This window comes from Amphiura filiformis, chromosome 4 (genome assembly GCF_039555335.1).
Source record: "Amphiura filiformis chromosome 4, Afil_fr2py, whole genome shotgun sequence".
Taxonomy (NCBI): Eukaryota; Metazoa; Echinodermata; class Ophiuroidea; order Amphilepidida; family Amphiuridae; genus Amphiura; species Amphiura filiformis.
The window spans coordinates 78,527,822-78,744,958 of NC_092631.1; the positions used below are offsets into that span (position 1 = coordinate 78,527,822).

General features: G+C 35.5%; 3 protein-coding genes across 3 annotated transcripts in view; all 3 read left to right on the forward strand.

Moving 5' to 3' along the window:
• Positions 1-1,255, forward strand: part of LOC140149943 (uncharacterized) — a 2,708-nt gene extending 1,453 nt beyond the window's left edge. The window contains exon 2 of the mRNA XM_072171953.1: positions 620-1,255. Within this exon, the coding sequence (XP_072028054.1) occupies positions 620-870 (251 nt within the window). The 3' untranslated portion in view covers positions 871-1,255. The remainder of the gene's footprint in view (positions 1-619) is intronic.
• A 3,352-nt stretch (positions 1,256-4,607) lies between these two features.
• LOC140149944 (membrane protein BRI3-like) lies at positions 4,608-6,615 on the forward strand. The gene is made up of 2 exons (XM_072171954.1): positions 4,608-4,853; positions 5,362-6,615. Exons 1-2 carry the CDS (start codon positions 4,676-4,678, stop codon positions 5,598-5,600), a joined length of 417 nt encoding a protein of 138 aa, XP_072028055.1. The 5' UTR covers positions 4,608-4,675; the 3' UTR covers positions 5,601-6,615.
• A 22,539-nt stretch (positions 6,616-29,154) lies between these two features.
• LOC140149945 (uncharacterized) lies at positions 29,155-174,856 on the forward strand. The gene is made up of 3 exons (XM_072171955.1): positions 29,155-29,295; positions 94,735-95,047; positions 174,501-174,856. The coding sequence occupies exons 1-3, from the start codon at positions 29,268-29,270 to the stop codon at positions 174,682-174,684; spliced, it is 525 nt and encodes a 174-aa protein (XP_072028056.1). The 5' UTR covers positions 29,155-29,267; the 3' UTR covers positions 174,685-174,856.
• Positions 174,857-217,137: the final 42,281 nt, after the last annotated feature.

A 217,137-nucleotide genomic window follows, 5' to 3' on the forward strand; every position in this document is an offset into this window, starting at 1 on the left:
AAATATCACGAAAATTGATCAATTTCGACAATTTTGACAGGCTAAACTGTCGAAATGCCGAAATGCCGAAATTTGACGAGCCAGATTTTTGATTTTTGACCGTGAATCACCATGCAGTTTTTGACGCAGCAATTTCAATATAGGCCTCTATTTGAAAGTGTTCCATTGTAGCAATTAGTGGTTTCAATTGATCGTTCTTAATCAGTTCTGTATTAATCATGTTAATTATTTAAGAATCGGTACAGATATTTGATTCCATGCATTATTTAATAGAGTATTGTGTCAGTCTTATCATGTCTAGTTTATATTATGGCTATTAAAAGATAGCACAATGATCTTATCTTATTTACGAAATTTCATCCGTTTTGAAGGCCTCTATATACCCTCTAGCTCTAAAGATTTAGCATTTAAAATAATAAATAAGCAAATGACCCTCTAATCGTTCAAAATATATTTGTATCCTGATGATGGAAACAAATTTTGACGCAGTATTCGATAACAAAAATGCAAACATTGTAAAAATATATATATTACATACGGTAATAATTATAATATCTATTTTTCATAATTATTTAAAGTCTTTAATCTTTTCTTCTTTACCTTTTTTTTTTACTAAAAGCTGCCTATCCAGCGCAACCGTCGGTATACCCGCAAGCTCCTGGAACCGTGACTGTAACACGAACAGTTCAGAGCACCGGACCTCAAGTAATTGTGACAGGAACATGCCCAACTTGCCGTGTTGGAGTACTCTCGGAAAACTTTACTTTACTTGGAATATGTTGTGCTTTCTGGTTATTCCCACTCGGAATTATATGTTGTCTCTCCATGAGAGAAAAGAGATGTACGAACTGTGGTTCTGTTTTTGCCTGAATCCTTCGAGTGAATCTTCGGAAAACCGGTGTCAGATTACTATCACAGCCTTTGGGGAACGGAACCATCATTTTATTGTCATTGAAGAATAAACCTTATTTATGTGAATTTAAAAACCAGGGATGTGGAACATACTATGTCGCATCTTTTTTACAAATATTAGAAAAACGACTTGCAACTTGATAGAGCATCGAACTTGAAACTTGATAGAACATCGAACCGATAATAAGTTTTATTCTATAATTGCTTTGAATTTGAACATATTTTTCTTTCAAGATCGCACTTGTAAATTTTGTATATAGAACACGCAGTGGCTCAATAATTTATTAACCAAAGTAGACAACATGTTTAGTAGAAATATGGTCACAATTTCGTTCACTCTTCGTCTATAGGCCTAAATGATACATACAGGGTGTATTAAAATGATTGGTACCCATTAATGTTGATGTTTATTGAAAAGACTGCCTCTTAATATGTTGGATACTCTTGAAATGTCCAGAATGTTTAGTTTATGACTTGTTTTACAATTAATCTATAAATTATTTGGATCTTATGTTGAATTTTGATATGCCAAGCTCATCCATTATTGATGAAAACTGATGGGTACCAATCATTTTGTAGATCTAGGAATTGTTGGATACTCTTGAAATGTCCAGAATGTTTAGTTTATGACTTGTTTTACAATTAATCTATAAATTATTTGGATCTTATGTTGAATTTTGATGTGCCAAGCTCATCCATTATTGATGAAAACTGATGGGTACCAATCATTTTGTAGATCTAGGAATTTTGCAGAATTATCCATCAACTTGAATATGATATAGTGTCAACAAAATTTGGTATACAGATGTCCAGGGTCCAAAATCGCAATCTTAGTAATTCTTTCCGGAAATCTTCACCCTACCCTCCTCAAGCCATCACCATTTCCTTTGTGAAAACGTGTCTAATCTTTACCTTGCTGGGCAAAACCAAAGGGTGAATCTTGACCCAATGAGTTTTCAGATGTGGTCAGTGGCGTAGCCAAGGGGCAAAGGGGGTCTGCCCCCATGCGAGAAGTCTTTCCCCCCTCTTGGCCCCCCCCCCCCTCTTGTGGGATGCTGACCGCCCTGATATTTAAGATGTTAGGCCGTTTTTGTACTTTTTAGTGCAATTTTTACCATTTTCGTCAAAGTTTCCCCCTCCCTTAAAAGTTGGCTTTCTGACTATACCTTTACCCTCGTGTGCTTTTACTACCACCCACACATCAGGTGAATCTTGCCCAAATATTTTTTGTTCTTGTGGTGAATCCTGAACTAATATTTTTGGACAGAAGGTGAAAGAGGGTAGATTCAATGCTTCTGCATATAAGTGCCGTTATAAAGTAAGGACTGATGCATACTCCAGGTATTCGTCGTCCAATATTCGTTAAACAAGTATTCGTATAATCAAATTAAATTAGTTACTGTAATAAGTTGTAAAATCGTGGAATAATCTTGCCTTTCAGTTTCGCGTTTCAAATGTCAGTTTTTAAATCTAATTACAATAAATTATTGAAATTTACACAATATGGTTGTGTGTTCCCGGTTTATTTATTTATTTTTCAGTTAAGTTCCCTAAAACATAGATAAGAAATACAGGGTGTCCCAAAAAAGAGAGAACCCTCATTGCGCCCTCTTTTTCTCCTATTTCTGAAAAGTTGATCAAAAATATTTTGGTATGTAAAGAAACCTTTTTAAAGATTAAAATCGTTAGCTTTAATAAACTAAAACAATTTTTTCAATCGGCTCACAACTTTTGAAGATATACCCTTTTAAAGCAGTGAATTGTCTCTTTTAAAGAAAAGTACCCGTTTTTCACTCTATCAAAACCCCAAATGTTCCCTTCATCATTCAATCAGAAACGTTTTCATACATTATTAAACGAAAGCTAACACTTTACCCTAAAAACAATTTTTTCATTACGTCAACAGATAACGCAATTCAATGTTTATAGCAAGGTAATTTTTAATTAAAATGTAGGTTTTCAAATTCAATACCCCGAGTGATCCTTACAATAATTTTCAGACGGTTTATGGTGCTTCTAGCTGGAAAATGGGCCTCTGTAATTGTTTTTTGTCGAAACCTAAAGTGTTCCTTTCATCCGATCAGAATTTTTTTTATATCAAACGAAAGCTAACACTTCCCCTAAAAACACTTTTCGTCATTAGGTCAACAGATAACGCAATTCAATGTTATAGCAAGGCGAAAGTGGTAAATCTGTTGAAAACTACCTATCCAAGCACATTTTTTGACCAAAATGTAGGTTTTAAAAGTCAAAACCTCAAGTGTTCCTTACAATAATTTGCCAAATTTTATCTTACTATAATTCACCGGAATCTGTGTGTCTGTCCGCATCTTTTCTCGGAGACTAGGGGTCGCACGTTCCTCAAACTTGGTGGGTGGTTGCAGCTTGATATGAGGAAGAACCAGTTTACATTGTTTAAGGTCAAAGGTCAACGACCGGGTCAAGTCCAATTGAAGTCTAATTTCAAATTGCTCCTATGGAGCTCAAACGTAAAAATTAATTTCAAATTGCTCATATAAATCAACTTTGTGAGTGGGTGTAACTTTGGCCAAGGAAGCTCAGGTTTGCGTTTGTTAGGTCATCCGTGGTCAAAGGTCGGGTCAAATTTCAAATTGAGGGCGAAAGTCAGGTCAAATTGCAAAAAGCTGCAATTGAGCTCAGCTGTGAGGAAAGTGATCCCAACCAAAAGACACACCCTGATTTTGAGATCTGCAAAAGCCAATAACCATGATAGCCGAAAACCGCGAAATACGGGTAACCGCCTAGTGTCATTAATTGAAAAGTCACACTTATATTGTCCATACACTAGCGTCACTAGAATGAGCAATGGCCAATTCTCTTTAAATTGCAAATCTTGTGCAAAAAGTTACTATTTTCGCCTGTTTTGTCATTCGGTTGTAAATGCAATGAACTATGACTTTGCTAAAAAGCGCTAGGGTGCAACTTGCTAGAATTGAGTCCAGTCCTCGTTTACGGAGTTTAGGGTTAGGGTGGGGTAGGGCAGTCTTGTAATAAGACTAGTAGAGTTGCACCCTATTCGGCAATCGCTCACAAATTGATATGCCAATTGAAATCCATTAAAGCACGTCAGAGAAATCATGAAAATAAGCCAAGGGTTAACATGCAAAAGGTTAACAAAGTGTGCACACACAGCCACAAATAATACCTATGAGCACATACAAACATCGCAGCTCTCTTTTTTTCCAAACTTCATAGTCAACCCCTCCCCTGTTATGTTTTGACCAAAACTGATATCTTTAATAAGAAATTTCTTTAAAAAAGACATCACGGTAGGATAAAATGAGACCCATTCAGAAGGTGGTTTGAAAAAAATTGATGTGATAACATTCTCCATCGATACTTGAGTGTCCCCCCCCCCCGTATACTGTATGAATCATCTCATGAAACCAAATCAAGTAGCTTTATTACTTTATCTTCAATCTTAGATTTGCGATTATTGTGTATACGCCAAATGAAGACGTAAACGTTGAATTGAAAACACAATTCATTATCAATCATTAATTCAGAAGTCCAAAGGTTAACATTTGATACGGTTATAACATAACACTGACGTCATAATGACAAAGTCCTTTTCAATATCTATACCTTATCGAAATAGAAACATGACATCACGGGACTGTTTAACGCGATACAAAAGCTAGCCTATGAGTTCATTTCATAAGGAGGAAGTGGTACAACCTAGTGCAATATTTCACTGCTTTATTTGCCATCTTTAAAACAAAAAAAGTAACAAAGGAGAAAAATGGCGAGCGGAAATGATCCTTATGGTAGCAAGACCCAACCTGCTGGGGCACCACCACCTTATTCCCCACCAACAGGAGGGACTCCCTACCCACAGACGTCAGCAGGACCAGGAGGGACTCCCTACCCACAGACGTCAGCAGGACCAGGACAAATGCCGGCCCCACCACCGGGGTTTGGTAAGTTTGCAATGATATTTGACATGAAATTCAATGACGTAAGGGTCAGTTTGTCAAGGGAAAAGATCAAATGCAAAATATGAATAAAAAGTGCTTGTGAATAATTTGAACAACTGAACTCTTCACATGAAATCAATGTATTGTATTTATAGCATGATCTTCAGCAGTTATATTATGAAAAGTATTATTATTATGATTTTTTAATTAATCAACCGATCGATTTGTATTACCTGATTGATGCGAATCATGCAATTTGTTTTGGCTGATCATTTGTATTAATTGATCGATTTGTATCGATTGATCGATTTGTATCGATTGATCGATTTGTATTGATTGATCAACTTGCATTGATTGATCGATTTGTACTGATTGATCGATTTACAGGTTGATTGATTGATTTGCATTGATTGCATTTCCGATTTGTATTGATTGTTCGATTTGTATTGATTATTTGAATTGTTTTTGATCGATTGATTGATTGATTGATTGATTGGTTTTTACATTGCAGTTGTGTATCCTAACCAGCAGCCAGGTGTTCCACAACATGGAGTAGTGTCGGTTACAACTGTGCAGACAGGCGATACGGTTATGGTTGGAAATTGTCCAAACTGTCGAGTAGGGGTACTGTCCGATAGTTTCTCACTTTGTGGCATCTTACTGGCCTTTTTCTTCTTCCCGTTGGGAATTTTATGCTGTTTGCTGATGAGGGAGAGACGATGCAACAGATGTGGATCTGTCTTCATGTAAAACACCGGAACATTTCAGATGCCCTAAAAAACTATGCGCAATATGTAAAAGAACCCATCAACCTGTATAATAATAACCTCAACTGATTATGGTTTGATCACAATTCCGCATCAATTCAGGATGTTGGAATCACCGTGTTAATGTTTCCTAGTGGAAGTGCATCCAGAGAGAAGTGAACATTATTGTAAAGATATTATCTATTGAAATATGCTAGGGAATACACAAGTTTGGTTTGGATATGGGTGCGCGTGTATATACCTCAAAGAATCTGAAATTTGACCCATCTTTATACCAATCGTCCACGAAAATTGGACCAATTTTTATCCCGAGACTTTTGCAAAAATTAACCTCAGTAAATGAGCCATTGTTGTTTGTGTTTGTTGTATGGGAAAGGAGTGAAATCGTTGGTCTTTTTGATAGATCGCTTAAAATTTAACATTTATGTTTGGTACAAAATAATTTGCAGTAATATTTAGTCATCATTATGAATACACTAATAGTTTGTGATATAAAATGCTTCAAAACGTATTGATGATTTTACAGAAACCCGACGTATTAGTTATAAATAGGTTTGTTAACAATGTTTTAAAAACATATTTTTTAATCATGTACGGTATATACGAAAAGGATCCTTCATAATTACAGGTGCGTGATGCATGGAACTCATTTAGTGGCGTAGCCAAGGTATAGGGGGCAGATTCCCCTGTGGAACACCCCCTTCCCCCTCCTCCGTAGGATGCTAACTGTTATGATATTTTAGATTTTTAGGCCTATTTTGAATATTTTTGTCAAATGTTGTATATCCTGAAAGCTACCTTTCAAACCAATTGTAGGTCTTTGCAGGCCAATTTTGACAATTTTTGTCAAATGTTGACCCCCTTTTGAACTTCTTGAAATGTATTCCATTCTCTGTCGATTCCTTTCGGGGTATGAAAGAAACAATATCTCAATACAATATAATATGTGGATAACGTACAATGAAAAGCCACCTTTCTGGGTTTCTTTTTTCCTTCGCCCCCCCGGAAAATCCTGGCTACACCACTGAATTTACTCAATTGCATTCCATCATTGGCTGTTGTGTGCTGATATAAATAAAATTCAGACGGTAAAATATGCATTTCATTTGTTATATACATATATATATATGGTCGAATCCAACCAAAAGTGTCCACGGGCCAAAAATAAAAGTCCGAAATAAAAATGTCTCCACAATTTTTTCCTTTTGCCCATTGATTGATGACATATTGGCCTTATAGGAACCAAAAGTGCCATTACTAATCTTGAAAAATAAATCCAGGACGTGTGATAGTAAATGTGATATCAAAACCCAATGTTACCTACGAATACCACTAGGATGCTTTCACTATCGCAAAACTAATCAACCTAAAACAAATGGAATATTCCCATTAACGCTTTTTTCATGTAATGTAGACCACAGGGTGTCAGGAAAATGCTAACTCAACCAGAAAATATTTGTTTTTATTTTTATAACGCGATCAATATGCGATCTTAGTCAATTTATGCTAGTTTATTTTTGAAAATGAAGTTTAGGTCAGTTTCTGTATTTTATTTATCAAATGAGTATGAATCAATTTACACATTGTATAAGAACGAGTATGATATATGTTTTCAAGAATATTAGGAATTATACGCATATACCTAACGCTTTATACAATGAAAAGGTGAAGAAACCCGGGTATTCGTAGGTAACATGAGCGATTTAACAATATCTATATTGAGTTTATAGGTTTAAATTTTGCTATTATGGTAATGAATTAATAAAATGGTAGTTTTTAGATCTCTTTCAGATGGTACGTCCAAATGAATAATGCTATTACCTTAGATCAAAAAATTGTTGATGCTTTTAGCAAGATTTTGACCACTTCATTTTGATATACAAGTAGTTAATCAGCAATTTTACATAATAAATAATTGTTGAATGAATCCGTATATGGGTAATAATAATGTCCAGGGGTACCGCTTAAAGTTTTTGACAATTAATTTCCATTGGTAGGGACACTTCATTACACATGTCATGTATTATGCTGTATTCGTAAGTAACATTTCAGTATTTGTAGGTAAGAATTAGACTTTTGGTGGATATCGCAATCAAAAACTTCATTTTATAAAGCACTTTGAATGTATTATTTTCTTTATGTGCGTTTATTGATACTTTAGACCCCATCATGTATTAATAATGTCGGTTCACAGCGGTTGAAAGAGGATTGAAGTAAGAAACAAAGGCACTAAAGTGACTTTAATTTGCTTAATTGCACACAAATCGCTTAAAACCGTTATTGCAGACTTGTTACGTCTTGTGGCCTTTCGTTTGAGGGCAACTACAATTAGCTTTATACCAGGGTCCATCAATGTGTTGTCTAGATCATTAGACAATGAGAACAGTCGTTTTTTCCATGGTATTCGTAGGTAACCTTAGCGAAAACGTCAAAAGTTACCTTCGAATAAATCAATTTGGACACAAATTACTAAGAAACCAGAAGGTCAGTAAACATTTAAAATGAAGCACACATGACAGTTGACAAATCCAAGTATTTATCCCTTCTAATCTTCTTTGAATCTGATCTTTCTTTCAAATGAGCAGACCGTTGTCTATTTCAGTACATATTTTTCACCAATTAAGCCGTATTCAGTTTTGCATGGTGGGCATGTATGTGAATTCGCAACTTTCATTGACATATGATTTGATAGCAAACATACAGGCCTTCGTTATGTACCAATATGGGCATTGGCATGAATGGCGGTGTTTCACAATACTGTCATGATGTCAAAGTGTATTCGTAGGTAACATTCGGTTACCGAAATTTACCTACGAAAACTTGCTTTTATTGTTGACATCTCAGAAATATTTAAACGCAGGTTATTGAAACTTGGTAGAAATAAAGAGTGTATTACCCTGCACCTATTGCTTAACTATTGTTTACTATTCTCTCACTTTGTGGAAATGGCACAGCTTTTAACATGTATTCGGAGGTAATGCATATTTTTTACCAAACCTACCTTTGTGCCATTTAGAATTTCTGGCAGCTAAACACAATAATAAACATGTCCGAATGCAATGCATTTCAGTATTGGACATATCAAAGCTTGTATCAATTGCGCATTTATTAGTGATTTCCATTTTTTAAAGATATATCTAGTGCTATGAAAAATTGTATTCGTAGGTAATGTAAAAAAATACCACTCAAAAAATTATCACAAAAATTCATAATTATGTACAAATATGTGAAAAATTGAACAGGCAATCTTTGAATACACACCTTTCAGGAAATCAATTTAGATTCAATCCAATGACTTCTTTTCATAACTGATTTAGATGTTTTTAAAAATACTTTAAGAAATATTTTGAAAAAATGGGTAAAAATAGCATGTTTTGGGGTCTCTGTGTCTAAGTTTCTCACAGAAGGGGTCTTATTATATATGGCGCGAAGCGTATGATCAAGGCGAATAAACACAATACCAAAACGAATGCCAATTGATTAATACTTTTAAGTTATGGCCCTGAACATGCCGTGTACACTTTTCGTTGGATTCGACCATATACATTGAACATTATTGAACATTTGCACAATACTTAAAAAGTAACAAAAAAAATCTCTGATATAAATCAGTCTTTGTATATAGCTTTAAATCTGTATATATATTGCACACCCAAACTTATTAAGACTATTTCTTACTATAATTTGTTTCAATAAAATAATCGTAAGTAAATAATGACTTTAACGTCGTCAAATCGTCGTTTATAATTTTGAGGAAATAATTGTTTAAAATACACCAATAAATAAAAGAGACTTATTGAATGGAACACACATGTTATAGACGCCATGGGCTTGTCAAAGAGCTGTTCAGGACCAAGCCCCCCGGTTCCTAAGCCTATGATGTATGGTACTGGTGTGTATTACTATCTACCCCTGATAGCACAGTATGCAACCATGCACGGTGGGGTGTGTGTTGCTATACCCCTGATAGCACAGTATGTATGGTGCGGTGTGTGTTGCTATCTACCCCTGATAGCACAGTATGTATGGTGCGGTGTGTGTTGCTATCTACCCCTGATAGCACAGTATGTATGGTGCGGTGTGTGTTGCTATCTACCCCTGATAGATAGCACAGTATTTATGGTGCGGTGTGTGCTGCTATCTACCCCTGATAGCACAGTATGTATGCTGCGGTGTGTGTTGCTGTCTACCCCTGATAGCACAGTATGTATGTAGCGGTGTGTGTTGCTATCTATCCCTGATAACACAGTATGTATGGTGCGGTGTATGTTGCTATCTACCCCTGTAGCACAGTATGTATGGTGCGGTGTGTGTTGCTATCTATCCCTGATAGCACAGTATATATGGTGCGGTGTGTGTTGCTATCTATCCCTGATAGCACAGCATGTATGGTGCGGTGTGTGTTGCTATCTATCCCTGATAGCACAGTATGTATGGTGCGGTGTGTGTTGCTATCTACCCCTGATAACACAGTATGTATGGTGCGGTGTGTGTTGCTATATACCCCTGATAGCACACCCCGTATGGTGCGGTGTGTGTTGCTATCTACCCCTGATAGCACAGTATGTATGGTGCGGTGTGTGTTGCTATCTACCCCTGATAGCACAGTATGTATGGTGCGGTGTGTGTTGCTATCTACCCCTGATAGCACAGTATGTATGGTGCGGTGTGTGTTGCTATCTATCCCTGATAACACAGTATGTATGGTGCGGTGTGTGTTGCTATCTATCCCTGATAACACAGTATGTATGGTGCGGTGTGTGTTGCTATCTACCCCTGATAGCACAGTATTATGCTGCAGTGTGTGTTGCTATCTACTCCTGATAGCACAGTATGCTGCAGTGTGTGTTGCTATCTACTCCTGATAGCACATTATTATGTTGCTGTGTGTGTCGCTATCTACCCCTGATAGTACAGTATTATGTTGCAGTGTGTGTCGCTATCTACCCCTGATAGTACAGTATTATGCTGCAGTGTGTGTTGCTATCTACTCCTGATAGCACATTATTATGTTGCAGTGTGTGTCGCTATCTACCCCTGATAGTACAGTATTATGTTGCAGTGTGTGTCGCTATCTACCCCTGATAGTACAGTATTATGCTGCAGTGTGTGTTGCTATCTACTCCTGATAGCACATTATTATGTTGCAGTGTGTGTCGCTATCTACCCCTGATAGTACAGTATTATGTTGCAGTGTGTGTTGCTATCTACTCCTGATAGCACAGTATGCTGCAGTGTGTGTTGCTATCTACTCCTGATAGCACAGTATGCTGCAGTGTGTGTTGCTATCTACTCCTGATAGCACATTATTATGTTGCAGTGTATGTTGCTATCTACCCCTGATAGCACCGTATGTATGTTACAGTGCGTGTTGCTATCTACTCCTGATAGCAAAGTATGCTGCAGTGTGTGTTGCTATCTACCCCTGATAGCACAGTATATATGGTGCAGTATGCTATCTACCCCTGATAGCACAGTATTTATGGTGCGATGTGTGTTGCTATCTACCCCTGATAGCACAGTATTATGTTGCAGTGTGTGGTGCTATCTACCCCTGATAGCACAGTATGTATGTTACAGTGTGTGTTGCTATCTACTCCTGATAGCACAGTATGCTGCAGTGTGTGTTGCTATCTACCTCTGATAGCACAGTATTATGTCGCAGTGTGTGCTGCTATCTACTCCTGATAGTACAGTATGTATGTTACAGTGCGTGTTGCTATCTACCCCTGATAGCACAGTATTATGTTGTAGTGTATGTTGCTATCTACTCCTGATATCACAGTATGCTACAGTGTGTGTTGCTATCTACTCTTGATAGCAAAGTATGTATGTTACAGTGCGTGTTGCTATCTACCCCTGATAGCACAGTATTATGTTGCAGTGTGTGTTGCTATCTACTCCTGATAGCACAGTATGCTGCAGTATACAAATACAACATGTTTTGAGGGGAAGTAGTCAAAACTACTGGTCCCTCGGTGTTGGATGATTTGACTACTTCCCGACGCGTCAACGGAGGGAAGTAGTCAAATCATCAACACCGAGGGACCAGTAGTTTTGACTACTTCCCCGAAATGAAACATGTTGTATTTGTTTTACTATACCTCATAAATATTTTCACTATCACGGTAAAATGGTAAACAAAAGTCAAAACACACACCAGTCAACGTGCCGGCCGGCATGGTAAATAAGTTTAATATTTTGCTTACCTGATTTTATTGGAGGATTTCTGTTCAATTAATATTTACATTTTGACCTACATTATTTTAATTTTCTTTTTAACTTTCCATAAATAACATTTTGCTTCATAAAACGTCTAATTCGCGTGTTATTATCCCTCGGTAATCTCGGCAAAATAACTGCAGCAGACGCCATTTTCACGATAAACGCATCTGCAGAATCGCCGTTGTGTAGCACGACGCTACGTCTGAAGGAACGGTGACGCGCGGGGTCGAGATACCGTGTGGTAGTAGGGGTGCGGAAGTTTTTACTACTTCCCCGCGTGCGCGTAATTGCACAGGCGCGGGGAAGTAGTCAAAATACCGTACTCGGACGCTGGCGTTATTAACCAATAAGATGTCTGGATTACCTAATAAATATTTATGAGGTATAGTAATGTGTGTTGCTATACACGAATCCGACGGGAGCTGTTTTTACTCCTCAACCGTGGGTGGCGCTGTTGCGTCCGCCATTGCCGGGGGCCATTTCGCGCTTGATTCAAGTTCACGTGCACGCTGTATGTTCACCTTTCATCTGTTTTAAGCTATTTTAATCCCAATTTTAATCAGGTTAATACTACATTTTTTTCATGATTAGGTCTACCTTATTTTGAGGAGCTGTGGTCGGAACATTTTTGAGCATTTAGACCTACAATTATATTGATGCTCAACTTTAGGCCTGGTATGCTAGGCCTTGGGCCTGACTAGTCATTTATTTTTGGTTGGTAGGCCTACTCGGCATTGACACGGGTAGCCGACCCTATAGCATAACTCGCCGGCTCTCGATCACAACCGATATTGGCATGTTGGTAGTGTTATTTTAGACAAGGTTTAACTTCAAGTCAGGGATCTTGAGGTGGGATTCATTCATGATTTATCAATAAACGATTGAAAGCATATACTCGGGCCCATGGGCCTACAATAAAAAACGTAACACGTTTGTGAGAGCAAAGCAGGGTTCGTATGGGTCATGGAATTTTGCTTTTTCATTTTCCAGGCCTGCAAAGTCATGGAATTCAGAAAATCTCTTGAAAGTCATTGAATTTGACAATTTGCTCCCCCAAAAAAGTTTCTCTGATTAATAATATTATTTTAAACCAAATATGGTAATTAAATTAGCTTTTTCATTTAATACCCTTTTCCGTGTTTTTAAAATCCATTCCGATTGTTAGGCCTACTTTCTAAATCGGAAAGTAAAATCAGGCATTTACCGGCCAGCACCTGCTGGGTAAATTATGCACAGACATTATGCCACTTGCCCACTATTCCGCCGTCTGAAGGTATATATTTAGTTAACTATTTAGCTATTTTGGTGCAAAATAATAGGCCTACAAGATGATTTCCGACATCGTTTTCGTTCCGACTTTCGGATCATGCATGAATGCACATTATTTTTTTTTTATTTAATAGGCCTATAGGCCCTACCTAAAAGATGATTTCCGAAATAATACTTCTGACTTTCAGATGGTTCATGCACATTAATATTTTTTTTTTTTTTAAGTAGACCTATCTAGGGCCTAACTGCTATACACATGCTATGTAGTCTGAAGGTATATGGGCAATTCCGTATGAGAGAGAGCAAATTCCAAATGGTGAAAATAGTTAATATCTCCAAAAACACTGGTGCCACAATATTACAAATTTGGTATGAAGTGATAGAGTAGAACAATATCTTTAATTTGATGCGTATTGCAGTTATATTGAAATATGTTTACTACTCAGTAGGCCTACTGATTTTTTTCAAAAGACATGATTTTCTGCCCAAAATTTTGTTTTTGAAAATGTAAACATACATGTTACATTCCGTTACCGTGGAATTGCCCATTTAGTAAAACTAAATTTATTTAGCTCTATAATAGGCCTACAAGATGATTTCCGACATCGTTTTCTTTCCGACTTTCGGATCATGCATGCACATTATTATTTTTCTTATTTAATAGACCTATAGAATGATCTCCGATATAGTTAACGTCCGACTTTCAGATGGTTCATGCACATTCACATTCATATTTTATTAACTATCTAACTACTACACGTACATGCTTTGTTGTCTGAAGGTATTTAGTTAACTATTTAGCTATAATAGGCCTAAGATGATTTCCGACATCGTTTTCGTTTCGACTTTCAGATCATGCACGCACTTTGTTTTTTATTTAACATGTATAGACCTACAAGATGATTTCCGAAATAATTTGTGACATGATCAAGGGAATGAGTCGGATGTCGCTAATATTGTTTTTTGAGATATTGCCAAAACAATGTTCAAATTCTTTTGTTTTATCATTGTTTTTAGCCATTGATAAATTGCTCATAACTCGGTAACCAGACGTCCGATTTTGATGAAGTTTGCATCAAAATGTAGGCCTAGCGCCTAGCATTAATTTGTAAACAGCTAAAAATGATGCAAAAAACTTCTAATTGAAAATTGCCGACAAGTGACTCGTCCCCCCTGTAAATATGTCGTCTGAAGGTATTTAGTTAGCTCTATATTGGTGCAAAGTAGGCCTACAAGATAATTTCCGGCATTAATATTAACCATGCATAGACAACTGGTATACATGTACATATCCAGTAGAGTTTTCTAATTAACATTAGCACTAGGTTTTGTTGTTTTTTTCCTTTTTTGTTGAAAACATGCCCTAACATGCCCTTCTGGTGGGTGGTCCACCTAAATCAATGAATTGTTAGTTTATGCATAAAGCCAGTGCAAAAGTGCATAGTTGGATATGGGAAAGTGGACATTTTAAAGTGTTGTAACTTGAAAATGGAGCTTCTTTGAAAATTGTTTTGAAAAAAATAAATGCCAATTGCTATTGTCATTTTTTCAATGTGAAGGTGGTTGAATTAAAGCATATTTTGAAAGTAGAGTGTCCCTTAGCATGGTTAAGGTTTTGAAGTAGGCCTACACAAATAGTACAATTGTATGAAAATGGTTGGTGCATTATATACCAGAGAAAGTCATGGAATTCTTTAATTAAAGTCATGGGAAGTCATGGATATTTTTTGCTCATGAAGTGTAAGAACCCTGCAAAGATTTGTGCCGTCCGGACTTTTTCAAAAATCAGTGAGGGAGTCCCTTATTGTTTGTTATTTATATGTTGTTTTTTACCATCCATTTCTGTGTAAAATTGCAATTGCAAAGGCTTTGGCAACACATCATAAAAAACGGGGAGGCCCCTAATATTTTTTGTTATTTCCCCAAAGCCCTAGGCCTACCCCTAGCTTGAAGAGAGTGTTTGCAATAGGCCTACATGTTTATAAATGGTAAGCAAGAACTAAACATGTCTTTTCATTGCAACAATTTTAGAAACAAAGAAAGGGACCAAAGAAGAAAAATAACAAAAATATTTGAAAATCTTCAAAAATCGGGCGGGGACGTTATTTATTTTCAATTGGCCTCATCGGGAAGTAGGCCTACCGCATCGTACTTTCAATTCGTCGCCGAAGAAAATCTTTTCTTGTTCTTTTGTCGCTTCTTAATTAAAAGCATTCATCATTTGCATTTTTTAAAGTTTAAAACTCTACTTCTGATATTTTGCGATATTTTATACTACTTAAAAGTTAAAACTATTTTCAATACACCTGTAGGCCTATCCGGTTCTTTAAACCAGAGCTAAGCGACCGATGCTTTTTAACACTTTTCATACGGATGAAATAAGCTTTTGTTTACAATATTTAGGCCTACGCTACGGCGAAAAAGATGCATAAATTTACTTTTTGACAAGTAAATTACCTTGAAATTCTAGTTTTGGCCAGTCTCGAACATCATCTGCCTAAGCATCCATGGCAATTTGATGATGGTGACAGTGAAGTGAACTTAGAGAAGCATATCCAAAGTATTGTTGTTGTTTGCCTATGCTATGCTGCACAAATGGCCCCCCCCCGTAATGGCGGCGATGTAAGAGGGCGCCCTTTCGAGAGTGCGCGGTCGGATTCGTCTATACCCCTGATAGCACAGTATTATGTCGCAGTGTGTGCTGCTATCTACTCCTGATAGTACAGTATGTATGTTACAGTGCGTGTTGCTATCTACCCCTGATAGCACAGTATTATGTTGCAGTGTATGTTGCTATCTACTCCTGATAGCACAGTATGCTGCAGTGTGTGTTGCTATCTACTCTTGATAGCAAAGTATGTATGTTACAGTGCGTGTTGCTATCTACCCTGATAGCACAGTATTATGTTGCAGTGTGTGTTGCTATCTACTCCTGATAGCACAGTATGCTGCAGTGTGTGTTGCTACCTACCCCTGATAATACAGTATGTATATAATTATTGTGTTTATGATCAACCCCTGATAGCACAGTTTGAATATTGCAGTGTGCGTTGCTATCTACCCTAGACTACCCCGTAGTCCACTTGCCCATTGTGCATACCCTGGATCTTGTATTTAAGCTTAAAACTCTGATTTAATTAATGTGTGCACAATTGATAGATTTTCACATCTGTTCTTTTCAGTCACCCTACTCCCTCTGTTTGTTAGCTTCCCAAGTGTATTTTTATTTTTAACCTGGAATTTCGCGATTAATAAACTGGCAGATTCAAAAATCAGAATTGTTCAGTATTGAAGTGCCAATACAATTATGACATTATGATATGTTGCATTCAATAATATTAGCCTACGTACACTTTACTTTCACTGTCACTAATATAGTTATCCCCAGACACTGAAATGACGAAAACACTTACACCAAAATTTGGGCCTCTGGTCAGCCATTCAGAAAGAACGCATAATTTATTCAAGCAATGTTTTTAGAAAATTCCCTGGAATCAGCCAAATAATAATGATTTCTGGACAACTTTTTCGAACGGAGTAAATACCCGACCGAGCCTCCCAACAATTACTGGGAAGCTTGTTGCGCCTATAACCCAAGAGTTCCCCTTAACACACTGGGAACTATTTTGCTAGGCACTCATCTAGCGATCAACTCCTTATCGAGGAGGAAAAGCTCCATATACCAATGGACAAATATTTCGCTAGGCAATCCTCTACACGATCATCTCCTCGGAGGAGGAAATAAAAAGCTCCATAATACCAATGGAGAGAATATAAAATGCCGCGGACTTACATGAATTCGCTAGGCAGTCATCTAGCGCGTCAAAAGAAATTAAATGGCTGATACCTTTCTCATTTTCCTATTATATTCATATTCAGATTACATAGTGGACATCGGTAAATATAGGCCTACCCATGCCAAATACCCAGTAGGTAGATACCTCCGGATATTGGAACTACTAAATCGAATTTATTAATGTAGTACATGTATAATTCTGTACATTAAATCGATCATTTTAGAAAAATGATCCAAAAACTGCCACAAGGACTACTTGTTAACATCCGTATCCTGTACCATGGAATAAGCTATTTCTGATCCCCTCATTTCCTTTGCTAGTAAATACCGCAAGATCCACACTTATGAATGTAACAAACTCTAACTTCTGATCACTTTAAGTGATACTGGTTTGTTGGTTAAGTTAAAGTTTTAAAAATAAAATTCAACAATTGATCGTAGGGGCGTTATTCTGGCGAAGTCCAAGTAAAGAAATATGACGCAAAACAGTAAACACACAATATAAATGCAGATAATTATTATATATACTGGTCCTTTAATTTATGATGGATATCAGCTAGATGGATACGATAGATGTTGCCTTGATGGAAGCTATGATGGAAGTGCTTTAGAACCCAAAATATTTTAATAATCAGATCAGCTATCACTGACCATCTCTTTTACCAACATTAAACTTACACTTTACAGTTAATTATAATCATATACTTTAATGGAAAACACAAGTGATACAGAGGCCTAAACTTATTTAACTCCACCCCTTATCAATTACTCTATCCAAGACTTACTAATTGTATGATTCAATCCTACAAATTACAAACACTTAAAACTCATCAAACCCTATTATTTAGAATCAATAAACCAAACTTAACAGATTTCCAAGTACAACTAATCTACTTGGAAATGTCACTTCAACTTGAGTATCAAACATGTCTAATCTTAAACCTGCATACATAGATGAATCTTAAGTAGCTCTTTAAACATGTTAAAATTGGAAGCCAATGCCTACTTAAGAGGGTGTGGTTTTTACACCTGATGGAAACACAAAAAGATACTTAAAAGACATCTGAATCCTCAAATCCAATTTACCTGACTAATGCTGGAATTAACATGGCTGGTGATGGATCAGCATGTAAATTAGAAGTCATTGATAAACAGAGCTACAACATTAATTAAGACAAAGTTAAATCCCAAATAGTTAATTAAACAAAAGAAAAACAACATTAGCAAAGGTTTCTAACAAAGGTTCTCAGACCACAAATAAGTTATTATAACCCGACTTGGAGGGTGGGTTACATTCTCCCCTCTTTTAAAGAAAAAAAATCATGACATCAAACTTGACTGGATTGATTTTTTTAAAACAAATCTTCTCAATTAAACACACCAATTAACTACACACAAAAGTTACAACTACTGTATAAAGTTTGAATCAAGTCCTCATGAACTGATAGCTAGTTCATGGACATCATCTGCTTCGGTCTAAAAAGAACTCATGCTTATTTTGATCAAATTAATGTGAATTGTGCAGTTGCAACAGTCTTAATTACAACCCAAACTCATTCTGTGCTTCAAAATTGACTTCTACTTCGATAGTACAATTTATACAACTACAACATTCAGTAAATGTGGCAAACTACATGTATATAAATCAAGCTCACCTGTGATTTTAGCCAAACACACAGGTACATGATTTAGCAAAATAGCTCGAAGTTAATTAAATTTAACTCTAAAACACTGCCAGTCATATTTTCCGATGGCATCAAAGGAAAATTTTGAAAAACACAACCAAACATCATCATCTACTAAGTTTTGTCCTGTCGTGCACTACATGGACAAACATGATGCATGTCTACCAACATGGCTGAGTGAAATATCTCACAAATCACTAAATTTCAAGACTCTTAACACAGTGTGCCACATCACATGAAACTCACTTTATCTTATAGCTTCTTATGGCCTACAATTTTCAACATGCGATAACCGCTAATGAATACCAAAAGATTATATCACACAAATAATGAGACACGTTTACCATAATAATCACGGGAACATCAGAAATCAAACTCTTTCCCAATCATGCCAATTGTGCATAAATTTGGTGAACTTCATAACAAACAATGCCAATTACTTACCAAATCATGTATTTTTTTTAATTGGAAACAAAAAATCTAAACACTGACTGTCTTCATGAAAAAACGCCACAATATACTTCATCATAATAGCTTAACAATTTCAGAATCCATGCTTGAATTAAAGACATTTAATTTATTCACACAATAAGTCCATAGTCCATTATCATGTCAATTTAAAGTCATACAGTCACTTCAGCTCTTGATGTGATCAATGTTGTCAAAGTTTCCCATCATCGTATACCTGAAACAATACCTTCAAATGGGGCCACTAATCAGCGTCAGATGCATCAAGATGAACCTTCATAGAAAAATAAAATGGCAGGCATTTTTCTGAAAATTGCATGAATTCGCCTGATATTTTCTGGACTAACTGGCGAGTCGCTGCAGAGATGTCTTCAGCTTCAGATGGACATGGTGACTTGGACATATTTGATGAAGTTGGTATATCACAAGAATCAAGATGAACATGCATAGTACTATAAAATTGTAGATATTTTTGCTGAAATTGCAAGAATTCTAACATAAATTTCTCGAGTAACTGGTGAGGCGCTGAAGAGATGTCTTCAGCTTCAAGTTTTAATCTTTTTAAATGTTCATCCACATGAATGTTTAACTGCTGACATGATACCACATTAAGTTCTGCACTGCTTTCTTGAGGTACTACACATTCATCATGTTCACTATGATTCTCATTGCAAATTTCAGGTTCAACATCGCATACACTTTTGTGATCACACTGATCATGAAGGTTATCAGCAGTAGTCTTACTATTTTCACCAGTGCTATTATCGGTCAGTTCTTCACATTCATTGTTCTTGTCTCCATCATTACTGCAACTGTTACTCAATGCAATGGACTCCGATGGGATATTATCTTCATAAGCAACAATATTGGGGGAGTGTTCACTTCCCAACACACAAGCACCATTAGGTCCAGTAACATTGTCTGCTTCCGGAGTACGTCCAGGTACAAATATTATATCAAACTCAACAACCTCACCATCTCCAACACTGGGAAACAATTTAGCTGGATTGTTCTTTGCGATACCTCGTTTGTACACAAAAACATCTTCACAAGTATCATCGCGAGTAATGAAACCATATCCTTGCCTTACATTAAACCACTTAACGTGACCAGTAACACGATAGGCAATAACATCACGTTGCTGTGGAATAGATGACCGCTGTCGAGGACGGTTGAAATGGTTGCTGTTGATCTGTTGACGAAGATATCTAACTTCTCTCTCAACTGTCCTAGCCGTGCGTGTAAATCAGGCATGATGGATATCCAAAATACGGGTCGTAGGTGCCCTGACCAAAATGTTGATATCTCAGTTCGCCAAGTGACAACTCACTTAGCCCCACCGGTTGGGCGCCAATGTAACAAACTCTAACTTCTGATCACTTTAAGTGATACTGGTTTGTTGGTTAAGTTAAAGTTTTAAAAATAAAATTCAACAATTGATCGTAGGGGCGTTATTCTGGCGAAGTCCAAGTAAAGAAATATGACGCAAAACAGTAAACACACAATATAAATGCAGATAATTATTATATATACTGGTCCTTTAATTTATGATGGATATCAGCTAGATGGATACGATAGATGTTGCCTTGATGGAAGCTATGATGGAAGTGCTTTAGAACCCAAAATATTTTAATAATCAGATCAGCTATCACTGACCATCTCTTTTACCAACATTAAACTTACACTTTACAGTTAATTATAATCATATACTTTAATGGAAAACACAAGTGATACAGAGGCCTAAACTTATTTAACTCCACCCCTTATCAATTACTCTATCCGAGACTTACTCATTGTATGATTCAATCCTACAAATTACAAACACTTAAAACTCATCAAACCCTATTATTTAGAATCAATAAACCAAACTTAACAGATTTCCAAGTACAACTAATCTACTTGGAAATGTCACTTCAACTTGAGTATCAAACATGTCTAATCTTAAACCTGCATACATAGATGAATCTTAAGTAGCTCTTTAAACATGTTAAAATTGGAAGCCAATGCCTACTTAAGAGGGTGTGGTTTTTACACCTGATGGAAACACAAAAAGATACTTAAAAGACATCTGAATCCTCAAATCCAATTTACCTGACTAATGCTGGAATTAACATGGCTGGTGATGGATCAGCATGTAAATTAGAAGTCATTGATAAACAGAGCTACAACATTAATTAAGACAAAGTTAAATCCCAAATAGTTAATAAAACAAAAGAAAAACAACATTAGCAAAGGTTTCTAACAAAGGTTCTCAGACCACAAATAAGTTATTATAACCCGACTTGGAGGGTGGGTTACATGATTATTTGAAGAGCCTCTGAATTTTACGGTTGAGGCCTCTTCACCACAGTGGACCATTAACCCGATTTGAACATGTTGAAGGAGTTAATTGCAAAACCCGTTATTTTTCGCTGCCAACGCCAAGCAAACACAGTGCCATACTCTGCACATTTATGATTTTTTTTTCTCGAATACATAACTAGGATACCATGTCTAACACAAAAGGCAGCCTTTAACACAGAAATTAACGCGATAACCAGCCGGCTGCGCAACCTCATAAAAACTTGAACCCAATATTTCATTTTTTATTTATACTTTGATGAACAAGAAAATCTGAGGGCATAGTACTTGGCCCCTGTCTAGCTATCCCATGCCAACCTGGTGTTAATTCCTCCCGTCCTGCTATAATTAAAATTACTCGACCTAAGACTGAAGGGTATTACCACCTAAGACTGAAGTGGTACCAATTGTATCGATTTTGTTAATGCTTCTGAAGACACATTAGAGTGAACACATTATACAAAATAGAATTTAAAAAAAATACAACTGCGCAACCGAATAGAATGTGTTGCTGAGTGCTGAGATAGAAACTGAACCTAAAGTGATATACTCACGCACACTCTCACACCCGTATACAATAGTCGTACTACTATGTAACTCAACAAACCTCAATGTAATTAGAATATTATTCAAATTCGGAGAACTCTCAATCGAATATATTTACATTTCTCCTTCGTATTTCATCTCATTCCTAATTACCTTTTAATTTGAAGACCGACACTTTATATGTACTTGTCTCACTACTGCGAGACTCAAATTTTATGACCCACTATCAAACTCTTGAAATCAATTTTAAACAGATATCAAATATTACATATGGGGAGTGGTGGGTGGGATAAAAAATTTCTGCGTCCGTTCTTGCTGAAAAACTGACAGAGAATGGCCTTAGCCAACAAAATGGCCGTGATTGGCCCTCCTGATACCAAACAAGGCACCCAATTATGACCTCACGAGGGCGATCCCATTTCAGCTGCAGGGATAATTTTTTGTTTCATTTGATATGTACAAATTAAACTGCATTATCCCCAGACACTGAAATGACGAAAACACTTACACCAAAATTTGGGCCTCTGGTCAGCCATTCAGAAAGAACGCATAATTTATTCAAGCAATGTTTTTAGAAAATTCCTGAATCAGCCAAATAATAATGATTTCTGGACAACTTTTTCGAACGGAGTAAATACCCGACCGAGCCTCCCAACAATTACTGGGAAGCTTGTTGCGCCTATAACCCAGAGTTCCCCTTAACACACTGGGAACTATTTTGCTAGGCACTCATCTAGCGATCAACTCCTTATCGAGGAGGAAAAGCTCCATATACCAATGGACAAATATTTCGCTAGGCCATCCTCTACACGATCATCTCCTCGGAGGAGGAAATAAAAGCTCCATAATACCAATGGAGAGAATATAAAATGCCGCGGACTTACATGAATTCGCTAGGCAGTCATCTAGCGCGTCAAAAGAAATTAAATGGCTGATACCTTTCTCATTTTCCTATTATATTCATATTCAAATTACATAGTGGACATCGGTAAATATACCCATGCCAAATACCCAGTAGGTAGATACCTCCGGATATTGGAACTACTAAATCGAATTTATTAATGTAGTACATGTATAATTCTGTACATTAAATCGATCATTTTAGAAAAATGATCCAAAAACTGCCACCCAAGTTCCTTGTCATCACATGCAAGGAAATTGCCAAACCACCCCCCCCCCCGCCCCCCCCCCTCGAGATTTTTATGCTTTACAAATAAGGCGAGCTCTTGGCTGTCTTTCCTTCCTTGTTTATGATCTCCTTATAGTGTTCTTAAAATAGTTTGTCCCAACTTATAAACCTGCCATTGTTGGTGGTGACGAATGTTGGTGCTAAAAGTTTAGGATTTAACTTGACTGATTGGATCAACAGTCCTACCTAGTGAGCATTCTTATGCAGTACTAGTGGAAAAGAATGCCTGCCAATGCTTTGTTTTGGCCATCTGGTACATCCACGTACGAGAAAACCCCGAAAAGAAAACAACAAAACCCACTGACTATTATAACTTCACAAGGATTGTTTTGAATTATTTAAATTTCCTTCCTTCTGAACATGTGAGATGAGATAATTATGCTACTGTCGAGTGAGTGTCTACTTCTCATCTTTTGACCACTGTCAATTATCATGAATGAGTGTTTTAGTAGCTTAATAGGCCTACTATTACTTATTAACGAGTTACCATTGTAAAATTGTGAATTTCCTTCTGCTTCAGGAGTAACAACTAGGTGATAACCTATTTAAAACACTGACATACCGAAAAACATTACTATAATCTATGAATTTCCGTCTGTTTCGGACTACACATAGCCTATTTGTACATACCAACTAGGACAAATGTTTTAGTGACCAATTTACCGATAAATGAAACTATAAGGTCAATTTGCCATACATGGTGAACGAATCTGTCCTACAGTACGTTTAAAATCATAACTTTGATTTACCAAAGTTAATAATAATGAAGAATTGTTCTTTGTTTGATAGGTACAAAAAGAAAACCATTTGTTTTACCAAACTTGATAACCCTCTTATAGCAATGTACATTAATTATGTTATATGAAATTCTTTTTGCTTCTTTAAATGACTACCCCTGGTCTATCAGTGAATATCTACTAGGACAAAAGGTGCTTAATTTAACTGCAATTTAATAATAATACATGGGATTTATAAAGCGCCCCACGATGTAAAAAACATCCTCAAAGCGCGGCGCTGCACAGAATCTTAAAATACACCCACTAAATAAAAAAAAAAAAAATAGGGCCTACATGCTGAACAAAATAGTATACATAAAAAATTACGCATGATAGAACTCATATACACACCTTACTATACTGAAACCATGAAAACATAATAATAATGTACAAGAGTTCTGGACTTCGTTTGATAGATACGAATAAGAAATCATTTACCATGAATTTGTTTTGATAATTTCATAATAATCCTCTACTCAATGTAGCCATTAACTATATGTAATATGTTATATGCATATCCTTATGCCTCTGATAGTAACTACCTACAGTCTATAAGCGAAACTTACGAGGCGGTGAAATTATAAGTATGCCATAATAGATGAAACTGTAATTCAATTAATGACAAATTATTCTCTTTGTTTGATAGATACAATTATTACAACATTTAATCACACACATGCTTAACTTGATGATAATGAAGATCCAGTCTTTGTTTGATAGATACAGAAACATTTGGTAATAACCGCTCGACTAGCCATTAACAATAGGTAATATATTATATGCATTTCCTTCTGCCTATGTTAACAGACTACCCCCAACCTGTGTCGGAGAATAGTTAGGTGACAAAAGTATAGTGTAAAAGGTAATTTGATTGAAAGCATTGCCAATTTGCAATAATTTACTTGATGAATAATTTTTCCCCCAGTAAATAAGTTTTATTCGGACTCTGCACCTCCGCACCCTATCTGCAAATACACACATTTCCCTTGTTTTATTAATATGAACATCTATAAAAGTTTGATATGATGAGCAATATTTCACTTCAATTTGAATTCTACCCCATAGAATTTAGGGTTCTTTTTCCAACTAGCAAAAGTTTGCCGTTATTTCTCCAACTAGCAAAAGTCAAGTTGTCTGATGTGCTATGACACCTAAAAGATAATTCATGCAGCAACGAGTTTGGTTAATTAGCTACTCCGAGATAAATCCACTTACTTCAATTGCCTTCAGATCGCTTCAGCATTTAATGTATGACATTTTATCACTAAAATGATCCATTGATGACACCAAGATAATTCTGCAGTTTCCTGCAACCGCTTCCTTCATCTGTTTCTTGTATTATTTGACATGGACATATTGCCCAAGAATAATATAAGCCCAATCAGTCGTACAAAATAAATTTTGGCATTTCCATCAAGCTATGGAATGATCTTCCTCTATCCTTTATTGCAGCTCCATTCGTAGAAGCATTTTTGACATCCACCGCTTCCTTCATCTGTTTCTTGTATTATTTGACATGGACATATTGCCCAAGAATAATATAAGCCCAATCAGTGGTACAAAATAAATTTTGGCATTTCCATCAAACTATGGAATGATCTTCCTCTATCCTTTATTGCAGCTCCATTCGTAGAAGCATTTTTGACATGGACTTGTTAGCATACAGAGCTTTGCTTATGCTATTTTTACTCGCATGAAGAACTGTATAATATATAATCTTCCCGTTCACCACTAGCATTTTGGTTCGCTTCCTCGCCATATTAAGGTGCAACAATACTCTCTTTCAAGGATACACTGTATCTAATGTACATGTAGATGAAGATTCTTCGTTATCTGTACATGCTCTAAATGTAGTTAGCTGTTATACACAATAAAATGTCACCATTAGAGAAGTTACCGTTTCCATCATACTTGTGCTCTAACAAAGATCGTTCCTCCCCATAGAGCCAGGTTACGATTCAAAATATACTCCATCCACTGTCATAGGCATGGTAATTACGACTTTCTGTTGCAGATCCCGCAAGATGTCCTCCTTCTACCACCTGTCTCGAAGTAACCACATGACCTGCAGTGAATTAAAAGACAGAAAAAGAGAAAGCAAATTCTGCCAGCAAAGCCATATTACTTTGTGTATAATACATGCCTGTCTATAAATGACATCCAATATATTCAACAATTCAACTCCTTTATTAATCTATTTGAACTCCGACAACCTTGGATTGAACTTGTAATAAATGTAAAAAACACATAATTAAATCCATTTTTTATTCATTTTTTTAAAATTTATTTATTTATCTATTTATTTTTAAAGGCCGTTTTGTTTTTCATAGACGACATAGACGACAGCGTTGAAGTTACTTCTTTTTTGTTGTGATTCGTTTTATCCAAATGGAAACCCGGATGGCTTCCAAAATTAGAGCATCCTGTGTCCACGTCATGATGCTTGCGCTACAAAAAATTGAATTTGACAATTAAATTCACTCATATGGTTTTTATATACCAAGAGAGAGAAGCACGCGTTTACGGCCATGATGATGATTGCGATAAATTGACCATGAAATTCACTCATATTATGACTATTATAATAACTTTACCCAGAGAGAGCATCACGTGTCTACGCCCATCATGATTGCGCTAAACGGATTGAAATTAAAATCACTCATATGGTTATTATATACAAAGACAGATTTTCCAATTCAGAACAAAATGTTTGAACCATGTTGCCAAAAGATTGAAATTGACAATTAAATTCACTCATAAATTATGGCTTTTATATACCAAGAGTGAGCATCACGTGTCCAATGCCATGATGATTGCGATACAAATTTTGAAAATGACGATTAAATTCCCTCATATGACTAGGCCTATTATAATTTTACCAAGACAAAGCATCACGTGTCCACCCCATGATGATAACATGTGCTAACTTCACTCATATGGCTATTAAATACCAAGAGAGATTTTCCAATTCAGAACAAAAATTTTGAACCACTTTCAATTTCAAACCAGAACAGAAACAGATTGTGTTCCTTCAGACTGCCTAATATAATTATGATGAACATAGAAATGGATCAAAACTTTGCTTTCCCTTAATTTCACGCATTTTCCATTCCACTACCTGCATGATTTATAAATATTTATGAGTTCAAAAACCATAACCCAGTGACCCCCCCGGCTATATACTACCGTGATTCAGTGGTCTATGTTACCATTAATAATGTACATATATGTATACATGTAGACGACCACGTTTGACAATTTTGAAAGCAAATTTCTCACCGTGTTTATTCACTGTTGACGCAAAATACAAATACTCTATTTGGCCATCGGCTGTTGCCACCGCTTACAAGCATAGGATAAATGTAGTCTCTCTTCTGACAAATGTAATAGCGCTAAGATCTCGCTTATACAACATTTCAACACATTAGAATTATTCCATACCACCAGTCCGGCAATCCCAATCAATAGTACTCATACATGCCTGACTTCCTCGGATCACTGTTTAGACAATCGACCACGAAAGTTTTATCGAGTTATACAAACAACTCCGGACTGTTCATTGTACCGTCACAATTCATTTCATGTGGTGTGATGTGCTGTAACCTGTAAGCTTACTTGCTTTTTTTCTTTCCAGTTGTTCATATTCGAGGTATCCTTGATGTGTTTTGTATCCACATCCGTTGGATTCACCACTACCCACTTTTTTTTAAGCTGTGACGGCCTATTCATTGTCTTATAGTTGAATAAAAAATTTCTGCGTCCGTTCTTGCAGAAAAACTGACAGAGAATGGCCTTAGCCAACAAAATGGCCGTGATTGGCCCTCCTGGTACCAAACAAGGCACCCAATTATGACCTCACGAGGGCGATCCCATTTCAGCTGCAGGGATAATTTTTTGTTTCATTTGATATGTACAAATTAAACTGCATTATATAAACTTTTTCATAACAATTTTATACTAGTATTTTGATGTAATTAATATCAGTATAATTTCGAGTTCAACTGAATGCTTTCATCATAATTAACATCAAAAATAGACTATGGCATAGTCTATATCTACCCCTGATAGCACAGTATATATGGTGCGGTGTGTGTTTCTATCTACCCCTGATAATACAGCATGTATGGTGCAGTGTGTGTTTCTATCTACCCCTGATAGCACAGTATTATGTTGCAGTACGTGTTGCTATCTACCCCCTGATAGCACAGTATGCATGTTACAGTGTGCTATCTACCCCTGATAGCACAGTATTATGTTGCAGTGTGTGTTGCTATCTACCCCTGATAAAACAGTATGTATATAATTATGTGTGTGTTTATGATCTACCCCTGATAGCACAGTTTGAATGTTGCAGTGTGCGTTGCTATCTACCCCTGATAGCACAGTATATATGGTGCGGTGTGTGTTTCTATCTACCCCTGATAGTATATATGGTGTGGTGTGTTTCTATCTACCTCTGATAGCACAGTATTTATGGTGCGGTGTGTGCTGCTATCTACCCCAGATAGCATATGTATGGTACAGTGTATGTTGCTATCTACCCCTGATAGCACAGTATTATGTTGCAGTGCGTGTTGCTATCTACCCCTGATAATACAGTACCGTAAAACCCCGTCTACAAGCATATAGAGTGCTTCTGATTAAAGCTAAATTAATCCAGGCGCCATTATTGAATTTGAACAAATGAACGAGCATATACAAACAAGTATTATTGTAAGACCAATCTATTGTATTGGCATATTTACCCATGTATCGTATTAATTTAGCTTTCATCAAAAACACTATATATGCTTGTAGACGAGGTTTTACGGTATGTATGGTGCAGTGTGTGTTTCTATCTACCCCTGATAGCATCATAGCACAGTATTATGTTGCAGTGCGTGTTGCTATCTACTCCCTGATAGCACAGTATGCATGTTACAGTGTGCTATCTACCCCTGATAGCACAGTATTTATGGTGCGGTGTGTATTGCTATCTACCCCTTATAGCATGGTACAATGTGTGTTGCTTTCTACCCCTTGATTGAGTCCCCGGAATGCACCTACTGGAATGAGTCCATTAAATGATATTAAATATTAAATGAGCAGAGCGCCATCAAAAAAGTCGAGACTAAATAAAATGCATAACACGGTGGCGTGCACCATGTGAGCAAAGTGATGATCATGACTGATCCAGTTGAGTTTGGCTAACAACATCTATCTATCCTTGCAATACGGTTATCCACCTGTGCTTATCAGCAAGGAGAGTATACAGAAAATACAAGGTAAAGTACGTCCAGATCAGTTAGCTGCCTTACGGTCTCTTTACTATCGATTAAAGTTACCTAGTAAATCGTTCAAGGAAAGAAGAATCAGCATGGCTCTGCTTTTTAACTGGCCAAGACGTGAGTATGCACAGTTTTATTGCAATATTTAGATTTTGTTCACGGTGATGATTTATGTGCTCTACAAAAAGTTTATGTATCATTTGCCTAATTTGAATGTGTGAAGATGTCCCAGGAGATGTTCCATTGACTATCCTGCTGAACTTACTAGTCACCTAAAAGACCGCTTCTTTGCCCTGATGGCAATGCCCATGTGCCTTATGTTGTCACTAATCCCATCCAGGAAATGTAGGGCACAGGTGTAGATTGTAAGCAGGGATTGCATAGGAATAAACCTGTGGGTGCCCTAAAGGGGTAGGGCATGTGTCACTATAGGCCTACCATTTCAGTGGCATAGCGTCATAGGGGCAAAAAAATCCCATAGGAAAATTGTGCCCCCCCCCAATCAGACCTGGTGCCCCCCAATCATGGTCGGTGCCCCCCAATGAATGTGATGACCCGCGCTACGCCACTGTACCATTTTTCACCCTGATGTGGCAGTGATGTCAACGCATTGAAGCAGCTGTGTATGCATCTATGTGGTGTCTTTAAGCATGTACGCGTGTATGCTACTACGCCAGCGTTTTGAGTGAACGCTGGCGATTTGAAACAATGCTGAATGAAATGCGCACTGATGTCACCTCCACATCAGGTTGAAATATGGTATAATGATGTGTAAATCCACCCACCCCAAAGGGGATGGTCCATACAATCATCCCCTCCGATGTTGATGCCTGTATGTGGGTTTCTGAATTATTAACCTCATTATTTTGTCCATTTTAACATGCAAAATTGGAACAAACTCACCCTAGCAGAAATTCTATACAGCAAGAAGTGTATCAAAAGTGTATCAAAGTGTATTAAAACTGTATCAAACAGCAATTTAATACAGTTTTGATATACAAAGGGTGTATTGAAAATGTATCAACTGAAAATATAAGGTATCAAAACTGTATCAAATACCACCTAACTGTATCAAAAATGTATCAAAAGTGTATCAAATTTGAACTTAGTTAATTTTGGCCATGCTTGTGGTGTATCAAAAGTGTATCAAATTGGACTTTGCAGTTTTTCAGTGTATGTAAAGTGTATCAAAGTGAACTTTTTGGTGCTAGATGTATATCAAAAGTGTATCAAATTAGACTTAGTCAAATTCTGGCTGCATACAGTGTATCAAAAGTGTATTAAATTGGACTTTGCCTGTTTTTTAGTGTATGTAAAGTGTATCAAATTGAACTTAGTTAATTTTTGGTGGCTAGAGGTATATCAAAAGTGTATCAAATTGGACTTGGTCAAATTCTGGCTGCCTATAGTGTATCAAAAGCGTATTAAATTGGACTTAGTTTATTTTGGGTGGCTAGAGGTATATCAAAAGTGTATCAAATTGGGCTTTCATAAACTGACCTTTTGTAGTGTATCAAAACTGTATCAATAACTGATCACATGTCTAGATAATGACTCATCATTTTCAAATTTGCCCATGTGGCATGTATGCAGTTAACACCAGGATTTGCATTTGGAAATGTACTGTATTTTAGAGCAAATTATGGTGTTTTATTTATCATGATGAAGATACAAACATGCTTGTAGACTGCACATTAGGTTACAATGTAGTTGTAATCAGGGACTGTGATTAAAGAGGAAATATCTGACTTTGTTCTGATAAGGTAAGCTTACTATATATTATATATAGGGCCTCAATGTATATGTATTAAGCATGAATATAGCACATGCCTGTATAGTAGATGTTATTGGTAGCCTTTTTGTCTCTTTATTGCGGGTAACAACTTCAGTGACAAGCACTGCATTCCAAGCAGGCCCTCTGATGTATGTATATTCCATTTTGGTTGGGTTTTGCTTCTTTTTTGCAAGACTTTCTCACACATTTATCCTATTGCGTTGTAATTTTGAACGTTGATAGGGGAAAGTGCATTGAGCTGCTCCGTGATGGGGAAAGTGCTAGAGGTCAGCATTAGCAGTAGAGGGCAGTGTTGAATTTGAGCTTGATTAGACTAATTTCAAAATTTGACCTTTGACCCCTTCACTTTGGGGTCATTAATGTTTGCAAATATGTTTAGATCATGTAAGGATAATTCTTGTTGAATTTGAGCTTGATTGGACCAATTTTGAAATTTGAAAAACTGTATCAAAAGTGTATAAAAAACTGTATCAAAAGTGTATCAAAACTGTATCAAAAGTGTATAAAGAACTGTATCAAAAGTGTATCAAAAAACTATCAAAAGTGTATCAAAAAACTATCAAAAGTGTATAAAAAACTGTATCAAAAGTGTATCAAAAAACTATATCAAAAGTGTATCAAATGGCATGTATCAAAAATAGGGCGGTCCCGCTGGCCAGCATTAGAATTGGAACGCTGATTTGATACAGTGACATATTTGATACACTTTTGATATAATTATGTATAAAATGTGTATAAAATGAAAGGATAAGAATTTCAATGCTAATTTGATACAGTTTAAATTGGAACGCTGATTTCATACAGTGACATATTTGATACACTTTTGATATAATTATGTATGAAATGTGTATGAAATGAAAGGATCAAAATTTCAACGCTAATTTGATACAGTTTAAATTGGAACGCTGATTTGATAGAGTAACATATTCGATACACTTTTGATATAAATTATGTATGAAATATGTATGAAATGAAAGGATAAAAATTTCAACGCTAATTTGATACAGTTTAAATTGGAACCCTGATTTGATACAGTTACATATTTCATACACTTTTGATATAATTATGTATGAAATGTGTATGAAATGAAAGGATAAAATTTGAACGCTAATTTGATACAGTTTAAATTGGAACGCTGATTTGATACAGTTACATATTTCATACACTTTTGATATAATTACGTATGAAATGTGTATGAAATGAAAGGATAACAATTTCAACGCTAATTTGATACAGTTTAAATTGGAACCCTCATTTGATACAGTAACATATTCGATACACTTTTGATATAAATGATGTATGAAATGTGTATGAAATGAAAGGATAAAAATTTGAACGCTAATTTGATACAGTTTAAATTGGAACCCTGATTTGATACAGTAACATATTCAATACACTTTTGATATAAATTATGTATGAAATGTGTATGAAATGAAAGGATAAAAATTTGAACATAAATTTGATACAGTTTAAATTGGAACCCTCATTTGATACAGTAACATATTCGATACACTTTTGATATAAATTATGTATGAAATGTGTATGAAATGAAAGGATAAAAATTTCAATGCTAATTTGATACAGTTTAAATTGGAACCCTCATTTGATACAGTCACATATTCGATACACTTTTGATATAAATGATGTATGAAATGTGTATGAAATGAAAGGATAAAAATTTCAATGCTAATTTGATACAGTTTAAATTGGAACCCTCATTTGATACAGTAACATATTCGATACACTTTTGATATAAATGATGTATGAAATGTGTATGAAATGAAAGGATAAAAATTTGAATGTTAATTTGATACAGTTTAAATTGGAACCCTGATTTGATACAGTAACATATTCAATACACTTTTGATATAAATGATGTATGAAATGTGTATGAAATGAAAGGATAAAATTTGAACGCAAATTTGATACAGTTTAAATTGGAACCCTCATTTGATACAGTAACATATTCAATACACTTTTGATATAAATTATGTATGAAATGTGTATGAAATGAAAGGATAAAAATTTCAACAAAAATTTGATACAGTTTAAATTGGAACCCTCATTTGATACAGTAACATATTCGATACACTTTTGATATAAATTATGTATGAAATGTGTATGAAATGAAAGGATAAAAATTTCAATGCTAATTTGATACAGTTTAAATTGGAACCCTCATTTGATACAGTAACATATTCGATACACTTTTGATATAAATGATGTATGAAATGTGTATGAAATGAAAGGATAAAAATTTGAACGCTAATTTGATACAGTTTAAATTGGAACCCTGATTTGATACAGTAACATATTCAATACACTTTTGATATAAATTATGTATGAAATGTGTATGAAATGAAAGGATAAAAATTTGAACGCAAATTTGATACAGTTTAAATTGGAACCCTCATTTGATACAGTAACATATTCGATACACTTTTGATATAAATTATGTATGAAATGTGTCTGAAATGAAAGGATAAAAATTTCAATGCTAATTTGATACAGTTTAAATTGGAACCCTCATTTGATACAGTCACATATTCGATACACTTTTGATATAAATGATGTATGAAATGTGTATGAAATGAAAGGATAAAAATTTGAATGTTAATTTGATACAGTTTAAATTGGAACCCTCATTTGATACAGTAACATATTCAATACACTTTTGATATAAATTATGTATGAAATGTGTATGAAATGAAAGGATAAAAATTTGAACGCAAATTTGATACAGTTTAAATTGGAACCCTCATTTGATACAGTAACATATTCAATACACTTTTGATATAAATTATGTATGAAATGTGTATGAAATGAAAGGATAAAAATTTCAACGAAAATTTGATACAGTTTAAATTGGAACCCTCATTTGATACAGTAACATATTCGATACACTTTTGATATAAATTATGTATGAAATGTGTATGAAATGAAAGGATAAAAATTTCAATGCTAATTTGATACAGTTTAAATTGGAACCCTCATTTGATACAGAAACATATTCGATACACTTTTGATATAAATGATGTATGAAATGTGTATGAAATGTGTATGAAATGAAAGGATAAAAATTTGAAAGCTAATTTGATACAGTTTAAATTGGAACCCTCATTTGATACAGTAACATATTCGATACACTTTTGATATAAATTATGTATGAAATGTGTATGAAATGAAAGGATAAAAATTTGAACGCTAATTTGATACAGTTTAAATTGGAACCCTGATTTGATACAGTTACTTATTTGATACACTTTTGATATAATTATGTATCAAATATGTATGAAATGAAAGGATACATTTCATTTGATACTTTTTGATACATTATCTTGGCATTTGATACACTTTTGATATGTATAAAATGTGTATGCAATGTTAATTTGATACAGTTTTGATACATAAAAGTGTATGAAATGAGGGTTCCAATTCAAAGCCTTTTATTTCATACATTTTTCATACGTATCAAAAGTGTATCAAATTTCAGCCAGGGCATGTGAAAGCGTCCAATATTGAAATACATAATAGGCCTGATCTGAAGGCTATATTCAATAACCTTGGTATACCACAGGGGCATAAATGGAGGACATTTTCCAGACAAAAACTTAGGTTTTTTCCCCACCATGTGTTCTCCAGTCAGAACAAAAACATGTTCACATTTTTACTCACCACTGCTATTTTTTCGAAAAATGTTGAAAAATTTGAAGAAAAATAATGAAAAAATGGGGTCATTCAGTAAGAGATTATCAGAAATTTTCCCAAAATTGTTGAAAAAAATAGGGTCTTTTGGTGACAGGAAAACAAAAAGGGGGTCATTGGGTGAGAGGGAGTTGAAAAATGGGGGTTAATGTGGCCACACATCCCCACATCCCCATCACCCATTTTTAGTGAGTGCCCCCTGGGTATGACATATCAATTCGCTGTCACACGGGTGACCCTGTGACCCGTTACCATAGCAACTGGACGGGCCTTATAACCAGGGCTGTCAACTCTCACGCATTGGGTCACTTTCTCACGGTATCACGCCAAGGTAGTATAATCTCACGACTAGGTAGTAAATCTCACGCAATTAGTAAAATCTCACACATCATTAATATCTCATGTTCTTACCAACCCCCCTGCTTTTCACATTCTCGAGCGCCGTGGCTCAAATAATCATGGTTCAAAATGAACATTGGAGTCGGCAAATCCCGATACGCCTCTGTCTCACGCCAAGCAATTCCAAAAAGATGACATCCCTGCTTAACATCGCGGATTAATATCAATATATTTTATTTTGAGAATAGTCTTGTGACATCAGGCCAGAAGCATCACAAATTATTAATTGAAGTCCTACACTTTGTCTACTTTCTTCAACACACTAAATATAGACCAGACAGGTCAAGTAATATCACTCTTAACGTGAATCTACTTTTCGGCATAGTGGTAAAAGCCTAATATTTCCCACCTCTTAAGAGCTGATCAAACTATACTTTAAAAACATTGATGTTATCTGGACCCACCTGCTGTAGAAGCTCTTATTATATTTCAGTGCAATAGAATATATATGTGACCCATCATATCAATCATATCAAAAGGAAGTTTTAAAATGATATCTTATTTGTGAAATTTGAAGAAATACTGTTGAAGATATCGCAATAAATGCAACTTTTATTCTTATTGTTTTATTTTGCAAGGTTATTTTGCCTGTATCTCAATATGCCGTAGAAGTGATGTAGTTAATCGGATTAACTACCATAGCAATAGATTAAAACAATTTTGGCTATATCGCCCGCACTAAAACGCTCATGCGGTACCGATGCATTGAACCATAGATGTCAAATAAATGCTAATCACTTGCACCTGTAAGATTAATCTCTTTGAAAAGAGCGGTATTGTATTCAATCTATTATATGATTGAAGACAGGTGATGAGTGCAACTTGCTGTGGTATATTCAAAAATTTTATTCATCTATTGCCATATGGTAGTTAATCCGAATACAACGTCACTTCTATGGCGTATATACACTATATGTCGCCCTTATTGTTCCTTTTGATATGATGGGTTACATTAATATCAACATTAGCTTAAAGTGGGAAGTTTTCTGTGTCACGGAAAAACAGACAAATCCGCGAAATTTAAGAAAAAACGGAAAACACAGAAATTTGCGGAAAACATGTTTTTCCTTGAGAAAAATAAAAATGAAGAAAAAATAATGAGAATGGGAGGTAAAAATAATGAAAATGAAGTCCGTCTTGAAAGATAGCAGGCTTAAAACAACTAAAAAGATAATGCAAGTAAGTTCTTTTTACCCCGATTTTTAGCGGTGCGCATCAATCACGGAAAACTTGCCACTCAACATTAGCTTTAGTAAGTGTCTCTTGATCACACCAATGAGAAATGGCCTCTGTAGAATAGTAAAAATATTACTCAGTAATATAGAGTAAATCAGGTCATACATAATGTCATTTTAAAACCAATTGAAATGAAAATTTGATTTGAAGAAAATTGAACAGTATTTTATTATGAGAATTCTAGCATGCATTGCAGGTTGTTCATGATGGAAGTTTACGCAAGTTGATCCAACAAGTAATGGGCTATTACAGTTGATATCCCCCCCCCCCCTATGGAAGACATGATCTTAATCTTCCACACAGTGTGAATTTCAAATGGGGTTACCTGAATAGGAGACTCCATTTGAAATCTACACCCCCTATGTGGGAGAGTAAGGTCATGTCTTCTGTCTTCCATTAGGGATGTATGTATATCAACTGGAATAGCCCAACTGATGAAGCTCTATATGAAAATAACTAGTTTGGGAGGGAGGGAGGGAGGGTGAGATTTGAAATGTCAATTATGTGTCTTGAAAAACATGGATGTTATTATGACCCACATGAGCTGTTGTTATATTCATTGCAAGGATCTTATGTAAAGTCTGTGCCGCCAGATAACATCAATTTATTTACTTACAATGTCTCTGCATTACATGACTGGGGAACATGTCTCAAAATTGTCTCAAAAATAGAAGAGGTCATATCATGTCATGATTTGGAAAAAACAAAATGCATTTACAAGTTCATGATAGAATTTCAGAAAATACTTTATTGTGTATCAGCAAATCTGAAGGTAACCATTATTAATATATTCGCTAATTTCTTCCCAGGATGAAAATAAAAACATTTGGCCTTGATTTTGACATGGTAAATCAAATTTAAAAAAAAGGATGAGGGATTTCTCTTGAGCAAATCATTTATGGCTTAAACTGGATTTACACTTGATCATTGAGCGATGATAGATTGATTCTGTACCAATGAGGTAGAGTGCTGATTGTTGTGTTGGGAAAAGTACTCCACAACAACATTTTAAAAATGTTGTCAAAATATGTTATTGTAAAATCCAGTCACAAAAATCAAAGACTTGGAACAAGTCTAAGCAATCAAAATCTTGAGTATATTCCAAATTTTGCTATAATTTTCACTTTTTTGTGTTACTTTAATTAATACATAAATTGAAATTGAGACTTATTACAGGTCTTTAGACTTGATTATCACAGCATGTGAAACACACCCTAAAATGCACACTTTTGGCCCTTCGTTTTATAAATTTGACTAACTAAATTATTAGGATTTAGCTATGTCTCATTTGGCAAAACAGGATAACATTTTTTTAATCTCAAAAAATTAGTGCTGTATTTTTCTCGAATGGGGATTAGGGTTCAATACAATATCGCTTGAGAATTCAAATAACAAAAATCAGATGTAACTTTTTTGTTTTGTTTTCATATTCAACAATTAAGAAAAAACCTTGCATATTTTAAAATAAGGGCATGTTATTAATAATAGATGACTCGGTTCTTAACAGGAAATGAGACAACAAGAGTTGAGAGTCCTCAAATCACTCACTCGGGTCAAATATAGAAAATTGATGTGGTTAAGCACTCATGGTGTTCAGGAAATAGAAATGAAGTGACGTGTAAGAAACTGTTGAAATTGGGATCAAATTTCGAGAAAAAGTTAATTATTTCATCAAATGTTTGAGAGGCAGAATTTTGCTCAATAGGGGTCATGATTGTCAGCTTGTGAAAGTTGTTATATTTGATGGGAAATGTGATCATCTTTATGCAGTTATAGACTCCTTCATAAGACTTCAACCATTCAGAGCAGTGCTTGATTTTAGTTTTTGTGGATAGTAGACATGTATGAAAATTATTGGGGTTGCTTTATAATTGTAATGCATTTGGGCATGTCATTCCCTTAATAATTCAAAGTAAGTAACAGGGACAATATGTGTAAAATAAAATAAATAAATCTCACTACAAAAGGGTCAACACAGAGGTGGATTTAGGGGAGAGGGTGCACCCAGCGTGCGCGCCATTAATTTTTGCAGAGCGGTGCTGCCCCCCCCTAATTTTTGCAGAGCAGTGTCTGACTTTGTGTGGGCGCCAAGCCGTGTGGCTCTGCGCCCATGGTGCTCCCCATTGCAAATTCCTGGATCCGCCCTGCAACAGGTTTTTAACACAAGGCCTTTTGTACTCTACTTGACCCCATAACAATGTTATCATTTTTGTAATGCAATATTTCATTAAGCTTCTTACTATTCTTTGCATTTTATAATTAAATTCTTTGATGTGGATCTCTTATAAATCATTTTTGATAATACTAGTGATATTTTTTCAAATACAACAAAAGCAAAATAACATGTTTGTGGCTACATTTTCATACACATGTGTGATACAGTTGACATATTACTTACAGGGCATGTGAAATACCAAGGTTGCATCTGCAGTAGATGTAGCTGGTAACTAAGTGTTATCTTCAGTAGATATATATCTCACAGTTATGTGCTTTGTGTTATCTTCAGTAGATACCTCTCATTCTATGTGTTAGGTGCTGTCTTCAGTAGATAGCACATATCTCATTGCTGCATGTAATTTGCTATCTTCAGTAGATAGTGCATATGTCATTGCTACATTTAATGTGCTATCTTCAGTAGACAGCACATATCTCATTGCTTCATGTAATTTGCTATCTTCAGTAGATAGCACATATGTGATGCGATCAAGCTAAATGAGTCTGATGTCGATTAAAATCAAAATTCTATTTTCAACTTCATTGCATGAGCTTCTTTTTGCTGAGAACCCATCATAGACTTATGGTTCAAAAGATATGGTCATTTTATTGTTGCTCAGAACAATGAAATACAAAGAAGGTTGAATACTATTATATGCTCTATCACAAAATCAAGACATTAGCAAATTGCATCTAAGCAAAACATTATAAAATAAAATAAAACATAACATAAATTAAGGAGAACTGGCTGAAGGGGGGGGTGTCATAAGACCAATTTGAAGATCTGGAGGGAAGTTGCATTGACAATAACCAATGGGAGATAACTTGAAATGTAGGAGGCAAACAGATAAAATGATGTCTGGGACAGCTATGTGTTTGTGCTATCTTCAGAAGATAGCACATATCCCATAGTTATGTGTTTTGTGCTATCTTCAGTAGATCGCACATATCCCATAGTTATGTGTTTGTGCTATCTTCAGTAGATAGCACATATCCCATAGTTATGTGTTTTGTGCTATCTTCAGTAGATGGCACATATCCCATAGTTATGTGTTTTGTGCTATCTTCAGTAGATGGCACATATCCCATAGTTATGTGTTTTGTGCTATCTTCAGTAGATCGCACATATCCCATAGTTATGTGTTTTGTGCTATCTTCAGTAGATGGCACATATCCCAGTTATGTGTTTTGTGCTATCTTCAGTAGATCGCACATATCCCATAGTTATGTGTTTTGTGCTATCTTCAGTAGATCGCACATATCCCATAGTTATGTGTTTTGTGCTATCTTCAGTAGATCGCACATATCCCATAGTTATGTGTTTTGTGCTATCTTCAGTAGATCGCACATATCCCATAGTTATGTGTTTTGTGCTATCTTCAGTAGATCGCACATGTCCCATAGTTATGTTTTGTGCTATCTTCAGTAGATGGCACATATCCCATAGTTATGTGTTTTGTGCTATCTTCAGTAGATAGCACATATCCCATAGTTATGTGTTTGTGCTATCTTCAGTAGATAGCACATATCCCATAGTTATGTGTTTTGTGCTATCTTCAGTAGATGGCACATATCCCATAGTTATGTGTTTTGTGCTATCTTCAGTAGATGGCACATATCCCATAGTTATGTGTTTTGTGCTATCTTCAGTAGATGGCACATATCCCATAGTTATGTGTTTTGTGCTATCTTCAGTAGATCGCACATATCCCATAGTTATGTGTTTTGTGCTATCTTCAGTAGATCGCACATATCCCATAGTTATGTGTTTTGTGCTATCTTCAGTAGATCGCACATATCCCATAGTTATGTGTTTTGTGCTATCTTCAGTAGATCGCACATATCCCATAGTTATGTGTTTTGTGCTATCTTCAGTAGATAGCACATATCCCATAGTTATGTGTTTTGTGCTATCTTCAGTAGATAGCACATATCCCATAGTTATGTGTTTTGTGCTATCTTCAGTAGATAGCACATATCCCATAGTTATGTGTTTTGTGCTATATTCAATAGATAGCACATATCTCATAATTATGTGTTTTGTGTTATCTTCAGTAGATAGCACATATCTCATAATTATGTGTTTTGTGTTATCTTCAGTAGAGACCCGCTCTTACAAAAAAAGAAACAACCTAGCAAACACGACATTTTAAGCAGGTTGATAAAAAGTTTTAGTAAAATTAAATGTATAGGTTATATAAAACCATGAAAACGTTCTAAAATGTTTTGTATGAAAACACACTCCAACAACATTTGTCAAACAAAAACGTCAAAATGTTATTGTATTTTTTTTCAAAATATATCATCAGCACTTAAATAACATTACGTTAGAATATTTTGCAATATGTTTTTCAATGTTATGAAAATGTTTTATACCCTTTATATAACCCGACATTTAAACTTTTTCTGGCAACCTTTTCTAATCTTTTGCGATTAATGTCAAAAACGTTTTGTGTTTGCAGGGAAGTCACATTTTTGACATTTCATGATTTTAATAGGTATGTAAGCGCTATACAGTCTGCAAAAATTATAAACCCTTTCATTTTTTCTTTTTCACCCTCCCAGTGGCACTGTCATTGCACATTGCATTGTGGTCTAGCTTTATAACTGTCATGTAGCATTCATTATGACTTGACAAGTTCAGTCACTTTACATGCTACAGTTGCTCAAAATTCAATGTTGACTCTTTTAATGGTATACCTCGATCGATACTAAATGGCCAGAATTGGTGTCTCAAATTTCTTGTTATGTGCAAAGGTATTCAATGTAAATGACATTGTGTAACTTTCCTCATTTATAATAACATTGGATTGCAAACATACACACAGTCTGTTATTACTAGTCACATTTGAGTGAAAGAGATGGACATTCAGGTATAACGTTAGAAATAAACCAATATTTCAATGGCCATTCAACTGTCAAACAACTGCATAATATGACCATCAACTTGCGCCCATCAATCTACCAGGCAACATTTCCCTATCGGTAAAATTGCACAATTCTCCCACTGACCTGTGCTACTAAACTGACATTATCAGGAGAAAATGTGCAATTTTAATGCTAAAATGAGGACAACCGGCCTGAAATCAGGCATTGGAGATGCACATCACAGGTTTTGATCCATTTTTATTGCGGTATTTCTACCTGTGGAGGCAACTTTCCCTGCCTCCAGTCTGTACGCCACTGCTCCCAACTCTCTCTCTCTTCTCTCAGTCTGCTATTCTCTCTTCTTCATACACACTAAAATCTTTTAGATTAATTCGTGACCTCATTAAGATTAATAACCAACATGGACAAGTCGTTTTGCTCATTTAGCTCTAAACTGAATAAAAAAGATGCCTAGAATGATACATGGACGACACCAGGTCTACTGCTGTCAACTAATTGAGATCGTGTCTGAACATATTTACATATCAGTTTAAAGGTACACTTACAGATCAATTACCAATTTAAGCATCAAGTTACACAATGGAAGAAGCTGCCTACAGGTATTAAATCATGATTGCAAAAATCCACAAGTATAGACCATTCCTAGAATTAGCACTTTCCTGCCATGTGGGGTGAACATCAATGTAAAAAACAAAGAAAACAAGGGTAAACATTTGTATTTACATTTACAATAAATCACAAACAATCAAAATAGGTATGAATGTCACAGAATATGTTAATTTAAGGAGCATGCAGGGGTAAAAAGATGTAACTTTAAGGAGTTCTTACAATGATATTATCAAGAGAACTTAGGCCCTTAATTTTACACAAGACTATACTTTAGAAAATGTGAATTCAAAAAGTGCAAGGGGTAGCACATACTATCTTGTACTGGCAACAAAGTGAATTGGGAGCATGTAGCCCTTTGATATTGTATTTTTGATCTCTTGTAGGAATCACATCCATTTTTTACACTTTTGTCAAAAACATAGCTTTTTTTTGTCAATATCAATATCATAATATGGCATAGGAGTCTCACAGTCTAACATTGGAATGGGAATGATACTACCTAATGCATCCATTTTGATATAAATGCTGTATCGATTTTGATATAAATGCTTTAATTTAGGTTGATTGAAGATTTCTGACATGAATTAATTGGTCTTAAAACCAGACTCTGGTAAGTCTGATGCGTATTCGTGCTTGTGTTATCATGCACTGTCTTGTTTTAATCTCTTGATAAGTGACTATGATTGAGTACTGTTTCAAACTGGCATTACCCTCCATAAATTATTTGAAAAAATAAGCAATTTTCTGAATTGGAGAGCAATATGAAATGAAGAAATGAGATGAATGGAATTGCATACGGTATATTGAACTCTGTAATAATACATCATCAGATGTTTGAAAGGAATGAAAAGTGGATCGTTTTTAAAGGATTGATGATGACTGCTAATTCGGTTGGTCGGCTATTAAAAACTTGCAATTGATCGCTTCTTCCCATTGGTTGTTTTTGCTGGGATCATGCTAGTCCATCTTGTGCCCTCTGACACGAAGGGGACACTTTAATACTGTTGTACTCAGTGGGGAAAATCACAAATCATGCAATAAAATAAATACATCTTGATGAAACAATTCCAAAAGTTCACTTATTTATCAGGGAAATCAACTTCCAATAATTACCAAAGAAAAGGCAAATTGGTATTTTCAGTGCTGAGAAAATTAACTGGAACTGAAAGGCCCTTTACAAACCAATAGGGATTTAGTGAGGGTGTCATGACAAACATGAGAAGTGGGTAAGTACAATAGATGGAACATCCTTGACTAAGAGAATATCTGTATTTCATTTATTTTCTCATTATATAATTCCTAGAATATTTTCATTGTCTTATACCTTAATCACACTGATGCTCATATTTCCCAGAACCAGGCAGATTCAGGATTTGAAATTACCATCGGGAGAAAAAAGCCTCAATTTGCCTGATTTTGCTGATTTTTGTAGACTTTGTTGACTTTGTTGGGGGGATGCTGCTGTTCCCCATTACCAAAATAAACCTTAGACTTCAAACAAATATACATTTCTAAGCCTTTACTAAATATTATTGTCTATTTGATTCATCAAATCAATATTTGAACAAATCTAAATGGTAAAAGCCTTTTATAGAGTAATTAATGGACATACAATATGATTTTGTCCTTTTCCTAAATTTTACATCTAATTATTATCTTGTTGTCAAAAATGCAAATGTTTATCTTGTAATTGTATGCGGTGCATCAATATTAACCAATTGTTGTATTCTGGTTCCTTAAAACGGTCAATTTCAAGTTCCACAATAATCCCAGCTTGCACTTTTGTTCAATCAAAAGACAAAATAATCTTAATATTTAAACCTTTTTTGAAAAAAAAAAGCTTTGCATATTGCATGTATTTTTTCATGTCAAAGATAAAGGGAAAGCTTGGACAATTCCAAGTTTGTTTGAGAAAAAGAGGTTAGCTAAACTAGCTATGACCGCTGACATTTTCCTTCTGGTTAGTGGGATTGAATTGCAGCCAGATTCTTTTGACTAAATTATGGTGAGATAGAGGCAATTTCTGCTGCGTGTGTGACTAGGATTAATTGGGTTTGCAAGTTACAATTGGCTACCATGTTTATAATATGAAATTATAGGCCTATATAGAGAGACTTAATTGAAGGTGATGCTGACAAGTAGGGCTGTTGTCGAGTAGAATTTACATTGTGGAAACAACCTTCAAATTTCAAGATCCGATGTCGACAAGTTGTCGACAAAGCATTACATTATTAAGTTCAGAGACCATGTTATGAGTAATTTTTTTGCATCAAAATATTGCCATATACCCCATATATGCAATTACGCATCATCATTACATGTATATTGGACTTTTAATGGAAAGATAATCTGCACCACTTACAAATGAAATAAAAGACAGTTGCAGTTTTCATGGCAAGTAATGGCAATGTTAAGTATATCTTAAGCTTTTCTGTATTTTTTTAATGATAAGTTTTTGTCAACAATCGAGAAAATTGCTTTGTCAATAATATTGTCAACAACAGCCTTGTCAACAATAGTTATACTGACAAGAGTTTTATATCACAAGCAAACTAAAGAGATACAAACCAGTCACCAACAGGCAAAGTCCCAGCATCACCCGTTGAGGGCCAAACATTCCACAAAGTGTAAGAGATGAAATTACTACACACATACCGAAGAAACACAACACGCTATTGCATAACATGAAGACACACAACACCAAATTCTAATATTTTTGATAACAATTTTTGCCTGCTTTTTATAAAAAATTCAGATTTCTAACATGAAAATTTATAATATTAAAATATTCTCCTGACAAAAAAACTGTAGTGTCACCAATGTTTAGATGCAAAGAGGTTACTCACTTATGTATAAAAGTAGGCAAAATGTGTGATGCAGTCATGTAAAATGAAACAGATGTCAAAAAGAATTGATTTTGAGAAGAGGCTTGCAGCTAAAGTCTGTCATGAGACAAATGTCGCCTAATGTGAATCTGTATTTAAGGCTGATATTAAAGGCTGTATATAAGCGATTCCCTAAATCAGAAAATAAAAAAGTCATCAAAACCAGGTGTATAAGTGCTAACATACCCTGCAAACATGGCATAATAAGGGCAAAATGTCAAAGTTTTTGGTTATACCTAACACCTCAATGAGTGTTTTTGCTATCGGAAGGGAAAAACAAAAAAAAGTAGAGAAGGTGAACAAAGAAGTCACTTGGTACCCCCAGGATTTGATCCTTAAACCCCTTATATGTACCAACCACAGGATGATTGACCGGAAGCCATGTTGGTTTCGCTGGCCTGGCCAGAAATTCCGCACATATATATAGCTTAGGGTGATTGCATCATGGCATCACATGAGATGCATGCATTCGCAGTCCTTGTTAGATTTTGTTAGATTTGGCAGTATTAGGCGACGAAAAAGAAAACCCTGTTCTACGGGCCCGACCGACCCAGATTTTGAACAAATTGGGAAAAAAAATTTTCATGTACAAATGAATGCCGACTCAAATTTTGGAAATTTCCGGAACAAAATTTTTGTGTGTATTTTCTCAAATTATTTTCAGATATTGGTGATTTTTTTGGGTAATTTCAAAAAAAAAAAAAGAGAAAAAAAAAAGGCCGATCGACCGACCCTACTTGAAAGGTCCGTCCGCCCGTAGAACATGATTTCTTTTTTTCATTCCCTTAGGGTTAATGTTTGGGAAGTCTGTCCATCCATATGAGTGTCCATATGGAGTGTATCTATATACAATTGAATAGAGCTTCTTATTATCAACACTGCCATTTTTTTCTCTTCCGTTTTGCTAATTTTTTCATATGGGGAAAAATACCAATTTAATTGACTTATCTTTCCTTCAAATTTGAATTCACTGTGATCACTGATAGAGCCTTGAATGCATCAAGGCTGAAAATGATTTAATTTTAATTTTTCTTTTTAAATTAAAATTTTCTTTAAAAAAAAACACCCCACAAGCATAGTTGAAACCATCATTCAGCAAACACAGTTCAAAATGGACTTCAAGTTGGGAAGAATGAGTGTTCACATTTACATACCCAATAAATTTAAATGGTCATTGTATGTGTGTGCAAGCGGAAGTCAAGGAACATTATCCTGATGGATGAGAGCCTAGCAAGGCATAATTCACTTTATTACCATGATTACAGCCATTCTTGATTCTCTCTTCTATTCACTTGGCTATAAATACATTTATACCGAGATTGCAAATTCAAAATGTAATTCCTAGTAGCATTGATGTATGCACATCTATTATGTTTTCTGTTAGTGCCTGATTGATAAAAAGCAAAAATGACAAAAATAATATGACAATGCACACAATTACCTCTTCGTCAAAAGACAAATTCTATTTTTATGAAAATGATATTTTGTGTGATGCTGGTAAAGGTGGGCCAAGTACTCATGATACATTGTTGGAATATCCTGCATCATCTGCCTCACTACACTCATGTGTTGTCAATAATAATGGGGAGCTGTCAAGGATTTATTGCAATTATGTGCTGAGAGCCGGGGCTGAGAGGACAAGATTTGTATTGTATTGTGGACTGAGTGGTGCCCTTGAATTACACTTGGACTTACTGGTAAGCATCAATGTAATAAACTCATGGATCTACACATGTAGTCAAAAGGAAATCTGTTCATGTGGATATTTCTTTCGACTCGATTAAGGGCTCTGGTATGAGCGTTTGGACAGTATTTTTTGTGGGACATGAGAGCATATCAGACATCAAATTGCATTCTGAAAACGAAGAATGTCCTTCTAATATCACATAATTTTGATTTTTTTGAAATTCACGATATAATACAAATTTTATGACAAATTATTAAAATTTGATATTTTTTAATTTTTTGATATATAACAGTCCTCGAAGTAAATTAATAAATCTAATGATATATTCTTAAAGTGTATGTAGCTGGGATGAAAAGCCGACGGTCAATTGAAAATTTTGACCTTTCATGTTGAAGATATACATTTTTTTCCCCAAAAGACCTAATTTTTGTTGGTGTTTTTAGGAGAGAAATCACAAAACAATACTACCCAAATGCTCATACTAGAGCCCTTAAGGGGCTGTGCAATAAGTATGAGCCGGAGGGGGTCAAATGGCATGCCAAAATGGCTTCCTCCCTCTTGGCCTGACAAAAAAAATTGCTTGCCCCCCCAAAAAAAAAATGCCCCCCCCCCTTTGCTTAGCCCCCAAAAGACTCCATTAGAAGACTGTAACTGTAGATTATAGAGGTTCTGCTGTTTATACAGACAGTGCCATATTGGGCTATTTTGGTTGAAAATCCCTATATGGAAGACATGACCTTAATCTTCCACACACAGAGTATGAATTTCAAATGGAGTTACCTTGAAATCTACACCCCATGTGTGGGAGATTACGGTCATGACTTCCATAGGGTGTATGGATTTCAACTGGAATAGCCATGTAGGCTGATATGGTACTGTACCATGTTATACTAAATGCTTTAGGTTTTTTTAACTTCACAGTATACAGGGTGCAGTGGCGTAACGAGTGGGGGCCGGGGGGGGGGGCAAGCTTCTTCCCGGACACAAAAAAACTGGGAAGAAGACCAAAAACGATAGGGAAGGGGAAAAAGGGGGAAGGAGAGAAAAAGAGAGCGCAGTACAGCAACAGAAGCACAGCAAGCCGCTTGGAGAGAAGCGCAGCAAGCCGCTTGCGGTCGAGCGAATACTACAACTTTTGATCTGAAATTGGGAAATTTTTTAATCTTGCCCCTTCCCCGGAAGGTCAGGTATGGTTATGCCACTGACAGGGCGTCTTAAGGGGTACTACACCCCTCGATAAATGTGTGTCTATTTTTGCATTTTTCTCAAAAACTGATCACACACTGGTAACAAAAGTTATATATATTATTGGGGCATGGAATCCAATTACTACACTGGAATTTCAGTGACCCAAGGCAAGCAGTTCGTCATTTATGATACTAAATAAGGTACCGCTAGGATGTACCTCATTTCCTATCACATATACGGAACCGCTTGTCTTGAGTCACTGAAATTTCAGTGTAGTAACTGGATTCCTTGCCCCAATAACATACATAACTTTTGTTACCATTGTGTTATTATTTTTTGAGAAAAATGCAAAAATAGTCACAAATTTACCACAGGGGTGTAATACCCCCTTAATAAAAACAGCCCCCTGAGTCAGAAGTGTAGACTTACAATGAAATTTACTAATCTCATAGTATATTATTGCATGGAATGTCTTCTATCTGTGGGCAGTGGGCACAAATTTCAGCTGTTTTCAACCAAAGTGCAGATGTAATTATCATTTTATAGTTTTATTTTATAAATTGAAATTTTATTGCGACTAATATAAACCTTTTATGACTATTTATTGAATACTCTACTACACCTAAATGTATTCATCATGATAAATAACATTTTTTATTTCTCAAAAATCAACTATGGCATAGTCTATTGAACAGCTGGTTATCATTGCTTTAATTTCAAAACAGGAAAATTGTGTAATTTGAGTGATGGTCCATATTGGCTGGATTTGTATTCTATTTTATATTAATCTTGATGGATTTTTGGTTAAATGTCAAACTGAGGACACTGTAATTGAAAACAAACTTTAATTTATTTCCTGTTTAAAAATGAAGTTGATATCCTGTACTCACCTGTCATACTGAACAATCGGATGAACAGAAGCTAACAGGTAGTGAAGAAATGAAACAATAGGATGAACAGATAGCGAAGAAATGAATTACAAACAAATTGCGCTATATCAGTTAAAATCCATACACCCCTTATGGAAGACATTTCCTTAAAGGGGTACTACACCCCTGGCCAATTTTATGCCAATTTTTGCATTTTTCTCAAAAATTATAGCACATTGGTGACAAGTAAGATATGTATATTATAGGGGCAAGGACTACAACTACTGTACTATATAATATACATATCTTACTTGTCCCCAATGCGCTATCATTTTAAAGAAAAATGCAAAAATAGGTACAAATTTGGGCAGGGGTGTAGTACCCCCTTAATCTCCCACACAGGGAGTATGTATGACAAATTGAGTTACCCAAATGGATGACTCTATTTGAATTCTACACTCACTGTATGGAAGATTATAGTCATGTCTTGGGTGTATGGATTTTAACTGGAATAGCATTTGGATGTGTTTTTGTTTAAAAATTGCGGTCAGAGTCAATGCCATGGGCTGCAAATTATTGATTGTGTAAATGCATGTCTTTTGAAACTTACAAGTCCCTGAACACTTGGGGGAACCATGTTCCCACTTCAAGTTTTGTGTGGGTGTTGACCATTAGGATGCTTTTTGGATGTGCATTTAACATGTTTAATAGAAATGATCAAACATGGTAAGAAAATAGGACAATTTTGATCATAATTCTAAAAATGTATCTTGGAATTTTTAAAGAAGGGTGTCAATTTAAGGCTATATATAGCATTACAGGACAGATGTTTTGGGTCTAAAAGGAGTATTTTGTGATCCTAACATCCTCTTTTCATGGCAGTTTTCAATAGATATACACAAAAAAGTTATTCCCAAAATTTCAGTTAATTTTGATTTGCCAGTTATGTGTGATTATGTGTATTACACTGCTCCATAGGCCACTGTGTTGAATTAGGTTCTGGTATACCAACAATAATTTAGATTTGGTGATATTTTTGCTAAATGAATTAATCTGCAAGAAATCTTTTGTAATAAACATTATATAGCAAGAGGTTTCCAGTGGTATTAAAATCTGAACTTTTTTTTTAGAAAAGTGAGGGAATGGGGTTGTGGATCACAAAATGCCCCTTTAACTCAAAAAAGTTTGAAAATGGTGTTTATCGACTTCATCTGAACTTTTCATTTTATATTAGACTTTTACTGATCTGTATAGATGTAAAATCCCAGGGGGATGGGGCATAATTCTCCCCTCAATATTTAGATAAGGGGAATGGTCCATCCAATCATCCCTCTTCCAATGTTGATGTACCCTTATGTGAGTTTCTGACCAATTAAACCTTACATTTGGCCATTTTAGCCTAGAAAGTGTGAATTTTAGCTTCAATATGGTACTTCAATTTTGTCAATATGTAACTATGTACCATATTCTGTTGCTGGATTCACTATACTTGAAGAATTTTTTCCTACCCCATCCCCCCAATGTCAAAAAGAAATCTATGCCACTGATCTGCTTCAGGTAGCATTGTAAGCAATGCCCAATAGTCCTTTCTTGGGTGTGCACGTCAAATAATATCCTACAATGAAATCATTTTGTTATTGTTTTCATGCCATATGATTCTGTTCTTATACATAAGCTATAAAAGGAATAAACATGCAAATATGAAATGAATTGATGTATTTAGAGCCATATTGTAACATTTCCATAAAAAATAGATTAGTATTTCTTTTCCATAAAATGTTAGCTTTAATACTGTCAGATATGTCCCCATCTAAGGGATCTAAAATGAGCGTTTATTGCGTTTTGACAGTATTTTTTATGGGACATGAGAGCACCTCAGACCTATCGAATTGCATTCTGAATACGAAACATGTCTTTCTGATATCAAATGATTGTCATTTTTGAAAATCACAATATAATACAAATTTTATGACAAATTATAAAATTTTGATATTTTTCAATTTTTGATATATAACAGTCCTCAAGTAAATTATATAAATCTAATGATATATTCTTAAAGTGTATGTAGCAGGGAGGAAAAGCCGACGGTCAATTGAAAATTTTGACCTTTCATATTGAAGATATGGATTTTTTCCCCAAAAGACCAAAAAAATCCATATCTTCAATACGAAAAGGTCAAAATTTTCAATTGATCGTCGGCTTTTCATCCCACCTACATACACTTTAAGTATAAATCATCATATGTATAAAGTTTACTTCAAGTACAGTTAAATATCAAAAATATCAATTTGTAATGATTTGCCATAAAATGTGTATTAAATTGCAATTTCAAAAATCAAAATTATTTGATATCAGACTGACATTCTTCGTATTCAGAATGCAATTCGATGTCTGATGTGCTCTAATGTCCCAAAATAAATACTGTCCAAACGTTCATACCCCAGCCCTTAAGTTTGAGCCGAACAATTGAGGTAAATCAAAGAAAATTGGAATTTACTACCAGCACTGATATCGCCAATGTGTGTCACTCTGCCAGTCGTGCTACAGTATGGTCCTTTGATGTGTGTATGACCATCCCATTGTACTGTGTTATGCACATCTTGTACACATTCTATTAATATTTCCATCGTAATAATTAAACAATGGTTCCTGTGTTTTATTGAAAATATCAGATTTTGACAAAACTTGTTAGTTTAATAAAGTATATTATAATCATGTAAAAAACAGAATTTTGAAAAATATTGAGGGCGTGCTCCTCGGCAAATGTTACAAGATGGCTTTTACCCAGATGAGTTGAGGATAAATTACAGCTACATTTTCAGCTCGGCGTTAGGCAATAACCACATCCTGAGTATAAATGGAAATGTCCTTATTTGAATGATGATGGAAATTTGTTACTTCATAATGTGCATATTTGTGTGCGGTTGTATGTATGAATATAATGAAGTGATCTGGGGAAAGATTCATTTAAAATATAATCATCATTCATATTGGCTGATTGTCTTGCAGTGCACAAAAGAACTTCCTGTTCACAACATTAGTGGCTGCCATGTCAACCAATTCAGTTAAAGCCATGTTATAACATTTTCATTCAAAATAGATAAGTATTTCTTTGCCATAAAATGTTAGCTTTTATTATTAGATATTTAATTTTGAGCCGAACAACCGAGGTAAAGCAAAGAAAATTGGAATTTACTACCAGCGCCGATGTCGCCAATGTGTATCACTCCGTCAGTTGTGTTACGGTACTATCCTTTGATGTGTATATCCGTCCCGCACGCAATGCACGTACTGTGTTGTGAATATCGTAAAAACGGCATTTGAGAGCTAAGACTACGCCCTTGACGTTGATGTAAGCATTATGTCACAACGGTATTTTCTAATTGCCAGAGAGGGCGCTTTTCACTTGTACAATTTTTTTGAGACAGGCTGTATAACCAAAAATACCAGACTATGAGATGGAAGGTGGCGGCTTGGAGAGACTCCTTCTTCCCAACGACTGTAAAAGAATAGAATGAGCTCCCTTCATCGGGGGTAAATTGCAACAGCCTTGAGAGTTTTAAGTCAGCAGTAAAAGACCACTACCAAACCAAAAGTAAAAATTAAAATGTAATGCAAGCATCATTCAGAGGTTTTATAAACAGTTAGCAAGATGCGTCGAGTAATGATGTCTTGCTGACTATACAGATGAGATGAGATGAATCTAAGAGCAGCAGTACATTTTAAAACAATATCAAAAATGTGCAATCCACTGTTTGCTCTCAGTAACATTGATGTACCCCAATCAGTCAAAATTTTACAAATTCCATAGAAAATTACAAAATGACTGGTGCCCAGTGGTAGCACCAGATTGGTTTTTTTCTGGGGGAGACATTTGAGAGGAAAAGTGATTATCAGTAGGGCCAAAAATCATGAAATTTCTGCAAAATTGTAAATTTCTGATTTTTTTTGGGGGGGGGGATCCCACGCGAAAAATAGCTAGAAAATGCCAGAATAATTCCAGAATATCCTAGAATAAAAAACCAGGCTAATCCCTGCAAAAAGCTGGAAAAAAACCAGCGGTAATTTGGACGGGATAAGCTAGGATAAGCTAGAATAAATAAAGCGGGAAGAAAAATCCTGGCTTTCTGCAGGAAATTAGAAAGCTTGGATAAAGCTGGCTTCTGGCGGTAATTTGGACGAGATAAGCTGGAATAAATAAAGCTGGAAGAAAAATTGAAATCCCGGCTTTCTGCAGGAAATTAGAAAGCTTGGATAAAGCTGGCTTCTGGCGGTAATTTGGACGAGATAAGCTGGAATAAATAAAGCTGGAAGAAAAATTGAAATCCTGGCTTTCTGCAGGAAATTTGAAAGCTTGGAATTCCCGGCATTTTAATTTGGACAGGATAAGTTAGAATAAATAAAGCTGGAAGAAAAATTTGAAAGCTTGGATAAAGCTCGAATTCCCGGCATTTTCTAGGCTGGCCTTCTTTGAATTTGCACATTTTGAGCTTTGATAAAGCTTGGATTATCCAACAAATAATCAAACAAAATGGAGAAAAAAGATAAACTCGGCCAGTTCAATGTCATATTTGTACTCTCCAAAGGACCCTCCTACTTCCAACTAACAACCCCAATGCATTGAATTACCACACCACATCCTAGCTTTAATTACCAAAAATCTTCTTATTGTGCTGAAGGTGACTTATAACTCACCATATTTGAACTCTCTGAATAACAACTCACCATATTTGAACTTTCTAAATGACCCTCTCCCAATTCAAGGTGCAAACATCCCCCGAAACATGGACATAGTATACCACATGCCAACTTTATCAAACAAAACTCATCCAATAATATGCTGGAGGTGACAACTCGCCATATTTGAACTCTCCAAATAAGAACTCACCATATTTGAACTTTCTAAATGACACTCTCCCACTTCAAAGTACAAATAAACCCGATACATCAACAAAGCACACCACATCCCAACTTTATCAAACAAAACTCTTAAATATGCTGGAAGTGGCAACTCACTATATTTGAACTCTCTGAATAACAACTCACCATATTTGAACTTTCTAAATAACCCTTTCCCAATTCAAGGTGCAAACATCCCCAATGCATACATCGCATGCCAACTTCATCAAAAAAAACTTGTCCTATGATATGCCGGAGGTGACAACTCACCATATTTGAACTCACCAATTAACAACTCACCATATTTGAACTTTCTAAATGACACTCTCCCACTTCAAAGTACAAAAATACATACATCATATTCTTCAAAGTACAAACATAGGCCAATATACATAAACATGCACACCATATGATCCAAACATTATTCCAATTCAGTGAAGATGTGACAACTCACCATGTTTGAACTCCCATTTGAAACCTCTCCCACTTCAAAGTACAAGTACAAACATGCCCTGGAAACATGTCCAATACTGAAGACATCATCATAAACCCCAACAACATTAGCATGACCAGTAACACTTTTTACCAGGGTCAACCAGGTCACTAAGTAATGACCCAACCAATGCTTCAGTAAGCTTCAGTAGGGGCCTATGTATAATGTAATGCATGTCTGCTGAATTCAACAACCTCTAAGCCAGAATGTTTCCTCAAAAAGAACAAAATACAGACTTATAAACTAATGACAAGCTGATCTTTCTTCCAGCTATAGTCTTGGTATACTACCCATCAACTTAACACTATTGAAAATCTGTAAAATATCCTTAAAACTGTGAAAATTTATGGTAGCTTCTGAGAGTATTCCAGAAAACTCCCCGGGGGTGCCACTCATATACCATTGCATGTTGTCATCACTGACCAGACACTTTTATTTTTCACCCAAAACACTGACATGCCCAAGGGCTGAAAGGTAACCCTTACCACTGACCTGCTATGAAAAAAGGATACCCAAATCACTGACCACAGCCATGGTGCAAACAAAGGTACCCATATCACTGACCTTACATGTCCCAATGACCCTTTTCACTGACGAAGGTAGAAAGCAATATTTACCTAGTGTATTTCCAATCCCTTTACAGATTCATGTAAAATGTAATATTTATTTCACCATGTCATGACTTAGTTGGTGTGAGAAATGCATCGTCTAAGCAGTGAAGCTTACCAACTTTAAGCTTATCAATTGGTCATGTGTGTGCGAATTTTGCACCCTCTGGACTGGTGTGTTTTTGAATGGTACACAACCCATGCACACAATCGGAAGTAGAAACCGGGAGTAGAAAGCAAGAAACATCAGCAAAAGCGATGAAAAACGTGATTGCATTTTCTTAATAAGCGTAGCTATTTACCTTTGATTTCAGTGCTGAATCCGGGCGAATCCATGATCCGCGCTAAGCTCTGAAATCTGAAATATAAAGCACTTTTTCCCGTTTAACCCGGTTTTGCGCGGTGACAAACAGCGATGGCAAATGTCACTTCACGATTTCCAAAAGGCATGCATGGTTCCTGTCATATCTGGTTCAGCAGTCAAGCGTATGTCGAATCCATTCCGATTACACAGTATCTGTACCTTGTACAAAATTCGTAGTCTCTAAGCCCGTCGCTACGCAGCCCGCTCGGCAGCATGCACAAACATCACCGAGTTTTAATCATGGTACAAGACCGGGCACAAGACTAATATATTACACTTACAGACCCGGAAGTAAGAAGTTGTTTACAATCAGGAGCGAAAACAGCGGCTGACGTCAAATGCTGGACTTTGATTTTTCATGAACCCAAAACGCCGACATATCTATTGTAAAAAGGTACCCTTTTTCCAGAAAACACCAAAATTGAGACCCTTTTGGCGTCCAGCGTGGGGCGTGGCCTATGCTTAAAAAGATACCCTTTTACCGCGAAATTTTGGTCGGTGATGACTTCATTGACGGTTCAACTGGCACCCCCGGGGAAAACTCACCTTGTCAGTTGGTGACCTCTGACCTCCAGGCTCCCATAATGCACTGTTCTTAAAAGCTTGGACTTTAATGTATTATAAACTGCAAGCTTCATCTGTTAAAGTCCAAGCTTTCGATGGAGTTCAAGCTTATCTCTCTGAGTTCAAGCTTTTCTCTCTGAGTTCGAGATGTCCAAGCTCTTACAGGTAGAATTAGCTGGAAAAGCTTGGATTATTTTCATTTCAGCTTTTATCCTGGCTTAAAAGCAGAATATTCAAGGTTTTAATTTAGCCGGGATTTTACCCTTAGCCAAAGCTTGGATAAGCTTGGTTATTCAAGTAAAAGCTGGAAGTTTCCAGCAATTCTGATCAAGCTTGAATTAATTTTTGCATGGGCTTGGGAGAAAGGTCTCCAGCTGGGGGCATATCCCCACCCCCTTCTTTATCCATATCATTCTCTTTGAAGGCCTTTCCCACCCTTTTTAAACTATGCTCTTTGCAGCTTGTCAGTTTAACATTCTTTATGAGGTTTTGCTTTCTATTCAGTATAAGAAGAAAAAGTCAGTTTTTGAATAAATGTCCTTCTATCTCATCCATCTGGGTCTGGGCTAGCTCTTGGTGGCCTACTGGTGACTATTCCTCTGCCAAACCTATAGCATCCTTTTTACTCATTTTCATGCCTCAATTTTATATGTGACAAGGCAGACTCCTCAAAATGAGGGTGTAGTCAAAGTCGGCGAATTATTACTGGGAACTGATATGAATATGAATAAATTCTTCATAAATGTTTATATATAATCTTCAAACTAGAGCTGTATGTATAGGTATTATACAGCTCCATGCTTGAAACTGATCAGTTTGCATTGTAATAACTTACCCATATCTGGAGCAATCATATACTCCACACAGTGATCAATCCACCTTTGCTACAAGTTCTAGTAACGTTAAGTTCTATGGTGATGATCTTGGATTTTTAACCTGTACAGGCCAGGGGAGGGCAGCTATGACTTGAATAAGTAAGATACAGTTTTCTGTCATCTCATGAGTGTATGTGGGTATAGAGCCTAGATCAGTAGAGTCTGTCCAGGGCAGCTATGACTTGAATAAGAAAGATACAGCTTTCTGTCATCTCATGAGTGTACATGGGTATAGAGCCTAGCTCAGTAGAGTCTGTCCAGGGCAGCTATGACTTGAGTAAGAAAGATACAGCTTTCTGTCATCTCATGAGTGTACATGGGTATAGAGCCTAGATCAGTAGAGTCTGTCCAGGGCAGCTATGACTTGAGTAAGAAAGATACAGCTTTCTGTCATCTCATGAGTGTACATGGGTATAGAGCCTAGCTCAGTAGAGTCTGTCCAGGGCAGCTATGACTTGAGTATGAAAGATACAGCTTTCTGTCATCTCATGAGTGTACATGGGTATAGAGCCTAGATCAGTAGAGTCTGTCCAGGGCAGCTATGACTTGAGTAAGAAAGATACAGCTTTCTGTCATCTCATGAGTGTACATGGGTATAGAGCCTAGCTCAGTAGAGTCTGTCCAGGGCAGCTATGACTTGAGTATGAAAGATACAGCTTTCTGTCATCTCATGAGTGTACATGGGTATAGAGCCTAGCTCAGTAGAGTCTGTCCAGGGCAGCTATGACTTGAGTAAGAAAGATACAGCTTTCTGTCATCTCATGAGTGTACATGGGTATAGAGCCTAGATCAGTAGAGTCTGTCAGGGCAGCTTTGACTTGAGTAAGAAAGATGCAGCTTTCTGTCATCTCATGAGTGTACACATGGGTATAGAGCCTAGATCAGTAGAGTCTGTCCAGGGCAGCTATGACTTGAGTAAGAAAGATACAGCTTTCTGTCATCTCATGAGTGTACATGGGTATAGAGCCTAGCTCAGTAGAGTCTGTCCAGGGCAGCTATGACTTGAGTATGAAAGATACAGCTTTCTGTCATCTCATGAGTGTACATGGGTATAGAGCCTAGATCAGTAGAGTCTGTCAGGGCAGCTTTGACTTGAGTAAGAAAGATGCAGCTTTCTGTCATCTCATGAGTGTACATGGGTATAGAGCCTAGCTCAGTAGAGTCTGTCCAGGGCAGCTATGACTTGAGTAAGAAAGATACAGCTTTCTGTCATCTCATGAGTGTACATGGGTATAGAGCCTAGCTCAGTAGAGTCTGTCCAGGGCAGCTATGACTTGAGTAAGAAAGATACAGCTTTCTGTCATCTCATGAGTGTACATGGGTATAGAGCCTAGATCAGTAGAGTCTGTCCAGGGCAGCTATGACTTGAGTAAGAAAGATACAGCTTTCTGTCATCTCATGAGTGTACATGGGTATAGAGCCTAGCTCAGTAGAGTCTGTCCAGGGCAGCTATGACTTGAGTATGAAAGATACAGCTTTCTGTCATCTCATGAGTGTACATGGGTATAGAGCCTAGCTCAGTAGAGTCTGTCCAGGGCAGCTATGACTTGAGTAAGAAAGATACAGCTTTCTGTCATCTCATGAGTGTACATGGGTATAGAGCCTAGCTCAGTAGAGTCTGTTCAGGGCAGCTATGACTTGAGTAAGAAAGATACAGCTTTCTGTCATCTCATGAGTGTACATGGGTATAGAGCCTAGATCAGTAGAGTCTGTCCAGGGCAGCTATGACTTGAGTAAGAAAGATACAGCTTTCTGTCATCTCATGAGTGTACATGGGTATAGAGCCTAGCTCAGTAGAGTCTGTCCATGGCAGCTATGACTTGAGTAAGAAAGATACAGCTTTCTGTCATCTCATGAGTCTACATGGGTATAGAGCCTAGATCAGTAGAGTCTGTCTAGGGCAGCTATGACTTGAGTAAGAAAGATACAGCTTTCTGTCATCTCATGAGTGTACATGGGTATAGAGCCTAGATAAGTAGAGTCTGTCCAGGGCAGCTATGACTTGAATACGAAAGATACAGCTTTCTGTCATCTCATGAGTCTACATGGGTATAGAGCCTAGATCAGTAGAGTCTGTCCAGGGCAGCTATGACTTGAGTAAGAAAGATACAGCTTTCTGTCATCTCATGAGTCTACAAGGGTATAGAGCCTAGATCAGTAGAGTCTGTCCAGGGCAGCTATGACTTGAGTAAGAAAGATACAGCTTTCTGTCATCTCATGAGTGTACATGGGTATAGAGCCTAGATCAGTAGAGTCTGTCCAGGTCAGCTATGACTTGAGTAAGAAAGATACAGCTTTCTGTCATCTCATGAGTGTACATGGGTATAGAGCCTAGCTCAGTAGAGTCTGTCCAGGGCAGCTATGACTTGAGTAAGAAAGATACAGCTTTCTGTCATCTCATGAGTGTACATGGGTATAGAGCCTAGATCAGTAGAGTCTGCCCAGGGCAGCTATGACTTGAGTAAGAAAGATACAGCTTTCTGTCATCTCATGAGTGTACATGGGTATAGAGCCTAGATCAGTAGAGTCTGTCCAGGGCAGCTATGACTTGAGTAAGAAAGATACAGCTTTCTGTCATCTCATGAGTCTACATGGGTATAGAGCCTAGATCAGTAGAGTCTGTCCAGGGCAGCTATGACTTGAGTAAGAAAGATACAGCTTTCTGTCATCTCATGAGTCTACAAGGGTATAGAGCCTAGATCAGTAGAGTCTGTCCAGGGCAGCTATGACTTGAGTAAGAAAGATACAGCTTTCTGTCATCTCATGAGTGTACATGGGTATAGAGCCTAGATCAGTAGAGTCTGTCCAGGTCAGCTATGACTTGAGTAAGAAAGATACAGCTTTCTGTCATCTCATGAGTGTACATGGGTATAGAGCCTAGCTCAGTAGAGTCTGTCCAGGGCAGCTATGACTTGAGTAAGAAAGATACAGCTTTCTGTCATCTCATGAGTGTACATGGGTATAGAGCCTAGATCAGTAGAGTCTGCCCAGGGCAGCTATGACTTGAGTAAGAAAGATACAGCTTTCTGTCATCTCATGCGTGTACATGGGTATAGAGCCTAGATCAGTAGAATCTGTCCAGGGCAGCTATGACTTGAGTAAGAAAGATACAGCTTTCTGTCATCTCATGAGTGTACATGGGTATAGAGCCTAGATCAGTAGAGTCTGTCCAGGGCAGCTATGACTTGAGTAAGAAAGATACAGCTTTCTGTCATCTCATGAGTCTACATGGGTATAGAGCCTAGATCAGTAGAGTCTGTCCAGGGCAGCTATGACTTGAGTAAGAAAGATACAGCTTTCTGTCATCTCATTAGTCTACATGGGTATAGAGCCTAGATCAGTAGAGTCTGTCCAGGGCAGCTATGACTTGAGTAAGAAAGATACAGCTTTCTGTCATCTCATGAGTCTATATGGGTATAGAGCCTACTGTCTGTTCAAGTAGCTTAGATTCTTGAATTTTTAAGATATTTCAAATATTACCAAATTATGGCCAAAGTCATCAAAGAAAAGTGTTAGCACAGCCTTAGACCTAACGTTATTTATACTTTTCAAATTCCAAAATTCAATTTAAAACCCCATTTCTTTTCAATTTTGCCTCATTTTAGGCAGTTACTTGGGTCCACCAAAAGGGTTCGCGACCTTTTTACAAATCGTGTGGGACAGTCCATTCTCAACTTAGGGCATAGACCCTATCCAATTTAGCTAAACAATATGTCCACCATTCTGTCCTGCCATTTCAATTGTTATACCGTTCCAGTTATTGGATAGGTTCTATAGGTTATGATGGTCCACCGGTTTTTGTTACACGAAATTATATATGGCGCGATTACGTTTTATGCATAACATTATTCTGAGCATTATTTTTCCTAAACAATGACATTAAAATTATGGATTTCGTTCTTATTTCAACTGGTTTACAATGTAAATTGAGTTTTGTTTAATTACCTCCATTCCTTCCCAAGAATATCAGCATTTGCTTGACATTTTCAGATACAGTGACTTTAGGCCTACAAGAATTGTTTTCTGTAATCTGATTGTTTTAAATAATATTTTCTTGTACAAAAGTTCTTTTGTTTCACAGTTTTTTCAGTTTGTATTCAACAAACAAAATGAAATAACAAATTGCAAATAAATGTGTAGTTTTATAATAGGCCTATAGGCCTACACCTTCTCAGACCCATTCTCAGACCCATTCGCACAATAAATAAATAAATAAATAAATAAATAAATAAATAAATAAATGAATAAATAAATAAATAAATAAATAAATAAATAAATAAATAAATAAATAAATAAATAAATAAATAAATAAATATGCAAGGAATGTATTTATATAAGCTGGGCCTATTTAGAAAACCTTAGTTCATAAATAATAACGTAATGTTTCAACAGTAGGGTTTCAACACAAATTAGGCATAGGCCTAGGCCTATTGGCAAATATTTTGCTGGACAATACTTCCTGATGCGAATAAATACTATTACTATCTCTGCGCATTGTGACATTCGTCCCCATTGCTCTAAATGGATTAATTCAAAAAAGTTTATGGTACCCGACGTTCTACAGCTTTTTATAAAATATCGCGGGAAAATACCAAAATTGAAAAGAAATGGGGTTTTAAATTGAACTTTAGAATTTGAAAAGTATAAATCATGTTAGGTCTAAGACTGTGCTAACACTTTTCTTTGATGACTTTGACCACAATGTTTTATTTTTTCAAATATCTTAAAAATTCAAGAATCTAAGCTAATTGAACAGACAGTAGATCAGTAGAGTCTGTCTAGGGCAGCTTTGACTTGAGTAAGAAAGATACAGCTTTCATCTCATGAGTCTATGGGTATAGAGCCTAGATCAGTAAAGTCTGTCCAGGGCATTTTGTTGAGCCCTGGAAGCTTACAGGGTTGAGATGGATGGGAATATGCATATAATAATATAGCTTAACATGATATTGGTAAAGTTGCTAGTGCTGCTTGACTATAATTTGAGTTGAAATATCTTGATAACTTGCTGCCCTACCTCATTATAAGAAGAGTGGCTGAAATGGATGAGGATTGGACAAGAATGCAAAAGGCCCTGGATGATGGTGAGTGGAAGTTTCTGGGTGTTGTTTGGTATACGCATGAATCTGTTCATGTTTATTGAGTGAGTAATTTGGTACAGAATTTGGCATATTGGCTAGTGATAAACTCTTGACTAAACTTCAGATTGATGTTGGAATGTTTTGTTCATACTGATTTAGTATGTTTTGCTTGTTTCTATTATAATGTGGCAGGAGGGCTGGAGAAAATGTTATTAGAGAATAAAGGTATACAACATGGACAACATCATTATTTTAAGTAGAACAATGAGGTGAAGCTGAGTTGTTTTATGCCAAAAATAATCATCATGTTGCCATAATATGATAGATGCACTACAGCAGCTAAAAACGATACCTTTATTCGCATTCTTAAACACTTGAATTCAAATAAAAAATATTAATCATAAGTAGGCCTATATCAAATTTTAATCAAATTAAATCCTAAATTTCATATTAAAGGATTTACCTAGGGCTTGAATCAATCATTTCCATTGTAACTATGTGCATCTGATGTGTATCTCATCGATGCGCATGTGCTGAACGGAGTTATATCATATAACATGGCTAAGAACCAATAAGATTGCAGGAACTTTCTGAAGTGTTTAAAAATGTTTTCTGCTGCATGGATCAGTTAACTCCAAATAATAGTTTTATTTATTCAACACTCTAGATCTATACATCTATACACTTTCTTGTTTTAAACATTTTGTCAAGAGTTGGTAATCTTTTTGTATGCAATATTCGGAGACAATTCAGACCTTAATCCCGGGGCTTTAATCATTTCAATGTGATTATTGGTTTCAACGTTGTTCCATCATATATAACCTGTAATGCACTTTATTCTGTGAAGAGTATAGTAAAAATTAAGGTGTGAAAGGTATTACAGAATTATTCCAAACGACTGATTAATATAAAACAGATAAAACCTGAATCAATTATTCTATGGGCATATATAGTCTTCAAAATGCATTTCATAAGCAATTGTGTTCATTAAAGCATATTGCATTTAGAATTGTAAATAGCTTAACCTGGCAGTCAGAGATATTCCTTGCAATATTTTTTGCCTAAATGCTCTATCAAGCAATCAGCAATCCTAATAGCCCAATTTAATAACTTGTCATGCTGTGTGTGTCTATTTAACAAAACAGTAGAGAACTCTCAATTGCTATCCTCTACATTAAAGGAACACTCTGGCAATCATAACATCATGCCGTATAATGTCAGAAAAATAATTATCAAGCACAAATCACAACTCATTGACCATAAAAACGAATGCAAACAGCTGGCTCTCACCACTCGATATTCAAAATTTCCACGCCAAAATTGTCTATGGCAATGACGTCATGGTTATTTGTGACATGATCAAGTGGAATGAGTTGGATGTCGCTAACATTGATTTTGAGATATTGGCAAAGAAAGTGTAAACATTCCTTTGTTTTCTATTGTTTTCAGTGATTGATAAAGTGACATAACTTAGCAAAAAGAAGTCTATCAACTTGGGGTTTTCAGTTTCTGAAAGCTCTGAATGTCTTCTTTAGAACCATATGTAAAACTCATTTTCGACCAAGGTCAACATGCGACTCATTCCTCTTGATCATGTCACATTTGTGCTCAATTGTCTTCAGCCTTTATTGTGTTATTGTCATATGTCATTGTCACAGGCAGTTTTGGTGCCCGGGAAATTTAAATATCACGTGGTGAGAGACGGCTGTTTTTATTTGTTTTTAAGGTCAATATGAGCTTGTTTTAAATCACAGGCCTATCAACTGGCAACTCTCAGCTGGTTGACCAAATCATGCACTAAGCTAGAGTTTCCAAAATCACAAAAAAAAGGGAAAGTTTAATTTTGGTATCTGTACTGACAAAAAACCATGTGATTTGTGCTTGATAATTAATTTGCTAACATATAAGGCATAATGTTGTGCCTTAGTATTCCTTTAACATGTTAACTGCTTATGTATTGTTAACATGGTTTGAATGAGACAGTGTGGATGTACTATTTTGTCTCCATCAGATTACTTTCATGTTTACTTTTTGTTTGATTCATTATCACATCTAATGCATATTCCAAAAATACAAAGATCTAAAATGTGATTTTGATGAACTAGTCCAAAGCAAATCAAGTATGTCTTAAAGCTGACTCACACTTGTCTCAGTGAAATGGGCATTTATTTTTACAAAAATTCTTTCACAAAATGTTGGCAGAGATATGTTTTAAAATCACTTGTGTCACTAACACTTAAAATAAGTGAAAATATTTGTGAGTGCTGAAAGTTCTAAGCATTTCAACTTTTCTCAAGCTTATATTGGTGGAGTTTGAGGAAGGGAAAAAACTATTGATTTTGCCTTATAGGTTGTTGTTGTCTAGCAAATCACTGATAAGGCCAAAAAAACATGTTTGTTTCCTGTAGCAGGTCCAAAAAGTCACGTCTTGAAATGGAAAAAAAAATACCCTTTTCGCTGCAAATTGGGAATTTACAGTGGGTTTCTCCGACACAAAAAAAATCATATTTCTTCATATTCAAGAATATTTATGACCCCCTTTCAACCTGCAGTAGTTTTTCACTATGCTCGTTTGTTGTGTAATGTGTAAATGTTTACTCCAGTAGTGTTTTATATTATTTTTGTTGCGATTTTTCCAGGGTTTTTTCTTTGTAAGTGAAAAAAAATAAGCCGTCAAAAAGCGAAATGTCTTGTGACTGCTGCTACAGGAAACAAACTTGTTTTTTTTTTGCCTAATCCTTGGGCTATTCCAGTTGAAATCCATACACCCCCTATGGAAGATACAACCTTAGTCCCCAACACAGGGGGTGTAGATTTCAAATGGAGTCACCCATTCAGAAATTCAGGTACCCCATTTGAAATTCATACTCCCTGTGTGGAGATTAACACTCTTCACGCGGGTGTTGACTGCAGACTACATGTTTCAAATTTTTTTTTAAAATTCAAAAATTTCAGAAATGTAAATTTTCATGAACAATGATATTTGGAATCAGCATGAAAAATGCATTCAAATGAGTACAAACAAGCCTAGTATTGGTTCAGTAGTTTTTAAGATAGCTCTTGATATTTTGAGAAAATATCTCAAAACTTGAATTTTTTCCGTTGAAGCGCATGTATAGCACGCAGAGTATTAAGGACATGTATTCCATAATGGATGTATGGATTTCAACATGAATGGCCCAATTGGTTTCTATCATTCCATTGAGATCCTGCACACAGTATGGGTTAATCATTACATACGGTTATTACCAAGATTACTAGCCTGAGAGATACTGAATACAACCACCTTTAAAAGAATAATTTAGGAGCTTGCTGGAAGCAAAAACATAGGTTAATATCCAGTAGTAAAACCATTTGTGGTAATTGGATGTATTTGAAGCCCAAGGAACCAAGACTTTTGCAAAAGTGGGATTGAATTCTACTGACTCCCTGATTCAATCAGAAATGGTCTTTGATTGTTAGGGAAGTATGAATATGATTTATTAGGCTCTATATACACTAACAAATATGAACACAGAATGTGCACAAAAAGTATCATTGCACCTGCAATATTTTGCAGAAATAAATGCTCAATAATTAAAATGATTATCAAAGGATTGCACAGATGGGGAAATTAGTTCTGTGCACTGAGAGATTATTTCTGGCACTTTGCCGGCGTAGAAGAATAATGAATAAAAATTATTACACAGCATCAACCCCAAAAGAAGCCTTGATTTTTGCCACAACTAGACATTTTGAGGTCATCTAGTAGACTTTCTTACCAGTCGTTTTTTGTTATCCTAACTACAGTTTTCCCTTTGAAAAGTGAACTTACGTGGTGCAAAAATTCATGCCACCAATAACGATCGGTTTTTGTGGTGGTTCCTGTTTTTTTTAATGATTATGTGGTTTAGTGATGTCTACAAACCGGGGGACACAGGGCACTAGCTTAATTGCCTTGCTTCACCCTAGCAGAACGCAAGACAATCCCCTGCAGACTGTCAGTCATGCAGGCATACATGTATGTGCTACACCCAACTTCATGTACATCATTCTATATCAATACATAATATAATGAGTCTCATTTTTTGATAATTATAAGCCGAACAAAGTATAGGCAGTCATGAGAATACTTCAGTTTACAATCATTCATACCAACGTCAAATTGGTTCACTAATGTGTGACAGTTTTTATGTCGGCAAAGCATTTGCATCCCAATTATACAGTAGCATTAAGTAGGCAATGATCCCACTGGGTCAATTCTGGTTTCAAGTGTGATCAGCATGATTATTCTATGCATTTAAAATGGCCTCCTGTTTGAGGCAGACTATTCTATCCCGTCTTCTCTTTCAGTTATTTTTTCACTATTTCGCAATGTCTCATGCAGTTTTAAACTAATATATCATGTATACTGTTTGCACTATGGTATTGTCACACAGGAAATGAAATTCAAATCGAATAATGAAGTTAAGTGTTAGGTGTCTTAGAATATGCTGTTAGGGAGTGGGTGGCTTGCATTAAGTCCCTGGGTACTAGGTATGCAGAGTTGGGTGCAGCTTGTAGTGCTTGGTGCTTATTCAACACCCACACCTTGCTCTGGGTACTGGGTTGCGGTTGTTGTTAATGCAGCCATGCTAACCACCCACATTGTGGTGATGCAGAAGCAAGAAAACTAGTCAGACAACCACTCCTGGAGAACAATGGCTTATTGCCGATGAATTTACTGACTGAGTGAAAAACAAGGATATGGAATGAGCCTTGAGTGCATGCAACATATACCCAATTTTGCAACAAATCTGAGGCTTTTGTTAGCTACACATCTTCAATTTAAACTCAGTTCACTTGTGAGTTCAACTTGATTGAGTACAGGATATGGTAATGTAAGTATATATTTATGTGTTAATTTGATTTCAACTCAATTAAGATTGCTTAATTTGTTTTAACCCCCTGAGCACTACCTGCCGATCTAACATTGCCTCTGATTGGTCAATTACATGATATTTTCACTTTAATCACCAATCAGAATGGAGCTTTGCAAATAATTCACCCCAATTTTTTTGTGTTGTGAAATTATTCTAACAATGTTGTTGATTGGGCCAATTGATAATGAAAACTTCTTTTTGGCCAATCGACAGGTAGTTCTCATAGGGTTAATGAAGGCTACTTGTATGTATTGAATTCGTTGCTCTGATAACTTAGTTAAAATGATACAGTAGGTTTAAAGAAACATTTTATCACATATTTTATTTTGTAAGTTTCTTTTTCTCACCTATCAATATCTTTAAAAGCAGATTGGTTAGAAAATATGATGCCACTTTGTGTGCAATGAGTTTCAATTCTTAAGCCAAGCTTGGGGTCAACTTGAGAGGTTAGGGTCAACCTAAGAGGTCAGACTATTTTGAAGCCACTCTTAGAGCATGGTGTCTTGATCCTCAGATTATTATCTCGGGTATAAATTTGGATGATGATTTTGATGATGATGATGATGATGATGATGATGATGATGATGATGATGATGATGATGATGATGATGATGACAATGATGATGACAATGATGATGACAATGATGATGACAATGATGATGACAATGATGATGACAATGATGATGACAATGATGATGATATTAATAATGATGACAATGATGAGGTTATGGACAAGCAGGCAGAGGATTGGTGATGATGATGAGAAAGAAATGAATGAGGGTGAAGAGGCATGACAATGATGGTGATAAGGATGATGATGGAAATGATGATGAGGATATGTATGAGAAGAAGGAATGATGATGATGATGATTATGATGATGAAGAGATGGAAGGAGGAGTGATGTTGAAGATGCTGATGACAATGATGTTGACAAGGACGGATGGTAATGATAATAAAGACATAGACAAGATGATGATGACAAAGATGATGACAATGAGAATGATATGGTAACAATTCATAATTATTCGAAATGTTTTGTGGCTACCACATAGTGCCTTAATCCTGGAAAAATAACTCTTAGAGAATAAAAGTATTGTTTTGAGACCCAGCCTTGTATTTACCACCTGATAGATGGCAGATATACCATTATTTTAAGTGGATGTACAAGTTGTTGCACATAAAACTAATGGTATCTTATATTCTATCACAGTCGTCATTCTGGACCATAATGGAAGAATAGAGGGATACTTACATTTCTCTCTGAATATGGACCCAGGGAAAAAATAAACAAACAAAATGCCTGGGTTTGAAAACAACAGATCATGTTTGGTTGTAATTTACATCCACTTCTTATGGCCATTTTTATCAAGTTCAAATTATACAAGTCATTGCACAGAATTGACAAGTTCATTGAGTCCTTCATACACGAAAGCAAAATACCACGCAGTGCCGACACGAGATATAACTGTGCGCATATGATGTTACGCGCAACACAAACAATACGTGTGATGGAAATGCTTCAGGGTTAATAATATTTATTAGAACTAGCGTGATACCCGCGCTTCGCGCGGGTCCCCGCTAGATGAGTAAATGCGAGCATTCACTATAACAGGAATTACTGAACTGGTAGAATCATTTCCCGTATTTATTACGTCCTCTCATAGCGTGTCTGCGGACGTGTTCATCCGTTATCATAATCCAGTGACCCGTCCATGTACCTTTTTGTCCTTTATTTTTCCTTCTACTTTCTGTATTATCGTGTCCACTGGTTTTTGGCTCGCAAGTCGTGTGGCTCTGCGCCGTTTACGCGCGCATTGGCGCGTAATGCGCATTACGCATGCAGCGCCGACGCGCTGCCGGCCAGCTGCAGCGTAGGCTGGCAACCGGTTTTCATAACAAAAACCCCATTTTTACATATTTTCACTGTTTTTGCAGCCAATTTTTGACCGTTTTCAACCAAATTTATGCATTACTATCTCAGTATATTCCTCGATCTCCCGTATGAATTTGGCAACATTTGGATTGAAACTGACGAAGCCTTTGATATCTCACCCACATAGTCAGTCAGTCAGTCAGTCAGTCACAACATTCCCCTATTTATAGTAAGATTTTGACCAGACAATGATGCCATATTATCATGTAACCCAGAAAGGGTCAAATTTTAAAATTGTTCCAATTGAACTCAAAGTTGGTGGACATAAACATGCCGAGGAGGAGAAGATGTTAAAAATCAAGCCGAGGTCATTTAAGATCAAAGGTCATCTATAGTTTGTCTTGTCTCAAGTTGAGAGTAACGCCATCTTGATTTTGAAGTGGCAGATTCTAATCAGTATGTTGTTTCAGTTGCGTCGCCAGCGTATGGACGAATCACACTCCTACGCATGTGTATATGCCTTGTGGGATTACACTGACAAGTGCAATTCAAATATACCACTGTGAAAGCCAGCATGACGTTACTTTCAACTTGAGACGAGACAGACTATAGTGGGAAAATCTTAAATTGCTCCTATTGGGCTCGAAGTTGGTGGACATAAACAGGAGGAAGGAAACATGTTACAAATCAAGTGATGGTCATTCAAGGTCAAAGGTCATCTAGGGGTCAAATTTTAAAATTGCTCCAATTGGGCACCTTAGCAAGCACCTATACCCATTCAAGTCAGATATATATACACTACTTTATCTGCTGATAGCAAACTACTTCATCTGTTATCTACTGCTGATAGCCCACTATTTCATCTGCTATCTACTGCTGATAGCACACTACTTCATCTGCTATCTACTGCTGATAGCCCACTACTTCATCTACTGCTGATAGCCCACTACTTCATCTACTGCTGATAGACCACTACTTCATCTACTGCTGATAGCCCACTACTTCATATGCTATTTACTGCTGATAGCACACTACTTCATCTGTTATCTACTGCTGATAGCCCACTATTTCATCTGCTATCTACTGCTGATAGCACACTACTTCATCTGCTATCTACTGCTGATAGTACACTACTTCATCTACTGCTGATAGCCCACTACTTCATCTACTGCTGATAGCCCACTACTTCATCTACTGCTGATAGCCCACTACTTCATCTACTGCTGATAGCCCACTACTTCATCTACTGCTGATAGCCCACTACTTCATCTACTGCTGATAGCCCACTACTTCATCTACTGCTGATAGCCCACTACTTCATCTACTGCTGATAGCCCACTACTTCATATGCTATTTACTGCTGATAGCACACTACTTCATCTGTTATCTACTGCTGATAGCCCACTATTTCATCTGCTATCTACTGCTGATAGCACACTACTTCATCTGCTATATACTGCTGATAGTACACTACTTCATCTGCTATCTACTGCTGATAGCCCACTACTTCATCTACTGCTGATAGCCCACTACTTCATCTGCTATCTACTGCTGATAGCCCACTACTTCATCTGCTATCTACTGCTGATAGCCCACTACTTCATCTGCTATCTACTGCTGATAGCCCACTATTTCATCTGCTATCTACTGCTGATAGCACACGACTTCTTTCAGACATTTGTCAGACAAATATCATCAAAATTGCTGAAAATTTTAAAGGCAAATTAATTATACATTGGGGGATTCTGTTTTTTTAGTATGTTTTCAAGAACTAAATTTTGAAAGTTTTGATCGACGGAAAAAAAAGTTATCAACGGAAACTCTTACAATAATACTACAAAGTTGCAAAAAAATTGCATCCCACGTTTCCAATTGAAATACACGGGAAGACCTTTTCCAGACATCCTGTCTAGACGCTGTAATGTCAGTGCCCATCTGGTCACGTGGGCATTTAATTAATTGCCTTTATTTAAATGCCCTAAAGAAGACTGATACTACACTACTTTACCTGCTATCTATACTGTTGATAGCACACTACCTTATTTGCTATTTACTGCTGATAGTACACTACTTCATCTGCTATCTACTGCTGATAGCACATTACTTCATCTGCTATCTACTGCTGATAGCACATTACTTCATCTGCTATCTACTGCTGATAGCACATTACTTCTACTGGTATTAGAGAATATAGTACACTTTTTGACACCCTGTATAAAATCTACAAGCAAATCAAACTGCCATTAGCAGATTAAGCAATAAATTTTCAAGTCAAAATCCAAGGAAAATTCCCCAGTTGTGGAAACTGCAGACATAGAAAGTAATCAATACAGTAGAATTCAGTAAATCTGGGTGAACATTTCATCTTGGGAGCAACTGGCATAGCAGAAGTTCAGATGCAAAATGCATTCAACCCAAAGGCTGCCTTGTAGATTTTTTGTTTTAGATCATTTTTATGCCTCCGCCATGAGGCATACTGTATTTGCACTGTCCGTCCGTGCTTCTGTGCTTCTGTGCTTCTCCTCCTGATGCTGTATCTCGTGAATGGATAGGCGGATTAAATTCAGGTTTTCAGGATAGGTGGGCCATGGTCAGAAACCCTTGTTACTTTTTTTAGTGGCATTCAAGGTCATATACTGAGGTCAAAGATCATTTGAGGTCAATTTCATGTTTCATACCTCCGGATGCTGTATCTCGTCAATGACTAAGTGGAATGACTTCAGATTTTCAGGATAGATGGGCCATTTTCAGAAAATCTGGTTACTGATTTTAAGAGGTGTTCAAAGTCGTAGGTCAAAGATCATTTGAGGTCAACTTGTAAATTGAAATTTGATCTCATATGAACAGTTCAAATCCTATGGCAACCAAACTGGGGTCATAGCTACACTATGGGAATCCTCATCTATTGGTGGTGTTCAAGGCCATATACGGAGGTTAAAGGTCATTTGAGGTCAACTTGTAAAATACCATTATATAAGACTTTTGGTTAAAATTTGAACAGTTTAAATCCTAATGAAACCATTAGCATGCATTATGGTTACTTTCATGTATTGGTAGTATCCAAGGTCACATACGGAGGTCAAAGGTCATTTGATGGTGTGTTTGTTTGTTTACCACTCATTCAGTGTGAGAGTTAGCTGTTATAATATGTTTCCAAATCTTAATTGCCCCATGGTGGAGGCATCCCATTCGACACCTTGCGGCGAAAACCGCGACATTTCTAGTTTTTATGCATAAATGAGAAGCACCTGTAAGTCCTAATGAATGAAATAAACAGAATACATTGAAATTATACATGGAAACATAAAATAACTTAAGAAGACAATTATGGAAGAGATGGGTGAAAACCCAGCAAACACAAAAACATTTTTAAAACGTTTTAAATAAGTTATATTTTGGCTTTTGGTTTAAGTAAAAACGTTTTAATAACATTAAAATGTCGGGTTATATAAAGGTCATGATAACATGAATGAAAACACACTACAACAATATTTTTTAAATGTTTTCAAAAAATGTTATTGTAAACTATTTTTGCAAACATTTTGGCCAAATATTGTGTCAATACTTAAATAACATTATGTTAAAATGTTTGAACCCAGCAAACACAGAAATATTCTTAAAAGGTTTTTTTTAAAACCTTTTAAGAACATTTAAATGTCGGGTTATATAAAGGTCATGAAAACGTTTTTAAAACGTTATTAAAAATATTTTAGGCGAACATTTTTGCAAAATATTTTTCAACCCCAAAATAACATTCTGTTTAGAATGTTTTGTATCAAGTTTTCAAGAATGTTTTTGGAATGTTATTAAAACGTTTTTATACCCTTTATATAACCCGACATTTAAACGTTTTCTGTAAAACATTTTTGTTTGCTGAGCAGTAGATTATCAAAAATATTTTTTAAGGTTATGAAAACGTTTTATACTCTTAATATACCCTTTATATAACCCGACATTTAAACGTTTTCTGACAACCTTTTATAACCTTTTTGCGAATGATGTCAAAAACGTTTTGTGTTTGCTGGGAAGCTATTTAAGCCAGTATTGAAGACCCCCTTACAGACAACAACAAACATCTTTGTATATTATGACCACACAGAAGAACATAAATAGGGCTCCAATAATTAGATATAAATGAGATGAGGGTTAGCAGCTATTTTAAACTGTTGCAATTTGGCAGTTCACAGCATCTTGTGAATGGTAGTGAGCTTTGGCAAAAATTGTATTGATCATTTCATAGCGAGTGTGTAGAAGAATTCAAATTTCACAGATATACTTTTGTAGCTCCTGGGGTTCTTGAGTTATGTTGTAAAGAGGGCTGAAACAACAACACTTTTGTAAAACGTACATAACTCATTAACAACAATAAATCAAGCAAGTTTTCAAAGTGTATGATTTGTAGAATGAACATCAAAGTGTTATTTTTCAATAATATATTGATTTAGATAATGAAAATCAATTTTCGACCAACAATAGCTTGTCTACCCTTAAGGTTATTGTTATGGAAGTTCCATAACAGTAGGTCACTTAGTCCTGATTTAGTTATCAGTGAATTAACAGAAACAACAAATAAAATTAAAACAAAAGTAACATTACATTCAATAACAATGTCAGTGGCGTACCGTGGCCGCCCCTTCCCCGGGGGGCTGAAGAAAATCCAATTTTGCCGCCCCTTCCTCAACAGCCCGAAAAGGTTGCCCCATTTTTTTTATCGTTTGAAAAAGTGAAGAGCAAAAAAACAACAAAAAAAAACAAAAACAAAAAAAGGATTTTTAGGCGCTACCAGTGCACCCCAAAAGCAACACATTTTGATGTATAGTACAATTTTTTCACATTTTCCGCCCTTTTTTCTTTAATAATTCTTTTTGCCGCCCCTTCTTCTTCCGCCCCTCTTTTTGCCGCCTCTTCTTCTTCCCGCCGCCTTCGTTTTGGCCGCCTGCTTTGACCCGGGGCTGGCGCTAAAAGCCCCCCGTGCATGAATGTTGATATATGTGATGCGATCAATCAAAATCAGTCGATTTTGAGTTATAGCCAAACAAAGGAAATATTCCTTTTGTTTTCTGCTGTTTTGGAAACTCTTCAATTGCTCATATATTTGGAACTGGTTGTTCAATTTCAATGGAGTTTTCTGCAAAATGCAGCTTTGTAAATGCTTTTTACTATCCTATAAGACACTGAAAATTTAATATTTCCGAGTTACCACAGATTTTGCTTGATCACATCACATATGGCAGCACATTGCATAAAGTCACTCTTCATAATACTGTTAGGTGAAATAGCTGCCTTTAATTTAATTTAATGCATTCTATTCTGTATTATGTATTTTTGTTTCAAAAGGAAAAAAGAAAATACATGTGTTTTTGTGTCATGATACAGTCTAAAAGTGTCGAATGGTCTTGTACTCTTAATTATGCTCAGCTCAAGAGGCATTTTGACAGCTTTTTTCTTCAAAGAAGTAAAGAATTGTTGAATTTGTTACACAATATGAATGTTAAGAAATAATTATTTCAATGAAATAAATATCACGCTTGAAGTTGTGCAAATCTTGTGTTTCCTGAATGAAGACCATAAAAACTATAACTTTTCATATTGCATATTTGGACTCATTAGAACCACAAGACTTGTTGAGTTAAGTGTATAATGAATACTAGTTTTCTGATAAAATAGTTAGAAAACTTTTTCATCCCCTGAGAAATGGATGATTTCAGTCTGGGTTGCTTCCGTTTTCCCCGTCAAGCTGTTTGACCAATGCAAGTCCTTGTTTCATACTCGTTTGGCAGTGTGTTTTTCACTACTCTGAATGACTCCAATTGGATGAGACTACAAAATGGTATTTACACTTGGGAGGGGAAATTTAGAAGCACATAAAAGGTTTTGAGCTATGAGAGGAAAATGTTTATAGGAATGAATGATTTTATTGCAAATTGCCAGAAGAATTGAGAGCAGGCCATGCAAATATTTTGAATAAATACAAGGGAGAAGATGAGAGGAAATTGTTTTCTCTGAAAATGTTGACTCTAAAATATGCAAATAAAGGTATTTTTTGCTGCAATGGGCAATTCTTTGATTGTAATCTTCCATCCCACCCTCATATAACAAAGTTACAGGTGGTATATCAGTGGAACATGTCACTACTGACATGCTGCTGGTCTGTATATTAAATGAATTTCTTCAGTCTGACATACAGCAATGTTTTCCATTTTCTCCTATTTTTGGAGTAACATACCTATAAATCATAAATCAAAGGCCCATTCAGTGATTTGCTCAACTGGACGATCATAAAAATCATCAAAGTTCAGATTTTGGTACCTTTGTCATTGTCCTAGATGTGCTAACATAGCCTGAAAGCCGAGTATGAAAGACAAAATAAGACATTTTACACGAATCTGTAAGTATGTAAATTAGCTACATGTATTTCAATGGGGCTTCAACTTTGTCAATAATGTTGTTTGCCTTGTTTTTCTGCCCAAATTTTTCATTTCAGAAATATCTTAGAAAAATTTTAACGACTTATCCTTCACTTTTAAGGGATTTATACACAATTTTAATTTTTGTATACTTTTGGTGGGATCACTGAATGGAACATTAAAGGACCTACCTAAGGGGGATGTGGAAAATATCTGGAATGGTCCAATGCAGCTATTTCTCTGCTATAAGGGTACAACTTTTTTCATTCATTTGACATTTATAACAGAGATGTTGAATAGATTAATTCAAGCTAGGAGTATGTAGGTGACCTTTAAGAGTTTACTTTCATCTTTGATTTTTTTACAGCGAAATCTGGTTTACCCTTAAAGCTTGACACAAATAATAGAAGGTATCAATCCTAAAATTGTCTGCATCTGTTATTGTGTGTTGTATGATAAAGGATATGCTAGTTGTGAAATAACAAGTTTTTTGAGCAGCGCAACAACTCAAAATACAATGACTTTTTGAGTTTTTCAAAGTTCAACCCAAAATAGTATCTTGCTGAATTCTTTATAACGTAACAGATCAACATTATTATTGCTTCAGTTCTTCCTGATGGAAAATGGAATGAATAAGTATGAGTATTTTCTGGTTAATGCAATTTATTCTGTTATAAACAGCCCATTTTTTTAAATTTAAATTTAGATTTACCTCTTCCCTCAACAAACTTTCATACAACTTTGATGAAAACATCACAAGTTATTTAGATGCAATAAGTAACAGGGCAGTTGTAAACCAACATTTAAAGCCTTAATGTATAATCTTTTTTCAGAATATACCTTTATTTTTTTCAAAACCGATTTTTTTTTTGGCATTATTTGTAATACTTACATGTGTTGCAACTTACATCTATGAGCAAACTGTCAAATTTGTCCTATTTGTAGTAAAATGGGATGATTTTCTGTTGGTCCGACATATTATCATAATATTTCAGATTATGATAATATGTTGGAACGATCGCAAATCTTAATCTCCTACGAAGCCAGTTTGGTTACGCTACCTCCACACATGTGGAGGGAGCATAACCAAACTGGCTGGGTAGGAGACTAACTCTGAGGCCACACTCGGCATCCTAATCCAAAAAATCTCACCAGCAAATAAGGGCACATACCCTTAATTCTTATTGGGATTTTTACAGAAGGGAGCTCTCTATTTGTACATAAAATTTACCCAAAGGACCCCAGGTGCGCCATTAGGCGAACGTTTACGGTATAGCCTTAATGTGAAGGCTTAGTCTATAAAACTTATCATCAGGCATTTTGGGATAAAATGGAAAGAAAAAAGTAGTTCTGGAAAACAATTGGCGCTCTATTCAACTGTGTTTCTGTAAGTTGCTGTATGGACAGAAGTCTTTAACAGCAATGATCAGGGCCGGATTTACCTTTTTTTAGTCCGAATTGAAGCTGAATTTTATTATAATAGGCCAGTGCGCGCAAAGCGTGCAAAATTTTGGAAGATGCACACTGTACAGGGCAATTTTGGGGGCCCCCAAAATTTGGGGGCCCATCTGGCCCTATGGTAAATCCGGCCCTGGCAATGATAGATTATATCCTTTGAGTTGCTTTCAAATTTTGGTCTGATTGCATCAGAGTATTATATTAGCACACCTATACACCAAATTTGTTGTAAGCCTATTTGTCAGGTCATGCAACAGAGCAATTTGACATAATGTCATATTCAGACACAGGTCCCCCATATAGAACTCATCTTTAAACAGCCAAAAATAGTCTCTCACTTTACCATGTTATGTTGGCTTAAAGCCATATTATAACATTTGCTGAGGAAGACGCCCTCACTGAATTTTTAAAATTCCTTTTTTTACACAATTAAATTGTACTTTATTAAACCAGTATACCCTGCAAAAATCAAGACTCTAGGTGCTGTAGTTTTGTCAAAATCCGAGATTTTGAATAAAACGCCGGAACCGGCGCTTTATTATTACGATGGAATTATTAGTCGAGCGCATACACGATGTTCATAACACACAGTACGTACACGGCGTGCGGGACGGTGATATACACAACAAAGGGTTGTACCACAACATGACCGAAGGAGTGGTACGTATTGGCGACACATGTGCGCTGGTAGTAAATTCCAATTTTCTTTGCTTTGCCATAGTTGTTCGGCTCAAAAATAAAAGGGGATATACATGTATATGACAGTAAAAGCTAACATTTTATGGCAAAGAAATGCTAATCTATTTTGTTTGAAAATGTTATAATATGGCTTTAAAATGAAAAGAAACCTTTCCTGGCAGTTTTTACTAATATTATTTCAGCCTTTAGAGTAGAGAAGAACAAACTAAAATTGATGGAATTTGTACATTATGGCTTTAAATTTACCCTGCTACTCATACTGCATTTCTTCAATCTGCCAAATTCCTTCTCCCTTCCTACCAAATCAGTTACTTAAAATACTATTTGCAGGGCGATATATCAAAAATTGTTTGAACCTATTGCTATGGTAGCTAATCCGATTATTACATCATTTCAACATCAAATGGTAAAAGATCTTTTATATTTGCCTGCAACCAGGGATGTGAGAACATCCCTGCTGCAACCAATCTGCAAGAAATCCCTTTATTCTGTTCATGGAAAAACAATCACTTTTACTGCAGTGAAAACTCTTTATTTTGATCCCTAGGCAATCTGCAAATAAATCCCCTTTTCTGTTACTGTGAAAAACAGCATCCTATAATACCACGGTGAAAGACCTTTTTCTTGCACAGTTCCCTGACTCTTGCTATTTAAAAAAAAGTTTTATGTCAATCATATCTAGCAGGCCCGTAACCAGTATTTAAATTTTTTTTTGGGGGGTGGCTGATTTTGAAAAAGTGAACTTTTTCAAAATCTGGTCTTTTTGACCAAAAGGGCTAAAACCCTCTATATTTTGCCTCGCTCACGCCGCAAATGCGACTTTTTGGCATTTGACGTGCCCCTCACCCCCCTGCTTATGGGTCTGATATCTAGGCATTAACAGCTGAAATCTAGGAGATAACACTGACAAAACTTTGCCCAGGTACAAGTGACCTGGTGAAGGGGGTCGCTATAGATAGCTGGTTGGGGTATTTTTACAGGACAGGCAAGTACATAGCCAACAATTTGGTGTTACCCTAATCAGAACCGACTGTAATGAGATTTTTCTGCCTCCGCAGGAGGTAGTTTGCTTTGAAATTTACACCTAAAATGCCGCACATTGCGCGGCATGTAGGCCGATTGTACAAATTTATATTCTGACAAGTACTCTAATTTCCGCCCAATATCGAGAGCCCAATATATATCCCCCACCTCTCTGCACCATACATAAATTCGCCATCGCCATTTCCGAATGTTCAAAAAAGGTAATCACGCTTCCTCAGCATGTGCAATAAATTAGCATTAAAATTAATCTTATTCTATAGGGATTCTAGAAACACCTAGCACGTGGCGCCAATGGTGCGAGTCTATCAAGCTCATGAATTATGCATTAGAATTTTTTCAAACTCATATGATGTATAATTGAAGACCGAATTAAAAAGACTAGCTTGCGTATGCCGTCCCTGTCAACCAGACCAAAAATGCCATACTGCGCAGGTCAGCAACCAATCACGGCGCGCCTTTGTCATGACGTCAGACGCAAACTAGTATTTTTAATTCGGTATTTAATTATGGGTTGTAGCCTCATCACATCAGCAATATCGTAGAAATCAAGTCGGACAACCGTTATGCTGTGTGTGGCAATGGGAATACACATTAAACAAGGTTTAATTTCATGATTACATGAAACCTGATTATCAATGCAAAAACTTTGGCTGGAGAAGTTGAAGCTGACGTTCATGGCGACACTTTGGATGTGATAATTTGACATCATGGATTGTTTTGTGCAAAATTTGAGGTATTTTTGTGCCATTTAATACGCGGTGAGTCAGCAGGCCGACTGGCATGCATGCTAGGCTCGACTAGGCCGCAATCATCGTGCATGCGTGTCTACATCATAATAATACAGTGATAATAGGTTGAAATGATGGGATTGAAAAGACCGGCTAGCTATTTGATTTCTCTGCATACGAGATGTATGTGCTGTGCCGTGTTCAACTATGATACGCCTAGCCGCGCCTATGGCCGGCTTCATTGCTGTTCAAATACATGTACTAAAGTATTGCAATTTTATTGCGTTGATATAATTCGGAATAATTCGTTTTAAAGTAGGCCTATTTGCTTCCCCAATTCCCGGGCCCAATTCCCATGCGTGGTTGGTCATGTTGGTGGTATGTAGGCCTATGTCAGTTTTTTACATTCTACTGAGTACTGTTGCAATATTTTTGTATGCATGCCCATGACCGTTTCAAGACTATGACTGAGAAATTTGCTTTTTGTTTAAGATAAAAATAAAATGCAAGAATCATCTTTCCCCACACAATACTTCTTACAAACAAGGTGTTGATATTGGCCCTTTCGATGCAAAACAAAGCATATGACTGAGAAATTTGCTTTTTGTTTAAGATAAAAATAAAATGCAAGAATCATCTTTCCCCACACAATACTTCTTACAAACAAGGTGTTGATATTGGCCCTTTCGATGCAAAACAAAGCACAAATGAAGGAAAGAAAACAAAACAATAATGTTTTTGATTTTTTATTCAATTACACATACAAAAAAGTAATGGCCTATGAAAAGACCCCCCTAAATATAATAATATTAATATTATTTTAGTCCTGAATACAAAATATAATAAACAAGCATGAAAGAATCTGATACGAAAATTTGTTACTCTGAAACGTTACAATTGTAATTTTCAGTCAAAAAATCCACAAGAAATGACTCTTGATACAACTTAGGCCTATATTTAAAAAACAGAAACGGCTGCCTGCATCTGGAACTCTTCATATCTGAAAGTTTGAAGGTCTTATTTCATACATCAGAATTATCTGCAAGATTGCAAGATGGCTTTAGGTGACCGTGGCCCTATTTAAATAATACTATAGTATGTTAAAGCTTATGCCCTGTAGATTACATTCGGTTCTTGAGATATGGCCTGTCAAAATGGCGCTTGAAACCAAAACAAAAATTGGCAACAACTTTCTTTTTATTTTCTATATTTTTGACAAGTCCAGTTGCCAGATGATTTTCTAATTACATGCATGAATTATGCAAAGTAAAGATTTCAGATAATCAGATAGGCCTACAATTAAAAGAGCTATGGCACTGAGGCATGGTACATGGGTAGAACACACACTATAGGCCCTACTACAAAATTACGGTTGCGTTTTGGCAAATTTCAATTTGCATAATTAATCAGGGCCACTTATTAGAAAAGTTGATTAGGGCCCTAATTAATTATGCAAATGGAAATTTGCCAAAGGCATCCATGGGTTTTATATCTTATTTTGTAGCCGATCTGAACATTTTACTTTGTATAATTCTTGCATATATAATTAGAAAATAAGGCCTACCTGACAACATTGCATAACAAAAATAAAAGAAAGCCATTTTGACAGGCCATATTTTGGTAACCGAATATCCGATTAAAATAAAATTTTCAGTCTTGTAATCAGGAGAGAATGGGCTCACATATTTCAATCAGACAAAAATCTATATCCAATAGCGTTACCTTAAAGCTAGCATTATAAGTGTCTCCTTAACTAATAACAAAAGGTGCCCATTGGTATCTTGGAGGCATTGTCTTTTTTAAAGACATTTCTTGTTTATTATGGGTCATCTGCCCCTCCCTTTCCAGTTGAGCCACGGAGAGAGAGGCCTAAATTGAACACAATTTCATGACTTTTTTCTTTTTAACTTCCAATTTTGTTTGTAATTTAGGTTCCAGTTAGGGAAGTTGTCGTTTTTTTTTTTAACAATTTGAAAAGATTACCCATTTTTATACCAAAATTTGCCTAGGAAAGTATAGTGAATCCAGTACCTTTGGTGGCATTAATAAGTACAAGTGCGCAGTAACAAATTTTTTGCCATATTGACGCTAAACCGGTAAAATGATGGTGCAAATATGGAATGAATTTATGCAAAGCACCAAAAAAATTGGCACTTTTTAGACTAAAATGGCAAAATATGGGGTTAATTTGGTCAGAAACCTACATTAGAGGTATCAACATTGGGGGGGGGGTGATTGTATGGATCATCCCTCTATCAAAATAATGGGGGTATCTCCCCACCCTGGGATTTATGCCAATGTATATGACATAATCTGATCCAACAAAGGTGGCAATTGTGAAAATGGCAAATATAGGGAGACAAAACCAACAAAATATATAAGAAAAATGACTTAAAAAGCATAGTTTTAAAAAGCATAACTTTATTATGCTGGCTGTAAGAATTTTGACAATAGCCTGCTTGATTGCTTGGCCAGTTGATAATAATTCAATCTCCTACTTAGACTACATGCTTGTATCACATCTTGTATCCATGGAAACTCACAATTTACTTCGGATGAATATTATTAAATATTATAGATTGGCTCAAACAAAATGAAAGTCTAATTTAAATTATTCTCCAAATTCAAGTCATTTCCAGGAAATGTCAATTTCATAGATTTATTATTGTACTTCTATTGCTCTAATTGCATTACTGAACAATTAACTAAATTTGATGATTTGATTGCATCGACTTGACATGGATACAATTAGTATTATTACAGCACTGTTAAAAATAGCTGTCAATTTACAGGTATTAGATATACGACTTACCATTTGAAAACAATTTTTTACATAACTTGAACATTTGAAAATTTTATTCTATTTTACCATATTATTGCACTGAATTTTATGGCATTTATTGGTAAGTTACAGGCAGCAGGGAATCCAGTATTTTACTGCAAAACACTGATTTTTTGTTCCTGACAGTATGGCAACAACCCTATACATCAGTGGCGTAACTCCTATGGGCTCAGGGTGTGCAAACCCGCGGGCACCCGAACTGAGCGAAGGGTGCCCCCTCAGCTTGGGTGCCCATTGGTTCCAGTGGGGCAGTGGGGCAGTGGGGCACCCAGCTATTAATGCCCGCGGGCACCCAAAACCAAAGTTACGCTACTGCTATACATACTCGTATGTCTCACTTAGAATTGAATGGAACTCTTACATAGGACTGTCATAAAGCTCTCAGAAAAGGGTAATGAACTCATCCAAATATTTGCCACTCCAGAGTGTTTGATCATTATATTAAACATTTAGAACCAACATAGCATGCAGTCATCAAAATCTGAATGTTTATAGTATACAAACAATAAGAAAATTCCATATTTTTTTCTTGTGGGAACCAATGGCATAGCCAGATATGTCTCATGGGGGGGGGGGGGGTGATGCTCTGCAGTTTTAGAAGGTCTAGAAATAAAAGACGCTGTTTATATGACAGGATTTTGTTATCTTCTATCCCTCTACACTTCTCATACCTTCCCCATAGACTATAGAGAAAATCTTTCTATTAGCACCGGCATGTCCAGGATCTGTTCCTGCGGGGGGGCTCAGAGGGGCTTTCAAAGTTATGCGGGGGCTTGATGGCTAAAGTCGTCAAAAAAACGGCTGATTTTATATGATTTTTAACAAAGTACGGAGGGGGAGGGGGCTTCAGCCCAAAAGCACCCCCTGGACACACTACTGTATAGTCTATGCTTCCACCTAACACCCACCCAATCATTAATGTCACTGCCAGTGACAGCATCAAGGTGTCTTTTCCCCAGTCATGAAACTAGGAAAATTGCACATTTTCGGGGAAGCTTTTTCCACTTTCACCCCCAAAAAATCATTTGACTAACACCCCTTCCCTGTGACAAAATAAATAAATTGTGGTGCCGCCAGAGGAACTGATCACAATTGTGATTGAGTTTGTAAAGATTTGACTCTCGCTTGCTGTTGGGCTATTCCATCTTAAATCTGCACACCCTGTGGAAGATTTAAGTCATCCACAGAGGGAGTATGTTTTTCAAATGGAATTGGCTAGGGCTCACATTATTTTGAAACATGTACTCCCCTGCATGGCTCTACCTATATCATCCACAACTGGGGTGAGTATTTCAAATGGAAGTTACCAATTGTCAATTCTGTTTGAAACCTATACTCCCTCTGTAGAAGACTTTATCTCAATCTTCCACAGGGGGTGTGTGGATGTCAACTGGAATGTCCCATTTAGAGAAAGAGTAGTGATATCTGGCAATGAGTGTTGGCAATGCCTACATACATTTACACTGCAATCGATGTGTGTAACTGTGACAGGGGCATTGATTATAGAGGGGAATGACATCCCATCTGTTGTTATCAAAGTACACCTTGTACTCTGACTTTTTTTTTTAAAGTGAGAAATTCCAAATGTTTAGATTTTAACAACAGTGCCAAGAGTTCAATATTTGGAATTTTAGTGAGATTCCAATGTTTGATTATTTGTTTGTTTCTTTAACCAGTCGGTCCGGGAGGACACACGCTTGGGTCCTAATGGGACCAGGCTCAAGTAAAATTGTCAAGCCAGGCCAAGCTATTTAAGCATGCTGGTCTGTATGAAGAGCAAAGAAAGAAGCAGAAGAATTAAAGTAAAAAAGAAAGGTCACTCCCTACAAATCAATTCTCGCTATTCGCAATAAGGGCGCCGCCAGCGGTTTGCGATGTAATCGTGATGTATCACGGGAAAATAAATGATGTATCATGGGAAAAGGTCGACATCAAGTCCGCATAATCTGAATATTACCATGCTATTACATAGGAACACGTGACAATATTTTTAGTTTGTCAATATAACGGTATTACACGCAAATCGATAGAGAAAAAATTAATTGTGCACATTTCAAATCACATTATTAAGTATTATTGAGTATCGATTAGCGTGTAACACCTTTATTTTGACAAACTAAAAAATATTGTCACATGTTCCTATGTAATAGCATGGTAATATTCGTATTATGCTGGACTTGATGTCGAATTTTCCCATGATACATCACGATTACATCGCAAATCCGCTGGCGGCGCCTTATTAAGCTAATAGCTTAGAATTGTGCAATTTGGTCTTAGCCCTTTGGTTGAGGAATAAGAAATTGGGAATTCTTATTCTGTGCCACAAAACAAAGGCTGCCTGGTTAGCCAATATGCTTTAATTTCTCTAACAATCACTCAGCTCTTGTTTATGGTATATATAAATGTTCACCCAGTGGAAAGAGTGAAAAAAAGTGAGAGAGTGAAATGGAGGACAACCCCTCTTTGAGTGGAAAAGTATTCTGTATACTCTCAAAAGAGTGAATATTGCCTAAAGAAAATGTAGTTTCTTTCATTTTAGAGTGTTTTCCACTCAAAACAGTCAAGAAATGCATTTTATTTAAATCATCTATATAATGTGCTTTATCTATAATGGATGCAAGGCCATTCCTAACCATTACCATGATCACGTTCCAACTCGTACTCAAATTTTCAAATCAAATTGGTAAAACTATGAAGATTTTTTTTTATTATATCTGCCATGTTCCTTTGAAAGAAATCAAACAAGAAGAAAAAAATGCTTGTAAATAATTTCATTTGTTATGAACAGCAAGATGTAAATTGTATGTCTGTTTCCATTGACATTGCACGATTATATCATGTATACATAATTATAGTGGCATACAATCTTGGGTCATTGCACTGAGAGCCATACATTTTCTTATCAATTGATATCAATGATTCCTGTGCAGACAATGAAAGTCATGACTGTATTTTTTCTTCAAAATTATGAGAATTTGCGATAAAAGTCCTTCACATTTAGGAAAAAATCCCTCTCCACCGGCCATTGTAAAGCTTTAAATGTCAACCTAGCCAGCACATGATATGATAATATAGCCATGCAGGAAGGGTCTTGTAGTGATAGAGCAAACTGTTTAAGGAGCTACAGGCAGCACATCACTAAATAATCACCCTATTGAAATACACCAAAAATATCACTTTTCTTTGCTTCGCTCAATTTGAGGCCTTTTGGTAAAAAACAGTTTCAATGTATGGGTAGTCTATCACCTCAAAACCTACACTATGGATCACAAGAGCCTCATCCCAATGGCATATAGTCCAATAACCTCAATTCCATAATTGTAGTGCAAAATTTGACCTCAAGTTGCAGAGTATGAGTTTTTGTACCCAAATCTTCAAAGGTCATTCAATGAATGTACAAATGTATTGGGGTTTAAGAACTGTTCCCCTGATAGATGAGCATGTTGTGGATCCTAGTGCTACTCATTTTATTATTAGAATGCAATTAGATTTCACCTTCTTAGCATCAGTGACATCCTGGCTTGTGGAGTAAATACCAATTGCCCCATAGGTTCATCAACCTTTGAGTCCATTTCTGATCAAAGCTAACCTAATTTTGAGATATTTTGGCATTAAAAATGCATATTTTGCATGCTTTACATCAACATCTCAGCTTTCTCCAACAAAGTATTCTTGGAGCAAATCATCAGGACAATTTTGCATTTTTCTCTTCTCTCTGGAGAAAGCATGCAGTGTGCCACTAAGCTGCTTATCATCAGCTTGCTACACTAATTGTCATTTTTTGTAATTTTGAGAAAAAGGCAAAATGTGGTTCAAGCATGCATCGATTACATAATCACCCTAATTATTTTGGATTATTCCCTTTCATTTGTATCATTATCATTTGTTTTTGTGCAAAGATTGGTGAATAAATATGTGTAAAATGCTTGAACCATATTTTGTACTTCGTTCTCAAAATTACAAAAAATGACTTAGGCAAAAAGCATAGCAGGCTGATGTTATAATGGTTATAGTATCTCTGCAATAAGATCCATGTGTTATTGCACTATATACCTCTGCATCCGATGCCCGAGATCTGATGAACCCCTCCGTATCACCTTAAGATGAAATGAGATATGTTTATCTTGTGTGAAATTTGCCAGGCAAATTAATATTTTTATATTTGTTTTGTGAAAATCCTGTTTTCCAATAGATGCTGTCATATTTTGACCCATATTCTTTGATTATATTTCAATGCTGATTCTGTAGTCGGTCATCATAGCATAACATTTTTTATATCTTTAATTTGGTAAAAAAACTTGCTTTTTGTCACCATATATCCTATGAGTATAATAGAGAAAATTAATAATATGGGTAAGTGTGTGAGAGACACAAAATGCAGTCACGTCTATGAAAATCCAGGGTAGTTTTAAAATAACAGGTTTGAATTTAAAGTAGCTCAAGTTATCTCAAATTATGGTGTGTTTTTCTTATGTACTCTTAAGCAGATAATACTTTTTGATACAAATTTTGTTTGTGTATCTTTTAAATAATTACCATGGTAACTTAAAAAGACAAATGCTGTGGTGGTATTTGGGGAGGGGGGAAAATAACCACAAATTGAACACTGGGGGACAAAAATGTGATGATTTTGCATATTTTTGCTCAAAATAATGGGATTTTCAGTGATTTTTTTACTGACTGATAAGGATGTTTCACATAATCTCTTCTCAAACCTGTTTATGAAAGATTATTTAATTCAGCTAAATGCTCAGGACACATTTACAAAAGATCCACAACCTAAAAACAGGTCATGACTCATAGCGTGGCAACTGCTGGATTAGACTTAAATTATTGTTAAAATAATCAGCTCATCGCATGTATTTTCAAACAAATTTTTAAGATTAGACAAAGTTAAAAGGTTTATGACCCAGTTTGACTTTTTTGCCTTTTAAAATCTTGGATTGGATTTTTGTGTTAGATTCTGCACCTTGTGCTTTTGAGATCCATTCAGTCAGTAGCGTGTGCAGGATTTGTTGATGAGGGGGGGGGGCACACAATCCTGTTTCCTGAATTACTGTGCCCAAAAAGGTTGACCTAATTTTTTTAGACGGTTTGAAAAAGTGAAAAGCAAAAAAAAAAAAAAAAAAAAGGATTATAGGCGCTAGCGACCAAAATCAGAAAATTTTGATGTAGTTCAATGGGTAAAGTGGTAAAGCTTATTCTAAGTTTAATGCACTATTCATGGTTTCATCTTAATGATCCTATCAAACTGGCATGGACAGTGACCTCTCCAGTTCCACCAAATGACCATTTTTGATTGACTGCCTCCCCCTTTTTGCGCACGCTTCTGCATTCAGTTAAGACCCACATTGTGTTTTTTATCTTTGGTTTGACCTAAATAAAGTGATATAAGAGATGTTGTAATTTCTCACATCGTAAATATAATGAAGTCAATTTCATGGACTGATATCAGTGGCGTAGCATCATAGGGGCACAGGGGTGAGGTGGGGGCACATGCCCTCCAATTGATTTGAAAATTGTTAAAAATCCCATAGGAAACTTGACAAAAATGGCTTATGCCCCCCCTCCCCCATCAGGCCCGGTGCCCCAATCATGGCTGGTGCCCCCACCCTCAATAGGATGACTCATGCTATGCTACTGGCTGATATTGCCTGATTTTGCAGGCAGATTTGCTGGGGTTGAACTTGAATGTTCTTCATTACATTTATTGTATGAGCTCTTTATCTTGCATCTTATAATATCAATCCAGCTTTTTAAACCCACATGGGTCAACAATTACCAAACCAGAAATTGCCAAAGGATAGTGATTGCTTTTTGTTAACAAGGAATGAAAGTCATTTGGTTAAAATGCCATACAAGTAATTTATTCAAAAAAACAGTGTAATTTGCTAAAAGCGTACATGGTGGATGTTGTTTGACCTTTCTAGCATATAGGCTACTCTAATTTTCTGAGAAACAAAGTGAATGAACTTATAAAAATGAATATTAATGATTATGTACATAGAAAATATAGAGAGACTGAAGAATATTTTGTTTACTGCCCAGCAGTTTGTAATGGATAAAATAAAGTTTATTTTCAAATCATTGAGTGTTTGTAGTAAAAAGACATACTATACTTATCTATTATTTTATTTGCAAAAAAGATAGCAATACTTGTATGTCATCAATGCCCCTATCAGCAGTAGATAGCAATATACGTGTATGTCATCAATGCCTCTATCAGCAGTAGATTGCAATACTAGTATGTCATCCATACCTCTATCAGCAGTAGATAGCAATGCTAGTATGTCATCCATGCCTCTATCAACAGTAGAAAGCAACACTAGTATGTCATCCATGCCTCTATCAGCAGTAGATAGCAATACTAGTATGTCATCCATGCCTCTATCAGCAGTAGACAGCAATACTAGTATGTCATCCATGCCTCTATCAGCAGTAGATAGCAATACTAGTATGTCATCCATGCCTCTATCAGCAGTAGATAGCAATACTAGTATGTCATCCATGCCTCTATCAACAGCAGATAGCTAAATATATAAATATGTTATCAATGCCTCTATCAGTAAATAACAATACTAGTATGTCATCCATGCCATTATCAGCAGTAGATATCAATACTAGGCTCTAGAGGAGGCTCTCCCATCAATTCTATGAAAATGTTAAGACATTGTCACCTTCGTGAGAGAAGCTCCTAAAAGTATGGTAGTCTCTTTCTGCATGATTTTCAGTCACCGTAAGCCAACATATTCAGACTGAACAGGAGACTAGTTTCAAGGCCAATCAATATGGATGCAGGGGAAAAATTATTTATATGTTTTAAGTTTAAGTAGAATGATTCTCCGTTAGTTAAACTTATAACTCCTGCCCGCTATTTTGGGGGCAATTTAAAATGTCCTGTGCTTGGGGTATATATTTTTACACAACAGCTTATTTTTTGCATACTTTGATTTTCAAGACCTGTTAACTTTTCCATGACTTGACATGTTTTTTAATTTTTCTTCCTTAACTTGTATAAATGCTTTTATCTATACCCAAATATTACAACTATTCAAGTTCACCCAGTGGTGGCACCACAGAGGGGGGGATATGGGGAAAATGCCCCCACTATAGTCAGAACTGTTGCTCCTCCCCCCAGTAAAACCTTTGCTGCAATTTTGCGCAAAATTTGTTGATTTTGCCACCCCTGAAATTACACTTTGCCCTCCCCCCATGCACCCCCCCAAAAAAGATTTCTGGTGCTGCCACTGTATACCTACCTGCCCATGCCATTGACTGTCAGAGGCTGTTGAGGTTGGAAATACTGAGGCAATCATCAGGCAAAAATAGTTTTGGTGTAATAAAGAAATACATTACAAAACATCCAACATTGGGGTGGCCCTGCCCCTGACTGACCCTAGCCTTAGCTTAATCCTAAATACCCATTATAACTAACATGACTAACATGCAAGAACAACCTGTACTATAATGGTAACCCTAAAACTAACTTTCAATGAAAAACTGCTATACCTGAAATTCAAACACACCTTTAATTCATTTCATATTTGCTTGGAGCAATTACATCAATATTTTGTGTGCTTGACTAGCGGAAGTGTTGGAAATCTGGCCAGCTTGCCAAGGACGTAATAAAATGAGAAAAAATATATGACTTTTTATTCTATACAACTTGCTCATTAAGGTTCCGTATTATAGCGTTTGACATTGTGCACATGTTTTGTGACCAATTCATGTAAAATGTAATTGAGGGGGAGCGGGAATACTCAAACCGAATTTGTTTCTATCATCTAGTAGGAATTTGCAAATGTAAATATAAATGTAAAAGCATGTTGAAAATTATTTGGAATCTGTAGCAAGCGGGGCGGCCGGGGATGCCATGGCCGCCCCACTGTTTGAGAAATTTGTTATGTTTTTCTTTTATATTTCTATTTCAATTTGGGCATATATTTGTAAATTGGCTGCCCCACATTTGTGATGGCCGCCCCACAATTTTCAACCTTGCTACGGCCCTGCCCCACTTTATAGATTCTTGAGCGCACTGGGCAAAAAATGTGCCTCAACAATTTCCGTTGGTAAACGTACCAACGGAAATTGTTGACGCACATTTTTTGCCCAGTGCGCTCAAGAATCAAGTTGGGCCCCCCCCCCCTCTGGTTCTGAAAACCTGGCTACTCCACTGAGTGCTGCTGTTTTTGTTGTCAAATTTGCATTAAAAATCATATGAGAATTGACCTATTTTCACTTCAAAGCTATATATTTGTACACTTTTACCAGGCTACATGTTGTGCTGAAAGGTTAAGCTTATGTGCCCTTAAACTATGTATCCTCCCTGTGTATTCTGTCAATGGTTCATTTAAAATTACAAATATGTATACACAAAAAATGCAATCAGTTCCAATCATCTACGAATCAAGTCCTATTGTATGAGGGCTGACTGACCTACCTGTGTTATTCAGGTAAAATGCATGATGCATACACATATGCTGCATTTGTTCCATTAACCGCCCAGAGCACTTGACAAAGTCATTTGAGGCGGGTGGTTAATTTTTACATTGTTTACATTGGAAAAATGTCCAAAAATAGGCATCTGAGAAATGACCTTTTCAGTAAATCCCATAAACCTTTGCAAGTACACCAGAGATGTCGTCATTTGACGTCAGTATGCGTCATGCCGATGCACACATCGTTTTGCGAGTATACTTACTGCGCATTACAAGTCGGCTTGATGTCAAATGATGACATCTCAGGTTTATTCGCAAAGGCTTATGGGATTTATCAAAAACGTTAAGTTAGTTTAAAAGAAATTGAAGTATTAAATTGGTCACAATATAATTTCACATTTTTCTTGTTGTAAAATTGCTGTGTAGGCATTTATAAGGGCATGGGCGGTTAAAGGAACAAATATGCTGATTGTGGCGAGAAATTCTGTGCATGATGTTGGAAATAGGTAAACACAATTAATAGTGATATAGTGTTAGATGTGCATGTATGATTGGGCATGAGCTTGACCAATTAACATCAAACTTTACCAGGTCTTCCAGAAAAACATGGAAAAAAGAGTAACCTCAATTTCTAGCAATACTATTCAATAAGAAGTTTGGTACAAAGTTTTGCTAAATTTCATAATGTTGCAAATTTTTAACTACCTTTGGATGTTTTTAAATTTTCAATTCTAAGATTCATTACATTGACCTACCTGTAGAAATATATTTGTGAGTTGTTATTTTTGCAGTATAGTTGGTTGGAACGTGAAAACCATGGAAATAAAATGTGTAGTGCAAGGCAACTTTTACATTATAGACCCTATATCTTCCAGGGTCTATGAGCCAATGGGAACAGGGTGCCCTCCTGACCATTGTCAGCGCCAGGAATTGTTTTCTGGAGGTGTGGGGCAAAGTGAATTTCAGGGGGTGGGGGAACAAAATTAACAAACTTTGTTACTGCTCCTGACAAATGAAAGAGAAATGTGTCCAATGACAAAAAATGAAACAGAAAATCAGGAAAGCAAAGGAAAAGAAAAGGGGCAATTAAGGCCAGAGTAATGGAAGACACATTCGTCCACGACCGAATTTGAGATTTTTTGATATTTATCAACACTAAGATGTATTCTTTCACTTGAAACTGATAAAATACAACTTGCTAATATTTATTCGTATTTTTGCTTGATTTATTTCACTCTGTTCAACTCTAAAAAGTCACATGGCTCAAGACAGCTTAGTAAATTGGCGGAAATAATGAGTCAGAAATGCTTGCGAATCGCGAAATATTGTGATTACTGCCAGCGATTCGCGTCGTCGCGTGGCGTAGCGCAACTCTCTGGCGTATGTCCAACGCAGATCAAAGCGCATTCGGTATGTTGTTAACGCCAGCAAATGTGGTGTAAACAAAACAAAATTTGCAGTCAAAATGCCACTTAGATTTTTTAATTATTTTGAATTTTGGCGCACTGAAAGCAGAGATTATAGATTCATTGGTGCAAAAGATGCATATTTAGACCATGCACCAGATACAGCTTTTACAAGTGTGAAAGTCTTACCGTTTTAAAATTTAAGGACGTTTTGTGCATAATTTTGACAAAAATATACACCATTATGTGCAATTTTTAGCTTAATAACTCCGAACGGATTTTTTTCTAAGTTGTCACAAAAAATTGGGGTAAAAAAGTGAATTTTTGTGATTTTTCAAAAACTTGAGATTTTTGAACAAATCTGACATCACCACGGGATTCCTTGACTCATTTCCTTTCCAAAAATGTATAGTTTTGTATACTTTGGACATACAATTCAGAAATAATGAAGCTCTAAAAGGTCCATGTTCTCTCCCATTACTCTGCCCTTAAGGCATATGTTTCTCACCAAAATTCATCTAGATCATGGACAAAAATAGTTTTAAGTATGTGCACTACACACACAAATTGTCCCTGTAAAGCACTATTTTGGAAGCTAGAAGACTTCTAAAAAAACAATAAAGCAAGCTGTAATTTCTTTGTTCTTTGCCCCCCAAATCCCCCAACCAAGGAAGCTGCCAACACCCTGTCTATCATTTGTAGGAATACCTTAAGAGTGGAGGATAATAAATTGTCAATAAAATCATTATGTATTTATTTCATATAAAACAAATTGATGAAACTGAAAAAAAACAACGGCAATGTTGATAATTATTATGAAGCTCAATACAATTGCATGTATCCCTACGGACGGACACCTTTTATTTACAGTAATTATGCAGTGTTCGATATTATCACTTGGCAGGCTATGTTAGCACATCAATCTCTTTACAAAAATGCAAAAGTCTGAATTTTAATGATTTTTTAAAACTTCCTGATTAAGCAAATCATAGTGGCTTTAATACCATAGGTGCAACACCTACGCTATACTTGTTTTTCATGTAAATATATTTCAATCTACATATCTATGAATAATTTTTGAAGCAAACATTGTATCATCATCAAATTGATCAAATCCTAATTACTTTCCATGTTGGCAACTCTGTGGAATCAATGGGCAATTCCACTTGAAATCCATACACCCGAATACATGACCTTAATCGTACACACAGGGGTGTAGATTTCAAATGGAGTTACCCATTTAGGTAACTTTATTTGAAATTCACACCCCCTGTGTGGGAGATTAAGGTAATGTCTTTTATATGGGGTGTATGGATTTCAAGTGGAATTGCCCAATTGTATCTCCCTGTTGAATTTGGTTGGATAAGGTTCTAGTAGTTTAATTATAAATTTCATGTCGTAAGATGTTTGATATGAATTTCCAATCTCAGTTCTTTTGTTAAAATAACATATTCAACATAATTGTGTTTAATTACTATAAATAAAATATCTGTTACAATAATTTCCAATTATTTTGTTATGCCTTAAATGTGAGCTTTCACTTCATTGGGAGAGTTCAATATGTGATCGATATTACCAAAGGCTGCTCTGTATGTTTTATATTAATAACATTGTCATTATGTAAAGATCCGGGGATGGGGGGGGGGGGGTACACAAATACTTAGTTAGACGGCATAAAATGGGATCTCCAAAACTAAAATTGGGCTTTGTGCCCTTTTGTTTGCAAAAAAATCCAAAATATTAAAAAAAGAAGGTGATTTATAGCTCCAATTTGAAGGTATTTGGAGGAAAATGTTTAGCCCTTACCCCCCCCCCTGTAAACTTTATTAGTGGGTAATTCTAATTTAAAATACAGTGAATATTGTATTGAAAGTCAATGCAATAAGTGTATGTGCTGAAATATAAAACAAAACTATGAATATTAACAATATTGTTAAAAATAGCCCAAGGCTGCAGCACATGGTGGTGTAGATCAATTTTTGAGGATTCTTCATTTTCTTTCGTTTGGACAAATCGTGAATTGAGTTTGGCCCAATTTAAGTTAATTTTTTCAAACAAAATATTTTTATTGTTAATTAAAAGGTGTTCATAAAACTGTAAATTGCTAAACATGGAAACTTCAGTGGGCATTTATTAATGCCTAAACTCCTGCCACCATCAATTTCAGAACATGTCTAAACATGTACAGGATACACTTGCAAAATGTTCTTTAGAATGTTCAAAACAAAAAATTGAACTTTTTTCCATTGTCAATTCTACCTTTAACCTTACAACCTTTACATCCAGTAAATTTTCAATAATGATAATGGGCACAAGAGATTTGAAACAAACAAACAAGCTACAATAGAGTTTGTTTTAAAGTGATTAGTTGTGGGACAGTAATTGTCTACTGACAATGTACTGTAACCATCTAATCACTATGGATGCAATGGGGGATTCAGTCATGGGAATTTAGCAGAGAACATCAAATTTGGTTTGTGAAAAAGAAGGAACAATTTTCTGGCAAAAAGGAACACAAAATTTGACGCAAAGGAACTTTTAAAAGTAAGGGGAAAACTAAATGTTTTGTGTGCAAGGAGGGAACATGTTGTGAGTCTCCCCTGGGATCCCCTATTCCCCTGTCATGAATATTGATCAGTCCCCTATACTTGATTTTTTGTGTTCAATATTTTTTCACAATTATTGTGCTGTCCACAGAGGCACTTTAAATAAAGAGACAAACCTCATTGTGTTTCTTAAAGCAATGATTTTTTTCAGAAGTCTGATTTTTACACATTTGTAATGTACTTTAATAAACTAACATAGGCTATCCTGCAAATATCAAGGCTTTATGTGCTGTATTTGTGACAAAATTTGAGATTTTTAATAAGTTGTTTAGTTCATACATTGTGCAAGCGAAATATTAGTCAAATGCATACCTGATGTACTGTACGATGACGTACATCAAGCGGATCAACCTCAGTTACAATCGGCGGAGTGACACACATTGGCGATATAGGCGCTGGAATTAAATAGCGCTTTCCTTTGTTTTACCTCATTTGCTTGACTCCAAATTAATAGGAGACATTTATCTAACAGTGAAAGTAACTTTTTGTGGAAAAAATGTTATGGTAATGTTACAATATTAGTCTTTGAAGAAGGCGTATGTTTGTAAAAAGTGAAATATTCATTGCTCATAAATTATCACTTAAATATAAATATTCCGTATCCGAAAAAAGATACAAACCCGCAAAAAAACCTTGTAGCTGACAAGAGTGATGACAAACATGGCTATAATAAGAACATTGATGTCGCTTCTACCCTACGAGGAGCAAATTTAACATTGCAATTCAAAAACCAATTACATTTGCTTGATGCGGTCTCTTTTTTTCTTTTCTCTTTTTACTATTGCATTGATTTCAGAATCCCCATACTTATCACAGTTGAGGAAAGCCAAGCAGAAAACTGGTTCTTCCCTTGATAGAGACAGTCCAGGGCATTGCAACAAACCAGCATTGCTGACAAGGACACAGTCTGCTCCTGAATTCAACGTACCGCGAGAGTTATGTCATACGTATAGTGCCAGAATGGATAGAGCTGCGTTGGCTATCGGTGTGTGTCCTGGGTGTAAGACACAATTGACAGAGGAACATGATTCGCCTACTAGGGTATCTGAATGCAAGAATATGCATCATTATAGCTGCCCTAAGTGCAATTCAGAATATGATGTTCACAGGTAAGTTATTTTGTGTAAAATGTATAATTATGTTGTCAAAGGGGCATTTTGTGATCCACAGTCTCATCCCTCCACTTTTGTAAAAATAAAGGTTCAGATTTTTATACCATCAGAAACTTCTGGCTACATGATGTATGTGTGGAAAAACTGTCTTGCATAACTTGCAAACAGATGCAAAATTGGAATCTACTGAAATTTTAGGAATAATCTTTTTTCATGAATAAAAAGAGGATGCTATTGACAAAATGCTCCTTAATCATTATAGCTGCCTTATGTGTAATTCAGTATATGATGCTTGTTTTTTTGTGAATTTGTAAAGGATGTGATACAGTTCTTTTCAAAGGTAGATTTGTGCTGCCATATATGAATATATGCATCCTTAGTGTTTATTAGGCAAAAAAAAAAAGGATTTGTTTCAAAGCTTGCACGCGCATTTGTAAAATCAAGCGATTCGAAAAGAAAAAGAAATGCAGACATTTTTTTAATTTCAAAATTGCATTTCGCATTTGTTTTCAAACCACTTGTGAGCTTTGAGATGAACCTTTTTTTCTTTTGGCCTTATAAAGGATTAAGCTTTGATACGGCTCTTTTAAAAGTAGACTTGTGCTGCCATTATAAGAGTATATATATCCGTAGTGCAAAAAGATGTTCACAGGTAGATCTTTTTTTATGAAATTTATGTTATCAGGAGTACATAAGCCCATATGATTTTCTTGAAGGTAGATTTTACATAATATGTAAAATTATATGAAAATTATATTAAAATTATTAAAATTATATTAAAATTATATTAAAATTATATTAAAATTATATTAAAATTATATTAAAATTATTCTTATATTATAAGAATATTTAGCATTGTAGCTGCCGTAAGTAAAATTGTTTCTTTGAAACAAACAATTCTTTTAGAAGATGGAACCAGTTATACATTTTTCTCCATGATGCTTTATACTACTATTCTAAATTAAAACCCTCTGAAGAAGAAATTAATTATCCACATGTTTTCAAGAGATGTAAGAGACCATGAACTTGAGAGAAATGTAAGTAAGGCCATAATGGGTGAAGATAAGAAAATTCACTTAAGGTCCACCATCTTAAGAGAAATTTAAATACAAATCACTTGTTTCCTGCAAGCTAATTTTTCTCCTCGGAACCAGACATGCACTTTCAAAAGGAAAATAGAGTCCTTGGACTCAGCCTATTCATTGAAAAGGTTCTGTTGGGTGTCTTGCTTGTCTTAACTTTCTCCATGTGACAAATTTCAATTTTTTTTTTAATTCAAAACTTTCAGAATTGTAAGGTTTCATGACCATATTTGGAATCAACATGAAAAATGCATTAAAATGAGTACAAACAATCCTAGTATTGGTTCAGTGGTTCTTGCGATAGCTCTTGATATTATGAGAAAATGTGTTGAAGCCTATATGGCTAGCATGCCATAAGTTTAGCTGTCCATGTCTGGCTGTCAAATCATCTGTCTGTCTGTGAGTCTGTCTGCCTGTCTGTAAACCTCCCATATTTGATGTGCAATAATCTCTAGGACTGATAAATGAGGGCCTCATAACTGCTGAATTGTTGGTCTAAAGGATGATTAAAGTATACATATTGAGAATGGCAATATTTAGAATCTATATGTGATGTCAAATTTTGGTAAAAATTAACAAGTTTTGAAGGAAATCACCGAAACATTTGATGACCCAAATTCTTTTTGACAACATAACAAAAACATGCTTTAGTAATTTGTTTTTAATTAATTTTCAAAATTACATATTAATATCTACAAACAAATTATTATTATTATGGAATTTGACCAACTTTTTGCCAAAAAATGGATAAAAAATGCTAAATTTGGTAAAATATCATAAAAAGCATGATTTTTGACCTTAATTTTTTAGTTAAAAAAAAAATTACTGAAGTATTCTTTTGTTATTTTCTCCAAGATTGCACTATTCCATTTTAAATTTGCACTCCTCCTGTGGAAGATTCAATTCAAGTTTTTCACAGAGGGAGTATGGATTTCAAATAGAATGGACAGTTGCCAACCTTATTAAAGGTGACAAAAATGAAAAAAAGGAACCCAGGCAGATGGGCTCTGAAGTTGTTTCATTGAAGATGTGACCACACAGTCCGGCACAAGTCACTTATTACCAGTAATAAGCCACTTATTACCGGTAATAAGTCACTTATTATCAGTAATAAGTGACTTATGTTTGACCGTGTGAACAAGACTTCAGTCATCTACATGATGAAGTGATCAAAAATTGAAGGCCACTCTGTTACACAACACCCCATAATGAGAAGTACATCTTAATTATGTAAATCTACTGCACAGCTCTCCATCTTAATTAGTCCGATCATTACAAAATGGGACTATAAGAAGATGAATTAGAAACCAATTTGTAGTTTCTATCAGCCTTCACAGCCAATTTGAATTCAGTACAAAGATCTTTCCAAACATTTTGTACTTTCCGGACACTTGAAATGTTTGTAACTTGAAAACAATTTGTCAGAATTGAACTGTTTAAATTGCAATCTTCTTCTTTTTGTAAGATCTTTCAGATAATTTTAATATCAATTATGTTGTTGATGATGTTGATGTTGGTGTGGATTATGACATTATCGACCTGACAAACACAACAACTTTGACAGATTCCATTTAGGTGTAAGTTGGGACATGCTTTGGAGTAGCCCTTTACAAACATTACAAATATGCCAAAAATTGGGTTTGAAACAAATTAACCACTTTCATATTCTAAGATTGTACATTATGGCTTTAATGGCTATTGTCAGCTTTACTTCAAGTGTTTGAATTTGAAAGCTTCATTTGTGTGAGAATAAAAGTATTATAAATAGAGAGGGCGGCCTATCTGCTGTGCCCTAGCAGGACATCAGTCAATATGAGACATTAAATAAAAGTATGGTACATACTTACTTCAATCCCACTTTGTTGTTGATTGTCAGATTTCTTCTTTGATAGATTGCGCTCATGTTCAGTGCCGCACACAAAAGTTTATCATAGAGGGTGTGATGGTGCAGTGATACGATGCTTTGACTCATAATTGTAAGGTCACCTGTGCTTATGGGTTTGAATCATGTCAGTGCCAATGTATTGCATAATTGGTCAAGGTACTTTACCTTACTTGCCTCACCCCACCCAGGTGCAAATGGGGAGCTGTTAGGGGATAATTACAATCTACAGTAAAACCTCATTATAACGAAATCTGATACAAGAAAAACCCTGTTATAAAGAAGTATTTTTCCAGAACCAAGATACATAATTCTTTTGTTATTTATTGTTTTTACAGCCCTGATATAACGAAATTTGGATATAAAGAGTAATTTCTCTGTCCCTAACAACTTCGTTATAATGAGTTTCCACTGTATATAAGTGTTGAGAGGAGCTGTGCTACAATTGTGCCCTTGTTATTAATGTTGAAATTATGTTGGTATATCTCAGTGGTGAGCGGAATAAATTGTTGATGCATGCTGGTACCCAACATTGAAGCGGACTTTCATTTATTTATTGATTGAGAGCCATAAAATGCCAAAATTTGAATTTTGATTAATTTTAGGTTGTTGGTGTTGGTGATTTACCCCTTTAACATCAGAGCCTGTATAGATTTTACACCCAGAGTTCACCTGTCTCAGTTTACCTTTTGACTCTTAAGAAACTTCCACCTGGCATTGAGTTAGTGTGGGGGCTTGATATTGGCATGCTCACCAGGGCATGCTCTAACTCAAAATGTAGGACAGTGATAATGCAAGAATTAACTTCAAATTGGGTCAGAAAGACGGTTTAATATTGATGTAGCAATTTTGGCATGGTGACATGAAGCAGAGCTGGAAGGCATTGAATATAAGTAGGTGTAAGGATTGTCATAGTGTTATTCTTCATGTTATCACAAATTTCGTGCTCTTGTGATAAATGGGAAATTTTGTTCAAAATTTTCATTAATTTTTGATTTTGTCCCCCTAATTGATTACATACATTATATATTGACATGTTTTGAATTATTCACCAGCTTTGGAAGAGGGGACAAGTCACAAACCAAATGGGCTATTCTGCCTGAAGTCCACACTCCCCATGGAAGATATAGCTAAAGTATTCAACAGAGGAATACAGGTTTCAAATAAAATAAACAATTGGTAATTTCCATTTGAAGGTAAACCAATATACATGGGTTTCAAAATAATTTACCCCAACCACAATTTCATTTGAAAAACATGCTCCCTCTGTGAAAGACGTTTTCTTAAATCTTCAACAGGGGTATGGCAGATTCAGGCCCATAGGCCCCTATGCAGGGGTGTTTGGGGTGGGCCGTGTGACCCCCCATATTGGCAAATTTGCGAGCATAGCGAGCAAAAAAATCAGGTTTTTTTACAGGTTTTTGGTCAAAAAAGGTCAAAATTGCTCAAAAAAAAAAAAAAAAGTCCACTTTTTCAAAATCAGCACCCCAATAAATCCTGCATACGGGCCTGGGTAGATATCAAATGGAACAGCCAATTTGATTTATAACAGTAATTGGCTTGAGTCTGTTGCAGACTATTGAAGATTTGACCTAAAAATGTGCAACACATGATGTAATCACTTGTCTCCACACAGTATCTACAATTAAATAACATAGCAGATACAATGTTTATCCTTGAGTGGACAGATTATTTATAAAGTTGTACAATATACAAAGCAACATTTGAATATAACCTGGTTTCTAGCAGCTTATTCAGTTTGCTGTTTGTTTTGGAACAAATGTAATTGGAATTCAATGGTTGTTGTATGTGCATGAAGACATTAATTGGAATATGTTGGAGTAATTGGGATGCAGAACTGACACTAAACTGTCTGTCATCCAACATAGGCTTGTGTCGTGCACTGTTTGTGTCATGAGCAGCAATTTCATGCCACATATACAAATAAAGTAGGTAATTGCTTAGAAAGAACCTTCCTTTTGCAGTTTTTCAACATATGCACTTGTGCTAAAATTCTTTTTATGAGATGTGAAAGTCCCGGTGAACATACACCTTTTACTTGTGTAGCATTTTAGTTATCAGACAGTATATTCTCTTAAAGTAAAAGAGTATCAAATGAGACGAGTGAAAATCACTCCAAAGGGAATAGAAATCATTCTTAATAGAGTGGAAACCACTCTTTCAAGAGACATTCTTTTTTGATTCATATCATTCCAAATGGGTTTTAATGCAAATACATATGGCCCAGTTAACATTAAATGTTTATAAAAGCTCATTATTTAAAGGGTACTTTTACATGTTCCAAATAGCCAATCAAAACTTTTGTGCCAAAATTGACCTTAAAATTACCAAAATATCAAAAAATGGAATACATAGAAACCTTAAGGGATATGGAATGAGCATTTTGAGCGTTTCGACAGTATTTTTGTGGGACAAGAGAGCACATCAGACATATCGAATTGCATTCTGAATACTGAAGAATGTCTTTCTGATATCAAATAATTTTCATTTTTGAAATTCACGATAAAATACAAATTTTATGACAAATTATTAAAATTTGATATTTTTCACATTTTTGATATATAACAGTCCTCGAAGTAAATTTTATAAATCTAATGACAAGTGTATGTAGCAGGGAGGAAAAGCCGACGATCAATTGAAAATTTTGACCTTTCATATTGAAGATATGGATTTTTTCCCAAAAAGACCTAATTATTTTTGGTGTTTTGAGAAAAAAATCCATATCTTCAATGCGAAAAGGTCCAAATTTTCAATCGATCATCGGCTTTTCATCCCACCTATGATTTATAAAGTTTACTTCGAGTACTGTTAAATATCATAAATATCAATTTTTAATCATTTGCCATAAAATGTGTATTACATTGCGAATTTCAAAAAATCAAAATTATTTGATATTAGAAGGACATTCTTCGTATTCAGAATGCAATTTGATATGTCTGATGTGCTCTAATGTCCCACAATAAATACTGTCACAACGTTCATATCCCACCCCTTAAAGTACTAAAATCATAATACGGGTCAATTCACCGTAGAAAATATTACCCTATAAGCAACATTTTGGATTATTTTCATACCTAAATAATTTTTGTACACCTGTGTCCACCAAATAAAAGTCAGATCTGCTGCCATACCTTGTTGAATGCGTGAAAAGAATCAGGTCATGCAATGCTATGCAGCTTGATTGAATTGGCCAATCAGCACCCCTGTATTTACGCATTACACATGCTATGCTACATCGGGAAAAAGTGAGAAGGAACTGTACGATAAAAGGTGTGTAGCTTTTTAAAAAATCCACTAAATCACACACATTGAACAAGAATGATAAATAATGTAGTTGATGAAATTTTGATAAATTCAATACCTGGATGCTGTAAGCATCTTATTCACTCAGTCAGGTTGCCTCATTTTCTGCCCAAATCGCAGATCAAATAATAAAAAAGTAGCCCAATTTTTCTATTAACCATTGGTTTCTATGGGACAAGAAAAGGTAAAAAGTTGTAGAGAAAATCCTCAAAAGTCACCCAATGGGCTACCAAACTGAGGGTTTGGCAACCCCACACTCAATCTTCACCCCTATAGTACACCTGGTTGACAGCATTGTAACAATAGCGATGTCAACCGCCTCCATTTCCTTCCATTGAACACAAGTAGAAAGTTAGCAGAAATATATATTAACTTCATGAATATGACCTTCCAGGCGCATTTTAAAAATGTAAAGAAATTAATAATTCAAGCACAGTTACTTCTGGAAAATTTCCTGTGCTCCCAAGGCTCTGTTTTTATTAAAATATTTTTGCTCAAACCTTTTTATGCAAAATTTAGATTTTGGTTTCTTTACAACAAATAATTCCTTGAATGTTTTGGCAGCGTTTAGACATAAATAAGATAAATGGCAAATTTAGAAACACCTTGCAAGGAGAAAATAGTGAAACCAATTACAGAATTTAATAACAAGACCACAATAATATTTTAAATTTTGACGTATGCATCAAACACATCACCTGAAAATTGCATATTGTTGAAAATTGCTCAAAAGGTGCTAATATTATTACCAATCTTTGGGAAAAGAAATTATTCATGCCGAGCTAGATTTAAGCAGCGTGCTTTCATAAAATAATCAACATTGAATAAAATAACATGCTTTATTCATCAATTTGTTACCATGGTAACTAGGCAAGCCTGGTACACAGATGAGTGCACCGACATTGTCGCTTCGATTATGATGAATTAATTACATCAATGCATAAACACTTTATGCTATCTGAATTTCAATATTGCACAATGGATGAATTCAAAATGCGCTGTTATAAAGTAGTTATTTGACTTGCTTCAGAGAATATGAGAGTATGTCCTTTTGAAAGTCCTTTTGAGAGTAAGAAAATCCTTATGATGTCTTAGCAGTATCTGCAGCTGGAGAGGGAAGGTTTCCGGGACCAAAGCACTCAACCACCACCACCTGTCTCAAGTCTAGGGCAGAGCCTGTACAATAATACTGAAAATTGAGGTAAAGCATGTATATAGGAAGAAGATGTTGTAGACTGAGTGAACTTATAACAGGATGTAGTATAACCTGGGCTTGACAATTGAACACATTTGAGACTGCACATCCTTTAAAAACATTGATGCAGAACAAGCTAGGTAGCGGCCACATCTGGTCATGGTTCAATCTCTTCATACTACCTAATATCCTATGAAAATTCTCCCATTTTGGATTACCAGGTTAAGGTTCATATCCCGTGGGTACCAAGTGACTTCTTTGTTCTTCTTCTCTCCTTTTTCATTTCTTCTTTAACTTCCAATATCAAAAAGCAGTGTTTAGGGTTAGGGTTAATTAACTTGTTCATTTCCTAGATTGAGGCCTATGTTAACCCTAACACGCCTAGAAACCACAAATTACCACAAAGATAATCACTGTGCATGCATGACTCCCACGTGATGCCATGATTCAATCACCCTAAGTGCTATATGCTCACAGAATTGCTGGCCAGGGCAGCAAAACCCATATGACTACAGTCGGTGTCCTCAGTGATTTTTTGCTTGGCACCAGAGGGGTGTAAGATTTGAATTATTTTGTAAAGATCAGTTCAAATTTCATTTTCGAATCTACACTTACTTCAGTTATTCCCCAGGGTCGAAATAATGCCCTGAAAAGAACCAAAAAGAAATAAATAAACTGGCAACAGAAGGTGTCAAAATGTGACAAATTAAATGTTCCATGAAAAACTCTATTTGACAGCATTAGTGACACCACAATAAAGCTAACCTGACTTTATGAGAATAGTTGATGGGTAGGAGGACCAGTTAATATACAGATCACTTAACCAAATCTCTAGAGGTTGGAAGCAAGTGGGATATATTGGCCAGTATATCATGTTGTCTAAAATCAGGTTAAAAATGCAGGTATGCTTTGAGTTGGAACTAGTTTAATGCATGGGAGTATTGACAGACAATACATTATATGGTCAGTATAATTTGGGCTCTAAACTTTATAAATTTATCTTCAGTAGATAGCAGCAGATGGCACAATACATGTAGACTTTTATTTGCTTTGCTATCTTCAGTAGATAGCAGCAGATGACACAATGGATGTAGAATTGTATTTGTTTTGCTATCTTCAGTAGATAGCAGCAGATGGCACAATACATGTAGACTTTTATTTGCTTTGCTATCTTCAGTAGATAGCAGCAGATGACATAATTACACCCCTGGCTATGACACTTACCTTAAAACTCAATAGTTAGCATTTGTGCTTACTATCGAGTGCTTTTAAAACATGAAAACATGAAGAGCCACATCCACAAAAGTGTAAAGGGTTTTGAGCAAATCATCGATACACATAGTTATATACAAACAAGTAAACCTGCATTGTGTATCTCAACTCCATTAGCTCAGTTGGTAAAGCGCCGGACTTTAGTACAATTTCATGTTTTCAAAAGCGCTCGATAGTAAGCACATATGCTAACTATCGAGTTTTTAAGGTATGATTACCTATTAACAGCTCCTCCCTAACTCATGAACTAATGCTTACAAACACCTTGAACCTTACCTCAAATGTATTCCTTACCTAACCCTTAAAAATATTCAGGGGAGCATGGTGGCCGAGCGGAACAGGCTCCGACTCATAATCAGAAGGTTGCAGGTTCGAGCCCCAGCGACACCATCGTGTTGTGCCCTTGAGTAAGGCATTTTATCTCTATTACTCCTCTCCACTCAGGTGAATACCGGCATTCTTAAATGCTGGGAAGGTAACAGACTCGCTGTGGATGAGGTGTAGTGATCCCCCTATAGCAACATTACATGGTGGAGTCTGGCCCAATCGCCAATGAAAGAGAAATGCGCACTCCGATCACTGTTTCTACAGGATCGTCTCCTTTACCTTTTTTTTTACCTTAACAATATACATTAAGCTTACCCCAAAACTAACTATAGCTGAACTAGCCTAATATAAAATGTTCTGAACATTTGCAAATGGTAACCCTGAATTCAGCTCATGTAAACTTAATTCTTTACCTTAACCCTATCCAAAACAAAATCCTAACCATAAAAATGACATATATTGCGTCTTTCAGTAGCCGTTAATCAAACGTTTATTACCAAAGAGCAATAAAGCAATGTTGTAATATACTACAGGTCACAACATGTTGTCAAAGTCTGTCAATTATCTGTATATAGATACCCTGTCAGATCTCTCCAGGGTTTCCATAGCTCGCTGATCTAAATACTATGCCCACTCAATGCTCGGGAGCATGCATGCTTATCACTCTGCTAACAGCTAGATTTAAAAGATGCTGACTTTTGAAATATTGTTGTTTTGAAATATACTTGTTTTTAAAGTATCAACAAATACAATACAGGAAACAAATGCTTAGATTGTTGCCATTGTTTCTGCAGATAACATACTTTTATATGGCATCTAAAAGTCATCTAAGCTTTCTAGTTTTTTGCTCTGTTGTACCCCTTCCTTGTCAAGATATACATACTTTTGAAGTTCCATTGGAAGTATTAGCCATGAGTATAGGACACTTGTAGTGCTGCCTTGACATTTTACTATAGAAATGTGGCATGATTTGATCAAATAAGGCCAAAGACAACAATTGTGAAAATGAAATCCAGGCAAAGTCGGGAGAAAAAACAAACACAAGAAATATATCGGTGCACAACCCCAATATATATGTGGTGCATTATATTGGGTTGCAAGCTTAGCACTAATTGTGTACGTAATTAAACACAACTATTTTGAGGTGTTTGTTTTTCTTATTGTTCACACTTTCCTGGTTTACAAGCATCCCCCAGTGGCGTACCTGGGATTTTTGTCAGGGGGAAAGTTCATGTTGGGGGAAACTTAGTTCCCCAAACCAACAAAACCAAGAGCACACCTAGTTTTTAAGTGTAATGTAAACATCACACAAAAACCTGCTCTACAAGACTACAACTACAAGGAGGGGCGAGGGTGGCGCCTCTGCCCCAAGCTGGTACACCATTGGCATTACCCATGCTATATATATCTATTTGCAATGATGGTGGCGTCCTTCTATCTCAATCCAAGAATCCTTTTTGGTTGCAGGTTTTAACAAGAAATTTATTTTATTTTCATTTTGAAAACTCATTTTCTGGCAGATTTCATGTTATTCAGTTGCTGCTATTTCACAAACTATTTCTGATATTATATACATCTATATAGATAAAGTCAGTTTTGTTGGTATTTTGTTTTTGAGTCACATAATTTTCACTACGTAAATCCAAGCAGGCTCAGCAGCAATTAATTAATACATGAGGAATTTTATTGCCATGCAATAAAATAGGAAGTAAAATCAACATAAAAGCTCATAACTCCACTACCAAGTATGTTAGGGCGAATTTCTCGACGGGTGGCTTAGCAGTTGGCTAGTCTAGCCGCAAGGCTTAAGAGGTCGTAAGACCAGGCTTAACTGAAAACACGTTCCCCGAAGCACGGCTACCATAGCCTCGAGGCTTCGTTAGCCTGTGGGCCAGGTTTGTAGGATTAGCCCCAGGCTTCGGTAAAATTTGCATTTCTCGAAATCAGTCTTCTGTAGCCGTAGTCTCACGCAAGCCTGTTAGGCCAGGCTTAAAGCGGCTTTTCTTGGCCCTGCCTCAGAGCAGGTCTTAGGTCGTAAGCCGCGGACTATTTGAATTGACAAATTGCTTAAATTGTAATGCAAAGTTTTTCTTCCATATTTTTGAGAAATCGAAACAGATGCTAGTTGGCCTAAGTAATAATTATTGTTCGATTTTATAGTTGAACATTTCACCATTTTATTTTAGTGTTCATTCGAGTCAGTTAAACCTGCTGTTAGTTGAACATTTCACCATTTTATTTTAGTGTTCATTCCGAGTCTGTTAAACCTGCTGTTGCTCTAAGGCCTACTAATTTGAATGATGAACTTTCTTTTGGAGCAACGGTGCCAAAGGGTGCAATTAAAGCGAGACGCCATCTTGGCGTCAACTTGCTGTCGTGGCGTCTTCAGGAGAGGAAGGATCCTTTTCTGAAGTATTCGGATACCAAATTTTTTTAATTAAAAATCGCTGCCGATTCAGTAAAGGCAATGTTTTAAGGCTTACTGATCTACTTGAACCTAACTTGTAACGGTCAACAAATAGGAGCAACCCTCTCCTTCCTGTTCAACTTCTACAAGAAGTGCCCCCCCCCATATTTGACATGTCCAAAAACCTTGACGTTCCACATTAACTTGCTACCCTCTTTTTTCCTCTTTTTTGCCTGAGATTTATTATCGGACACCTTGCTTTCAAATTTGGCTGCAAAATATGCAGTAATTCAATTTTGTATACATTAGAATACATCTGTATACATCATCATCATTATCATCATTATCATCATCATCATCATCATCATCATCATCATCATCATCATCATCATCGTCATCATCATCATCATCATCATCATCATCATCATCATCATCCAACATCATCATCATCATCATCATCATATTAAAGGGGCATTTCGTGATCCACAGCCTCATCCCCCCACTTTTCTCAAAAAAAGTTGAGATTTTTATATCACTGGAAACCTCTGGCTACAAAATGTTTATGTACAAAATATTTCTTGCAGATTAATTCGTTTTGCAAAGATATCATGCAATTTGAATTTCGTTCTGGTGCACCAGAACGAAATTACAACGTATTGTCTATGGAGCAGTGTAATACACATAATCATGCATAACTCGCAAACGCAAAATCGGGATCAACTGAAATTTTGGGAATAGGCTTTTTTCGTGGATATGTACTGAAAAATGTCATAAAAAGAGGATGCTAGGATCACGAAATACTCCTTTAAACTATGCACTCATGCTAAATTCGCAAATAGAACATGAAAATATCAGCAGTAGATAGCACGCACGATGGTTGTCAAATGGTTGGTTATGTTTTTGTTTTTGCACCAAAATGATCCTTAATATTGTTTTACTTTTGACAAACATGCGTATGATTTGTTTGAATTGTGAAACAATTTTTGCTTTGGGCCTACTTTTAAGGGAATCAAAGTTTCCTTTCCTGTAGGCTTGCAGTTTGACCCTTTTGAAATGCAAACAAAAAAAATTAATGCGTCGAGTAAAAAGTATAGAAGTATCATTCATGCAAGCAGGACTCATAATAAAGTAAAGTGGAAATAAAATAATACATAAAAGACACAAAAACAGAAAAAAATACTATAGTCTTGCATCAAGTTGTGTACGGTGTAAGCCCAAGCACAAGACCGCCGGTCTAGGCTAGTCTTTGCGCTGGTAACCTTATTAGTACGGTAAACCGTGAAGGACAACAGCTTATGCACATCTACCTCCAACTGCCTTACAATTAAGTCGCTGGTAGAAAGGGACGAGGTTGTCAAGCGTTAAGCCTGCAAGGCCACTAAGACCAGCTTGAATTTGCGTTCAAGAAATCCGGCTACAGTTAAGACTCGGGCTTCGAGAGCGGGCTAGGCTTAGTAGCCTCAAGGCCACCTTAAGCCTAAGGCTTACTAAGACGTCTATCGAGAAATTCGCCCTTAGGGGTTTAGCAATAGCATAGTTGATTATACTGGGTAAGTTAATTGTCAAAATTGCCTCCTTCGGTGTTATTGACCCTGGTTATTGAACTAAGGTGTTAATAGTGCTTTGCTATCTTCAGTATATAAACTTAGCAGCAGATGAAACAATGTAAGTTGAATTTTATTTGCGTTGCTTTCTTCAGTAGATAGCAACAGATGCAACAATACATGTAGAATTGTGTTTGCTTTGCTATCTTCAGTAGATAACAGCGGATGACACAATGTATATATAAAGAATTTTGTTTATTTTGCTATCTTCAGTAGGTAGCAACAGATGACACAATGCATGTAGAATTTTATTTGCTTTGCTATCTTCAGTAGATAACAGCAGATGACATAATGGAGGTAGAATTTTATTTGCTTTGCTATCTTCAGTAGATAGCAGCAGATGACACAATGCATGTAGAATTTTATTTGCTTTGCTATCTTCAGTAGATAACAGCAGATGACATAATGGATGTAGAATTTTATTTGCTTTGCTATCTTCAGTAGATAGCAGCAGATGACACAATTCATATAGAATTTTATTTGCTTTGCTAGTAGATAGCAGATGACAATGCAGATAGAATTTTGTTTTCTTTGCTATCTTCAGTAGATAGCAGCAGATGACACAATTCATATAGACTTTTATTTGCTTTGCTATCTTTAGTAGATAGCAGATGATGACACAATGCATGTAGAATTTTGTTTGATTTGCTATCTTCAGTAGATAGCAGCAGATGACACAATTCATATAGACTTTTTTTTCCTTTGCTATCTTTAGTAGATAGCAGATGCTGACACAATGGATGTAGAATTTTGTTTTGTTTTGCTATCTTCAGTAGATAGCAGCAGATGACACAATTCATATAGACTTTTATTTGCTTTGCTATCTTTAGTAAATAGCAGATGATGACACAATGCATGTAGTTGTTTGCTTTGCTATCTGCAGTAGATAGCAGCAGATGACACAATTCATATATAATTTTATTTGCTTTGCTATCTTTAGTATAGGGTGTCCCAAAAAAAAAGGCCCCTCATTGCGCCCTCTTTTTTTCCTATTTCTGAAAACTTAATCAAATATATTTTGGTATGTAAAGAAACCTCAAGTTGTTAGCTTTAATAAACCAAAACAATTATATCAATCGGTTCACAACTTTTGAAGATATGCTCTTTTAAAGAAATGTACCTGTTTTTCACTCTGTCCACGGAGAAGGTTTGGCTACTTCAAAGATTGAAAAGGAGTACACATACCATGCATGAATATCAAACATTCCTCAATGATAACTTTATAAAATAACTTAATTTATGGAATGAGCTTTGCCGGTGGGTTTATGGGCAATGGATTTTGTTAATAGTGTCATTAATTTGTGGGTAAAATGGATGCGAATGGGACTTCTTTTGCTTTACTTACTCTTTTTTCTTGGTTATTTATGCCTTTTTGTTTTATTATGTTTCTTACTTTCTTACTTTGTTGTTTCTTGATTTCTTTTTTTATTTACAATATATACAATTTACAAAGTCATTTCTCTTTTTAGGATAAAAGGTAGCCCTAAAAGGCTGTTTGGTTTGTCTTTGGTTCTTCTGAACTGAGTTTACTGTGCTGCTCTGCCCTCTACCTGGTTGCCTCCTTGGCGAAAACAGGTTTCAGCCCTGGTCCTCATTGCATCAATTGGGTTGCGTACCATCCTTGTGCGCCGGATACTTACGAATGCATTCAGTAATACGTTTGCGAAGATCTTGGATTTTGCCACAAAGGAAAAAAATTGGTGTGAGGTCTGGTGATCTACACATCATGAGCCATCCCAACCACTCTGTTTGCTATCCGTGGACAGAGTAAAAAACGGGTACTTTTATTCAGAAGGGCATATCTTCAAAAGTTGTGAGCCGATTGAAATAATTGTTTTGGTTTATTAAAGCTAAGGAGTAAATGTTTCTTTACATACCAAAATATATTTAATCAACCTTTCAGAAATAGGAGAAAAAGAGGGCGCAATGAGGGGCCTCTTTTTTTTGGGACACCCTGTAGATAGCAGATGATGACACAATGCATGTAGTTGTTTGCTTTGCTATCTTCAGTAGATAACAGCGGATGACACAATGTATATATAAAGAATTTTGTTTATTTTGCTATCTTCAGTAGATAGCAACAGATGACACAATGCATATAGGATTTTATTTGCTTTGCTATCTTCAGTAGATAGCAGCATATGACACCATGCTTGTAGAATTGTGTTTGTTTTACTATCTTCAGTAGATAGCAGCAGATGACACAATGCATGTAGAATTTTGTTTGCTTTGCTATCTTCAGTAGATAGCAGCATATGACACCATGCTTGTAGAATTGTGTTTGTTTTACTATCTTCAGTAGATAGCAGCAGATGACACCATGCTTGTAGAATTGTGTTTGTTTTACTATCTTCAGTAGATAGCAGCAGATGACACAATGCATGTAGAATTTTGTTTGCTGTGCTATCTTCAGTAGATAGCAGCAGATGACACCATGCTTGTAGAATTGTGTTTGTTTTACTATCTTCAGTAGATAGCAGCATATGACACCATGCTTGTAGAATTGTGTTTGTTTTACTATCTTCAGTAGATAGCAGCAGATGACACAATGCATGTAGAATTTTGTTTGCTTTGCTATCTTCAGTAGATAGCAGCATATGACACCATGCTTGTAGAATTGTGTTTTTTTTACTATCTTCAGTAGATAGCAGCAGATGACACAATGCATGTAGAATTTTGTTTGCTTTACTATCTTCAGTAGATAGCAGCATATGACACCATGCTTGTAGAATTGTGTTTGTTTTACTATCTTCAGTAGATAGCAGCAGATGACACAATGCATGTAGAATTTTGTTTGCTTTGCTATCTTCAGTAGATAGCAGCATATGACACCATGCTTGTAGAATTGTGTTTGTTTTACTATCTTCAGTAGATAGCAGCAGATGACACCATGCTTGTAGAATTGTGTTTGTTTTACTATCTTCAGTAGATAGCAGCAGATGACACAATGCATGTAGAATTTTGTTTGCTGTGCTATCTTCAGTAGATAGCAGCAGATGACACCATGCTTGTAGAATTGTGTTTGTTTTACTATCTTCAGTAGATAGCAGCAGATGACACAATGCATGTAGACCTTTGTTTGCTTTACTATCTTCAGTAGATAGCAGCAGATGACACAATGCATGTATACTTTTGTTTGCTCCACTATCTTCAGTAGATAACAGCAGATTACACATTGTAGTAGAATTTTGTTTGCTTTGCTATCTTCAGTAGATAGCAGCATATGCAGGAGATAATAACCGATTTGTTTGTCCAGTTTTGCTAACTTCAAATGAAGATGGTCCAATTTTGTTATAATATTTATGTTGTCTCTTACTGTGGTTAAATAATCTTTACTCCCACTCCCTACTTGAAGAGTGTCATGCTGATGTGCAAATCCCCTATGATGTGAGAATTCTATATTAGAGAACATTGTGAATTATTAATAAATTGGTTTTCCCATTATGAGCATATTTGACTTATAAAACCCAAGCCAAACATTTCTAGCCCAGAAAAGTTGGGATGAGGCCGCCAATACTAGGTTTGTCCTTTGGAAGTCAGGTTGTACCAGCTTCCTTACCACAATGCAATATGAGTAGGAGTAGATGGATGGAGGCCAATGGGATGGCAGCAGCCATATTTGTCCAGTTTTGACCAGTTAACTAAAAATCAAAAATGCAGTGTACTTCTTGATATTTCAATTCAATTCGATTTATTTCCATCAAAAATATTACTCCCTACAGAACTCATTTTTTTGAATAAAAAAATATTATCCTGTTTTGTCACATGAAACATAGCTAAATCCTAATCCTTTAGTTAGTCCTAATTAGCAATAAAAGTAAAAATTTTCATATTTAGCCAATTTTTGGAAATAAGGGCCAAAAACAAGCGTTTTTAGGGTGTTTTTTGTTTGTTGTGACAATCAAGCCCAAAGACTTGTACTAAGACTAATTTCAGTTTATGCATTCTAATTTTTGTAAAAGATATGTTTCATTCTTATAACAAACCATTTATTAAAGTACCACAAAAAAGTGAAAATTACAGCAAAATTTCGGCATATACTCAAGATTTTGAATGCTTAGACTTGTTCCAAGTCTGTGATTTTTGTGACTCGATTGTCATAAAACATGCCGAAAATGCATGTTTTTGGCTCTATTCCCAAGAAATTAGTCAAATAGTGAACTTTTTCTTTTTCTCCAGTTAGGACGAAATGAATGATTAGGATTGAGCTATGTTTCATTTGGCAGAACTTGATAATAATTTTTTAATCCCCAAAAATTAGTGCTGTATTTTTCTTGAATGGGGAGTAGTACATCAATCTGATAGGAAATGAGTGAAGAAAACCAATAATTGCATTTATATTTCCATAGGTCTTGCAGTTCTTGAGTTTAGGCCGATAATATAAGTTATGGGCATATTTACCTCCCGAGAAAAATCATGCACATTATCAATAAAAATTCCCTTTAAAAGGGAAAGCCAGCCTCAATGTAGAAGAGGTCTTGTAATTAGTTTTGGTCAATGTGAAAGGCATTTTTAGGATCACGCTTACATCTACATGACAGTCCACCAAACCATCAACGATGAGAACATGCACACTGAAACAGCAGAAAACATTAATTCCTAATCTCATGTCAACTCTTTTAATTCATTACATGTACTCCAAATTGTTCTGGTCTGTTTGTTTTGTTGTTGTTGTTGTTGTTGTTGTTGTCGTTTTTTTTGTCTTTTCAGCTTTTTACCCACGATATCTCAATTTCCAATTTTGTAATACCAGAACTTACGAACTCAATATCTTCGCTTAGGAATGTCCGATTTCACTGCTTTTCGATATATACACTGCGGTTTGAGTTAACTTACATGTACATTTTATTTTAAAATAACTTAATTAATTACGCAATGTATAGTTTAAGCCTACTATATTATAATAGATAGTGGCCAGCACATTTATAAAGGACTGGTTACTCACTACAATCTTCACTCTTAAACTGTGTTTTTCTGAATGTGCTGATCATGTTGATTGCTAGTCGGAAACTCCTGCGAAGCTATGGACATGGCATCTTACATACTCCATTCTATAACAGTCTGCCTAGTGCCTTGTGTGTTTTCTCTTCAATCATTTTGTTGAATGTAATTTTATGAATCAAATAGTTATGTGTCATTTTATTTATAATAAAGAAGTTATTAAATTAATAAAGTAAGACAATTTATTTATCTATAAGTGCATGTCAAATGGGGTACATTGTTCAATACTATATGCATAAATTATGCCCATATTATAGCTAGGCCCTAAAAACTTTATTTTGCATCGGATTTTTCCCGTTGAAAAGACAAAACTGATGTTTATGATAGCAACCATTTCATCAATAACATTTTGAGTCATTTTTATCCATAAAACGACACAGGATATGATAGATAACTACTTTCACATCAATATGGTCCATATGATCACAGATTGTTGAGAATCTGTGATATGATCCGAGGATATGATGAAGATTTTGATTCTATAGATCTGTTATCAACATGATATCACGCTGTTCAGTGGTCAAGGAGTAAGGACCCCGGTCAAGGACACTGATATGACATCATAGGTGATGTCAGACCTTCTTCTCCTGACCATATGATGCTCTATAAATTAACTATTAGTGTTACATCTATGCCTTTAAACTTTTAAAGTCATAATTAATTAGTTCAAACATAACTTTGGTAATACTCACTCGTTTTAGTTCGTTGAAACGGCAAAACATACTTACTTTTCCTAACAAATCAATTAAAATATTTAAAAAAATTTAACCACAAAAGTAAAAAAAAATCATTCCAATACCACTAAAATATAATCTCTTGAGTAAACTGACCCCAAACCTGAAACAGGTACCAGCCCGAATGGGCTGGCGAAAATGACACCCTTTATAATCAAGCCTTGGGATCTCCTTTATAGAAATATCACCTGTCAAATCAAGCTTTGGGATCTCCTTTATAGAACCCATACCATTCCTCTTGTGTGTCAAGCTTTATTTATCTCATCATTTGGCAGCACGGTCATGCTTCCCTCTGACTCCCACTAACCTCCAAGTTGTATCTATTGTTATGCAATATGCCTATTACCTTGTGGGAAGGGATTTCAGTACAAATTGACTTCCGGTACAGATACCCAGGCATCGGGCATTAGACCATACGCTCTAAGTAACATGCAATCTTTAAAATGTGTGTATTATGCATATTTTGACATTCAGTAATCTGACAAAGTGCATGTTTTTGTATTTTTGTTGTCTCTGGCTGACAGCACAAGACATGTGGTTTACAACCTTACTTTCCTGCACAGAATGACACATATATAATACTCTCATACACTCTTAAATAGCAAGAACCAATCAGAGCAAATAGAAGAAAAATGTCAGGAGTATTAATTGCCTATTTTTGCACATGTTCACACCGCGTACTATGCTCAGTGATTTTTTTGCCCATTTAGGTTTTACTTGCAGGTTGATGCATTTATATTTACTCATGACATGTAAAAGTGACAATTTTGTTATACAAATAGCAAAAATTACAGGATTTAAAAAATAGGTTAATAACTGCGTATTACTTGTTGCTCGAGAAATTGTACAAAATAATGCAGTTGTTGTTGATGCGCATAATGCACCCCCATGAGGCTTGTGCATTAGTTGCATTAACATCTTAATACGCATTTATTATTTTGTACAATTTCATTCCCAACAAGTAATATCCAGTTATTAACCTATAAATATTTCTAAGCTTCATGAAGTCCAGCCACAAATTATATCAGCATGTTGAGCTTTTGAATTCATCATAAATTGTTTCATTTTGGCGTATATGGTATAATTAACCGTAATATATTGGGCATTCAGTCTTAATACATAAATGATAAATGCCTATCTTGATAGCGGATGTAGTTTGACTGTATCATAAAAGCTTGTCAGATCATGCAACATTAATTCACATATTGAATGAGCTATGGCTTAAGTGTTAACAACTCTATGTATGCAACCCAGCAAACACATTTTGGTCAAAATGTTTTTATAACATTACATGTCGGTTTATATGAAGGTTATGAAAACGTTTAGTGAAACACTTTAGTGAAACACGTTTAGTGAAACATCTTTAGTGAAACACTACAATAACAGTTTGATAATGTTGTCAAAATGTTATTGTAATTTTTTTAAAACATTTTTGCAAAATATTTTGTCAACACTTTTAAGTGTTGACGAAATATTTTGCAAAAATGTTTTTAAAAAAATAACATTATGTAAGAATAATTGCCAACAAGTTTTCAAACATGTTTTTGAATGTTATTAAAATCTCTCTATAACACAACATTTAACAATTTTCTGGCAACTTGTTCTAACCTTTTGCAAATATTTTTTGAAAATGTCTTGTGTTTGCTGGGAAGTTAGTTGTGCTGCAATAATACTTAGTAATGTTACCAAGAAGGCAATATCTGACTTAGAAACATGATAACCAATGCCAGTCGTCTAGACATGGCTCAAAACGGAAAACGAGGGTCGAGAAGCAGACAGTCTTAACTAACAATGACCTGCTTTTGCAAAGTGAGCAAAAAGTTGACAAAATAACATTGAGATATTCCAGATTTGAAATCCTTATTGTATACCCTTAAAATCATACCAAACATGATACATGCTCCTTGCTTTTCAAAAATCAATATTTCCTCCAGAATTTCTTTTGTTTTCTATAGAATTTGATCATGTTTATGGACAGTATCTTGGGATCAACCAGTTATCTTGTATCCTCTACAGTGCCCTGGCGACTTTATGCTGATTTTGTGGGAGCAAGTCATTGTGAATTACGGCTTTCTGATTCTCAACCCTAGACAAATATGTTTGTTCAAAATGGGAAGTGGTGCTATTTTCATGAATTAGTGCTAATGTTATTGTTTGTTGTTGGCATTTTGGAAAAAGTGTTACCATTTTGGTTATAGACTTGAGACAGTACGTCAATATTTTTAATCAGTGGGACTACTTAACAGCATGTGCAAAACACTTGTAGCCATCACCATACAACCTGTTAACGAAAGAACTGAAACTCAATATTTGATTGCTTGAGTGTAATGACAGAAAAGCTAAAACTCTCAGCCAGGAATAATTTGTCTTGAGGGGCAGAGTTAAGTAAGACATTGATTTCCGACTACAACAACATCCCATAAGAGCTCTCTATTCACTTGAACCATAAACATCTTTCACCATCTTGTGATAGATTGCACTAACTACCCAAATTGATTTGAAAAAATCGGGGAAAGAATGAGGGTTCTGCAAAAGCAACATTTTCATTTGTGCAAGAATGTGCAACTATCCATGATTGCTTGCAAAACATTTGATCTCTATGTAAACATTTAAATCTGGTTTTTTTTTGTTTAGAGGTTGATGACTGCGCATCAGTTGTTTTCAAGGGTGCTGTGAAAAAATCTAAACATCTTGCTTTGGGACCGAGGATTTTTCGCATAACAAAAAATAACTAATGCAAAGTTATTGTTAACCCTAACGCCCCAGGTCTATTTTGGTGAGGGGGAAGGAAAGAAGGAAGGAATAAACAAAGAAGAACAAATGAAAACTTTTCTTCTTGGATGTGGTTTTGAACCAGGGACCCCACGGGTGCCAGACGTGCACTGTCAAGCTTGACTATGATGATGCAATCGCATCCTGTGGGATACCTGTGCTTGCAAATGCTTTGTGAATTGAGCATCTTTGATGTTTGGTTTGGTAAGGGATAATATTCTCATATAGGAGGAAAATTAAGGTTTTATCAACCAAAAAAGTAACTAATGCAAAGTTATTGTTAAACCTAATGCCCAGGCCTATTTTGGTGAGGGGGTAGGAAAGAAGGAAGGAAGAAACAAAGAAGAAGAGACCCCACGGCCATACCTTCCCAAGGGGGTCTATCTTGGCCGGCCAAGCTTTATGTGACCATATGACTGTTCGCATGATGACGCAATCGCATCACATGGAATACCCGCACTTGCAACACCTCCTGGGTGTTTATTAGAAACAATACAGCATTTCACAATTAAGGCAGCATAACATTTCCAGCATGCGTTTCAGACACGGCAGTGAAAAAATCCACTAATCAGGCAGTTTTATTCTCACATTTCTCTTCATTTTATTGATATTCCATATGGATCACAAAATATTTGAAAAGTTCTAATACAAATGGCTAACTGATTCTTGACGGAAATATCTGCCAATTTGCCCTTAAAAATTGAGCGGAAGCAGCCTCCCTGAGCACTTTGATGACTGTAAGCTATTCCTGTGGCAAGGATATATTACTCCTACACACTTGACCAAACAATAATGCTCAATTCAATTGATGCAAATCTACTGGATTTCATTTTGGAAATGAAGTACTGACACCTGATTTGTGTATTCTTACAAATATGGCCTTGATTTCAATATTGCAAATATCATGTTACAGATTCATTTTTAAATAAATGGGCAGTTGAAATGGGTAATTTTAATTCTGTTTTCTGTGGTTAATGAAATGAAAGGTTAAGTATTTCCTGGCCAAGGGAAAGTGAAATCTCATAAATACTTCAGTTGATCATCTATCAAAATTTGGACATTTGGATTTGCAGTTTTCTGACACAGTTTATAAACAAAATGGTACTTCAGTGTATATGGAGGCTTCACCATATGTTGCCATTAAGGATCTGTTTATTTGTCAAATTATAACAAACTGAGTTCCAACCTTTGGTTAATAATATTTTAATCGTATTGCAAAGCAGTACCTGTGGTGGAATGATAAAATCAAAATTGGGGGTAATTCAATTCATTATGTTCATTGGAAGGAAAAGGGGGTTCTCTTTATAAATGATTTACTGTCAGAAAATGGGACTTTTATGTCAAAAGATGATTTTGAAGAAATGTATAAGGTGAAAACAAACTTCCTTGAATACAATGGTATTATAAGAGCAATTCAGACAAATTTCAATATTAGCAAGTTAAAAGGGACAAAATTAGTTTCACCTTTTAGATCTAGTAATATGGACTTATTGTTCAAATATCGTAAAGGTTGTAAGTTATTCTATGATGTCTTTGTAGGGGCTAAGAGAATGAAACAATCGGGTAATAAGTGGAAAATAGATGTTGGTATAGAAAATGAGGAGTGGAAACAATTATGTCTTTTAAATTTCAAGTTTTCTGTTGATTCAAGTATAGATGGTTCCAATATAGAATTAACCAAAGGATTTTAGGAACAAATAGTCTGTTGCTGAAATTTAATGTAAGGGAGGAGGATTTATGTACATTTTGTAAGGGTAATCCGGAAACAATTAAGCATCTTTTTGTAAATTGTCAGGTCTCCCAAATATTTTGGAATACCATTAAATTATGGATAAAAAGAACAAACTAATGTGGAATTGGAAATGTCTACTTTGACAATTCTATTTGGTTCTAAATTTGATTTGACTTTAACCCTTATAATGACAATGGCAAAATTCCATATCTATAGAGCAAAGATGATGGAACAATACCCAGATTTAAAAGCTTTTAAACAAGAAATTAAACATTATTATAATATCCTGAAATATCAAGCAGCATGTAATTTAGAGCTTAACAAGTTTTCGAAAAAATGGCAACTATGGCGAAGTCTCTGCACTGGTTAAAGGCCCATTCAGTGATTTGCTCATCCGGACGATCGTAAAAATCATCAAAATTCAGATTTTGGTACCTTTGTAATTGGCATAGATGTGCTAACATAGCCTGCTAGTGGTTCGGTCGAAAGCCGTGTATTTTAGACAAAATAAAGCATTTGCATGATTCTGGACTTTTGATACTGACAGTACAAAAAGTCCGACTCGAGATCGAAAGACGCTCACTCTCCACGTACCAACACGCTGCTTGCGTATTGTTTCTACTACTTATTACATCAGTAGCTACTATTTTAAACAAAATACACAATTTTAACTGTTTTTCATATTTGAATTGACCGTTAGTTTGCCTCGGTGACCTTTAATTGCTTATTTTGTTTTCTACTACAAAAATTAAGCGTCTGTTTAAATCAATTTAGACTCTACTTCCCCGTGTTAGAAACACTGGACTAGGAAGTTTTTCCAGTCGATTGGTGGCGCACTGTACGAAAATCTCGATTTTCTCGAGTCGATCTGAGTTGAAGTAGAAAACCTTTCTAAAACTTCTGTTTTTTGACTAATTTGTCGATGTATTCAGGGAAAAGTGGTTTAATGAAATTCTGTAGACTTATTCTTTATTTCTAAGCAACTCTGACAAATTTCCATTTTTTTAATGTTCCTGTGAAATCACTGAAAGGGCCTTTAATTGGTTAAATAAAAATCCTTTGTTAATCTTTTTTGTTAATTATTTAAGTAAAATATGTGTAATAATTATAGTATATGTATAACTATATAATGTATAATAATATATGACAATTATAGTCTTTGCTGTTAGGAAAGTTTTGTGAAGGGTCCGGTGGTTATTTTGTATGTTTTCTTCCCCCACCGGACTCAAGTACAGGGAATAAACCATAGACAGTAACACCATGGCTGTCAAAAAAAAAAAAAAAAAAAAAAAAAAAGAAAATAATAATATTTCCTACACTCTAAGATAGTGAGAACCAATTTGAGCAAACTTTAGAACTATGCCAAGAGTGTATTAATTGTGTATAATGCATGGGGGCACACTCTGTGTACTGCACACACGCCCTACAGTGCTTTTGGACGTACATGGATTTTGGATTTGCTCACATTTTTCAAATTTTTAGTGACAATTTTGTTTGCAAAAATCACTGGATTTTTTTCTTGTGCATGAAATAGGTTAATAAATGCCTATCAATTGCAGGGCTAGTGCATGCATTAGACGCATCATCATCTCATTGTGCTTGCATTATTTTGTACAATTTCACTCCCAACAAGTGCATTTATTAACCTATAATTAAAATGATGTGTAATCTCATCCTTTCAAGAATAATCATAATTCAAAGCATTTTGTCCTGATGAAGCCAAAGTGAGCTGTAATCAGTAATACTATGCAAGTAGAAAACTAATACTAAGCTTGTAAAACAAACACCATTATCCATAATGATTAAAGCTGTGTAAATAAGCTTAAATAGTAGATGCACTTACAGATTAATTATGCATTTGGTATAAATGAAACCATCAAATGGTCGATACATGCAATAGGAGGTAACTCAAAGGCATAAAGACTGGTCACACTTAAATTAAAAGAGAAAAATTAAAGGAATAATTCATTCATTCATTCATTCATATTTTATTTTATATAATCTATGTCCATGCTCATAAATAATGACTTTTGATTGAGATTGATGTTCCTTCTCTTCTCAGACATACATTAGATGCATTGTTGCAACTGAAATCACATCTAAATGTCTTTCTGAAAGGTTATCTGATCTTCATGTTGGTCAAATTATCTACATGGCATTAGTATCCTAACCCAGCAAATGCAAAATGTTCTTAACACACTATAAATGTGTTATAAATACATTTTGGTCAAAACTTTGTATACCTTTTATAATTACATCTTTTTTACATGTTATATAAAAGATATAATTATATAAAAGATATAATTATATAAAGGTTCGTTCATACTACCACCGCATTTGCGATGCGTTGCTTTTGCGATGGGGTGCGTTGTCGCACTGCATCTACTGCATTGCGATATCGCAATAAAGTTAAATACATTTTAACCTGGAAATGCGACGAGTTGCGTTGAGTTGCGGCAAAAGTAATCGATATATCGGCATCGCAAAGCAACGCATCGCAAATGCGGTGGTAGCATGAACGAACCTTAAAAGATGTAATTATATAACCGGTATGTTTAAAAATGTTTTATATAAAATATTTTGTGTGTGCTAGGATATTAATACAAGGCTGCATTATGGCTGATTGTGTATAAATAAAACACCCGTTATATCTCTGTCAAATTAATACTTTGTGTGTTTCAGCCAATATTTAAATGTAATGTACAAAAATGAAAAACTTCAAACATATTAGATTTCACTATACATTATCTCCATGTCTATTTACAGAAGCCATGACCATATATTCACACTTGCCTGCTTCTGGGGATAGCGATGTACTCACTTGATTTCCTCTGAGATGTGAATGTTTACTATCTACTGAAAATAACAAGCACCCATTCTTTACCCACACTCAATATTATTCATATGCTACTTGTGATATACTTAACATGCACTTGCTATCTACTGAAGATAGCACTTATAGCAAATCTTCCAACTGATGATAGCAGATAGTACCGGTATAATGCAAATCCAAACACCCAAACCATTTTGATTTCATTATTATCCACTGGATAATATTACTAGTAATATAATGAGTACCACAACTATAGCATAGCAACTTGCTATCATACTTAAACTAAAACAAGAAAACACCAGAAAATTGAAAACTATTTTTTAGTATTGCTTTTTGAGCAGTTTGTTTCTGATTCCAGCAACTAACATTTTGGCATTCTGTTTTCCTTTGTTTCTCTTTGGCTTTTTATTAAAAATTTATGGTAATCCATTTTTAATATTTTCATTGGATACCTAAAAATGTAAGCCTAATCATGTAACAATTCCCACAAAGTCCAAAGTCAGAAGATGGTAATTTTATTTTTAATTGCTTGCAAGGTGTTAACATGTGTGTTAAAGGCAACATACATTTGACAAACTGGGTATTATGCCAGAAGTGATATCTTTCCAATATTAATGAATATTGCATTGGCTTGACAAATTATTTATTTGCTTTAATATGCACCATTGATAAAGAAAAGAGTATAATATAGTATTAGACATGGTATTATCTTGAATGCACTTAGCATACCTTGCAGGAGCTCCTCCTCCATGTTAAGCAAGCATAGAGAATAATAGCAAGCATTAATATCCCATTAACTGTGACTCTTATCTTGCATCTGATCATCTAATGTGACATGAAATTTTCATCAAATTGAGAAAAAGTAGGACAAAAATGTGAACTGCAACATGATGTGTTGAAAACATTGGAATATTAGGTACTGCTTAAGCATTTTAGACACCGGCATAATAGGGCTTTTCTGTTTGTGGATTTGTGTTCTATTGATGATGTGTTTGTTATTGGAATACTGGATGTAGGTGGATGAAGTGGTTATTTATGAGTGGGTTTCTGTAAGAGTTATATATGAATAAGAGGAGACAGGGAGTGGGTAGTAAACCAAATGAGGAGGCAAGTTCATCTCAAAATGGGTATTCTTTTATTGCTATATCCTCTGATGAAAACCATCAATTTTCTTACTGTGTAGACTCTCATTCATCTGGGTATGTTGAAATTAAGATTTAATTTAAATCTGGTCAACCAGACATACCGATGTTAAGACTGAAACCTTCAGTCTTCAGCTGGGTTGTGATGGTACTCAAGGTCATTTGCATCACAACCCAGCTGAAGACTGTAGGTTTCAGTCGCAACATTGTTCGTCCGTCAAAATAGGTATGTCTGGTTGACCAGATTTAAATTAAATCTTAATCTTAACATCAATTTTCTTAATTTCCATGCACTAATCATAGACTTGCTATCTACTGAAGATAGCACTTTTTAACACAAAATTTGCTACTGATAATAGCATATAGGTGATGCGAGCAAGCAAAATCAGTCGGAACTCGGAAATATTGATTTTTGAGATATAGCCAAACAAACTTAATATTACCTTTTGTTTCCTGTTGTTTTGGAAACTCTTTAATTGTTCATATCTTTGGAGCTGCATGTTCAATTTCAATGGGGTTTTCTGCAAAATGCAGCTTTGTAACTGCTTTTTACTATCCTATAAAGAAACTGGAAATTTAATATTTCCAAATTCTGATCGATTTTGCTTGATCGCACCACATATATAATACCAGTATGCAATGTCTTAATCCAAGACCCAAACAATTTTGATTTCATCATTATTCACTGGATAATATTAGCAGTAAATAGAATGAGTGTCACACCTGTAGCACCTACCAAAGGCAACACTATATGATACTGACACTAACAAATTAATTGTTGATGGTAATCTGGAAGCTTAAAGATTTAAGCCTGATCATGTAACAACTTCTACAAAGTCATAAGGTGGTAATTGTATTTTTTTAAATTACTTATAAGGTGTTTACGACAATGTCCATTTGTCAAACAGGATATTATGCCAGAAGTGATAAGTTTTCAATATTAACATTTGATTAATGAATATTGGCTGGACAAATTATTCATATGCTTTTACAAGCAACATTGATAAAAGAGCATAATATAGTGTTAGACATGGTATTATCTTGAATGCACTTAGCATACCTTTAATGTGCTTTAAGTTACTTTTCCATGTGCGTTTTGATTTCATATAATGTTCCAATTCAAAGTGTATTTTTGCTAAATATGCTTCTTGTCGGTTTCAGGTATTGTTCATGTTTATATTTTCTTATGTCATTTTCGTTTCTGTAGCGCCTCGGTTTAGGCTACCTAGATAGATGGCGCTTTATAGATGCTTTAAAGTTAAGTTAAGTTACCTTGTGACAGGAGCTTCTCCTCCATGTTAAGCAAGCAGAGGGAATAATAGCAAGCGTTAATATCCCATTAACTGTGGCTCTTATCTTGCATCTGATCATCTAATGTGACATGAAATTTTCATAAAATTGAGAAAAAGTAGGACAAAAATGTGAACTGCAACATGATGTGTTGAAAACATTGGAATATTAGGTACTGCTTAAGCATTTTAGACACATAATAGGGCTTCTCTGATGGGATTTGTGTTCTATTGATGATGTGTTTGTTATTGGAATACTAGGTGTAGGTGGATGAAGTGGTTATTTATGAGTGGGTTTTTGTAAGAGTTATATATGAATAAGAGGAAATTAGAAGTGGGTAGTAAACCAAATGAGGAGGCAAGTTCATCTCAAAATGGGTATTTTTTTTGCTATATCCTCTGATGAAAACCATCAATTTGCTCAATTTCCATGGTCTAATCATGGACTTGCTATCTACTGAAGATAGCACTTTTTAACACAAAATTGTCTATTGATGATCGGAACTTGGAAATATTGATTTTGAGGTATAGCCAAACAAACTTAATATTTCCTTTTGGCGGAATTTGTTAATTGTTTTGAAAACTCTTTAATTGCTCATATCTTTGGAGCTGGTTGTTCAATTTCAATGGGGTTTTCTGCAAAATGCAACTTTGTAAATGCTTTTTACTCTCCTATAAGGAACTGAAAATTTAATATTTCAGAATTCCGACTGATATTGCTTGATCGCATCACATATATAATACAAGTGTTCAATATCTTCAACACCCAAACAATTTTGATTTCATTATTATTCACTGGATAATATTACCAGTAAATAGAATGAGTGTCAGTCACACCTGTAGCATATACCGAAAGCAACACTATATGATACTGACACTAACAAATTAATTGTTGATGGTAATCTATTTTTCATTGGAAGCTTACAGATTTAAGCCTGATCATGTAACAACTTCCACAAAGTCATAAGGTGGTAATTGTATTTTTTTAAATTAATTATAAGGTGTTTATGACAATGTCCATTTGTCAAACAGGATATTATGCCAGAAGTGATAAGTTTTCAATATTAACATTTAATTAATGAATATTGGCTGGACAAATTATTCATATGCTTTTACAAGCACCATTGATAAAGAAAAGAGCATAATATAGTGTTAGACATGATATTATCTTGAATGCACTTAGCATACCTTTAATGTGCTTTAAGTTACTTTTCCATATGCTTTTTGATTTCATATAATGTTCCAATTCAAAGTGTATTTTTGCTAAATATGCTTCTTATCGGTTTCAGGTATTGTTCATGTTTATATTTTCTTATGTCATTTTCGTTTCTGTAGCGCCTCGGTTTAGGCTACCTAGATAGATGGCGCTTTATAGATGCTTTAAAGTTAAGTTAAGTTACCTTGTGACAGGAGCTCCTCCTCCATGTTAAGCAAGCAGAGGGAATAATAGCAAGTGTTAATATCCCATTAACGGTGACTCTTATCTTGCATCTGATCATCTAATGTGACATGAAATTTTCATCAAATTGAGAAAAAGTAGGACAAAAATGTGAACTGCAACATGATGTGTTGAAAACATTGGAATATTAGGTACTGCTTAAGCATTTTAGACACCGGCATAATAGGGCTTTTCTGTTTGTGGATTTGTGTTCTATTGATGATGTGTTTGTTATTGGAATACTAGATGTAGGCTGATGAAGTGGTTATTTATGAGTGGGTTTCTGTAAGAGTTATATATGAATAAGAGGAGACAGGAAGTGGGTAGTAAACCAAATGAGGAGGCAAGTTCATCTCAAAATGGGTATTTTTTTATTGCTGTATCCTCTGATGAAACCATCAATTTTCTTAATTTCCATGGACTAATCATGGACTTGCTATCTACTGAAGATAGCCCTTTTTAACACAAAATTTGCTACTGATAATAGCATATAGGTGATGCGATCAAGCAAAATCAGTCGGAACTCGGACATATTGATTTTGAGATATAGCCAAACAAATTTAATATTTCCATTTGTTTCCTGTTGTTTTGGAAACTCTTTAAATGCTCATATCTTTGGAGCTGGTTGTTCAATTTCAATGGGGTTTTCTGCAAAAGAAACTGAAAATTTAATATTTCTGAGTTCCGACTGATATTTCTTGATCGCATCACATGTATAATACAAGTGTTCAATGTCTTGTACTGCAACACCCAAACAATTTTGATTTCATTATTGTTCACTGGATAATATTACCAGTAAATAGAATGAGTGCCACACTCGTAGCACCTCACCAAAGGCAAAACTACATGATACTGACACTAAAAAAATTAATTGTTGATGGTAATCCATTTTCATTGGAAGCTTAAAGATTTAAGCCTGATCATGTAACAATTTCCACAAAGTCATAAGTTGCTAATTGTATTTTTTAATTACTGGTAAGGTGTTTACGGCAATGTATATTTGTCAAACAGAATATTATGCCAGAAGTGATAAGTTTTCAATATTAATGAATATTAGCTGGACAAATTATTCACCTGTTTTTACAAGCACCATTGATAAAGAAAAGAGTGTTCCTTAGTATTAGACAGGGTATTTCATTGAATGCACTTTGCATAGGTTGTGACAGGAGCTCCTCCTCCATGTTACAATAGCAAGTATTACTATCCCATTAACTGTGACTCTTATCTCGCATCTGATCATCTAATGTGACATGAAATTTTTATCAAATTGAGGAAAAGTAGGACAAAAATGTGAACTGCAACATGATGTGTTGAAAACATTGGAATATTAGGTACTGCTTAAGCATTTTAGACACATAATAGGGCTTCTCTGATGGGATTTGTGTTCTATTGATGATGTGTTTGTTATTGGAATACTAGATGTAGGCGGATGAAGTGGTTATTTATGAGTGGGTTTTTGTAAGAGTTATATATGAATAAGAGAAGACAGCAAGTGGGTAGTAAACCAAATGAGGAGGCAAGTTCATCTCAGAATAGGTATTTTTTATTGCTGTATCCTCTGATGAAACCATCAATTTTCTTAATTTCCATGGACTAATCATGGACTTGCTATCTACTGAAGATAGCACTTTTTAACACAAAATTTTCTACTGATGATAGCATATAGGTGATGCAATCAAGCAAAATTATTCGGAACTCAGAAATATTGATTTTGAGGTATAACCAAACAAACTTAATATTTCCTTTTGTTTCCTGTTGTTACCCATAGACAGAGAAAACCAAAAAGGACAATGACACAATTGTTTTGCTAATCATGATGGCAATCAAACAAGTCACCATTTATTATGCACTTGGAATTTGTTTCCGAATCAACACCAATTACCTCTGATCTCAGCCGAAACCCATTTATATACCGGTACAAGCAAAATATATTCTCGAATAGAGAAGCCATACTTGAAACAACTGGATCAGACGGCCGCCATCTGATTTCCCTTCACAACAGCGTAAGACCATAGTAAAGTGTTCCAATTTGAACCATTGACCCCTGACGTCACTATCGGGCCACTGCTACAGCGACGCTGACTGTAGGAGTTAGCTTTCTCAAAACAAATTTTCCCGATGTTGCTTGTTTGATTGCTAATCAACAATGATAATCAAAACATGATAGCGCCCCAACGTCATCACGAGACGGCGACTCCCACTGGTTCATGGTCCCTGCCAACAATAACAACTGCCCAGACCTGGAACAATGGAATCACCCTTTTCTCAGCATGGGTAAAATGAGTTTTACTTATACTGCGCATTGTAAAACTTAATTTTGGAAACTCTTTAATTGCTCATATCTTTGAAGGTGGTTGTTCAATTTCAATGGGGTTTTCTGCAAAATACAGCTCTTTGTAACTGCTTCTTACTTACTATCCTATAAGAAACTGGAAATTTAATATTTCTGAGTTCCGACTGATACTGCTTGAACACATCACATATATAATACCAGTATACAATGTCTTGCACCGCAACACCCAAACAATTTTGATTTCATTATTATTCACTGGATAATATTACCAGTAAATAGAATGAGTGCCACACTCGTAGCACCTACCGAAGGCAATACTATTATGATACTGACACTAAAAAATTAATTGTTGATGGTAATCCATTTTTCATTGGAAGCTTAAACATTTAAGCCTGATGATATAACAATTACCACAAAGTCATAAGCTCCTAATTGTATTTTTTAAATTACTTGTAAGGTGTTTACAGCAATGTATATTTGCCCAACAGAATATTATGTCAGAAGTGATAAGTTTTCAATATTAATGAATATTTGCTGGACAATATCTGCTTTAACAGGCACCATTGATAAAGAAAAGAGTATACTATAGCATTAGACAGGGTATTGTCTTGAACACACTTTGCATACCTTGTGACAGGAGCTCCTCCTCCATGTTATAATAGCAAGTGTTAATATCCCATTATCTGCGACTCGCATCTGATCATCTAATGTGACATGAAATTTTCATCAAATTGAGAAAAAGTAGGACAAAAATGTGAACTGCAACATGATGTGTTGAAAAAATTGGAATATTAGGTACTGCTTAAGCATTTTAGACACATAATAGGGCTTCTCTGTTGGGATTTGTGTTCTATTGATGATGTGTTTGTTATTGGATGTAGGCGGATGAAGTGGTTATTTATGGGTGGGTTTTGTAAGAGTTATATATGAATAAGAGGAAATTGGAAGTGGGTAGTAAACTAAATAAGGAGGCAAGTTCATCTACAAATGGGTCTTTTTATTGCTGTATCCTCTGATGACATTTCAATTCAATGGAATGTAGTTTATTATGTGATGTGCTTTACTTAGTAAGGCATCAGCAGATGTAAAAAAAAATGTTGTTTTTTCTTTTGTGAATATGAATTATTTACTTAAATCCACAATATGTGATTTGCTCCACAGCAACGCTCTTAATTTTTCTTGAATTACTACTTTTTGCATGATTGTAATACCCATAGGTGTACTAAAATACCATGTGAAAGACTAAGCCTGAAGTGCTTTACTTAAGGGTTTACTTACAGTAAAACTTCAGTTTTCATAATAAAACTGAGCACATATCACTACCCAGCAAACACAAAATGTTTTCGACATCATTCGCAATAGGTTATAAAAGGTTGTCAGAAAATGTTTAAATGTCGGGTTATATAAAGGGTATATTAAGGGTATAAAACGTTTTCATAACATTTAAAAACATTTTTTGATAATCTACTACCCAACAAACACAAAATGTTTTACAGAAAACGTTTAAATGTCGGGGTTATATAAAGGGTATAAAAACATTTTAATAACATTCCAAAAACATTTTTGAAAACTTGATACAAAACATTCTAAACAGAATGTTATTTTGGGGTTGAAAAAATATTTTGCGAAAAATGTTTGCCCAAAATATTTTCAATAACGTTTTAAAAATGTTTTCATGACCTTTATATAACCCGACATTTAAATGTTATTAAAACGTTTTGAATAAAACATTTTAAGAACATTTATGTGTCTGCTGAGTGCAAATATTTTAACATAATGTTATTTAAGTGTTGACAAAATATTTTGCAAAAAACGTTTGCGAAAATAATTTACAATAACATTTTTAAAAACATTAAAAAAATATTGTTGTAGTGTGTTTTCATATAAAACGTTTTAAAACGTTTTCATGACCTTTATATAACCCGACATTTTAATGTTATTAAAACGTTTTTACCTAAACCAAAAGCCAAAATATAACTTATTTATAACGTTTTTAAAACGTTTTTGTGTTTGCTGGGTATTTGTCTTACGTCTTGACGTATAAACTGTGTGCATATCGCTATTCGTCTTACGTCTTGTTTTACGTCCAAGCTGCGTGAAGCTCCGTTAATAATCATGATAATAATATGATTGACAATCTAATACACGCATTGCAGGCGCTGGAATGAAATAGCAATTTTCTTCATTTTATCTCATTTGTTTGGCTCAAAATTAAGCGGGGACAATGTGATCAGTGAAAAGTAACATTTGAATAGGAATCTATTCTTTATGCAAATCACACATTATGTACTCTAATCATTGCCATTGAATATAAGTTTTGAATGGTTGTTTTCAATATATCTCTGTGTGTCAGGTGGCACTATGAGTGCTGTGGTCTTCACAAGATTAAACCATGTCTTACTTGATCTGTGCTTCACACTATGAATTCCTTCTTGGTTAGAAACCAGCTTGATGTCATTAGCTCAAGATGTTGATGGATGTCCGACACCGGCCTTCCATCTCCTTCTCCTTGCAAAATTTTGTTTTCCTACTTCTCTGTGTTTCCTGACAATACAGCTAAAATTCTTTCTCTCCATTACAACATTTCTGATGGTTTAACTTTTTTTTTGATATTTTCGGTATCGTATCGCGATCCAATTTGTCTTTTTTTTTTCTTTGTACATGTTTTGCCATGATTGTAAAAGAGACAAACAAAATCATTCATTGTGTATGTATAAGGCAGACTTTCTTTTTTTGGCCTAATTAAACATAACAAAAGGAAGTATAACACCAGGACAGCAAACAACAGATACATTCATTTGCTATGAAGGAATTTCCTATTTATGCACCTGTTCCTAAGTGCAAATTCCAGAGTAGGATGCAATTTAGTATAATTCCCTGGTTGATTGGCTGAAGCATGAATGAATTTCACAGATAATGAGTTACACTCCATTACTTGCCTCTTGTTGGATGCTATTGACCTCAACATAACACCACTTGACCATTGCATTTGTAAATATTTCTGATTTGTTAAGTCTTTCTGATTCTGCGCAAGCCCAGTTTTTTTTAATTCTGTATATAGTTGATTATAGCTTGTTGTGTCGATAACATCACTATTTTGTACCTTTAAATATTTTGATTACATGGATTATCCAAGAACGCCCTAAAAGACCCCCCCAAAAAAAAAATAATATAATAACAAAAAAAAATTGTGTTTCTTTTCCTCAACAGGTCATTGAGCTTGAATTATTTCTTTCAAAATGATCTGACAAATCTGACAATTTTAATTATGACTTAAACAAGAAACAGGTTTGGTCAGAGAAGATATCTTACACTTCCCACAATGCATTTCTTTCATTTCTATTTCCTGTACTGATTTACTATCTAGCACAACATAGGTCAATAGTGATGAAATCTACCTCAATGAACAAAGCACATCCAGATTTTGCAAAATATGTTTATTTCTTGACCACCGTCCCATGTTTAGCCAGTCTCTTCTAAACATGAAAACAAGTGGAACATGTACAAAAAAACAGGAGTGACATTTGATGAAATGAGATGATGTATCATGTTGCAAAGGATTCTGGGAATGGTAAGATATCTTCTCTGAGATTTGGTCATCATGAAATTGGTTTGTGATCAAACTGACTATACATCTGACCTACTTTTCAGCAAGGATTTTGTCTCTTGAATGAAAGACTTACCAATTGTATGTCAGTTAGAGAATAAAAGTATTGTTTTGAGACCCAGCCTTGTATCTATCACTTAATGGAACACACAAGACTTGATACATTTATTTTTAGTGGAACAACTTGATAGAATTCTTAGCTCAACCGTAAAATCGTGTTTGTGTGTAGTTTACATCAACTTTTTATGTCTCTTTTTATCAAGCTCAATGGGCTTTATTCAAGTCACCCATGAGCAGGATATTGGTGAATCCATTCAGTCTGTGTGACTTTGTTACAACCACAGCGGACCTAATGTGCTTGATGTTCTAAAAATATGTAACAAGAAACAGCTCGGGCACTGGGATAAGAGTCGTAAAAATGTAGTTCCAGTCAAGCCATTCACTATTGTGTAGAACACATCTTATACACAAGGATAGGCCAATCAGATTGCCAAGAATATAAGGCCAAAAAAAAAATATTGTTGTGTTGCCCTCAAGTGGAAAAATGGGAAAGTTGGGTCGGGCGGTCGAATTTTTTTTTTTTTTTTTTTTTTTTTTAACCTTCAGATTTTAAAAATCCCCTCAAATATTAAATAATGCTTCTTCAATTAGGGACATTTGTCAATTTTGACTTCTGGATACCTGTTAGACATCAATTAAAGACTAGTCTTTCAATATAATATTAATTTTAAGTGAAAAACATTGATTTTTTGAACAAATCTGTAAAAATCATCATTCAAAAAAAAAAAAAAAAAAAAAATTACGACCCTGATTTTTCAGGATTTAGGACCGGACGGTTGAGGGCAACACAACAATTTTTTTTTTTTTTGGCCCAATGGCGGTTTAAGAATTTAGTGTTACAAGATGCCTTCCCAACAATCATAAAATGTTATACAGAAAATGTTTAAATGTCGGGTTACATAAAAGGCATTGTAAAGGCATTGTAAAAAAACATTTTAATAACATTTTGAAAACTTAATGCAAAGTATACATTCTAACATTATGTTATTATCTGTGTTAACACAATATTTCAGTTGCCAAAATGTTTATCAAAAATATTTTGCAATAATATTGTGACAATAGTATTTTTTCATATAAAATGTTTTATAATGTTTTCATGACCTTTATACAACCCAATATTTATGTTATTAAAAAGTTTTGACCAAAACCAAAATGCATTTATAACATGTTTATTACACTTTAAAAAATTGTTGCATTTGCTGGGTTGGTCATAAAAGAATTTCTACTTGGTTGTACTTGTCAGTTCTATTACAGTATGCACCAATTCTGCAATAATTGATTGACTTAGCCCTTTTTTAACTGTAGATGAAAAACTTAATTAATAATAGTCTTGTAACTTGATCTTCGAATAAAACTGAACTGATGTTTAAATTGTGCGAAAGGCATGCTGAACGTGGACAGCTTTCAAGTTTCCTGGTCTTAAAATTTATTGCGGTATGATTAATAGCACAATAAATTTTGCCCCGATATGCGACATGGAAAACCTTGGCGATGCCCACACTTAAAGCTGGCAACACTATTCTGCCATTTTTAGGTGAAAATGTCACAAGAAAAGGAAACAGGTTATCAGAAATTCCTTTCCATTAGTTCAGAGCATTTTCCCTCTTTTTGACAAAGTTGAAGAATATAGTTTTGGAATTCAATAAACACAAGCTGTCAAATTATTATGTATGTAAGTGAAAATACTGCAAGAGGAAATTGCGCTATCAAAACCCCTATTTGTCACTACTGGCTCAGATTTCCCCCTCGTTATTTGACAAGGTTACAGAATACTGGCAAACTATATATTTTAGTTTGTAATTTGACACATTTGTAATTATGTTGCTGCAGCACTATATAATTTCAATGTATAAGTTCACTACTTGAAGATCCAATGCTATATTGTCAAACCTTGTCAGCAAAGGGAAAAGCACCACCTACTCATGCCACTCATATTATTAATGATTTGTTCACTTCACATAAACCTTCACCTCACTACTATAGAGTGTTTATCAAGAGTTCAGGCAAGATGTGACAAAAGCCAAGTGCTGCCAGGTGTTGTATTTTTCAATATTTGATATTTTTGTATGCTATTTTTATATTTATGTGTACATATATTTAAATTTTTGACCAGAAATGAGCTTTTAACATAGTCTATTACTCTCTGTACAAACAGGGCATGGTGGGCTAGTAGTACATGCTCAGATTCATAATCTGATGGTTGCAGTTTTAAACCTTTGCGGGGGTGCTTACTGCTATCATGTTGTGCCCTTAGACAAGGCTCTTTATCTCTATTGCCTCTCCACCAAAGTATATATTGGGTACCGGCATGATCAAGTGCTGGGATGGTAAACCAGACATGTTATGGGAGAGGAGAGGGGTACACAACACAACAAGTTAATTAAGGGGAGTCTAGTCCAAATGTCAAGGAAAACGAGATGGGTGCTAAAGCACAAAAACATTGCTTTAGCGTGACATTTTACCTTTATCACCCTGATTAATTAGCATCCTTTGTAATATGTAATTAAATGGTATGAAAATCAGTGGCATGAACGACTGGAATTAAGTTTATTTGGTATCTCATTACATCACAATAGTAAACCCAATAAAAATACAAAATGGCATTGAAGGCAGCCTTTGATAATCACTATTTGCAGTTGAATTCTGCAGTCACGATTCTAGTGCTGTGATTGCATATGTTAATCTTATCAATGGCTATTCCAGTTGAAATTCATACACACTCTATGGAAGACATGACCTTAATCTCCCACACAGGGAGTGTGAATTTCAAATGGGGTTATCTGAATGGGTGCTCCATTTGAAATCTGCACCCCTGTGTGGAAGATTAAGGTCATGTCTTCCATAGGAGGTGTATGGATTTCAACTGGAATAGCCCAATGGCTTTTGTTTTGAAGTTCACATTATTGATGATTTAAAAGCATCCTACTATGATAAATGTCTGTTTCTATCAATGTGAAAAGTGTTTGGGATTCAGCCACAGGATTTGACAGTAGGCTGTAAAAACTATTAACTGCTGTCTCTGTTAACAACATAATATATCTGTCTCAGAACATACATTGCCACTGATTAAGTTGTGCTGATGTCATGATAAAAGCTGACAATGTCACATTATGTTACTACAAGGTTCACAGTGCAAGATTGGCATAGCTATAATGCAATGTAATAAAATCAAGTTATTTCTCAATTTATTTAAGGGAACAAGTTAAAATTTAATTTAATTTTTTAAGGGAAATTATCATGTTTAGTATTCCCACCTAAGGATCCTAACATTTGTGTCATTTTTTTTAAAGTTTGATATAACTTTCTTTACAAAAATGTTTCAGAAGTTAATATACGGGCAATAGATTTGCTTTTGTCCAATAAGCATTTTAACACAGGTTTTGTGTTAATAGAAGTATTAATAACATACTAATATTGATATCTACCGCTGATAGACGCATGGATAACATGCTGGTACAGCTATCTACTGCTGATAGAGGCATGGATGACATGCTGGTATTGGTATCTACTGCTGATAGATGCATGGATGACTTACTAGTATTGCTATCTACTGCTGATAGAGGCATGGATGACATACTAGTATTGATATCTACTGCTAATAGAGGCATGGATGACTTACTAGTACTGCTATCTACTGCTGATAGGGGCATGGATGACATACACATATTGTTATCTACTGCTGATAGGGGCATGGATGACATTCTAGTATTGCTATCTACTACTGATAGAGGCATGGATGACATACAAGTATTGCTATCTACTGATGATAGAGGCATGGATGATATACTAGTATTGCTATCTACTGCTGATAGAGGCATGGATGACATTCTAGTATTGCTATCTACTACTGATAGAAGCATGGATTGCTATCTACTGCTGATAGAGGCATTGATGACATACCATCTACTGCTGGTAGAGGCATGGATGACTTACAAGTATTGCTATCTACTGCTGATAGTGGCATGGATGACATACAAGTATTGCTTTATGCTGCTGATAGGGGCATGGATGACATACTAGTATCGTTATCTACTGCTGATAGGGGGCATGAATAACATACAAGTATTGCTTTATCCTGCTGATAGAGGCATGGATGACACTCTAGTATTGCTATCTACTGCTGATAAAGGCATGGATGACATACCAGTTTTGCTATCTACTACTGATAGAAGCATGGATGACATACTATTATTGCTATCTACTGCTGATAGCGGCATGGATGACATACTAGTATTGCTATCTACTGCTGATAGAGGCATGGATGACATACTAGTATTGCTATCTACTGCTGATAGCGGCATGGATGACATACTAGTATTGCTATCTACTGCTGATAGCGGCATGGATGACATACTAGTATTGCTATCTACTGCTGATAGCGGCATGGATGACATACTAGTAGGCCTATTGCTATCTACTGCTGATAGCAGCATGGATGACATACTAGTATTGCTATCTGCTGCTGATAGCGGCATGGATGACATACTAGTATTGCTATCTACTGCTGATAGCAGCATGGATGACATACAAGTATTGCTTATTACTCTCTACTGTTGTCAGAACCATCACATAAAAATATTTCATGTGGTTTATGATTCAACTTCAAAAAATGAAAACAAATCTAGACAGACCTTAAGATTATCACCTATGTGCTAAGATTTGAATACTGGGGCAATTTACACAGCACAGGACACTAAATTCACTACAATATAGGCCTAACATTTCCAAAATCTAGATCAATGCAAACTTGTTTAATGCTTGTGGGACTGTATACACAGTGCAAATGTTATGTGGTAACAATGGGAATAAAAGAAAACCTACATCACATAAGATGTACATCATGCAACATGTAAGGGAAGTGTGCTTTAAGCATTATATTACAGTACATAGTAAAAAGGCCATCTTGGAGATTGTTTACACATTGAACAAACAGTACTCAATGTATACAGCGAATCAGTTGTAGTACAGGTCATAGAAGGACCATTTATGTACATTAATTAATCCAGACCTACTTAGATCATAGCAGGTGGACATGGATTGCTCTACTGTAAAAGGGATGAAAATGGGGACAGTCAAGAATAAAGTGTCATTAAAATAATTAAAAATGAGACCAAAAATTGACAAATGGGGATAAAAATTTGGCTTTGGCCCCTCACACTAAAAAGCTGGCTACGCTACTGATTGCAAATTGCATGTAAGGTCCTCATGGAAGCTGTGGTTGATTTAGTATAAGTTCAAATGGGTTCTCTTCCCTACTACTGGAATCTGTGCACACACTTGAGATTCAGCACGTGCCTGTGGTTTGTTTGCACTTTCTGTGTTCATGTACTTTTTAATTGTTTTAAATAGCAGTGACATTAAATATTTATTGATTGATAGGTAGTAAAGAGGTTGATTGACATGTACAAAATAGGTTGTTTAAAGTAGCAGCCAGGTACTTGTGTGTGTCGAGATGCTTTTGTAATGGTTCTCACATGAGGATAGAAATGTAGGAATCTCAAACTTGGGGATGGTTATAATAATGCAAAGCTGCCATGTGAGGTTAATTATTTTGAAAAGGATGAAGACAGTGGTGGCGCCATGGGGGCGGATATAAGGGGGAAAATGGCCCCCAGTCAGAACTCTTGCCCACCCTGTTGCCCCCCCCCCAGTAAAAACCAAAATTACTAAAATTTCACCTTTTAGCGGTAATTTTGTGCAAGATTAGCCGATTTTGCCCCCCCTAAAATTCACTTTGCCCCCTAAATCCCCCCCTGAAAAAAATCCTGGTACCGCCACTGGGTGAAGAGCATGATCGTAGGTCACAATCTCATGGATGCTGTATGGAACATGAATAGCTGCTATATAAGAATAGTTACATCTAGATAAGCTCCAGGAGCATGATTTAAGGTCATGATTTCACAGATGCAGTTCATGATATCTTCTTGTACAATGCACTAAAAACACTATAATATGCATTTACTATTATTAGAGCTTGGAACTGTATTTCATTTGATTCAATATTTTTCAATAACATAAAACTTGAACAACTGTGGATTTAACATACTTTGCTTTAAAAGCACACACATAATATTGGTCTACCCACCATTTACTTACTCAGCAGAAGGAAGGTACATCTGAATACTGCTACTAGGCCTATAAGCCAATGTTTTTGCGATCAGATATTCTCATCACATTTGCGAGCTTCACTAACATTTGCACGGTTGTAGATTTCTTAGAAATTAAGATTATTAATTGCGCTTTATTATCAAGCACATTCGTGGGGTGTTGAATTTCCTGGGTCTATGTCAAACCGCAAAATACACGAATATAAAACCACTGCAAAAATTTTGGCTTATACAGTAAATGCAACATTTCTATAATTTCCATTTTGTTTCTTCCGAGCGTTACTCTTAAGAAGCTTCAAGTCTCACATCACTCAAGTTGAGCCTTCTAATGTTACACTATACACAATCCAATATGGTGTTTCTTAGGGACCAAGCAGGTACTCTAAAGTATTACTGTTACACATTATCCTAAACCAGTGGTGAATAACTGCAAGTGGAAAACAATATCACACTGAATTGTGGCTGGCAAATGTGTGAAGTAGGCCAAAAGTCAAGTAAAATGTGGAACATGTCAGTTTTTATTTAAAACACATCACTCATTTCTGTTCACACTATTGGAAGGGACTATGCAAATTAGATATAAGTGCAAATTAGGTATAGAGTAGAAATAACAATGACACCCATCGATCAATAGAAGGAAGCAACTTTAATGTTATCCATAATACTTCAAACAGCAGATTACAATACTAGCATGTCATCCATGCCTTTATCAGCAGTAGATAGCAATACCAGTATGTCATCCATGTCTCTATCAGCAGTAGATAGCAATACCAGTATGTCATCCATGCTTCTATCAGCAGTAGATAGCAATACTAGCATGTCATCCATGTCTTTATCAGCGGTAGATAACAATACTAGTACGTCATCCATGTCTTTATCAGCAGTAGATAGCAATACCAGTATGTCATCCATGCCTCTATCAGCAGTAGATAGCAATACTAGTATGTCATCCATGTCTTTATCAGCGGTTGATAGCAATACCAGTATGTCATCCATGCCTAGAAGAAAGCAACATTAAGGGTATCCATAATACTTCTATCAAACAGCAGATTACAATACTAGTATGTCATCCATGTCTTTATCAGCGGTAGATAGCAATACCAGTGTGTCATCCATGCCTCCATCAGCAGAAGATAGCAATACTGGTATGTCATCCATGCCTCTATCAGCGGTAGATAGCAATACTAGTATGTCTTCCATGCCTCTATCATAGAGTCCGAAGTTTTCTGTTTTACGGAAAACAGAAAAAAATCATGGAATCAGAGGTCCAACACAAAAAATGACATTTTTGTAGATGTGACAAAAATTGTTAAAAGATAAGAGAAATAAATGTTAAAAACAATCTTGAGTTGTGTTTGTCAATTGTTATGATAAAAATACTGTTTAATAATACCAAAATAAAGGTATATTACCAAGGCATGAACCCCCATCCATCCGAAGCATCGTAACAGTCGGCCTATTATCGTGAGAATATTCCAATCAGAGCATATTGATCGCGATATTGAACACTTTATTGTGACATTAATATCATTCATAATCATTGTTTATACATTTTAAGCTTTATTCATAAAACATGGTTTTGCCAATTTTACAACACGGATTACAACACGGAAAATGGATTTTAGAAAACTGTAAACTTCGGACTCTACTCTATCAGCAGTAGATAGCAATACTTGTATGTCATCCATGCCTCCAGAAGATAGCAATACTGGTATGTCATCCATGCCTCTATCAGCAGTATATAGCAATACTGGTATATCATCCATGCCTCTATCAGCAGTAGATAGCAATACCAGTGTGTCATCCATGCTCCTATCAGCAGTAGATAGCAATACTAGTATGTCATCCATGCCTCTATCAGCAGTAGATATTATTAGTAATACAAGTATGTCATCCATGCCTCTATCAGCCATAGATAGCAAAACCAGTGTGTCATCCATGCCTCTATCAGCAGTAGATAGCAATACTAGTATGTCATCCATGCCTCTATCAGTAGTAGATAGCAACACAAGTATGTCATCCATACCGCTATGCCTCTATCAGCAGTAGATAGCAAAACTGGTATGTCATCCATGCCCTTATCAGCAGTAGATAGCAATACTAGTATGTCATCCATGCCTCTATCAGCATTAGATATTAGCAATTCTACTGTTACCGTAAAAACTCAATAGTTAGCATATGTGCTTACTATCGAGCGCTTTTGAAAACTATCGAGTCTTTACGTTATGTTGACAATATTGAATCACTTTACTGCTGAAGGGCATGACGAGTAGGGACCAAACATTCATTTCAATGACATCCAATGATAAGGTCATTAACTTCAACAAAATTAGCTTGAAAATGAACACAAATTTGCTGCAGCAATTCAGCGGAAAAAACACTTCTATTCATTGAAAAGTAAATACATATGTTTGTATAGATATATTATTCTTCTCACAACTTCACGCATGGAGCATACAGAAATCCACCCTTAAGGAGACTTTACCAGAAAAGTAATCATGCCACTTGTTATTTGTTTTCTCAGTAATACAAAGTGACTGACTGTGAAATAAAAACTCAATTACCAGACTGCATAAAACAATGTCAATTTACTGTGGGCTATTCCATTTGTGATCCATACACCCTCTATGGAAGACACAATCTTAATCTCCCATACAGGGAGTGTGATTTCCAAATGGGGTTACCTAAATGGGTGACTCCATTTGAAATCTACACTCCCTTTGTGGGAGTTTAAAGTTGTATTCTACCACAGGGGGTGTATGGATTACAACTGGAATAGCATAATAAGCCTCACAAAATTTACATGTTAATAAAAGTTTGAAAATCAAAACCAAAGTCCTACATGTTTGAGCATGCCAATCGGCATAGGGTCATTGTCCACAGGTACACACAAACTGATTGGAGCAGAGAAGTGAGATGTAGGCATATGTAAATTGCGCCGTCTTTGAGATGTTTTCATTTCATCACAAGTGACTAGTTGTCTGAATTTAGCATGTATTTGATAATCAATGCATATGTCAGACTTTGCATAGGTTTAATGGCACCTGTGAAGTGATCAATCAAAATGTGTCCTTCATGAAACTAAATAAAATGTTCTGTTCTTTGTTCCATGGATTCCGATATGCTGAAATCCTCATGAAATTTTAACTTCATTTCTGAGGTATGATTATTTCATTTAGTATATATTAGGCCAAGTAAAAAAAAATTATTAGTTTCTCATCATAACATTTTTTGAAAAAGGAGGATGAGGGCACTTTTTTTTATTCTTTTTTTTTTTGCCTTTTCAAAAACAACAGTTTTCCCCCTAAAGACGATAGATCTAGGGTCTTTGCGGCAAAGACTTCCATATGTGTCCTGCAAATATATAGGTAGGAAATAAACTAGCTGCAAACGAGACTAGGAAAGGTACTGATAGCGAAAATCAATCAAAATTTCATATTTTTATTGTTTTGGGGTTTAAAAAAACCCATTTTTGATGCGGCAGCAAAAAACAATCTTGGGCGGGATGAGAAACTGATATTTTGTACTTGGCCTTAAATACTTTAAAGTAAGTGACCATTGTTGGTTTATTGCAATTTTGCAAATTAAGTTTACCAAAAATTTTAAAAAAATGTTTCATGATAGACACAATTTGTCCACTCTGAAGTACAAAGTGACAATGCTCGCGTATATAGCGTGTAAACAGTGCGCAGTGCTGCGTCTCTGCTGAGGTATGCGTGCCTTCAAAGTGGGCACAATGTGTGTGTCCGCGTCGGTACTTTGTACTTTAGAGTAGACTGACTGTAGTGAGATGCATACCACAGTATTAATCATCTTATGACCGCTTAATAGAGGTTGTGCATATACGACGTATCATACCGTAAATATGGCAGACTACTCAAAAATGCATTCAACAAAAGCATGATTGCAATCTACCGCGACAGTTCGTCTCACACACATAACAAATGCACTACTATCAAATAGGTCGATGACAACATTTGATTGAATGGACTGCACTGCACCAAGATTACTGTGAAGGACACTGGTTCAAATCTACACCACATTTCGCCATAATACATTCTAGAAACGCTTGCTGTTAGAATAAGAAAAATTTTAATGCTAATTTATTGCACATTCTAGGGAAGCGTGGTTACCTTTTAGAATAACCGAGTGAGAGGGTTTTCAAGAAAATATTTTTCCTGTCAAAACTGAAGCATCCTCTGTATAAAAGAAAATATGAATATTAACTGCACATCATATATAACTATTCGTGATACCCAATTGTGGCACATTTGATGTCGTTTAAGAAGCAGAGAATTTTATTTCAATTTTATATCGCCAAAATATTTTTTAATTGAGCAAGAATAAGGATAGAAAAAACGTTGAAAATCCTATGTGAATATTACATTAGACCCAACCAAAGATTACTGTTTCGTTTTTATGGTGATCTAATCTTTTATTTCCTGAAAAAACATTTTGGGTCTAATGTCGAATATTCACATACTTGATCAAAACATCGAACGTGTATACAAGAAAATGGCCCGGAAAATGGTAGGTTTTCCTCTATAGTATTTTACTGACCATGGAAATGTTCTGAAACACAAGCACGTGTCAAAATCGATATAATGTATTGTCCATATAGACGCCCACCCAGCAAACACAAAACGTTTTCGACGTCATTCGCAAAAGGTTATAAAAGGTTGTCAGAAAACGTTTAAATGTCGGGTTATATAAAGGGTATATTAAGAGTATAAAACGTTTCCATAATCTTAAAAAATATTTTTTGATAATCTACTGCTCAGCAAACAAAAATGTTTTACAGAAAACGTTTAAATGTCGGGTTATATAAAGGGTATAAAAACGTTTTAATAACATTCCAAAAACATTCTTGAAAACTTGATACAAAACATTCTAAACAGAATGTTATTTTGAGGTTGAAAGAATATTTTGCGAAAAAATGTTTGCCCAAAATATTTTCAATAACGTTTTAAAAACGTTTTCATAACCTTTATATAACCCGACATTTAAATGTTATTAAAAGATTATGAAAAAACATTTTAAGAACATTTCTGTGTTTGCTGGGTTCAAATATTTTAACATAATGTTATTTAAGTATTGACACAATATTTGGCAAAAATGTTTGCAAAAATAGTTTACAATAACATTTTTGAAAACATTTAAAAATATTGTCGTAGTGTGTTTTTTTCATACAAAAGCGTTTTAAAACGTTATCATGACCTTTATATAACCCGACATTTTAATGTTATTAAAACGTTTTTACCTAAACCAAAAGCCAAAATATAACTTATTTAAAAGCGTTTTTAAAACGTTTTTGTGTTTACTGGGCAGTTATCATGTTCATTGTTGGCTTTTTTTTTGTATAAAACACGCAGTTAACAATAATTGAGCGCTAATAATACACATAAATGTTTTAGGCAAATAAAATTCCAAAATATGGTACGTTTTCTGCCTTTGCTTGTCACGTGGTAGGCCTATGTTGAAGTTGCGATTATATCTTCAAATAAGTTTCAAATGAATTCCAACAAGACAAGTGGCCGAGTGGTCTAAGGCGCTGGGTTCATAGTGTGTCCAAAGCAGTCCGCCGCCGTGAGTTCGAACCCCGCCTCCGCCAAACTTTAATGAAGTAAAATTAAAATTAAAATTTTACTTTAAAAAAATTTCATATTGGGGAAATGTGACTGGCAGAATTTATGTATGGCGTGGAGTGGTGTGGTTCAAATCCTTTGTTTGGGGCCAGTCAATAATTTCATGCACAACCTCTATTGCTAGGATTCCAAGGTGGATGCAAGAAATATCAAACCTAGGAGTGACACTCAATTAGCATGTGACCTATTGAAATGACCCATTTGACAATGATTGATAGCCTACCCTGTTTTCACCAATACACTGCAATATTATTAACTAGAGCGATAACCGCACCATAGCTGAACCATGTGGCTTTGGCAGTATATTGTGGTAGGCCTATACCTATAATTGAAACATTTTGAAATCTTGACCTTTGACCCCTGTATTGCCCCTTAATGACCTTAAATGAATTTTAAAATATTTGCAACATGTTTAGAATGTCATAAGAATCATTTTGCATTTTGAAAAACTTGACCTTTGACCCCTTTATGACCTTAAATGAATCTTAAAATGTTTTTAAAATGTTTAGCATGTCATAAGGATCATTGCATATAAATTTCAGCTCAATTGGAGCATTTTGAAAAACTTGACCTTTGACCCCTTTATGACCCCTTAATGACCTTAAATGAATTTAAAAATATTTGCAACATGTTTAGAATGTCATTAAGGATCATTGCGTTTAAATTTCAGATAAATGGGAGCATTTTGAACAACTTGACCTTTGACCCCTTTAGGACCCCTTACTGACCTTAAATAAATTTAAAAATGTTTTAAACATGTTTAGAATGTCAAAAGGATCATTGCATTTAAATTTAAGCCCAATCGGAGCATTTTTGGTTGAAATGACCTTTTTTGACCCCTGTGACCCCTGGATGACCTCTGACGTTTGAAAATATTTTTATTATATTCTTTATGTTTTTCTCTTTCATATGACACCACTCATGGGGTCATACCTTTGTGGCATTTAGAGATATGTCCATTTCAGACCAAATGGTTAGTTAGGGACCTAGTAACCTAGTAACATATGCACTTATAGGCTGATCCATTTCATGGTTCAGCAAAAATTAACAAACACACATGGAACAGGCATGCCCAAAATGTCTTGAATCTGGAATTTTTTGTCAAAAAGTTAAATATTTCCGCCTTTACCAATTTTCACAAGGCCAAAGTAGGCTACCTTTGTAACTATTGTAAATGTTAGACTAAGTATTTATATTTCTGCTTCTGCTTAAATACTCCTCAACGCTGAATTGTAACCAGATTTCACCCATCAAGATAAAAATAACGACTTGCAAATTGCATATTTTTTGTTTTAAATAGAAAATGGAACAGGTGTTTTGATGATAAGCTTAATGGGGGCTTAATGCTATATGGCACAAAGACTCAAACACAGTCAAAGCATTGGAAATTTGACTGAAATTGAGCTTGAGTTTTGAATATTGAATTCCATAATCGTATTTTTAATCTACTTAAAAGTGTATTCAAATTGTGTATATTTAGGTATTGTTAATGGTTCAGTTGTTTTTGAGACGGGCTTTAAATTTTGAGAGGATTCCTTGTGATTTTTATTCAGTGATACCTGCCGCAATAGCATTATGATGCTATTATATTCCCTGTTTCCTCATTGCATAAAAGCCATTCACAACATCTATATATCACTGGAGGGCAAGGTATGTGCATAGCTCCTTTGTGTTAGTCAATATGTGACCAGCTCCAACAAAACCCGGAACAAGTCACCAGACATATTTTTGAGTTATAGGCCTTTAAAGATGACATTTCATTAAAAAAATTAAAATTTTGGAATTCTTAATTTCATGGTATTTGACTGCGGGATGCAGTGGCTTTCAAATTCCTTGAAAGTACTTATTAAAAAGAGATTTATTTAATCAGTAAATAACAGTTGAACTATAATAATCCCTATTCAATCCTGTGTAAGGCAGGAAATCAATTGGCCCATTACTCAAAATAGCAATTTGGCAAAAATATCAAGGTATCATTTACAAAATTATCCATATCTTGAAAAGTGTTGATGCTGTTTATATATTTTTTGATATCATTTTAAAGCTTATTGTCTGCATAATGGCAACATATTATTCAGTATGTTTCTTTCATTGCAGACTGCCTAAGTTAAGGGACCATATCTTTAACACAAGTCCCCTAGGGCATGCCTCTGTATTATCAGTAGTCATTGGCAACATGATTGAAATCTATGAGCAGTATTGCCAATGTCAAGTATAAGACACCCTTTTGGGGTGTATCTGGCTATCCTTAAGATACTTCAGAAAGTAGTTTTCTTGAATTGAATTGGACTGTTTCAAATATCCTTTAATGACCTGTTGATCTAAAAATCATATTTACAACTCCTGGAATGGCCTCCCAGCTGATTTTAGAATTCTCCAGAACTTTCCTCATTTTAAATAGGGTCTAATTGACTTCTATTTAACATGTATTACTTGGGGCAATATAGGCCTAGCTATTTTCGATGAATTCTGCATGATGTGTTTTAACATATTTTAATCATGTATATTTATATTCTCTAAAATATATTTGCATTTTATACTATGGTCAATGTACTGTATAATGTTCATATTTTTGTTCAATAAGTTTGATGTGTGTATAAGGTACCCCAGTTTGTGGGCTTTGTGCCTGTTTGGGGTCACCCTTTTGCACAACAAGTTATATTTTGATGTTTTTTGTGCAGTAAAGGTTAAAAAAATTTTCATTTAAAAAAGGCTAAATGATCCTAACAAATTACAGAAAACTTGACAGATCTGAACAAAACTTGATTTTTTCCCAAAAAAATTTAGCCAAAATTAATCTGCTTTGGCAAAAAAACCATGGCTATATTTACAACTCTTTACAGATTTACCAACATATTGAAAAGGTGAACTTTTGTGCTCCTGGTTGTTGTGGGAACAGTCACAAACAGTTATTTCTGGGTGTTTTTGTGTCAGACACCCACACCTTGATGATAAAGAGGTTAGTTATGCAGGCAGCACTATTTGAAGAGTTGACTTAAAGGAAGATAGCTATCATTTATCAGTACGTAATTTGATCAGGACTGATCTAGGGGTTAGATTTCAGTGCAAATGGCTAATGTTTTGTCTTCAGGAATTGAGTTTTATTTGTGGGATTCATGAGAAGATAGCAAAATCCTGATCTGACGTGCCAACATGAAAATGTTATGATTACATTAATGTGAGTGCATTCACCTTAGATTCATATGTCATGGTTGAATGTCTTCTTGGACATACGGAATCTTCCTCTTCAGGCTAGATACCTTTATATTGCTTAATCCAGTAGTAAAAATTTGATTTGAAAGAATACATCTGACAACAGCGTGACAATTGTCCACATGTACACACTGCATGATGAATGCTAATGCATGCATAACATAAAAGTAAACCAACTCACTCATGATTGGTTATCATTTTCATTAAGTACATGTATGCAAGGCCTTGTGTGCGGGTTGTATGAAATTTGTGACCCGCTCCCACAAAACCAGACATAAGTCACTGATTTTGAAAATTTAGTTTTTGATGTCATCATTTAGTATAGATCTTCAGCTTTCATTTGTCTGTGTGGTTACATTTACTGTCTTTCACTTACTGCTCTTTATCTTACTCAACCATTTTCACTTTCTGTCTCTGCTATTTCTTTGTCCATCTCTAGTCTCTCCTCTCCTTCCTTTTCTCCTTCTGTCTCTCTTGTTCATCCCCGGGGTTCATCCTCTTGCTTTCTGTCCCCTTCTCTCACCATTATGTCTGTATCATAATGTAGGTTACTGTTGTTGTACATGCCATGCCACTGCTCATAATAATGATCAAAGATTTTCAACCTCTTATCCACAAAAATTCTTGATAACTCTGTAACCAAAAGTCTCAATTGTGCAGACTTTTTACCATATTGTAACTAGAAAAAGAAATTTTTGTTTTAAATTATATCTATTTTCTAGACACATTTATAAAAAACATTTTTAGAAGAAAACATCTCAGGTCTTGTCTGTCAAATATTCCTGAAATTAAGAAATCAATTGTAATCTAGTACTTGTCCTTGAGATCTTTTATTTTGTCCTTGTAATGTGCTCTATATAGAAACACTGACTTCTGTTATAATACGCTCATTATTATGTATAAACCATATTTGATACTATATTACATCAAGCATAAAGCCATAAATCACAGTCAATTTGCTTGTATGATATTCTTCTAAATGTCATCTTTTGTGCAGGAATAACTGTCTCTCTATTCACATGTTCCAGTCCATCTACAAGAGTTTTCTTAAGCGGTCATTTTTCCAATGCTATTAATGTTCCCTTGTGGCAAAGTGACTTTTTCTCTTGGATATCACTTTACTAAAGTGATACAGTGAAACCATGCGACACACCGCCTTAAGACGTCACTTTACTAACCTTTTCTAACATCACTTCTCTCCACGTCAGTTTGGCAATACAAGTGAAATAACAACAAAAGTAATCACAATTTCCTGTTACATTGAGTGAAAACAGCGTCTGATGCTTTAAATGGGCTATTATTTATTTAAGTAGAATTGTTAAAACCACTTTCATACACATCCATATTTGAAGCAAATCAATGGTAAATGGATAATAACAATACTATCTGCAAGATTAACACTCATGTATTGTACCTGGTAAAGCTTTGATAGAATCACACACACAACATGAATATAACAAGCACAAATATACCTGTTTCCCCTTATAACTTAACTCTCTTCACGCGGGTGTCGACTGCAGACGACATGTTTAAAAAAAATTTAAATGTGTAAATGTAAATTTTCATGACCATATTTGGAATCAGCATGAAAAATGCATTAAAATGAGTACAAACAAGCCCAGTATTGGTTCAGTAGTTCTTAAGATATCTTGATATTTTGAGAAAATAATTCAAAGCTTGAACTTTTTCCGTTGAAGCGCATGGCTAGCATGCAGAGCATTAATGGATGGTACTGGTGACACACTTTATTTATCATCTGTTAATAGAGCTTAAAACACCTGTAGGAAGCACTAGATGCTCTGTGACATGCATACATTACTAATAAGAGCTTGCACAGAGACTTGCTAATTTGGGATGAGAATGCTGAGATTTGCAGGACGTTGTGCCCAGAGTATATCAACATTTAAGGCAAGCTAAACCTGTGTAGCTATGGTTAGATGTCCACTCTGTCAAGATTAGGTCAATCCGTTGGCAGAAGATTGGGGCAAAATGACTAGTACACTAGTATTCTTCGGACCTGCTGCTTCACTCCTCATAGTGATATTGATGACAAATACTGCCCATAAGAGGCATTGATGACATATTAGTACTAATATTTACTTCTGTTAGAGAACTTACTGCTATCTACTGCTGATAGATGCATGGATGACATACTAGTATTGCTATCTACTGCTGATAGAGGTATGGATGACATACATGTACTAGTATTGCTATCTACTGTTGACTGAGGCATGGATGACATGCTAGTATTGTTATCTACTAATAGAGGCATGGATAACATACTAGTATTGCTATCTACTGCAGATAGAGGCATTGTTGACATATTAGTATTGCTATCTACTGCTGATAGAGGCATGGATGACGTGCAAGAAGTATAGCTATCTACTGCTTGTAGAGGCATGGATAACATACTAATATTGCTATCTACTGCAGATAGAGGCATTGTTGACATACTAATATTGTTATCTACTGATAGAGGTATTAATAATGTATTTATATATTTGGCTATCTACTGCTGATGAGGCATGGATGACATACTAATATTGCTATCTACTGCTGATAAAGGCATGGATGACATACTAGTATTGCTATCTACTGCTGATAGAGGCATGGATGACATACTAGTATTGCTATCTACTGCTGATAGAGGCATGGATGACATACTAGTATTGCTATCTACTGTTGACAGAGGTATGCATGACATGCTAGTATTGTTATCTACCAATAGAGGCATGGATGACATACTGGTATTGCTATCTACTGTTGACAGAGGTATGCATGACATGCTAGTATTGTTATCTACTAATAGAGGCATGGATGACATACTGGTATTGCTATCTACTGCTGTATTGCTATCTACTGCTGATAGAGGCATGGATGACATGCAAGAAGTATAGCTATCTACTGCTGATAGAGGCATTGTTGACATATTAGTATTGCTATCTACTGCAGGTAGAGGCATTGTTGACATATTAGTATTGCTATCTACTGTTGACAGAGGTATGGATGACATGCTAGTATTGTTATCTACCAATAGAGGCATGGATGACATACTGGTATTGCTATCTACTGTTGACAGAGGTATGCATGACATGCTAGTATTGTTATCTACTAATAGAGGCATGGATGACATACTAGTATTGCTATCTGCTGCTGATAGAGGCATTGTTGACATATTAGTATTGCTATCTACTGCAGGTAGAGGCATTGTTGACATATTAGTATTGCTATCTACTTTTGATAGAGGCATGGATGACATACTAGTATTGCTATCTACTGCTGATAGAGGCATGGATGACATGCAAGAAGTATAGCTATCTACTGCTTGTAGAGGCATGGATGACATACTAATATTGCTATCTACTGCAGATAGAGGCATTGTTGACATACTAATATTGTTATCTACTGATAGAGGCATTAATAATATATTTATATATTTGGCTATCTACTGCTGATGAGGCATGGATGACATACTAATATTGTTATCTACATCTGATAAAAGACATTGAGGATCACATTACTATCACACACACTAACTTGTAAAAGACCGATGACCCTGTTTTTTACTGTGGACCTCATATAATTTGTTCCAATCTAACCAAGGACCTCCATTGCCTGCAGCTAAGCACCAAACTGTTGACCCACTTGACTTTTCACAAACCAATCAAGACCTTATCCTACACCTGAAAACAAGATCATTATGTCTTTTATGCATTTTCATGTCATTTGCGATAATCTGGTAAGATAGAGACAAGTGCGGACATAAACGTTGGATGTAGGATGTCCTCAGTTTACAGGGGTTTTTTGTGGGGGGGGGGGTGCCTTTATTTACAGGTCTTTGCATTTGTACACCCACACACAATGTATTTAACCATATGGATAGGGTATTTGGGAATTTACAAATGAGGTCAAACTGTCAAAATTTATGACGCTTTAAGAAATTCATTTAATCTAAGAGGGCTAGTAAAAAATTTACAAGCTTCTCACTGTAGCCAGACATGTCTGAATTAATTCTTCTTAAGCATCTCAGCCGGCATGGGTGTGAAATAGACCGTAAGAAGGCAAGGTGGCTGTTTCAAGGAGGTTTTCAATTCCGGATTAATCTGCATTGTTATATAGATGACATGAATAGAAACATATGGTACATATTGGGGTGTTACAGCAGGAGGGTGAGAGTTCATAAGGGCACTGTTCGACCTAGGATACACACACCAGCCATTTTGTAATTGTTAATGTATGGTCCTTGTTTGTTGAGCACATTAAGGTTTCCACTGGATAGTGATATTCTGTGGCTAGTCTAAGAGCACCTTTGACCATGCGCAAAGAATAAAATGTGTAGATTTTAAATGCGTAGATATCTAAAAATTCACCGTCATATTGGATAGATTTACCAAAGAAGTTTGTAAAGTACTAGGCCTTTATTTATATTTACTAATTGGGAATCGGGAACATTTTAACAAATCAATGTTTTTACCTACCGGTATCATATTAGTGGAGTGTCTGGATGACTTAATCTACTAAACCTTAAACATTTCCCCTATGACCTCTTACCCTCCTGCAACATGGTGCCTATTGTCTAGACCTAGCATACACACACTTGAATTGTCACATGATTTCAGTTGCCCATCCTATTTTTCAAAATACACATACCATGTGTGAACTTGAGAAAGTTCACACCTGTGAGTTAGGTCATGTCTTCCATAGGGTGTGTGGGTTTCAAATGGAATAACCCACTAATTAGCATCTCGATTTGATCCACTTTTAAATTTGAATTGTGATGAAGGCCAAAAATAGACAATTCTAAATATCATACCATCCCAACCAAGTACATCATGCAAGAGGCACAGAGTTACAGCAACAAAAGTATAATATAATCTGGCTGAAATTGGCCTTTGACTCCACAATCCAAAAAATATGAAATCTGGGTAAAACCTTTTTGGGTGGGGAATGGCCACTTTGAGAAATATTTCGTAATTCACATCAAGGACACAAAATTGAGGTTTTTGCAGCCACTCTGTGTTTCAAGTGATGTGGACATTGTAACTATGACCCTGTTCACATTAGAAAATTTTCTTCTTTCGACGAACTTTGAACAAAGATTAAAAATCGTTTTTTCATAATGTGTACGCACTTTTCTTCCTTTGTCGAAGATTAAAATTGCTTCGTTCAACAAAGCTAAAAAGGTTGTTTCGATGAAGGAATACTTCGTTTGACGAAGCTAATTTGTAATGTGTACGCTCGCTTCGTTCAACGAAGGAAAGTGATTATGTGACAAGTGACCCTCGCCTGCTTTAATAATAGCCTGGCGTTAATAGCTTCGTTAATTTTCATGAAATGTGTGTAGTGCAATGTCTTTGTTCGATCTTCGTTCAGCCTAATGTGTACGCATGCTTAATTAGTTAATGAAGATTAACTTATCTTCGTCGAATGAAGAAGTTTTCTAATGTGAACAGGGTCACTGTTTTGGTATACGAGTTGCTGTCAATTTATTTTATGATGATATATTTTAATCTGGTTTCATCTGCATTATGTGAATACCCATTGGGCTCCACTATTTTATGATGATATATTTTAATCTGGTTTCATCTGCATTATGTGGATACCCATTGGGCTCCACTATTTTAATCTGGTTTCATCTGCATGATGTAGATACCCATTGGGCTCCACTATTTTAATCTGGTTTGATCTGCATTATGTGGATACCCATTGGGCTCCGCTATTTTAATCTGGTTTCATCTGCATTATGTGGATACCCATTGGGCTCCACTATTTTAATCTGGTTTGATCTGCATTATGTGGATACCCATTGGGCTCCGCTATTTTAATCTGGTTTCATCTGCATGATGTGGATACCCATTGGGCTCACTATTTTAATCTGGTTTCATCTGCATTATGTGGATACCCATTGGGCTCCGCTATTTGAATCTGGTTTCATCTGCATTATGTGGATACCCATTGGGCTCCACTATTTTATGATGATATATTTTAATCTGGTTTCATCTGCATTATGTGGATACCCATTGGGCTCCACTATTTTATGATGATATATTTTAATCTGGTTTCATCTGCATTATGTGGATACCCATTGGGCTCCACTATTTTATGATGATATATTTTAATCTGGTTTCATCTGCATGATGTGGATACCCATTGGGCTCCACTATTTTACTACCTGGAGTGTTATTTTGTACTTTGAATTTATTTAAAAGCTACGTGGCAAGATAAAATAAATATTTTTTTTGAATTTCAAAGTGCTGTTTCTTAATCTGCTAATGCAGTGTGTTTTAGAAGTTATCGTTCCTGAATTTTAATATAGCTTTTGGACGTTGTCTGCAAGATAAACAAGGAAATAAAGAAAGACTTGTGTGCTTTGTATCTATTAGTGATAGACTTGTAGTAATGGTTAATATTCGCTAAGCAAGGGAGGATATTTTCCCAAGAAATAACATGCAAAACACATGATATTGAGACATTATAATATGCTACAGACAGGCGGGTACATTGTGACAACTTGTACAATGCTACTCAAATGTGTTTTATTCACTGCTGAACCAATGACATAATCATATAACGAATCTCGTCTGTTCAATTAAGTTATAAGTTGTAATCAAATGGTTTCTCAAGGATTTGTCTCATTACATCCTTGTCACATACATTTATTATTCTCTATCTGACAAGCAACTATAAACTTAATATCAGCTCAAACCATTAATCATTCAACTCAATAAAATGAAATTTTACATTCTATACGGAAAGCTTCCCTAAATGCCCCTACAACAGCTGGTCAAGTATTAACAACAGCCTGTGTAGCATTAAGCACCGACTGGTTAACGTTTAAGACGGGCATCTTTCTTTTAAAGTACTATCGTTATAAGGTTACCATAGCAACCACAGGTGTGATATGTGTTTGTAGACCCTTCAGGGGAGAGTAGCGTATTTATTTGAGAAGACATCTTTGGACAAGATTTGTTTTCTCATGGGAAACATTACAAAGTATTGGAGTGTTCTATAATTACTTGTCATAGTTAAAATTTAATGCTTGCCAGAAGGAACATTTTCTTTTCTATAAATCTCTTCTCATCTTTTTGTCTCTCTTTTTCTCTCTCTCTCTCTTTCTCTCCTCTCATCTCTGTACTCTCCTCATCATCTCTATTCTCTTTCTTTCTCTCTCTCCATTAACATCTGCTTTCTCTTACTTTCTTGTTTTTACTCCCTTTAGCCATGCGTATGTACGCCAGAAGCTGCGCCCAGTGAAATGCGCACTGACGTCATTGCCACATCAGTGTGAAAAATGGTACAGGAGGATGCCTAGGGTGGCACCCGGGTGTGGCACTTTGTGTGGAGGCATAAAATGGGTGAATATCAGTGGAAAAGAAAAAAGAAAACAGTAATAATTGTGTTCCTTTTTCCTGAAAAGATAAATAAAAAAGGTGCAAAGAAAAGGCTTGGTACAATTATAAAGATGAAAACTGATGAGGAGGGGGACGATAGGGTGACAGATAGGTTGGCAAAAACCTTAGCATCGGGCCGACCCTACTCCACTCTCCTATTATTTCCTGTCATTTGCTCTAGCCCTTTCTAAAGTTGCTGTGGGTGTGTGTGTCTGTGTGTTATTTTGCTCTTCTTCGCTCATTTTCTAACCATTCTTTGCTGTCTATTTCAATTAATCTTCAATCATTTCATCTCCATTTATCCTCCATCATGGTTTCACTATTTTCATGCAGGTATTTGTTGGGGTACTTGGATTTATTGGCGTTTATCGTTTACTTAAATCATCTGTGCCATTTTCCAAAAACCTTCTTTGTAATATGCAATACAGGAGGCACAACATATCCGGGGATGAATGTCCATGCAGCTTTAGATGCAGGAGGAAAGCAGAGAACCCAGAAAAAACCTGCAGTACTTTGCATTTGGATTTCATTCTCTCTCTCTCTCTCATCTAAATTTTCTTACTGTTTGTCCTGCCTTCCATGTTCACTGTCTTTTCCCTCCACCCATCTTTCCTCCTTGCCAAATCGTAATACAGTTTGTCCACTCTGAAGTGCAAAGTGACAACACGCACGTATACAGCGCGTTAACAGTGCATAGGCTGCATCTGTGCTGCAGGTATGCATGCCTTCAAAGTCGGCACAATGTGTGCATCCGCGTCGGTACTTTGTACTTCAGAGTAGACTGACTGTAGTAGGGACCAAATTTGTACAAATTTGGTCTCCACTAAATGCTAACCATAAGTTTTTTTGATGTCACAACACCAATCCATAGAGCACCCCCTATTTCTATTTGACATACCACCTCTCTCACCTCAATATATGCTTTCTTAAAAGTTGAGAGAGCAAATTCCCTCACAAATAGTACCTTTCACCTACTTTCTGGAGGTCATTTTATATTGTCCCCACTTTTTTTAAAACTCTCCTAACACCAAACCCCTCTCTACAACCTCTCTATATGCATAGAAAACAACGAGATAGGTGGGACCTCTATCTATAGTCCCCAGTCATAAAAATGGTGTCTTTTTCTTTTATCTGACATACCGTAATTGTGGGGACTTTGTGATGTCCCCACTTTGCCCAAATGTCCCCACTAATACAGTGAAAAACACAACAAAGGTCCCTACAATTACAGATTCACAAGATCTCTCTCTCTCTCTCCTCCATCTTCCTCTCTGATGGTTTCCTTTTCTCTCTTTCCCCCCTTATAATTTTCCCATTACTAATTGCCTCTGTGCCATGCATGCTACCATGCTTTTGGATTTACTCCTCTCTGTCTAATCTTCTTACACCCGTCTCAAATTTCAATGTTGTTTTTTGTACTTTTGATATTTCTCCTCTTTATTGTGAACTGCAAGTTCAGTCTATTCAAAATGTCTAGATATAATCACAGTTTTAACTCTGATGACTAAATGAAGACAAATCTGAGAAACATTTGAGATTGAACTTTAAATTGTCACTTATTTATGAATAAAAATCAATAAATATTGAAAGATAAAAAATTTGTCACTTATTTATCAACTTGTATGATTTATTGCACATCAAATGAAGTCTCTGAGGAAAACACATTGATACATTGACTTTTAACATTTATAAATAAGTCTGTGCATAAAGTAAAGACTGGATGTGGGACCTTTACAAAATACCTTTAAATATTTTAAAAATTTATCAAGAGTGAGTGTTTTATGGCTTTTGAATGTGATACCATGTAACTTAACCCTTAACGCAAAAAGTGAAGGAACAAAAAAGGACAGAAGATGAACAAAGAAGTTTCTTGGCACCCATGGGACCTTAGACCTCTTGGGGGAGTGATTGGTATCCCATCATCATCTGTGCTGGTGGTAAGACAGCTCCATCCTGTGGTGGCATGTTCTTAAACTTAAATGGTAGGCCCCTCATCTCTATTCATCAGGAACTCTTTTATAAAAAGTGTTTTATTAGTACTAAATGAAATGTCTGTTTTCACGATCAGTTATTGAATTTAAATCCCCAAAATTATCCTCAAGTTTTATCCCCAAAATTTCTGTTTTAGCAGCTGAAATCCATGAATAGGAAATCTTAACTTCTCAAGTTAATGTTCATTGTGATCATTTATGATGCAGTGTCACAAAAAAAAAGGCAATTTAATACCACATTGTTGTCAATCAATAGAGGACATGACTCTTCAACTCCAAATGCTTTTACATTATTGACTGATCTTATTAGGTGTCAGAACTCATTCTATACCATGAGGTCAAATTTCCTGGTTCAATTTATGAAGTTTGGCATAGGACATGAGGTTGTTTTGGTTCATTTAGAGAGACTTTGTGAGAGTTCGTCACACACTGTAAAAAATACAGGATTTCACAGTAAATTCCTGTAAACTAATGTTAAAACAACTTGCTGTAAATTTACAGTACACTTTTGACTAGTTTTAAACTTTTCTTTGATGAAATTACTATTGACACACTCTGGCATACTAAATGTAAATCACACCCCTCTCCCCCAGTTCAATGTTGATGAGGCCACTTATCCCATTGGGCTCTCCAGTCTCCCCAACATTGGTTGAGGGGAATGGAAGGGGAAAGGGGAAGGTTTGAATTTCTCATCAAACAATGTTAATATACTAATTTCACTGAACTCTCAGAGCGGCAATGAAGAGTTGCAACATATTGTCATAGTGTGCCAACTATGTAGGTTTTTCCTTGATTGTGGATGTATGAAAGTCAATGTATTTTAATCATATATTAAAATATGTGATTTGGATATTACATACAGATCACTGTGCATACAGATAGAGAAACTAAACTGACACACCTGTGACTGCAATTTGCATGTCACGCTACAAGGTTACAGAGTCATTCAGTCAGTGCTAATCTATCAGAATTAATGTCATTTGAATAGATATCTACAACGATTAGCATTGACTTTGTTGTTTATGGTTTCACATACAGGATAGGAGATCTCCGTGTGTAACATGAGAATCATCCTGGATTTCATTGCATATAATCAGGAGAATGGGCTGTCCCGTGTAAAGTTTATCCCCCTATGGAAGATTTCACAGCCTTCTCAAATCCAGTTGCATCTTGTGGTCAATCCAGCTGACAATTTGTGCTAGGTTTGTGCAATTCCAGCTGAAATTTTTTGAAATTTATTAGATCAAGTTGAATTTTGCACAATTTGGCCTGAAATATAGACTTTTTACTTAAATTTCAAAATCTTCCTACCTACCTACCTACCTACCTACCTACCTATCCTATCATATCCTATCCTATCCTATCCTCTTCAGGCCCTGTGGCCCATAAGGCTGCAAGTCTCCTCCTCCAGCTGTCCCCGTCTCTAGCTATTGGCTTGGCTTCGTTCCATTACCTCCACCCTAATTTCTTCCTGTTTTTTCTTTTCCTGCTTCCAAAATCTTCCACACCCTATGTTTATGGACGGAAATGGTTGGATCTGGAATAATATAAACTGTTGAATTTGGTTGAATTGCAAAATCTTCCAGGGTGTGGTTTTCAAACAGAATAGCATAATTTGCTGGGGTGATTCACCCTCGTCAAGACTATAGAATTGACAAGAATTAACAAAGTTGAAATGAGAGGTAAAATATGTTGAACTTGACATTTAGATGTGAAGCCTCTGCCATGGTTTAGCACCTGTTGTATGATGCTACTATGCATGAGGTGATGTAAGAGAGATTCAGGTTTATAAGCTATGCATAACCTAGAATTGTTAAAAGTTAATGAATTCCATAGAATAATATCAGGCTTATTTTCATATTATTTGTTATAGATGTGACTTGTTAGGTAGATGACCTTTGTAGAAGTAAGACAAATGGGACTTGACTATGATGTAAGACTTTATAAGGAGGCTTTACAATTGTCTCATTGCTGATTTATATGGAATTAGTAAATGTCACAGAGGCTATTCCAGATGAAACCCTTACAGCCCATATGGAAGACATGACCTTAATCTTCCATACAGTTGGTGTCATTTTCAAATGGGGTTACCTGGGTGACTCCATTTGAATCTACACTCCCTGTGTGGGAGATTAAGGTCATGTTTTTCCATAGAGGGTGTATGGATTTGAACTGACACAGCCCAATGAAAATATGTTAGCAGCGGGAGAGAAAGGATGAATAAGAAATGCTGAGTCTGATTTGTAAATGTCATCAATAGGTTAGAATTTGGTTGGATTATTTAAGGAAAAGTTTGATTTAGATATGTAACTTCTACTTTAGATTCAGTTCACATCTTCATTAAAATAATAAAAAACAGCTTAACAGTGCTATTCAAGCAAAGGCAAGTCTACAATAGACAGCTGCCAATAAAAGGAGTTGCAAAATTTATTATGCATAGACTTATTAATATTATATTCCATTTTTCATAATCGTTTTTATAAAATGGGTCATTTATAAAGGTTTAATGTTTACTGGGATGTCATCATAAGCCTTTATGAAATATGGCGGGCACAAAAGGAGAGGGTGTACTTTGAAGTGAGTAATCTTTTGTCAGCTGAGAAGAATACAAAAGATTACTCACTTCGAAGTGCGCCCTCTCCTTTTGTGCCCGCCATATTTCAAAAAGCCTTATACTTTTGATGTGGTTTTGCTTTGTTCACTCACTTTGAAGCAGCAGGTTTCAAATTCTGTTTAACAAGAATTCCATAATTATTAGAAATTGTACCTGTTCATGAATCTCTGACAAATGTAATAATGAATTAATATTGGAAATAGAATGTGATATATTTCCTGTTTGCGGGGTGTCGTGTAACTTACATCTGAAATGTTAACAAGTTATAAAGGATTGAAGAGTGTGTATTTGACTGTTCATCACTCCCATCTAGGCATCTATTATTTCTTACAGTCTTTATATTATTTACACTGTATAAAGAGTCTATAAAGGTAATATTTTAACCTACTTTCAATAATATTAAAAGCATATTTAATGCTCTTCGTGCTAGCCATGCGCTTCAACGGAAAAAGTTGAAGTTTTGAAATATTTTCTCAAAATATCAAGAGCTATCTTAAGAACTACTGAACCAATACTAGGCTTGTTTGTACTAATTTTAATGCATTTTTCATGCTGATTCCAAATATGGTCATGACAATTTACATTTCTGAAATTTTTGAATTTAAAAAAAAAATTTAAAACATGTCGTCTGCAGTCGACACCCGCGTGAAGAGAGTTAATAGTCTTGACTCAAGCCTGTGTCCACCTGAAGCCTCATACTCTGTGTTACTGTGCAGTGCTGTACACAAGTTATCGGTGACAGATTCTCTAGCAATGAACGCTGGTCAAAGCGGTTGGGGTGATTGGTTGGCTGTAGTTTAAGATAGTTTTTAACAAGACTACATATTGAAAGGCATATAGCTTTTCCTCTTGTACAACATGTTTTAGATGCATATGCAAGAAATAATAAGACAGAGCTCTAAATATCCAGTTTTCTAAAGTATCTTTTAAGCATTATTCACCAGACATGTGATTGTGAGGGGGAATTACAGCAGTTAGCAGACAACTTTTTGTTTGAATGTCATTGCAGTATAAAGAGACAACATCATCCAACAAAAATGGAAAGAAGGAAAGAAAAAATGAAAAAGAAAAAGAAAGAAGGAAAGAAAGACAGACAAACAAAGGGAAGAAAAAAAAAGAATGAAAGAGCAAGAATGAAAAAGAAAGAAAAGAGAACAAAAAAAGAAAGAACAAAACAGAAAGAAAGAAAAAAGAAGGGCAGAAAGAAAAAAAGAGAAAAGGAAAGAAAGAAATTCAACCATACAAGGACTTGAACCCATTAGCTTTGAATCTCAAAAGTGATTTACAGTCTGACACTATATCAATTAGGCCATACAAGATCTTACAAAATATCTGGATTTCAAAGTGATGATATTTCTGACAACATTCACAATTAGGCTATAATAATAAACCTGTTGGTCTGGAATTGAAGACGTAGCGATGCCAACTTGAACGCAAATATCTTTGGGCTTTTGCAATAGTAGCTTCAATTTGGAGTGAGAGTGAGTGGCAGAAAGTTGAGAAATAATGTTGGTAGTTCGATGTCCAAAATAACATTCCACAATCAAGGTAATGATATAACAAAACAATTTTTTGTCATGCAAGATTCTCCAAAATGTTCCCCCAAAATGCACTCCTAATATCTTGTATTTTGGTTCTGATAAATGGTGGCATTATTTCCTTGATCGGTTTGTAGATCACAAAATATTGCTTTTCAATGTTTGAAATAACATCAGTCATTCATTACACTACAATTTTTACTTTGAGATGTCTTTGATTTCTTTAAATGGTTTTTATTCTGATAAAGTGAACCCTTCCGCCCTATTTCAAAAGGAAATGACTATCATCATGGGAGCATTAGCTTTTGAACAATAAGATAACCACCATAAAAGGTTTGCAGGGATTTATTTCCTGTTATATTGTCTTAAATGGTTCATCAAAACAAAATCAAAGTGTCATTATTTGTTCAAAGTGGAGATTATGAGAGGATGAGGTGTAGACAGGCCTAAGGCTGCTCTGAATACCTACTTTCATTTTACCAACATTGTTAGATCTGTTTCTTTATAGTTTGATTTATTCTTTTATTCTTATTTGTTATTCACAAGCTGTGCAATTTTCACATCAACCAAAACCCTTTTAATTTACAATTACATGGTTTATTATTACATTCACGGTGTTAGTTTCCTCAATTGTGCCTTTTTTTTAAAAGTTAAAAGTTAAACTTTTGTATCGGTTCATCCTAGCATTGCTCCCAAGATTTTGAATGTAAAGTGCCTTTGGCCCTAGTAAAGTAAAACGGTTTAAATAGCCAGATATCTAGGCCAAATATATTCTGATCTAGAACAAACTCATTATGTGAACATCAGCCTCAAATAAGAATAGAGATACTAGTATATAGACATCACTTCATCATCAGAGGCATGCTGCAATGAACAAAATACTGATAAAATAAGGTAGAACTATCCAAGAAGAATAATGGCATATTGATTACTCCATAGGTTTGCCATGTGGGGTCACCTGTGAGGATAAGATGGGAAATCAAAGGCTTAGTCACCAATTTCCAGGGCAGAGAACTTTTGACATTTGTAAGAGTAGCTTGATTATCATTAAAGCCATATTATAACATTTCTTTCAAAATAGATTTGTATTTATTTTCCATAAAATGTTAGCTTTTACTGTCAGATATATCCCTTTTAATTTTGAGCCAAACAAGTGAGGTCAAGCAAAGAAAATTTACTACTAAGCGCTATTATATGTTACTCCGGCGGTTGTAATACGATACGATCCTCTGGCGTGTGTGTGTGTGTGTCCCGTGCGCCGTGTAATGTAGTATGTGTTATGAACATCGATACGCTGCGTTTGACTAATATTTCTATCGTAATAATAAAACAATGGTTCCGGCGGTTTATTCAAAATCTCGGATTTTGACAAAACTACAGCACCTAAAGTCTTGATTTTTGCAGAGTATCTTTGTTTACTAAAGTACATTACAATTGTGTAAAAACCTGAATTTAAAGTTTTTTTGAAGGCATTCTCCTCAGCAAATGTTATAATATGGCTTTAATTGCTGGTGAATAAGAAAATGAATCACCTTGTAGCATAGCGATGCCAACTTGAACGCAAATATCTTTGGGCTTTTGCAATAGTAGCTTCAATTTGGAGTGAGAGTGAGTGGCAGAAAGTTGAGAAATAATGTTGGTAGTTCGATGTCCAAAATAACATTCCACAATCAAGGTAATGATATAACAAAACAATTTTTTGTCATGCAAGATTCTCCAAAATGTTCCCCCAAAATGCACTCCTAATATCTTGTATTTTGGTTCTGATAAATGGTGGCATTATTTCCTTGATCGGTTTGTAGATCACAAAATATTGCTTTTCAATGTTTGAAATAACATCAGTCATTCATTACACTACAATTTTTACTTTGAGATGTCTTTGATTTCTTTAAATGGTTTTTTATTCTGATAAAGTGAACCCTTCCGGCCCTATTTCAAAAGGAAATGACTATCATCATGGGAGCATTAGCTTTTGAACAATAAGATAACCACCATAAAAGGTTTGCAGGGATTTATTTCCTGTTATATTGTCTTAAATGGTTCATCAAAAACAAAATCAAAGTGTCATTATTTGTTCAAAGTGGAGATTATGAGAGGATGAGGTGTAGACAGGCCTAAGGCTGCTCTGAATACCTACTTTCATTTTACCAACATTGTTAGATCTGTTTCTTTATAGTTTGATTTATTCTTTTATTCTTATTTGTTATTCACAAGCTGTGCAATTTTCACATCAACCAAAACCCTTTTAATTTACAATTACATGGTTTATTATTACATTCACTGTGTTAGTTTCCTCAATTGTGCCTTTTTTTTAAAAGTTAAAAGTTAAACTTTTGTATCGGTTCATCCTAGCATTGCTCCCAAGATTTTGAATGTAAAGTGCCTTTGGCCCTAGTAAAGTAAAACGGTTTAAATAGCCAGATATCTAGGCCAAATATATTCTGATCTAGAACAAACTCATTATGTGAACATCAGCCTCAAATAAGAATAGAGATACTAGTATATAGACATCACTTCATCATCAGAGGCATGCTGCAATGAACAAAATACTGATAAAATAAGGTAGAACTATCCAAGAAGAATAATGGCATATTGATTACTCCATAGGTTTGCCATGTGGGGTCACCTGTGAGGATAAGATGGGAAATCAAAGGCTTAGTCACCAATTTCCAGGGCAGAGAACTTTTTGACATTTGTAAGAGTAGCTTGATTATCATTAAAGCCATATTATAACATTTCTTTCAAAATAGATTTGTATTTATTTTCCATAAAATGTTAGCTTTTACTGTCAGATATATCTCCTTTTAATTTTGAGCCAAACAAGTGAGGTCAAGCAAAGAAAATTTACTACTAGCGCTATTATATGTTACTCCGGCGGTTGTAATACGATACGATCCTCTGGCGTGTGTGTGTGTGTGTCCCGTACGCCGTGTACGTAGTATGTGTTATGAACATCGCATACGCGTTTGACTAATATTTCTATCGTAATAATAAAACAATGGTTCCGGCGGTTTATTCAAAATCTCGGATTTTGACAAAACTACAGCACCTAAAGTCTTGATTTTTGCAGAGTATCTTTGTTTACTAAAGTACATTACAATTGTGTAAAAACCTGAATTTAAAGTTTTTTTGAAGGCATTCTCCTCAGCAAATGTTATAATATGGCTTTAATTGCTGGTGAATAAGAAAATGAATCACCTTGTAGCATAATTTATTATGTGTTAGGCTTAAGGGTCAGTCTAATGGTTCAACATTTTGTGTGCATTTGAACTCACATTTTATCTAGATTAGCAGACCAAGATACTAAAAAGACTCCAAGGTATTTTAAATATTATATTATTTTCATAGACCTATAATATTCATATGATGTGTATAGATGAAATAAAGGTGAAAATATTTCAAAGTAAATTTTCTGCTTGTCTTATGATCTGAAGATTTCAGGAGAAGATCGAAAGAAATGTCTGATTTTGCAGCGAAAAATTGGCGGACAACCAAAAACTGTTATCTGGTTGTCCAGTCCGGTGGACAATCACTTTTTTTCTTAATTCTACTGCTGCTAAGGTGCAAATGCAATTTCCAACAACATCATTTCTTTCCAATGTGCAGTGACGATAGTCATCTGCTCTACATTTTGTGATGAAGTATGTCATCTATACTTCCATCAGCAGTAGAGAGTAATAAAGCACAATCACTTGGTTAAAGCATATTGATTTAAGGTAGGTTTGTCCCAGCCCTACTTTCGGGATCTGTTGCTTTAGTATACAGAGAGATTGCGCTAGACTTGCACTACATGGGATCATCAAGTCTGTGAGGGCGCAGACTGCGACTAGGGTTGTTCCTGATATTGTCAAACTGAACAATTTCAATGTAGTAGAGATGGAGTTAGTGACAGTGACGGACATAAAAGTGACAATTGTCAATTTGCTTAACACAAACATCCAAAAATTGACCAAAATGGCAGTTTTAAAAAAAGCTTAAATGTGACTGCTCACAAGTGAAATAATTGTAAAGTTTGCAAGTTCGGAGTTTTGAGACGTTCCAACTGTTGAGTTGATGTTCTTTATGGATGCCGCCCAAATCCCAAATGCCCAAAAAGTCCCCTTTTTTGACCCAAAAAGTCACATTTCAGTCAAGTCCTTTCAGTCAAAAAAGTTTCAAATTTTGGAAAAAAATCCACTTTTTCAAAATCCGCCCCCCTAGTCCAAAATGGTTCAAATTTTGAACAAAAATCCACTTTTTCAAAATCAGCCCCCCCCCAAATAAATCCTGGTTACGGGCCTGGTGACATTTACAGTGGTGGTAAACCCCAAAAACTTTTTCTTTACCCCTCCCCCTCCTGATTGCTCCCACAGTCAGGACCAAAAAATTAATTCACCAAAACTTATTTTTCAGCCATAATCACACAAATTTGCTATTTTTGCCCCGAATATTTTCACTTTGCCCGCAGCAAATATTGGTGTTGCTTCCTTTGTTCTCCCATGTTAAATTGTGTGCATATTTCAAAACTTTGTAGTATTTTTTGTTCTTTGCCTCATTCTAACAAACATATCAAGTTAAAGCCACAGTAATGTTACTTCATGATCACATTATGACCTTTACAGTGAAATTTGATGATAAAACTCACTACTTTTGATGACAGAAATTGTGAAATGTTCAGTTTAAAGCAAGAAAACTCAATATTTCAAATACCTTAGGGCAATTGAGGAAATTATTTAAAAATTCTCAACTTTTATCCGCCAGCTGCTCCATGTTAAACATCCGTTTTTATTCCACGAACATGATCCGTTTTACTGCAATCCTTTCTTAACACATCTAGCATTTCAGGGCTTCTGCTCTGTGAAACCACCCTAATATACTGCACACTTCCTCTCTTTTACTCCCTTTCCTGTTCATCTATATTCAAATATAGCAGAGTGCACTATTTTCCCAAGGCTTTTTTTTTCCTCTTTGGGAATCTCGTTTTACCTTTTCAATATCTAATCCAATTAGATTTTTATTCTACATGCTATACACTGTTTATGCTTATTTATTATAAGTATGTTGATATGTTATTTTTCAGTTTCCTGCTTTTTCACTATATTATCTCAGTGTCTGATTTAAAATTGATGTTAATTGTTATACTGTTTTATGAAAATGATCTTGTTGTCAAAAATGGGCTATTCCAGTTAAAATCCACACATCCATTACACAGGGAGTGTGAATTTCAAATGGGGTTACCTGAACTAGTGATAGGGTTACCTGAATTGGTGACTCCATTTGGAACCTTCACCCCCTGTGTTGGAGATTAAGGTCATGTCTTCTATGGGGGTGTATGGATTCTAACTTGAATTGCCCAATTACAGCCACACACACAATGAGTGGTTCGTAGGTTGCTGAGTTGAATTTACTCCTGAGAACATTAAGAACTGAATTTCAGAACATTTTAAATCTCAAGACACACTTTTGATGCATATACACAAGTAAGGTACATTTCAATAGAGTGCAATTCAAAAACAGGAAATCCCGCAGTTCAATAAAATAGATAGGTAAATTATCTAGGAAAGACAGATAGTTGAATTATCTACCGTATCAATATTTAGACAGGATTCTAACTTAGTTGAAGAAGATACAATAAATCCTTGTGTATTGTAGCTATTGCATTGAGTGAGATACTTGAAATCTAAACATTGAGAATAATCAAACTTAATTACTTGCTGCTGATGGCAATATAAAAGCATTGTGTTACTTGAGAGTCATTGATAGTGAGGCTTATTAGATTTAATGAACCCATGCAAGGCAACAATGGGGCGGGCAGTCTACAGGAGATACCAAATCTGCATCGGTACGGTTGTTTTGAAAATCCGGATCAATCTGGACTTAAGGGACGTGTACACTCTAATTTTGTACTATACATTTATTTAATAGAATCCCTACTCATTTATTTTTGATCCTGTAATTGTTGGTTTTGATGAGATACTTTCATTTTGATTTAGGTATATTATCACTTTGAACCGACAATCTTATAGTTTCCTTTTATTTTAACAAGTAACTATTCAAATTGACAAGATCTCAAACTCATTATTTGACAAGATTACCCATTTCATTTTGACAAGATGCTGTTATGGTCCCCCCTCAGACAAGACAAATTTATTTTTCTGGTCATTTTGACAAGACAAACTATTCAAATTTGATAAGTTGGGTCATTTTTTGACAAGAATCTATTCATCTATTCATGTAATCTTTAAAAAATTTAATGAGTATCTTGTCATTTTGGGGAAAATATCCAATTCATAAAATAATCAAAAATTGTCACCTGGTTCGCCATTGCAAAGAATAAAGGAGATAAGTAAGTAGAAAAAGTGATCCTGCCTGGGAATCGAGTCCACAGCCTCAGGTTTACAAAGACCTGTGCCTTAACCACTTGGTCACAGGAGCTTCATGATTAAGCTGGCTGAACTTTGAACCTATAAGCAATACTTAACCCTAACCGCCTAGGGGCTTTTTGGCAACCGGAAAGGAAAGAAGGAAAGAATAAAGAGAGAAAAGAAGGAAAGAAGTTGTTTGCTCTGGGTGGGATTCGAACCCGAGACCCCTCGCATGCCAAGCACTCGGTCAGCGGCACTTTGCCACGGGTCTTGGGCTTCGCTGGCCAGCGAAACCGTGCCTATATATCACTTTGGGCGATTGCGTCATCACACCACGTGGGATGCATGCACGAACAGCGCATATATCAAGTAGTATTTTGTAGTATTCAGGAGGGTTAGGGTTAAACTTATCGCCTTCCCCCAAATTTCAACCAGCCTATGAAGCACCCGTGGCCGAGTGCTTAAAGCACAGGTCTCTTAAACGTGACGTCCTGGGTTCGATTGTCGGGCTGGATCACTTTTCTTTTCCATGTTATCCGATTCATATTGAAGAGATATCCGATTCAAGTTTCTATTCAAAATTGAGTAGATCGTTTTAAGAGTGTAGCATGCTTTGGGACTGTACAAGTGTTGGTCTGCAGTGGTATAGCCAGGAGATAGGGGAGTGAGACAAGGGGACTCTCGAGGAGAGGGGACTTAGTGAAGTCAAAAAATGGGCTAAAAATACAAAAAAAAAGGCAACAAATCTCAAATCATGGTGGCCAGTATCCCAAAGGGGGAGAGACTTTTTACATGCCATTACCAGTTCGCTCACTTTACAAACTATCATATACACATGCTTCCATTGAAAACTGTGCAATAAAGAATTTTAGTATGCAATGCAGGCTACCTTGGAATTACCACCACATTAATTCACATCCATTGTCTCATGTAGCTTTGCCCGTTATTGGTTGGTACTTGGCATGCAGTTATGTTATGAATGCAATGAAATCATTCCAAAGAAATATCAGGTTCTTTCCTAAGAACCACAGACACAATGGCTAAAAAGGATAATACATCTAGCTGAAAAACAGTTCAAAATCATAAATCCTTATTAATTTTGAGAACTCATCATTTTAGACATTTCCATGACTTTTCACTCATGTAATTGCATTTATAAGTTTTTTCAAGTAACATTGGCAACTGGAATTTCATGCGTTTGCAGAAAAATTGGAAATTCAGACATTTCTTTTATTGAAAAGTTACTCCTCTACATTTGTATAGGGATGTGCACTTATTTTCTGAAATAACCCAATACCAGGGTCGTTTATACTCATTTGAATGTTAGCATGGTTCTCTTAAGGGCTGGGGTATGAGCGTTTGGACAGTATTTATTTTGGGACATTAGAGCACATCAGACATATCAATTGCATTCTGAATACGAAGAATGTCATTCTGATATCAAATAATTTTATTTTTGAAATTCGCAATTTAATACACATTTTATGGCAAATCATTAAAATTGATATTTTTGATATTTAACAGTACTTGAAGTAAACTTTATAAATCTGATGATTTATACTTAAAGTGTATGTAGATGGGATAAAAAGCCGACGGTCAATTGAAAATTTTGACCTTTCATATTGAATATATGGATTTTTGTTACCAAAACAAAAAAAAAATTAGGTCTTTTTGGAACAAAATCCATATCTTCAATACGAAAGGTCAAAATTTTCAATTGACTGTCGGCTTTTCCTCCCTGCTACATACACTTTAAGAATATATCATTAGATTTATATAATTTACTTCGAGGACTGTTATATATCAAAATTTGAAAAATATCAAATTTTTATAATTTGTCATAAAATTTGTATTATAGGCCTATTAAGATTTAAAAAAATGAAAATTATTTGATATCAGAAAGACATGCTTCAGATTCAGAATGCAATTCGATAGGTCTGAGGTGCTCTCATGTCCCACAAAAATACTGTCGAAACGCAATAAACGCTCATTTTGGATCCCTTAATATTGTGGAGAATATTTATCATGCTTATCACTGATGTCCATTTTTTCATGTTCTCATGTACATTTAAGTAACTCTTTGTATCCTACAATAGACCTTCAGATATCTTCCTTTCCAGGGTCTTTGGAATGAGTCCCATCAATATAATGCTCCAGCTGTGAACGCATATCTCATTGCTTAGATAACCTACTTGGTGCCACTAACCATGTATAAATTTAGTGTCACTTTACATTTAAGATGCAAACACACAAAGTTGTGCACAGTATTTGTTGTTATCTACTGCTGATAGTGGCATGGATGACCTATTGTAACACTGTGATGTTCATTAAATTGTGTTATTTTGTTGTTTTATAAAAGGTGACATTTCAACAATTCATATTTGTGTATAGATTTGTATTTTTTGGTGCCCCTTATAGCACAGATGACTGATTGGTCAGCTGTCTGTCCATTCGGGTGTAGGGGTGGGACACTGTTAGAATGCTGGGTAAACAAATGGTTGGGTAAAACATTTACCCAACAATGAGGGTTGTGACATGATCTGGTGCATGGAGGCCAAAGGAGGCAGTTTTAAAAATTTGAGTTATGATAATATTACCTTTACAAACATTAGGCTATTATTATATACTGAAAACAAAGGTCTAGCATACTATAAGCACTTTGAGTCCTCTAAGATCTGGAGAAAGGCGCTTTATAAATCCAAAATTTATTTATTTATTTATAAGCTCTGAAGTTTTGTGATATCTATTTTTTATGTATTTTCTTAGGTTTTGTTTACTCCAAATTTTTGCCTTTATTTCAATTTCAAATTTGCCTCCCTGGCTGGTACGTCACTGTGCAGCATATCAGAAATATAAAGCCAGTAATTTCAAGAAAGCATACTGTTGTATGCTGCATATGTATCATTTACTGCTGTAAACATTTGCTTTTTTTTAATATAGGATTGCTTATGATGAGATAGTTCTTGTGTTCAATGTCTGCAACTAATAATCTCAGTAGTGACCTGATGGTTGCATGGTTAGGAGAAACAAATTACTCTTTACATCTCCATTCGTATTATTTTCTGGTAATTAGTTTGTATTCGGCAAGGACAAAACTAGGTTGCTTCATCAAAGCGATTCTCATCAATGTCTGCCCTTGATTGGCTGCTGCATAATGACCTTCCACAAGATACATCTAATCCATATATATCTGTCCCTGTCATATTGATCCATTGTAAATCAAGAAAAAAGGTTTGCCACAGAATATCACACACATAGCTTTTAAAATTTGCATTAGAACACATTTCTTTTTTTACAGGTATATTTAAAGACATTTGGTAATGACTCAAACAGCTGCACAAAATGGACCCAAATGTACAAGCAAACAAATTGTGCATTTTGCAATTTGCAATTTAATAAAAAATTATTGCATACTGCTTCCAGGAAAATATGCCCAAATGCCTAGAATAAAACATAGCTTAGTTGTAATTAGATAACCATATACAGTATTTTGTTAATGTGTTGGCTAAGGCCCTTGTATATTCATTCCACATTTGAGTTTTGTTTAAGGGATCTAAAATGAGCGTTTATTTTTTGTGGGACATGAGAGCACCTCAGACCTATCGAATTGCATTCTGAATACGAAGCATGTCTTTCTGATATCAAATAATTTTCATTTTTGAAAATCACAATATAATGCAAATTTTATGACAAATTATAAAAATTTGATATTTTTCAAATTTTGATATATAACAGTCCTCAAGTAAATTATACAAATCTAATGATATATTCTTAAAGTGTTTGTAGCAGGGAGGAAAAGCCGACGGTCAATTGAAAATTTTGACCTTTCATATTGAAGATATAGATTTTTTCCCAAAAAGACCTAATTTTTTTGGTGTTTTGGGAAAAAAATCCATATCTTCAATACGAAAGGTCAAAATTTTCAATTGATCGTCGCATTTCATCCCACCTACATACACGCTAAGTATAAATCATCAGATTTATAAAGTTTACTTCGAGTACTGTTAAATATCAAAAATATCAATTTTAATGATTTGCCATAAAAGTGTATTAAATTGCGAATTTCAAAAAACAAAATTATTTGATATCAGAATGACATTCTTCGTATTCAGAATGCAATTCGGTATGTCTGATGTGCTCTAATGTCCCAAAATAAATACTGTCCAAACGTTCATACCCCAGCCCTTAATTGGGCACTATTAATATAGTCAACTTAAGGATACGGAAAGAAACATATAATAAACATAATAAAAGACATATAAACTTGTTCTCTAAAATTAAGTTTTCTCAACAATTAAATATCCTAGTGAGAGAAATGTTGGTGCGTTGGATAAAGCTTTACATTATATTTGTATGTTGTTTCGCCATCAGTGCATCCACAATTTCAGAGCCGATATGCTTGTTTATTCTAAAAGCCATTGTGTGGACGCGATTATAATCACCCTATTGCATCAAATTATAATTATATAGCAGCTTTGAGATCAAGTAATTCCATAAGTTGATGCGTATCAGAATGGTTAGGGCGCTGAAGTTATAAAGGTAAGCTTACATCTGTTAAAACTGTTCAAGCAGCCTTGTTTGAAGTCGTGCTGGATGACATCATGGGAAAAGTGTTAGCCAATCAAAAAGAACTTGTTCAGTAACATTTGCAGACTGTTTGTGTGGAGGGAGCGGAACGGCTACTGTGGAGACTAGTGATTGATTGCCTCGCTCATGACAAATTGATGTATTTAAGGTTTTCCATGTGGGCTGGCAAAGTGCTCTCTTCTTCTATCTATGGATAAATCCGATTTAGAGTACAAATTCAGGTTAATACACATGTCCAATGTTTGACCAGTCATTTGAAGCGCAAACACTTGACAAACTTGTCAGCAGCAGCCTTTGAAAAACTATTACATTAAAGTAGTATCATCAGTCACTGGCAATTTGTTGCAGTTATTTGTTCCACCTATGACATCACGTCAGATTTGATGAACATAGCTGACTGATTTGTGAAGAAATATTTTTGGATGAAAGAATGAAAAAAACATTAATTTTATGTTCCCTGTGGTAAAATGACCCTGTGAACTGATACCTTAAATTTAGAATTGGCAAACTCAAAATTTGTTGCTTTGAGTTTAAGAAATGTTTGATTCTTTCTGAAAAGAAAAAAAAATCCAGCTAAAAAAATCCATCCTGGATGTAATCTTTAATGTAACTGTAAACCTATAAGTGCCTGCATCCGGGGTTAGCAGGTGTGTCAGATTGGTCCATTATATGGTGACAATTATAGGTCTACCATGTCAGGCAGACTCTGCAGCAGAATGATTTCGAACCCTGCTTATTATGATGTTTTTTTAATACATTTGGTATGTAGGTAATGTTTAGGATCTAAACACATGATTATACTTCTAAACACTGCTAGACACATTCAGATTAGCCTCTGAACATCAATGCACAGTACTGTGAATTTTGTTTCATTATGAGCAATTCCAACTAAAAACATGGTGATTTACTCGCGTTTTAGTGACGTTTCACCACTACACTAGTGGTGTCATTAGACTGGCAACCCATCAGTTTTTCTGTTTTTGTAGAGTGAATGACGCTTTCGACTGCAACGGTCATATGCACCATTAGCTAGACAGTCCTGTTAAACTCTAGACAGCTGTATTCCACTGCAATACGTTTTATGCTTCACTGCACCTTCATTGTTTCCATTGTCCAGACGGCGCGGTGCCACGTTGTACATATTTCCTGTGTAGTACCCATATGGCGATTTCAATTCCTTTCCGTGCATTCCAACAAACCAAACGGTATCTTCTCAGAGCCACACCAGGCTGAGTCAGCCGAGGAGATGGTTAGGCCGTGGCCAAAACTCAACATGATCCTCTGGCTAGCTGAAATCCTCGCATCCAAGCCTGTTCCACCATTGTCCAAGTTAGAGTGACCCATCCGGCACCACGAGGAGGTTTGGGTTGAGTTGCCCGCGAGCATTCACTGCACTCTCAGAACATTGGTTACAAATTTTAACCAACTTGGTTAAAATTTTAACCAACTATGTATTCACAGGTGAACAGCCCAACAGTTGGTTATATTGTTAACCAACCTGGGTTGGTTAACAATATAACCACAGGTTGGTTAAAAATATTAACCAACTACTGGGTAACATTACGGTAACCAACCAGTTGGGCAAAGCATGTTGGGCAAAATATAACTAATAGTTGGTTAAACACTATGAATGGGAAGTTCATTTCATTGTTCATATTTTAACCAATATGTTGGTTAGTTCAGACTCAGGTTGAATGAGTACACAATGGATTTCAATTGGAGACATTTGAAGGTAGGAAATTATATTATAAAGTACATCATTTTATCGTGTATAACACTTAGTTTAAGTGTGTGCGAGGCCGAGACTGTGAGCAAGACTTACGATGCTTTATCGACGACAGCTACCACCACAATCGGTAAGCTTAACAGTTGGTTAAGCTTACCGGGTAAGTCTTGCTCAGTCTGGCCTCGCACACACTTAAACTAATGTTATACCCGATAAAATGATATACTTTATAATATAATTTCCTACCTTCAAATGTCTCCAACAGATCTTGAAGACCCCAATCCACAGCTTTGCAGCAAGCCACTCATCTGCCATCTTGTTTTCTGAAATGCATTTTTGCCCAACACAATGACCAATCACAGTTCGCAAAGGAACACCATGTGACCATGGTTGGGCAAAACCATACTTTGCCCAACTTTATTGGCGGGAAAAGGATGTTCTTTACCAAGATTGGTTAACTTTTAACCAACATTGGTCATTTTGAACTCTGAATTCACCCAACCTGTGAAAATACCATATTGACAGGTTTGACCATCCATGTATTAAACTGTATTTTGCCCAACTTCAAGAATCTTAACCATTGTTGGGCATTTTTTAACCAACTGTTTTCTGTCCATTCATTTTTTATCCAATGTTCTGAGAGTGTGTGCCAGCTCTACGGCCTTGCCGGACCTGGCAACTCATCACGTCTGACTGTTTCCTTTTATAGGTGACAGGATGCATGGTAGCGGGTGTGATGAGTTGGTCAAAGATGTTGTTGAGTGCGTAGGCCCCCTTGTCCTTTTTTAGAGTGTCATGTCCTTTTCTGCAGATGCAAATCATTTTCTTTATTTTTTATTTTGCAGTAAAAATGTTTAGATAATATGTTAGGTGGGTGAGGTATATACTTTTACTACCTCAGACATAATACTGCATTACTGTGTAAACCATTCATCTGGTATGTTGAATATAAGATTTGATTTAAATCTGGTCAACCAGACTTTACAACTGAAATGATCAGTCTTCAGCTGGGATGATGCAAATGACCTTGAGACTATTTACCACATTACCCTTTATTTCTTAATCAGAAAACATGTCTGTCTCCGCTGTTATTGACCTGTATGTATCTCAAGAAAAAGAAATGCAATTTTTGACTTCCTGTCCGGTGGCATTGCTGTACAAGTAATGTGCCAAGAGGGACTGTTGACTTGTGATATTTGCTATTGGTGAGGAACACAAGTCTCAGATGAGCACATATTAGGACAAAATCTGCTTATGAAATGACAAAGATGTTTGTTGAAGAAGATTTGTCTGAAATGGCTAAAATAGCAGATTTGTTTCTTTAGTTTTTTCTCTTTAGTCTAGTCTAGACAAATAATGTGATACTTAAATTACTGCTATACTGGTTCAGGAAAACTTAAGCTGTTAAAATCCTAAAAGCTGCATTGCAGTCATTTGTGGCAGGTATTCTTAACATAAAATTGACATTAAAGCCATAATGTATGATCTTATAATATAAAATTGGTTAGTTCTTTTCAAAACTGATTTTTTGTTGTTGCTATATGTGATGTAATCTAGCAAAATCAGTTGGAAGTCAGAACTATTGATTTTCAGATACAGCCAAACAAAGGAAATAATTTCTTTTGCTGTCTTTTGTTTTGGAAATACTTCAACTGTTCATATCTTTGGAACTAAATGTTCAATTTCAATGGAGTTTTCTGCAAAAGATAGCTTTGCAAATGCCTTATACAATAATGTAGGAAACTGAAAATTGAAAGTGCCTGACTTCAGACTGATTTTGCTTCATCACACCACATATTTGTAATGTTTACATGTGACCCAACTTAAATGGAATCAGCCAAGTTTATTGTGTTTGTCAGGTCAACATAGCAATTTCCACATAAAGTTGTTTTACAACATAAAACCCTCCAAAGAGTTCATTAGAGGGTTTTCCTACAAAGATATAAACCCTCCATGGAACTCCAGTCAAATGGTCACTTTTAACCAGTAGTGTTTCCTTCACATTACCTCACCATGCTGGCTTAAATTAAATAAGGACAGAAACCCTTGCTGGCAGTTACTACCAATTTTATTTCAGAATAAAGAAATTTAAAATTTACGAAAATCATATATCATTGTTTTTAGTTTATGTTATTGCATGGCCAATTTCAATTCTGTTTTTGCTCTTTGAAGCATTCGTACAGATCTTTCATGTATAAACCCAAATAACTTATGAGTACATTATCATATTTACATTGATATTTCAAACAGTTTATATTCAAACTGTTTAACACAATACTCTTTTCTTTTATTTATTGCAGACCTGGTGATCAATGCACATGTCCTCATCTACAACATCAACATCATCATCCACGACATCCTGCCAATCGCCGACCTAAATCCCACACTTCACCAGTACACCATTCCCACCACCATGGCCCCTTCCCACCCCCAGCTCCATCTTCATCCCCTCAGCATCTCCTGCTCAACCAGCAACAGCAGTAGCTGCAGGAGCAGCAGGTGGTCATCAGCATCAGCAACAACGCCCTATGCTACATCATCAGCATACAACGGGACATGCGCCACCTGCTGTGAGACCAGTTGTAAAACGACGACCATTCCAGAAAGCCTACAGTATTGATGTTAAGGATATATATAACATGCCGCCACAGCCTAAGCCACCCATGGATGATTGATGTGATGTAAACAGTATGTAAATATTGGCATCAAGAGCAAATAATTAGAAGATGATTGCTGAAATGTCTTTGATATTGACTGAAAAAGTGTCCATAGAACTAAAATTCAAACCTCAAATGCAGCTTGTGCTCTTGAAGGTGGATTCTGTGAATAACAGGAAAATGAAAGAAGAACCCAATAACAAAGGGAATATTTTATGTTTCACAATTGCAAGTTTTAAAGAAAAAAATGGAATTAAGTCACAATGCATGCTGGGAGGTTGAACCCACGATTTCAGGTTCACAAGACCGCAATGCATGCTGGGAGGTTGAACCTACGATTTCAGGTTCACAAGACCGCAATGCATGCTGGGAGGTTGAACCCACAATTTCAGGTTCACAAGACCACAATGCATGCTGGGAGATTGAACCCACAATTTCAGGTTCACAAGACCTGTGCCTTAAACAATCAAGATTTGTGGATCGGATTTAACATGAAGTCACCGTGACTCAAATGGTGATTGCAAGCAAGGACTTTACATTCAATAATCCAAGCTGAAGGAGTATGGAACTGGCTTGGTTTGTGGATTGGACGCCCTTCAAGTAGTGAGGATGATTTGCCAGCTGCTGCAATGCACTACTGTATTGGCTATCTTACCAGCGTTGCCAAAAAATCCAGCCTGGATCATGTGTCAAATAATCGAAAAAGCCGCCCAATTTATCTCTTAATAATTTATCTCTCAATGGTTTCTATACGACAGGAAACTACCTGAAGTCACAGGAGCTAATGTTCAAAAGTCACCCATTTTTTTCTTAACCATTAGTTTTTATGGGACAAGCCTCAATATTGATGACATATTTCTTGGAATAAACCACAGGATTTGAGCAAATTTCATGTATATATTTCTTGTAAGGAATTGGATAATCACTCATACTACTATTCTTACTATCATGAATATTAATGTTACCTGACATTTTAAATGATCATCTGAAGAACCACAATATGTTATTTGTGGACAATGATCATGAACAGAACACTGAAGGAGTGTTTCATCTCTTAACCATTTTGTCACTGGAAGAACACAACTTTAGAACCAATTTTTTTTCCAAATTGAGTGAATTCGTTTTTGGAATTCTTGTTGATAGAGAACATCAATGTGATAATTGTAATGTTTGAGCATCAGCATTGTGTATTAAATAGATAAATTTTGGAATACTCTAAACATTGGAGGCATTTGTGGATGAAATTTGCATATCCAATAGCATCGGAGCTCTTATTGCAGATGGAAGTTCATAATATTCATGAGGATTTGTTGTCTCAGCAGGTACATTGGGTGGATTATTTGAAGTTGTACTGAAAAAGACTAAAATAACGCAGTGGAGCAGTTCCCATGGTTACGGGACAAAGTTGTACAGATGTTTTGGAACATTGTTGTAACCAGTGTATGCAGACTCTATCTTTACCATGTTTTTAAAGTATTTTATCGAGTGCTGTATGAAGAATTTTGATAATCATTATTTGAAGAGCCTTACATTGAATGTTGTCTGAACTTTGATTGGATGTCTGCACAGTAATAGCCTCATTCAAGATGGCTGCCAAAGCAGAGAGTTTGTTGGGCTCATTAGAATGTACCTAGATTCATTTGACATATTTGATATCATTGAAACTGGGAATGAAACTGTATTTTGTATCAGATTTGGAATCTATTTGTATTATCATGTTTGTATAGGAAATTTGATGTCTATGTGTTCAAAGGAAAGTTGATGTCAGCTCACTATGACCATGACATTATTGCTGATCCGAGTACCAACGTACTATTTTCAAACCAAATTATTTTTTATCATGAGAACACAATTTTATTGAGAACAATTAAAGTCAAGCAGAAGAGACAATTACACATTTTGAATGGGAAAGAATGCCTACTTTTCTTCAAGGAATGCTAACAGACAGCCCCTGCAAGATGAGAACTCAATTTGTGCACAATTCACCTCCATAAATATACATGTAGTTTGACAGGGAACTACAGAGCATAAAAAACGATTACACTCTAAATAAGCTTTGCTCAATGTTCATTAACAATTAACAACTTTATCTGTGGGGTGAAACCTTACACATAATTGAGTAAGCTCTTACTATTTTTGTATAATTGGATACAGCTTTTTGCAAATTTTGGTATAATTTACTCAACAAGAAAAAGTGTTCCCTACTCAATGTTGAGTCAACTTTTTTCAGTGTGTATCAAGATAACAAGGGAATAGGACCCTTGTTTCAGTCATCATATTAGCTCCTTTACAGCTGTCAAATCATGATGAAGGAGGAAAAAAAATCGGATCATGCCAAGATAATGCCGGTTCTTATCAATGAATATTCACCATTATTATCTCCAAGGTGCCTGCTGTATAATATTGCACATTGCCAAACAGATATCAGTGAACTGACTGATAATGCATATAATTATGTCGGATTTCAAAATATTTGTATGCATAGAGGTTGTTCATGTTATGGATTAGGGGCCATCTTCTCTGTATTACTAAAGTGTGTTTAAAGTTTTCAGAAAGAAGACACATCTGTTATGATATTTGTTGGTAGCACAATTCATACCATATGCTGGAGGTCATGCACCAACTCAATTGAATGTAGAACAGGACAGGTTCGAATCCTGTTGAAAACTCCTTTGTAGTGAGTTTCATCTAACCTGTGTTGTCACATTAGTATGATCCCTACTCTGCATGATAAGTAGCTGCAATTAGTTATAATTTGCCATTGTAGAGTTGAATGCAGGAGTCATTAAATGGGCTTTCAGGGATATGTCGTAGACAAACAAAATCTGAACATTTTTCTGAAGTTGCCTAAAACGGATTGATACATCAGGGAAATACCCTTGAACCATTTTCCTTTCAGAAATATTGACAAATTAACATGACCAGTGGGTGTCTTGGGGATCCAGTCCCTTCAGTTTTATGTAATATCAATCATTAAAAGTGACTCCTATACATGGAAATCATTTTACTGGTATCTATGTATCCCATTTATATTAGATTAATATTTTCAAAACACGGCATTTTCTACTTAATCAACACAAGAATGAAACCAGGAGCGGGGATTAACAGTCTCATATCAAATAATGAACATTTCAAAATGTAAATTGATAAAAAAAATATTGACTTTGAATGATTTTTTTTCTATCCTACATTCCCATCCATGAAGTAAAATAAAAATGGGAATGTCACCATTTCTCTCAACTTGAAAATGTTGACTTTGTCAATTCAAACATTCTTGGAAATTTGTTTAGGGATGGTGGTACAGTATGTTGGATAAGAACCTGAGAATGGAAAGAACCTGAGAAAAAACTCAAGTCGCTGGCTGTAGGAAGATATTTGTATAAATGCTTAAATGCAGAACTCAATCAATTCTCTTGGATAACAATGACACCTTCATACTTGCAAGCAGAAATCTTGCGGACTGTGTAGCAGATCAGCGATGATTATTATCGTCAATGCTCCACCATCAATCCAGTGCAAGAAATGCAGACCATGACCCTGTTCACATTAGAAAATTTCTTCACTCAACGAAGATAAGTTAATCTTGATTAACTAATTAAGCATATGTACACATTACGCTGAACGAAGATCGAACGAAGACATTGCACTATACATTTCATGAAAATTAATAAAGCTGGAATGAAGCGATTATCGCCCGGCTCTTATTAAAGCCGGCGAGGGTCACTTGTCACATGATAATTGATAAATTTCCTTTGTTGAAAGAAGCAAACGTACAAATTACAAAATTAGCTTCGTCAAACGAAGAATTCCTTTGTTGTAACAACCTTTTTAGCTTCTTAAGCAATTTTAATCTTTGTTGAAGAAAGAAAAGTGCGTACACAATTTTTAATCTTCGTTCGAGGTTCATCGAAAGAAGAAAATTTTCTAATGTGAACAGGATCACTGAAACAGTGCTGTGTAAGCCATCGCCACTCTGTCACTGTGTGGTAACACAGTCAGGATTGGAAAGTTTTAAGAAGATGCAATTTTACCAATTTATTGTACTTCTTCAGGTGCTATCAACTTCAATAATATCTTTGGAATATTTTCTTATCTTAATTGAGCCTCTTATCCACTGTGTATGATGATAATAATGATGAAACTCATTTGAGATAAAGTTATTTTGTAATAAGCGGAGCAACACTCTATATGGATCCAAATATTGTCGCATCTTTTATGTACATAATATTTGTAGCTTTAAACTGTCAAAACACTAAACAATTTCAGAGTGTGCAAACATTTTACACAAGTTGCTTAATTTTCATTCAATTTTTAAAATGTTTTTACAATTACAGGTTTTATTTCAAACACAGTTGCTGATTGGTGTCACCCCAGCAAACACAAAACTTTTAACACAAAACATTTAAATGTTATTAAGGGTATATAAAGGATATTGAATGTCTTGATGACCTGAAACCTTGCTGTAAAGTGCTTATAAAATACATTACTTTGCAAAAATGTATATTACATTTTGATGATATTTTTAAAATGTTGTTGTTGTTGTTGCTATTGTTGTTGTTGGTGTTGAAGTAGTTTTTTTTCATATAGAATGCTTTAACATTTTCATGACCTTTATATAACCTCACAGTTTAAAACTGAAGGACAATCATTCAAATTGTTATGAAGTATTTTTGAAATGAAAATTTCAGTGAAAAAACAAAACAAAAAACAGCAGCATTGACAAAGTTGAAGCCCCATTCAAATACATGTAGCTAATTTCTCTACTTTTGTAAGAAATTCCAGATTCATGTAAAATGTCTTGTTTTGTCTTTAATACACAGCTTTCAGCTTAAACTCTAGCATGCTATGTTAGCACTTCTATGACACTAACAAAGGTTCCAAGATCTGATTTGGATGATTTTTATGATCAATTGGATGAGAAAATCACTGAATGGGTGTTTAAATGTTATTAAAACATATGACTGGAACCAAAACACAGTTATACCGCATTTATGGTTTGAAAACATTTTTTGTGTTTGCTGGGACCATGTGTAAAACATTATTTTTTTAACAGTGGAATAAGAAGCACATTTTAAAGATGGCCGCCTCTAACAGCCTTTAAACAATACTGCCAAGAAAGAATACTAATATATTATACGGTTGTCATGGAAACTTGAAAAGATGTTATGTTTCAACAAATTCTTAAAAGTATAGTATTTCAAAGTAAATATACTAGATGTGGTAATGTTTGAAGAGTTGGGGATATTTTTTTACAATTCTGAAATGTATAACATTGTTGAAAGGAGTAATGTTTTTAGACATTTTGAAAATGTAATGTTTCATACATCTTCAAGAGGTGTAGTATTATGTTAGGTTGATATTAATATGGTCTCATTCAGTATTATTTTTCAGGTTTCAGATAAAATGAATATGATATATTATAAAATTGTACTTTAGAAAACTCAAAGCAAATTTCAGAGTTTATTGACTTACATCCTGGTTTATTTTTCAGGTGCAAGTTGCTCAAAAATAAAGCTGGTACACAAGAAGGATGGCATAGGTTCTATACAGATCTCAAGGCTTGGCCCATGTACATGATTTTTCTCAGGAGGGGAAAATGTCTATTACTTAATTGAAGAGATTAAAAAAAATAATGCATATTACTTTAATTTAGATATACTATTGGCCTCAAGAACTGCCAGACCTATGAGAATATAACTGCAATTATTGGCTTTAACTCAGTTCCTATAAGATCGATATATTAAAGGAGTATTTTGTGATCCTAGCATCCTCTTTTTATGACATTTTTCAGTACATATCCACGAAAAAGCATATTCCCAAAATTTCAGTTGATTCCGATATTATTTGCAAGTTATGCATGATTATGTGTATTACAATGCTCCATAGACAATACGTTGTAATTTCGTTCTGGTGCACCAGAACGAAATTCAAATTTCGCGATATCTTTGCTAAACGAATTAATTTGCAAGAAATATTTTGTACATAAACATTATGTAGCCAGAGGTTTCCAGTGATATAAAAATCTCAACTTTTTTTGAGAAAAGTGGGGATGAGGCTGTGGATCACGAAATGCCCTTTAATATTAAGAATTACTCTGCAGTTTTTGTCTAAATGGAAACATATGTCTCCTGCCATCCACTTGCCTTAAATCCATATGTTATTGACATAATTATAAATAGCTTAAGTCAATTGTTTTTGTGAATAACTTGTGTTTTACCTAATTGTACTTCCTGTAACCCAATTGATGAGCATGAATCAGCAAAATAATTTATTTGCTTGTGAATCAATTGGTACAGATTTTGTTCTTATCAGTCAAAACCACAAAGATCCATGATAAGTTATGATGATTTTCATGCAGATAAAATTGTAATATAATATGTAGCAAATTTTGTGGGAGGCATGATGTGCACTCTGTGTAAAGCTATTGTAAATTCACCATATTTGATTTTCACACATAGGGGCCAAAATAGTGTAACTCTGGTATTGTTTGACAAAAGCCCAAAATCACACAATAATTTTGAGTCTTGCAGCATATGCTTTAACAAAGGCTTAGTTTATGTACCACCAACACATGTTAAGTGGTACTAAGTCAGAGGTACTAAGCAGTAAGCACAATATGTGTATTCCAAAGGGATGGGCAAAGTGCCACCTTGACAAAATATTGGGTAAAATTAGGATGGAAATAACATAATTTTAGTCCAAATCTGGCACTTTTGGACCCGATTTTCCCTCCGAGTCTCTGATAATCCCTAAGTCCCTTTAATTACTGGGAGCATTGAATAAATTATGATACAGTTTTGAACACTTTTTTTTTGCAAGGGCTGTTATAAAACTTAAGATCAATCATAGTTTCTTATCCTGTATTTATTATCACAATACTGCACTTGAAACCTAAGAAGAACTCACTTAACTTAGGCGCATTGATATGCATGAGTTCTAATGAAAGTTGATCAAGAAGGATACCAGATAAGTTTCAATCAGGTGTGTTTTCATTTGCTATTGGCATATTGATTTTAACTGAATAACAATAACAATATCAGAAACACCTGTACCCCTTTTTGAAATTATCCATCTGTGTGTGGATGATAAATGTGTCCAACAAGTTCAAGACATTTGTAAATTTACAAATTGTAGAAGTTTAATATTTTTATCACAACAAAAATTCATCAAATATACCTAGCATTTCTTTGGTGCATTTCTTTGGTGACTCTTGAGAAAATTTTTGTATTATTGAAAGAATTTCAAATATTTAAATGTGTGCAAATTTGTTTTGGAAACAGTTTATGAAATATGACAGTAAGTGCATCATGAGAAACTCACATCTTCCTATCATCCCTTTTTCATAGTTCTTATAACCGGCAAACCAGAACATAATTGCCAAAGTAACCAATTATTCCAGCTATGATGCCAGGCAAACACAACACATTTTCAAAAACATATTCAAAAGGTTGTTAGATTAAGTTTAAATGTCAGGTTGTATAAAGTATATTTCAAACTTATTAATAACATTCAAAAACTTTCTGCACAACATTCTGACATAATGTATCTAGGTGTTAAAAGATGATTTGCAAAAGGTATTTTACAATAACATTTCCACAAAATTTAAAAAATGGTGTTTTGTTTGTTTTCCCTTCAAAACATTTTAAAATATAACCCAACATTTAATATCAAAACATTTCAATCAAAACCAAAAATTTGTGTGTTTGCTAAAATGTTTATGGTAGTAATTTAAAGATGTATCATTGTGACTGGACACCGCAAATCAGCCGTAAAGTCGGCCCGGTCAATTTTGTTTTATTTCGTGTTTAGAAAATAATATCATAAGCTTTAAAATAGTATATCATTTGACTTCAAACGATATCCAGAAGCGGGTTATGGTTTGTTGAACTCTGTTCCTTCAACAAAATTGTACCTTTTTTCGGTTCTACATATGTCTCTTTTTCCACATTGCTGGTTTAAAGTCATAATTGGCGGTCATTTCAAATCATCCCCAAGAGGTTCATGAATGTCCTCTCATTGTTAATTGTTGGTTATACATACCCAGACAAAATACAATGCTTTGTTATCCACCACTTGAACAGGATTTAGTCAAAGCAAACAAAGACAAGAACTCTATAGAAATAGGTAGAAGCATGGAGCTCCATGGTAGAAACTTATTATCCTCTTCAGCAACAGGATTATTGATTAGTTTAAACAGCGTTTGATGAGATACTTGTTTCACCAAATTGAGGTACCTATGAATACGACTGTCACACACAACTGTAACTCAGAATACAATTTGCTGACTTTACGGCTCATTCGTAGTGTCCAGTCACAATTGACCTTACGGATGTTCTATGAACAAAAAGAAATATAAGCGGTGTTCAGTGCCTACGTGTGATGATAGCTCAGTATCATGTACTTTGCTGCAATGCATGATGGGATACCTCGAATAGCTGCTGTGGATTGTGGGGAAGCTTGACAGTATGTCAACGTCAGCCTTGGACAATTATTGTCATTTTATAAGTGTTAGAAGCCCTTTTCACTATGAGATACACTGTATGAAAGAAATGTGCCCAATATTTTTGTATGAACCTCACGTAGCCAATTCAAGATAGTCATTTCAAGTGGTGTGAAATTCACCGTGTATGGAAAACCTCGGAGAGTTATGTCCTTATTAACGGTTCTAAAATTTCCATTTCTTTTGATGTAGCATTATGTATCATACTACATAGGCATCTCTATGGAGTGTGGTCCTTGTGGCTCACATCCCGGGGGGGGTCACTCCCATTGTGGCCTGTACACCATCCGCGATAATCAACTTTTGAAAAGCACCCTAAACAAGGATTTAACCCTTGGCTAAAACGACACCCTAAACAGGGATTTCATTCCTAACATCAAATTTCATACCCTAAATTTCATTTCCACGTATTTAGCAATTGCAATTTTGCTACCCTTTTTTTTTTTTTTTCATGTTTTTGACACCCTAAACGCGATACGCGCCGCTCGTGCCTACCCACGAAAACCGACCCTTTTTACGCGTTTTCATTATCGCGGATGGTGTACAGGCCACAATGGGAGTGACCCCCCCGGGGCTCACATGGATGCCAATCCATACTTAAGAAAATATAGAATCTCTCTGTGCCTACTTAATGCAGAGGCATAATAAAGTAGATTTTGAAGGTAAAAACTCCATGTAACAGTAGATATTGGTCTAAAATTGGCTACAAATTCAACAAATTGGTTGATTTTGTTGCAGTGCTTCAAGCTGAATCGTGAGAATATGACCTTAGTAAGCACATACATCGTATGGTGACAGCCATTTATAAAAGCCACTGCCTCAGTATTTTAAGTTTGAGAACCACATCAATTGTTTAATTGACAATATTAACTGCACAAAAAGTATTGTTATAATCAGTGAGGAGGCAATTTCTTGATGAAATTAAGACTGGATAAGAAAATCAATGGGGTCAAGAGATAATTGAATTGTTCTGTATAATTTGATACCACACTCAGATTAATTTGACCTGATTTCAACCAGTTATGGTAACTAAGGTAAACGTAAATTGACCTGCTTTCAACCACAAGGGCAGATCCAGGGGCCCCTCCTCCAAGGAAAAATGTTAACAATTTTAGGTGATTTCGGGGGTGATTTTTACAAGTTTTAGCAAACCAGAATGGCCAATAAAGTTGCATTTGCTGGAAAAAAGGGTGAGTGAAACAAGCTGGCAAAGTGTACAAAATCCTGGATCCACTACTGCAACCATAAATGTCATGAATAAAAGTTAAAATTCATAACTAATAAATTAACTTATTCACTTCTGTAAAGAAAGTACTTTCCTTCAAAACAGGCTCATACTGGCTTGGCGTGATGGTTCAAAAGGCTTTGTCATTCAAATGGATATAGATTGGGTCCATAGTCATCCTCACAGGTTTTTCTCCAGGTGCTTTGGTTTTTCTCCTGCTTCTAGAATGGGACCTCTTCCCATATCCCTGTCCTATCATATTTGGTTGGCATCCCTTGAAATTTGTAACCTCTGAGCACTGGGCTTTGCCTGGCTTTGACTGAATGTTATAAATAAATAAGTAAATAAATAGAGGGAGTAGCATTGAGTCAGTTACCTAAATACATATAAATTATTCGTCCATTGCACTTCTTTAAAAAATTCCTCTTAAGTGTGACAAAATCGTTTGTGTGCAATCTGTCATTTCATTATGATTATATGCACCCAGCAAGTCCATATACACCCTTCTTGCCCATCACAATATTCCTGGCGATATTCTCTCCATATATACCAGATTCCAATGCGTGATCACTTCAGTACACACTCAAAACACTTGTTATTTGGTAAAATTTAACCAATAGTTGGTTAGAATTTATTGGTTAGGTAAAATTTAACCAATAGTTGGTTAGAATTTAACCAACATAGGGTGAAATTATGTTAAGCAATCATTGTGTTTTTCTCCCAGCAAACACAAAAATGTTTATAAAATGTTCTAAACATGTTATAAATGTGTATTGACTTTGGTCAAAATATAGTTTTTAATCTTTTAAATGAAAAAACACTACCGCAACATTTTAAAAATTGGTGCAAAAATGTTATTGTAAAATATTTGTTGGCAAAAAACTTTGTCAACACTTTCAAAAAATAATATTATGTTAGAATGTTGTGCAGCAAGTTTAAAAAAAATTACAATGTTATTAAAATGTTTTATACCAGTTATGTAAACCAACGTCTAAACATTTTCTGTAAAATGTTTTTTGTTTGTGGGGTACTTGCTTGCCTAAACTTGTCAAAAGGCTAAGTTAGTTAAAATGTGCCTTTATAACCACTTGCTGATTACCAGGTGAGCAACACAGAGGTTGGATCAAATAATTGTACACAATGTTGGTTAAATTTTAAATAACCAACATAAATGTAACTAACAAAAATTTGGGTAAAATGTTTTAACCAACAAACAGTTATATTATAGAGTGTATAAAGCTTATACACCTGTGTAAGAGACACATATGGGTAAATTGCTGATAAGCATGGTTGGTTCATGGTTGCTAAGCATAATCACACCTCACAATGACAACCATGTCATCCATGCTCCATTGAAATGGCAGATTACTATCATTGCATCTAAGAAAAAAGGTCCGATAAAGAAGTTCATGTTTGCATGGTCTAATTTTAGTACCAATTGTAACCAGTTTTTATAGTCACATTTATTGAGTATGGGTAGTACATTTTTACAATAATATAATGAAACCCAAAAAGATAAGCAAGTAGAGAAGCATAAAGAATGCCAATTTTGGAAATTGTTATTTAGCCTTATTGCTCTAAAAACTGCAGAGAAAGGTCATTTCACTGTCTGGGACTCTGTGTGCGGATTAAATTATATGCATCAAAAATTGCCTCATGTTTGATGCATTCTGCCTGAAAGAACATGATAATAGTTGCTGAAAATGGATATACTTCATTTAATTGGCAAAATAAATTGATGAGGACAAATCAGATATGCCCTTTGAAATTTTTATCAGAGACAAACTAGTTTCATTTATTGCAAAAATATAAAATTATGGTATTTGACACATGGACAATTGTGACATGATCAAGGGGAATGAGTCACATGTCGGCAATGTTCAATTAGAAGTTTTTTACATCATTTTCTGGCAGTTTTTGAATGCTACATTTTGATGCAAACCCCATCAAAATTGGACATCTGGTTACTAGTTTATATGAGTAATTTATTAATGGCTAAAAACAATATAAAACAAAAGAATTTAAACAATGTTTTTGCTAATAATCTCAAGAACAATTTTAGCGACATCCGACTCATTCCTCTTGATCATGTCACAATTATTTATGATGATATTTTTTCAATATTTTGTATCATGCACATTTCAGTTATCATAGATAGCTATTCAAACTATAGTGAGTAGAAAAATCTTTACTGGTCAATTTCGCTAGCCAAAATCCTAATTCAATCATGAAAAATAAAATTTTGATTAAAATTTCCATCACTCAAGTATTATGATATCACTTTCCCGAAAGGGACGCTTGAATATTCCATGGTAAAAGACAAACCCGATAGCTTAAGATATTTAATATAAACAGGTTTTTGATGATCAAGTGTCAATCTTCAAGCCTTATTTATCACTCAATAGGAAATCTACATTCGATACTAAAGCAGTATCAAATGTGGCACTTCGCAAATCCGGATGAATCTGGACTTGTGTATTGGGTGGTGCAAATTTTGTCCAGTAACAGTTGCGGTAGAGACATTTTAAAATATTTGTAATACACAGGCCAGTTTGATATACTATAGGCAACAAATTGACAAAAAATTACTTGTTTTAACATTAACTCTCTCCATGTGGGTGTCGACTGCAGACGACAAGTTAATTTTTTTTGTTTATTTCAAAAATTTCAGAATTGAACATTTTCATGGCCATATTTGGAATCAGCATGAAAAATGTATTAAAATGAGTGAAAGCAGGTCAGTGAGAAGCCTTTGCATTATGTGCCTCTAAAATTGTGCTCAGTGGCATATACATACTAGGCCAAATTGATGCACACCTGACACTACACTGATAAAAGTTAGCTTTGCATCATGCAGTATCACGGTATGCCAAATTGCAAGTCATATGGAAACACATTACATGATGAGCAGTAATCAGAATAATGTGGATCTGTTCGCCTGTGTGCATGATCGCAATAAGCTTAAGAAAGAGGAAACTTCAGTAACAGTATCTAGGATTTTTATTTGGGGTTTGGATGGGCCATTTAGTGCATGAGAGCAGGTTACAGGTGTAGGAGCAGGTTGCAGGTGGTTTCAGTTTGTCGCAGGATGTCCAAAATTATTGCATGGCAAAAGATAGATGTTCAGAAGATACCTAAAAGACCCTTACCCTGCTGAAAGGAATGCATCCCTTGAACAGGATGGGAGCAGGCAATATATAAGGCACTTCCACCCAAATAATTTCTTGTGGGTTAAGGTTTATCAAGGTTTCACCATGCAGGGTTCTTCCAATAAGATGTGTTGAAAGAATAACAAAAACTTAGGATTCTATACAGAAGAAAGAGCCTGTTTTCCAATATGATTCTTTTTAAAACTGTCAGTACCAGATTTACCCTGCTCTGAAGCATTTTGGTATGGCATTCCAAATAATAGAGGATTTAAAAGGTTGCGGTTAGATTACTTTCTTAAAAGTGTATTGTTTTGTACAGTAATAATAATCCAATACACTATAAGTGTGAAACATCAGGAATAGTATTCTCCCGTGGTACTATGATATTTACTATCTATTCCTAACTGAAATTGAATTTGGCAAGACCAAATGCTACATTCGTTTGCAATTAGCCCAGAAATCTACTTTTGTGTGTTTGATACCATTAAGTCAAACAAGTCTGTTGTCGGGAAAATCAATTTAACATTGGCCCTGTTTTTCATCAGTGTTTGTGTACGACTACATGGTACTGAAAACTCGGATTTAAATTGGGGTTGCAGTTCCGTTTCTGTGTTGCCAGACAAAACAATAAAGATTCAACTGAAATTGAATGCTTATTTGGGCTCTATTTCAAAATCAATACATCCAATATGTGATGAGATCAAGCAATATCAGTCTGATGTCAACCCAAATCAAATTCTACGCTTTTATACTTCTGATATTAGGAATTTGTTGGCTTGATTTTATAGAAAATTTGATATTTCTATCATATATTGTTGCAAAGTTTTTGAAAGTTTAGTCATCACAAAAACCAATATATTACATAAGAAATACTGACACATTGTCTCCCGTATCTGCAAATTAGAATTCTCGACTTCCGACTGATTTTACTTGATCACATAACATATTATATATAACTGTGTTTGCTACATGTGGTATTGTCATGGGAAATTATGTAGGTAAGGAAGGAGCATGCATCTTACAAATTGCTTTTAACTTGCTTTTTCATTTTAATAAATTGCAGATTAATTTTTTTATCATAACCAGAAGATTGAAATGTTTTGAAAGCTGTACTTTTGTAATGCGCAATCAATTTCAGACATATTCACTTGTTTTTTAATATTACTAATTCACATGGTATGATGATGGCAAAATATTAGGGGGTCAATCTGCCATGAAAGATAGGGTGATAAACTTGTTGTTAAAAACAGACTTTGGGATGTCAGTGCCACATAAAGGCCATGCTAGAAGGATTGATATCAATATTGCAGACTTTTACCACTGTGTTACGCCTGGGCATTCTGAGTTGATTCGCCTTGGATCTAATCTCTGTGAAGAAGACACATAATTGGGCTATTCCAGTTGAAATCCATACACCCCTATGGAAGACATGACCTTAATCTCCCACACAGGGAGTGTGAATTTCAAATGGGGTTGCTCCAATGGATAACTATATTTGGAATCTACACCCCGTCTGTGGAAAATTAAGGTCATGTCTTCCATGGGGGTGTATGGATTTCAACTAGAATAGCCCATTGTTTTATCCACAATGACAAACATGTTGATAATTCGTCAAAATGAAACACATACTTTGCAGGTCTAGTTGAACCAGTTTCATTTTGTGTTGTATGAAGAGTTGATGATCATGATGCAACTTAAAACCTCAATGAAGGAGTCATTAGAAAGAAGGATTTGTTAGACTGAAATCTCATCTTTAGCTTGTGGCACTTGTCAAAGTGTTTGTGACTAAGCATATATGTCACCCATTACCACAAACACGTCAACACTTAACTTTGTTGTATTTTGATACAGTTGTAAAGATGGCTAAATAAGCTAAATCATGTCGCATTTGTGCCATGTAGATTTCACAAGATATGATACAATTTACTAGGGGGGAACACAAGTTTGGGTAGGGATGTGCTGCTGAGAATTTTTTGAAAGTGGATCCATCAATATATCACTTCAGTTTTCAAGAAATTTGGACGTTATACCAAAAGTCTTAATTTGCCAAATTAAATGCAAATTAAGTTTTTACAACTGCTCCCAAAGATCAAATATATATAAGTTATATCAAGTCTTGGGCTCTCCTTTATAAAACCCATACCATTCCTCTTGTGTGTCAGCTTTGTTTGTCTCAATATTTTAGTGTAAACACTGCTAGGTCATACTCCCCACTGACCCACTTTAAACTTAAGTCTGCTGACATGTTTCCATAAGAAAATGGGTCACTACGTAGTCTTATGTGTAGATTTAACAACTGTAATTTATCAATGTAGTGCCTTGGTAAAAATAAAAACGAACCAAGTTGTATTGTAAGCTTAATGAGCTATTAAAATCATTTCAAGTTTCCAAAACTATGATGTGATGAGAATATCCCAGCAAACAAATGTTTTTTAACATGTTCTGGTTTTGGTCCAAATGTTTAAATAACATTTAGCTGTTGGGTTATATACAGGTTATTCCTAGTAGGTTTAAAACGTTTTATATGAAAAAATACTTTGACAAGATTTTGAAAACATTGTCAAAATTTTATTTTTGCACAATGTTTTGTCAGTACTTCAAAAATATTTTATTAGATTGTTTTGCAGCAAGTTTTCAAAATGTCAAATTTTTCTCATTACGTTTTGTTACCTTGAGAGATTTGATCATGTCTCACCTCCTTTTTCAACTAAATCGATGGTAATAACTCTTGTAGTGAGGTATCAGCATTAAACCACAAATTGCCTCAGACAAAACTCACATCCTGGGAACCAAATACCACACAAGGTCATTTTTATGTAACTCATTGACCCATGTGTGCCATATACTGCCTCTAGCTATAATGACAGCCTGGTGATGTGGTCAACTCATTGACAGATACCAACCTCAGGAGAGAATTCAATTTTTGATCAATTCTCTTCAGGTAGTGAAACGTAATGTGATATTTATGGTAACATTTTATACAATATATAATCTGACATTTGAATGTTTTCTGTAAATGTTTTGGGTTTGCTGGGATGTAAGGGAAAGCCTTACAAAAAGTACTTTTAGTTTGTTTTAATATGAATATAACCACAGAATTTTGTCATGTTTTTTGTGGAAAAAAGTGTCAATAAATTGATGTAGCAGACTGGTAGATAAAGTCCTATAAATGAAACGAGTTTGATTAGGGAGGGTTAAAATGTTGATTACCTTTCTCGTATCATGTCATAAAACATTGATGTTATTATGGTTTCTTACAGACTAGGAGGGAGGGGTTAGCTATGAAACAAAACTTGTTACATTTATAGGACTTCATTCAGTAGCGTAGCCAGCGGGGGATTGAAAGAGAAAAGTGCCCCTCTGACACAAAATGAAAAAGAAAATCAGAAGGACAGAGGAAAAGAACAGAAGCAAGGAGCCTGTTTTCCTCCAAAACCTACCCGATCATGGGCCAAAATAGTGTAAAACACAAAAATTTTGCACGCTATGTGTGCATATTGGCCCTTTTTGCCCGATCATGGACAAAAAATTATGTAAAATACTAATTTTTGCACACTGCGACCATGCATTGTTAAAAGCTCGAAAACAGTCTCTCTCCAAGTGTAGGGCCTATATAGACTACTGATAATACCGGGTTAAAAATGATGCAACCGGGAATTTTTTCATCTTTGCTCCCGAAATTTTTATTTTGCACCCCGACCAAGAAAGCTGGCTACGCCCCTGACTTCATTGATCTTTTGATTTGGCCCCTAATAGATGGAGGACTTGGCCTTAATCATATACTATGATATGATCTCTTACTAGATTTTGAATTTTCATAATAAAGTTGTCACTTTAACAAAACATGTACTTCATGAACTTATAACAAATATTTCTTGGGGAAAATATTTTTGCATTTGATGTGAACATACTGGTATATTGAGTTGTTACCAGGTCAAAATTGTGCTACATTGTCATAGTATAAATTTGTAATGAACTTTTTATCACAGTACATGAATGTTGTTATTATACTCAGACCTATAGAGTCTGTATGACATTTGTAAAGTTTTGTAAAAATTCTCCCGTTGAAAAGAAATTCATGATGCAAGGACATGTCACAATATTTCCAAGACATAGCTGTCATATCACACATTTGTTGAATCTCAAGTTATTCGTTTTTTCATTCAGTAATGGCTGTTATTTCAGGATCCTTTAAATGAAAGTGAACTGGTTTGTATGCAAAGCAAAATTTATCCACTTTCAGTGGTGGCGCTAAGGGGGGCATGGGGGCAAATGGCCCCCAGACAAGCTCTGCCCCCAATTGCCCTCCCCCCTGCCAGAAAAATTGAAAAGAAGGATGAAAAGCCACTTTTTAGCCAAAATAAGGGGAAAATGCCCCCCCCCCCCGAAAAAAATTCTGGCACCACCACTGTCCACTTTATGGAACACCTTTGGACATTTAAGTAGAAGGGAAAATGACTATGGCTTTGGTTATATCAGCCCTTATTACACAACTTCTCGCCAACTAGGTCAAATTCAGTGGTGGCACTAGGAATTTTTTGACTGAAGAGGCCAACAGGAGGGGGGCAAAGCCCTAGTTTGGGTGACAAATGTCCTTATGCCCCCTTCCATAGGTTTTGCAACTGATCAAATTTATCCATGACTGTAATTTGTCGCCTGGCTGGCCACATGTTCTTGGAGAATGATGTAATTTTTAATGTACCCTTTTTGTCATCTCCAGGTGAAAGCCTAAATTACATAAGCCTTTAATTGGCATATATTTTGTAGTTCTCAACAATTTTCTGAATTTATTAAGACTTGGCAGCAAATTGTGACCCCAACATTGGGTCATTTTAATTGAAATCTGCACACCCCTATATGCATGAGCGCCAATCCGGCTTGAAATGTGGGGGGGGGGGGACACCCAGCCAAAATTGTTAAAAAGTGGCTGAAAAGAAGGTTGGCAAGTTTTCTCAATAGTATTAGGAAATGCGGGTGCTTAAAATAGAAAGAGGAAAGAATGAATAGAAGGCAGCTAAAGAAAGTTGGGAACCTTCACTCCTGCAAGGGGTTTAGTGTTCAACTTCACATTCAAATGTAAGATATCAATTTGATCTTCTCAAGTTTGTTTTTGAAACAGTAACCAATATTAGTGACGCAAGTGCATTACACGCTAACAGTGCTTTCATTTTTTGCTACTGCTTTTAACTTTTTTTTGTATTAACATTGACTAGTGGTCAAGTTTATTGTGCAATTAATTTCTAAAATCTTGCTTTAGTTTGATATTCTACATATTTGTACATGAAAATACATATTTATAAATGGAATAGTTAGATCCATTTTGTAAGAACTGTTGGTCACCATTTTGTAAAAATGCATATGTCAAATTCATATAACAATGTAAATAACAATGTTGAAATCTTGAATGCTGTAAATCAGTTGAAATTGGACGGACACTGTCAAAAATGTGATGAAGAACATGCAGTTTGATATTTATATAACTATTTGTTTACTATTGAACAAGTTACATGTGTAGTCGTATTTTAGATATTTAATGAAATTGTATTCAACATACTATACTCTCTTCTTGAGTTCTATCATCCATTTTATCTGTATGTACCGTAAGTAGAGGTCTTGATTTTTAAACATAGTAAATGTTAATATTGCAAGGTTTTAGGATGCAATTTGTTGTATTCCTAATATATGCATGGATGGTTTGGCTAATGGGCTGTATATCATAAAACAAGTGGTGTACTCATATTTGAATAATCTTATATTGCAGATGGGTACCAAGGCAGCCAGCCAGTCACGCAGACTTGCAAGACTCTACCAATTGCAGACAGACACAGAACTTCAAGTTTTCTGATTGAAAATGTATTGTTTACCAGATGAAATATAGCTCAATCTTTATCCTTTAGGGAACAAACCAAATGATCGATGACGTCCTATAAACGTAATTGTTTCGTTTCTCAGCCGACCCCCTCCCTCCCTGCCAGAAACGTAATAGTGAAATGTTGAAAATTTTGACATAATAATAATAATGACACATTCTTCAGACCGATGTTTTTGTACAAATGTAATCGAGTATTTTACCCCCTCCCCCCTAAACGAAACTAGTTTCGTTTATAGGACGTCATCGATCTTTTGGTTTGTTCCCTTAGTTTGACCTATTCTGTATTCCATCCCTTGATAGAAAACTGGGCCAAAGATATGCCTTTTTAGTTATTTATGTTTACCCCCAGCAAACACAAAATGTTGTACAGCAAATGTTAACATATCGGGTTATAAAGGGTATAAAAACACTTTAAAAACATTCAAAAAACATTTTTGAAAACTTGAAAAAACAGAATGTTATTTAGGCCTAAGTGTTGACAAAATATTTTGCAGAATCATTTGAAAAATGTTTTCATGACTTTGATATAACCCAACATTTAAATGTTCAGTATGAAATATGTATTTTGAGTTTTAGTAAATATGCTTCATATTCTCATTTATAACCTGTTAATGAAAACAAAAATGCAATTAAGAGTGATATTTACCCCGGTACCCCAGGTCAACATAAAAAGTGGTAACCATGTGTGTTCTAAATTTCGCGGAAAAAGGGTATTTTGTTGACTGAAATCGCGGACCGCGAAATCGCGAAAAAAGGGGGTATTCTGAGCATTGTCTCCGCGAAATTTTAAAAAAAGGGGTATTTCACAGGTTCGTTCGATCGATGTCTTCAGCCCGAGTCTTCAGCCTCCATCCTCTGGCATTTCATTGATTCCGCCCTCAATCGTCACAGCGAGAGCGTCAGAAGGCAGCTTTTTTACTATTGGCACGGCGGTTTCCCGATATAGTTGTCTAGTGGGTGTTGCATGTATGCTCCCTTGCGTTTTGAAGAGAGCTGAATGAGCGACGCGAACATCGATGGTGTCAGATGTAACCGCTTTGGCTGCCGTATACACTTTTCCATGTGGTGAATTGAAAACATTGCGGGAAACATTGGCAGTGATTGGAGCGAATTCTACGACTACCGACCACAAAACTTCGAGGGATTGTTCCTCTTTGGTTCATTTTCAATTAAAATCAGTATACAGGCATTGTAATTACCCCAGTTAATAACACAGGATCATCTGGGAGTACAACAGACACAAAGTAATGTTCATACTTGCACATTTTGTAATTAATATATTAAAATATTTGGAGTCATTGAAAAGGGGTGTCTGGAAATCTTCTCATTGAAAACCTTGAAAAAGGGGGTATTTTTTACCCTGATTTTGTCAGTGATTTGGCAAAAAAGGGGGGTAAAATCAATGAAAAATCAGTGAAAAGGGGGGTTTTGAAAAAAGGAAGAACACACATGGTTACCACTTTTTATGTTGACCTGGGGTACCGGGGATATTTACCCAGTATGCAAGATTGGTGATATTTGTACTAAATCTGTGAATTTAGTGCCAAATTATGCAAAATACAAATGTTAACCCTTTTTCCTAACAAAAACTTTTGTTCTCTAAAAGGTCAAATAAAGGTTAAGTATTGAGTATGTTTCAGCTGCAAAACAGAATTATATTTTTTTATAGTTTTTCTGACATGGGGTTTAGGCCTAATAAGGGGGACATGTGACTTACAGATTTACCATTGTGTACAGTACACAATTGCAGGTTATTGAAAAAGTATAATGACCGCGTTCAAACAATTTATGTGGGCACTGACCACCGTATTTGGACGTCACATGATTCTGTGCTAGTGTGATTGGTCCCTAGCAGTATTTCCTTTATTTGTTTTTACAGGGAAAGTTAAAATTATATTTTGTTTTCAAATTTAAGGAAGAAAATGTGATGCAGATGGGATTAAAAACATGAAGAAAATGACGGTTATGAATGAGGTTAATGATTTTGATCAGTTATTTTTCGGGTTTTGTAAAAAACTTTGTTTGGAAAAACATAATCCTCAGATTCCATAGGTTCCAAAGCAAAAAGTTTAGATTTTTCACAATACCCTCAAAACAACTGATGTGCAGTCATTAACCTCTAATGTGTGTTGAAAAATTGTTGAAAAAATATTCCTTGTTTAGATTATTGAGTGCTTTGGGCAAAAAGAAAAGGTCAAAAATTCACAATTTTCATCGGCAAAAAATATTCCTATTGGTCCATTATCATTATCAAGTTTGTGCCACCTCCCTCCAGTTCCAAAAACCTGGCTATGCCACTAGTGGTGTGTAGTCTCTGTGGTCCTACTTTCAGAAATGAATGAAAACTTGCAGGCAGGGTGCAGCCAACCTATTAGTGTGTTAGGGGTAGAAAAGCCAAATTTTGTCCCCATTTGTCAATTTTGTTTCCCATTGTGGCATTTTTAGTTATTTTGATGACACTTTATTCTTTGCTGTACCCATTTATCTATGAATATTTTCTGTGGGGGGAAATTTTCTCCCTCCCCTGACTATGTCACAGACTGCAATTGTGTGCATGTTCACTGTGGATGACTTGATAGAATTATGGTCAAATGTTTGTATGTGGGAACTAACTTGTGTTATGATCTATTTTTAATGTAATTTATGTAATTATTAGTGATGAGTACAATATCTGTGTTTTATATTGAAAAAGATACTTGGTGGTAGTAGCAGTATATATATTTACTGATTTATATTTGAATGTTTTTAATCTTTCTGTCTGATACATGCTGGGCATTCTATGTAATGATATTTATCATGTTTATTCGCTGATCGCACGGCCATCTCATAATAAGATTTTATCCGCAAAAGTGCGTGCTGTGTATGTGCGTACGCATTACAAAAGCCTTCTGGCATTTTGCTAGAAAAGCACAAGAAACAAAAATGCACATTTTGTGCATGTGTTTGCAGGGAGAACCTCGTTTTGGTAACAAGATGGCGGATCTGTGCAGAGGGCGAATTACATTTTATGTTGTAAACCTATTCAAGAAAGTGAAAAGGGGATCATTGGCAGGATGATACCCCAGGAATGATACCCCACTACAATTTAGTATGATATGCTGATAGATGAAAATATAATGTATTTGCCTTGAAAATCCAAATTTGATCAACTGTGTGTCTAAAGTCAAGTTGTGCACTTTGGGCAGTGCAATTCTTATGTTCACCAATAGTGGGTAGCATGGGCATTCAATCTATCTTTAAATGAAAAAATGGGTCATTTTGTACCCCCAGGATTGACACCCATGAATATTGGTAAGGGTGTCCTGTCCAAGTATTATGGTAAGTTGGCAAGTCGAAAGGGGAAAACAAAGAATGCAACTTCCCACCCTGTGGGATTACTTGAAAATATGAAATATGCACCTGAGACTGTTCCCTATTAATATAGGTCTGGTGCATTTTTACACAATTTGATATAATTTGCCATTTAATTAACATTAGTCACAACAACCAGATTTGTTGGCATCTGCATGGACCATTTATGCTGATGTGGTGCTTGTTATTAATGAACTACCAACTGATTAATCAGAATTATTGGTGAAATTTGCATTGTCAATATCATTACTTTACATGTGTTTTCACAATTGACAATATAATGGTCAATATTTGATTTCATAAATAATAAGGATCAACCAAGCATCGATGGTCCGTTGAAAGATCAAAATAATTAAGCTACATGCATGGTTCATGCATTATGCACTATGTGCGGGAGAGCCTTGTACTGGCAGCGTATACATGAATGGAGGAATTACATAACATTACACAGAAAGTTGTATGATATGACTAGTTCAATTCCCATTCATGTATACGCTGCCAGTTCAAGGCTCTCCCCGCACATAGTGCATAATGGCGGAACCATGCAAGTAGCAAATTGTGTTATATTGCCTTATAGGGTTACTTGAATAAAACTTTTTCAAGGTATAATACTTTATAAATAAGATGAATTATTGATTGTTCTACATCCACAACATGAATTTTGATGGAAACTGAAACTTTTCCCTTCAGAAAAAAACACTACTTCCCCATGATGCATAAGCTTACCGAGAACATAAAATGTGCATTGAACAGGATTTATAGATGTTGGATTTATAGATGCTGTATTTATATAATTTGCATTAATGTGTCTTATTCTTGTTATTCATGAACATTGTATCAATTTATAAAAGTTGAGCTGAAGACATAAAAATAAATATTTGCTTTGCATTTATTGATGAAAAAGTCAAATACTGCTGCAACATAGTGTCATTGTGTGTGTCATTTTATGTAGTTAGGGACTGCTCAAAAATTATTCGGCAGGGAAGGAAGAATGGATTTTTGAGGGAAATCCAAATTTTTTGGGATCTTGAGGGGAACCTGAATTTTCTATTTGAACCATTAGGGAGGAATGTTAAGTTTTAAATGGAGAAAATTGGCAAGACAAGGGGGAGTCATAAATGAGAAATGAGACAATTCAAAATTACTGTCACATTTTTCATTTCTCCCATTGCCCCCTGTCGTAAATGTTGAGCGGTCCCTTACATATTAAGGTTCAATCTGATTAGATTGTTTGTCTTTTCCAAGTACTTTCTCAAAATCAATATTGAATTTTAAAAATCAAAGTACATTTTGACTTCAACCTTATTGAAGAACTCTGCTGCTTTGAAAACAAATTGTTTACATTTGTTGGCATGTTTGCCATGAGAGACATATGGCCCATTCTCCGATAAAGCGTTCAAGTTTGGTCTCAGGAATGACAAAATGCCAACCACAAAGAATTCATAAAATTCATTCAGAATCGTAAACTTTAATAGTTTAAGAACACAAAACAATGCATGGGTGATTTTTCAACAATACTTCATTTTTGAGCAATATTTCTTGTACGTATTAGGGTATCAGTGGTAACGTATCTGTGAAACCCTTTCCCATCTTTGTCTTAATCGTGCAAGTGTAAAAACTGACCGACTTACTTGATCAGTCATCACCCAATGTACTAAAGTCTGGTATGGTATTTGGCTTCATTTATCACAGCGTTTTTTCTGAGGGGAGTAGAATTTAGGTAACGTATCTGTGACGGCATGAACGTAACGTCAGGACTTTTTGCCATTAATAGACGTAATTTTTTTTTACTTTGTGAAAATTATTGGCTAGATGAATGTTCTCATATGTGATGGATCAAGCAGGCTCCATATAGTTATATTATATATATGGAACATAACACAATTTTCACAGATTGTTATCCATTAGAAATATGGTAACGTATCTGTGAACAATATTGGTGACATAGTCTGAAAGACCTGTTGGAAAAATTTAATAATCTGTGTTGTGATGATTTATACTTTATAATTAGGGCATGATACCAGCTAATGAAAAGTACCTATAATCCATTATATGCACGCATGTTTAGAGAGCAGGGACACATTATACGGAACACACCTTGGCTGGCGACATAGAGGAAAACAATGGACATGCATAATCAGCTTTATTGTTTTATACTTTCTAGGCATGTTACAACCTCTAGCCTCACACATTTTAAAAAGCAACAAGTCTGAATACGACTTGAAACTATGGGCGATACATATTTGGCATTTTCAACACTTTATCGGAGAATGTGCCACATACAGATCAGTTTATAAAGGAGGCTGCTCTGATTTGTTCATGTATGTTGTTCTTAACTCAGTGTGTTTGAATTCTGTAAAAGTGGAATTTGTTACGCTACATTTATTTATGTGCTGTTTTGCACTTCAAGCAGCTACCACAAAAATGAAAACATGGCAATATATTCACATAGAGGTTATCCACTTTACTCATGTGTGACTTCTAAAAAAGGTGCTAGTTCCCGTAGTATTCCTCATTCAAACCAATTCAATGCATGACCGGCATGACTTTGGCGGGCTATTTTGAAACAGCCATGGTTGTACATGCAGGTACTTCTTTTGACAGGCCTAAACAAGGTATAGCAGTCGTTGATAGGATATGCAGCTTATAGAACATGGATAACCTCTATTGTGTAAAGATGCTTAGAATAGTGAATTTAAAAACCAGAAAAACAGTTCACATTTGCAAGTTGTGAAATGCTAATTAGACAGGTGACAAAATACCCACTTTTACAGTACACATGATCCCAGAGTTGTGAGAGACAAAACTGTACATTTGAAGATCCTTTTAGTAGGTTCATCCATTTTTGAGTACATGGTTAATGAGAAAATTCCACTCATCATTTTTGTGATGACAAAGTGACTTATATTATGTGACTTATTACCGGTAATAAGTCACTTATGTCCGACTGTGTTAACACAACTTTATAACTGATCACATTAAATCTTGTACACCGAACAAAGCTAACCATTGTGTTCCTTTGTCATTACAGGCTTGAGAGTTTTGTCCACATATCTATACAGGTCCACTAATTTAACCGAACATAGCTAGAGCTAGCTAGAAGCTTTCCTATGTTGCCATGGAAACCTATTATCTTGTGATTGACTGTAAGACTGGTTAGAAGGTGTCCAGTCTAGTTTCCATTGATCCTTGCCTAAAGCATTATGAGTATTGAGGAGACTACAGTAGGTTGCTAATGAAATGGCTGCCAGTTAGCAGGTTGATTAACCATGGTTACCATGATGGTTTCTGAACCGTGGCAGAACCAAGAGGGGCATTGGAAATCACAGAAACCGACTACCCCCGGGGTTTGGAGTGAAGCTACAGAAGCTGAGTGGATACCAAAAAACCGACTTCCCCGGGGTGCACCTATATGGAAGCTGAGTGGTTGAAAGTTACCCATTATAGAATGATTTTGCAATGGTTTTTCACAAAACCCGGGATGCAAACCCAGGGTGCCAGCGCACCTTCAGCACACCCCTGGATACGCCCCTGACTATAAATAACTATAAAGCAGAAGTATTTACGGCTTTTATCTTTCGACCAATGTTAAAGGATTTGTATTTGTTCGTTTAAGGGTAGACTAGGTATTGTTGGTCGAAGCAACCAAAAAAAATCAATTTTCATTTATCTAAATCAATATATTATTGAAAAATAACATTTTGATGTTTTGCAAAAGTTCATTCTACAAATCATATACTTTGAATTCTTAGTCAGTGGGAGTGGTCTAGTTCAGAGACACATTTTGATTGGACAATCGCAAGATTTCGGTGCCGTTTATCAGGCCGTGACGCGACCCCACATCATCATGCGTCTTGATAATGCCTTACACGCTTGTAGAGGTGCGCGTATGTATTGCGCTCTAATGCGTGAGACTAGTGCGGAATACGCGACGCTAGCAGTACTCGCAACAGAATACGTGAAGTTGTAAACAAGTTTCGTTCATTTAATAATGAGGGGAGTTTTTATGACGGTAACTTAGTTTTTGCTTTAAAAAAATTGTTTACAGTTATTAAAATAATATTTAACTGACTATCGTAGTGGATACCGGCTGCGCCGGCATCCACTACTCAAAATATTGGACCTGCCTGTCGTCTATCATAGGTAGAGGATAGGCAAAATAAAAATTCCTATCGTTTATTCTCTAAATCTTCATTGATTTAATGTTGTTAATGAGTTCTGTACGTTTTACAAAAGTGTTGTTGTTTCAGCCCTCTGAAATAATCACTGCAATTTTTGCCAAAGCGCACAACCATTTGTAAGATGCTGTGAACTACCAAATCGCAACAAATTAAACATGACTGACTTTTCAACTCACACACACCCCTACAACTACAGGCAACCATATACAATGCCATTTTACCCACTAGTTTATAACCTAGATGGACACAGGGCAGCTTGTTTGTAGGCAGAAACAGTGAAAATAGATAGTGGTTAACAGCAAAATATCTGACAATTAAGTTTGTTTGTAGCTAAACATTGTTACAGAGTTAAACCACCTCAGGATGGAGAACAATCAATTTAGATGTCACACTCAAGTGACATGTTTTAAGTGGGTGTGCGGTGAGTGTGCGAAGGTATAATAATCACTCCTAAATGATACATATACTTGATTTGTTTTTAAAAACAAAACAACTGCTAACAGACAATGGTAGAAACAAAGCAATCATCCACATTCGGTGATACTATTAAATGGCCTTAGCTTATCATTGGTTGTAGGTTCTACTGTCATCATTGTACCAATGGGTTGTGTATCATGAGTCTTGAAGTTCTCATTATAGGTCGTGAGTTGTGCACACTGATAAGTGACATCAGTCAGACTCGGTAAACTCTCATTCTCTACATTTCATGAATTACCTTAAAGAGAATATTCAGTGGCCATGAAAGAAGTGGTAAAACTGCATTACCTTGAAGAGAAGTATATTCTGTGGTATTGTAAGAAGTGGTAAAACTACGTTGTCTTGAAAGAGAAGTATTCAATGGTTATGCAAACAGTGATAAAATTGCATTACCATGAAGAAAAGTATTCACTGGTAATGCAATAAGTGGTAAAACTGCATTACCTTGAAGAGAAGTATATTATGTGGTATTGTAAGAAGTGGTAAAACTACGTTATGGAGGAAAAATATTCCATACTTGTGCTAAAACTGCATTACCTTAAAGAGAAGTATTCAGTGGTAATGTAAGAAATGGTACAACTGCATTGTATTGAAGGAGACATATTCAATGGCAGTGCAAAAAGTGGTAAAACTGCATTTCTTTGAGAAGTATTCAGTGCAATGCAAAGACGTGGTAAACTACATTGTCAGGAACGAGAAGTGTTCAGTGGCAATGCAGAAAATTGTAAAACTACTTTGCCTTGAAGGAGACATATTCAATGGTAGTGCAAAAAAAGTGGTAAAAGTGCATTACCTTGAAGAGAAGTATTCAGTGGCAATGCAAGAAGTGGAAAAACGTTATTGTAAAATATTTTGGGCAAACAGTTTTGCAACATATTTGTCAATAATCAAGTAACATTTTCTTAGAATTGATTTGCGTCACTTTTTTTATTTGAAGGAGAAGTATTCAATGGTGGCGCAAAAAGTGGTGAAACTGCATTACCATGTTTTGCATCACGTTTTTTTGTCTTGAAGAAGAAAAAGTCTTGAAAAAGTGGTAAAACTGCATTACCTTGAAGAGAAGTATTCAGTGGTAATGCAAGAAGTGGTAAAACTGCAGTTTTTTTGAAGGAGACGTATTCATTGGCAATGCAAGAAATGGCAAAACTACATTATCTGGAAGAAGTATAAAACTATATTATTTGAAAGAAATATTAGTTTTGTTTTTGGTAATCATGATAATGCAGGAAGGGAAACTTCAATATCTAGAAAAAGTATTTCGTGTAATGCAAGAACAGGTAAAAATGCATTATCTGGAATGAGAGGTGTTGTATAAAAGAGGTAAAATTACATTTTCTTTAAGGATAAGTTTTCAAGAGTATACCGTATTACAAGAAGCGGTAAAACTATGTTACCTGGAAGGAGAAGTATTCGTTAGCAATGTGAGAAATGGTAAAACTGCACTATCTGGAAGTAGATGAATTCATTGGTGATGCAAGAAGTGGTAAAACTACATTACCTTGAATAAGTTTCCAATGGTAATGCAATGAAGGGAAAGTACTCAATGGTATGCAAGAAGAAGTAGAAATACGTTGTCACGAAGGGGAAGTATTCATTGGCAATGCAGGAAGTGGTAAAGCTGCATTACATTTATTTGGAAGGAGAAGAATTCGGCGGTAATGCAAGAAGTGGTAAAACTACGTCATCTGGAAGGATAAGTATTCGGTGGTAATGCAAGAAGTGGTAAAACTACGTCATCTGGAAGGATAAGTATTCGGTGGTAATGCAGATAGTGGTAAAACTACGTCATCTGGAGGGAGCAGTGTTCACTGGTAATGTAGGAAGTAATAAAACTACCTTGTGTAGAAGAAGTATTCACTGGTATTGCAATAAGTGGTAAAACTACATCATCATGATCATAGGATACGTATTCAGTGGTAATCATGGTAATGCAGGAATTGGTAAAACTACGCTGTCTGGAAAGATAAATTTTTAATGGTAATGCAAGAAATGGTACAATTACGTTATCTGGAAGGATAAGTGTTGAGTGGGAATGTAAGAAGTGGTAAACCTGCATTATCTGGAAGGAGATGACTTCAGTGGTAACGCAAGAAATGGTAAAACTACATTATCTGGAAGGAAAAGTGCTCAATGGTACTGCAGGAAATTGTAAAACTGTCATCTGTAAAGAGAAGTATTGAGTGGGAATGTAAGAAGTGGCAAACCTGCATCTGGAAGGAGATGACTTCAGTGGTAATGCAAAAAGTGGTAAAACTACATTATCTGGAAGGAAAAGTGCTTAAGGGGGTACTACACCCCTGCCCAATTTTGTGCCTATTTTTGCATTTTTCTCAAAATTTATAGCGCATTGGTGACAAGTAAGATATGTATATTATAGGGGCAAGGACTACAACTACTGCACTGGAAATTTTATTTCAGCACAGACAACAGTTGTGAAGTTACAGTCAAAAATGAGGGAAAACTTTATTTGATCAATAAATCAATAACTACTTGCCTTGAGTTGTTGAATTTTCAGTGCAGTGGTTGCAGTCCTTGCCCCTATAATATACATATCTTACTTATATCAAATGCGCTATAATATTTTAGACAAATGCAAAAATAGGCACCAAATTGGCCAGGGGTGTAGTACCCCCTTAACGGTATTGCAGTGGTAAAACTATGTCATCTGATCTGGAGAGAGAAGTGTTGAGATGGAATGTAAGAAGTGGTAAAACTATGCATTAACTGGAAAGCGAAGTGTTTTATCTGAAAGGAAACTTATTCAAGAGGTAAAACTATTTTATCTATTATAAAAGGAGAAGTGTTTAATGCTAATGGAAGAAGTGATAGAACTACATTATCAGGAAGGAGAAGTATGCAATTTTGCAGAAAGTAGTAAAACTACATTATTTTGAAGGGGGTGTATTCAATAGTATTGCAAGAAGTGGTGAAGCTACATTATCTGGAAGAACAAGTGTTCAATGGTATTGCAAGAAGTGGTAAAATTAATTTGTCTGGAAGGAAAAGTGCTTAATGGTAAAGCAAGAAGTGGTAAAACTATATTATCTGAAAGAAGACGTTTTCAATTGTATAGCAGGAAGTGGTAAATCTACCGTATCTGGAAGAAGTGTTCAATGGTAATGCAAGAAGTGGTCAAACTACATTATCTGGAAGAAAAAGTGCTCAACGGTACTATAAGAAGTGGTAAAACTACGTTGTTTGAAAGGAGACGTTTACAATGGTAATGCAAGAAGTGGTAAAACTACGTTGTTTGAAAGGAGAAGTTTACAATGGTAATGCAAGAAGTGGTAAAACTACGTTGTTTGAAAGAAGTTTACAATGGTAATGCAAGAAGTGGTAAAACTACGTTGTTTGAAAGGAGAAGTTTACAATGGTAATGCAAGAAGTGGTAAAACTACGTTGTTTGAAAGGAGACGTTTACAATGGTAATGCAAGAAGTGGTAAAACTACGTTGTTTGAAAGGAGAAGTTTACAATGGTAATGCAAGAAGTGGTAAAACTATGTTGTTTGAAAGAAGACGTTTACAATGGTAATGCAAGAAGTGGTAAAGTTACGTTGTTTGAAAGGAGAAGTTTACAATGGTAATGCAAGAAGTGGTAAAACTACGTTGTTTGAAAGGAGAAGTTTATAATGGTACTGCAAGAAGTGGTAAAACTACGTTGTTTGAAAGGAGAAGTTTACAATGGTAATGCAAGAAGTGGTAAAACTGCGTTGTTTGAAAGGAGAAGTTTACAATGGTAATGCAAGACGTGGTAAAACTACGTTGTTTGAAAGGAGAAGTTTACAATGGTAATGCAAGAAGTGGTAAAACTATGTTGTTTGAAAGGAGAAGTTTACAATGGTAATGCAAGAAGTGGTAAAACTACGTTGTTTGAAAGGAGAAGTTTACAATGGTAATGCAAGAAGTGGTAAAACTACGTTGTTTGAAAGAAGAAGTTTACAATGGTAATGCAAGAAGTGGTAAAAATACGTTGTTTGAAAGGAGAAGTTTACAATGGTAATGCAAGAAGTGGTAAAACTATGTTGTTTGAAAGGAGACGTTTACAATGGTAATGCAAGAAGTGGTAAAACTACGTTGTTTGAAAGGAGAAGTTTACAATGGTAATGCAAGAAGTGGTAAAGTTACGTTGTTTGAAAGGAGAAGTTTACAATGGTAATGCAAGAAGTGGTAAAACTACGTTGTTTGAAAGGAGAAGTTTACAATGGTAATGCAAGAAGTGGTAAAACTACGTTGTTTGAAAGGAGACGTTTACAATGGTAATGCAAGAAGTGGTAAAACTACGTTGTTTGAAAGGAGAAGTTTACAATGGTAATGCAAGAAGTGGTAAAACTACGTTGTTTGAAAGGAGAAGTTTACAATGGTAATGCAAGAAGTGGTAAAACTACGTTGTGTGAAAGGAGAAGTTTACAATGGTAATGCAAGAAGTGGTAAAACTACGTTGTTTGAAAGGAGAAGTTTATAATGGTACTGCAAGAAGTGGTAAAACTACGTTGTTTGAAAGGAGAGGTTTACAATGGTAATGCAAGAAGTGGTAAAACTATGTTGTTTGAAAGGAGAAGTTTACAATGGTAATGCAAGAAGTGGTAAAACTACGTTGTTTGAAAGGAGAAGTTTACAATGGTAATGCAAGAAGTGGTAAAACTACGTTGTTTGAAAGAAGAAGTTTACAATGGTAATGCAAGAAGTGGTAAAACTACGTTGTTTGAAAGGAGAAGTTTACAATGGTAATGCAAGAAGTGGTAAAACTATGTTGTTTGAAAGGAGACGTTTACAATGGTAATGCAAGAAGTGGTAAAACTACGTTGTTTGAAAGGAGAAGTTTACAATGGTAATGCAAGAAGTGGTAAAACTACGTTGTTTGAAAGGAGAAGTTTACAATGGTAATGCAAGAAGTGGTAAAAATACGTTGTTTGAAAGGAGAAGTTTACAATGGTAATGCAAGAAGTGGTAAAACTACGTTGTTTGAAAGGAGAAGTTTACAATGGTAATGCAAGAAGTGGTAAAGTTACGTTGTTTGAAAGGAGAAGTTTACAATGGTAATGCAAGAAGTGGTAAAACTACGTTGTTTGAAAGGAGAAGTTTATAATGGTAATGCAAGAAGTGGTAAAACTACGTTGTTTGAAAGGAGAAGTTTACAATGGTAATGCAAGAAGTGGTAAAACTACGTTGTTTGAAAGGAGACGTTTACAATGGTAATGCAAGAAGTGGTAAAACTACGTTGTTTGAAAGGAGAAGTTTACAATGGTAATGCAAGAAGTGGTAAAACTACGTTGTTTGAAAGGAGAGGTTTACAATGGTAATGCAAGAAGTGGTAAAACTACGTTGTTTGAAAGGAGAAGTTTACAATGGTAATGCAAGAAGTGATAAAACTACGTTGTTTGAAAGGAGAAGTTTACAATGGTAATACAAGAAGTGATAAAACTACGTTGTTTGAAAGGAGAAGTTTACAATCGTAATGCAATAAGTGGTAAAATTACGTTGTTTGAAAGAAGACGTTTACAATGGTAATGCAAGAAGTGGTAAAACTAAGTTGTTTGAAAGGAGAAGTTTATAATGGTACTGCAAGAAGTGGTAAAACTACGTTGTTTGAAAGGAGAAGTTTACAATGGTAATGCAAGAAGTGGTAAAACTACATTATCTGGAAGAAGTGCTCAATCGTAATGCAAAAGTGGTAAAACTAATTTTCCGGAAGGAGCGGTATTCTATGGTAAACCTATACCGTCTGGAAGGAGAAGCGTATTCAATGCTAAATAATAATCGACTGACACATTTAAAGGCATTGCAAGCAGCTCAAACGGTCTTTACGGCACGTATCCGACACTTTAGTGGAACCCTACTTATAATCTAAAACTGCGGCACTCGCTATTGTTTGTATTGGAACATTTTGAACTGCAGTTTTAACTAAAATGTTTTCTCTTTTGAAGTATGTGTTTGTAGGGGTGTGTATGGGGGTGTATAGGTAGAAAGTCGGGGTGTGTATGTTCGTGGGTGTGGTGCGTGTGGATAGGTAAAGTAGGGGGTGTGGGGGTGTGGTTGTGCTTGATTTGACTGATTTGAAATATGATGAGAAGAAAATTAAATTTTTTGTAATAATTGCACATTCGGTGTATTTTATCTTTGCCATTTCCTCACACCTGGATTTGATGTAATGTCGTATCCTGCGGCTCTGCTGTTTGATAGGTTGCCACATAATACGCTAAAAGGTTTTTCTTAAATCTCACTTTTCCAGTGTTATTTCTCTCCGATTGACAATTACGTTCGTCGTGTCAGTATTGCACGCAGCTAAAATCGTTACAATAAGTCAAAGCTCCTCGGGATGTGGGACAATCAATTGTAGATGTCAAACTGGGATGTACTCTCCTTTTAAAGTGGCTGACCTGTTTGAGATGACATTACGGATTTTGATAGAGGAAAAAGTATATAATTTTTATTTTACGTTTACGTAATTCAATGTGTTATATCTTGATAGTAGATATGGGTTGATTTCAGTGAATATTTGTGGAGTTGTTGCTTTCAAACTTGAGTATGTGAAGGATCATCATAAATGTCAAGGGTGTTTTTTTTTTCATTTCAAGGGGACAACCTGTTGTCTCTTGCTGGCGACACACGCTGCTTTCATTCATATGTATGCCAAAAAGCCACTCTAACCGGTACATTTGATAGTGTTTCTGAAAGGTGCATTTGTCCGATTGTCACACATTGTGTTTTGTGCCTCACAGAGGGGCGTAGCAAGCGGGGGACAGGGTGGACGAAGTCCATGGGCCCCGAGGGTTCAGGGGCCTCGAGCACAAAAGCGAAAATTAAATAAGGGCTGATAATGGAGCTAGAGCTGGGCCGGATTTACCATTGGGCCAGATGGGCCCGGGTCTAGCGCCCAAAAATGTGAGGGCCCCAACATTGCCCTGTGCATCTTTCTTTTAACCCCAATAACAGCATGTTTTTGGCCAATATAGTGCAAAATTGTAAAATATTCCACGCTTCGCGCGCATTCAAATAGCAAAATTCATGTTGATCTGGGACTATAGTCTGAAATTTATTTTTTTAGTAACATCGGAACAAAATATGTTAGTCCCCCTCTATATTATACGTAAACCAAAACTTGGCCACTGACTTGAGTGCACATGCTTTTCCGAAGGGGAAGTATTCATTGACAATGCAGGAAGTGGTAAAGCTGCATTACATTTATTTGGAAGGAGAAGAATTCAGCGGTAATGCAAGAAGTGGTAAAACTACGTCATCTGGAAGGATAAGTATTCGGTGGTAATGCAGATAGTGGTAAAACTACGTCATCTGGAAGGAGCAGTGTTCACTGGTAATGTAGGAAGTGATAAAACTACCTTGTCTAGAAGGACAAGTATTCACTGGTATTGCAATAAGTGGTAAAACTACATCATCATGATCATAGGATACGTATTCAGTGGTAATCATGGTAATGCAGGAATTGGTAAAACTACGCTGTCTGGAAAGATAAATATTTAATGGTAATGCAAGAAATGGTAAAACTACGTTATCTGGAAGGATAAGTGTTGAGTGGAAATGTAAGAAGTGGTAAACCTGCATTATCTGGAAGGAGATGACTTCAGTGGTAACGCAAGAAATGGTAAAACTACATTATCTGGAAGGAAAAGTGCTCAATGGTACTGCAGGAAATGGTAAAACTATGTCATCTGGAAAGAGAAGTATTGAGTGGGAATGTAAGAAGTGGCAAACCTGCATCTGGAAGGAGATGACTTCAGTGGTAATGCAAAAAGTGGTAAAACTACATCATCGGGAAGGAAAAGTGCTTAACGGTATTGCAGTGGTAAAACTATGTCATCTGCTCTGGAGAGAGAAGTGTTGAGATGGAATGTAAGAAGTGGTAAAACTATACATTAACTGGAAAGCGAATCTGAAAGGAAACTTATTCAAGAGGTAAAACTACTTTATCTATTATAAAAGGGACGTGTTTAATGCTAATGGAAGAAGTGATAGAATTACATTATCAGGAAGGAGAAGTTTTCAATCGTTTTGCAGAAAGTAGTAACACTACATTATTTTGAAGGGGATGTATTCAATAGTATTGCAAGAAGTGGTGAAGCTACATTATCCGGAAGAACAAGTGTTCAATGTTATTGCAAGAAGTGGTAAAATTACTTTGTCTGGAAGGAAAGGTGCTTAATGGTAAAGCAAGAAGTGGTAAAACTATATTATCTGAAAGAAGAAGTTTTCAATTGTATAGCAGGAAGTGGTAAAACTACCGTATCTGGAAGAAGTGTTCAATGGTAGTGCAAGAAGTGGTCAAACTACATTATCTGGAAGAAAAAGTTCTCAACGGTAATGCAAGAAGTGGTAAAACTACGTTGTTTGAAAGGAGACGTTTACAATGGTAATGCAAGCAGTGGTAAAACTTCGTTGTTTGAAAGGAGAAGTTTACAATGGTAATGCAAGAAGTGGTAAAACTACGTTGTTTGAAAGGAGAAGTTTACAATGGTAATGCAAGAAGTGGTCAAACTACGTTGTCGGAAAGGAGAGGTTTACAATGGTAATGCAAGAAGTGGTAAAACTACGTTGTCGGAAAGGAGAGGTTTACAATGGTAATGCAAGAAGTGATAAAACTACGTTGTTTGAAAGGAGAAGTTTACAATGGTAATGCACGAAGTGGTAAAATTACGTTGTTTGAAAGGAGAAGTTTACAATGGTAATGCAAGAAGTGGTAAAACTACGTTATTGGAAAGGAGAGGTTTACAATGGTAATGCAAGAAGTGGTAAACTACGTTGTTTGGAAGGAGAAATGTACAATGGTAATGCAAGAAGTGGTAAAACTACGTTGTTAGAAAGGAGAAGTTTACAATGGTAATACAAGAAATGGTAAAACTACGTTGTTTGAAAGTAGAAGTTTACAATGGTAATGCAAGAAGTGGTAAAACTACGTTGTTTGAAAGAAGAAGTTTACAATGGTAATGCAAGAAGTGGTAAAACTACGTTATTTGAAAGGAGACGTTTACAATGGTAATGCAAGAAGTGGTAAAACCACGTTGTTTGAAAGGAGAAGTTTACAATGGTACTGCAAGAAGTGGTAAAACTACGTTGTTTGAAAGTAGAAGTTTACAATGGTAATACAAGAAATGGTAAAACTACGTTGTTTGAAAGTAGAAGTTTACAATGGTAATGCAAGAAGTGGTAAAACTACGTTGTTTGAAAGAAGAAGTTTACAATGGTAATGCAAGAAGTGGTAAAACTACGTTATTTGAAAGGAGACGTTTACAATGGTAATGCAAGAAGTGGTAAAACCACGTTGTTTGAAAGGAGAAGTTTACAATGGTACTGCAAGAAGTGGTAAAACTACGCTGTTTGAAAAGAGAAGTTTACAATGGTAATGCAGGAAGTGGTAAAACTACGTTGTTTGAAAGGAGAAGTTTACAATGGTACTGCAAGAAGTGGTAAAACTACGTTGTTTGAAAGGAGAAGTTTACAATGGTAATGCAGGAAGTGGTAAAACTACGTTGTTTGAAAGGAGAAGTTTACAATGGTAATGCAAGAAGTGGTAAAACTACGTTGTTTGAAAGGAGAAGTTTACAACGGTAATGCAAGAATTGGTAAAACTACGTTGGTTGAAAGGAGAAGTTTACAATGGTAATGCAAGAAGTGGTAAAACTACCTTGTTTGAAAGGAGAAGTTTACAATGGTAATGCAAGAAGTGGTAAAACTACGTTGTTTGAAAGGGGAAGTTTACAATGGTACTGCCAGAAGTGGTAAAACTACGTTGTTTGAAAGGAGAATTTTACAACGGTAATGCAAGAAGTGGTAAAACTACGTTGTTTGAAAGGAGAATTTTACAATGGTAATGCAAGAAGTGGTAAAACTACGTTGTTTGAAAGGAGACATTTACAATGGTAATGCAAGAATTGGTAAAACTACGTTGTTTGAAAGGAGAAGTTTACAATGGTACTGCCCGAAGTGGTAAAACTACGTTGTTTGAAAGGAGAAGTTTACAATGGTAATGCAAGAATTGGTAAAACTACGTTGTTTGAAAGGAGAAGTTTACAATGGTACTGCCAGAAGTGGTAAAACTACGTTGTTGGAAAGGAGAAGTTTACAACGGTAAGGCAAGAAGTGGTAAAACTACGTTGTTTGAAAGGAGAAGTTTACAATGGTAATGCAAGAAGTGGTAAAACTACGTTGTTAGAAAGAAGAAGTTTACAATGGTAATACAAGAAATGGTAAAACTACGTTGTTTGAAAGTAGAAGTTTACAATGGTAATGCAAGAAGTGGTAAAACTACGTTGTTTGAAAGAAGAAGTTTACAATGGTAATGCAAGAAGTGGTAAAACTACGTTGTTTGAAAGGAGACGTTTACAATGGTAATGCAAGAAGTGGTAAAACCACGTTGTTTGAAAGGAGAAGTTTACAATGGTACTGCAAGAAGTGGTAAAACTACGTTGTTTGAAAGGAGAAGTTTACAATGGTAATGCAGGAAGTGGTAAAACTGCGTTGTTTGAAAGGAGAAGTTTACAATGGTACTGCAAGAAGTGGTAAAACTACGTTGTTTGAAAGGAGAAGTTTACAATGGTAATGCAAGAAGTGGTAAAACTACGTTGTTTGAAAGGAGAAGTTTACAATGGTAATGCAAGAAGTGGTAAAACTACGTTGTTTGAAAGGAGAAGTTTACAATGGTAATGCAAGAATTGGTAAAACTACGTTGTTTGAAAGGAGAAGTTTACAATGGTAATGCAAGAAGTGGTAAAACTACGTTGTTTGAAAGGGGAAGTTTACAATGGTACTGCCAGAAGTGGTAAAACTACGTTGTTTGAAAGGAGAAGTTTACAATGGTAATGCAAGAAGTGGTAAAACTACGTTGTTTGAAAGGGGAAGTTTACAATGGTAATGCAAGAAGTGGTAAAACTACGTTGTTTGAAAGGGGAAGTTTACAATGGTACTGCCAGAAGTGGTAAAACTACGTTGTTTGAAAGGAGAAGTTTACAATGGTAATGCAAGAAGTGGTAAAACTACGTTGTTTGAAAGGGGAAGTTTACAATGGTAATGCAAGAAGTGGTAAAACTACGTTGTTTGAAAGGAGAAGTTTACAACGGTAATGCAAGAAGTGGTAAAACTACGTTGTTTGAAAGGAGAAGTTTACAATGGTAATGCAAGAAGTGGTAAAACTACGTTGTTTGAAAGGAGACATTTACAATGGTAATGCAAGAATTGGTAAAACTACGTTGTTTGAAAGGAGAAGTTTACAATGGTAATGCAAGAAGTGGTAAAACTACGTTGTTTGAAAGGAGAAGTTTACAATGGTAATGCAAGAATTGGTAAAACTACGTTGTTTGAAAGGAGAAGTTTACAATGGTACTGCCAGAAGTGGTAAAACTACGTTGTTTGAAAGGAGAAGTTTACAACGGTAATGCAAGAATTGGTAAAACTACGTTGTTTGAAAGGATAAGTTTACAATGGTAATGCAAGAAGTGGTAAAACTACGTTGTTTGAAAGGAGACATTTACAATGGTAATTCAAGAATTGGTAAAACTACGTTGTTTGAAAGGAGAAGTTTACAATGGTAATGCAAGAAGTGGTAAAACTACGTTGTTTGACAGGAGAAGTTTACAATGGTAATGCAAGAAGTGGTAAAACTACGTTGTTTGAAAGGAGAAGTTTACAATGGTAATGCAAGAAGTGGTAAAACTACGTTGTTTGAAAGGAGAAGTTTACAATGGTAATGCAAGAAGTGGTAAAACTACGTTGTTTGATAGGAGAAGTTTACAATGGTACTGCCAGAAGTGGTAAAACTACGTTGTTTGAAAGGAGAAGTTTACAATGGTAATGCAAGAAGTGGTAAAACTACGTTGTTTGAAAGGAGAAGTTTACAATGGTAATGCAAGAAGTGGTAAAACTACGTTGTTTGAAAGGAGAAGTTTACAATGGTAATGCAAGAAGTGGTAAAACTACGTTGTTTGAAAGGAGAAGTTTACAATGGTAATGCAAGAAGTGGTAAAACTACGTTGTTTGAAAGGAGAAGTTTACAATGGTAATGCAAGAAGTGGTAAAACTACGTTGTTTGAAAGGAGAAGTTTACAATGGTAATGCAAGAAGTGGTAAAACTACGTTGTTTGAAAGGAGAAGTTTACAATGGTAATGCAAGTTGTAAAACTACGTTGTTTGAAAGGAGACATTTACAATGGTAATGCAAGAATTGGTAAAACTACGTTGTTTGAAAGGAGAAGTTTACAATGGTAATGCAAGAAGTGGTAAAACTACGTTGTTTGAAAGGAGAAGTTTACAATGGTAATGCAAAAAGTTGTAAAACTACGTTGTTTGAAAGGAGACATTTACAATGGTAATGCAAGAATTAGTAAAACTACGTTGTTTGAAAGGAGAAGTTTATAATGGTAATGCAAGAAGTGGTAAAACTACGTTGTTTGAAAGGAGAAGTTTACAATGGTAATGCAAAAAGGTTGTAAAACTACGTTGCTTGAAAGGAGAAGTTTACAATGGTAATGCAAAAAGTTGTAAAACTACATAATGTGGAAAAAGAAGAATTGCTCAATGGTAATGCAAAAGTGGTAAAACTAATTTTCTGGAAGGAGCGGCATGCTATGGTAAACCTATACCATCTGGAAGAAGAAGCGTATTCAATGCTAAATAATAATCGACTGACACAGTTAAAGGCATTGCAAGCAGCTCTAAAGCTCTAATGGTCTTTACGGCACGTATCCGACACTTTACTTGGAACCCTACTTATAATCTAAAACTGCGGCACTCGATATTGTTTGTATTGGAACATTTTGAACTGCAGTTTTAACTAAAATGTTTTCTCTTTTGAAGTATGTGTTATAGGTAGAGGTAGAAAGTCGGAGTGTGTATGTTCGTGGGTGGGGTGCGTGTGGATAGGTAAAGTAGGGGGGTGTGTGGGTGTGGTGGTGCTTGATTTGACTGATTTGAAATATGATGAGAAGAAAATTTAATTTTTTGTAATAATTGCACATTCGGTGTATTTTATCTTTGCCATTTCCTCACACCTAGCATTTGATGTAATGTCGTATCCTGCGGCTCTGCTGTTTGATAGGTTGCCACATAATACGCTAAAAGGTTTTTCTTAAATCTCACTTTTCCTGTGTTATTTCTCTCCGATTGACAATTACGTTCGTCGTGTCAGTATTGCACGCAGCTAAAATCGTTACAATAAGTCAAAGCTCCTCAGGATGTGGGACAATCAATTGTAGATGTCAAACTGGGATGTACTCTCCTTTTAAAGTGGCTGACCTGTTTGAGATGACATTACGGATTTTGATAGTGGAAAAAGTATAATTTTTATTTTACGTTTACGTAATTCAATGTGTTATATCTTAAGATATGGGTTGATTTCAGTGAATATTTGTGGAGTTGTTGCTTTCAAACTTGAGTATGTGAAGGATCATCATAAATGCCAAGGGTGATTTTTTTTTTCATTTCAAGGGGGCAACCTGTTGTCTCTTGCTGGCGACACACGCTGGTTTCATTGATATGTATGCCAAAAAGCCACTCTAACCGGTACATTTGATAGTGTTTCTGAAAGGTGCATTTGTTCGATTGTCACACATTGTGTTTTGTACCTCACAGAGGGGTGTAGCAAGCGGGGGACAGGGTGGACGAAGTCCATGGGCCCCGAGGGTTCAGGGGCCCCGAGCACAAAAGCGACAATTAAATAAGGGCTGATTATGGAAAGCTGGGCCGGATTAACCATTGGGCCAGATGGGCCCGGGTCTAGCGCCCAAAAAATGTGAGGGCCCCAACATTGCCCTGTGCATCTTTCTTTTAACCCCAATAACAGCATGTTTTTTGGCCAATATAGGGCAAAATTGTATAATATTCCACGCTTCGCGCGCATTCAAATAGCAAAATTCATATTGATCTGGGACTAAAGTAGTTTGAAATTGATTTTTTTAGTAACATCGGAACAAAATATGTTAGTCCCCCTCTATATTATACGTAAACCAAAACTTGGCCACTGACTTGAGTGCACATGCTTTTCTCGGCACGTGAGTTCGGGGCCTCCAAATTTTGGCCTGGGCCAAGGCCCCCATAAGGTAAATCCCGCCCTGGTTAAAAGGGCCCGTAATGCTCTTGCTACGCCTCTGATCTCACATCGAGGCCCGTCACCCAAACATTCTTATTCCACTGAGGTCAATTGAGGTAACAAGGTAACCACCAAACTATATAGTGTTTAATTCATACCGCCTGGTTGTGAGAAAAATAATAGCCTTCACATGATACCAAAATCTGACTGTTGATGGGGTTAAGTGTGGAGGGGGCTTACAATCTAGTCAAGCACATTTAAAATACATAGATTTGATTTGGTTGCATTTCTTCTGTATCTCAACGCACCTTGCTTTTCATCCATTTAGATCTGTTTCATATCACCTTCCTTCAGTTGTTCTTGCTTATTATACTGAAGAAGCCGATTTATCTTAAGCCGTTTTATCCTCTGCAATTTTGTAATGGTTCTTGATGCAGAATGATTTTTGATCATTTTACAGTACACCCGTATTTCCTTATCTGGCATACTTGTTCAAGTTTCGAATACACCCGTATTTCCTTATCTGGCATACTTGTTCAAGTTTCGAATTAATTACCAGGTTATAGCCCTCAATTTTAAAGTCTGCATAAGTTATGCAGACTTTAAAATTGAGGGCTCTGTTTTAAGTGAATATAGGAGATTCCAGTCTACATAACGGGTTTCGCACAGACACAACGCCTAAACGTTGATCCACAAGCCTCGGCACACTTTGTTGTCAAGGGTAATATAAAACCTGGCTCAGTAAGCACCATTATATTGTTGACATTTTGGTATATATTGCTAGCGACGCGTCGCGACGGTTAGAATTGTGAAGGTGGTGAAGGTGGTGCAGCCTACAGCGATATCGGGGTTTTTTTCGATAGGGAAGAAACGGTAAACAACAACCGAAATGTCATATTAGAGATTTTGTTTATCTCTAAATGGAATACGGATAAGACAGGATTATGGTCTATGTGGGTAGCATCTGTACGGGGATCAGGCACGCTGGAAATAATCATATCTGTCCATTTGGCAATTATTTAATGAAATGATCACCTGCGTCGTGGCTTACAAATGTAACATTATCAGGGCTGTTGCTTCTCGAACTGAACAACGTTAACTTTTGGCACGCGCACGTTTTATATTTGAAATTGGTAACATTTAATAATTTGATGTGAAGTAAATTTACTGTTGCATCGGTGGAGTTGGGAACAATATATTGGACGGAGTATTGGACTTGGAGTATTGCTATCTACGCGTCTTTTCTTTGCGCGATTTTGCGGCAACAAATATTGAATATAAAAATACCACCAATTGATTACAAATCGATTTGTACGGGTAATCTTCCTATTTAATTTTGAGATATAGCCTATGCGTTTAAACAGCGCCTTCACCATTTCCGACCCGTTTAACACCGGGCCGTTTCTGGCCATTTTTCAATCCGAGGGCTACAGATGTCAAGAATTGTTGCAACGCGTTTTTGGCGATCCAAGTTCATGTATATTATGAAAGC

Coding starts and splice junctions, on each gene's coding strand:
- LOC140149944 (XM_072171954.1), top strand. CDS start 4,676: ATGGCGAGCGGAAATGATCCTTATGGTAGCAAGACCCAACCTGCTGGG. Junction 4,854..5,361: donor GGCCCCACCACCGGGGTTTG/GTAAGTTTGCAA, acceptor TTTACATTGCAG/TTGTGTATCCTAACCAGCAG.
- LOC140149945 (XM_072171955.1), top strand. CDS start 29,268: ATGGCTCTGCTTTTTAACTGGCCAAGAC. Junction 29,296..94,734: donor GCTTTTTAACTGGCCAAGAC/GTGAGTATGCAC, acceptor CATTGATTTCAG/AATCCCCATACTTATCACAG. Junction 95,048..174,500: donor TCAGAATATGATGTTCACAG/GTAAGTTATTTT, acceptor TATTTATTGCAG/ACCTGGTGATCAATGCACAT.